A 244,528-nucleotide genomic window follows, 5' to 3' on the forward strand; every position below is an offset into this window, starting at 1 on the left:
CATGTCGATGGTCACTCACTGACCCCTGACTGTGGAGATATGTCGATGGTCACTCACTGATCCCTGACTGAGGAGTCATGTCAATGGTCACTCACTGACACCTGACTGTGGAGATATGTCGATGGTCAGTCACTGACCCCCGACTGTGGAGATATGTCGATGGTCACTCACTGACACCTGACTGTGGAGATATGTCGATGGTCAGTCACTGACCCCCGACTGTGGAGATATGTCGATGGTCACTCACTGACCGCTGACTGTGGAGACATGTCGATGGTCACTCACTGACCCCTCACTATGGAGATATGTCGATGGTCACTCACTGACCGCTGGGCACAGCCGCTCCCCCGCCGATGTCGGTTTGGCGGGGCCGCGTGGCGCGTGCGGCGTCCGCTTTGGGCGGGAAGGCGGCCCTGCCACACGCCGCCTGGCGGGAGACCCCGTGCCGCCAGTCGAGGAGGCGGCAAGATGGCGGCCGCTGGCTGAAGGAGCGGGGAGGGGGGGCAGGAGGGAGAGCGGGCCGGGTGGGCGGCCTCCAGCCAGTCAGCAGCAGCAGCAGCAATAAATAACGGAGCCCGTCCTGGGGTGGCCGGGTGGGGGGGAAGGCGGAGACAGACAGACAAACAAACCCGGGATGAAGATTTAAAACCAGCGGCGCGGCTCCGATGTGAGGAAGCGGTGTGGACGGGACGGAGCAGCTCAGGGGGAAGAGATTCTTCCGGGCCCCTGTTTACGGGGGCCTGAGGCCTGGGCCTAGGAAGGATGTGCGCTGTGTGAGCCGGGCCTTGCGGTTTATTTTAGTTTTAATTTCTTTGATTTTTATTGTTGTGTTTTGGAAGGGGGAGGGGACGAGTTCGGTACCGGGTCCCCTCCGCAGCCTCCCCTCCCTTTGCTTCCTCCTCCTCCTCCCTTCCGTCTGGGCCTGAGCCGTGGCCATGGCGGATACCCGGAGGCGGGTGAAGGTTTACACACTCAACGAGGACAGGCAGTGGGACGATCGTGGCACCGGGCACGTCTCGTCCAGCTACGTGGAGCGGCTGAAGGGGATGTCCCTCCTCGTCCGGGCCGAGTCTGATGGTAAGAGATCTGGGGCTCCCTGACGGGGGGAGGGGGTTGGGGGTTGATGGCAAATTACAGGCCTCAACAATCCAGCAATAGGTCTGTACCCTCTGTTATGTATTGACAACCGAAATTCGAGTCTACTTAATAGATCAGAGTGAATTGGGGGTATTATTTTTATATGGAAGTACATAGTTTTGGTGCTGAACTACCCTGAGCCCTTCCTTATTGCCTGGTCTAACTCGAAAGAAGTTTTAGTCTTGCTGCAAATCTCTCCCTCATTCATTAACCCTCGAGTGGTTTCCCAGCCTCTCATTTGTATTGGTCAGCTGTCTCATACAGGCAGCTCTGTTGTTAAAAGGAAAAACGCTCTGGCTCCACTTGGTTGATTTTTTTTTCCTGTGTTTTCTGATGTTGATGATCGGATTGAGTTGCCTCTGAATGCTGCAAAGAATGTAGTGGATGCCTTTTGATTACCAGTTTTCTTTCATGCACCGCTGGGAGATTTGTTGTTGATTTATGTCAACATACATGGAAGGTTGGCGAAAGAGGCCGGTGTGCTGGCCTTTGCGTCCCTAGTAGCCCGGCGAAGGATTTTGCTACAGTGGAAGGACGCGAGGCCCCCAAGCGTGGAGACCTGGATCAATGACATGGCGGGCTTTATTAAGCTTGAGAAGGTTAAATTCGCCCTGAGAGGATCGGTGCAAGGGTTCTTTAAAAGGTGGCAACCTTTCCTCGACTTTCTGGCTCAACGATAGGGTACTGGGACAGTAGCAGCAGCAACCCGGGGGGGGGGGGGGGGGGGGGCGTTGATTATGTTAGCTTATTTTATTTAAATTTGATTTATCTAATTTTAATTTATGGTTAAGTTCTCTTGTTTGGGGGGGGGGGGGTGGGGGAATGTGATACATGTGATGTTACGGTATGGGGGGAATTGTGGGTGTTATGGGGCTGTTAGTTGCATATTACTGCTTTTTGCTATACTTTTTGTTATATTTTCTGCAAAAAATTCCAATAAAAAAATTTAAAAAAAAAAAAAAAAAAAAAAACATACATGGAAGGTTGTTTTATTCAAAGGTCAATCAGTATTTGACAGGAGTGATAACTTGGGATCATAAAGTTCTACAGTCCAGACTTTTTGCCGTGGTAGTTTGCAATGGCCGTGGCTCCATTTCCGTCCTTACTGACATTTCTTTTGGGCACCACAGTAGCACAAGTGGCTAGCACTGTGGCATCACAGCGCCAGGGACCCGGGTTCGATTCCCCGCTGGGTCACGTCTGTGCGGAGTCTGCACGTTTTCCCCGTGTCTGTGGGATTCCTCCGAGTGCTCCGGTTTCCTCCCACAGTCCAAAGACGTGCAGGTTAGCTAGATTGGCCATGATAAATTGCCCTTTGTGCCCAAAAAGGTTATGAGGGGTTACTGAGTTACGGGGATAGGGTGGAAGTGAGTGCTTAAGTGGGTCGGTGCAGAATCGATGGGCTGAATGGCCTCCTTCTGCACTGTACATTCTATGTCGTATGGTATTTTTACAATATTAAATTTTGCTACAAAAGCTGTTACTTTGGGACATATGTTCTCACAACCTGCTCTGTTTCAACAATACCATTCTCCAACTCTCTTTGCTTATTTGGTAGTGTGGACTTGTATACTTTGGGACGGGCCACTGTGTCCACACGATTGAAAATTGCCTCCCCCACCAGGCCCGGTGTTCTCAACTCTCAAATGGTCAATGTTGAGGGGACGACAAAGAAAACAAGTTCAAAGACACTCTGAAGGTCTCCTTGCAAGTGCAACAGCATTGGCCTTAATGACTGAGGAGCTTATTATCAATTCCTGGGAATGGCAACAACATATCTGTCAGTCTGCATCATACTTCACGTCGCAGCATCTTAATGATGAGACGGAGTGGTGGTGAAGGAAGAAAAGTCCTGCATTTCAGATTGTGTTACCTTATGAGATGTGCTGCCCTTGTTTCTAAAGATCTGCAATTCAAAAAACAGCCCGCTCAGTCACATACAGACCCATGGCAAAACACATCACCCTGTGTAGACATCATCGCTGAATCAACAGTCATTGACCATGAATAGCTTGCTTGACGTTTTGAGCTAAGTGGAGAAATCCACATCTGCTAAATTAGTCAGGTGAGTTGTAGATTCGGACACTGAAATGAACAAAAGGATACCCTTTACCCATAGCTCTGAAGCATCTTAATCTCCCTTCAGTGTTCTCACTCCCAGTGATAGGGTTGAATCCCAAAACCTGCAGCCGACGTTTTCCCTGATCACTTAGAAAAATAAATACTGAGCCAGTGGGATCCTCGGGCCTGAGATGTTCGGTCTGACAAATAGCCATTGACCTGGATTGTGAACTTTTTTTTTTCCTCTCCACACGTGCATTCAGTATTTCTGGCATTTTTTGTTTCTAAGACTCACCCAAGACGAGGTATAAACCCTTCTGCTTTGTGAACTGTTTTGAGCAAAGTCATTACCACTGTTGCTTCACAGCTTCAGGGACCAGGTTCGATTCCCAGGTCAGGTCACTGTCGGTGCGGAGTCTGCACGTTCTCCCAGTGTCTGCGTGGGTTTCGTCCGGATGCTCTGGTTTCCTCCCACAAGTTCTGAAGTGCTGTTAAGTGAATTGGACATTCTGAATTCTCCCTCCGTGTACCCGAATAGGTGCTGGAGTGTGACGACTCGGGGATTTTCACAGTAACTTCATTGCAGTGTGAATGTAAGCCTACTTGTGACATTTATAAAGATTATAATTATTAATCATCCCTAGTGCCTTTGGATGGAGGGGGGGAGCATATTTGATTGTGCTTATAATCATTTCCCAATCCCCCACCTCATAATCAAGTGAGTGAGATTGGTTTGTATCATGCTGTTCATGAAATGTAATAACATCATGTCGGCCCCCCCCCCCCATTTACCTAAAATTTATTGATTTAGATTTGAAGATAATATATTTCATTTCCTACTTAGAATCATAGACTTTACAGTGCAGAAGAAGCCCATTCGGCCCATCGAGTCTGAACTGGCCCTTAGAAAGAGAACCCTAGCCAAGCTCATACCTCTACCCTATCACCGTAACCCAGTAACCCCACCCAATCATTTTGGACAGGAAGGGCAATTTATCATGGCCGATCCATCTAACCTGCACATCTTTGGACTGTGGGAGGAAACCAGAGGACCCTGAGGAAACCCATGCAGACATGGGGAGAACGTGCAGACACCGCACAGACAGTGACCTAAACCGGGAATTGAATCTGGGACCCTGAGCTGTGAAGCAACAGTGCTAACCACTCTGCTACCGTGCCTAACTATTGCCCTGAACTTTAAGTTGGTTGCTTCACCCTGACTGATTCATCTTCTGGTAATAAAAGTGTTCAGTTTACTTAACAATATCATGGAATATCAGACATGCTCATTTTGGTTTAACATTGGTTAACATTTTGGGCAGCATGGTGGCGCAGTGGGTAGCAATGCTGCCTTGCGGCGCCGAGGACCTGGGTTCGTTCCTGGCCTCAGGTCACTGTTCGTGTGGAGTTTGCACATTCTTCCTGTGTCTGCATGGGTCTCACCCCTACAACCCAAAAAGATGTGCAGGGTAGGTGAATTGGCCATGCTAAATTGCCCTTGAATTGGAAAAAAATAATCGGTTAACATTTTGGTTAACATTGTCAGCGTATGGGCCAGCACGGTGGCGCAGTGGGTTAGCACTTGTGGCCTCATGGCGCCGAGGTCCCAAGTTCGATCCTGTCTCTGGGTCGCTGTCCATGTGGAGTTTGCACATTCTCCCTGTGTTTGCATGGGTTTCGGCCCCACAACCCAAAAATGTGCAGGCTAGGCGGATTGGCCACGTTAAATTGCCCCTTAATTGGAAAAAATGAATTGGGTACTCTAAATTTAAAAAAGAAAATTGTCAGCGTATGTCAAATTTAGAAAGAAACATGATCGTAATGTCCTTGAGGGTGCAACTAATTAGTTTTGCATGTGCCGTTTTGGGTATGCATAGATATGAAAGTGGTGGTACAGCTTTGAAGTCAGAGAATTGATTCCTAAACATGCATCAACTTCACGTCAGCAGCAGTATACCTTTAGGCAGGTGCAAACTTGTATTTTGGAAATGCATACACTGTCCATAGGCCACCTGAGTACTTTCTAATCTCTATTTTCTAACAACATTACCAAAACAGATAATTTTGTCATTTTATTTTCATTTTGGTAGGACATTGTGTGCAATTTGGCTGCTGTGTTTTGCTTCCATAACACTGGCTACATTTGATTTATTAACAGTGAAAGACTTTGTAATTTCCTGGGGATGCAAAAGATATTAAATCCCTACGTTTTTTTCAATCAATCGTTTTGTTTGGGGGAAAAATGAACCCAAGCGGGTCAGAGCGATAGGTGGGCATGTTTTCCCACACACAGACCAAATTTCCAAATCATGACCAAATTTTCACAGACAACTGGCAGTGGCTGGGATCTGCTAACTGAACATCACAATTTACGGGTAAAGTTTGAGGCCAATATCTGACACAACTGTTAACATGCAGTTCTGAGGGACTGCATTAGCAAATCAACCTGCCATTCCAATTTGGAAGAGATTTTTCTGGATGATTTTTGTGGGATGGAATTAAGCTTATGAAGCAGCTGTAAATGGACATAGAATTGTGGCAATGAAAGTTAGGTAGATGAGCAGATTTTTTTTTTTTGCCCTTCATGGCTGATAAACGCAAGTATAAAAGGTGTTAGCGGCACTGTTTTGACAGTGACTAGCACAGTTTCTTCACAGCTCCAAGGTCTCTTGTTCAATTCCCGGCTTGGGTCACTCGTTGCGGAGTCTGCACGTTCTCCCTGTGTTTGCGTGGGTTTCCTCTGGGTGCTCCGGTTTCCTCCTACAGTCCAAAGATGTGCAGGTTAGGTGGATTGGCCATGCTAAATTGCCCTTGGTGTCCAAAACGGTTAGGTATGGTTACTGGGTTACAGGAATAGGGTGAAGGTGTGGGCTCAGGTAGGGTGTTCTTTCCAAGGGCCAGTGCAGATTCAATGGGCCAAATAGCTGCCTCCTGCACTGTAAATTCAAAGATTTTAGTGTTTATAAATGATGTCAGTTTCTGTATTTTTATCAGTTTGTCTTGTCTTTCTTTACCCATTTCTTTATAATGTAGGTTTATAGCTCCATCTGAATCTTGCTTTTTCCCTTTCATCGTACCTGCAGTCAATGGATTTCCTCATTTCATGTTAGGCTTTGATAAATCATAGTACAAGATATGATACATTTTCGTGCATTCCCGTAATAGCCTCCCCGAACAGGTGCCGGAATGTGGCGACTAGGGGATTTTCACAGTAACTTCATTTGAAGCCTACTTGTGACAATAAACGATTTTCATTCTTTCATTTCATTTCCATTTGAACAGTATGAAACACCCATTATTGCACCTGTGCAGTCTTGTTTTTCCAGTCTTGTGTGGAGAGAATCTTTTGAGTGTATAATTCTATGATGAAATATTGGTTGGAGGCTTTCCAATGGTGCAAGCTATTTGAAGTGATTAATTAGGAGTAACAAGAAGCCCATTGCATGGCATTAGTGTGCATTGGCTTTCTCTCTTAGTTCCCATTTCTCACCGTCTCCAGACCTTGCTTCCAGTAATTTATTTAGAGCCTCATAAGTGACAGCATGGTACTCCAATTGAAGGAGTAATAAAAATACGCAGTGCATTAAGAACATATACCTACAAGCTCCAAACTTTCTAGTTGAAGTGTTATTTGAATTAAAGGTTGAGATTATTGCAGCGTTGAGATTATTTTTAACAACTTCACCTGTTGGATCACCTGTAGCTCAGTCATTGGGTTCCATTCTTGTTTATTGAGGAAAATGCAGGAATTAAGTTTAATCTTGCATCTGTTTAAAATATCTCCAGTGGTACATGGAAATAGTGCATTGAATAATGCTTCTGTAGTTTATAACTTAATCTGAAAGCTTCAGTGGTTCATCATCTCAACTTCAAGATCTTCTACCACAAAACAATGATAAATATTATTGTGCTTGGGTGTGATTAGTTGAATACATTGTCCAGCTGGGATTTAGTTTGTTGACATGAGGATATCTTTAGGTTTTTAGAAATCTCAAACTCTACTGACTGATGCTGTTCTAATTATTGCCCTGAGCCACACACTTGCCTGTATGAGGGCAGCTCCAACAACACTCGAGAAGCACAAGACCATCAGGGATAAAGCAGCCCGCTTGTCCTTCCACAAATACTCACTCCCTCGTACTACCGATGAACAGTGGCAGCCGTGTACCATCGACAAGATGCACCATGGTAACTCGTTAAGGTTCTTTAGACGATACCTTCCAAACCCACTACCATCTAGAAGGACAAGAGCAACAGATACTTGGGAACCCCACCACCTGGAGGTCCCTTCTCTCTCCTCTTCTCTCCCCCCCCCCCCCCCCCCAACCACCACCACAAAAGTCACTCACCACCCTGACTTGGAAATATATAGCCATCCCTTCACTGTTGCCTGGGCAAAATCCTGGAACTCCCTCCCTAACAGCATAGTGAGTATACCTGCACCTGAAAGACTGTTGCGGTTCAAGATGGCAACTCATCACTACCTTCTGAAGGGCAACTAGGGATGGGCAATAAATGCTGGCCTAACCAACGAGCCCACATCCTGCAAAATGAATTTTTTTTTAAAAATCGCAATGTTTGACATATCTGCATCGCTTTGAACCTGTCGGGAGTTCTGTATTATTTATTCACTGTTTCTTACTTTCTAAAATTCTCAATGTAGGTGATTTGGACAGCAACAGGCAATACATAAGACCGTAAGATATCGGAGCAGAATTAGGCCACTCAGCCCATCGAGTCACTTCGCCATTCGATCATGGCTGATATTTTTCTCATCCCCATTCTCCTACCTTCTCCCCATAACCCCTGATTCCCTTATTGATCAAAAACCTATCTATCTCTGTCAGTGATTTGGCCTCCACAGCCTTCTGCGGCAAAGAGTTCCACAGATTCACCACCCTCTGGCTGAAGAAATTCCTCCTCATCTCTGTTTTAAAGGATCGTCCCTTTAGCCTGAGATTGTGTCCTCTGCTTCTAGTTTTTCCTACAAGTGGGAACATCCTCTCCACGTCCACTCTATCCAGGTCACACAGTATCCTGTAAGTTTGAATAAGAGTCCCCCTCATCCTTCTCATCCAATGAGTACAGACCCAGAGTTCTCACCCATTTCTCATACAACAAGCTCTTCATTCCAGGGCTCATTCTTGTGAACCTCCTGTGGACCCTTTCCAAGGCCAACATCCTTCCTTAGATATGGGGCCCAAAACTGCTCACAATACTCAAAATGGGGTCTGACCAGAGCCTTGTATAGCCTCAGAAGTATATCCCTGGTCTTGTATTCTAATCCTCTCGACATGAATGCTAACATTACATTTGCCTTCCTAACTGCCGACTGAACCTGCACATTAACCTAGAGAGAATCATGAACAAGGACTCCCAAGTCCCTTTGCGCGTCTGATTTCCTAAGCATCTTCCCATTTAGAAAATAGTCTATGCCTCCATTTCTCCTTCTAAAGTGCATAACCTCACACTTTTACACATTGTATTCCATCTGCCATTTTTTTGCCCACTCTCATAGCCTGTCCAAGTCCTGCAGCCTGCCTGCTTCCTCAATACTACCTGCCCCTCTGCAGATCTTTGTATCATCTGCAAACTGAGCAACAGTGCCTTCAGTTCCTTCCTCCAGAACATCAATGTATATTTTAAAAAGTTGTCCCAACACCGACCTCTGAGGTACACCACTAGTCACCGGCTGTCATCCTGAAAAAGACACCTTTATCCCTACTCTCTGCCTGCTGCCAGTCAGCCAATCCTCTAATCATGCCAGGATCTTACCCATAACACCATGGGCTCTTAATTTATTTAACAGTCTCTTATGCGATACCTTGTCAAAGACCTTCTGGAAATCTAAATAAATCACGTTGATTGGTTCTCCTTTGTTTAACTTCCTTGTTACTTTCTCAAAGAACACTTAACAGATTTGTCAGACTTAACTTCCACTTATCCGAAGCCATGCTGACTATTTTATCATGCGCTTGCAAGTACTCCGCGAACTCGCCTTTAATAATGGACTCTAAAATCTTACCAATGACCGAAGTCAGGCTGACCACCCTATAATTTCCCGTCTTCTGTCTCCCTCCCTTCTTAAATAATGCTGTTACATTAGTCACTTTCCACCCTCTGGGACCGTTTCCATCACCAATGCCTCCACAATCTCCTGAGCTATCTCTTTTAGAATCCTGGGGTGCAGTTCATCCGGTCCAAATGATTTATCCACCATCAGACCTTTCAGTTTCCCCAGAACCTTTTCCTTAGTAATGGTCACTGCACTCTGCCCCCTGATTCTCCTGAAGTTTTGGTAACCCACTGGTGTCTTCAACCTTGAAGGCTGATGCAAAGAGGGCAGCACGGTAGCATAGTGGTTAGCACAATTGCTTCACAGCTCCAGGGTCCCAGGTTCGATTCCCGGCTTGGGTCACTGTCTATGCGGAGTCTGCACGTTCTCCCCGTTTGTGTGTGGGTTTCCTCCGGGTGCTCCGGTTTCCTCCCACAGTCCAAAGATGTGCAGGTTAGTGTTGAGTGGGGTTATTGGGTTATGGGGATAGGGTGGAGGTATGGGCTTGGGTAGGTGCTCTTTCAAAGAGCCGGTGCAGACTCTCTGGGCCAAATGGCTTCCTTCTGCACTGTAAATTCTATGGTAATTCTATGAAAGTAACTATCCAGTTCGTCTGCCGTTTCTTTGTTTCCGATTATTACTTCTCCAGACACATTTTCCAGTGGTCCAATGTCTATTTTTGCCTCCTTTACCTTTTATATATTTGAAAAAATAGCACCTTCCCGAGGCCCAACCCCCACCCTATCCCCGTAACCACACCTGGGGCAATTTATTGGTGGCTCATGTATTGTGTAGTCTCAACATAAGGAATGGTTTGAGGGTAGCGCAGTGGTTAGCAGTGCTGCCTCACGGAGCCGAGGACCTGGGTTTGATACTGGCCACTGTACGTGAAGTTTGCATATTCTTCCCATGTCTGTGTGGGTCTCACCTTTAGCTGGATAGGCCACGCTAAATAGCCCCTTAATTGGAAATATTAAATGTAAGGAATGGTTTGAATGTAGTATCCAAACTAATTAACGATCAGTAACTCATTGCATATGCAAATTTAAAGAGAGCACCCTCCCGAGGCCCTATCCCCGTAACCCCACATGGGGCAATTTATGGGTGGCACAGTAGCGCAGTGGTTGGCACTTTGCTTCGTAGCGTTAGGGACCCGTGTTCGCTTCCCGGCTTGGGTCACTGTCTGTGCGGAGACTGCGCATTTTCCCCGTGTCAGCATGGGTTTCCTCCGGGTGCTCCGGTTTCCTCCCACAAGTCCCGAAAGACGTGCTTGAATTGGACCTTCTGAATTCTCCCCCTTCAGTGTACCTGAACAAGTGCCGGTATGTGGCGACTAGAGGATTTTCACAGTAACTTTATTGCAGTGTTCGTGCAAGCTTACTGTGACACTAATAAAGATTATTTATTATGGCCAATCAACCTAACCTGAACATCTTTGGTCTGTGGGAGGAAACTGGAGGACCTGGAGGAAACCCAAGCAGACACGGAGAGAACGTGCAAACTCCACACAGTCACCCGAGCTCAGAATCAAACCCGGGTCTCTGGCACTGCGAGGCAGCAGTGCTAACCACTGTGCCAACATGCTGTCTGAAAGGTTGTCTGTTTGAACCAAGGCAGAGTGGGGAGAGACCTCGGGAGCAGAAAGAATAAAAATCATCTTGTGTTGTTACTGCTAATTGCCAGCCAGCAACTCTTACTTTGACTGGAAAAGTCCTGTGGAAATAAATCAAGTTTGGCTGTGAAACTTTCCTGTGGTCGACGAGACTGCCTAGGCTGGTAAATAAAAAAGATGCAGTTCCCAATGATAACTAATTCCTGAAGGGCATTTAACAAAGTATTCATTACTTTAGCAGTAAGCTTCAAAAGAGTTCCACAAATTTGACCAGTGAGTATAGACAAGTTATGAAGGGGAAAAGGATGTAATAGTGAGCATTAACAGTCGTGACAGCTGCATTGCACAAACCTAAAAACTGGACCATCAAGCGCATCAGCAGTTTGAAGGAACATCAATAAAATAATAAATTCAAGCGATTTCTGACAGGGAAACATTTTTTTAAGTTGAGGGAAATAAATTTGCAGGATCATGGGTTAGAGCAGTGAATAGAACTGATTAGGTTGCTCTGCAGAGAGCCACCATAAACCCGATGGGCCAAATAGCCTCCTCCTGTGCCATTATGACTCTTACCCACAATCTGATCGATTTGGCTTATTTTTGTGAAATCATTAAGTGGGAAGAGCAATATTTTTTTCCAAAGATTGCCCAAGTGGTGTTCAAATTATGAGGAATCGACAGAGGAGACCGAGAGAAATTGTTCCCATTAACAAAAAGGTAAAGAATCAATGGAGACCAATTTAACATGAATGACAAAAGAACCATAGACGACATGAGGGAAAAATGCTTTTAACACCGCATGTGGTTAGGATCTCAAATTTACTCCCTGGGAGTGTGGTGGGGTCCAGATTCAGTAATAACTTTCAAAATGGATTTGAATAATCTGGAGTGATAAAATTTTGCAGTCTATGGGTGGAAAAAAGGCAGGGAAATAGGGCTAGCTGAGTTCTTGCAGAGAGCCAGCACGAGCACAACGGGTCGAAAGATCTCCTGTGTTGTAATTATTCTAAGGTTCCTCGAATGTTGTACCATAGTACCTGGAAGTATCTTTCTTTGAAGTAAAGGCCCTTTGTTACAATTGGATACCAAGGAACCAATGTGAATTACTATTGTAAACTGTGCACTGGTGTGCATTATTATAAGGGTTTTATTGCATGGGACAGTTGTTTAAAGTTGTTGAGAAATTCTGAAAGTTACTGATGTTTAACTTCACAAGTAGAAATTTTATTTATTCATGGATGTAGGTGTTGCTAACGAGGCAAGTGTATATTACGTATCCCTAGTTTCCCTTGGGAAGGTGGTGGTGATCTGCTTTCTTGACCTACTGCACTCCATGTGATAAGGTCCTACTGCACTCCATGTGATGGAGGTACTCCTCTCTTTAGCGTTACGTCAGGATTGACTCAAAATTGACCGTTGGAATCCCCAAGCTTGTTTGCTTGGTAGTGTGTTTTCAACCTTGTACTCTTTAAGTTTGATGGTGTTCCTTTAATTTGTTGCACATGGGATTGTCTTGAATTTTTAAAAATTCTCGTTCAATGATGATCTCAAGACTACATTTATTTGGGCAGCACGGTGGTGCAGTGGGTTAGCCCTGCTGCTTCTCGGTGCCGAGGTCCCAGGTTCGATCCCGGCACTGGGCCACTGTCCATGTGGAGTTTGCACATTCTCCCCGTGTCTATGTGGGTTTCGCCCCCACAACCCAAAGATGTGGATTGGCCAAGCTAAATTGCCCCTTAATTGGAAAAAAAATTAATTGGGTACTCTAAATTTATTTTGAAAAGACTACGTTTATTTGCCCCTAATTAATTGCCCTGGAAAGTGATGGGCCAACCAAACCCACTGGAATCCTTATGGGGGTACTGCTCTTTCATTGCATTTCGTAGGAAATTCCAGAATATTGACCCAGTGACAATACAGGAAAGCGATACAGATCTCATATTAGGATGCTGCATTTTTTCTGATGAACCAATAATGAGATGGTGTGTGACCTTGGAGGTGATGCTCTATGTTCTCACGATATTACTGTTCTGGCAGGTGTTAAGTATTGTTATCATATTGTACCCGTGATGGAGGGAATAGATGTTATGTCCAGAATTGGGTGGGGCAGGGGAGTGTGGCAGACAGGGCTAAATAATCAATCGAATTATACTAGATAATGATTTAGTCATGATCCAGGAAGTGGAAAATATTGCATCGTATTATTGTTTTGGTTCCTATAACTAAGCCTGAAATTATTCTTCAATTTTGTTACAAAAAATGAAAATGCTAGAAAATCTCAGCAGGTCTGACAGCATCTATGGCGAGAGAATGGAGCTCATGTTTCAGATCTGGGTGACTCATTATCAAATTTTATTATGTGGCCAAGGAAAGTATGAAAATACTTCTTCGCTGAATCGCATATGAGTAGTGTCAGATGTACCATGAGTGTTTTTTCAGTGAGTTTGCCTCACTGACGATTGGTTGCGTAAAACTAAAAGTTTTGCTGAATGCCTGTTGTTTCATTTGCTTCATGCACATGAAGTGGTAATTCTTCAATCACTACAGTGATTCTTTTTTATTCTGTCAAAGCATTTCCAGCACAAAGCCCTGAATTTAGCAGCTGTTCCTCAATATCTGGAAGTTGTTGTGAAAAAACGAGAAGAACTGAAGATTTGAATGCCACTGCTATAATTACACTTTTCAGTTGCATTGATGAATGAGCTTAAAAATCCTACTAGAGGGTGGTTCAGTGGTTAGCACTATTGCCTCACAGCGCCGAGGACCCTGGTTCGATCCAGGTCACTGTCCGTGTGCAGTTTGCACATTCTCCCCTTGTCTGCATGGGTCTCACCCCCACAACCCAAAGATTGACAGGGTAGGTGTTTTGGTCACACTAAATTGCCCTAAATTGGAAAAAAAAATGAATTGGGTACTCAAATCCTACCAGATTCCAAAGGTGGCCTGTGAAATTGAAGTTCTTCTGTACACTTTTTGACGAGGAGAATGTCTTGCCTTTCAAGGGATGTGCTTATGTCTCTTAACTGTAATTCAAATCTTCAGTTGTCAGTTTGTATCAAGAAACTATATATTATGGTCACAGCTTTGGTCAATCAGCACAATCCGTTTTGCATATGCCTGGTTATTGATCACCTTTAAAATTAAATGTAGTTTTTCAAACTATCTCTGTTTGGTATTGGATTAAAAGTTAGCACTAAACAGTATAAATCTGCGGTAAATTAAAGCATGCCAGAATTCCACTCTTCCTTCCTGTTGGGAAAGTTACAATTGATTGAAATTTCAGCAACCTTTCTGACCATTTGCAATGTTGAAATAGAAACAGAATCATTTGAAAGGAATTATGAAAATTTAAAGAACAACCAAAGAGAATGCCCTTTTTACTGAAATTTATAATTGATTTCAGATTAATGTTAGAATGTTCTGAGAATCCACTATTCTATCATACTTTTTTCAATTTGAAGTTTATTTCATGAAATGTATGTTTCTGCAGAATAATTTTGCATGTGCAACTATTAAATGCTGCTTAGGATGGTAATGACTAGCATAATAAAAATAAACTTTAATAACTTGAACAGATTCTGATCCAAGAGATGAAAGTCCAATCAATGTCCGATTCGCAATAGCATCCAAATTACTATCTATGTCCATATATTTTGGGAGACCAGTAAAACAGCTAAGCATAGTTGTCAATAATGTCCCTTGTACATTGCCATTTGAACTTCAGACGATAATGGTTTCGGGTAAAATGTCTCCATGGCTTGGTCTCATTCTAAAACGTACATATTAACTTGCATAATCTGCTCTCATCATATATTTAATGAAATACCAACAGTAATTCCTATTTTGAACTGTATCTGAAGTCTTCAATAAGGAAGCACCGTATAGAAAAAATTGGCATTGTAAGCCCACGCTGTCAACCAGCTCTTGGCAACTTAAATAGTAAAATTAATTAAATCTAAATGTGCACACTACTTTGTTAGCAAGCCATCAGTATTCATTACATCACTTGTCGTGCACCTTCTCTGAAATTGTGCTTTCCTGCGCTATATATCTTCTGCCTTCCATTGATGGCTCTTAGAGAAATGGGATGTCACCTGAAATAATATTCTATGCTGCTTACTCTTGCTAGCCACCAAAAGAATATGCTGTAATATAGAGGTGGGACTGATATAGTCCCCGGTACAGAAAGATTTTTACCACAAAATCTACAATTTCATTGGGCTATCCAGGAATTTAGTTAGTCGCTTTTGTGGAGAAATACTCAGTCTCTGCTCCTCATCTACCTAAAATTGTACACCATAGATATCATGGAATCCCTACAGTGCAGAAGGCTTGTGTGCTTTATGTCTCTTAACTGTAATTCAAAACTTCAGTTGTCAGTTTGCATCAAGAAACTATGTATTATGGTCACAGCTTTGGTCAATCAGCAGAATCAGTTTTACATATGCCTGGTTATTGATCACCTTTAAAAAATAAATGTAGTTTTTCGGACTATCTCTGTTTGGTATTGGATTAAAAGTTAGCACTAAACAGTATAAATCTGTAGTAAATGAAAACATGCCAGAATTCCACTCTTCCTTCCTGGATGGCTATTTGGCCATCGGGTCTGCACCGACCCTATGAAAGAACACCCTATCTCGGGTCACAACCCCACCCTATCCCAGTAACCCCACCTAAACTTTTGGGGCAACTTAGCATGCCCAATCTACCTAACTGGCACATCTTTGGACTGTGGGAGGAAACCAATGCAGACATGGGGAGAAAATGCAAACTCCACACAGTCACCCAAGGCTGGAATTGAAGCGGTCCCTGGCACTGTGAGTCAGCAGTGCTAACCATTGTGCCACCACTAAATGTACAGCGAACTGTGTGCGCAGAATCTTGACCACTTCATCATACAGTAAAATATTGGACTTTACCAAGAATAGGTCTTTCAATTGAAACTTCTGGCTGGGATTGTGGGCCCTTTTTAATGGCAAACGGTAATGTATCTTTATGGTGAAGTACTGAATATATATTGATCACATAAGGGTTGAGTCTGGTACTGGGACCTAATGTTCTAATACTCTTCAGCACCTGATTTTGAATAAAATATGCATTCATGGTATGTTCTTTCTTGCTCTTTTAGGATTGTGACGGCAAATAGATTCTGTTGATCAGAATCTGATCTGTCTTGTTGGGGCAAATATTTGCAAATGGCTGTGATTTACTTGAGAATTCAAATCTGATCCTCTCCTGACAAAAAAATGGCAATGTTATACGATGGAAAAAAAATTAACAATGTTTTTAATGTCATTTGCTCGCTGAGTAGTTGATATTCACCAACACAGTAGTGTAATCCAGACAAGTTGGGTCTTATTTTGACCACTTCCTGGTTAATTGCATAATCTTTCTCAAAAACTGCAGATGTCGTGTGAGTGCAGGACCTATTTTGAATATCTGGCCATCTCGATCAGTGGAATAATCAAAAATAGGAACAGTGGTGAAGCATTTGCATGTGTTTTTGCTGAAGAAATCCATTTCTTCTGTAGAAATTGAACATTGTGCATGCACACTGCCCAGCAATTGTTTTTAGTTTTCTGTAGACTCGTTTACATGTGTATGCTAATATATTGGTAAATCTGTAGGTTCTGGTCACAGCTTTACAAGAAGAGTGATTGCACTGGAAAGAATACAACGGAGATTCATGAGATGGTTGCCAGGAATGAAGACTTTTAGCTATGCAGAAAGATTTGGAAGGCCTGGTGGTTTCCTTCGGAGCAGAGGGGAGATTTAATTGAGGTATATAAATAATAAAGGATCTAGATAGAGTGAGTAGAATTGCTTTAATCCCTTTTAGAGAGATTAATAACCAGGAGGCAAAGATTTACAATAATTACTGAAGGATGACGGCGAAGTTGAGTGATTTTTTTTTTTCACCCAGATGGAGATTGAGGTCCGGAATACTCCGATATCGGATGTGAATAGAGATACAGACCCTGAAAGTGTAGAAGATTTTAGTTTAGGCGGGCAGCATGGTGGGCTCAGGCTTGGAGGGCCAAAGGGCCTGTTCCTATGCTGTACTTTTCTTTGTTCTTCTATGCACTCTAGGTGCTGTATAACCTGTAGGACTATGAACCTGGAGCTAAAAGGTGAGGGCCGGTTTAGCTCAGTTGGCTGGACAGCTGGTTTGTGATGCAGAACAAGGCCAGCAGCGCGGGTTCAATTCCCTTGCCAGCTGAGGTTCATGAAGGCCTTCTCAACCTTGCCCCTCAAAAGGTAAAGCAGCCGATGATCATCTGGGACTATGGTGACTTTACTTACTTACTTTAGAAGATGGGTACAGTTGGATAGCACTTCCAGTTGGGCCAAGTGGCCTCCTGTGCAGTAAATCTTCTTTATGTTCTATGTTTCTGTACTCCAAATCCCTCGCAACAGTCAAATCGACTTTGGACCGTACTTATTTCTATTGATTATGGCGGAAGCGTGTTTTGCAAATTTTCTTTGTGCTGTTTTTTGCCTCACTCCCTTCTATGGCCTAGTTACTCGCATAATTTGGAGAACCGAGATAGTTCACCGGTTGATAGAAATAAATACTGATGCCGGTTAAACCATTCTGCTTACCTTGAGGTATTTGACAAGTTTAATGCAACTGGATCCGTATTACAAGTTACTTGGTTACTAGCTTCCCACCAGGTGGTGAATGTGGAGGCAATGAATGATTTCAAAAGGAAATTGGATGGGCAGTTGAGGAAATAAATTTGCAGGGTTATGGGAGTAGAGCAATGAATGGAACCGATTTGATTGTTCTGCAGAGAGCTGGCATGGACTCGATGGGTTGAATAGCCCCTCTGTCCCGTAATGACTATGATTCAGTCAATGAATTTGACTCCCTGGTGTGCTGCCTATATGAAGGTTCAACATGATTGGCTACACTGAAGTTGGTTACACTTCAGTGTAGCTTAAATTGTTCTGCTTAGTAAATGGAAAACAGTGGAACACTGCAAGAATGATTATGTAGCAGAAATCTAATTGACAACTCACGGTAACACGAGAGCAAAATTGAGAAAGTTTTAGCAGTCACCAGAATCTGATTGGATTGCAGTTTATCCTTTGTTCCCAAGCTAGCTAACATTCTATAGCATGGCTGGACTTTACGCTTGCTGCTGAACTTGCTGAATGTTGTCCACAAAATTCTCGCAACCTCTATGGTGAAGATACCCCTTTTCCAAGCAGCAATTTAAATCTGGTGTTGATTCAAGAGGATTCCCAGACATCTAAGAACAGTGATGTCCGCAAGAAAGGTTCGAGCCAATCATGTTGAACCTTCATATAGGCAGCACACCAGGGAGTCAAATTCATTGACTGAATCATAGTCATTACAGGACAGAGGGGCTATTCAACCCATCGAGTCCATGCCAGCTCTCTGCAGAACAATCAAATCGGTTCCATTCATTGCTCTACTCCCATAACCCTGCAAATTTATTTCCTCAACTGCCCATCCAATTTCCTTTTGAAATCATTCATTGCCTCCACATTCACCACCTGGTGGGAAGCTAGTAACCAAGTAACTTGTAATACGGATCCAGTTGTTAGGTTTGTGCAATGCAGCTGTCATGACTGGTGATGTTCACTATTGCATCCTTTTGTGTTCATAACTGGTTAAAATTATAAAACGTTGATAATTTTTCTTAAGCTTACTGCTAAAGTAATCAATATCTTGACGAATGCCTTTCCGGTATTAGTCCTCATTGGGAACTTCAGCTTCTTTGAATACACGCTTAGGCAGTCAGATTGACTACAGAAACGTTTCACGGGAAGATCTGAGAATAGAATGACCGCAACTTTTTAACTTTTGTATAAAATCTGGAGGAACAGAGTCACCGGGCAGCTAATTAATTTTAACAAGAATAAACGTTCATCAAACATGAAAAATTTAGAATCTAATGCAAAGGTCATCACAGATGGCAAAGCATAGTTTAAGCTACAACGGTTCCAGTAACATACCGTCCCTATAAACACACAAGTTGGCTGTGGTCAAATGCACTCTCCACTCTGAAGCTCAAGTGAATTATCTATGGATTTCTTATCAGAATCTCTCCAGATGCATCGTAGACAGTGATCCACCTTGCCTCACTGAGCTGATCCAGCTTCCACACGAGTGATTTAAAATTCCGTTCTCAAAATTCATACTTTCAAATCTTCTTTTAAATTATGCTTTCCCTCCACTTCTTCCATTGTGAAGTTTCACTTTTAGGTTTTACCCGTCTCCCTTCAACTTTCCGTTGTTTTAAACGCAAACACAAACTCTGAGATGCAACCACCGATTTCCACAATTATTTCAAATAATGTCTCCGGAACTGTGGTAATTTCTCACAAACATTAGCACTACTGCAGATGTGTTTCTGGTCTCTCATGAGCCAGTGCCTTTTCAACTCTCTCTGACTTTACTGAACAGTAATCAGTTCTGGTTCCCTGTTTCCTCTGTTATGTCAACCCCAGACTTCTTGGCAATGTTTCTTCATTTCTCAACTAGGGGAAGCACGGTAGCGCATTGGTTAGCCCTGTTGCCTCACGGCGCTGAGGTCCCAGGTTTGATCCCAGCTCTGGGTCACTGTCCGTGTGAAGGTTGCACATTCTCCCCGTGTTTGTGCGGTTTTGGGTTTTGCCCCCACAACGCAAAGATATGCAGAGTAGGTGGATTGGCCACGCTAAATTGCCCCTTAATTGGAAAAAATTAATTGGGTACTCTAAATTTTTTTAAAAACTAGCTGAACTTTAGATTTCTGGCATCTGTTTCCTTAGCCATTCCTCCATAGTATGGCTTTGCTTCTAGCAAGACTGAGCGAGATGTTCCCTCTTTAGCCTTCTAAAGCTAACTGCTTTGAGCAGAGCTGTGAGAGCTGCCCTCTCTCACTATCTCCAACTGCAATCAAATTCAGCTAAACTAAAACTTAAAAGCTTTTTTACCTTGAAAGGCTCCAGTTGCCAAGCACCAACTGCTGGTTTATTTACTCTTCAAGCCGTAGCCTCTTCTGAGCAGAATAGAGCACAGTAAGAAGTCTTACAACACCAGGTTAAAGTCCAACAGGTTTGTTTCAAACACGAGCTTTCGGAGCAATGCTCCGAAAGCTCGTGTTTGAAACAAACCTGTTGGACTTTAACCTGGTGTTGTAGGACTTCTTACTGTGCTCACCCCAGTCCAACGCCGGCATCTCCACATCAGAGCAGAATAGAATCATTGTTGGAGTTGAAACCAACCTCCACGCATACAAAGTACCTTTGTCCAGCATAAATCTAATTCTAGATTAAACATACTTAAATCTATACCTTATTTCTAATGTTTACCAATGCAAATATAAATTCTTTATAACCACCGTTATTTTCCTAATTACAGCCAAACTTGATACTTTTACAGTAACGGTAGAGATTTCTGGCTGACATTTAGTGGTGATAGCATGAGAAGGGCGGCATGTTAGCACAGTGGTTAGTACTGTTGCTTCACAGCGCCAGGGTTCTACATTTGATTACCGGCTTGGATCACTGTCTGTGGAGTTTGCATGTTCTCTCAGTGTCTGCATGAGTTTCCTCTAGGTGCTCCGGTTTCCTCCCACAAGTCCCAAAAGACGTGCTTGTTAGGTGAATTGAGCATTCTAAATTCTCCCTCCGTTTACCCAAACAGGCGCCAGAATGTGGCGACTAGAGGATTTTCACAGTAACTTCATTGCAGTTTTAAAAGTAAGCCTACTTGTGACAATAATAAAGATGTGTTTTTCCCCCTTTCTAATATAGATGTCCTGAGACTAGTTTTAAGAGACTGATTTTAATCCAAGCACTTTGTTGGACTACAATGATGCAACTTTAAGAACAGTGAAGCATACAGAATTACCAAAAATAAATATTAATATATAAAAAATTTAGCGATTGTTCTTTTTAAAAAATGTAAATACATGGAGTTACTGATCTTGTTAATTAGTAATGTCATTCAAACCATTATTTATATTGACTACACACAATATATGTATTGCCTGTTGCTATCCAAATCACCTATATTAACATTTTTAGAAATGACAAAACAGTAAATAACTATTACAGAACTCCCAGCAGGTTCAAAGAGAAGCAGATCTGTCAAAACCTGTTTGTGGCACAGGGCAACAGTTTTAAAAAAAACAGCATCGCAGTCAATAGAGTTTAAATTATCTACCAACCCTGGAATATTCCCATGTTAGTAAATTAAATCCCAAGTTTATTAAACCAATTAGACCTACCTTCTGTGCCGAATATTACTTTTCAAGGCAGCAGCAGATCTTGAAGTTAAGACAATAAACCACTGAAACTTCTAAATTGTAGAGGTATCATTCAATGTGGTATCTGTAACATTGTTAATACATCACTTTGAATTTTCAGATCAGGGAATAAATGATCATGTTTGCTTAAAGAAAGAAGCTAAAATATAAACGTGAAATTCTTTTGAAAATATGTGGAATTGCTTATAATGTAAAGTTAACCTTTTGGAGCCAGATGAGGGCGTTTAGTAGTAATGCAGTAATTATGAACTTATGATATAGCATGGAGCTGGTTTAGCAGAGGGCTAAATCGCTGGCTTTGAAAGCAGACCAAGGCAGGCCAGCAGCACAGTTCAATTCCCGTACCAGCCTCCCCGAGCAAGTAACTTTCACAGTAATATCATTTGAAGCCTACTTGTGACAATAAGCGATTTTCATTTCATCTTCATTTTTTATTTTCATGATATTAAAACCCAGGTATACCATTCAACATGGTGTAGCTTTTCTAAGTGCTTTTAAAGTGGGATTAACTGGGTTTAAAAAAAACAAAAGGGTTTCATCTATTCACTGCGTAGGGGTTACACACTGGGGGGAGGACCACAACTATCTACCATCTGGAGGAGTGGAATCACTCAGAGTAACTTCTGGATTTCCAAGTTCTTTGAGGTTGGTGTCAATTTTGGGGAATAATGATGGTGAATGCTGACAATTTTGCCATCAAAATCCAGGCCATTGTTTCCGATGAATTGGACCTCAGAGCTGAGACAACTAATGGAAGTAGTGTTTATGAGGACATTGATTTGTTAGAATTGAAAAGGTAGCCCAGGAAATAGGACAAAGAATCTAAACAATTGGCATATCAGTGTCTGCTACAGATGGAATACCTCAATTCTAGCTACTCAAAAACTGGTGGTGTCTGAAAATTCGCCATTTTGTCCCCACATTCCAACCAATCTTGACCTCACCCAGTTGGCAAAGTTCAAGGGGTCAAGTTTTGTGCGCTTGACATTTCTCGCACTCCGACGAACCTTGGCCCACGTAGAGCACCCACCCTCATTTCAATTACAAATAATATGGGTAACCCAATGCAGGTTTTTATTTTTTAAAAATCCGTATTTTGTAGAAATGGGACAATATGGAAATTGCAATAGTTGTATATTTTGATACTTATTTAGGTAATTAGAAAAACCAAGACGTAAACAAAGAATTGTCATGCAAGACTGAAGTTTTGTGCAACATTTGTACCTGCTTGGTTTTTCTAATTAAATATATATTTTTTGCTGTGCCTCAGTTGGTATCACTGTCATCTCTTGAGTCAGAAGGTTGAGTCCTACTCCAGAGCTTGAGCACAAAAATCAAAGCTGACACTCCAGTGCAGTACTGAAGGTGTCAGGTGCAATCTTCCGGATGAGATGTTAAATCAAGATCCTGTCTGCCCTCTCAGGTGAACGTAAAAAGTCCCTACAGCACTATTCAAGGGTGAGCTGGGAGTCCCTGGCTGGTATTTATCCCTCAACATCATAAAAACAGATTATTTTTAATTGAAATGAGGGTGGGTGCTCTATGTGGGCCAAGGTTCGTCGGAGTGCGAGAAATGTCAGGCGCACAAAACTTGACCCCTTGAACTTTGTCAACTGGGTGGGGTCAAGATTGGTTATTATCACATTGCTATTTGTGGGAGGTTGTTGTGTATAAACTGGCTGCCCGGTTTCCTACATTACAGTAGTGACTACACTATAAAAGTACTTTATTGGCTATAAAGAACGAGCTGTAGCTGTGAAAGGTCCTTTCTAAATATATGCCCGTAACATGTGTCTAATAAAATAAATACTTAAGTGGCATAACTATTACATCTCCCAATTAATTAAGTTGTGTTTTTTAATGTGTGTATCATTATGAAATTTAACAAGTCAATACCATTATACATGTGAGACAAAATAAGACAGTACAATCAATTATTACTGATTTAACTCTTGCACCCATGGACATGGTGGAGAGGATTGTCTGCTCTGATGATCCCTTGAGCAATGCTGTGGGGAGATCCTTGCTCCTGGTAGGGGCACCCATGGCCACTGGGGGGGGGGGGGGGGGGGGGGTGCAAGGCAGCGCAGAAGAAGGAATTGTGGAGACATAAAGTTGCAGTAGCAAGATGGTCCTGGTCATCATGATTCGGCATGTCACTGACCCCAAGCCCATCAAGATTGTGAAGAATGAAGGCCCTCCAAGTTAAAGTCACGTGTAGTCGTCTACCAGGGTCCATTTGCCAAGGCATGTGGTGCTGGAGAATTGACAACAGGACAGGGCTCCAAGCCTGGGAATCTCTAGTTCAGAATCTGCACACAGGTGACATATCCATGAGAGTCATTGGATATCTGTTGAGGCACAAGCATCTTTGAACAGATTCGCCTGTGACTGAGTAGTCCTCTTAAGGATACCCTCTGCTTACCCAAATGGGGAGGTGGCTAGAAAAAGGTGCTCTAAAATGAGACTGTCAGACATCCTGGCTGGAGAACCACAACCTAAGAGATCACCATTTAAAAAAAATTCATCCATGGGATGTAGGCCAGCATTTATTGCCCATCCCTAGTTGCCCTTCAGAAGGGGCAGCGTAGTCGTTAGCACAGTTGCTTTACAGCTCCAGGGTCCCAGGTTTGATTCCTGGCTTGGGTCACTGTGCGTAGTCTGCACATTCTCCCTGTGTGTGCGTGGGTTTCCTCCGGGTGCTCCGGTTTCCTCCCACAGTCCAAAGATGTGGTTAGGTGGATTGGCCATGATAAATTGCCCCCATTGTCCAAAAAGGGTTACTGGGTACGGGGATAGGATGGAGGCATTGACTTAAGTAGGGGTGCTCTTTCCAAGGGCTGGTGCAGACTCGATGGGCAGAATGGCCTCCTTCAGCACTGTAAATTCTATGAGAAGGTGGTGGTGAACTGCCTTCTTGAACCACTGTAGGTACACCCACAGTGCTGTTAGAGAGGAAATTCCAGCATTCTGACCCAGCAGTAGTGAAGGAACGGCAATATATTTCCAAATCAGGATGGTGAGTGGCTTTGAGGTGAACCTCCAGATGGTAGTTTTACCAGGTATCTGCTGCTTTTGTCTTTCTAGATGGTTGTGGTCATGGATTTGGAAGATGCTACCCAAGGAACCTTGGTGAGTTCCTGCAATGCATCTTGTAGATAGTACACATGGCTGCTCCTGTTCGTCGGTCATGGAGGGATTGAATGTTTGTGGAAAGGATGACAATCAAACTGGCTTCTTTATCACAGATGGTGTCTAGCTTGTTGAGTGTGGCAGGTGGAGAGTATTCCAGGAATGTGGAAAGCATTCCTTCACACTCCTGACTTTTGCCTTGGAGATAGTGGACGTGCTTTGAGGAGTGAGTGCACAGGTCCCTAAAGGCAGCAGTTCAAGTAGACAAGGTTGTAAAGAAAGCAAGTATTGTGTGCAGTTCTGGTCGCCACGTTACAAGAAGGTCATAATTGCTCTGGAGAGAGTGCAGAAGAGGTTTACAAGAATGTTGCCAAGGCTAGAAAAGTATAGCTACAAGGAGAGATTGGATAGGTTGCCGTTATTTTCCTTGGAACAAAGAAGGCTGTGAGGTGACTTAATTGAGGTGTACAAAATTATGAGGGGAAGAGATAGAGTGGACAGGATAAGACCATAAAACAGGAGCAGAATGAGGCCACTCGGCCCATCGAGTCTGCTCCGCCATTCAATCATGGCTGATATTTTTCTCATCCCCTGATCCCCTTATTAATCAAGAATCTATCTATCCCTGTCTTAAAGACTCTCGGTGATTTGGCCTCCACAGCCTTCTGCGGCAAAGAGCTCCTCAGATTCACCACCCTCTAGGTGAAGAAATTCCTCCTCATCTCTGTTTTAAAGGATCGTCCCTTTAGTCTGAGGTGGTGTCCTCTGGTTCTAGTTTTCCCTGCAAGTGAAAACATCCTCTCCACTATGTTAAGGGCCAGGGTAGAGAACCCCAAAGTGTACATGGAGTTCACCTGACCCACAACTTTTAATACATTGTGGTATGGGGAGCACACGGCCCACTCTACAGGGGTGGTACAGCAGAAATGGAAAAATATTTTTTAAAGCAAAACAATGTTTATTCTATGAACTCAAGTTAACCTTTTTAAAACATACAGTGAACATCTTAGCAACCATTAATTCAAATGCAACTCCCAAAGAATACAATGCTAAGTAATCATTTAAGCTTTCCTTTTAACATCCATAAGACTTAAAATGCCTTTTACCAGAAGCACATCAGGTTAAAGTCACTACTGTTATTAGTTGTAAATCACCAGGATCGATTTACAGTCTTTAGGTTACAGAGAGAGACTCTAATGCACCTTCTGGCTGTGACTGCAGCGATCCAGCTCTGAAAACGAATCTAAAACTCGCCCTGCAGCAAAAAGCCTAAAACAAAAGTAAAAATCTGGCAGATAGCCCAGCTCCACCACTGATAAACGTTCATTTCTTAAAGGTATCTCACATGACAACGTCCACTCTATCCAGGCTTCGCAGTATCCTGTAAGTTTCAATAAGGTCCCACCTCATCCTTCAGAACTCCAACGAGTACAGACCCAGAGTCCTCAACCGGTCCTTATACAACAAGCTCTTCATTCCACGGATCGCTCTTGTGAACCTCCTCTGGACCCTTTCCAAGGCCAGTACATCCTTCCTTAGATATGGGCCCAAAACAGCTCACAATACTCCAAATGGGGTCTGACCAGAGCCTTATGCAGGCTCAGAAGTACTTGTTTCCTTTGGTGGAGAATTTGAGAACCAGGTGACATAAGTTCAAGATGAGTGGCAGAAAGGAGGTGCAGACCAGGGGTATTCAAACTCAAGGTTGTGACCCATATGTGGGTTTCGGGATAGTCGCAATCCGATTGGTCGCAGCGTTTCTGATCGCGGGAGGAACGCCCAACGGCTGCTACTGGCTTTTAGAAATGTCGGCCGCAACGTACTTTTGAGATTGCTGGCCATCCCAAGCATGCGTGCCGGATCAAGCAGTGCACAGGCCTGGAGCCCTGAGGAGTGGATTTCCTCCTCCTGAAGTCGGCGTGCTGTCCAGGGCAAGCTTTTTTTCAGCAAACATCAGTCGTCCCACCGGAAGCGGGGCAGAGAGCAGGTCATATGCCCCATACGATGATGTCGTGCATTTTGGCGTGAGATCGATTCTTCCATTTTGCAGCTGTCGGCAGTTCTGGTGTGATCTCCAGGGCCTCATGCCATGAAAAAGAAGCTGAAAACAGTAACAAGATTTCTTGATGTATGGGTTATTAATTATGACACTGCAAATCCGGATTCAAAGTTCATGTGTGATATATGCAGTGAAGCACTGGCAAAGGAAAGTTTAAAACCCTCCAAACTTAAAAGATATTTGAAAACTAAGCATGGTGAGTTAAACGACAAACATTTTTCAATGGATGCAAATCTTAAATCAGCTGAAGTCATTATCAGAAATGTTACATTGAATAACAAAGCAAGTGAGATTGTGAGGACCAAGCAGGCTCACCCCTCACATTAAAGGTGAGTGAAAATGGTGGGTAGTGAAGGTTGCCCGGCGTGGGCCCCAAAGGATGGCCAGTTGGTAAAAATAGATCCAGGGCAAAAAAGTTTGAAAAACAATGGTGTGGAGGGGAAATGAGGAAGATTTTTTTATGCAGAGGGTAGTGGGAGTCTGGAATTTGTTTCCCAAGTTGGTGGTGAAGCCAGAGACACTCAACTCTTTTTAAAAAGCACCTAGATCTGAACGTGCGGTTAAGTAATTTGGACATTCTGAATTCTCCCTCCGTGTACCCGAACAGGCACTGGAATGCGGCGACGAGAGGATTTTCACAGTAACTTTATTGCAGGTTAATGTAAGCGTATCTGTGATGCTAATAAAGATTTTTCTTATTATTAAAAGCCTTAAGTGCGAGGGTGGCACAATGGCTAGTACAGTGGCACAGTAGCTAGCACTGCTGCCTCACGGCACCGAGGTACTAAATTGCTCCTTAATTGGAAAAAATGAATTGGGTACTCTAAATTTTAAAAAAAGAAGAAAAAGCCCTTAAGTGCTATAAGCTACAGGACTATGGACCGCGTGCAGGAAAGCGGGATTATAAAGAGTACCTGGGTGTCCTCGGGCTGGCATGGACATGATGTGCCGAATGGCCTCTTCTGTGCTGCAACCTTTCCATGGTTCTCAGTCGTATCCGCTTTAGGAGTAGGCAGTCTGGTAATAATTGAAACATTTTCGACTTCCATGGCGGCCATGGAGTGAATGTCGCACATTTGGTGGCTCCTGCTGAAGGTTGATTTTGTTGGTCCTTCTCCATCTGCATGGGGGTCTTTTTGAGGGCGAAAGGTGTGTTGAGTGCCCAGGGAAGGTAATACGTGTCTGGTGCGTGGGCCAGAGGACGAGAAGTGTACAAGAAAGAGAGAGCAGTTGCAGCAGGATAGGGTTTGTGGTGCGCCACAGGTCAAGACAGCAGAACGCAAGGGGACAGCGCTGCCCGCCCAGTGGTCACCGGAGCAACTGGTGGAGTTTTAAAATAATTTCCAGCAGCAGAGGAAGGAGGCCTCTGAGGACCTGGCTAAGCTGGTGGAGCTGCTCAGGGAGGCAAATAAGGTGGGGCAGAGGCTGAAAGCTCAGGGCCTAGCAATACAGAAGGTGGAGGAGGCAGTGGGGGAGCATGAGGAACGCATGGCCTCGCGAGCGATGGGAGTTGGTGATGATGTTGGACAGCCAGAAGAGGCTGGGAGAGGACCTGGAGAATCACTCAAGGTGACAGGGTCAGGTAAGGATCGTCGGGTTTCCTGAAGGTATCGAGAGACCAGATGCCGTCAAGTACGTTGGAAGAATGTTGGAGCAGTTGATGGGGGAGGAACCTATGATCGACCCGTCAAGGTGGATCAGGTGCATAGGGCGCTGAGGAAGAGGCCGCAGGTGGAGTAGCTGCTGAGGATGATGGTGATGTGGTTGCACCGCTTATTGGACAAGGAGAAGATTTTTGCAGTATGTGAGGCAGACCAGGAAGTGCACCTGGGAAGGGAGTGAGCTGCAGATCTGTTAGGACCTGGGTGCAGAACTGGCAAAGAGGGGAGCGGGGTGTTGCACGTTTTACTATGGGCGTAAAACGCGTTTATTGGAGTGTATTAACACGCCTCCGAGTTCGACGTGTGCTTAACACTACTAGGCTCTGTTCTATGTAATTATTTAGCTCTGGAGTCGCCAGTTGCCGTATAGGCAACGTCACAAGTATTCCAAGGTCAAGTTCAAAGTAATAAAGACGATACACCGATTAGTAAAGTTCAAACGATCAATATTTATTATACAGTTATAATAAATACTCATGCACACACTAAGAGACTAAGCTATAACTAAACTTAAGCAAACAGAATACTTATCTAACAGGAACAGGCAAGGTCAGAGAACGAGGCCTTCGTCCTGGTCTGGCACTGCAGCCTTCAGCAAGCGTTCTGGTACTTGGGAGCCTAGTGGGCTTGGATCGCGTAGCGAGCGTTGAACTTACGGTTTCGGCGGCTGGTGCTCAACGGCTGGAGTCAGGATGCAAGATGTCAGTCAGAGCCGGAGCACGGGTTTAACAGACCGGGCTCTGTGGGGAATTTGCTTTTATACCCCTCTCTAATGTCCTTGCCCCCTTCTAGGCGGGCTCTACCTTTCGGTACCGATTGGAACGTTTCCAAACGGCTACCTTCGAAATCCTCCAATGCGGGGCTTTCCTCGATGTTGGGGGGTGGTTTCGATATTTGTTACTCTGGTGCCATCCTGTCTACTCCACCAATTAAGTGCTACATTGAGATGGAAATGTTGCCATTGTTTGTGCCTGGATCTGGGCCGCCTCATCAGGATGTTAAGCGCTTTGCCATTAACACCTTTGGCTTGGAGATCTGCACCTGGCCAGAAAACTGGTTTGCTGCTTGCAAAATGCTAATTAGTTGAGAGCAGGCTGTCTGTTCTCACTAAACAGGCTTCCCCTGCTGTCATCCATTTTAGTTTGGCTCAGTGTCCATTTTGCGTGGCCAGCATGGCTACATTCCCTCCTTGTGATCCTCACAATCATACTATTGTGAAGGATCACCTATGTACTTTGCCTTCCTTGTGTTCTGACCTCTTGCCAGTTCCTGTTCTACTCTGTTCCTAAACTATGGGAAGAAGAGAAAATTTTTTTTTAACTAACATCTCTACTTGGCCCTATGTCAAAGGGACATGCATTACTACAACTGGGAACCTCTACCTATCACTATTAACCTTAACCTTAACTTAACATTTCATCACTCTAAAATCTTAACCATTCACACCACAACATCACACTTCCCAACTCGGCAGTCGAGTATGGAACAATATAATACATGGCTGAATTTTTATTTACAGAGTGTTGTAATCAGTGAGGGGTTGAGGGGTTTGGTGGAATCCGAAGATGAGGGATTGAACTCTATAGATGGGTGAGGTGCTGGAACGAGAGGCTCTCCTCTTCCATTTCCTCAACCTGAGGGTCTGCACTAGGATGATGAGGATCGCGATCACCAACAGTGATTCGATTATATAGGACATGGAGTACCACGTCATGAATTTAGTACACCAGGTCTGAACCTCGCTGATCAGAGCTGAGCACTGGGGGTTTGCTGTAATTGAAGCATTTACGGTGGGTGTTGTGGGGGAAACGTGTCTTGTTTCCACACATATACATATGACATTAAACAGTAATAAGTGGGCTTCCATCATCTTTTGTTGTTCTTCTTCTTTCTCTTCCTTCTTCCTCCGGTATTGACAATCCTGGCTTCGACCTCTGTCTCGTCCTTTGAAACCTTTGGGATCAAGCACAGTATCTGTCAATACACAGTTTAAGACCTTTACTTGTTAGTGCATCTGTCTTTCAAAACCCAATTGACCCTTTAAAATGACTGGCTAAGTCACACCCTGTGACTCCCCTCATTTTTTTTTTTTCAAAAAGCGAATTTAAAGACCAGCATACACCTAACAATCCTTCCTTCTGCGAGCCGTCTCGCAGGCTTTGCTGATTTACCATCCGAATGTTCCCGGATGTAAATAGCATGTGGGATGGCGGCCGAAGGGCTACCTAACGTAAAATGAAAACAAACTTTGAAACAAACATCCGAATGAGTTGCGTATGGGCCGCGACGGGTACGAGTTGGATGGAATCCCCGGGTAGGGCGTGCTGTGCCATACCCGAGCTTGGCTGACCAAGGGTTGGTTCTCAGACAGGGCGGGTCCTCAGTGCCGTTTGTCCACTGCCTGAGTAACCTGGAAAGAAACGGGTACGAATGTGTTGACCATGACTTGCAGCCTCTATTTCGCCGAATAGAGGGGCACCTAAAAAACCAAGGGAGCCAAGATGCTCCAACTGAGGACATCACTGAAGTTCTCAGAGATATCTGCAGATAAACTATTTGGCGTGTGGCCTTACAACTTTGGAAAAGATCTCCAATCAAACCGAAGTTCTCAAAGGTATCTGTGGACAAGCTAACGTGTATGTGAGGTGGTCACAATCTTTTCAGCTGAAAAGAAGATGTCCATCCTCCAGCTGAACAATGTACAATCCTGAGACAAACAAACATAAAACGAAGACAAACATACGTGCAGGTTCCATCAGAAAGGACATCGTTTCCCTCAAACGATTCCTATCTTACATCATCTGGACACCTCACTTTGATTCTGCCTCTGTGAACAGGGTCACAAAGGGGTTGCCGTGTCGGGAGTCAGACACCGTGTCGTCCTGCTCTCCCGGATCCCACACCCTTGTGTGGATCAGGCATGAAACTTTGGAGTTGTGTGACCGGGGGTCACTCTCGTCATTGCGGACAAGTCTGTATGAGTTGTCCCTGTGCCATTGTGTAGTGTCGAGTGTGTTGTCGGGGTAGTCGGGGTCGGGTGGTGGTTCTGGATATTTGAGGTAAGTGACTTCCATGGGGTCACTGGAGTCGGGGTCGTAGTTGGTGCAGTGTGGGCTGTATGGCTGTGTGCTGTCGCTGTCTTCAGAGTCAGTGTCAGTCCTGCTGTCTCTGCTGTGGCAGCTTGTGGGCGTGTCGGGGCGTGGTCTGTAGTGGTCTGTGGGCGGAGTCGTGGGCGAGTCCGTGGATGAACTGGTCTGTGAGGGGGATGGTGGAAAAGTGTCTCTGGTGGGCGGGATGAAGTGTTCTGCTGCATCCAGCAGGACATGGTGAGCATGGTTGGCCTGTGTTCCATATGCCTTTAACTGGTTTATATGGAACCACGCGGTCTTCCCATTAGGATATTTGATCCTGTAAACGGAGGGGCTAATTTTGTCCGAAATTGAGTAGGGACCGGAATATTTTGGAGCCAAAAAACTGCTGGGGTTATAAACAGATAACATTACCTGTTGCCCAACCTGGAATTCTGTGGTGTGTACGGTCTTATTGAAACAGGCAGTACGTTGCTGTCGGCGTTTCCCTAGCTGGACTGCGGCTGCGAGCTGTGCAGACCTCACAGTCTCAACTAGATCTTTAACTGCCTTTTCATGTGTGAGGGCCGTCACTTCGGGGCTTGTCATGTCCAGTCCTAAAAGGAATTCTGTACCTTTCATAGGGCGTCCGGTCATGAGTGTATGTGGTGTGTATCCTGTAGATGTGGAGACAGTGTTCCTTATGAACATGAGTGCAAAGGGGAGCACTGAATCCCATGTGGAATTATTCTCTTGAACCATTTTCCTAAGGGTAGTTTTTAGGGTCCGATTCATGCGCTCCACAATCCCGCTGGACTGTGGATGATACGCAATATGGAAGTTCTGTTTGATTCCGAATATTGTCAGGACGTTCCTCATGACCCGTCCTGTAAAGTGAGATCCCTGGTCCGAATCGATACTTCGGGGTAAACCCCATCTCGTGAAGATGTGGTGGGTCAGGATCTTTGCAGCTGTCTTAGCTGTGTTTGTTCGTGAGGGAAATGCCTCTACCCATTTGGTAAAGGTGTCGATGACCACCAGAACGTATTTATAGCCATTCCTACAAGGGGGCAATGGACCTATAAAATCGATCTGGAGGTTTGTCCAAGGGCCGTTTACTGGGCGAGTATGCCGAAGTTGTGCCTTCTTAGAATACCTCTCCGGGTTATTCTGAGCACAAATCAGGCAATTCTCTATGTAATGTGTGACATCAGTCCTAAGATTAGGCCACCAACAGAGTTGCCTGAGGTGCCTCGTTGTTGCATCAATTCCCTGATGCCCGTGTCCGTCATGGAACAAGGCAATCATCTGATTCCTGTCCTGCTTCAGGACCACATAAAGTTGGTCCTTAATGATCACACCCTCATGTGTGGTCAGTGTGTGTTTAAAGTGCTCGTACGCAGGCACAAAGTTTCCCTTGAAAATCTCCCTGAGGTCTCCGTCCTGTTTCTGTGCTGCTACGAGATCTTTAACCTCTGTTTGTGAGACTTGTACTGCGCTCACAGGGGCGCTAGCTGGTGCGCTAGCTGGGGGGGTCCATAAGTGTCCTCTCCTGGAACCTGCCTTAGCCAATGCGTCGGCCTTTACATTCCCAGGGGGTGATGACCTATGGTGGCTGCGAACTTTTATAATGCCGAAGGTCCTGTCCTTCGCTTTGTCTAGGATATGCTGGAGTAAGGGGGCTGATGGAAGGGGTTTTCCGTCTGCGGAGACAAAACCTCGTGTCCTCCACAGGGGCAGAAAATCTGTTAGGCTATTGCAGACATATAAGCTGTCTGAATATATGTCTGCTGGGCTGGGGAAAGAATCGGGGTGGTCCACTATATACGCTATGGCTGCTAGCTCTGCTGCCTGCGCGCCTAAGTGACCAGGTAACTTAAGAGCTATCTCTTCGAGAGCGCGCCCCTGCGCGTCCTCTACATAGATGCCGCATCCTGTGATACGCTCACCATTTAAAACTGTGGAGGAACCGTCTACATAAATCCTCAAGGGTCCACACGTGTCTGTGGGCTGGGGGCTTTGTTTTGGGTTCCCTATCTTCCTGGGGGGTGTTTTGGCTAAAAAGGGTCCTGTGTTATGCAGGGGAGCTACAATTTCACAGTCATGGGGCTGTCCGGGGTATTGGAGGTTGTCTGCTAAATATGTGTGTGTGCGTGTCCGTTTCACTGTAATGTCCCGTCCTTGTAAAAGTAGGGTCCACCTAGCTGCCCTAATCTGGCTAACTGAACCATCCTTCAGTCGACCGTCTAGTAGTAGCTGTGTGGGTGTATGTTCGGTTAGAATGGTGATGGGGTTTAGTCCGGTGATGTATGAGAAATACTGCACTGCCCAGAAGACAGCAAGGAGGTGCCTCTCACAGGCTGAAAATCCTTGTTCTACCGGGTCTAACAGTCGGGAGGTATAAGCCACTGGTCTTAGCTGCTCGTGCCGTTCCTGAAGCAACACGGCCGAGAGGGTCAGATCGGTGCTCGCTACCTCGATTGCGTACGGTGAAAGTTGGTCGGGGACTAGCAGCGCGGGTGCTGCACTAAGGGCTCGTTTCAACTCTTCCACAGCGCCTGTATGCTGCGGAAGCCATTCCCAGGGGGCTCCTTTCTTAAGGAGGTGTGAAAGTGGGGCGGCTTTTGTCGCGAATCCGTCTATGTGGTTCCGACAATAGCCAACCAGTCCTAAAAACGACCGGAGGGCTGAAACATTCTGGGGAAGGGGCAATTTGACGATCGAATCAATTCTTTTGAATTCGATCTCGCGTTTGCCGTGCGTGATGACTGTTCCCAAATACATCACTTTACTTTCCAATATTTGGGCCTTTTTCGGGTTAACTTTACAGCCAATTTCAGTTAAGAGTTCCAGGAGTTCGGCCAGAAGCGAAATGTGCTCTGCCTTTGTGTCTGTCTGCAGTAGTAGGTCGTCTACATACTGTACCAGACATTCGGGTCGGGAAAATTTCTCTAATCCACTTGCCAGCTGTCGGTGGAAAATGGAGGGTGAATTGTGGAATCCTTGTGGGAGGCATGTCCACGTGTACTGCTGAGTTTTAAAAGTGAATGCGAATTTGTATTGGCACGCTTTTGCCAATGGTATTGACCAGAATCCATTACTGATGTCCAATACCGTGAAGTACTTGGCGTTGAGACCCTGCTTGAGCATGGTCTCGGGACTAGTAGCTACCGTTGGGGCTACTGCGGGGGTTACTTTGTTGAGTTCCCGATAATCGATGGTCAGACGCCATGATCCATCGGGCTTCCTCACTGGCCAAATAGGGGCATTGTTGGTGGAGGCTACCGTTCTCAGTACACCTTGGTCCAACAAGCTACCTATAACCTTTTCTATTTCCACCTCTGCCTCGAGGGGAAATCTATATTGCTTTTGCGGTCGGGGGTCCTGTCCGGTAACATGAACTTGTCCAGTCATTCTGCCACAGTCATGACGGTGACTTGCAAATGCTGTCCTGTGTTTGTTTAGTAGGGCCTTAATTTGTCTGTCGGTGTGGAGTGTAGTCAGGTCGAATGAGTACTCTCCCACTGCGCTAATCCGATTAGCGTAGTCTCCTACTGTGAGGGTGGCTGGGGCTCTGTCTGATCTAGCCATTCGCCAGACACACTGGTTCACTGGGTCGAACGATAAGCTATGAGCGTTCATAAAATCTATCCCCAGGATGTGCTCTGCTGTCCGGGGAAGATTTACTAGAACTACGGGGTGCCTTGTGCTAATGTTCCCTAGCTGGATCGCTACGGGTGCTGTGATATGTCCCTGCTGCGAGTGTCCGGTGAACCCGCTAAGTGTGATGGTGGAGGTGGTCGGCCACGTGTCTGCGTGTGCCGTGGTTGTGGAGTTAATGGTGGTGCGGGATCCTCCTGTGTCCCACAGTAACTCTATGGGCTTCCCTTTGACTTTTGCTGTGACTACGGGCCTCCCTGATGAGTCCCATAGTGTGTCACAGACCCAAGTGGGGGAGCCCGAACACCGTCAGTTCGTCTCGTCCACATTGGTGGGTCCTGACTGTACTGCTACATTGTGGATGGGTTTTGCCTTACTGAGGTTCAGAGTGCCTGTCTGCTGGCCTCTCTGAGATCGCTGGGATGCATTACACTCTTTTGCCCAATGCCCTAACTGTCCACAGTTATAGCATTCCTGTCCTTTCTGTTGAGGGCTGCTCTTGCCTTCATTTACCCATGCGGGCTTCTGGTGCTCTCTGACTGCTTGGATATCTGCAGCAGCCTGAGCCTCTTCTGGGGATCTAACTTTTCCTTTTCCCTGAAGCGATTGCTCCCAAGCGCGGGACAATCTTTTCAGGACCCATTTTTCGTTATGGGCCTCTTCTGAGGGGTCATAGCTATTGCAAGCGCTCTGTCCTGCTTCTGTTGCGTGTGAGATAATTGTGCGCGTCCACTTAACCATGTTTTCGCGGGTTAAATGCGCTCTATCTAACTGTCCGAAAACTGCGCTGAAATGAATCCACAGCCTTCCTGCGAATGCTGTGGGGTGTTCGGATCTTTTCTGCCTGCACTTATTCAATCCTTCTACGGGGTCACCTCTATTGTACCCGATGGCATCTAAAATGGCGGTGTGCATCTCCTCTAGGCTGCCTCCTGCCACGTTCTGTGGGTCGGGGAGGGCTGCTACTACGCTCTGGTCTAAACTCAGCACGGTGAGCTTAACCTGCTCTCTCTCATCCAGGCCGTACATGGTAGCCTGCTGTTTTACTTTAGCGAAAAACTGGTGGGGGTCTGCGGTGGGGAGGAACGGAGTGATCTTTTCACAAGCGTCCCTTAGCTGGGTTACTGTTAAAGGGGTGGTGTAAGTTATGTCTGGGGCGCCTTCTGACTCGGCTTTTCTCTGCGTGGTTACGGGATTCATGGGTGCGGTTATGGTCTGAGCTGGGGGGGGTTGGGGTGCCTGTCGTTTCTGCTGAGCTGCGGGCGCACATGTTCCCTGAACATAACGCTGCGCTGTCTCGCTTAATTCCTGCCAATCTGGGGCGTTTTCCCCATCTAACTGAGCTCCAAAGGTGCTTTGGAAGCCATTCTGCACCGAAAGCAGAGATTGCAGTTCCGCAATCTGTTTCCTGCATTTCGCGTGGTCAACTGTGCTTTGTCTTTGTTCGGTCGTTGCAGCATGGAGTGCTCTCAAAGCTGCTTTGAGATCAGAACATTGCCTCTGCAATGCCTCCACCTGCTTTTCCGATTCCTGTCTTATCAGAACGGCACGTTGCACGTCCTGATAGGCTTTCTCATACTGGGTCTGGGAACTGCTCAGATGAGCTAGACAAGACTGGTGAGCCCTCTTGGCATCATCCACCTCTCTATCCTTCTCTGCCAACTTCCCTTTGAGATCCAGATTCTCCTTCTCGATGTCCCTGACATCGACCTTACTCATCCTATTCCTCTCTTCTAAATCTGTCCGGAGCGTCCTGATGACCTCCTCTGCGCCTCGCAACTGTGCCAAGCAGGACACAATCGCCATCGGCTTGCGTGCTTTACCTAAATTCTTTTTGTGTATTTGAGAGAGGTTCTCCCACCAAGTATGACCTATACTCCCGGGACCTGTCTCCTCATTTGCACAAAACTCTTTCCAAAGGGGCCATCCCTTTCCTTGTAAATATTTGCGGAGTTCCAGCTCCCACGTGGGACACTGGCCTACTCTGCTACTGCTGCTGGTCGCTGCGACCACAAACTTTGCTGGATCCATCAGACGTTCCATTGCCTGCATGGCCATTTCCTCTGACTCTCTTTGTATAATTTGGAACAGGGGGTTGCTGGGGTGGTGTTTCGAGAAAAGGGTACGGCTTACGCTATTTTCCGATCACAAAACTACCGAAAGTTTGTCGCAACAAAAAGCTTTCAGTTTTACCTTACAGCCCTGTTAGTACGCATGCACTAAACACACTTCCGAATTACGCTTATTATTTTGAACACCTTGAATACTTGTGATCTCTTTCTTTCTCTGCAATTTGGAGTTCTAATTCAAATTTCAGGGTCCTGGACACTGTGGTGTTTCCACTTACAACAGGGTCCCGGCAGGAGGTCGCCACTAAATGTTGCACGTTTTACTATGGGCGTAAAACGCGTTTATTGGAGTGTATTAACACGCCTCCGAGTTCGACGTGTGCTTAACACTACTAGGCTCTGTTCTATGTAATTATTTAGCTCTGGAGTCGCCAGTTGCCGTATAGGCAACGTCACAAGTATTCCAAGGTCAAGTTCAAAGTAATAAAGACGATACACCGATTAGTAAAGTTCAAACGATCAATATTTATTATACAGTTATAATAAATACTCATGCACACACTAAGAGACTAAGCTATAACTAAACTTAAGCAAACAGAATACTTATCTAACAGGAACAGGCAAGGTCAGAGAACGAGGCCTTCGTCCTGGTCTGGCACTGCAGCCTTCAGCAAGCGTTCTGGTACTTGGGAGTCTAGTGGGCTTGGATCGCGTAGCGAGCGTTGAACTTACGGTTTCGGCGGCTGGTGCTCAACGGCTGGAGTCAGGATGCAAGATGTCAGTCAGAGCCGGAGCACGGGTTTAACAGACCGGGCTCTGTGGGGAATTTGCTTTTATACCCCTCTCTAATGTCCTTGCCCCCTTCTAGGCGGGCTCTACCTTTCGGTACCGATTGGAACGTTTCCAAACGGCTACCTTCGAAATCCTCCAATGCGGGGCTTTCCTCGATGTTGGGGGGTGGTTTCGATATTTGTTACTCTGGTGCCATCCTGTCTACTCCACCAATTAAGTGCTACATTGAGATGGAAATGTTGCCATTGTTTGTGCCTGGATCTGGGCCGCCTCATCAGGATGTTAAGCGCTTTGCCATTAACACCTTTGGCTTGGAGATCTGCACCTGGCCAGAAAACTGGTTTGCTGCTTGCAAAATGCTAATTAGTTGAGAGCAGGCTGTCTGTTCTCACTAAACAGGCTTCCCCTGCTGTCATCCATTTTAGTTTGGCTCAGTGTCCATTTTGCGTGGCCAGCATGGCTACAGGTTCAACCGTGAAACGGCAGCCCTCTTCAACATGGGAGTGAAGTTTGGGATTTTGTACCCTGCCTGCTTGTGGGTGACTTGTCAGAAGCAAGAGTTGACTTGTCAGAGAAGGCGATGGACTTTTGAGAGACTGTGAGGTGTGTGAGGACACTGAACTCTGGAGAGGAGCTTTGGGGTTATGGTAAAATGCCTGGGGTGGGTATTTTGGGGTGGGTTTCGGCAGAGCAGTGACCTTGGTGAGTTCCTTTTTGGTCCCGCGCCTCGTCCCACTCTCATGCGCTCTCTCTCGCACTCGTCCCTCCCCCTCTCACACTAACTTGCCTCGCTCTCGCATTCGCCCCCTCTCTCTCACACGCTTGCCCTCCCTCTCACGCGCTCGCCCCCTCTCATACACAGAACCTCCCCCTCTCAAACACGCGCTTGCACCCTCTCTCTCTCTCTCTCTCTCTCTCACACACGCCTGCTCGTCCCCCTCTCACACACATACACACACACACACAAACACACGCTCGCCACCCCCTTTCTCACAGACACTCACCCCCCTCTCTCTCACACACGCTCGTCCCCCTCCCTCTCATGCGATCGCCCCCTCTCACACGTGCTCGCCCCTTCTCACACACTCGCTCGTCACCACCAAGCGCTCGCCACCTGTCTCACAAGTGCTCACCTGCTTGCCGCCTCTCACATGCCCGCCACCTCTCACACGCACTCGTTCCATGCTCTCTCTCGCACGCACTTGTCGCCTCTCTCCCAGGCGCGCGCCCCCTCTCCGAGGCGCTCGCCCTCTCCCAGGCGCTCGCCCTCTCCCAGGCGCCCTCCCACACGTGTTATATTTTACTAATAAATCCAACCTAATATTCCACCTAACTGAGTTTGCACAATTTTGGTTTTATCAGGAGTTTGTTGGGAACTTATCAAATATTTTTGGAAATAAAAATAAGCATTCTTAATATAAATAAGCAATGGTGTCCCAAAACGTATAAGCAGTGCTCCTAATTCTCAAGATTTATGAAGTATGGCTTCCCCTTCTAAATCTCAACTGACTTCCTTTCATAACGGTGCTCCTTCAATCTTAATGCCCCTTGATTGGTTTATGTTATTTTACCAGCTATGGAGGAACTAGAGGGTTATCTATTTAAGTTCCTCCCTTGGGTTTATTGTTATAGAAACCAAATGTTTCTCTTGCATGACTGCTTTAATTCTCGGCCCTAAACCTGATGGAACTAGCAAACCTTTGCTTTTTGATCTCTTAAATTTTAGAATGGGTTAATGGATCGAAGTTTATCTATTATTAATTTATTTAACCATCTCTGTGCTTTCATTATCTTGTTGCATGTCCAGAGATTTTGTCTTGTACACCCATTAACCCTTCCTTTTTTCTTCTAATACACATGCTTAAAAACACTTAAAAATTGGGGCCTAAAGAATAGGGCCATACAGCAGAAAATTGAAAGTGGTTATTTGTTCTATTGTGATTCTATAAGAAGCTGTCCATTCCTCTACTGTCTTTATATGCTTGTGTAATTTCAGGAAGACATTTGATCCAACTCCAAGGGATCAAGGAATGTGGGGGGAAGGCAGATTCAGGGTCTTGAACTTGATGAGCAGTCATGATCACAATGAATGGCGGAGCAGGCTCAAAGGGCTGAATGGCCTTCTATTTTTGATGTTTCTATGCTCAACATTTTAATTTTTCATAAGACTATAAGACAAGGAGCAGAATTGGACCACTCGGCCCATCGAGTCTGCTCCGCCATTCAATTATGGCTGATATTTTTCTCACCCCCATTCTCCTGGCTTCTCCCCATAACCCATGACCCCCTTATTAATCAAGAACCCATCTATCTCTGTCTTCAAGACACCCTGATTTGGCCTCCACAGCCTTCTGCGACAAAGAGTTCCACAGATTCACCACCCACTGGCTGAAAAAATTGCTCTTCATCTCTGTTTTAAAGGATTGTCCCTTTAGTCTGAGATTGTGTCCTTTGGTTCTAGTTTTTATTTTATTTTTTTCATGTTTTTATTTGCTTTTGTTTTGCAAACAATTATATATTCTATTTCCATTGTTTCCTACTAAATTTCCATGTGCGAATTATCTGTATTTTTAAGAAAAAAAAGTTCTTACTGCACCCTTAATTTATTTCAATGATATTAAATTCATGACCTCTATTTTACAACTCATTGACAAGTTTTATCTTAACAAAACCCGCCAAATTTTGAGCATCTTTGTTAGATTTCTCTTAACCTTTATTCGGATGAGGAGAGCCTCAGTTTCACTAGTTTCCTCATAACCAGAACATCTTGTCTGTAAAATCAGGGAATCTCTTCTAAATTATCTCTATAGACTTGCATTCACTCTAAATCCAACTGCAGGATGTCATTGCATTATCAGCTGAATTTGCAGGATTCAAATTAAAACACTAGATTGTAGAGTATTGCAAAGTTATTCAGTGTAAACGTTCTATTTGGAACAGTTAGTATAGTGTTGTCACAGTCTGTTTTAGTATGGCACTTCAGTCATGAGGAGACTATTATATAAATAACTCGGTCTGGGATGTTTTTATTCGCTCACAGCAAAAGTAGAAAGGCACTAAAACTGGAGAGAATGTTACAAAAAAGATGTTAATAGATGCACTTGGAATATTTTCTAAAGAATAAAGAAAAATTACAGCACAGGAACAGGCTCTTTGGCTCTCCAAGCCTGCTTTTGTGTAGCTTTGGATAGATACCCCATTATAAAAAATATATAAAAACAGAAATAATACAAAAATGTCAGCTACTACCAAGGATTTAATCAGAAGTATCGAAGCTTTCTACATTTGTGGGTGTATGTGTTAATGTGAAGATTTCTGTGCCACATATTACTTAACTATAATTTAAGCTTCATATGTGGTTGCCAAGGCATGAACATATCAGGGCTTTTGGGCTGTTGGATTGTCGGCTCGTTTAACAGTTAACCCTCCCTCCTCCAACCCACACCCCCGAGAGCAACTGAGCCCGCACCCCTCGTGGGGGCAGCAAGGGGAACCCCTCCACCTGCTGCCTGGCAAACGCCCTCACCTGCATGTACCTAAACATGTTCCCCGGGGGGAGCCCAAACTTCCCCTCTAACTCCCCCAAGCTCGTGAACCTCCCCTCCACAAACAGGTCCCTCAACCTCCTAACCCCTGCCCTGTGCCAGCCCAGAAATCCGCCATCAATGCTCCCTGGGACAAACCGATGGTTCCCCCGTATCGGGGCCTCCATCGAGCCTCCCACTTCTCCCCTGTGCTGTCTCCATTGCCCCCAAATTTTGAGGGTACCCGCCACCACCGGGCTCGTGGTATACCTCGTTGGAGGGAGCGGCAGCGGCGCCGTTACCAGCGCCTCCAGGCTCGTGCCCACACATGACGCCGCCTCCATCCTCTTCCATGCTGCCCCTTCCTCGCCCATTACCCACTTACGCACCATCGCTGCGTTGGCAATGGTTGGGCAACGCCAGCCCCCCCTATCTCTGCCTCGTTCCAGGAACACACTTCTCACCCTCGGAGTCCCATGCGCCCACACAAATCCCGTGATACTCCTGTTGACCCTCCTAAAAAAGGCCTTCGGGATAAGGGTGGGGAGGCACTGGAACAGGAACAAAAACCTCGGGAGCACCGTCATCTTAACGGACTGCACCCTCCCCGCCAGTGACAGCGGTAACATATCCCACCTCTTAAACTCCTGCTCCACCAACCTTGTGAGGTTGAGCTTGTGCAGGGCCCCCCAACTCCCAGCCACCGGGACCCCTAGTTACCTGAAGCTCTTCCCTGCCTGCTTCAATGGGAGCCTACCAATCCCCTCCTCTTGATCCCCCGGATGCACCACAAACAACTCACTCTTGCCCAGGTTCAACTTATACCCCGAGAAACCCCCGAATTCACTAAGAATCCTCATCACCTCCGGCATCCCCCCCCCACCGGGTCCGCCACATACAGCAACAGGTCGTCTGCACTCGATGCTCCTCCCACCCCGCACCAGGCCCCTCCAGTTCCCTGACTCCCTCAATACCATGGCCAGGGGCTCAATCGCCAACGCGAAGAGCAAGGGGGACAGGGGGCACCCCTGTCTCGTCCCCCGGTACAGCCGAAAGTACTCCGACCTCCTCCTGTTTGTGGCTACACTCTCCATCGGGGCCTCGTAGCAGTCTCACCCACCGGATAAATCCCTCCCCAAACCCAAACCTCTCCCAACACCTCCCACAAATACTCCCACTCAACCCTATCAAAGGCCTTCTCCGCATCCAATGCCACCACTATCTCCGCCTCCCCTTCCATGGCCGGCATCATAATGACATTGAGGAGCCTTCGCACGTTCGTATTCAACTGCCTTCCCCTCACAAACCCCGTCTGGTCCTCATGAATGACCCCGGGCACGCAATCCTCTATTCCAGTGGCAAGGATCTTTGCCAGCAGCTTAGCGTCGGCGTTCAGCAGCGAAATCGGCCTATATGACCCGCACTGCAGAGGGTCCTTGTCCCGCTTCAGGATCAAGGAAATCAACGCCCGTGACATAGTTGGAGGCAAAGCCCCCCCCCCCCCCCCCCCCCCCCCTCCCCCTCCCTTTGCCTCGTTAAAGGTCCGGACCAATAGGGGGCCCAACAGGTCCAAATACCTTTTATAAAATTCCGCCGGAACCCCGTCCGGCCCCGGCACCTTCCCGACTGCATGCTCCCTATCCCTTTGACCACCTCCTCCAGCTCGATCGGCGCCCCCAGTCCCTTGTCCTGCTCCTCCTCCACCCTCGGGAACCGCAGCTTGTCCAAGAAGCGCCCCATTCCACCCCCCTCCACCGGGGGCTCCGACCGGTACAGCTCCCCATAGAAGTCTCTGAAGACCCCATTAACATCGACTCCCCTCCGCACCTTGATTCACCAAGACCAGTGTATCTTTTCACAGTTGAAGTTTCCTAACTGCAATATTCCAAATGTTATCGCCCTGTGGATAATTGTAGTAGTACTCCCTTGCTTTTCTATTCTTAACCACTTGTGATGAAGCCAAGCATCTATTAACCTTCTTGGTTACTTTTTGTATCTGTAAATAACTTTTAGCGATTTGGACCTCAAAACCACTTTGTTTTTCATGTTTATTTTCCCACCATTCGGATTATACTCCCGTTTGCGACTGTTGCGTCTGATTATACTGGACTGTAACTACCACATTTCTGCCATGTGCTTAATCATTTAGCACTTTCCATCCTGCCCTTTATCCTCGACTGTTGACTACTGTAAATCTGTTTTAAGACTGCTGCCTCATCCTTTACCATTCTTTCTTAAATGCTCCTTAATTATGAGGAATGACTTTTGAGTGATGTGTCAGATGATTGGATCTGTACTAGAACCAGCAAAGGTTGGTGGGTTGAGGCAGCAAACAGCATTGGCAGAAGAATAGTTGCAATGGTTACAAGATCAATTTGTGTCTTTAATCCTCTGCAAATATGAAATGCAGAACTGCCCAAAGCTGTCAAATATGATTAGGCAGGTGTTCATTAAAAAAGTAATTCGTGTTTTTGGAATTATTAAACGTAAATTATAAAATATGTTCTTCGGATTTCCTGGATTTTGCACTGTAAATGAAGGGAGTCAGTTATCCTGTGACTGGTGGACTTTGCTTTCCTGGCTTCTGTTTACTGTTGGAGGAACAGAAAATGCATTATGTAATAGGAGCTGATCCTCATCAATTTTTAAGTTGAAACCAGATTGGTTACACTGATGAAAGGGAAGTAGCTCGGCACAGCTCTGCTGCACAGTTCTGCCCCTTGGGTGGGGAGAACACACAACAGACTTGACTGATTATTTTAAAAGGATGAGACACAAACATTATTTGAAGAAGGAAAAGAGCAATGTTCCTATCATGTTTTTGTCATAATTAAGGTACCGGTATATGTAGGACTTACAAATTCGGAAAGTTCTATTTAACAATGTTTATTATCAGTAACCCAGTGAAGAAATTGCTCAGTCATGAATGTTTCTTTCCAACACACTGTCTTTTCTTGATGCTCAGCTTTGGAATCTAATGTATTGGGTGTAACTGTAACACATAGATCAGAAACCTCTAGTTTCAACCTCTAGGTTCTAGCTAACCCCCAGAGCAGCAGTTTGAATACTGCAGACATTATCAGTGTTATGGGCAAAGGAGGAACAATCAATTAAGCTTCTCAATCGTTTTTCCTTTTCAGTATTCCCTATTGGAAAGTGCAAATGTGGCTATCACGAAGGGCAAGAATAGACTACACTTGAAAATAGGAACAGGAGTAGGCCATTGGCCTGTTGAGCCTGCTCCACCATTCAAACAGATCATGGCTGATCATCTACATTTTTTCCTGCTGTCCCCGTATCTCTTGATGTCATCAATATCTAGAAATCTAGCAGTTTTTCTCTTGAATATACTCCGCAGCCCTCTGGGGTAGAGGATCCCAAAGATTCATCACCCTTTGAGCAAAGAAATTCCCCATTATCTCAATCTTAAATGTCCTGCCCTCTCCAAAGACTGTCACCTTGTTCTGGACGCATCAGTCAGGGAAAACATCCAAATCTACCATGTCTCACTGTTTTGTTAGTTTCAATTAGATTACTTCTTGTTATTCAAAGCTTTTATAGAATATAGGCCCACGCCCCTTTTCCTCAGTTTCTCCTCATAAGGCAACCTCCGTTGTATTCCCACTTTGGCAAATACATCCTTCCTTAAATATGGAAACCAAAACTCTGCATACTACTCCAGGTGTAGTCTCACCAAAGCTCTATGCAATTGCAGCAAGACATCCTTACTCCTGTATCCAAAGCCCATTCTAATGAATTCCAACATACCATTTGCCTACCTAATTGCTTGCTGCACCTACATGCTAATGTTTAGTGGCTCATGAACAAGGAAAATATCTAGGTCTTTGGAAATCAACATTTCCAACCCCTCCATTTAAAAACAATTCTGCCTTTCTGTCTTTTCTACCAAAGTGGATAACTTCACATTTATCACGTTATATTCCATGTTCTTGCCCATTCGCCTAGTCTGTCCGAATCCCCTTGCATCTTTCTCACAACTCACATTCCCACTTAGCTTTGTCATCAAATTTGGAAATATTACATTTGGTCCTTGCTTCCAAATACTTGATACAAAATGTGAACGGCTGTGGCCTAAGCTTTGACTCTTGCAGTAACACTTTAGTTAAAGCCTGCCATCCTGAGAATGACCCAGTTATTTGTTCTGCTTGTTGACCAATTATCTATCCATAGCAGTATATTACCTCCAATCTTGTGTGCTCTAGTTTAGTTTACTAACCTCAATTATGGGACCTTTTCGAAAGCCTTCTGAAAATTCAAATGCACCACTTTCATTAATTCTCCTTTATCTGTGCTGTAAGTAAAATCTTCAGAAAACTCAGAACAGGTTACCCTGGGCAGCTGGTGGCACAGTGGTTAGCATTGCTGCCTATGGCGCTGAGGACCCGGGTTCGAATCCCGGCCCTGGGTCACTGTCCGTGTGGAGTTTCACCCCCACAACCCAAAGATGTGCAGGTTAGGTGGATTGGCCACACTAAATTGCCCCTTAATTGGAAAAAATAATTGGGTACTCTAAAATTTAAAAAAAAAGAGCAGGTTACCCTTTCTTTAATCCTTGTTGGCGCTACCCAGCCATATCATTATTTTCAAAGTGCCCAATTATCACATCCTTTGCAATAGATTTTCCCCACTGATGACAAACTAACAGGCCTGCAATTCTCCAACTTTTCTCTCTCTCTCCCTCCCACCCTTTTTTAAATGATGGGGTTACATTTACTACTTTCCAATTTGCAGCAACCTTTCCTGAAACTCCAGAATTTTGAACAGTAACCACTAATGCCACCACAATCTCTAGCCACCTCATTTGGTACTTTGGGATGTTGGTTAAGGGGATTTATCAACCTTCAATCAAATTTTTCATGTAATCTTTGTTATTACTAATTTCTTTCAGCTCCTCATTATCACAAATCCCTCAGTTTCCTTGTATTTCTGGGAGATTGTCTGCATCGCCCGCCATGAAGACATGAAAAATAATTTAGTTTCTCCACCATTTTCCAATTCTCCATTCCAAATTCCCCTACCTCCGCCTGTAATGGACCCACATTTGCCCGAGTAAATTGTTCCCTTTTCACATACCTAAAGGAGCTTTTACACTCAATTTTATGTTACTTGCTAGCTTGCATTTATGTTTCCTTTTCTCATTATTAGTTTCTTGGTCATCCTTTGCAGGCTTCTAAATTGCTCCCAATCCTTGGGTTTACCACATTTCCGCAGCCATTTTAGCCATTTCCTTTGATCTAATGCAATCTTTAATTTAATTTGTTCGCCATGATTAATTCACCTTTCCTGTTGTATTGTAGACCATGTAGCATTTCTTTAAATGCTAGCCATGGCCTGTCTACCCTAAATGTATTTTCCCAATCCATCACAGCCAACTTTCCCCTTGTAACCTTCATAATTTCCATTGTTCACAGGCAGTGGCATAGTGGTATTGCCACTGGACCAGTAATCCAGAGACCTGGAGTCATGCTCTGGGAACCCGGGTTCGAATCCCGCCATGGCAAATGGTGAAATTTGAATTCAATTGAAAAAATAATAATCTGGAAATAAAAGTCTAAAGCTGACCACAAAGCCATTGTCGATTGCCGTAAAAACCCATCTGGTTGACTAATGCCCTTCAGGGAAAGAAATTTGCCGTCCTTACCTGGTCTGGCCTATATGTGACTCTAGATCCACAGCATTGTGGTTGACTCTTAAATTCCCTCAAGGATGGGCAATAAGTGCTGGCCCAACCAGCAACGCTCACATCACCATAAATTAATTTAAAAAAAATCACTTTCAAATTTAATGTAATATAAATCCTCCACCGTATTAGTGCTAATTAAATTTACCCAGTCTATATGTACATTAAAGTTACCCATTATGTATGCTAAATGCAGCTCTAATTTCCTGATTTATACTGTGCCCATTACCAGTACAGTTTGGTGGCCTATAAACAAGTACCACCAATGTTTGCTGCCTCTTGCTGTTTCTTACTTCCCCCAAACTGCTCCTACATCTTGTTCCTTCGATTGACGATCCCCTCTTAACTGATCTCATCCCTTATTAACAGCATTACCCTATAGTGCCAGTATTCATTGCATAGTGTTGCACGTTTTACTATGGGTGTAATACGCGTTTATTGGAGTGTATTAACACGCCTCCGTTTAAAGGCCGTGTGCTTAACAATACTAGGCTCTATGTATGTATTTTCAGCTCAGGAGTCGCCAGATGCCGTATAGACACCTCACAAATATTCCAAGGTCAGGTTCAAAGTAATAAAACGATACACCGATTAGTAAGTTCCAAACGATCAATATTTATTATACAATTATAATAAATACGCATGCACACGCTAAGGGACTAAGCTATGACTAAACTAAGCAATCAGAATACTTAACTAAACAGGAACAGGCAAGGTCAGGGAGCGAGGCCTTCATTCCGATCTTGGTCTGCAACCTTCAGAGAGCGTGCTGGTCACTGGGGGTCTAGAGGGCCTGGTTCGCGTAGCGAGCGTTGTATTGGCACTTACGGTTCGGCGGCTGGTGCTCAACGGCTGGAGTCAGGATACAGGTTGGAGTTCTTGGTCAAAGCCGGAGCACGAAACAACAGACAGGACCATGGGTGGGGGTCTATCTTTTATAGGGGTCCCCAATGTCCGTGCCTTTTCGGGGCGGGCTTTACCTTCAGGTATCGATTGGATCACTCCCAATCGATATCTTTTGAATTCCTCCAATGTGAGGGTCTTTCTTGATGGCGGGGGCGGTTTCTATAGTGGATACTTCTGGTGCCGCTCTGTCTGGACATCCACTTAAAGTATCTTATTCAAACCCAAATGTTGCCATTGTGTGTGCCTAGATCTGGACTGCCTCATTAGTATGCAAAGCGTTTTGCTATTATCACCTTTGGTTTGAGATCTTCCACCTGGCCAGAAACTAGTTTTGCTGCTTGCAAAATGCTAATGAGTCTTTGCAGACTGCTGCCTTGGCTAAACTGCTTTTTCCCTGCAGTCTTAGCGATTCTCCATCTTGTTAGCCCAGTGTCCATTTTAGGTGGCTACAATAGGCCATAGTGAAGTTATGACATTGGGAAGGGGCTAGAGGGACTAAGGAAGTATTTGCCACATTTAATCATTGCCTTTAGGAAAATAATTTTTTTGTGCCTGAAGAAGGCAGTTTTAAACTATCCTTTTTGTTCAAATAACAAAAAACATGTATGCCGTACTTATTTACCATCTAATGTTTTTTCTTTTCTCTTTTAGGTTCTCTTCTTCTTGAATCTAAAATAAATTCTAATACAGCGTATCAAAAACAACAGGTAAGGACCTTCGGTTAACTTGTATTATAGTTTAGCATTGAAACCATATTATAAGCTGACCTGTGTTAATTCCTGATCTAACAACACCTCAATTTAAACATTTCTTAGCCTTGTGTTTAAATTTCTCCATGGCTTTTTCTCTTCTATCTCCACCATCCATAAGATCTATCTGCACTGCTCCTTACGCGTCCGTGATTTCCTTTGCTGTCTTTCAGCTGCCTAATGAATTCCTAAAAAATGCTACTAACAGAACACTTTGGAATTTCTTCCCCAAAAGTAGAAGTCACAAAAATCATACCAAAAATAGTAGGGAACCAATGAGAATGTGAAAGTTTAGATAATATCAGAAATGAAAAATCAGAAATAATGGGATTCTGGCCCATCCTAGGGTTTTAAAAGAAGTCGCTGCGGAGGTAGTGGATTTGTTGTCATGTCCCAAAGCTCTGCAGTGTTCTAGAATTGTCTGTGGACTATTAGCGAATATCATTCTTAAATTGCTGGACTGTCTGATAAAGGACATGCTAACAAGGTATCCCAAAAGTCAAAATGGGATAAGACAGAATCAAGATGGTTTTGTGAAAGGCATATTATATCTGATAAATTTATTGGACATTTTTGAGGATGTAATTAGCAGGGTTAGATAAACGGGAACCAGTGGATGTAGTATATCTGAATTTTGAAAAGTCTTTCAACAAGGTGCAACATAAAAGGTTATTACGCAAGATATGTGCTCATGAGGTTGGAATCATATATTAGCAAGGACCGAGAATTGATTAACCAACAGAAATCGAGTAAGGGATAAATGGCGCATTTTCAAGTTGGCAAGTTGTAACCTGTAGGATGCAGCAAGGATCGCTGCTAAGGCCTCCGATACTTGCAATTTATATTAATGACTTGGATAAAATCTTATTTATCACAAATTTGCTGATGATACAAACTAGGTGGGGCAACAAGGACACAAAGAGGCTGCATTGAGAAACAGACGGTTCAGTGAATGGGCAATAAGGTGGCAGATTGAGTATAATCATATAATTCCTACAGTGCTGTTTGGCCATTGAGTCTACACCGACTCGCTGTAAGAGCGCCCTAGCCAGGTCCACTCCCCCGTCCTAGCCCCATAACCCCACTTAACCACTGGACACTAAGGGGCAATTTAGTATGACCAATCCACCTAAACTGCACATCTTAGGACTGTGGGAGGAAACAAGCACCCGGAGGAAACCCACACAGACACTGGGAGAATGTGCAAACTCCACACAAAGTCACCCAAGGCTGAAATTGAATCCATGGGCAGCAATGCTAACCACTGAGATGATAGGTTGAGTTAATTATGTCTATACAGATATTTATTTTAGTATGAGAGGTGATTTCATTGTAAGATACTCAACGGCGCTCTACAGGGTGAATGCTGAGTGGTTGTTTCCATGGCTGGAGAATCTGGGACTAGAGGGCTTTATAATAGATCGATTACTTAAGACTAACCTGAAAAGAAATTTCTTCGTTGGAGGGGTGTGAATCTTCACTCTAGACTAGTGAATTTTGGATGCTCAGTATGTTAAGGGCTGAGATAAATTTTTGGGGATCAGGTGGAATTGACATCAAAAATCAACCATGATCTTGTTGATTAGGGAGCAGGCTTGAGGACTAGACTGATCTACTCCTTGTTCTATTTCTTATGTCTTTTGGCCTCTCCCCTTAAAGTCACTTCATAAAACCTGCTTGTCTGACCATACCTTTGGTCAGCTGCCTTAAAAGCTCATTGTGTGACTTGATGTCACATTTTACCTGATAACACTTTTGTGGAATGCCTTGGGACATTTTACTGCCTTATAAATGGAAATTTTCATTGAACTGCAATTCACTGATTGCATGTCTTGAATGGAAAAACATGGCGCCTGTACATTCCCCATCACCTGTAAAAAGGAACATCTCTTGGCGGAGTTACTGAGGATGGGAAATTCCAGGCCATTCAACCATTCTGACATCACATCCTAACTTTTAATTGTGGGCATTGCTGTTAATTGTTACTCACCGCAGTCCATGTACATATGTGGAATCTGCATTTAAAATATGTTTAAATAGAGGCTAATTAACTCATGCTTAGTTGATGTAATCAATTAAATACATTGTTCATAATTTACCTTTTTGTATGTGATATTTAAATTGGCACTGCAATATAGTATTTATGGAGCTGAGTTAGAAACCCAAAGGGTTGTGAAACAATGCAGTAATCAAACCATTTATGTGCTGGCAAGAGGGAGCAGCGGGAGGCGAAATGCAGAAAGCATGAATATTAGTGTGGTCTAACTGGAATACTGAAGTCCTTTAGGCAAGAAAATCCCTCCCATACTATCCGCTACATTTGATTCTTAATGTTCATTGAAGTATCCTAGCAACTTCCTCAGTTGTAAAAACATTTTCTATTGAAACACCTGGTGGCAGCTAAGGCAATGCAATTGAATGTAGCTTTGTTTATATTCACTTTCCCACCTTTATCCCCACCCCTCATCACCACCAAAGAAAATTAAATGTTTTTAGTTAGTCCCTTGATTGTAATGCCAGATTTCTGGCACATGAGATCTTGGTTTGAAGATTTGATTTTAGTTTAGATGTTGGTTTTGAGTTCTTTATTAATCAGCTGTGTTAGCACCAGCAGATTTTTTTCCTCTGCTTCAGAATGCTTTGAGGGCAATCATAATGAGAGAGTTGCTATGGATACAGCAATGCACTTTAGAGAGTGAGAGCACAGCTGTTTTGATATATTTTTAAACTGCTGATGGCTAGGGGAAAACGATTTTGGCCAGATTGCCATCTCCATTACTCAGAGAGCAAATTATACATTCCTTATGAGGTAACAAGCGTGCATTGTTATATCTGAAGTTCTGGCCTGAGTGTTGTGCTAAGCATTCTATTATGGTGCACTATGTAGTGTTACCATTAGCTCCATCGTGTGAACTTTTTGCCCACCTGTGTAGAATTATTTGTATTTACTGTAAACAGATGTATTAAATTCAAACATTGTCATGGGAAACCAAATGACTTAATGGAGAAATGATTTCCCAACTTACATGCAGTTTAATGTACAGGTTATTAGTTATATATTTTTATAACTTGGTGGAAAAGGTAGCACCAGTTCAATTTAGCTGTCAGAAAACTTGTAATTTACTGTAAATTCTATATTAAATGAGTACCTTTCACACTAATGACATTCATTGCCTGCGATTTTTGCATTGGAACAATACTTTGAAAGTTAGTATTTTAGTACTTTCCCAGAAAGGCTTGATTGTGTTTTCTTCAAGGCCATGAAGTGATGTACACTGCTATTGTACGTGCTTAGTTAACTAAATCAGAACATAATATATCTATATTCTGTATTTCTGTTAAGGAAGACAATAATTTGTCATCCAGTGTTCATAATCTTGATAGTGGCCAGTGCTGCAAAGTACAATATGGACATGATGATTTTGAGTTTATCTGACCTCCACAGTTGAATAGCTTACACATGATGTACAGCCCGCTAATAATACAGCCAGCCGGCTGTACCGTGGGCAGCACGGTAGCATTGTGGATAGCACAATTTCTTCACAGCTCCAGGGTCCCAGGTTCGATTCCGGGTTGGGTCACTGTCTGTGCGGAGTCTGCATATCCTCCCCGTGTGTGCGTGGGTTTCCTCTGGGTGCTCCGGTTTCCTCCCACAGTCCAAAGATGTGCAGGTTAGGTGGATTGGTCATGATAAATTGCCCTTAGTGTCCAAAATTGCCCTTAGTGTTGGGTGGGGTTACTGGGTTGTGGGGATAGGGTGGAGGTGTTGACCTTGGGTCGGGTGCTCTTTCCAAGAGCCGGTGCAGACTCGATGGGCCGAATGGCCTCCTTCTGCACTGTAAATTCTACGATAATATGCTTCTAGAGAGCTGCTGATACATGTTGATCAGTTCCCGAAGATTCAACCCATTTTGGGGAGAGTTTGACTAGCTTTATGGCATCCATGATTTAAAAAAACAGGTTACCATCTAGTAGAAGGAAGATGTGTTTACTGAGGTATTGGAACGGAGATATTGCAGTCTCATGTATTCTGCAGGTGTTTCACAGTTTTGTTGCCTATGTTATGGGACAGGGTTTCGAGAACCCCAAAGTGTATCATGGAGTTCACCTGACCCACAACTTTTAATAGATGGTGGTTATGGGGAGCACACGGGCCGACTTTACAGGTGTAGTGCACAGAGAGTTAAAGTACTTTTAAATTAAAACAATGTTTATTTATGAAACCAGTTAACACTTTATAAACCCACAGTAAACATCTTAACAATTATCAACACCAATCATCCCCACAGATACAATATTTTATAAGTAACCCATAATCTTTCCTTGCTACATCCATAAGACAAAAGACCTTTTTAAACACAGACTTAAATCAGGTTTAAGTTCTCTACTGAAAGCAGTTATCACTTTGAAATCACCCAAATGACCTGGAGACAGTCTTTTAATTGCAGAGAGATCCTTATGCAGCTGCTTGATTTTCCTGCAGCTATCCTGCTCTCAAAACAAAACTAAACACACCATGCAGCTGTCTGCTCAAAGCAAAAGTGAAACAGACAGCACAGCACCCACACTCTGACATCACTGCAGCTATTTAATAAACACCCAGTTCTTAAAGGTTCTCTCACATGACACCTACAAGACTTATTTCATTGATATTTGTGTCTACTGTCCTAACTCTTCGTAATTTGGGAGTTGATGGGGTAGTGGTAATGTCGCTGTACCAGTAATCCAGAGGCCCAGCCTGTTGTGCTGGGGACATTGTTTCAATCCCACCATGGCAGCTAATGAAATTAGAATTCAGTTAATAATTCCAGAATATAAAGCTCATCTCAGTGATTGTGACCATGAAACTGTCATAGATTGACTTAAAAGCCCATCTTGTTCATGAATGCCGTTTAGGGAAGGAAATCTGCTGCCCTTGCCTGGTCTGGCTCACATATGACCCCAGATCCACAGCAAGGTGTTTGACTCTTAAATGCCCTCTGAAATGGTCCAGCAAGCCACCTAGTTCAAGGGCAATTGGGGATGGGCAGCAGATGCTGGCCTTGATAGCGACACCCACATCTCATGAAAGAATTTAAAAAATAACATTATTATGGTTCATAAATAGTAGAACAAATATCATGCCATTTTTGATATTCACGAAGAGGGCCAAGTGGCGTAATGTTTTTGATGTGTTAATATTTATGCACTCATTGATTTTCTAATTTTGATATTTTTAGGATACATTGATTGTGTGGTCAGAAGCGGAAAACTATGACTTGGCCCTTAGCTTTCAAGAAAAAGCAGGCTGTGATGAAATTTGGGAAAAGATATGTCAGGTGAGTATCACAAAGCAAAAATGGTACTGTAAGTCAGACCATTATTCAAAATGTACTTCACAAAGTTAGGTCTCGGTTTCTCTCTGACTCAATGTGCATTGATTCAACTTATTGTTATTGCATGTAAGAGTCTGGTTTAAAATAAAAATAGCACTGTACTTTGTATAGTAATCTGCTGAACAGGCCCATTTTTAATGACTGGTGATGGAAACTGCATTCATTAGTAAGATGAAGCTGTTGTGTCATTTTTGGTCCTTGCCTACACCATAATAGTAACTACATTTCAGAAAGGTACTTCCATTTGAGTGTAAAATGTTTTGGAAAACTCGGTTTTGTTCTTATATTGGTATTTAAATTATAGTCAACATATTAGGCTATAACTTCCTCGGAGTGGCAATGGCATTGGATGGTGGCGGGGGGAGGGCTCAAAAGGTCAGGTTGGGTGGCTGTGGGTGTTGGGGAGTCCCCTGTGGGGTTAGGTGGGTGGGGGAGGTCTCTTGTGGGCATCAATTTTGAGTGTTTTAAATAAATTAACAAATTAAATAATCCCTTTGATGGATGGTTCCCAGCACACCGCAATTGTCCAGGTGAAATTAGTGCCACATAAACCCCAACCTGGAAATTTTCAAGAGGGATTCCCCAGTGCATCTTTGGAATAGCCCCAAATCTGACGCTGGGAAGCCAGAAAGTAAAAGTAAACCCAGAACATCACTACAAATTAAATTACAAATGCAGGACAAATGGTAACATGTTCAAACCAGTAAAAGACAAATTTAGGATTCATATTGGGACAGTTTCCACAGAGAGTGATCAATAAGATGAATTGACTTCTAAATCAAGTGCTGTGGGCAACAACCCTATGAGATGGGGATATTCTTAATGTATGTTTTTCTGGGCTGAATCTAAAGGGATCTTTGGTTAGTGAAATTAAACTTTACTAGAAGGTTGAAGTTGCAATTTCATAAATTACATTCCGTATATCTGCTTAAAGTAACAACAGAACATTTGTAACATTCCAGATTATCATTTAAAACAAAGTTTCTATGCTGTCATAGAACATAGTGCACAAGGAGGCCATTCGGCCCATCGAGTCTGCACCGACCCCCTCACTTCCACCTGATCCCTGTAACCCAATAACCCTTCCTGACCTTTTTGGTCGCTAAGGGCAATTTATCATGGCCAATCCACCTAACCTGCACGTCTTGGGACTGTGGGAGGAAACCAGAGAACCCGGGGGAAACCCACGCAGACACTGGGAGAATGTGCAGACTCCGCACAGACAGTGACCCAGCGGGGAATCGAACCAGGGACCCTGACGCTGAGAAGCCACAGTGCTATCCACTTGTGCTACCGTGCTGTCCTTAATAGAACGGACCATGCCACCTCTACACAGTCAGGTCTACACATTACTCTGGTCCCACTCTTTACAGTTATCTCTTAATAGCTTCTCAGCAACTAGTGTGGACATTAACTATTGTCTTGCCAGTGTTGTATAAATCCTAAAGATTTTTTTTAATGGGCCAAATCCCCTGAATCATAGAATTTACAGTGCAGAAGGAGGCCATTCGGCCCACCGAGTCTGCACCGGCTCTTGGAAAGAGCTCCCTACCTAAGGCCACACCTCCACCCTATCCCCATAACCCAGTAACCCCACCCAACACTAAGGGCAATTTTGGACACTAAGGACAATTTAGCGTGGCCAATCCACCTAACCTGCACATCTTTGGACTGTGGGAGGAAACCAGAGCACCTGGAGGAAACCCACGCACACACGGGGAGAATGTGCAGACTCCGCACAGTGACCCAAGCCGGGAATCGAACCTGGGACCCTGGAGCTGTGAAGCAATTGTGCTAACCACATGCTACCGTGTTGCCCAAATCAACAGTCGTTATTTTGATTTCAACTTCATTAGTGCCATATAATGGTGCATGATTTCCTCCTCCTGTGGTTTTTAATACATTGGGCAAGTACCTTAGCTTTCGATACTAAATAGTGACATTTTATCACTAAAACAGATATTTAAACTTCCAAACTGACATATCGTAAGATATTCCATACTTTAAAGCTTTATTTCCTTCATTGACCTCATTGCTGTGCATATTGGTACAAATGTTAATAAGTGATACTTGACCCAGTATATTTTTGATATGCTAAAATGTGGAAATTCTACAGTTATATTTGCACATAACACATATTTACTCCATTTTAATTCATGATTGTGGATATTCATTAATCTCCAGTGACCTGGCTGTCTCTTTGCGGCAGCCTGTTTTTAGCCAATATCTATTTAACTGTATCTGGTAAATGTGACATTTCTAAAGGTCACAGGTGTCAATTGCTGCTGAAAATAAAAATCTAGTTTTGTATATTAGTACTTCCTGCTTGGTGCGTGATAACATGTTGCAGTTTCGGTGAAAAGTTTATTTTTGAGCTCCTTCCAAAGACGAAATTAACATTTATTAAACACTCTATTATGAATTTAAGCATAAATAGCTTTATTTTGAAAGTTGTCATTACACTGTAATTCTGTGGTGGCTCACTAATGGAGGTAGGCCCATTTCCCTTCCCTTTTAAAAGCTATTATAAATTCAGCTTCCACTATTGTTTCTGATGGGGCATTCCACATCCAACTAACCAACCCTTTACATTTGGCAACAACAAACACAATTTATGATTATATTGCACTTTTAATGTAATAAACCACCAAGATATTTCACAGGAGCGTTATGAAACAAAATATGACTACAGAAGGATATATTGGGCCAGGTGATCAAAAGCATTGTCTCAGAGGTGGCTTTTGAGGAAAGTCTTAAAGAGGGAAAGAAAGGTAGGGGAGGGTGAAAAGACTGTATTCCAGGGCGACTTCCGGTGCTGGCCATGAGGGAGTAGGTCGCACATTTGGTGGCTCCCGCTCGGATCGGACCTTTGGACCTTTTCCATGATTTTCTCTCTCTGATTTTACTTGGAAAATTGATAGTGGATGCGGCCGTAAGGAGGAGTCCCACACCAGTGCATGGATAGGCGGACCAGGAGTGCTCGCAAAGTGCTCGGAAGAAATAAGCGAACAGAGAAGGCCTGGGCTGAAGCTGCAGCAGGAAAAAGCATGGCGAACGAACGGAGTCCTGACTCGACAACCCAGCAGTCGACGGAGCAGTCGGTGAAGTTTGTCCAAGAGGGCTTCGCCAAGCAGAAACAGGAATGCTTGGACCCGATTGCTCAGCTGGAACAGAGATTGGATTGGATGCTCAAGGTCAGGCGATCCAGAAAGTGGAGAAGGCACTGACCGAGCATGAGGAACACCAAACAGTAATGGAGGTGGAGATGGGGATGCTGAGAGACCAGTAAATTGTCCAGGAGAAGGTGGAGGTTCTAGAGAATGGGTCCCGCCGGCAGAACTTGAGGATCGTTGGTCTCCTGGAGGGGTCCGAAGGAGCGGGTGCAGGGGCATATATAGCGGGTATGCTTGAGAAGCTAATGGGGGATGGGACGTTCACCCAACTCTTGGAGGTGGATAGGCTGCACAGAAAACTAGCGAAGAAGCTGCGTGTAGGTGACCCGCCGAGGGCGATGGTCGTGAGATTGCACAGGGACCTGGATAAGGAGCGTATTTTACAGTGGGCCTCACAGACTCGGAGCTGTAAGTGGGAGAACAGCATCATGCGCATTTACCAAGACCTGAGCACGGACGTAGCCAGGAGAACAGCGGGATTCAACCAAGTAAAGTCGACCCTTTTCAAGAAGAAGATTGGACTGCTGTATCCGGCCGTCTTTGGGTCACCTATGAGAAGCAACACTTCTATTTTGAGTCGCCCGAGGAAGAGATGGACTTCGCCAGGAGGAAGAGATGGACTTCGCCAGAAGGAAAGGGCTGGCAGGGAACGGAGTTGCTTGAACTTCGCTGCAGTGTTCACGTTAAAAATGTTTTTGTTTTTGCGCTATATTTGTAATGCCTTCTGTATTGATCCTGGAGCTGCCGCGTATTTTTTTTTGTAAGTTAAAGTTCGCATTTGTACTGGTGGGGTATGGAGGCGTAAATTTTCTATGTGGGGTTTTTCTTTTCTTTTTGTTTCTTTCGGTTAACTGGGCTGGGAATGTTTTCTCTTGAAAATATGTGTGTCCGAGCGGGGGAGGGGGGGAATAATAAGTGGGAAAATGTTTGGCGCCATGGGCAGGGGCTACCAAGCTAGCTGGGCGGGCTGGTTCATGGAAGTGCAGTGGTGGGGTGAGCAGATGTTATGCTTGTTGAAAGGGGCTGTTTTTACTGTGCTGTTATCGGGGGGGGGGGGATTGCTCTGCTGACGGGATGGAACGTTAGAGGGCTAAATGGGCCAGTTAAGAGTGCATGCGTGTTCGTGCATTTGAGGGGATTGAAGGCAGACGTGGATTGAAGGCAGACGTGGCAAAGTTACAGGAGAAGCATCTTGGGGTAATCGGGTAATCGATCAGACTAGTCTAAGGAAGGGATGGGTTGGGCAGGTATTTCATTCGTGGCTTGACTCTTAAGACCTAGAGGCGTCGTGATCCTGATTAACAAGCGAGTGTCATTCGAGGCGGGAAGAATAGTTGCGGATGTGGGAGGCCGGTACATAATAGTTAGTGGGAAACTGGAAGGGCTGCCGGTGGTACTCGTGAATGTTTACGCGCCAAACTGGGATGATGTGGAGTTTATAAGGAGGATGTTGGGGAAGATCCCGGACTCTCATAAGCTGGTCATGGGGGGTGGGGGGGTGGGCAACACAATCATTGACCCAAGGCTAGACCGGTTGAGCTCAAGGACAGGCAGGGTGCCAGCAATGGCAAAGGAGCTAAAAGGGTTTATGGAGCAGATGGGGGGAGTGGACCCATGGAGGTTTGGGCAGCCGAGAGTGGAGGAGTTCTCTTTCTACTCACACTTGCATAAAATGTACTCCCGGATCGACTTTTTCATCTTGAACAGGGCTTTACTGAAGGGGGTAGTGGACACTGAGTACTCGGTGATCACGGTCTCTGATCATGCCCCGCACCAGGTGGACTTACAGGTGAGCAAGGAGTGTGGCCAGCACCCGCATTGGAGATTGGATGTCGGACTGTTAGCGGATGAGGAGGTGTGCGGGCGGGTGAGGAAATGCATCCAGAACTATTTGGAAGTTAACGACACTGGGGAAGTCTCAGCTGCAATGGTCTGGGAGGCGCTGAAGGCAGTGGTCAGAGGGGAGCTGATTTCATTACGGGCCCACAGGGAGAAGGTAGATAGAGACGATTCAACTGAGAGGGGAAATACTTCAGGTCGACAGGAGATATGCGGAGACCCCAGAGACGGGGCTTTTAAGGGAACAACGGAGGCTACAGGCGGAGTTTAGCTTGCTAACTACAAAGGAAGGCGGTGGAGCAGCTGAGGAAGGCGAGGGGGGTGCTATTGAGTATGGAGAGAAGGCCAGAACGAGGCACCAGGGAGATTGGGAAAGTGAAGGACAGAGACGGGAACTTGGTCGGAGATTCAGCAGGGGTTAACAGGGCGTTCAAGGAGTTTTATAGCAGGCTATATGAGTCGGAAACCCCAGCTGGGCCAGAAGGGATGAGGCAATTCTTAGGGGGCTGAGGTTCCCGAAGGTGGAGGAAGGGCTGGGGGCTCCGATCGGGTTGGAAGAAATAGCAGCAGGGCTGAAGGCTATGCAGTCTAGTAAAGCCCCGGGACCGGATGGGTACCCAGTGGAGTTTTACAAAACGTTCTCTGGGATGCTGGGGTCACTGCTGATGAGGACATTCAATGAGGCAGGGGAGCGAGGGGTGCTTCCCCTGACGATGTCACAGGCCACGATCTCACTGATCTTGAAGCGGGAGAAAGACCCGGAGCTATGCAGGTCCTGCAGACCGATCTCCTATTGAGTATGGAGAGAAGGCCAGCAGAATGCTTGCGCAGCAGCTCAGAAAGAACGAGGCACCAGGGAGATTGGGAAAGTGAAGGACAGAGACGGGAAATTGGTCGGAGATTCAGCAGGGGTTAACAGGGCGTTCAAGGTTGATTAAATGTTGACACCAAACTGTTGGCCAAAATCTTGCCCTCAACGATCGAAGACAGCGTTCCGGATGTGATTGGGGAGGACCAGACGGGATTTGTTAAGGGTAGGTAGTTGGCGACCAAAGTTAGAAGACTGTTGAATGTGATCATGATACCCCAGAGGGTAGGGACATAGAGGTAGTGGTCGCAATGGACAGAGAGAAGACCTTTGATCGGGTGGAATGGACCTATCTGTAGGAGGTGCTGTGGGTGTGGTTGGTTTGAACGGGGCTTCATCGACTGGGTTAGGCTGCTGTATCAGGCACCTGTGGCGAGTGTACGGACGAACAGGTTGACATCGGGATATTTTAGGCTGCACCGTGGGACGAGGCAGGAATGCCCCCTCTCCCCGCTGCTGTTTGCGTTGGCCATAGAGCCGCTGGCAATTGTGCTGAGAGCCTCAAGGGGCTGGTTCGGAGAGTGGTAGAACAGAGTCTCGCTATACGCAGATGACCTGCTCCTATATGTTTCTGACCCACTAGAGGGGATGGGAGAAATTGAGGATTCTGGGGGAATTTGGCCGGTTTCCGGGTTATAAATTGAACATGGGGAAAAGTGAGATATTTGCGATCCAGGCGAGGGGGCAGGAGAGGCGATTGGAAGAGTTGCCGTTTAGAGTGGTCGGGGGAAGCTTTCGGCATCTAGGCATCCAGGTGGCACTAGAATGGGAACATCTACATAAGCTAAATTTGACCCGACTGGTGGACCAAATGAAGGAAGACTTCCGAAGGTGGGACATGCTCCCGCTATCACTGACTGGGAGGGTACAGTGAAAATGACGGTCCTCCCGAGATTCCTGTTTGTTTTTCAGTGTCTCCCCATCTTTATTCCACGGGCCTTTTTGAAACGGGTAAACAAGGTGATCTCTGGCTTCGTATGGGCGGACAAGACCCCAGGAGTACAAAAGGTGATGCTGGAGAGTAGCCGGGGGTCAGGTTGCCGTTGCCGAACTTTAGCAAATACTATTGGATGGCAAATATAGCCATGATTAGGACGTGGGTGGTGGTGGTTTTGAGGGGGTGGGGGCGTCAAGTAGAAGCGGCATCATGTAAGGGCACGAGTTTGGGAGCATTGGTAACGGTGCCTCTGCCGTTCCCGCCAGCACAGTTTATGGAGGGTAGAATGTGGGAGCCAGTGAGGAGTGCATTGGAATAATCAACTCGAGGAAATAAAGGCATGCATGAGAGTTTCAGCAGCATGTGGGCTGAGACAGATTACGTTATACCATGTTAGCTGGAAATGGGTGATCTTCGTATGAGGTCTGGAGCGCAATTTGGGGTCAAATGTGAAACCAAGATTGGGTTAATCTTGGCTCTTGCCAGGGAGAAGGTTGGAATGAGTAGCTAGGAAGTGGAGTTTGAAACTTTATCTCTTGAAATTTTTGCTCACTCATAACCAAACCAAGTGTAGGTAGCTTTTCTGTATTAACTTCGATGAAACCATTCATAATTTGAAATGGCTTTCTGGACCCTTCTGCACAGACTCTTGATAAGTAAAACCCACATTCTTGGTTTCCTTTATATTATCTCCTAGTATTTTATGCTTCTATTCATAAAACTTGGGATTCAATATTTTGGGGGTTTTAAAACCGGTTTTTCACTTTTTAAAGATTTATGTACCCAGCCTTTGAAAGTCTTGTCACCGATACATATTTCTCTGTATTAAGTTTCAACTGACATATTTCTCCCTTTCAACAGTCCACCAATATTCTCCAAAAATTGTGTAATCGTCTCTACGGTTCTCTACTTTGGTGTTGTCTGCAAACTTAAACATAACTAAATTCAGGTAATCGTAAGACATATGGTCCCAATAATCCTTTGATATTGTTTACAATCCTCCCTGCCACAATATGCATTAATATCTACTCTCACTTTATCTATAATACATAAAAACACTTAAAATGTATTCGCAGGATCAGGGTATTGCTGGCTAGGGCTGGAAAGCCCAGCACTTATTCCCATCCCTATGTTCCCTAAGATGGTGATGGTTGAGCTGTCATCTTGACAAAGATTACCTCCACAATGCTGTTGGGTAGTCAGTACCAACGTTTTGAGTGAAAACGTGAAGGATTCTAGCGAAGGATTTTGTGAGAATACCCAAACACCACTGCTGTAGAGTTTCAGGCCCTCGACAGGATGGGCGGGTGAACAAGCTTTTAAATGCAGCAGATTATTCAAGAATTAAATTATTTGTTGCAAAACTTTGTTCATTTCATTATTGTCAACAGTGTAGACTCCTGAAGGACAAATTATAATTCTTAGAAGTTACATATTTATCCAAGTATTTGTTTACTGTTCCTGCTATGAGCAGGAAATAAACATTTTTGGCTAAAAATTGATTCTTCTGTGTATGAACATCAGTAAAGTTGCACTGTTCAGCACAGAAGCCATTCAGTCCAACTAATCTACACCTGTGTTTATTCTCCGCATAAGCCCTTTCTCACCCTACTTCACCTAACCCGGTGGCACAATGGTTAGCACTGTTGTCTCAGTGCCAGGGACCCTGGTTCAATTCCAGCCCTGGGGGACTGAGTGGAGTTTGCACGTTCTCCGTGCCTCTGGGTGCTCTGGTTTCCTTCCACAATTCAAAGATGGGCAGGTTAGATGGATTGGCCATGCTAAATTGTCTCAGTGCCCAAAGATATGTAGGTTAGGTTTAAGGGTTATTGGGATTTTGGGGTGGTTGGGGGAGGGAGGGGGGGGGGGGGGGAAGAGAGAAAGAGATGCTCTTTCAGTGGGTCGGTGCATAATCGATGAGCCAAATGACCTCCTGCACTGAAGGAATTCTATGTTCTAACTCTGGCAGTAAAATCTACGCCTTTCACCCAAGTGTTCATCAGGATTTCCTTTAAGTAATTCTGCTATTCACCGCATCTACTCTTTGTAGTAGATATTAACATTATAACCACGTTCTGGGTTGTCTTATTAGTTACTACCTTATACTTGTGGTCCCTAATTTTGAACTCTCCAACAAGTGGAAAATAGCTCCATATCTAATGTACCAAACCTTATTTTAAAATCCTAAAGCCCTCTGTCAGCTCCACCCCCGCAATCCCCAGCCTTTTTTCCCCCAAAGAACGTCAGCTAGTTTAATCTTTACCAACTTATAACCTCTCAGTTCTGGTGATGTCTTTGTAATGTGTATGCATACGTTCCAGTGACTTTTTATTCTATCCACAACATGGAGACAGGAACTGTGCACAATACTCTCGAGCATGGTAGAACCAGCATGGTTGAACCAAGATTCTATGGAAAATTAATGTAACTTTCAATTCTGTCCCTCTAGAAATGAACCCTAGCAATTTGTTTACAACCCAAAATACTGTTTGTCTCTTTTAATGGCCTGATTAACCCGTGTCACTACTTTAATTGTCAAGTCTTAATAAATATTATTTTTTAAATGAGCAAATGTGTGATATATATTATTTTCTTTATACTTCAATGTTATTGAGCCAATAGACAATTTGGTGTTGTTTTACACCAGTTTACTCCTGTTTCCTCTGCAAACACTACCATTCTCAAATACCTTGCCATTCTTCCGGTGTGAGTGTCGATAGTCCTGCTTGCTGACACTTTGACTGTGGGGCAAACCCATAGCTCTTCTCATAAAATAGGAGTAGTTACCTGGCTGTTTTTTATGCCGTATTTTGCAACTTGCTTTATTTGCATTGTACTTATCTCCTAAAATTACTTATGATTAAACTCAAGGTTTTCTGGCAACAAATAATCTGTTCTGTTTTGGGCCTGGAAAAGCACAGACTGGGTACATCTGACGATCATATTCTAAATCCCAAATCAATATGTAGGTGGGGTAGGGAGCGTGCTGAAAACAAATTACAAGGTCTAATATTGCAGCAGGAATACATTTGATCATTTTTTTTTTCAACCTGAGATAACACACTGATGCTGTTTGTGCAGAGTGATGTAATGACTATTTTTAGGACTGTTTACTCACAGTTTTCATTACCAAGAATGCCTTAGTGCCTTCCAAAATGTCCTAATGATTGCTGAATATTATTTGCACCAGTTGCTGGTTAAATGCTGCACTGCTACAGTATGTATGGCCCTTAATAATTTAAAATAAAAGTTCCTTCTCTGCTGAATGAAATTTTATTCAGTATAGCAATAAAGGTGTAAATTTACAAAAGCAAAAAACCGTGATTCTTTTGAAAAGGGGTTTCTCTCTACTTTTGCTTTTGGCAGCACACTTTTTACAATACATGGTCCCTTTGAGATTGTCGGGCATGCACACATCTCAAAAAAGACTGTTCCTGGACTGGACTATTTATCCCTTATATGGCACATTCCTAATTTCTGAGCAAATTAGCACAACTTGGGGAAAACATCGTTGTAGATGTAGAAACCTGAAATGTAAACACAAAAGGCTGGAAAGTACTAAGCAAAACTGGCAGTGTCTATGATGAAGAACAAAGTTAATGACTGAAATATTATTGCCTCCCAGCTGGTGGGTAAGGAGTCGATGGGCCGGTAAAATGACGGAACCGCAGTGGGATGGGTCCATGATGTAGTTTCGTCATCAGGGAGATTATCAGCAATGGCAAAGCTGCTCCCCACCAATTTTGGAGGCTATTCAATGCAACGTGGTAGTCTTCCTGTGGCCTCCCAGCAAGTGTTTTGGATGGGGTGGGGTGGGGAGGCGGCATCAGAGCCAGGGGCTCCATGGCTCAAAGAGGGGGCTATCTGTGGTAAAGACAACCCCCCAATCCCGTGCCACCACTGAAAGGGTTTCCATTTTGATTGCTCCGGACTGCCTGCTTGGCCTCAGCAAAGCAAAATCAATTATTTGCCACTCCTGACTGTGCCTCAAAATGGAGATGCCCTGACCCTTTCCTTGCTGTCCCAACATCAGCTGTCACTCTCTAACTGAAAAACTCCACAATGCCGGACATTGCGCACACCCTACCCCTTCCACTTTGTGTGACGATTCTGCCCTCTGTTCATCGGAATTGGGAAAAATTAGATGAAAAGGGATGGCGGAGGAAAGAACAAAAGGAAAGGTCTGTGATGGGCTTCAGGCAATAGAAATTAAATGACAAATAAGATGATGAAACAAGACAAAAGAAATGGTAATGGGACAAGTTTAAAAAAACAAAACTTGGGCCGAGAGGATATGTAAATGAGAATCGTGTATTCATGCTATAAGTGCTGTCTGGAAAAAATGGAGTGGGTGTTGTGAACTGAAATTGTTAGACTGATTGTTGAGGCCCCAAAGATGGAAATGTAGCTTTGGATCAAAAATGATCATGACAAACTAAAAGATATGTGAAATACGGGAATCAACAGGAAGGGTCCTTACAACTAATTGTGTTTTTTTATTAATTAATACTAATAATACTAATTCACTAAATGAATTGATTATTTCGGGAACAGATGCAGATAGGATGGGCCAAATGGCCTCCTGTGCTGTAAGAATTTTGTACACTGCATCATGTCAGGTTTTTGAAACTAAGTGGCCTGATATTTACGTTAACAGTATTATTGTAGAATAAGTGCCCAGGTGCTTGCTTTGGGGGAAGTGAATTGAGGGAGAGGGAATGCAACCAAATTGTAATTCTGTGTTCACAAAAGTTTGTCAATGTCTATAGCAGAACCGAATTGTCTTTCTTCTGTGCATATCTGTAATATCAATACGTTTTAGCAATTTAGTACAGTTTTCAAGTGATGAAACTTGTCAAAATAAATGTCAAGTTGAGTATCCCTTCGTGATTTAATAGCACAGCTCCATGCCAACGTGTGGTACATGAACTGAACTTGTGACACTTCATTTTTTTGTTTTATTATCTTCTCCCATACTGATGTGTTTACTTACATCACAATGGAGTATGTATCAATACAAGCAAGCTAGCACATGAGATCAGCGCATTGAATGGTGGAGTTTGCTGTACAGTTGAAAACTGATGGTGTTACGACACACTGGGCAATATGCGGTCAGTTCGAGTCCCACTCGTCGCGGAGTCACAACACAAGTGAATTAACTAACAATCTTGTTTTAAAAATCCTAAAGTTTTTGGCCCTTAGCTACCCAAAAATTGCAGTCACCAGGTTTGTAAGTTGAAATACAATTACTGTTTATTTATAACATGAATAATGATGAAATATGTAGTAAGTACAACAGGATACTACCCCATTTAACTGTCTTACCCTCTACCCACACACGCAAGACAGACAAACGTGGGGGGGAGGGGTAGAGAAGGATGTCAAAATAATAAGGATGAAGGTCAAAAGTTAAGTCTTTGCTTCTAATTGTGGTTCCTTAGCATGCTTCCCTCACAGCACACTGGTTGATCAAAGTTCTCTGTATACAGCCTGTAATAATCTTCTCGTAGTTTACAAACTTATCACTCTCCGCTTTTCCTGGAAAGGCCCCTTTGCTTCACCTCATACTCTGTTTTCAGTTCATGGTTTATTTCCAGGCCTCTGCCTTTTCTGGAGAGAAAAAGGAGTGGGTTGGTTACATCAGCCTTTTCTGCAGAGAGAGTTGGTTAGTTCTCCCCTGCTTGCACAGCCGAGTTTTCCTGTACATAGATTCATCCAGTTTCCCTGCCAGTTCAGAAACACAGCCTTTCTGGAAAAACCAGAGAGGGAAGAGCAGTCCTTCCTCTGAGTGGCCAGCACTCAAACTGAAACCAAAACTCAACCCTTGAAGCTCTGAAACATTCCAATCGGATCTGATCTAATCACCACCTCTTAACAGGCAGATCACAGCCTTTTGGAGCAATTCATTGACCATTAGCCAAATCAATCAAACTGAGTTATCCCTGAGTCCAGCCAGTCTGCAATCACCAGCCTAAAACAGCACAGCCTTCTGGATCATTCTGTTTGAATTAAAGGTAAAGGCTGCTTTGCCTTAAGGTCACATGTCTGTTAAACATCCATGGATCAAAGATGTAACAACAAAAATAAAAGAAAGAGGAAATAAGGGAATAAACAGGGAATTAACAGGAACACACGGGAAGGAACCTTACAATGGTAATGCTCAACATAAAAATATGACCATAAGACAGGAGCAGAATTAGGCCACGCGGACCATCGGGTTACTCACCCATTCAATCATGGCTGATATTTTTCTCATCCCCATTCTCCTGCCTTCTCCCCATATCCCCTGATTAATCAAGAACCTATCTATCGCTGTCTTCAAGACACTCTCTGATTTGGCCTCCACAGCCTTCTGCGGCAAAGAGTTCCACAGATTCACCACCCTCTGGCTGAAGAAATTCCTCCTCATCTCTGTTTTGAAGGATCGTTCCTTTAGTCTGAGATTGTGTCCTCTGGTTCTAGTTTTTCCTACAAGTGTAAACATCCTCTCCATGTCTACTCTATTCAGGACTCGCAGTATCCTGTAATTTCCAATAAGATCCCCCCCCACCTCATCCTTCTAAACTCCAACGAGAACAGACCCAGAGTCCTCAACCGTTCCTCATACTGCAAGCTTTTCATTCCAGGGATCATTCTTGCGAACCTCCTCTGGACCCTTTCCAAGGCCAGCACATCCTTCCTTGGATATGGGGCCCAAAACTGTTCACAATACTCCAAATGGGGTCTGACCAGAGCCTTGTACAGCTTCAGAAGTACAACCCTGTTCTTGTATTCTAGCCCTCTCGACATGAAAGCTATAAATGTGCTGACATTGAGTTAGTTTTCAGTTTCACTGTGATCCAGAAGTATTTCCATACAATAGAAACTCATTTCATATCTAAACCCGTTGTCAATTGTTTGTGGTTCACCTCATGCACTGGTGCTGTTAATTTAAATTTTCAATGTAATTACAATGCTTAGCTTGACCTTTTTCATGTCTGTGTGATGTGTTTCACAATGTTACAGAATTATAAAGACATTGCTTCATTTTGGCACAAATATAATCCTTAACAGGAGGTTGCAAGCTTTTATCTTTTTGTATGTGGGAGGTTATTGTAAGGATCACTATTGACTGTCTTTTGTTATATGTTGGAAAGGAGGTGATGTTTGCGATGGTTTGTTCATTTATTCTAATTGACTGCAAGGCCCTACAAAAAATTTCTGTAATATTTGAAACTACAGGAGCTACTTAAAATCAATATGGCACACTCATAGCAAACACTGTTACTTGCATGGAATTACTTGATCAGAAAAGAAATTCTGATGGCACAGTTTTGCAATAGAATAATTTTGTCTATACTTTTTTTGTCAGGTTCAAGGAAAGGATCCCTCAGTGGACATCACGCAGGACCTTGTGGATGAGTCTGAGGAGGAACGTTTCGATGACATGTCATCACCAGGGTTGGAACTTCCTCCTTGTGAATTGAGCAGATTGGAAGAGCTCGCAGAACTAGTTGCGACGTCACTACCTTCACCCTTGCGCCGGGAGAAGCTTGCACTTGCACTGGAAAATGAGGGCTACATTAAGAAGCTCTTGGAACTCTTTCATGTGTGTGAGGACTTGGAAAACGTTGAAGGACTACACCACTTGTACGAAATAATCAAGGGAATTTTCCTTTTGAACAGAACTGCACTTTTTGAAGTCATGTTTTCAGAAGAATGTATAATGGACGTAATAGGATGCCTAGAATATGACCCTTCTTTATCCCTGCCAAGAAAACACCGAGAATTTCTGACAAAAACGGCTAAGTTTAAAGAGGTGATTCCCATATCTGATCCAGAACTTAAACAGAAAATCCACCAGACATACAGAGTACAGTACATTCAGGATATGGTTCTGCCTACACCATCTGTATTTGAGGAAAACATGTTATCAACACTTCACTCCTTCATCTTTTTTAATAAAGTCGAAATAGTTGGTATGCTTCAGGTAAGCAGTCAACATCTGTCATGATATAGAAGAAAAGTTGAGAAGCATGGTCGAGTTTGCTATTTTATTTTGCCACTCCTAGTTTCTGTTAAATGTGTTTGTGAAATATTTATACTGAGGTAAAACCACCCAACATTGCAAATATCGATTTTTTTTTTTTAATTTTTTTTTTTTTTTCCTTCCAGACTTTGGTTATCTGGACTATTTAAAAAAAAAAAAAAAAATTTTAAATAGCCAATTATTTTTCTTTCTCCAATTAAGGGGAAATTTAGCATGGCCAATCCACCTAACCAGCACATCTTAGGGTTTTGGGGGGTGAAACCCACGCAGACATGGGGAGAATGCACTCCACACGGACAGTGACCCCGGGCCGGGATTTGAACCCGGGTCCTCAGCACCACAGTCCCAGTGCTAACCACTGCGCCACATGCCGCCCCTGGATTAACCATTTTGAGCCATGTAACATCATGGTGAATTGCACCTCCCGGTAGTCATGACAGTTTAGAGTCAATTTTAGATGTTAAATTAAGAATAGCACATTGGAAGTGTAATTTGACTAAAGTGCAATCTTTTTCGCATACTGGTACTAATATATGCTGATTAAGCAACCTTTATCCTTATCTGCTATTGTATTGTGTATATATAGTTTCTGAATTGAGAAACACCTAAAACTTCCTCTTCAACTTCTGGATTTCTACCCATCTTAGAAGGGGATGGGGGTTGTTACTTTTGGAGCCACGGAAAGGGTTTTGTAAGTTTGTCATAAGTTTTGAAGAAAAAGCATAAATTGTTTTGGTACTTAAAATAATTTACTATAAACTTCCTTGCAGAATGGTTAGAAGGCTGACTGGAAGACAAAGCAGAGAATATGGGTTAAGGGTATATATTCTGCATGCCAGAGGATGGGAAGTGGGGTCCCACAAAGTTCAGTACAAGCGCCACTGTGTTCACAATTTATATTAACGTTCAAATTAAAATCACAATTTCTAAATTTTGAAACAATGTCAACACTGAGGAGGATTGCAAGGAATAACAGAGCAGCAGAATCAGCATATGATTGGTCAACAAATTTCCTACAAGAGGGGCAGTTCCTACATGAGAGGGGGCAGTCCAGGACTTAATTTTAGGTGACAAAGTCGGGCAAGTGGTTGAAGTATGTGTGGGAGAGCATTTTGCCAATGACAGTCCGTTAGATGTGGCACTTGGGGTGAAGGGGATCAAAGGATCTGTTGGGAAGGCAGGATCAGGCTATTGAATTGGACGATCAGCCATAATCACAATGAATGGCAGAGCGGGTTCAAAGCTCTGAATGGCTTCCTCCTATTTTCTATGTATAAGTTTATTATGGAAAAGGACATGGATGGGCCTGAAGGCTGATTTTAATAAGATCAGAAACAATCAGAGTGGACTGGGAGCAGACTCTTTTATGTAAATGTGTGACAGAACAGTGGGACACATTTGAGAAGAAGATGGGGAGAGTACAGGGCAACATGTTCCAATAAAGAAAAAGGGTGACCAACAAATCCAGTGAACCTTGGATATTGAGTGATACACAACATTGGATAAAGAGAAAAGGGGAGGCTTTTGACAGATATTGAGGGCTCAGCAAATAGCAGCAAAAGCCCTAGAGTAGCAAGAGGGAACTTAAAAAGGAAATTAGGAGAGCAAACATGGGACATGAAAGGATATTGGCAGGTAAAATAAAGGAAAATCCTGTTGATTTACAAGTACATTAAGCGTAAAAGGATAACTCGGGAAAGAGTAGGACCCATTAAAGACCATAGTGGTAGTTTGTGTGTGGAGCCGTAGGACATAGGTGCGTTTCTAAATGAATAATTTGTGTCAGTGTTCACTAGTGAAAGGGATGGTGTGGGTATAGAAATCAGGGAGAAGGACTGTGAGATAAAATGAAAACAATTAACATAAGCAGAGAACACGTTCTGAGTGGTCTGGCAGGTTGAAAGTAGATAAATCTCCAGGGCCGGATGAAATGTATCCCAGGCTGTTGAGTGGGACAAGGGAGGAAATAGGGGTGTTGGCAATAATTTTCAATTCCTCTCTGACCACAGGAGAGGTGCAGGAGGACTGCAGCACAGCCAATGCGGTACCATTATTCAAGAAGTGAGGAAGGGATAAACTAGGAAACTACAGGCCAGTCAGTCTCACCTCAGTGGTGGGGAAACTATAGGAAGCAATTCTGAGAGACAGAATTAATCTGCATTTGGAGAGGCAGGGATTAATGAAGTAGTCAGTTTTGTTAAGGGCAGTCATCTCTGACCAACTTGATTAAATCTTTTGACGACGTGACTCGGTGTGTAGATGAAGGCAATACATTTGACATGGTCTACTTGGACTTCAGCAAGGCTTTTGATAAGACTCCACATGGGAGGCTGATGGCGAAGATAAGAGCCCATGGGATCCAAGGAAATTCGGTAAATTGGATCCATAATTGGCTGCGTGGCATGAAGCAGAGGGTGATGGTCATGGGGTGTTTTCTGACTGGAAGCCTGTGTCCAGTGTGGTCCCGCAGGGCTCGGTGTTGGGGCCCTTACGGTTTGTGGTTTATATAAATGATTTGCACTTTAATGTAGGAGGGTTGAGCAGCAAGTTCGCAGATGATATGAAAATTGGTGGGGTGGTAAATAGTGAGGAGGATAGCCTTAGATTATAGAAGGGCTGGTCAGATACGCTGATCAGTGGCAAAAGCATTTAGTCCAGATAAGTGTGAAGTGATGCTCTTGGCCAGGGGAATAGATGATGAACGGCAGGATGATGGGAAGCACTGAGGACCCTGGTGTGCATATACATCAATCCCTTAAGGTAGCAGGGCAGGTGGATAAAGTGGTTAAGGAGGTATATGGTATACTTGCCTTTGTTTGCTGAGGCATACAGTTTAAGAGTTAGGATGTTTTCCTGGAACTGTATAAAACATTGGTTAAGTCACAGCTAGAGTGTTGTGTGCAGTTCTGGAATCCACATTACAGGGGGAATGTGAGCATTGGATGCAGAGTAGATTTACCAGGATGTTGCCTCGCCTGGAGAATTTTAGTCATAAAGAGAGATTGAATAGACTGGGGTTGTTTTCCTTGCAGCAGAGGAAACTTAGGGGGGACATGATTGAGATGTATAAAATGATGAGGGGCAGAGATAGAGTACACAGGAAGAAACTTTTCCTCTTGGTGGAGGGATCAATGACCAGGGGGTATAAATTTAAGGTAAGGGGCAAGAGGTTTAGGGGGATGTGAGGAAAACCTTTTCACCTAGAGGGTGGTGGAGACAGAACCTTCATAACATTTTAAGAAGTATTTAGATGCCAAGGCATACAAGGCTATGGTCTAAATGCTGGAAAATAGGATTAGAATAGTTCGGTGGTTTTTTTTTTGACCAGTGCAAACGCAATGGGCTGAAGGGCCTTTTTTGTGCTGTGTACCTCTGACCCTATGAACATAATAAAGTATAAGATATTACATTTTATTGTAAAAACTGAGGTCATGTGTTGCTTGGAAACTGAGAACCTAAATGGAGTAGAAGAGCAAAGGAATACAAATTTGTAATACAAATACTCAAATGACCAAAGGTTGTGATGAAAGTTAATACGTCCATAACAATGAAATGCTGAGAGCTCATATAGCATCTTAGTTCGGCCGCAGTTGGGAGTACTGTGTGCAGCTCTGGTTGCCATGTTAGAAAAAATGATACGAGAACTGGAGAGGATGCTAAAAAGATTTACAAGGATGATAACAGAGCTGAGGTTATAGCTATCGGGAAAGGATGGTGGGTTGCTTCTCTTGAAGAAGGTCAAGGAGTGACCCAGTTGAGGTCTTCAAACTTATGAAAGATTTTGATAGAGTCAGAGCAGAGAATGTTTCCAATTGTGGGGAAGAGCAGAACTACAGGCATCAATATGTGTATGTATACATGTGTGATATATACAGGTATGGCACCTCATCTAACTATCTGAAAACCGCTTTTATTTTAAAGTGAGCCACACAAGGGTTTTGAGTACTATTGAATGAGTGAAAAAAACCTACTGGCTTGTTGAGCAACTTCTGTGCCATATATTTATCAACTTTGTGCGCTTGTTGTTTCCTGAGCTCTTGGGTTGACTCTTAGAACATAGAACATTACAGCGCAGTACAGGCCCTTCATCCGTTGATGTTGCGCCGACCTGTGAAACCACTCTAAAGCCCATCTACACTATTCCCTTATCGTCCATATGTCTATCCAATGACCATTTGAATGCCCTTAGTGTTGGCGAGTCTACTACTGTTGACCCCACTTGACTCAGCTCGGAAAAGTCAGGGAGTTGCACTTCTCTGTATGACTTCCTTCTCAAAGGTTTCTCTAGTGGTCTGAAGTGAACACAGTTTTTAAGTTACCAAAGCACTATCTCGCTTCAGTTTGGCTGACATAGATGGACTTGATTACTGCCAATCTTTATCTGATTACATTAGAGGTGCTGTGAATGCCTCGGAACCTTTTGTCTGAAAACCGGCAAGGTCCAAACAGCGGCACGGATTCGGTCCTGTGTAGCCAGTTTTAAGATACTGTACCTGTAATATATAATAGGAAACAATAACTTCTTGCAAGGATCTCAGTATCAGTGAAACAGTCTGGCAGCGAGGTGCTTAAACTGAGCCTGCATCCAAAATGGAGATTGGCAGCAAATTGTTTTACTGATCCGGAAACACTAAAAATTATTTTCCCTTGTAACTGATTTTATTTCTGTATGTCTGCCTCAAATTGGGAAGATTGCTTTACATTAACGTAAGACCAACATTCTGCTTAACAACCTCATAACCACTATCTCAAGCATTATCTATTTTCACCTCTATGGCACATCTGGTCCACCTCTGCCTCAATCCATCGACTGCTGAATTGTTACCTCCAAAAACAACTTTTCCAATGCTCTCCTGGTCGGCATCCCATGCCACAGCTTCCATTTAGTTTAGATCATCTGCAACACATGCTCCTCTTTCTGTCACACTCTCATTTCACACCTGTCTGTCCTGACCTATATTGGCTCACAGTCTTCCACTTAACATTTCTCATATCCCTGTTAAAACCTAGTCATGAAGCCAGCCCTCCTCACCACCAGCTTTGCCAGTCCTAAACCCTAGGAGGAAACCATAGACTTTAGTTCGACACATACTTCAACCCCACTCCGTTTCTTTTCCCAACCATTGGCAGTTCTACCTTTGGGTTTTAAGCCCTTCCCACACCTAATCACTTTTAAGAGCTCCCATGAAACCTCTAGCTCAGTGTTGATTTTTGACTGCTGGATCATAGAAAGTGCCTTTGGCACTATGATGTGATAAAAGATGTAGTAAAAATGTACGTTGTTTTCACAGACATTTAGCAACTATTTTCAATGTCTTACTGTAGAATTTTACAACACAACACGTTGCAACCTGTACATTGTTACTTATTGTGTGATAGCCAGAGTCTGCATTATTTGTGAATTGTAAGGGCTTTGCTTTTACACTGTACTGAAATTATCAAGCTTGCAAGGACCCGAAGACCAACTCGTCAAGAACTTGTTTAGGGCTTAATCAGTTGAAGTGGCCTCTTGCCTGTACTTGGTGGGTTGAGAAGCAGGGGATTAGTACAGATGCAGAAAAGATCAGGTTGTTTTGTGAGTATTTCAGCACTGTGGAACAAATGGTAAAGCTGCGTTTGGGATCAGAACATAAAGTTAAACAGTTAAATTGTGGAGATGGAGCCCTGGTGGTTCGCTAGGCTTATCCAGTGAGTAGATGTAGGAAGGTTGACCTCTGGTCTGCACCGTTACCTGACCTATCCTTTTGTGGCTGAAGTTGGGCAGTACAACTGTCCAGCTAGTGTTTAAAGAAAATGTAACGGCAGCAAAATAAATCCAGATTGCCGGCCTCCTTTATCATCACAACAACCTCCGTTTTCCTTAATTTAAATATCTTCCATAAAATTTAAAGTACCATCCTCCACAATTTGAACATACAGGTTTTCTCTTGATTTTTGAGCTTTGTTTTTCCAGTGAATTGCCCAGTCTTGTGATTTCTATACTGCTGGGTCAGTGTGCCAGGTTTTACGATAACTAGATGTTGAATTCTACATTTTAGTGCGTCATTAACAGTTAGAATTAAAGAATAGGGCAGCACGGTGGCGCAGTGGGTTAGCACTGTGGCCTCACGGCATCGAGGTCCCAGGTTCGATCCCGGCTCTGGGTCACTGTCTGTGTGGAGTTTGCACATTCTCCCCATGTTTGCATGGGTTTCGCCCCCACAACCCAAAGATGTGCAAGCTAGGTGGATTGGCCACGCTAAATTGCCCCTTGATTGGAAAAAAATGAATTGGGTACTCTAAGAACTACCAGTTCTTGGACTAACAACACCCCCCTCGCCCCTCGGCACAATCTCATCTTGGCCTCAACTCCACTTTCCTGCCCATTCTCCATAGCACTTCAACCCTAATTTACTCAATGTCCCGGCATCCCCCTTTCACTTTGGGGAAGTGAGTTCCAAGGATTCATGACCCTTTGGGAAAAGTAATTTCTCCTCATCTCTTGACCTCTCATTCTAAACTGCCCCACAAGAGGAAGCATCCACTCTACATCTACTTTGTTAATACCTTTTATCATCTTAAATACCTCAAATTAGATCTCCTTTCATTCTTCTAAACTTGAGAGAGTATAGGCCTTAACTCCCCAATCTCTCTCAAGACAAGCCCCTCATTTCTGGAATCAATCCAGTGAACCTCCTCTGAACGGCCTCTAATGCAATTATATCCCTCCTCAAATAAGGGGACCAAACTATACACAGTACTCCAGGTGCGGCCTCACCAATGCCTTGTGCAGTTGCAACAACTCTTCCCAAATTTTATATGGGGATAATGGGCAATTACTCTAATTGGCAGGAGGTTACTAGTGATTTACCACTTGAGATCTGTGTTGGGGCCTCAATTATTTACATTCATTAATGACTTAGATGATGGTATAGAAAGTCATATATCCAAATTTGTGGATGATTCAAGGTTAGGTGGCATTGTAAACAGTCTAGGTGATAGCATACATTTGCATGGAGATATTGTCAGACTAGGTGAATGGGAAAAATTTTTTGCAGATGGAGTTTAATGTAAGCAAGTGTGAGGTTATCAATTTTGGACCAAAAAAGGATGGAGCAGTGTACTTTCTAAATGGAAAGAGGTTAGGTAAAGTGGATGTGCAAAGAGACTTGGGGGTTCAGGTGCAGTGGTCCTTAAAATGCCAGGAACAAGTGCAGAAAATAATCAAAAAGGCGAATGGAATGCCAGCCTTTACGTCTAGAGGATTGGATAATAAAGACACTGGTTATGCTACAGCTATACAAAACGCTGGTGAGACCCCACTTAGGGTCTATGTGAGCAGTCCTGGCACCACAAATTAGGAAGGATATTTTGTCCTTGGAGGGAGTGCAGCATAGGTTTACTAAAAGTGGCTGGTTTAGCTCACTGGGCTAAATCGCCGGCTTTTAAAGCAGACCAAGCAGGCCAGCAGCACGGTTCGATTCCCGTACCAGCCTCACCGGACAGGCGCCGGAATGTGGCGACTAGGGGCTTTTCACAGTAACTTCATTGAAGCCTACTCGTGACAATAAAGCGATTTTCATTTTTTTTTCATTTTCAAAATGATACCTGGATTGCAGGGGTTGAATTACGAGGAGAGATTACTCAAATTAGACCTTTTTTTGTTAGAATTTAGAAGGTTAAGGGGTGACCTGATCGAAGTATTCAAGATATTAACAGGTAAAGACAGGGTAGATAAAGATCAACTATTTCCACTGAGAGGGACAGCACAGTGGTGCAGTGGTTAGCACTGCAGTCTCACGCCACCGAGGTCCCAGGTTTGATCCCGGCTCTGGGTCACTGTCCGTGTGGAGTTTGCACATTCTCCCCATGTTTGCGTGATGTTTTGCCCCCACAAACCAAAGATGTGCAAGGTAGGTGGATTGAACACGCTAAATTGCCCCTTAATTGGAAAAATGAATTGGGTACTTTAAATTTGTTTCCACTGGTCGGAGATTCTGAAACTAGGGGGGCATAGACTAGAAATTAGGGCTAGACTGTTCAGGAGATATGTTGGGAAGAACTTCTTCATGCAAAGGGTGGTAGAGGTTTGGAACTCTCTCCAAAAAACAGCAGTTGAAGCTAGATCTGTTAATTCAAAATCAGAGCTAGATAGCTTTTTTGTTAGGCAAAGCTATTGAGGGATATGGGTCAAAGACGGGTATATGAAGTTAGGTCACATATCAGCCATAATTTCATTGAATGGCGGGAAAATCTTGGGATTGAACGGCCAACTCCTATGTCCCTCTACTCTGTTCCTTTAGCTATAAAGATCAAAATTCCATTTGCCATTCTTATTACCTACTGTACAGGGCATGCTAGTTTTCTGCGATTCATGTACAAAGGACCCAGACCCCTCTGCACCAAAGCATTCTGAAATTTCTCCATTTAGATAAAACGCTGCCTTTCCATTTTTCTGACCAAATGGATAACCTCATACTTATCCACGTTAAACTCCATCTGCCAACTTTTGGCCCACTTCTATTTATATCCATTTGTAAATTTCTGCAACTTGCTAACCCACCAATTTTAATGCCAGCTGCAAATTTGGCTTTGGTACCTTCTATCCCTACATCCAAGTTATTAATATAGATTGTAAATAGTTGGGGCCTGAGGCCAGAATCCTGTGGTACCCCACTAGTTACATCTTGCAGACCAGAAAAAGACGCATAAATCCCAATTCTATGCCTTCTGTCGGTTAGCCAGTCTTTCTTTCCAAGCTAATAAATTACCCTTAAGCTCATGTGATCTTACCCTGTGTGCCTTTTGTGCAACACCGTAGCAAATCAAAATCAAATCAGTACAGTGCAATTGAGTGCTGCAATGTTGGAAATGCCATCTTTTTGATCAATATTAAACTGTTCATGCATGTTCAGATGGAAGGAAAAGGTCTCTGCCAGTATTTGAAGAGCGGGGAATTCACTCTGTGTCCTTGTTGTCATTTACCTTGCAGCCCACACGACTGAAACCAATTAACTCTCATTCATCTCATTGTTTTTTGTGAGATCTTTGTGTGTAAAAATAGGCTCCTGTGTTTGCCAGTATAACAAAAGTATTGACACTTCAAAAGTATTTTATTGAACATGAGGAGCTTTGAGGACATGAGGGTTTTAAAAAATAATTGTTGCAACAAAGGTCATTTTGAATTCTTTAAATTAGACTCGCTGCTAATTAGAACAGAATGATATTGGTTCGAAATGGAAACTAGTCTGTACGGTATATGAATTCAAGATGAGACGCTTGAACAAGTTCTTCGCAAATTGTATTTTTAATAAAAATAATACTTGGTACAGGGGTTTGAATGATACACATCCTTTCAAAACAATATACTTGAGTTTTAAATCATGAAGACTTTTAATTTGCAATGAGTAGGTTGCTAATATCTTTCAGATGGTTAACTGGCATCAATTGTTGAATTGATATAAAGACACATGAAGGTTTCTCTATTCAAATGATTGCACCAAATAATATGTTAGAAGCAAAATCTTGTCTTTCATTGAATGTCTTCTCATTAGCTGAAAGTGAATTATTCTAAAAGATGTACTGGAGCATTTACCGGCTCCTAATGTATTCGGTATAATTTAGTTTATGATGTTGAAGATGAGAAAGTGCCAGTGAGTCTGCATGATGATGTCACGATGCAGCACAATTGCTGCAGTAAAATTCCTCACATAATCTCCAATTTCCTGCAGCTCATGAATGATAGTTGGTTACTGTTCAAGAATCTGCTTTATAGGTATTCTTTATGCGGACTAGAGTAATTATGTAAATGTGTTGTGGACAGAGCCCAGAACCTGTTGGTGCAATATAAGGTATGTTGTGAAAGTTGGTTAATTACCTGCATACGTTTGAAAGCTTCTGAAATAATCCGTGCTTTTATCCTGCCGTTTATATAATATTGAACAATATTGAAGTAATGGCGAGGGTCCATAATACCAGACACCTCAAAGGTTAAAAGATAAATTTGCACTTTAGTGGTTTGATGATGGGCACTGAGCTTGTGGGAAGGGAAGGTATTCCATGGGTTTTGAAGTGTTGGGGATGAAAGTCCTAATTTCAATGCAGGGGAGAAAATCGTGTAGAGAAGGCATTTCCAGAATATTTACATTTTCACTTTAAGACATTTGTACGAATAAAATAAGTTTTCTATTTGTGCTAAAACTGCAAGTCTTGACCTACTAAAAAGAGTGATGTTTAAGATTTCACTGAGTTATGATGTATGCACAACATTGCTTGTGCATTCGTGTATGATTTCAGTAGCTTTAAAATAACTTTGGCCAAGTTGAAGACGATTGTAAATCTTTTGTAATGGCAGTCCGTTAACAAAATTGGCAGGCCCTTAGCAGATTCCAGTAATGAACTACTTTTGCTAGCTCATTCCTGAACTCTGGAAAATTACTTTTCCTCAATTATTTCAGGATACATAGCTAAATTACATAGCTAATGGAACATACACAATTTTTGTATTTATATTAATAAATTTTTGATAGCATATGCAGAATTTGCAGAAATATATAGAACCCTTCACTCCTAGCATTTTGTTTTTAAAGAGACAGAACGTACAATTTTCTGTGGCTTACGAGATAGTTGTTAGTGCAACATTGGGGCCCTGGTTTTAATAAAAATCCAATTATTCCAGAATTGTCATGTCAAAAGAAGTTTTTTAAGATGAGGAACATTCACTAATTCGCTTTGGCCTTTCCTGGTTTAAAAAAAACTCCAAAAAAAGCAAAATGCTGCAAACACTGGAAATGTGAAATAAAAAACGAAAAATACTCAGCAAATCTGGCAGCATCTCTGGAGATAGAAATCAAGTTAACATTTCAGGATGATTTTTGCCTATGTAACCATCTTCATACTCAATCCAGTAAAGTGCATTTAAGATGTTCACGGTAACTTAATTTGTGTAACTTAATTATTTTAAATTAACCTTGTTGCACTTCTCTGTATCTCCAACATATCCGTATTCTAGCTATGACTTCACTGATGGTATGCACAAGGCTAGATTAACTTATTTTGACTTTGTATCAGATGCCCTCAAACTGTATTCTGATATTGTGATTTAACTTTGCTCAATCATCTGAGTTGACTGAAAATAGTTGGTGAATGATCAGCAATAACCACTCAACGCTTTTCCTTTTAGCGAAAACACTTATTTGACAAATAACACTTTCTAAAAGAAGGAGGGACATTTCCCAGAGTCCAAACTGACATTTTCTCCTCAGACAGTGGTGCCAGTAAACAGATTATCTGGTCATTCAACTTGCTGTATGAAAAATAGCTGTTACAGCCATTGCACTTCAGAATAGAGTGCTATGTGAAGAACTTTAAAATGTTTCAGATGGTGTGCTATGTGAACAAAAGTCAGTAATTATCATCTTCAATTGCCATGATTACCAATAACTTGACATACCCATAGCCACCCGTAATTTAGCCTATTCCGTACAGCTCGGATTGTGGTCTCTTGATACAGGAAATGAAAATCAACCTGAGTGCTTTTGCACGTCAAATGGACATAATTTGAGCATTTTGCAAAGTTTTTAAAATCCTAGTAATAACACTACTATTTTTTATACTTTTTTTGTATAAAAGTGGCTACTTTTTTCAAAAGTTAAAATGCTGAATACTCTTAAGTCCGGTTGTACCAAATCATTTTTAGTGATGGTGAAAAATAGGAGGTGCAACAAAAATATCACTGGCTATCCTCATTGCACGATTTAACTCTGTAAGGGCAGCACGGTAGCATTGTGGATAGCACAAATGCTTCACAGCTCCAGGGTCCCAGGTTCGATTCCGCCTTGGGTCACTGTCTGTGCGGAGTCTGCACATCCTCCCCGTGTGTGCGTGGGTTTCCTCTAGGTGCTCCGGTTTCCTCCCACAGTCCAAAAGATGTGCAGGTTAGGTGGATTGCCCTTAGTGGGGTGGAGTTACTGGAATAGGGGGATAGGGTGGAGGTGTTGACCTTGGGTAGGGTGCTCTTTCCAAGAGCCGGTGCAGACTCGATGGGCCGAATGGCCTCCTTCTGCACTGTAAATTCTATGATAAAAATAAAATATATATATATATAACCATATCCACTGTCTTCCCCGTCTCTGCCAAATGCCTCCTAGCCCTTTCTTGCAATGTGCTGTGCCAGAATTGGTATCTTGGTCTAACTTCATAGCACCAACTCTTAGAAATTATTACTGACATCGTAAGCAAATGCAAGTTTGGACAGCAATTTTATATTGCAACAATGTTTGTACAAGTAGACTATTTATTTTTATTTTAAGCCTCAATATATCTTAATTTTCAGGCTAGGCCAAACCAGACTAATTGTTATCAGTAATAATATCCATCTTAACAGATGTGTGTAATAAATTCATTCATTCATGAGATATGGGTGTTTATTAAAGCCAGTGTTTATTGCCCCTCCCGAATTGTGCTCAAGGAGCTGCTGGCAAGCCACCACCTTGAACTGCTGAAGTCCGTATAGTGAAGGAACACCCACAGTGCTGTTTTAGGTAGGGTTCCAGAATTTTGGCCGAGTGACAAATTAATGAATAGCTATAGTTTTCCAAGTCGTGTTGGTATGGCTTTGGAGGGGAACAAAGGGTTAGGTGTTCCCTTGTGCCTTCTTCTCTTTTCTTTAGAGGTGGTAGAGTCCACAGGTTGGAAGTTATTGTCAAGTGTCTTTTCTGCATACAGTGAGAATTACCAGACTCCTAAGCAACCCTCTTATGGACTGACCTGATTAATACTATAGTCCTTTATGCTTCATCCAATGCCAGTGTCTATGTATTTACATTGTTCTTCTGTTGCCCTATAATGTATTTTCTTTTTATTTTATTTTCATGTACTAATGATCTGTTTGAGCTACTCGCAGAAAAATACTTTTCACTGTACCTTGGTACACGGGACAATAAACAAATCCAAATGACAACAGGAATTTGACTTTAGTCAAAATGTCCTTGTTGCACATGCCTGGTTGCCCTCAGAAAATTGAGTCAACTGCATAATGTGGGACTGGAGTCTTATGCAGGCCAGAGCAAAGGGTGAGCAGTTCAATTTTGACAACAATTTGGCAGTCCTCATAGTTATTTCTGTTTTTATTGCTGGCTGCCTACAAATTAGCTATTTATTGACTTCAACTCAATTTGAGCTTATTTTCTCAGGGTTGCTAGACCAGTACCGTAACCACCAGACTGCTATGCCCATTGTATTCAAGTGGATTTAAGATTTTGTTAAATCAATACAACTGACTGGCAAAGCACCTGCAGGCAGTGGCTAAGCATCTGTTGTTTCTCACAGAGATTATAGCTTTGAAAGTATAAATCTATTTCTCTTCACTTCTTTGGTCATGGTCGTGAGTTATTTTTATTGTGCTAGTGTATTAACAAGTGTTTTGGTCACACACTAAAGGAGAAAAAGCCCTGTTCAGTCGGTCTCAGGTGGCCTTCTGTCTGTCTTTTGTCAGAGATCTTGCACTTTTTGTTTTAAATCTTCCAGGAAGATGAGAAGTTCCTAACAGAACTTTTTGCACAGTTAACGGATGATGCCACCGATGATGATAAGAGACAGGAACTGGTAAGTGTGGGAATGTCTGAGAGTGAATATGTGCTATTGCAGATATGCGCAAGGGTTGATCATGGCCACATTTAAATTTGGGATGACGTTTCAAATCTAAGACGTAATTGGTTGAATAATATACGGGACCAGAGCTTTTTAAAAAATGTATTTTTTTTCACTAAGGGGCAATATAGCTTGGCCAATCCACCTACCTTGAACATCTTTGAGTTGTGGGCGTGGTTTCTGGGTGTGAGACCCACACAACCACAGAGAATGTGCAGACTCCACATGGACAGTGATTTGGGGCCGGAAACAAATCCAGGTCCTCAGTGTCATGAGTCAGCAGTGTTAACCACGGTACCACCGTGCCATCCAGCTGTCAGTGTTCCTGTACACAATCTTTGGAAGTAACTATTTTCTGCTAATTGGTGTACTTTTAATATTGGGGACGCTCAATTCTATATCTGAAGCATCACAAGATCTAGCCCTACATATGTGAATACTCTGAACAAGGTTTTTAAAAAAAAATTATTCATCCATGGGATTTGGGCATTGCTGGCTGGGCCAGCGTTCATTGGTCACCCCTGAGGGTATTTAAGAGTCCACCACGGGCGGTACAGTGGCTCGGTGGATAGCACTGTTGCCTCACGGCGCGGAGGACCCGGGTTCGATCCTGGCTCCGGGTCACTGTCTGTGTAGATCTCACCCCCACAACCCAGAGATGTGTATGCTAGATGGATTGACCATTCTAAAATTTTGCCTTAATTGGAAAATATTTTTAAAAGAGTCAACCGCATTGCTGGTGGGTCTGGAATCACATGTAGGGCAGACCAGGTAAGGGTGGCCAATTTCCTTCCCTGAAGGGCATCAGTGAATCAGATGGGTTCTTATTTTGCACAGTTGTTTAAAATAGAAATTGTAAAGAATAGTAGCTTGGAGGACTTCTGACAGATGTTCTCATACACCCTTTGAGCAGATTTGATGCTCCCTTTTACCTCTGAGCCTTTCATCTAACATGCACAGCTGTTGGATATAGAAGACGTTGAACCGAACAGAAGAAGATGCTATTAGGAGGCATGGCAATACCAGCATCCATAGGATAAGCGAATGGGCCCTAATCAAAGTATACTGCAGAGTATAAAGCTCTTTCTCCTGTCCTATGGAGAAGCACTTGGGTTTCATTTGTCAGGAACTGAGAATGGCACATTTGGGCTGGAACTTTCCCGCTATTCACGACAATGGAATCTTCCAGGTCTGCCAATGGTGCGTGCACCTCCGCCGCTTTTCCAGTTTCCCGAAGCCTAGGAGTACATTCAACAGGAAACCCAGTTGTCAATGGCAGGACCAGAAAATCCCACCACTGGTCAATGGCGCGCCACATCCACTGCTGCGAAACACGAGGAGGGTTGGGCGGAAAATCTCGCCCTTGGATTCTCAAGCTACACATGGGGAACTCCAGACACTATCCCATGTCCTTCCACTTGTGAAGTGTGTAAGGAGCATTATTCATAGCAATGGAGTTGCAATTGTCGTGCTCAAAGCAAACTTAATGAGTGCCTTGGGCTGAGTGAATGCGTGGAATGAATGTTGCCTGGTGGTTTAATTGATCCCCAAAATATAATTTTGCTTTTGTTTCAGGTGAATTTTCTGAAAGAATTTTGTGCGTTTTCTCAAACTTTACAGCCTCAGAACAGGGACTCGTTCTTCAAGACATTGTCAAATATGGGTATACTGCCAGCTCTTGAGGTCATTTTGGTAAGTTGTTAATCAAAATACGCAAATTGTAGAGGGTACAATTCCAAACAAAACCTAAGCCCTCCAGTATTTCATAAATGTTTCATGTCAGCCTCACGGTGGGTATTACGAAGCCGTTTGACCATGACGACCTCTGTCCTCACCTGACATCCACATCTGAAAATGTTTTCAGGGGGAGTTAGTGGATGGCAATAGGAAGCCTGACTAATTACCTTTTTCCCCCTCCAGTCCAGGAGTACTGAAGCCAATTATATTACACCACTTTCACCCAAATCTTTATCAGACTGAAGGAGTCAATTTGAATCCTGCCTGATTGTCCCTTTCAGTGACTCCCTCATCCCCATCCCCAATGCTGCAGTTGCCCATTGAGAAAGAGTCTTTACCAGAAAATTATATGGTTTCTTTGACCACCCACTTTGACCAAATGCTTGTTTACTTTTAATTAAAAACGATCCAAGATTTAAGGGAAGTAAGGTGGCACAGTGGTTTGCACTGCTACCTCACAGCGCTGAGGATCCAGGTTCAATCCTGGCCCTGGGTCACTGTCCGTGTGGAGCTTGCACATTCTCTCTGTGGCTGCTTGGGTCTCACCCCCACAACTCAAGGATGTACAGGGTAGGTGGATTAGCCAAGCTAAATTGCCCCTTAATTGGAAAAAACATTTAAAACGGAAAAAAAACGATCCAAGATTTTTTAACATCCATTTAGACTGAGTGACAGGAGCATTTCACACAACACGCCCAATCAGAAGTTTGCTGTGTGCTAAGGAGTTAATGTTGATGGTGTATGTTACAAAGAACACTTTGCTATGCAAGCACAGTTCTCATAGGTTAGAGCAACATGGGATGGATTATATGCCTTCCATTTATGTTGCTAATTTAAAGTTCTCTTTTCATCTCTCAAATGCAGAGCACCTCATCTTAAAATAGTTGAGCTATTTTCTCAACATGAATGAAACATTACCATACCATATGTGGGGATGGTGGGAGCTCCGCACACGTAAAGGAGTATTTATAATGTGGACTGTCTTCTACTACAAGTATATTTAGCCTGTTTTATGGAAATGAGTGTTCGGAGGAACCAATCCGACTCCAGAAATAGCATGGAATGCATCTGTTGGGCACAGAGGGGAGCCGCAGACTTTGAAACTACAGCTGCAGGAGGCCTGAACAACAGTGCCAGCAATCATCGGTCTGGTTACTTATACACTTTGGTTATCTTCCCTCTGCTGCCCTGACCATTATCCTCTCAGAATCTAGTGTAGGGCAGGGTCTGTGGAAATGTAATATTTATGCAGGAGATTTTCACAGACATCCGGTTTTAATATGACAACAACTGCAAGGAATTTGAACTGAGTTTTGTTACGTTGCAGTTAGAAACAATGCCAGATTGGCTGCTTCATGCAGTGTGGTCTCGACTCAAAGCTGTGGTGAAAAGGCCAACGGCCTGATTAAGAATTGGACATTTTTAATTAAACCACAAACACGCCTGATGGGAATTTGAACAGCCAGGTTCTAATGCACTGGACAGAGACAGACAGCCCGGGCAAGTCTGCACCTGCTCAGCAAACAAGACATCGGAAGATAATCAGTCCCATTCAAATGGATCGATTGCTGTAGATTGCCCAGATGAGGCCAAACTTTCTGACACCTAGATCACCTTATATGGGATAAGGTTTTGTGTGACAATGTACCTGGAGATGAACCCCTGGGGGTGATATCCTGGTGTCCTGCAGAGTTTCAATCGGCAACTCCATTGGGTATTTCGACCCCCCACCCCAAGACCTCATTGGCTGAGGGCCAAAGAACTTTCTAAAAATGCATGAAGTGGTGCATACAGATCACCTCTCGGAACCCTCAGTAGTGAAGACTCAGCGCTGAGGTAGCAGAGAAGATTTGACGACAGATCAAAGGATGGAAGGAAGCAGAGTATGAGACCCACCTTCGCGGACGAAGAACCTGAGACAACCGAGACTCAGAGAATTGGACCGGCAGCTTGACTGAATTTATCGAGTTTATCAGCTGGGGTAGTATTAGGATTCTTGGGATTATTATTTGGTTGGGAAAATTTAAGTTGGGGGGTGACTGTTTTACTGTGTTTCATAATAAATTTGGTTGAATCATAAACTTGTATTTGTCCTTTGCTCATCTCGCAAAAAAAGGGCACCTGAGTGTAAAATGTTTGAATAATAAACTGGTTGAAGGGCCGGTTTAGCTCCATTGGCTGGTTCGTAATGCAGACTGACGCCAACCGCGTGGGTTCAATTCCCATACTGGCTGAGGTTATTCATGAAGACATCGCCTTCTCAACCGTGTCCCTGACCTGAGGTGTGGTGATCCTCGGGTTAAACCACCACCAGTCAGCTCTCCCCCTCAAAGGGGAAAACAGCCTATAATTTTTGGGGCCAGTTTAGCTCAGTTGGCTAGATAGCTGGTTCGTGAGCAGAGCCGGACCAGCAGTGCGGGCTCAATTCCTGTACTCAGAGGTTATTCGTGAAGGCCTGCTTTCTCAACCTTGCCCCTCGCCTGAGGTGTGGCAGTCCTCAGGTTAAATCGCTATCAATCAGCTCTCTCCCTCAAAGGGGAAAGAAGCCTATGGTCATCTGAGACTGTGGCGACTACATTTTTACTCTGTCTCCAGTGCTCTTCCTTTTTGAAAACAATACTGTACTTAATATGGCGTAACAGTATTGAAGGGTTTGATGGGAGAATTTTACTGAGATCTCATTCTTTCTTACCAAGTCTAGTTATTGTGTGATAATTTTGTATACCATTATATTGATTTTTCAGGGTATGGATGACATTCAGGTGCGAAGTGCAGCCACTGATATATTTTCCTATTTGGTCGAATACAATCCATCCATGGTACGAGAATTTGTGATGCAGGAAGCTCAACAAAATGATGACGTGAGTACTTGAAAGCTAGATTTCTTAAATGTTTGAACTTTGCCATGACATTGTGCGTTTTGCTTTATACAAGCTAATTGGATTAATGTGTGTGTGTTGCTGGCAAGGACAGCAAGTGTTACAGATCCATAATTTCCCAAGAGCTGGTGGTGCAGGTATGAGCCTGCACTGCTAGGGAAGCAGTTTCAGGTTCTTGACGGTGAAGAAACAGTGCAGCAATACATTTCTAAATCAGGATGGTGTGTGGCTTGGAGTTGAATTTGCACATGGAGGTTACAAGTTAGAAAGGTGCTATCAGAGGAGCCTTAGTGAGTCTCTGCAGTGCATCATGAAGATGGTACACACTAATGCTACTGTGTGCCAGTGTTAGAGGGAGTGAATGTTTAAGGTGGATGATGGGTAAAAAGTAAAAGATCCATTATCGAGGAAGAATGGGGAGTTCTGAAGTCCTGGCTAATTTTTTTTATTCTTCAGCGAACATGCAGATTGTCTGAACATTTATGTTTGTGGGACCTTGCTGCACACATATTGGTTGCTGTGAAACCCTCTTTATAATAGTGACTATATTTCAAGAGTAAATCATTGACTGCAAGGTGCTTTGGAATGTCCCGAGGCTATGAAAGATGCCCTTTCAATGCAAGTTTTTGTTTTATAAAACCTTAGTAAGAATCACATTGGAGAACATTGTTTTTCATTATGAATTTAGAGAACCCGATTTTTTTTTTCCCAATTAAGGGGCATTTTAGCATGGCCATTCCACCTACGCTGCATCTTTGGGCTGTGGGGGTGAGACCCACGCTGACACAAGGAGAATGTGCAAACTCCACAAGAGCAGTGTTTCGGGGATGGGATCGAACCCGGGTCCTCAGCGCCGTGAGGCATTAGTGTTGACCACCGTGCCGCCCCTCATTGGAGGACATTGTTGGACTTTCAACCATTTTAAAGGGTGTTGAGGCAGCAGAGGTGGGTACACTACTGATTCATTAGAGTGCTGCTAGGTATGAGGGAATATGGTATAAAAGTTGAAAAGTTAGCGTTTTGTTAAAAAACATTAAGGGTTTTTTGATACACATATTTAAGATTGTGAAAGCTTGGGACAGAGTTGATGAAATGCTTCCAGGGATTGAGGGGCTTACATATACATATACGATATTCATATAAAATTGAATGTAGAACTTAGAACAGAATAGGAGAAGTGTTTTTATAAATGTTATGAGATTGTGGAAAGTACTATCAAGAGTTACTGATTGAAGCCGAGACTTTTCACAGTAACTTCATTGAAGCCTACTCGTGACAATAAGCGATTTTCATTTCATGTAAACATTTAAGAATAGATAAAGGAAATGGAATAGAAGGATGTGGAAGTATGGGGCTGTGATTTTGATTGCTCTTCCTGAAGGACAAACATCAACATGGACCGTTCGGGTCAAACAGCCTGTCCTTTGCTGTAAATTCTATGTCCTTCTGTTTTGGAATATTATTGCTTTTAAATATGTGTAATTGGGAATACCTCGTATTCATTAAGGGGAGGGATGTTTGTGCTGTGCAATGAAATAATATCCATTCACACATTAAGCCAATCTAAGTTCTAGATTTAATAAGGATTGTGTTTTGCACACAATGCTGAGCCATTTTACAGTACTGTTCTGCATTAGCTGCTGACTTCCCAACTGAACTAAATTGGAGTTACTCATGATTGTCAAATTATTGTACAGCTAAACATCGCTCTCAGCTTCACACACAATTTTTTTTTGAAGTGCACTGACTGTTATATAGCCGCCAAAAGCAGCATCTACTCTGGTTCTGCATCACTTCACTGGCAAAGATAGAGTGTGCCACTCAAATCTGTGTTTTGGTGTTTTTCGGTCTTTTGTTGGCTTGGGCACCAGGAAAACTCTGCTCCTTTTTAAATAGTACCCATGCAACTTTTAATATCTCATCATGAGCAGTTAGGCAGAACCTTAGTTTAGCACCCCACCTGAAGGGCATTGTTTCTGACGATGTGTTGCTCACTAAATTCTGCACTCGAGTGTTTGAGCTTTGAACCAGCAACTTTCTGCTGTCCCAAAATTGCAGTAGGGGTTTGATTCCTCAAGTGTCAAAAATGTTGTTTACACATGCTGCGAATTTGCATGCTGTACGTATCTGGTTTTACCATGTCATTGGAATCCTCACTTATCCTTCAGATGTCGAATCAATCCATGAATCTCATCGCTCGAGGACTAAAATAGAAACAATTACAAGTCTTTAAAGTTACAGAGCCATTAAGTTTAGAATAAAATACTAAGTAATGGTTTCTGTGAAACTATCGTATTGTTTAAAATCCCATCAGGTTCACTAATGTCCTTTTGGTAAGGAGTTTAGTGATTGGGTACATGATAATGCTTCAGTATAGTATTAAGCATTATATATTTTAGCACAAATTCCTAAGAACCAAAATACAGCATCAATATGAATCTGCTAAAATAGTTTACCATAAGAGATCATTGCTATACTTTTAGGTATAAAAATAGGTATTTGATATTTGTATACCTGAGACAGAAGTAAGGCAAAGATGATATTTAGTTTTCCTTACAGTTTCACTTTCACCTCCACCTCCTTGTTATATAATATTTGATTGCCTGGGGAATTGGGTTTTGTGTGAATGACAGAGATGGGACGAGCTATTGGTACTTGGGTCAGTTCAGCACCCCTTTTGCAGTGCAGCAAGGTCTTGTAAGATTGATGCCAAAACCGTTTCCAATACTTACCAGCGATAGATCACTTTCTTATAGGAGAGGAAGCTATTCTGAAATGTGAGCAGGGAGGGGTGGTGGGCGGGGAGCTGTGGGAGGATAATTAAAATATACATGCACATAGTTAAAACTGAGCATGGAAATTGGACAAGGGCAACAGTTGATGTTTCAACAATTCTCGCACACAAAACGGCATCGAGCTGAAATTCATAAAACACTTTGTGGCACACTCTGGACTTCTAATTCCACAACAAAAACTAATGGAAGTCTCCATTAGCACTTTTAACTATGTCACCCATTGGTAATCTTCTCCTTGATAGAGAATTGAAAAGAGGAAATAAGTTAATTTTATATCATCCTGGGGCAGGAGAACAGAAGGTCACACCTTGAAATTATTTATTACATTTATTTTTTAACTTTTCAAAAACTTCTACTATAAGTTTCAACTTCATCCCTTACTTTTCCAAAGTAAATTAATCTAAACAGAACTTGCCCAGATGTAGCAGCATTTAAGCATTACTAAGTCTGAATCTGCTACCACATGGGATAGTTTAGACAAATAGCGTAGATATATTCATGACAAAGCTAGATAAGTATGTGAGTGAGAAAAGATTGATAGGGTGCATTGATAGACTGAGTTGTGTTAGGTGAGAGGAGGCCTGTACTGTGCGCAACTCATAAACTTATTCTGCAGAATTACCTATTATTGTGTTGTAAACTCTGACGCCTCACTGTGAAAACAAGCTGCTATCTGGTTATTTGAAGCTTTAAAAAAAAAATTGCCCTTTATTTGTTACCTAATGCCACTTTGCTGCTCATCTCCGCACTGACTATTCAGTGTTGATGCAGCTGCTTCCACTGCAGAGACGGATCTTCCTTCAGAGGGCAGCAGAGCAGAGCTACTGATCAGCTGTTCTGGGGGAATTTGCATACGTGCAGTGCGGTCAGCCTAAGTTGAAGGTGAATCTGCGAAGTAGACCCAAGGAGTTTGAGTGAAGGCAATCATCCAGCAGAGGGCAGCAGAGCAGAGCTACTGATCAGCTGTTCTGGGGGAATTTGCATACGTGCAGTGCGGTCAGCCTAAGTTGAAGGTGAATCTGCGAAGTAGACCCAAGGAGTTTGAGTGAAGGCAATCATCCAGCAGAGGGCAGCAGAGCAGAGCTACTGATCAGCTGTTCTGGGGGAATTTGCATACGTGCAGTGCGGTCAGCCTAAGTTGAAGGTGGTTTGTGGAGAGGCTGTTGGCAAGTGACAGTTAAACCCGAAACACTTCGTGAGTGTTTCCCACCCTACCTCCTCCTCTAACCAACCCCCCCACCCCACGGTGGTTGGGAAGCGGGAGCAGGGGCCTGTCGTGAAGGTGAGTGAGTGCCTTTAAATTTGCTTACCTTTCAGCGGGAGCAGGGTTTGAGGTAATATCAGGTAAGCTCTTCTTTCTTTTTCTTTTTCTTGTTTTTTTTTTAAATCTAGAGGTGATGTCAGGGAAGGCAGTACAATGCTCCTCCTGCAGAATGTTTGAGGTGAGGGACGCCGTCAGTGTCCCTGCTGATTTCATCTGTGGGAAGTGCACCCAACTCCAGCTCCTCAAAAACCGTGTTAGGGACCTGGAGCTTGAGCTGGATGAACTTCGGATCATTCGGGAGGCAGAGGGGGTCATAGATAGGAGCTTCAGGGAAGTAGTTACACCAAAGACTGGAGATAGGTGGGTAACTGTAAGAGGGACTGGGAAGAAGCAGTCAGTGCAGGGACCCCCTGCGGTCGTTCCCCTGAGTAACAAGTATACCGTTTTGGATACTTGTGGGGGGGACGACTTACCAGGGGTAAGCCATGGGGTACGGGCCTCTGGCACGGAGTCTGTCCCTGTTGCTCAGAAGGGAAGGGGGGAAAGGAGTAGAACATTAGTAATTGGGGACTCAATAGTCAGAGGCACAGATAGGAGATTTTGTGGGAGCGAGAGAGACTCACGTTTGGTATGTTGCCTCCCAGGTGCAAGGGTACGTGATGTCTCGGATCGTGTTTTCCGGGTCCTTAAGGGGGAGGGGGAGCAGCCCCAAGTCGTAGTCCACATTGGCACTAACGACATAGGTAGGAAAGGGGACAAGGATGTCAGGCAGGCCTTTAGGGAGCTAGGATGGAAGCTCAGAGCGAGAACAAACAGAGTTGTTATCTCTGGGTTGTTGCCCGTGCCACGTGATAGTGAGATGAGGAATAGGGAGAGAGAGCAATTAAACACGTGGCTACAGGGATGGTGCAGGCGGGAGGGATTCAGATTTCTGGATAACTGGGGCTCTTTCTGGGGAAGGTGGGACCTCTATAGACAGGATGGTCTACATCTGAACCTGAGGGGCACCAATATCCTGGGGGGGAGATTTGTTAGTGCTCTTTGGGGGGGTTTAAACTAATTCAGCAGGGGCATGGGAACCTGGATTGTAGTTTTGGGGTACGGGAGATTGAGAGTATAGAGGTCAGGAGCACAGATTTGACTTCGCAGGAGGGTGCCAGTGTTCAGGTAGGTGGTTTGAAGTGTGTCTACTTCAATGCCAGGAGTATACGAAATAAGGTTGGGGAACTGGCAGCATGGGTTGGTACCTGGGACTTCGATGTTGTGGCCATTTCAGAGACATGGATAGAGCAGGGACAGGAATGGTTGTTGCAGGTTCCGGGGTTTAGGTGTTTTAGTAAGCTCAGAGAAGGGGGCAAAAGAGGGGGAGGTGTGGCGCTGCTAGTCAAGGACAGTATTACGGTGGCGGAAAGGATGCTAGATGGGGACTCTTCTTCCGAGGTAGTATGGGCTGAGGTTAGAAACAGGAAAGGAGAGGTCACCCTGTTGGGAGTTTTCTATAGGCCACCTAATAGTTCTAGGGATGTAGAGGAAAGGATGGCGAAGATGATTCTGGAAAAGAGCGAAAGTAACAGGGTAGTTGTTATGGGAGACTTTAACTTTCCAAATATTGACTGGAAAAGATATAGTTCGAGTACATTAGATGGGTCATTCTTTGTACAATGTGTGCAGGAGGGTTTCCTGACACAATATGTTGACAGGCCAACAAGAGGCGAGGCCACATTGGATTTGGTTTTGGGTAATGAACCAGGCCAGGTGTTAGATCTGGAGGTAGGTGAGCACTTTGGAAACAGTGACCACAATTCGGTGACCTTTACGTTAGTGATGGAAAGGGATAAGTATACCCCGCAGGGCAAGAGTTATAGCTGGGGGAAGGGCAATTATGATGCCATTAGACATGACTTAGGATGTGTTGGTTGGAGAAGTAGGCTGCAAGGGTTGGGCACACTGGATATGTGGAGCTTGTTCAAGGAACAGCTATTGCATGTTCTTGATAAGTACGTACCAGTCAGGCAGGGAGGAAGGGGTCGAGCGAGGGAACCGTGGTTTACCAAAGAAGTGGAATCTCTTGTTAAGAGGAAGAAGGAGGCCTATGTGAAGATGAGGCATGAAGTTTCAGTTGGGGCGCTTGATAGTTACAAGGAAGCGAGGAAGGATCTAAAGAGAGAGCTGAGACGAGCAAGGAGGGGACATGAGAAGTCTTTGGCAGGTAGGATCAAGGAAAACCCAAAAGCTTTCTATAGGTATGTCAGGAATAAAAGAATGACTAGGGTAAGAGTAGGGCCAGTCAAGGACAGTGGTGGGAAGTTGTGTGTGGAGGCTGAGGAGATAAGCGAGATACTAAATGAATACTTTTCGTCAGTATTCACTCAAGAAAAAGATAATATTGTGGAGGAGAATGCTGAGACCCAGGCTATTAGAATAGATGGCATTGAGGTGCGTAGGGAAGAAGTGTTGGCAATTCTGGACAAGGTGAAAATAGATAAGTCCCCGGGGCCGGATGGGATTTATCCTAGGATTCTCTGGGAAGCCAGGGAAGAGATTGCTGAGCCTTTGGCTTTGATTTTTAGGTCATCATTGGCTACAGGAATAGTGCCAGAGGACTGGAGGATAGCAAATGTGGTCCCTTTGTTCAAGAAGGGGAGTAGAGATAACCCCGGTAACTATAGGCCGGTGAGCCTAACGTCTGTGGTGGGTAAAGTCTTGGAGAGGATTATAAAAGATACGATTTATAATCATCTAGATAGGAATAATATGATTAGGGACAGTCAGCATGGTTTTGTGAAGGGTAGGTCATGCCTCACAAACCTTATCGAGTTCTTTGAGAAGGTGACTGAACAGGTAGACGAGGGTAGAGCAGTTGATGTGGTGTATATGGATTTCAGTAAAGCGTTTGATAAGGTTCCCCACGGTCGGCTATTGCAGAAAATACGAAGGCTGGGGATTGAGGGTGATTTAGAGATGTGGATCAGAAATTGGCTAGTTGAAAGAAGACAGAGAGTGGTAGTTGATGGGAAATGTTCAGAATGGAGTTCAGTTACGAGTGGCGTACCACAAGGATCTGTTCTGGGGCCGTTGCTGTTTGTCATTTTTATAAATGACCTAGAGGAGGGCGCAGAAGGATGGGTGAGTAAATTTGCAGACGACACTAAAGTCGGTGGAGTTGTAGACAGTGCGGAAGGATGTTGCAGGTTACAGAGGGACATAGATAAGCTGCAGAGCTGGGCTGAGAGGTGGCAAATGGAGTTTAATGTGGAGAAGTGTGAGGTGATTCACTTTGGAAAGAATAACAGAAATGTGGAATATTTGGCTAATGGTAAAATTCTTGGCAGTGTGGATGAGCAGAGGGATCTCGGTGTCCATGTACATAGATCCCTGAAAGTTGCCACCCAGGTTGATAGGGTTGTGAAGAAGGCCTATGGTGTGTTGGCCTTTATTGGTAGAGGGATTGAGTTCCGGAGCCATGAGGTCATGTTGCAGTTGTACAAAACTCTAGTACGGCCGCATTTGGAGTATTGCGTACAGTTCTGGTCGCCTCATTACAGGAAGGACGTGGAAGCTTTGGAACGGGTGCAGAGGAGATTTACCAGGATGTTGCCTGGTATGGAGGGAAAATCTTATGAGGAAAGGCTGATGGACTTGAGGTTGTTTTCGTTAGAGAGAAGAAGGTTAAGAGGTGACTTAATAGAGGCATACAAAATGATCAGAGGGTTAGATAGGGTGGACAGCGAGAGCCTTCTCCCGCGGATGGAGGTGGCTAGCACGAGGGGACATAGCCTTAAATTGAGGGGTAATAGATATAGGACAGAGGTGAGAGGTGGGTTTTTTACGCAAAGAGTGGTGAGGCCGTGGAATGCCCTACCTGCAACAGTAGTGAACTCGCCAACATTGAGGGCATTTAAAAATTTATTGGATAAGCATATGGATGATAAGGGCATAGTGTAGGTTAGATGGCCTTTAGATTTTTTTTCCATGTCGGTGCAACATCGAGGGCCGAAGGGCCTGTACTGCGCTGTATCGTTCTATGTTCTATGTTCTATGTTCTGACAAAAGTGTTTATAAAACTGGGGAAATGTTACTGCACCACAAGAGTGATAACACTGACCAATATATATCTTTTATGTGAAAACAAACTTTAATCTAATCACAGAATTAACCACATTAGCAACAGAGAAATGGCTTTGCAGTTAACAGTTACAACAGTTCTTAAGTAAAAGAAAAAACCTTAACTTCCTAAACCTGCCACAATATTCCAATTAAGTAAACCAATATACATTAAATACCACTCATGAATAACGTTAACAACCAGGGTTTTACTTGCTTTTCTCAGTGCAGAATCTTTGGAGAGAGAACCTTTCAGATCCAAACTTACCTCTGTTCAGATGAGAGTCCTACTGACTCTTTTTTGCCTTATCCAGTAGAGCCATCACCTATGCCTGCACACCAAGTATCCATTTAATACTGACAATTTTACAGTGTACATCCTTCACATATACCAAAATCCAGCATTTTTCAACTTTCTATAACAACAAATGGGGAACTTGGAAACTACTCATGTAAAGTATGCAAAACATACTATATTTGTGATTTCCAATTATTCACTCACTTTTTCTTGTGTAAAGTACTTAGCTTAAAAATGTCATAGCTACAATTCCTTAGCGTAAAACATTCTATCACCCATTGAAGCTCATGCACAAATTGAAGTGTGAAACCAGAAATTACAATATTTCAAGAAATAATTAGGAGATGTAATTGGACTATAGAGTTCTCCTGTGGTCTTTGTGCAGCCCTGCTTGAAGGGTATGCAGAAAGATTGTGACGTGTTACTTTTGACAGTGAATGCAATGAGCATACATAAAAGGCTTGCATTTGTCAGCTCAGACCGTCTGCTGTTTTCACTGAAATTTATGCCCACTGTGACAACAAAATATTTCAAATTGAACCTGATAAAAACATAATTCAACTTATTTAATCACTATAATCTAATTAGCCCTGGTTTACAGGAAATTATAGAACAATTGTATATTCATAAAAGAAAATTAATTAATGGTTGTCAGAAACACAGCAACAGCTTGTATGCATATAATGCCTTCAGTGTGGTAAAATATCCAAAATCACTTTACAGGAACATTATCAAACATCATTGCAGGGCCATACAGAATTCTCCAACCCAGAGACGTGTGAATACTTCATCATTAAGTATATTCAAGATTGAGATCAATAGGTTCTTGAAATCCAAGCAGATCGAGAGATATGGAAGTCAGTCAGGGACGTGAAGTTGAGGTTCTGCCTTAATCTTAGTAATGGCAGGGCAAACTCAAGGGGCCATATTTTAATGAGTTAATAATTTTATTGTAGGCTTACCCAGACCTCCCAATTCCAATGTTACAAAGCGATATTAGGGCAAATGTGCTGGAGCTTGGTCAGAAGATGTTTTTAATGAGCACCTTGAGGAAGAAAAGGAAGGAAATTCCAGGTCTTGGGGTATGGCAGCTAAAGAAACTGCTACTAATAGGAGAGCAGTTAAAATTGGAAGTGCGGGACAGACCAGAATTAGAGGAGTGCAGATATCTTGGTTGTGGGGCTGGAGGAGTTTGTGGGGGTGGGGAGGGGGAAGGTCAGAGAGGGATTTGAAAACAAGGATGAGAGTTTTCAAATCATGGTATTGCTTAACTGGGAACCAAAGCAGGTCAGCAAACACAGGTTGATGGGTGAATGGGACTTTGTTGCCTGTGTTCTAACTCGCACAAGAGTTTTAGATCACTTCAATCTTACAGCCAGTAGAACGTGAGAGACCCGCCAGCAATGAATTAGAATAGTGAAATTAAGATGTGACAAGGGTAAGATGAGGTTTTCAGCATCAAGTAAAGGTAGGGATAGAGTGGGGCACTGTTACAGAGCTGAAAATAGGCAGTGATGGTGCTAATGTGGTTGAATCTAATTTTGGGGTCAAATGTACCAAGTTTGCAAACTGTTTGGTTTAGCCACAGACAGTTGTCAGCAGAAGGTTGGAGTCCTTAGCTAGGGAACGGACTTTGCGGAGGGGACCAAAGATGATGGCTTCAGCCTTATTGGTATTTAGTTGGAAGAAATTTGGTGCTGAGTATCAGACAACCCGTTTGTTGCCGTACAGAAAACGGAATCATGAATATGATCAACAAAATTAGCATGGCACTTTCAAGTGTCTTTGATTACACACAAACCCAAGGAGAAAACCTAAGTCAACACACATTCCTGAATTAAATGACAGAAAAACTAAGAACATATGCTTGTGCCACTTGTGTTGTGTTTAGTTGGGTGTGCTACTTATGAATCTTATAGCTATTGATGTACTTTCTTTTAGGATATCCTCCTTATCAATCTCATCATTGAACATATGATCTGTGATCCAGATCCTGAGCTGGGCGGTGCAGTCCAACTTATGGGACTACTCCGCACTTTAGTTGACCCCGAGAACATGTTAGCTACAGCCAATGTAAGTATATATTTTTTTAAGTTATATTTGATGTTCCAGTTATCCAGGTGTTCAAAGTGTCCATTTTCTACTCTGTGTCTGTATAGAAGAGTCCAGTGGTGTTGACCCTCAACATTTTTGCTCAGTCTTGAACTCTGCTTCCTTCACTGCATTTTATCCTTTACCAAGGTTGCTTTCTTTGAGCTTCAAAACATTGGCGACTGCCTCCACCTCTGCCACAAAGCAATTTCACCAATGCTCTCATTAGACCATAAGACATAGGAGCAGAATTGGGGCACTCGACCCATCGAGTCTGCTCCGCCATTCAATCATGGCTGATATTTTCTCATCCCCATTCTCCTGCCTTCTCCCCATAACCCCTTATTAATCAAGAATCTATCTATCTCTGTCGTAAAGACACTGTGATTTGGCCTCCACAGCCTTTTGCGGCAAAGAGTTCCACAGATTCACCACCCTCTGGCTGAAGAAATTCCTGTTCATCTCTGTTTTAAAGGATTGTCTCTTTAGTCTGAGATGGCGTTCTCTGGTTCTAGTTTCTCCTACAAGTGGAAACCTCCTCTCCACGTTAACTCTATCCAGGCCTCGCATTATCCTGTAAGTTTCAATAAGGTTCCCCCATCCTTCTCACTTCCTAAACATAATCTGAAACATCCGGAATGCCCTGTCCCTTCTGCTCATGCACACATCTATACAGCATGCATCTCAAATCGTCTTTCCTTGACAAGGCACACTGGTTACCATGTAAAGAAAGAAAGGGGACAGCATGGTGGCACAGAGGTTAGCACTGCTGCCTCACAACACTGAGGTCGCAAGTTCGATCCCAGCCCTGGGTCACTATCCGTGTGGAGTTTGCATATTCTCCCCATGTTTGCATAGGTTTTGCCCCTACAACCCAAAGATATGCAGGATAGGTGGATTGGCCATGCTAAATTGCCCCCGAGTTGGAAAAATGAATTGCGTATTCTTAAATTTAAAAAAAAGTGCCTTTCGCAGCCACTGCCCATCTCAATGCACTTTACTGTCAATGAAAACTCCTGATGTGCAGTCACTGTTGTAGGAAATGCTGCAGCCAATTTGCACACAGCAAGCTCCCACAAGCAGCAAAATGATAATGACCAGGTATCTACTTTTTGTGTTATCAATTGAGGAATATATGTTGGCCAGGACACTGACGAGAACACCCGTGCTGTCCTTTGAAATAGTACAGTAAGAAGTCTTACAACACCAGGTTAAAGTCCAACATGTTTGTTTCAAACACGAGCTTTCGGAGCACAGCTCCTTCCTCAGGTGAATGAAGAGGTATGTTCCAGAAACATATATATATAGACAAATTCAAAGAAGACAGACAATGCTTAGAATGCGATCTGGATCTGTAAAGATTTAATTACCTGCAATACTCGCATTCTAAGCATTGTCTGGCATCTTTGAATTTGTCTATATATATGTTTCTGGAACATACCTCTTCATTCACCTGAGGAAGGAGCAGTGCTCCGAAAGCTAGTGTTTGAAACAAACATGTTGGACTTTAACCTGGTGTTGTAAGACTTCTTACTGTGCTCACCCCAGTTCAACGCCGGCATCTCCACATCTTTGAAATAGTGGCATGGGATCTCTCAAGTCTATCTGAGGGGACAGACAGAGCCTCAAATTAATATCTAAAAATAGGTGGCACCTCTCATGGAGCAGTAGTCCCTTGTGCTATGATGGTGTGCCAGCTAGATTGTTATACTCAGCTCCTGGAGTAGGACTTGAAATCACAACTTTCTGACTCCGACGTGAGAGTGCTACACATTGAGCCTAGACTGACAAAGGAAAAGTTCCTAAAGGAAAGCTACTTATTCCTGTATTAAAATTCCTCCTTGGCATTTCCCAACCCTCTTTACATAATCTCTCTTTCAAGCTCCCCTTTATTGAACACCATTGACAGATACTGTTTCAGCACTTAACCCTGCTGCCTCCAAATTTCCTTCTTCAGTACTGACACCTTGTCACTTTCTCCATGTTTTTCTCTTCCATTAGCACTTCCCCCATCTTTACTGCTCTATGCCCATCCTGGTTTGTATCTACCTACATGCAGAACATTATAGAAATTAAGTTGTAATTGAAATCTGTACATGCAACCATGCCTGTGTAACTCCTTGAGTGGGGTATTAAAGAATGCATCAGTCAATGCCTTAAGAAGAGATAGAAGTTACATCCGAATTAACTGTGGCTGGTTTATCATACACCAGTTTGGCTAGAAGATGTCTCATCTGGGAATTTTTATTAGTTCAGCAGGTGAAGTCTTGCACAATTGTAAACATTAGTTTGAGCTCTCCAGAGCAAAGCTTTTTTCCAGGATTTGCTTTCCCATTCCACAGTTAGCAAGCGCAGTTTGTATATGGTGATAAATACTCAATATATTTTCCTAAATGATACATTTATTCCGATGTTGCAGTGTGCCTTGCATTAGATATCTCACGTCTCTGTTTTGTTGTTGAAGTCCTTTCCCATTGATTCTTATAAGCCCTAGGCCAGGAGGTTTTAAAATTTCCACTTCTTTTTATCCCTTAATTTCTTCACCAATAGAAATTGTTTCCCAAGTAACATTGCTTGGGGCTGGTTTAGCACAGTGGGCTAAACAGCTGACTTGTAATGCAGAACAAGGCAGCAGCGCGGGTTCAATTCCCATACCGGCCTCCCCGAACAGGCGACGGAAAGTAACGACTAGGGGCTTTTCACAGTAACTTCATTGAAGCCTACTTGTGATATGAGCAATTATTATTATTAGCAGATCAAAAATTGTTAATGCTTTCAGCATTAAATTTCAAATAATCATTTTTTGATAAACTCTATGTGTATGCATGCATTTTATTGTTGTGATATGAGAGCTGTAGAAAAAAAGCAAGTTATTCCCTCTTTCTGTTATCAGCCTATCGGATTGTCTGATACCCAAAGAGTTTTGAGGCTAATGAGGATAATACCCTCAGCTTTTCAAAGGGCCAGTAAAAGGAACATCTATCAATTGATGTTGTATTCAGCAAAGAAAATACACTCCCAAATCAAGGAAGTTTGCAAAATTTGTGAATCAGCATAGGATTGGGTAGGAGGTGGATGCAATGGGCACAGCAGGCAATTAAGCTGATGTTTGTGTCACCAGCTATTGAGTATGATTTCCATTTTAGCACAATTAAATCAGGAGTGCTTTGTGCAGGTCAATTTAGCTAAACCAGTGAATCAAGACAAGAAAAAGAAAGTGGCTAAGAACATAAGACACAGGAGCAGAGGTAGACCATTGATATTCCCTTTGAGCTTGCTCCTCCATTTAATATGATCATGGCTGATCTCCTGTCTCAGCTCTAATTCTTTTTTAAAAATAAATTTAGAGTGCCCAGTTCACTTTTTCCAATTAAGGCGCAATTTAGCATGGCCAATCCACCAAACCTGCACATCTTTGGGTTGTGAGGGTGAAATCCACGCAAACACGGGGAGAATGTGCAAACTCCACACGGACTGTGACCCAGAGCCGGGATCGAACCTGGGACTTCGGCGCCGTAAGACAACAGTGCCAACCACTGCGCCACCATGCTAATTCTAATTCTTTGCCTATTCGCCATATCCCTCAATTCTGAGAAGCTAATATTGATACATGCTCCAAAAACCTAGCAGTGGCGTTTTTTTAGCAGCCTGTGGGAGATGAATTAGATTATTTTGTTGCTCTCCAAACAATCCCTTTGAGGCATCGAGTCAGAGAGAGCGAGGCCTTGAAACTGATTTATTTCAGGTATATTTGCCTTGGGGTTAGTGCAGAAATACACCAGTAATAAATACTCCATAGAGTCGTCACCCACACTACTGAATATACCCATTGATGCCTTAATTTGTTCACTCATTAAGATGCAATACTTCATTTTGTGTGTTCTAACCCTGCTTAAATTGTTTTCTTCATGTTGAAAGCTGCCTGTACTTCACACAATAGATTTGGATATTCCTGTAAGGCTGTATTTAAAAAAAATAAAAAAAAAATTGCTCCAATGGCAAGCTCTTTAATGCACATCATCCAACTTAAATTCCAAACACGGTGATTTTCCCGTGAGTGAGAATATTTGTGAGAAAAATACACACTCCAGAATTTTCTGGCAGTAGGCTTTAAGTGTGGAATAAACCAAGTCTACAGCAAGATGATAGTGAACAGGTGCATATTTCACCATTCTGATGCTGCAATAGAGGAAAAGCAAAATGGGGCTCAGGAGTGGAAGTATAGAAAGCTGGCATCATTTATGAAAGTAGCTTGGAGCATTAGGCCACTACATAAGGTTTCGATTGATTCGCGAAACAGACTTGCGGGGCTAAATTACAGCCTGTTCTTATGAAACTAATTATTGACATGATCACTGATCATTCTTCTCTCCCTCTTTTTTTTGTTTCTTTCTTACGTGCTCTCTGGCATTCTGTTACCTCCCCCTCTGCTTTAAATGTATAACAAATCTCGTCGTCCTGCTGCCAGTGGGAGCGATCTTCTGACCTCGTTACACTCGTGCTCAAATGTAACGAGGCCGGTTAATAGTGTGAGTGGCCAGAAACGGGAACCGTGCCAGGCGCCAAACAGTTTGCGATGTGACCGGCCTGCTCCCGTAGGCGAATTCGGAATCCCACGGCCTGCTCCCGTAGGCGAATTCGGAATCCCACCGTAGCATGGCGAGAAACCAGTTATCACCACTTAAGCCCCATTCCCATACAAATAATGAGAGCCGCCTGTCATCCAGTGGCCTCCTGTCATTCACTGGCCTCCCCAGCAAGTGCTCACTCTGGCGTTGAATAGTACTCCTTTTTAAAATTGTGAACCTGACGGAAGAGCTTCTGTGGAGAGCCGAGGAGGTGATTAGCAATCTTTACTCACAGGCAAAGAGCCCGGGGGCCCTGGGCTTGCTGCTCCTGTGCTCGGTGGGGGATGAGGGACTCTCGGCTGGTGGAGAGGGACCCTCCGCAGGGGTGGGTTGCCATGGGAGGGTGGGGGGGGGGGGCAACCGTTCGCTGGATTGCCATGCCAATCCCTGGAACATGTAGCTGTTCTAGGGGCAACCCGGACCACCCATAGCCCCCACCAGCTTCTAAGGTCTCTGGCCGTGCAATGAAGGCTATTGCTAATTGGGAATTGGCAATCACGGTTAAGTGACCACTTCACACAACCCAAGTGTATTCTCATGGGTGGGCGGGCCATGTAGCATGTGGGAGATATTGTCTGGCATCCCAATCAGACCATGAGACCTGGACAGTATACCTGAATACTGCAGGAGGCAACACCATACACACACAGCAGCCAAAATCCAAACACCCAGGGAATGGGACACAGCTCCAGACATGTTTTTTCATAATCTTTATTGTTACAAGTAGGCTTACATTAACACTGCAATGAAGGTACTGTGAGAAGCCCCTAGTCATCACATTAGGGTGCCTGTTCGGGTACATGGAGGGAGAATTCTGAATTTCCAAATTACCTAACAGCACGTCTTTTGGGACTTGTGGGAGGAAACCGGAGCACCCGGAGGAAACCCACGCAGAAACAGGGAGAATGTGCAGGCTCCACACAGACAATGACCCAAGCCGGGAATCGAACCTGGGATCCTGGCGCTGTGAAGCAACAGTGCTACCGTGCCGCCCCATGTCCATGGCCTGAGTGTGGGCGAGTGCCATGCGGAAGAGGCCAGCACCCGGTCCGGGTGATGGTGTGAGCGGGTGTACAGGGTCTGAGGCCTGGTGAGGGGAGCCCGCTGCAGCTGGGAGTACGTGGACAGGGCGTTCCAGGTAGGGGGGTGGGGGGCATCAGTGGGGAAATGGAGGGTGCCGGGGTGGGAGCCACCACTTCTCCCAATGCCACAGATATTGAACCCAAGACAGGGATGTTGGCCACAGAAGTTGCCCTAGTGGTGCTAGTGCTATGTGATGCGGCCAGTCACCGGAGAAGGCGGCGGCAGCAGCGTCTGCAGATGCTCGAGGCAGCGACCCATTTGCCGGACCCTGCCCCCACACCCTGAGGACCCGACCGCCCATCAGGCCAGGGAGGGACCCGGAGGGGAAGTCCTGTGACGGCATAGGGTGTACAGGCACCGCTGGTCATTCAAGCAAATGACGGACAGCATATGCCGCAGGAGGCTCCGCCTCAACAAGGAGACGGTGCAACACCAGTGCCATCCTCGCGGACTTGGCACCACGTGGAGGAGGAGGATACCCGCTCCCGGTAGCCATCAAGGTCACTGCAGCCCTGAACGTTTATGCTGTGGGATCATTCCAGGGCTCAAGTGGAGACTTGTGCTGCATCTCGCAGGCCACAGCCCACAGCTGCATCCGGCAGGTCATGAATGCCTGGTATGCCCGGGCGGAAGACTACATAATTTTTGACATGGACCAGGCCCAACAGAATGCACGGGCAACAGGTTTCTCCACCATCGCTGGGATGGCCCAGGGAGTCATAGATGTCATCCACATTGCTCTGTGCTCACTGGGCCACCTCGGGGTGCCCTATGCTAACCGAAAGGGGTGCCACTCCCTCAGCATGCAGCTCATGTGCGACCACCTGCTGCAGATAATGCACGTGTGCCCGCTTCCCGGGGAGTGTACACGACAGCTACATCCTGGGGCAGTCAGTCATCCCTGCTCTCTTCAAGGATCACCCCAGGATGGGCAGCTGGCTCTTGGAGGATAAGAGATATCGGCTGAGGACCTGGCTAATGACACCAGTATGGAGGCCGGAGACTTAAACGGTGACCTGCTACAACGAAGACCATGCAGCCACCCGGACTCATTGAACGGTGATCGGACTCCTCAATCCGGTTCCGATGCCTTAACCGCTCCGGAGATGCACTCCAGTACACCGCCCGGAGGGTCGCTCACTTTGTTGTCGTCTGCAGTGTCCTCCACAATCTCTCGCAGCAGAGGGGCGACGTGCTGGAGGTTGGTGATGAGGAACATGTGGCCACCTCGGAGGTGGAGGGGGACGAGGATGAGGAGGCGCTGGATTAGCAGGGGCTGGAGGACGAGGCCAGGGAGGAACCTGAGGCCCAGCCAGAGGCTGCAGGACAGGTGGTGAGGGCCCGGCGAGCCCTCAGACCAGGGAAGCCCTCGTACTGGTCCGATTCACCTAGGATGTGGCCTGGTCCATCGTTGCATTCTTATCCACCTGCCACGCCCATTTCCCACCCTCCATTTCACATCACTCCAGAGTGCTGGGACTGTGTTGGCACTGTCCGCGGGTCACCGTGGAGGGCACGGGAGTGATGACAACCCGCAGAGAGCTGGGTGCGGGTGCTCCTCAATCTATACCATAATCTGACCCCTGCCTATCTGCTGAGTGCTCACTCGCATCGCCGAAACCTGGGGCCAGTCTCATTGGCGCCATTGTTGTCAGCTCACTTTATTAGCAGGGGGCAGGCGAATCAGCTGGCGAGCCGGCAGGCCCTGAGGCCTCGTTTAGTTGACCAATTAACGTTGAATATTGTTGCCGGCCTCGCCGGGAAACCTGTGGCAATTCCCGCTCACTATAGCACTTGGAAATGTTTCCAGAGAATCGGGCCCAGTGTTTTACAGGATCACTGCTGCAGCAAGCTTTCCTGTCCTGTCTGAATTTGCATGGAACACCATGTTTATGAAAAAGTCCATAATTAAACTGCATGTATCTATCTTAAATTCCAAGCACCGTGATTTCCCCTCGATGCCAACTTTGAATCCATGATAGCGTTATGGTCCCAGTTGATGATACAACTGGACGAGAAGTTCCCAAATGGAACCCTGGCTCAAAAGACTAACTTTTACTTTTTTTAGTAAAGTGTGAAGGAGCAGAGTCATAGGACCACTAATTAGTGTTAACAACAAGAAAAAACATTTATTAAACACAAATTGGATTATGATACAATACTCCTTTACTCTCTCTCCGCTTAACAACTACACACGGATTTTAAGATTAACAAGGATTACAAAGTACATCTTAAGCTACAACGGGATCGTTAACGCACAAAGTCCCTTTGAAGCATGCAAGTTGACTGGTCAAACACACTCTCTACTCTGAACCCCAAGTAAATGTCTGTGGATGTCTCCTCAGAGTCCCTCCAGATAATTGTCAAGTCAGATTTTCTAAACTCCATTCCTAAAAATATGCCATAAAATTTACTCTCAATAATGCTTTCCCATAGCGGTTTGCACTCCATGTTTTACTCTTTTAAATTACTCTCTTAAACAAAGCTTCCACTTCACTTTTAACAGCAAATTCAGTTCCAGGATTTTACAGCAACTCCTTTTAGGATTTCTTTGCCTTGATTGCTGTGCAAACTGTTCACAATTGCCTTAACTCTCAATTCCAAAACTCTTAATAAAGTGGCATCAGACATTCGAGTTACCTCTGAAATCTATTGTCCTGATTTAAATTGGGTTGCCGCAATTTTCTCTTTAACCCTTTATTACTCTTCCTTGAATTCTTCTGAGCAATACCTTGGTCTCTGTTTTCTAAACTTCATTTGTTTAAAAAAATAATTTCTGTCCCAATTCCCTGGTTGTCTGGTCAGTAACTGGTGATGCATCTTTGCAGCTCCCATCCTGTCCAGTCTTTCTTCTGGTCTGAGAGATGTTCACTCCCCAATGTTCTGTCTTCAGCTGCAATATATCCAACTAAAACTTTGGGCCTTCAGTTGCTAAGCATTGCCCCCTTACCTCTGTTGAACAATTTATTCTTCACACCATAGCCCTCTCTAACCGCTTTGACCTCTTTGGGGATGTTTTAAAAACATTCCTAATGTGTTTCTATTATCCTCCTGGGAGTCTCCTGACACAACCGAATTCTGAGTCGAGAAATTGCATTCGGAGTCTGGTGTCAGGCATTTGAATGGCGTGTCCTGTGTTATGGGCCAGGATTTAGAGAACCCCAAAGTGTATCATGGAGTTCACCTGACACACATGTTTTACTAGATTGTGGTATGGGGAGCACACGGCCCACTCTACAGGATTGGTACAGCAGAAATGTAAAAGTATTTTATTTAAGCAAAACAATGTTTATTCTATGAACTCTGAAAACATACAGTGAACATCTTAGCAATCATTAATTCAAATACAACCCGCAAAGAATATAACACTGGGGCAGCACGGTGGCCTAGTGGTTAGCACAACCGCCTCACGGCGCTGAGGTCCCAGGTTCGATCCCGGCTCTGGGTCACTGTCTGTGTGGAGTTTGCACATTCTCCCCGTGTCTGCGTGGGTTTCGCCCCCACAACCCAAAAATGTGCAGAGTAGGTGGATTGGCCACGCTAAATTGCCCCTTAATTGGAAAAAATAATTGGGTAATCTAAATTTTAAAAAAAAAGAATATAACACTAAGTAATTCTTAAGCTGTCCTTTAACATCCAGAAGACTTTAAAAAAAAACCTTTCAGCAGAAGCACATCAGGTTAAAGTCACTACTAAGAGCAGTTATTAGTTTTAAATCACCAAAGGATCGATTTACGTTCTTTAGATTACAGAGAGAGACTGTAATACACTTTTTGGCTGTGACTGCAGCTATCCAGCTCTGAAAACGAAACTAAAACACACCCTGCAGCAAACAGCCTAAAACAAAAGTAAAAGGCTGACACAGCCCAGCTCCACCAACTCTCTGACATCACTGCAGTATTAAACACCCATTTCTTAAAGGTGCTCTCACATGACACTTGCCCAACGGAGATGGTTTTGAGTAATTAGCACTAGGTTTATTGGCTTAGGAGAGATGCTGCTGTTGGACCAACTTCCTTGTCACTGGATTTGGAGGAATTGTGATGGTACTTCTCCAGTGCTTCATGCCGTAGGTTGCCTAATCCTCCAAAGCATACAGGAGCTGGGAATCATTGCTGCTCAATAAGCAATGACCTTTAGTCTCAGGTTTGAGATATTGGTCGTCAAATACTGAAAATTGAGCTTATGCGTTGGAAGCGATGATGAATTTCATTGTGCAGATGTTGTGCTGTGGAAGCTGGTTGGAGGAGGACGTTAGTTTTCTGGGTGTTTTGTGAAAGGCCAATTTTCTCATATGCTTCAGACAAGGAATTGACAATGACCTGAAGCTATGTTTCTGAGTGAGTGCACACAAAAGCATTATCTCCATACTGAAGCTCGGTGACTAATTGAATTTGGTTTTGGCTTGAAGTGTAGGTTGAACAATTTTCCATCTGTTCTCTAAATTATCTGCGCATTTGTGGGTAATTTGCTGGAAATAAGATGCAGTATTTCAGCAATGAAGCTGGAGAAGAGGGTTGGTGAGATGACACCATCTTGTTTGACCCCATTCTTCACTGAGAATGGGGTCTGTGGTGTTTTCATTGGTGAGGGTCACAGCTTGCATGTCATTGTGGAATCGGTTTCCATGCAACATTTTACAACTCCGATGGTCATGGCTCTCCAACTTTTACTTCCCTTGTTAGCAGACATAGAATCCCGACAGTATAGAAGATGGCCATTTGGCCCATCGAGTCTGCACTAACCCTCCAAAAGAGCACTGTACCTAGGCACACTCCCCCGCCCGACCCCGGAGCCCTGCGCATTGATCGTGGCCAATCGCCCTAACCTGCACATCTTTGGACTGCAGAAGGAAACCGGAGCAAACCCACACAGTCACAGAGAGAAAGTGCAATCTTCACACTGACAGTCACCCAAGGTTGGAATTGAACCCGGGTCCTTGGTACTGAGGCAGTGCTAACCACTGTGCCACCGTGCTGTCATATTCTAGACCAATGTTTCGGATCTTTTTTTAAAAAATAATCTTTATTCAAGTTTTTCAACAACAAATTTTCTCCCCACAGTTAAAGTAGACAAGGTGTGGTTCTACACCGAAACAAGAAAAGACCCCCCCCCCCCCCCCCCCCAAAACAGAATAATAAATAATAACAAACAACAATACAAGAAAGAAGGAAATAATAAGCCCACCGTCGCAAAAACAAACCCCCATAGCCAGCCCCGAACCCCCCCCCCCCCCCCAGGTTGCTGCTGAGACTGACCACCCTCTACCCCTTCGCCAGGAAATCAAGAAAGGGCTGGCACCGCCAAAAGAACCCCTGTACCGACCCCCTCAGGGCAAACTTAACCTTCTCCAGCTTGATAAACCCAGCCATGTCGCTGATCCAGGCCTCCAAACTCGGGGGCCGCGTGTCCCTCCACTGTAACAGAATCCTGCAGCGGGCTACTAGAGACGCAAAGGCCAGAATGCCGGCCTCTCTCGCCTCCTGCACTCCCGGCTCCGAAGGTACCCCAAAAATCGTGAGCCCCCAGCCCGGCCTGACCTACTAGACCCGACCACTTCAGACAAAGTCCCCACCATCCCCTTCCAAAACCCCTCCAAGGCCGGACATGCCCAAAACATATGGGTGTGGTTTGCTGGGCCTCCCGAACACCTCCCGCACCTGTCTTCCCCTCCAAAGAACCGGCTCATCCTGGCCCCTGTCAGGTGCGCCCTATGCAGCACCTTCAGCTGAATTAAGCTGAGCCGTGCGCAAGAAGAGGACGAGTTCACCCTCCTCCAGGGCGTCCGACCACGTTCCATCCTCAATCTCTTCCCCTAGCTCTTCCTCCCACTTCGCTTTGAGCTCCTCTACTGAGGCCTCCTCCTCTTCCTCCTCCTCCTCCTGCATCAACTGATAAATTGCCAAGATCTTCCCCTCACCGACCACGTCCCCAAGCGCACCCTATCCTGCACCCCCTTTGGCGGCAGCCACGGAAACCCCGCCACCTGCCGCTTAACAAATGCCCTGATCTGCATATACCTGAAAGCGTTCCCGGGGGGAGGTTCCACTTCTCCTCCAGAGTCGCGAATTTCCCATCAAGGAAGAGGTCCCCAATCTGTCTGATGCCTGCCCTGTGCCAACTCCCAAATCCACCATCCATTCTCCCCGGTGCAAAACGGTGATTGCCCCATATCGGGGCCCAGGCTGAGGCCTTCACTTCCCCCCTATGCCGCCTCCACTGCCCCCAGATTTTGAGGGATGCCACCACTACCGGACTCGTGTAGTACTTTGCCGGGGGGAGTGGAAGTGGGGCCGTCACTAAAGCCTCCAGACTCGTACCCACACAGGACGCCACCTCCAATCTCTTCCATGCGTCACCCTCCCCCTCCGTCACCCACCTGCGAATCATTGCCACATTCGCCGCCCAGTAATACCCACACAGGTTGGGCAACGCCAAACCTCCTACCTCCCTTCTTTGCTCCAAGAATACCCTCCTTACTCCCGGGGCCTTCCGCGCCCACACGAACCCGAGAATAGACTTATTCACCCTTTTGAAAAAAGCCTTTGGGATCAATCTGGAAAAGAAACAAGAACCTTGGGAGCACCGTAATCTTAATCGACTGGACCCTGCCCGCCAACGAGAGCGGCAGCGCGTCCCACCTCCTGAACTCTTCCTCCATCTGCTCCACCAGCCTCAAAGTTAAGCCTGTGCATGCCCCCCCACGTCCCAGCTATCTGGACCCCAAGATATCTAAAGCTCCTCTCAGCCCTCTTCAACGGGAGCTCACCTATCTCCCTCTCCTGATCCCCCAGGTGCAGGACAAACCGCTCACTTTTCCCCACATTGAGCTTGTAACACGAACACGAAAAGTCCCCAAACTCCTCAAGTATCTTCAACACCTCTGGCATCCCCTCAGCTGGATCCGTGATGTACAACAGTAGATCATCTGCGTACAACGACAGCCGGTGTTCCTTCCCCCTCCAACTCTTCGAATCCCTCAGCGCCATGGCTAGGGGCTCAATCGCTAACGCGAAGAGCAGGGGAGACAAGGGGCACCCCTGCCTCGTCCCCCTGGAAAGCCGAAAGTCCTCCGACCTCCTCCCGTTCGTCACCACACTCGCCACCGGGGAGCTGTACAGCAACTTCACCCAGCTGATGAACCCCTCACCAAACCCAAACCTCCTCAACACTTCCCACAGATAACTCCACTCCACCCTATCAAAAGCTTTCTCCGCATCCATGACGCTACTATTTCTGCCTCCCCAGCCACCGGCGCCATCATCATAACATTAAGGAGCCGCCGTACGTTGGCATTCAGTTGCCTCCCCTTTACAAATCCCGTTTGGTTCTCTTGGATAACCGTCGGGACTACATCTTCCACCCTTCTGGACAGTACCTTTGCCAACAACTTTACATCTACATTAAGGAGCGAAATCGGCCTGTAAGACCCACACTGAAGGGGGTCTTTGTACCGCTTCAGGATCAAAGAAATAATTGCACTGGACATTGTCGGGGGCAGAGACCCCCCTCCCTTGCCTCATTCAGGGTTCTCACAAGCAGCAAGCCCAGCAGATCCGAAGACTTCTTGTAAAATTCCACCGGGAACCCGTCAGGTCCCGGCGCTTTCCCTGTCTGCATACTTCCCAGCGCCTCCATCAGTTCCTCCAGCTCGATTGGGGCCCCCAGACCCTCCACCCGCTCATCCCCTACTCTTGGGAACTCCAGCCTCTCCAGAAAGTGGTTCATCCCTCCTGCCTCCCGAGGGGGCACCGCTCGGTACAGCCCCTCATAAAAGGGTCTGAACACCCCATTGCTGTCCTTGCCACCCCGCACCAAGTTCCCTCCTGCATCCGTGACTCCCCCCTATCTCTCGCTGCCTCCCGTTTCCGGAGCTGGTGGGCCAGCATCCGACTTGCCTTCTCCCCATACTCATACACCGCCCCCTCCTTCACTGCGTCCCCGCCTTCTGGGTGGTCAGTATATCAAACTCCGCTTGGAGATTGCGCCACTTCCTCAAAAGCCCCTCCTCCGGGGCATCCGCATATCTCCTATCCACCCGTACCATTTCCTCCACCAGCCTCTCCCTCTCCGCCCTCTCCCTGTGCGCCCGAATGGATATCAGCTCCCCTCTGACTACTCCCTTCAGCGCTTCCCAAACCACCCCAACTAGCACCTCCCCGTTGTCGTTGGCTTCCAGATACTCCTCTATGCCCCTATGGACCCGCCCACACACTTCCTCCTCTGCCAAAAGCCCCACATCTAACCTCCATAGCGGGCGCTGGTCCTTCCCCTCCTCCAGATCCACCAAATGTGGAGCATGGTCAGATATGGTTATTGCCGAATACTCCGCCTCCACCACTCTCAGGATGAGCGCCCTACTGGAACAAAAAAGTCAATCCGGGAGTAAGCCTTGTGAACATGGGAGAAAAAGGAGAACTCCCTACTCCCCGGCTTCAAGAACCTTCAAGGGTCCACCCCTCCCATCTAATCCATGAACCCCCTCAGCACCGAGACGCCGCCGGCCTCTTGCCCATCCTAGACTTCGAGCAATCCAGAGCCGGATCCAGCACCGTATTAAAGTCAACACCCAGGATCAAAACCCCCGTCTCCAGGTCCGGGATCAGGCCCAGCATACGCCGATGAAGCCCGCATCGTCCCAGTTGGGGGCGTACACATTGACCAGGACCACACGCTCGCCCTGAAGTCTACCACTCACCATTACATATCTACCTGCACTGTCCGCCACCACATTGGACGCAACGAACGACAAGCTCTTAACGACCAAGATTGCCACCCCTCGGTTCTTCACATCGAGCCCCGAGTGAAACACCCAGCCTTTTCTGAGCCTCACCTGATCCGTAACCTTGAGGTGCGTCTCCTGGAGCATAGCCACATCCGCTCCCAGCCCCCTCAAGTATGCCAAGACCCGGGACCACTTCACCGGACCATTCAGACCCCTCGCGTTCCATGTGACCAGCCGAATGTGGGGGGTCCTTCCCCTCCCTCCGCGCCGATCAGCCATAGCTCTCCCTCAACCCACCATGTGCCCAGGGAACCCCCCAAGCCCGTTCCTCACGGTGGCAGACCCCCCTCCCAACCCCCCCCCCTTCACCAGCTGTTTCCTTACAGCCCCTACAGCAGCAACCCGATACCCTTCCCCTTCTCTCTCTCTCCCCCCCCCCCCTCCCAAAGCTAGGGCCCCCCCTAGCTGCGTTACCCCTAACATTGTACTTCCGTAAGTCAGCCGACTCCTGCTGACCCCGGCTACTCCCGCCGACCCCCCCCCCCCAAATACAACACAACCACCAATCCCCCCTCCCAGTGCCGGCCCCGCCCCCAACTCCTCCGGCGCAGGAAGAAAGCCTGCGCTTCCATCCCGAACCCCGCCCCCCCAACCCAACACGCGGGGAAAAAGACGGGCACATGACCCAGAGGGACCTCAAACTGCTCCCCAACCCCCACCAGTGGAAACAAAAACAAAAAGCGCTACGGTAAATAAATAACAGCCCCAAAAGACGAAAACTCAGAGCAACAAAAAGGCAACATCAAACACAGCCAATATAAGCAAAAGGATACGAAGGAGGACAGAGCCTCCAAACAATGTACATCTTTCCCCAGTCTTCAGTTCGAGTCCAATTTTTCTGCCTGGACAGGGATAGGTATATACCGCAAGGCAAGAATTATAGCTGGGGGAAAGGCAATTATGATGCTATTCGGCAAGATTTAGGATGTATAGGATGGGGAAGGAAACTGCAGGGGATGGGTACAATCGAAATGTGGAGCTTTTTCAAGGAACAGCTACTGCGTGTCCTTGATAAGTATGTACCTGTCAGGCAGGGAGGAAGTTGTCGAGCAAGGGAACCGTGGTTTACTAAGGAAGTTGAAGCACTTGTCAAGAGGAAGAAGAAGGCTTATGTTAGGATGAGACATGAAGGCTCAGTTAGGGCACTTGAGAGTTACAAGTTAGCCAGGAAGGACCTAAAGGGAGAGTTAAGAAGAGCGAGGAGAGGACACGAAAAGTCGTTGGCGGATAGGATCAAGGAAAACCCTAAGGCTTTCAATAGGTATATCAGGAACAAAAGAATGACTAGAGTAAGATTAGGGCCAATCAAGGATAGTAGTGGAAAGTTGTGTGTGGAATCAGAGGAGATAGGGGAAGCGTTAAATGGATATTTTTCGTCAGTGTTTACACTGGAGAAAGACAATGTTGTCGAGGAGAACACTCAGGTTCAGTCGACCAGGCTAGATGGAATTGAGGTTCAAAAGGAGGAGGTGTTAGCAATTTTGGAAAATGTCAAAATAGATAAGTCCCCTGGGCCAGATGGGATTTATCCTAGGATTCTCTGGGAAGCCAGGGAGGAGATTGCAGAGCCTTTGTCCTTGATCTTCATGTCGTCTTTGTCGACAGGAATAGTGCCGGAAGACTGGAGGATAGCAAATGTTGTCCCCTTGTTCAAGAAGGGGAGTAGAGCCAACCCTGGTAATTATAGACCTGTGAGCCTTACTTCGGTTGTGGGTAAAATGTTGGAAAAGGTTATAAGAGATAGGGTTTATAATCATCTTGAAAAGACCAAGTTGATTAGCGATAGTCAACACGGTTTTGTGAAGGGTAGGTCATGCCTCACAAACCTTATTGAGTTTTTTGAGAAGGTGACCAAACAGGTGGATCAGGGTAAAGCTGTTGATGTGTATATGGATTTCAGTAAGGCGTTTGATAAGGTTCCCCACGGTAGGCTATTGCAGAAAATAAGGAAGTATGGAATTGAAGGTGATTTAGCGGTTTGGATCAGTAATTGGCTAGCTGAAAGAAGACAGAGGGTGGTGGTTGATGGCAAATGTTCATCCTGGAGTTCAGTTACTAGTGGTGTACCGCAAGGATCTGTTTTGGGGCCACTGCTGTTTGTCATTTTTATAAATGACCTGGAAGAGGGTGTAGAAGGATGGGTTAGTAAATTTGCAGATGACACGAAGGTCGGTGGAGTTGTGGATAGTGCTGAAGGATGTTATAGGATACAGAGGGACATAGATAAGCTGCAGAGCTGGGCTGAGAGGTGGCAGATGGAGTTTAATGTGGAAAAGTGTGAGGTGGTTCACTTTGGAAGGAGTAACAGGAATGCAGAGTACTGGGCTAATGGCAAGATTCTTGGTAGTGTAGATGAACAGAGAGATCTCGGCATCCAGGTACATAAATCCCTGAAAGTTGCCACCCAGGTTAATAGGGCTGTTAAGAAGGTATATGGTGTGCTAGCCTTTATAAGCAGGGGGATTGAGTTTCGGAACCACAAGGTCATGCTGCAGCTGTACATAACTCTGGTGCGGCCGCACCTGGAGTACTGCGTGCAGTTCTGGTCACCACATTATAGGAAGGATGTGGAAGCTTTGGAAAGGGTTCAGAGGAGATTTACTAGGATGTTGCCTGGTATGGAGGGAAGGTCTTACGAGGAAAGGCTCAGGGAATTAAGGTTGTTTTCGTTAGAGAGGAGAAGGCTGAGAGGTGACTTAATAGAGACATATAAGATAGTCAGAGGGTTAGATAGGGTGGACAGTGAGAGTCTTTTTCCTCGGATGGTGATGACCAACACGAGGGGGCATAGCTTTAAATTGAGGGGTGATAGATATAGGACAGATATCAGAGGCAGTTTCTTTACTCAGAGAGGAGTAGGGGTGTGGAACGCCCTGCCTGCAACAGTAGTGGACTCGCCAACTTTAAGGGCATTTAAGTGGTCACTGGATAGACATATGGATGAAAATGGAATAGTGTAGGTCAGATAGGCTTCAGATGGTTTCACAGGTCGGCGCAACATCGAGGGCCGAAGGGCCCTTACTGCGCTGTAGTGTTCTATGTTCTATGTTCTAAAAGCCCAGGCCTCCTCCGGAGAGTCAAAGTAGAGCTGGCGGTCCTTGTAAGTGACCCAGAGGCGATCTGGTTGTAACAGGCCAAACTTCACCCCCTTCCTATGAAGCACTCCTTTCGCTCGATTGAAGCCAGCCCTTCTCTTCGCCACGTCCCCCCGCTCCAGTCCTGATAAATCCTAATGTCTGCATTCTCCCACCTTTCCTTCTTCGCCCATCTCAGCACGCACTCACGGTCGACCAAGCGGTGAAAGCGGACCAGCACCGCCCTGGGCGGCTCGCTTGGCCTGCGCTTCCGCAGCAGCACTTGCTGGGCACCCTCCAGCTCCAGGGGTCCCCGGAACGACCCCGCACCCATCAACGAGTTCAGCATCAGGACCACGTAGGCCCCCAAATCCGAACCTTCCAGCCCCTGCTGGAGGCCCAAAATCCACAGGTTCTTCCGGCGGGAGCGGTTCTCCATCTCCTCCATCCTTGCCAACCAGTTCTTGTGAAGCGCCTCGTGCGACTCCACCTTCACTGCCAGGCCCAGGAGCTCGTCCTCGTTCTCCGAAGCCTTTTGCTGCAACTTTCGAATCTCCGCGGCCTGGGCCGTCTGAGTCGCCATGAGCTTGTCCAGCGAGGCCTTAAACGGCTCCAGGATCTCAGCTTTTAGCTCCCTGAAGGAGCGCTGAAGCAGCTCCTGCTGCTCCCGCGCCCACTGCTGCCACGCTGCCGGTTCCCTGGCCGCCGCCATCTTGTTTTTTCTGCCTCGCACCTTCTGCTGCAAAGTCGACTTTTTGACCGCTCCACTTCTAGTCCAGCCCATCCACCGGCCGCTGAGCACAGTGGCTGCGTTCCCACCCGGGGAAAAGCCGAATCAGCGCCGTTACGGGCCCTTAAAAGAGCCCGAAAGTCCAAAAATAGCGGGAGCTACCGAACGTGCGGCTTAGCTCCGCATCGCCGCAGCCGGAAGTCCCCTGTTTTGGATCTTTAATACTAACATTAACACTGCCTTTGCCTCTGTTCCATGACATCTCTGTCATTTAATCTCCCCACATCTTTAAATTTCACCTTGTTGGCAATTTAACCTGGTGTCCTTTATTCATTGTTCCATAAGTTACCCCTTCAATGTGGCGGTTTTGGTTTTGCAAAATTTTCTGACTTTATCCTTGTTAGCTGTAATAGTTGAAATTATTTGCTTTGTTAAGATGGATTTGACGTTTGATTCTATTAAGTTCTCTGTCAATGTCAGAATGAGTTGCTTGCTACTGGATTACTGCAAATGACTCTCAGCTGGCGTAAGGTCACACAAGCTACCACTTCACTCTCCAGATTGACATCCTTTCCTGCACAGTTTCCTACCCTAGATGGTTGTTTCCGAGTGGCAAGTAGCCAAGTACTGGGGTGAAATAGACTAAACATTATCATGTACTGGTCATAAACCTGTGAGCATTTGCAAAATGTTGCTTCCTCAAAAATTGAACAATTTTTTAAAAAAAAGTATTATTCCAAATTTTCAACATTATTACAATTTACAGAAAACACAAAAACCTATCCAACACATTAAACCAGCCCCTCCACATTCATCAGTCAACGGTAACCAACTCTCCAAAATGCAAAATGAACACACCCCAACTATTGTAGAACCCACCACTTCCCCCCCCCCCCCCCCGAACAAATTCCACTTTCCCCAGGGCCAAAAACTTCTGCAGGTCCTCCCCCGCCATATCGGGCCACAGGGTGGAGAAGCTGACCTCTACCCCAACAAGACCAATCTACAAGGAAAAACTAAGACATCTGCCCCCGCACCCGCCTGCAGCTCCGGCCGGTCCAACGCCCCAAATACGGCTTCTAGGGACCGGACTCCACATCCACATGCAGAACCCCAAAATGGTGCTGAAAACAATCTTCCAAAACCTTTATAGCTTCAAGCATGCCCAAAACATAAGTGCATGGTTCGCAGAGCCCCTCCCTCATCATTCACAGACTTCCTTGCCCCCCCTCGAAAAGCCGGCTCATCCTAGACTTTGTACGGTGCAATACCACCACCACCCCCAGCTGACGGCACTTCATCCAGCAACGAGGAGGCAGACGCCATCGGAAAGACCCTCAACTGCATATACCTAAAATTTTTGCCCCGCGCCAACCCAAACTTCTCCCTCAGCTCCTCTAGGCTCACAAACTGCCCTTCCAGAAACAGGACCTTAATCTCCTTAACCCTTCTCTTCCCAGTCCCGGAACCTCATGTCAATCTCCCCGGCTCAAACCTATGAACCCGTGGCATCTCCCAACCTAAAATGCTGCCAAAATTGAACAAAATTAACAAACCTTAAATCTCTTCCACAGACCTATTTCTGGAAGGTAAACATGTTTAATGTATCCTTTGCAAATCCTGTAGTGCTATGATCCAAATCCTTCAACAGTTCCTTGTTGGATATTGAGGGACATAAATAACAGATGTGAATATTTCTGATTAGCTTGAGCAGAATTTTGAATCCAAGCCAATGTTTTTGTAAACATGTCCTGCCCTTCACAAATTCTTGTTGGCCCTCAAATTAGTTGCCATGCTCATAAAATCATAGAATGCTGCAACGCAGAAGGGGACCATAAACATAAATGATAATTCTGCTATTTATAAAGGATCACTGCCATGCAGTTTTAATAATAATATTTATTAGTGTCACAAATATGCTTACATTAACACTGATTAGCACTTGTTGGTACTATTGACAGAGTAGCAGCCTGTCCAGAACCAATCTGAAGTTGATTTGGAGCAAATGCATGCGCAAATCTCTGTTCCTGTTGAGCATTTCTAGGTAGGTCACAGCACAGGGACAGTCAAACTCCCTCCCTCCTCTGTCTGTGCCCTATGCCCAAGCAAAATTGGATTGAGAGGTAGGTCTGTACTCGATTAATACTCCCAGAGTAAAACGCCAAAATGTAGCCCAATAAAAATAATTTTAGTATGGTGTATCCTCTTTCAGAAGATGTAACAGGATTATCTTCAATTTGGGAAGGTACTGTGTGGAATAGGTTGACATGTTAGTCTGGATGGGTAACCATTAATGTGTCATCCATTTTTCTTTGTTATATGTGTGTTTATTTTAATCCTCAATTTTCTTTCATCGCTGCCACCAGCAACAAAAGATCTGTAATTACTGCTATGCCTATATCGTAAATCCCATGTCCAAACACAGTCCGGATTGAAAGAACAAAATCTACCATTCTTTTGCAAGGCCTTGACGTATTTTTGAGTACGTGTAAGAGGTTCTCTGACCAGCCTTTCAACATGAGGTCCTGTTTCTTTGACTGTGATTACAAGTTTAATAAAATATGAATAAATAATCTCCAAGTTGCAGTCCCTCTAGGCTATTAGACTTTTCACTCTTCATATCAGGGAAGTCAAAATTTAATTGCTTTTTTTTGCGCAGAAAACAGAGAAGACGGAATTCCTGAGTTTCTTTTACAAACACTGCATGCATGTGCTGACTGCCCCCTTGCTGGCGAATACCACTGAGGAGAAGCCCAGCAAAGGTGAGCCATCTCCGTATAATGGTCAGTATCAATCATCATCTTACCTTCAGCGCGTGGCATGCAAATACACTTGTGTCGAAATGTTGAGTGGTAGGATGGCACAGTGGTTAGCACTGCTGCCTACAGCGCTGAGGACCTGGGTTCAATCCCGGCCCTGGGTCTCTATCCGTGTGGAGTTTGCACATTCTCCATGTGTCTGTGGGTATCACCCCCACAACCCAAAGATGTGCTTGATAGGTGGATTGACCAAGCGAAATTGCCTCTTAACTGGCAGAAAATTATTGGGTACTCAAAATTTATTTAAGGAAAAGAAATGTTGAGTGAGGAAGAAGGGACTTTTCTCAGCCACTCAAGTCCCAGTATTATCTGTCTCGGAAATCCAACAGCACTAGCTGTGATGAGCATTTCTGTCAGTTTCTGTCTGGGTGGGAATGCCTTTGCTTGAGGAAAGGAATGAGAATGTTGCAAATATGTTGCTTCTCAGTGGGTCAGAAACCTGTCTTTTTTAACTCTGATCAGCAAAATGATTTTTTCAAAGTTTCTGGGGTTGGGGAGATAGAATTCTTCAGTTTATTTTCTGTTGATGCCTTTCCCACATTCCCAACAGCGCCATTCATAATGTAAGCTGTCCCCTGAACGCCATGGACTGTGCTACATGAGCCACATTGCCAAAGTTATATCGGTTAAATCAAATGAAAGAGATTGGCTTTTAATGGAAGAAAGTCAGTGGAACTAAATGGTTGGAGGTGGACAACACACTTGAAGTAAATCCTCCAGAGTAAGGATAGGGGTTTATTTTATTGATCAACTTTTGAGTGTTTTTATTACTTATGATGCAGTTTAAATGTTAAGTGAAGCTTGGTTCAGAGAATGAGAAAGGAAAGTTAGTTTTATATGAGGTATGTTTAGGGGGCTTGAAGTTGCACAAAATGTTAGTGCATTTCAGTCACGTGTGTGCAACTTAAAAATGCGGTTGTCTATGGAATTACATTTCAGTTTTCAAATTTGTCTGCACAATTGTTTGGTTTGCTGAGGCAAACCCCTTGAGACATAGGTAAATAAATAGTTCATAAAGGGCTCTCACTAAGGTTCAGGAGATGAATAACTAATGATTATATCTGGTAATTCAAATCAAGTTTTTATTTTTATTTTGATTGTTTCTACCTGAAGTAAATTACAATTCTTTGACATTCATTTGGACAAGTTTTGTACTCAGCAAATTTTTGAGAAGACTTTTTTGCCCTGGTCAACATTAGGTGACTCGGTCACATTTGCCCTACTTAACATTAAGGGTGCCCATGTTAGATATAGATGCAGACCAAGGTTATTTTGATTAGACTAATATGCTCCATTGATGCAAATACATGGAAGTGGCAAATACTGTACTAGTGTGCTGGTTTTATGTTTGTGTGTAGGTAAAGTTATGTTTTTTGATTCCGAGTCCTGTAAGAACTCTTATTAAATACTTTTATTGGTCTAGAGTGCACAGTTTGACTTTTGTAATCTGGTTTTAAGATAATCAGCCCCCCTCCTTCCTCCTCCATGTCCTCAGTCACAATTGGACACATGGATGCTAATTATCTCATCAGATTTCACGTCTGCTAAATGTTTAAATAGTATATTGGGTGACGGGTTGTTTTGTTACAAAGGGGTCAAAGTGGAATTTGAGGAAAATGATCTGATTGTTTAATATTTGAATGTATGTTTAGAAATTACTGTAATTCTAGTTGAGTAGAGCTACTGTTGTCAGAACTTGTAGAAAACTCATTCAATGTTTTGAGAACCACAATAGGAAGCAGTGCTGCTCGCTCTTTTATTTCAGAAATTTTTGTTGCTTTTCACTTCTTTGTATGGTTTTCTTCCAACTACTCATTTTCAGCACCACCTCCCACTCTAATAAGAAACCTGTATTCATGCAGATTGTCATTTTTGACAATCACAAATATTTAAATTTTTACTTGGCTGTGCTTCCCGTCGTGGGGCAGAGGTGAACAAATTCCTCTGGAGACACCTGCACAGTCCTGTACCAAAGAAGACAGATTAACAGTCTTAAAAAACTGTAGGTATGTAAAGGTCTGCCATTGGCTGCTTTGCTCGTCAGAAACAAGAAATCTCACCGTTACTCCACATTTCCAGAACAGTTAATAGTGTCGCAATAATGAGGGCATTAAAATTCAGTGGAATCTTGTGCATTTGAACAAGTGGTAGATAATATACTAAATAGCTACTTTTTTTATAATCGTGGGGAGCACTATAGTATCCAACATCAAGCACATATATTATCAAACTTTGATAATGAAGTAGATGTCCTGGATGAGCTTCATGGGGTAAAAACCCCATTAATGCCCTAGCCAGTTATCAGATGCACTGTAAACTCTGCAGCCAGATTTTTATGTCCCAAAACACAGTTGTCCAGAATTCCTTTGAGCAGACTCTTGGCATCACTCTAGTACTGTACTTTGGGAGCAAAAACATGAACAATAACAGTTAGCACTGCTGCCTCACAGCTCCAGGGACCTGGATTCAATTCCAGCTTCGGGTGACTGACTGTGTGGAGTTTGCACTTTCTCCCCATGTCTGCGTGGGTTTCCTCCGGGTGCTCCAGTTTCCTCCCACAATCCAAAGATGTGCAGGTTAGGTGGATTGGCTGTGCTAAATTGCCCCTTATGTCTTAAAAAGGTTAGGAGGCATCACGGTGGAGGTGTGGGGCTGAAGTAGGGTGCTCTTTCCAAGGGCCGGTGCAGACTTGATGGGCCGAATGTTCTCCTTCTGTAGTGTAAATTCTATATCAAAATGATTTTTGGGCCCCCGTGGGCCGAAGCATGTTTTCTGGCGGTGGAGGCAGCTCGCTAATAGCCGGTGGCCAAGGGGCTGCATACATTGGAAATTAAAAAGAAAGCACTTAAAAGATAGAACTTAACAAGGGGGAGATTTATTGACACCTGGAATGTTAGTTGACTTCTCACTTCACATATTTAACAGTGAGAAGTAGCAACAAACATGCAAGTGCAAGAGATGCCACACCTTCCCTTTTACCTTCTTCCTTCATTGTCTTGGGTCCCAAAAGCACTTTCTAGTTGAAACAGATTTAAATGTGCTGCTTTCAATTTAATATGCTGTATTTACTGCTAATGATGCGGTCTCCTCTAGATGTGAGAAAAGCAGATGCACGTTTGGATGACTGCTTTGCAGCATACCTCTGGTGAGTCTGCAAGCTTAACCCCAAGCTTGCGGTTACCTGTCATTTTAATTCTCCATTCCACTCCCACTCAAAGTGCGACATCACAGGAAAGCCAGTAAGTGGTTGCTTAGTATTTCTTTTTCTCTCTTCTTAAACTAGGACACTTGTTTAAAGAAGGAGCCAGGGTTTTTTTTTTTTTTTTTTAAATCATTTGGGGTAAGTATAACAGAAAGTGAACTAACTGGAGGAGGCAATGGCAATTATCACTGCACTAGTAATCCACAGTCATGCTCTGGAAACCCGGGTTTGAATCTCGCCATGGCAGAAGGTGAAATTTGAATTCAATAAAAATCTGGAATTAAAAGTCTAAAAGGTGACCATGAAACCATTGTCGTAAAAACCCAGCAGGTTCACTAATGTCCTTTTCGGGAAGGACATTTGTAATTTTACATTGTCTGGACTACATGTGACTCCAGATCCACAGCAATGTGGTTGACTCTTAAGTGCCCTCAGAGATGGGCGATTAAATGCTGGCCCAGCCAGCGAAGCCTACTTCCCATGAACGAATGAAAACATGAATAAGAGCGGAGAGTATGTCTAGAGGTATGAATTAAGATTAATAGCTCAATAAATTCCTAACTTGATTCTAAAAGAGAATTTTTTAGATCACTAGCAACTGAGCCCTGTTTCAATTCCTGCATCATTTCTGTGGGGACTTCAGGGCACTTCATGTGACCACCTGTAGTGTCCCCACCTGTTTGAGCTTAAGGTTTCTGAACTTGAGGAGCAGCTGGAGTCTATATTTTTACTAACTGACTGCTCATCTTGTTGCTGTTCATGGAATCTTGTGCACAAAGTTGCTGCCTTATCGAACATTGGATATTGTACATCAAAGCAATTCATTGTATGAAATTTTTAAAAATACTTTCTAATCTGTTATTACAAGACATTGGCAAGTGCTATTTCGTGACTGGAATTAAATTAAACAGGGTGAGTCATTTTCTACAAGCTCAAAAACCTTATGAATCATAGAATTTGTACAGTGCAGAAGGTGGTCATTAGGCTGAATGAGTCTGCACCTGCCCTTCGAAAGAACATCCCACCCAGGTCCATTCCCCTGCCCCATCCCTGGAACCACATGACCCCACTTAACCTTTGGGACACGAGGGGACAATTTAGCATGACCAATCCGTCTAACCTGCACATCTTTAGGCTGTGGGAGGAAACCAGAGCAGCCGGAGGAAACCCGCGCGGACATGGGGAAAAAGTGCAAACAGTCATCCAAAGCTGAAACAGGGATTTCTGTTCAACCACTCTGAAAAATGCATTAGCATTGAAGGGTTTCTAATGACTTTAAAGCACTGTGCCAATTGCTGTATGAGGCAACCATTTTGCACAGACGATGATCCCACAGACAGTAATAAGTTGAATGACCAGTTGGTACTGTTTTTTTTTTGTTCTACTGGTCGAGGAAAGAATGTTGGTTAAGACAGTGAGAATTCCCTGCACTTCAGAAAGTGCCATGAATCTTTACCTTGAACCACTGGAGCAGGCAATCCCTACCTCAAAGCAGTACTACAGTTAGCTTCAATGTGCTTGAATCCACCACTTCTGATGAGTGAGCAAAGCAGACAGTCTGAAAAGTGGATTGTTGTTTCCTTCATTGAATTCTTGTTGAGAAACTAAACATTTTATGATCATGATGTATAATTAATTTTGGCTAATCTAAAGAATATCAAACAATACTATGGATCAGTACAGTGAGTAATCATGTGATTTTCATCAGCGTGCTAAAAACAAAGTGCATTTTATACTATACATAATTTTCTTTTTACTGCATCCATATATTTTCTGCAGCTACTCATGGACTTATTTTGTAGACTTATTCTGTTAAAATGTTCATCTATCACTTTTATATAGCATTCCCTTGGAATCTTAGACATCCCAAAATATTTTCACATTGAACAAAATTATATTATGCAATGACCGTTTTGTGGACGTGCACAGCAAAATCCCACAGGCTAGAAAGACATGTATTAATAGTTAACTTGTGTTTGGTATCCCTATTAAGGACATTGGCTTAAAGCTTCAGTTTATTTTTCAAATAATGCCCAGTATGGGAACTTGTTAAAAAAGAAAATAAATGTGTGACTTACACGTGAAGCCACTTGCTGCGTATAGTTTGAAGCTTTGAAGAACAATAATTTCTGTTTCAATGCCTTGCAGTTTATTGCATTAATTTTATCCATTTTTCTTTTTGACTTTATTACACCGCAGTTCTGTTTTCTTTAACAGCAAGGTATGATACAAAATTAGAATTCAAGTGATTTATAGTTTTTTTTCTCTTGATTACAATTTTTTTGGAGAAAATATTGCTAGTTGTTTGGTAGTACAGAACTTGAATATTGCTGAAAAAAGAGACATGTCAAAGCTTCTCATTTTGCATTCATCAGGACACTTTGCAAGAATACCAGTATATGCGGGGAACAACGTATATTGTATGAGGAAACAATTTATACTGTGAGACGAGAATGCTGATTAGTGGGCAAGTAGACATTGCCAATTCATTCCCTGAGGCAATGCCTTGACCAATCAGTGGGGTCAAGCTGCCTGGTTTAAATTTCAAATAATTCTTGGCAGTTATCTGTCAGTCATCATCAACTGGTGCATTCTCAATTATCCACCAATCAGCATTCTCCTCTCGTACAGTATAAATTGTTATTTTTCCTCTATGCTGGTATTCTTCCAAAATGTCATGATGAGTGCAAGATGAAAAGTTTTGACATGTCTTGCTTTTCAGCAATACTCAAGAAAATATTGCTTTAAAAATTGTTTAAACCACATTCTTATTTTATTCTTCAGATGACTTCCAGACTGCTCAGCTTTTGGCCTTAATTTTAGAATTACTCACCTTCTGCGTGGAGCACCACACCTATCATATCAAGAACTACATTATAAACAAAGACATTTTACGCAGAGTGCTTGTACTCATGGGCTCAAAGCATGCCTTTGTGGCATTATGTAAGTTAGAGGCTGATGATTTTTTTAAACTTGGGCTGCTGTCATTTCTAAAATCTAGCTTTATTATGTTCAGTACTTTATATTCCAAGCTGTATTCATTTGAATTTCAGGCGCACTTCGCTTCATGAGAAAGATAATCGGGTTGAAAGACGAGTTCTATAATCGCTACATAATGAAGGCCTTTCTGTTTGAAGCCGTGGTAAAGGCATTTCTGAATAACGGGTCCCGGTATAACTTGCTGAATTCGGCCATCATTGAAATGTTTGAGTTCATCAGAGTAGTAAGTATGACTACCTTACCTTACTGCCAAGTAAAATAAGGTGATGGTGTGGGAGCTGGGGTCATAGAGTGAGCAGTGCTACATGGCAGGTGGTGTATTGTTCTGTATCTAATCTCAGTTACGGCCTCAGAGTAGAAGCACCACCAAGGTTCAGTTCTCCAGTTTTCTGAGTGCCCCATCTTATTAACACTTTTTCAAAGCAACCGCATCAAGTGGCAGGTTCTGTTCTCTTTTCTGCCAAGCACTGCACCTTAAGACACCATCACAAGGACGCAGGGAAAGTAGGATGGAGAGTCCCGAGTAGCTTGGTGTCACATATCTCCTGGTAGTGGGTCCTCATGCATAAATCACAAAACGTAAGCATGCCAGTTCAGCAGATAATGAAAAAGGCAAATTGAACATTGGCCTTTATTTGAAAGGGAATGGAGTATAAAAATAGGGATGTCTTGCTAAAACTTCACCTGAGGAAGGAGCAGTGCTCCGAAAGCTAATGTTTGTAACAAACCTGTTGGACTTTAATCTGGTGTTGTAAGACTTCTTACTGTGCTCACCCCAGTCCAATGCCGGCATCTCCACATCATTGCTAAAACTATACAAGTCACTAGTTAGACCACACCTGGAATACCGTGAACAGTTTTGGTCCCCTTGTCTAAAGAAAGATATACTGGCATGGAGGCAGTTGGGAGAAGGTTCACTGAGGTTGATCCTGAGTATGGAGGAAATTTCTTATGAGGAGTGGCTGTGTAGGTTGGACCTGTACCCATTGAAGTTTAGAAGAATGAGAGGCGACATATAGGATTCCCAGGGGGCTTGACAGGGTAGATGCTGAGAGGTTGTTTCCCTTTGTGGGAAAGTCGAGGATATAATCTCAAGAGTATGGCGTGGCCCAATTTAAAGGAGAGATGAGGAAATCCAGAAGACAGTGAATCCGTGGAATTCTTTACCACAGAGGGCTATAGAGACTGGGTCATTAAGTACGTTCAAGTCTGAGATAGGTGGATATTTAATCAGTAAGAGAATTATGGTGATACAGTGGGAAAGTGGAGGAGGATTATCAGATCAGTCATGATCTAATTGAATGGAGGACCAAACTTGATGGGCTGAATGGCCTACTTCTGCTCCTACGTCTTCAAGGTCTCATCACGCGCAAGTGATAGAACAAGTCAAAGCTAAAAGCAAATTACTGCAGATGCTGGAATCTGAGACAACAGAAAATACTGGACAATATCAGCAGGTCTGACAGCTTCTGTGGAGAGAGAAGGGAGCCAGCGTTTCGAGTCTGGATGACGAGCTTTGATAAAGCTCTAGCTCTCCGCAGATGCTGTCAGACCAGCTGAGATTGTCCAGTTTTTTTCTGTTATTGTGTTAGAGAGCAGGTCACTTGGATGCCCTTTCCAGTCACACCTAAGGGGTGAATTTCAGGTTGCACATTATGAAAACAAGTGTTTGATTTACTTACTAGAGAAAAAGAAAAAGCCACAAGTACTGACAGTGTAAAACAAAATGGGAGAAAATGGACACAACTTGTCAACATCTGAAAGGGGAAGTCACCACTTCACCCACTAATTTTCCTCATCTTGGCATTTTCTGTTTGTAGTACTTTCACAGGGAATGTGCAATAAATTCCGTACAATAAATTTATATGAACCTCAAAATAGCAAAGTTCATCTCAAGTACATTTCCATGTTGAGACCGAAAATCAATGAACATAAATTCTGATGGGCAAAAATATGCTTAATTCTGTCACCTTGTAAATTAGTGTTTGTAGGTTTTTGTTCAAAGCTAAAACGTGGCATCTTATTATTTTGTACAGGAAGATATCAAATCTCTTACAGCCCATGTCATAGAAAATTACTGGAAAGCACTTGAAGACGTGGATTATGTGCAGACATTCAAAGGACTGAAACTGCGTTATGAGCAGCAACGGGAAAGGCAGGATAATCCAAAACTTGACAGGTGAGCTTTTCAATAAATATTAGGAGCAATTTATTGTGAAAATTTAACGTGAAAACAACAGAGCCCTGTTTTGGGCACAGTTAGCTATAAAACTGAACCTTTCTTTGGCTTTTGCAAATTGCCTTCATTTACTGCACTGACTAGCTGAGCTTGTCAGTGCAGGGAGAGATGAGGGCCCTGTTTTTAAGCGCTGGCCCAATCTCTGGAACTTCACCATGGCCTCTCTTCCCCCCCCCCCCCCCCCCCCCCCCCAAAAGTCCCAAATTGCCTGCAAGGGGGTCCTCGAGACGCCCCACACCCACCTCATAAGGTAGGGCACTCCTGGGCCTGATCCCTGGATATGTTAACCTGGCACCTTGGCACTGTCAGGGTGGCAGTGCCGGGTTACCACCATGCCTAGAGCCCGACCACCCAGGTGCTTCCAATGGCCTGGGAGACAATGTCCCAGGTGCCTGGTTCAGTTTGCGTGGAAGTCACATATGTGCGGGCTTTCAATCCCATGCCTTGGGAGAATCTGCGCAGACATATTCAAGTAAGCCTAACTGCTCACTTTAAATATGCAAATCTGGATCCGCCCAGTGAGTCCGAGATCCAGATTGCAACGTCTTGTGAGATCTCATTAGATCTCGCAAGGTGTCCCAAATCTCACAATGAGGCCTCTCTGCAATGAGGCCATTCAATCCTTGAGAATTCAGTGTAAAAAGCCACAGTACCTTTGATGGGACAAAATTGAGGATGAAAAGAGAGTGCCAAGTCAATAATTGAGAACATTGGAGGTATAAAGCAAAGCTGAAATAAATGTGAAAGTTTCACAGTTTTGTTGACTGAGGAAAGAAGAGTTCAAAATAAAAATGCAATGGTTTGATGCTTCCGTGGTATAGAACATAATCTGCTGAAGCAAGTGACATGTGTGAACTGATGTTGCCACCTTACAGCCAAACATTTTTTAATAGACCACAGACAATACACTTAGTTTGAAACCTGAGGATCGAGCTTATTCCTGTGTAACAACTCCCAGCATTTGTGGTATCCAGTGCTGTTGGTTGAACCACGTATTATGTCCAATGATCTGTTATTGGTAGGTAAACTTAGGATAAATGCAACCATGCTGGAGCTAACGTTCTCTCTCTGCTCCTCCTTCCCTCTCGCTCTCGCTCCCTCGCCCCATTCTCTCGCTCCCTCGCCCCATTCTCTCGCTCCCTCGCCCCTCTCTCTCGCTCCCTCGCCCCCTCGCCCCTCTCTCTCGCTCCCTCGCCCCCTCGCCCCTCTCTCTCGCTCCCTCGCCCCTCTCTCTCGCTCCCTCGCCCCTCTCTCTCGCTCCCTCGCCCCTCTCTCTCGCTCCCTCGCCCCTCTCTCTCGCTCCCTCGCCCCTCTCTCTCGCTCCCTCGCCCCTCTCTCTCGCTCCCTCGCCCCTCTCTCTCGCTCCCTCGCCCCCTCTCTCTCGCTCCCTCGCCTCGCCTCTCTCCTCGCCCCTCTCTCGCTCCCTCTCTCGCTCCCTCGCCCCTCTCTCTCGCTCCCTCTCCCCTCTCTCTCGCTCCCTCGCCCCTCTCTCTCGCTCTCTCGCTCCCTCTCCCTCTCTCCGCTCCCTCTCGCCCCTCTCTCTCGCTCCCTCGCCCCTCTCTCTCGCTCCCTCGCCCCTCTCTCGCTCCCTCGCCCCTCTCTCTCCTCTCGCTCCCTCGCCCCTCTCTCGCTCTCGCCCCCCTCGCCCCTCTCTCGCTCCCTCGCCCCTCTCTCTCTCTCGCCTCGCCCCTCTCTCTCGCTCCCTCGCCCTCTCTCTCGCTCCCTCGCCCCTCTCTCTCCCTCGCCCCTCTCTCGCTCCCCTCGCCCTCTCTCTCGCTCCCTCGCCCCTCTCTCCCTCGCGCCCCCTCTCCCTCGCGCCCCCTCTCTCCCTCGCCCCTCTCTCCCTCGCCCCCTCTCTCCCTCGCCCCCTCTCCCTCGCCCCCTCTCAGCTCCCTCGCCACCTCTCTCCCTCGCCCCTCTCTCCCTCGCCCTCTCTCCCCCGCCCTCTCTCCCCCTCGCCCCCCCTCTATCCCTCGCCCCCTCTCCCTCGCCCCCCTCTCCCTCGCCCCCTCTCCCTCGCCCCTCTCTCCTCGCCCCTCTCTCCCTCGCCCCTCTCTCCCTCGCCCCTCTCTTCCCTCGCCCCTCTCTCCCTCGCCCCTCTCTCCCTCGCCCCTCTCTCCCTCCGCCCCTCTCTCCCTCGCCCCTCTCTCTCCCTCGCCCCTCCGTTCCCTCGCCCCTCTCTCCCTCGCCCCTCTCTCCCTCGCCCCTCTCTCCTGCGCCCCTCTCTCCCTCGCCCCTCTCCGTCCCTCGCCCTCTCTCCTCGCCCCTCTCTCCCTCGCCCCTCTCTCTCCCTCGGCCCCTCTCCTCCCTCGCCCCTCTCTCCTCGCCCCTCTCTCCCTCGCCCCTCTCTCCCTCGCCCCTCTCTCCCTCGCCCCTCTCTCCCTCGCCCCCTCTCCCTCGCCCCTCTCTCCTCTCCCCTCTCTCCCTCGCCCCTCTCCCCTCGCCCCTCTCTCCCTCGCCCCTCTCTCCCTCGCCCCTCTCTCCCTCGCCCCTCTCTCCCTCGCCCCTCTCTCCCTCGCCCCTCTCCCCTCGCCCCTCTCTCCCTCGCCCCTCTCTCCCTCGCCCCTCTCTCCCTCGCCCCTCTCTCCCTCGCCCCCTCTCTCCCTCGCCCCTCTCTCCCTCGCCCCTCTCTCCCTCGCCCCTCTCTCCCTCGCCCCTCTCTCCCTCGCCCCCTCCTCCCTCGCCCCTCTCTCCCTCGCCCCTCTCTCCCTCGCCCCTCTCTCCCTCGCCCCTCTCTCCTCGCCCCTCTCTCCCTCGCCCCTCTCTCCCTCGCCCCTCTCTCCCTCGCCCTCTCCTCCCTCGCCCCTCCCTCTCTCCCTCGCCCCTCTCTCCCTCCGCCCTCTCTCCTCGCCCCTCTCTCCCTCGCCCCTCTCTCCCTCGCCCCTCTCTCCCTCGCCCCTCTCTCCCTCGCCCCTCTCTCCCTCGCCCCTCTCTCCCTCGCCCCTCTCTCCCTCGCCCCTCTCTCCCTCGCCCCTCTCTCCCTCGCCCCTCTCTCCCTCGCCCCTCTCCTCCCTCGCCCCTCTCCTCCCTCGCCCCTCTCTCCCTCGCCCCCTCTCCCCTCGCCCCTCTCTCTCCCTCGCCCCTCTCTCTCCCTCGCCCCTCTCTCTCCCTCGCCCCTCTCTCTCCCTCGCCCCTCTCTCTCCCTCGCCCCTCTCTCCCTCGCCCTCTCTCCCTCGCCCCTCTCTCTCCCTCGCCCCTCTCTCTCCCTCGCCCCTCTCTCCCTCGCCCCTCCTCCTCCTCGCCCCTCTCTCCCTCGCCCTCTCTCTCCCGCGCCCCTCTCTCCCTCGCCCCTCTCTCCCCTCGCCCCTCTCTCCCTCGCCCCTCTCTCCCTCGCCCCTCTCTCCCTCGCCCCTCTCTCCCTCGCCCCTCTCTCCCTCGCCCCTCTCTCCCTCGCCCCTCTCTCCCTCCCCCTCTCCCCTCCCCTCTCTCCCTCGCCCCTCTCTCCCTCGCCCTCTCCCTCCCTCGCCCTCTCTCCCTCGCCCTCTCTCCCTCGCCCCTCTCTCCCTCGCCCCTCTCTCCCTCGCCCCTCTCTCCCTCGCCCCTCTCCCTCCCCTCGCCCCTCTCTCCCTCGCCCCTCTCCCTCTCCCCGCCCCTCTCTCCCTCGCCCTCTCTCCCTCGCCCCTCTCCCTCGCCCCTCTCTCTCTCCTCGCCCTCTCTCCCTCGCCCCTCTCTCCCCGCCCCTCTCTCCCTCGCCCCTCTCTCCTCGCCCCTCTCTCCCTCGCCCCTCTCTCCCTCGCCCCTCCTCCCTCGCCCCTCTCTCCCTCGCCCCTCTCTCCCTCTCCCTCTCTCCCTCGCCCTCCTTCCCTCGCCCCTCTCCTCCTCGCCCCTCTCTCCCTCGCCCCTCTCTCCCTCGCCCCTCTCTCCCTCGCCCCTCTCTCCCTCGCCCCTCTCTCCCTCGCCCCTCTCTCCCTCGCCCCTCTCCCCTCGCCCCTCTCTCCCTCGCCCCTCTCTCCCTCGCCCCTCTCTCCCTCGCCCCTCGCTCCCTCGCCCCTCGCTCCCTCGCCCCTCTCTCCCTCGCCCTCGCTCCCTCGCCCCTCGCTCCCTCGCCCCTCGCTCCCTCGCCCTCGCTCCCTCGCTCCCTCGCCCCTCGCTCCCTCGCCCCTCGCTCCCTCGCCCCTCGCTCCCTCGCCCCCGCCCTCGCTCCCTCGCCCCTCGCTCCTTCGCCTCCCTCTCTCTCGCTCCTTCGCCTCCCTCTCTCTCGCTCCTTCGCCTCCCTCTCTCTCGCTCCTTCGCCTCCCTCTCTCTCGCTCCTTCGCCTCCCTCTCTCTCGCTCCTTCGCCCCCTCTCTCCCCCCTCGCCCCTCTCACCCCTCTCTCGCCCCTTCGCCCCTCTCTCGCCCCTTCGCCCCTCTCTCGCCCCTTCGCCCCTCTCTCGCCCCCTCGCCCCCCTCTCGCCCCTCTCTCGCCCCTTCGCCCCTCTCTCGCCCCCTCGCCCCTCTCTCGCCCCTTCGCCCCTCTCTCGCCCCTTCGCCCCTCTCTCGCCCCTCTCTTGCCCCTCTCTCGCCCCTCTCTCGCCCCCCTCTCGCCCCCCTCTCGCCCCCTCGCCCCCCTCTCGCCCCCTCGACCCTCTCTTCTCTCTCGCCCCCTCGACCCTCTCTCCTCTCTCGCCCCCTCGACCCTCTCTCCTCTCTCGCCCCCTCGACCCTCTCTTCTCTCTCGCCCCCTCGACCCTCTCTTCTCTCTCGCCCCCTCGACCCTCTCTTCTCTCTCGCCCTCTCGTCTCTCTCGCCCCCTCGACCCTCTCGTCTCTCTCGCCCCCTCGACCCTCTCGTCTCTCTCGACCCTCTCGTCTCTCTCGCCCCCTCGACCCTCTCGTCTCTCTCGCCCCCTCGACCCTCTCTTCTCTCTCGCCCCCTCGACCCTCTCTTCTCTCTCGCTCGTTCGCCTGTCGCCCTCTCGCTCACTCCTCCCATTTCCTTTCTCTCTCTGGTCTGGTCTATGAGCTGCATTTCAAGTTATTTTGCTACAACTAAGTGTCTTGCATACTTCAGAGGGACTATTCAGTGTCAATCATATTTGCGTGGGTCTGAAGCTAGATAGAGTAAACTGGATAAGGACTGCGGATTTCATAGAGAATATCAGCAAGCCAATTGTGTTTGTACAACAATCATATAATTTCATGTTAATTTAATAAACTAGGAAATCTATTTCCAAACTTCTTTTTCAATGTAAATTCAAATTATCGTAGCCTTGGTGAGATTGGAGTTCCCATTATCTGGATTACTACTCCAGTGATATAATCACTATCATTCCTACTATGTTAAACCTTTCTAATGTTTTATTTTATCTGTGGCATACAGCATGCGCTCCATCTTACGGAATAACAGGTACAGACGAGATGCCCGCACCCTGGAGGAAGAGGAGGAGATGTGGTTCAATACGGATGAGGATGAAATGGAAGATGGAGAGCCAGTGCTACTCCCAGCTGACAAGTCAAAAAATGATGACGAAATCATGGACCATTTTGGCAAATTTATGGAGAGGAAAAAATGTATGGAATCTGCCAATTAAGTGTAAATTCTTTTTTTTTTATTACTCGACTGCAGGAATATAAAAAGACAAGTGGCTTTCGAGTTGAGCAGATTGCTCTAGTGCAGCAAGTTTCAACGATGCCACTTCTCTAATGATGCTGGACGTCCTGTTACTTCAAGGATTGCATTTTGACAAAGTGAAAAATCTGCTAGACACACCATTTGACAAAGCAGCTTTACAGTGACCTGTTGGCAAAAGGCACCGTGTAGTGCAACTGGGTTGTTAGATTTGGTTTCTGCATCCCTGGGCTTGGGAGGTGAGGGTAGAAATCAATCCAAATTCCTACTCTGACCATGATGCAATAATTACTACTGGGGTGTGTGCCTTTTGTGGATGCCAAATGACCAAATTGGCCTTGGCAATGATGTCCCACCCAAAGGATGAGTAGCTTATTGATCCCGACCCTCACAAGAAGATTGGCCGTTGGGTGATGGGCAAAGGGGGTTTCTGGAATCAAGGGAGCCACACCTTAGCAACAGTCAGCACCCGCAGGAGAGGAAGGAAAAAAAAATGGAAAGAAGAGATCTAGTGGATACAATTCAGGATGGTAGAACAAGTAATTATTATATTGTTTTGTAAATGTTAAGTTATGCATTGCACATGCAGTTGAAACATTTATCTAACTGAACCAAGTTCAGCCCCAGCTGGTTGGTCCCTCGTTCTTGTGTTGTTGCTATTGCAAGCTCTATAGCTGACTGCTGGATAATCCTGATTGCTTGCTATCTTCAGGGCCTACCGAGAAGATCTCCATTATTGTTAACTTGCTGATCTGATTTCACTTTTGTGCGGCATATGAAATTCACGATATACAATATAATATTCACTGCCTGCATTATTTTAGCTTTTTTTTTGTGAATTTAGTTTTACAGGAGGAATTTACTGGACGTACTAATGACAGAGAAAAGGTTAAATTCACACTTTAATTTGAACATTTAATCTTCTTGCAGTTTGTTCATTCAATTCTCCTGTGAATCTAATAGTTCCGTTTATCACACCTGTTTTGAAGGGAAATCTGGGTATACATTGAAACATCATTTTTGGTGTATTAAAATTAATGTGGTGATTTTGTAATTTTAAACAATGTTTTTGAAGTAAATTATGAACTTGCCGTTTTTAGTGAAGGACGGGGATGAGAAGGAGGTCCTGACAAAAAGCACTCTGACAGGGAGGCAAAGTCCCAGCTTTAAGCTCTCCTTCTCCAGCACCAGCAGTGGAAGCAGTAAGTCCAGCCTCACCAGCCAAACAGCCTCAAGTAACTCACCTGGGTCGCCAGGTTCCCCGGGATCTCCAGGGTCACCTGGAACAACAGCCAAAAGCACACCTCATATGGCAGCTATTACCACCAAGGTATTGTGTTAAAATTAAGTGATTTATTTTTTTCAAACCCTGGGGCATTTCAAACATAATTGCTGCAGCTTGTCATCTCCATGTGATTAACCCCTGCATCAAAGGAACATTCACTGTCTGTTTGTTCATATTGTAATCAAGTCGACTTTTCATTGCTTTTGTGTAATTAAACAGAACGTTAACTCCAAAATCATCATTGATCAATCTCCGATCTTGTAATGCAGTTGTTTTCTGCAAAGGTATGGCTTGTGTAGGAATAAAGCAAGGGCTGAGCTTCCTCACTGTTCTGCCAGTTTAGTTGTGGTTTAGCTGCTGTGCAACTCTACAATTCATCATAACGGGGTTATTGCTGTCTCTATTAAATTGCGTACAAAACAAATATGCTTGTGCTGGTTCTGGAGACCAAATGCATCTGCAATAATAGGACCAAAGGACTTTCTGGATCAGATGAATGCCTTTCCTCATCTGTAGTTATCTTGTGAGCTCAACTATGATACAGTTGCTACCTTACTTTTGTTACATACAATTGCTGATTAATAGGATTTTCTACCTGTGTGATTAATGTATTCAGCCTTTGTTTTTCTTCACCCTGCCGGATCCATGAGCTCCCAGCTGAGTGGGCATCTTCTGAGACACATCTACTTGGTTGAATACTCACGGGCTGAGTAATACTGTCAAGACCACTCCCACTGTGGACTTGGCAATCAAGTTCACTGGATTATGGTCAGGAGCCAGAACGCTGGTCGATTTTCACACTTCACTCTGAAGAGCTGCTGATGCCAGTTGTAGCATTTCTGCTACCACTCAACTGAGATTGGCTAATTGAGCAGAGGCAGGATTGCAATCTGGAATCACACTGTTCAGATACTCGTTGACTCTATGGACTGGACCATTGGGAGAACTGTGTTGTCAAATTAATTTAAAACTTGTAATTATTGTTTTGGAATTATGCCATAATATCCTTTAATTATTGACTCTTACGGCATTTGCCAGCCTTCCACTTCACAGAATCACAGATGTGTTACGGCACAGAAGGAGGCCATTCGGCCCATCCTGTCTGCACCAGCTCTCCAAATGAGTATCATGACTTTGGTGCCATTCTCCTGCCTTTTCCCTATACCCACATTGTTTCTATTTAAATAACCATCTAATGTCCTCTTGAGTGCCTCGATTGAAACTGCCTCCACCACACTTCCAGCAATGCATCCCAGGCCAGAATCACTTTTATTATGTGAAAATGTTTTTTCTTGCATCAAATTTGCTTCTTTTGCAAATCACTAAATCTGCCCTATTGTTCTTGATCCTTTTACAAGTGGGAACACTTTCTCCCTATTCACTCAGTCCAGGCCCCTCATGATTTTGAACATCTCTATGAAATTCTCTCTTGGCCTTCTTCTCTCCAAGGATAACAGGCCCAACCTCATCAATCTATCCATATAACTGAAGTTTCCCATCTCTGAATCCATTCTTGTAAACCTCTTCTGCACTCTCTTCAATGCATTCACATTCCTTCCGATAGTGCGACACCTAGAACTCCACACAATACTCCAGCTGAGGTCTAACTAGTACCTTGTATAAGTTCAGCATAACCTCCTGCTCTTGTACTCTGTGCCCCCATTAATAAAACCCTGGATTCAGCATGCTTTACTAACCTTTCTCCACCTGTCCTGCCACCTTCAATGATCTGTGTCCATATGTCCCCATGTCTCTCTGCTCCTGCGCCCCCTTAAGAATTATACTCCTTATGTAATAATGCCTTTCTATGTTCTTCCGACCAAAATGCATCCTCTCACACTTCACCGCATTGAACTTCATCTGCCACCTATTTACCCAATCCATCAATTTGCAAAATAATCCTTTTGAAGTTCTACACTGTCCTCACATTTTACAATACTCCCCAAGTTTCATTTCCTCTGTAAACTTTGAAATTGTCCTCTGCAGACCAAGATCTAGATCTAAGATCTAAAGTAAGTAAAGTCGCTATGACCTGCTTATCCCTTTGAAGGGGAGAGCTGATTGGTGGTGATTTAACCTGATCACCACACCTCAGGCGAGGGGCAAGGTTGAGAATTTAAGGCCTTCATGAATAATCTCAGCCAGTATGGGATGTGAAACCGTGCTGTTGGCCTCGCCCTGCATCATGAACCAGCTGTCCAGCCAACTGAGCTAAACCAGCCCCAAGATCTAGATTATTAATATGGTGAGGAAACGCATGGGTCTCAATACTGACCCCTGGGGAGCTCCATTGCAAACCTTCCTCCAGCCCCAAAAATATCCATTGACCATTACTCTCTGTTTCATATTGCTCAGCCAGCTTTGTATCCCTTTTATTCCATGAGCTCTCACTTTTCTCAAGTCTGTTGTGGGGCACTGTATCAAATGCCTTTTTAAAGTCCATGTGCACCGCCAAATCAACACACATTTTTCCATGTGACTCCTAATTCTATCCCGAATAATTGTTTCTTGAAGCATCCCTGCCACTGAAGTTAAACTGACTGGTCTGTAATTGCTGGACTTATCCGTACAAATATTTTTGAACAAGGACATAATATTTACAATTTTCCAGTCCACTGGCATCTCTCCTGGAGAAGACCACAACATATGACCAGCGGTCCTGCAATTACCACTCTCACTTCCTTCAACTTCTTTGGATTCATCTCATCCAGTCTCGTTGCCGTGTCAACTTTTAATTAAAAACAGTCCATTCAATACAGTCCTTAACAATTTTGATCCGTTCTCGTGACAGAGTTTTTGCCTCTTTGTCACCATGGCCTGTACAGCATCTGCCCCCAGGGTAAAGACAAAGTATTCATTTAATAGCTTAGCCATGCCCTCTGCTTCCACATGTAAATTCCCATTTAGGTCCCAAATCGACCCTGCTCCTCCTTTTAACACCCTCTTACTATTTATATGCTTGTAGAAAACTTTGGGATTCCCCTCTATGTTGGCTGTCAGACTTTTCCCATAATCCTTCTTTGTTTCTCCATTGTGTGTTTTCTTCTCCCATGAACATTCTATATTCCTTTTGTTTCTCAATTGTATTTTGTAACTGACACCTGTCATAAACATACTTCTTTATCTTACTTTCTATCTCTTTTTTTCATCCAGGGAACTCTAGATTTGTTTGCCCTACCTTTCCCTTTTGAGGAAATATACCTTGACTGCCCGAACCATTTCATTTTTAAAGGTAGCCCATTCTTCAGCAAAGGTTTTCCACTAACCTTTCATTCCGACCTATCCAGCTCAGCTCCGTTCTTGGCCCGTTGAAATCGGTCTTCCCCAGTTAATTCTTTCTCTGGATTGCCTATTGTCCATTTCAACTGTCATCCTAAATCTTGCGATACAGTGATCACTCTCCTAAATATTCCCCCACTGACACTTGATCTACTTGGTCTGTCTAATTTCCAAGAACCAGGTCCAACCGTGCATCCTTTCTTGTTGGACTGGGCACATATTGCTGTAGACAATATTCCTGAGCACAATCTAGGAACGTTTGCCCCTCTCCACCCTTTACACTACCACTATCCCAGTCTACATTTAAGTAATTAAAGTTCCCCAGAATTACTCTACAACAATGTATTTCTTTAATTTCCTTGCAGATTTGTTCCTCTACATCCTTCCCACCAGTTGGCGGTTGATAGACTACACCGAACGATTTAATTGCACCTTTTCTGTCCCTGAAACCTCTGGGGCATCCACTTGAGGCATTTAACTACTTTTATCCTTAGAAGGCATTTGGGTTAGTCTGCCTCCTTTTCCTTCTTTTGTAAAGAATCACCGTCAAAATCTTTCATTCTGCCATTCCTGGATGGTGCTTTGAGGCTACAAATTTTAACTCTTTGTTGTAATAACCATTTAACATTCTGCATGCTCATGGCATGCTCCCTGCCATTTTCTCTAAAACTGTGGTCTACGGTAGAACATTAAGGATTGGATAAATTCTTTTGGCAATCGTGTCATCTGTTCATAGGTCAAAACGCCTCTCTGATATGCCCTGGCTCAGTTGGTATCGCTTTCACCCGAGTCAGAAGATTGTGGGTTTAAGTCTCGTTCCACGACTTGAGCACAACAACCTAGGCTGACAAGTGCAATACTGAGGGGATGCTGCACTGGCAGAAGTGCCAGTTTCTGCTGGATGAGACGTTAAACCTAGCCCATCCGCCCCTTCAGACGGATACACAAGAGCAGTGGATTTATCCCTGTTCTTGCCAATATTTTTCCCTCAATCAGCATCACAAAAAACTGGTTCACCTGGACATTATCACATTATTATTATATATGGGAGTTTACTGTGCACAGGTTAGCTGCTGTGTTTCCTACATTACAACAGTGACTAAACTTCAAAAGTACTTTGTTAACTTTTGTGAGGGCCACAGCAGCATGTGTTTGCAGAGTTGAACAGAAAGTAACTTTGTTTACAATAATATGTACAAAGTCCCAGCAGTTCACTACTGGTCCCCTTTCTATTCGGTACCACACTGGCCTAATGTACAGCTGCACTGCTAATGATTGCAACCCCCCCCCCCCCCCCCGCCCCACATTGGGGGAGCTCATATTCCCCAAGGATCATGGGATAACCAATTGTCCCCAGGCAATAGGACCCGGGCAGGTTATAACATTAACTAAAGCATTTTGGGACGCCCGGTGTTTGTGAAAAGCATTATAATATGTAGGTCTTTTGCCCTGTTTTGAGTGAGGCCAGATTTTCTGATTGATTGTGAAGTAACGGGGGCCGGTTGTAAATTTTGAACTCCGAGAGCTATTTGTTACATCTGATTAGTGCTACTGACCTCATGTTTGGATCATCTGATCAAATCGGGTGGAAAAGTGTACCAGATGCCTTGTATTGTGCGCAATTGTAGTTGTACTGGTTGACATCCTTTAGAATTTCTGATGGTGAGTCATGAGTAAATTCAATAAAATATCTTTTTTTTTTAAATACTGGCATGGACCAGTTGGGCAGGATGACTTGTTCCAGTGCTGTAAATTCTAATTTATATGCAAGTACAAGGCTGGAAAGTGGATACTGTAAATCTCCCCATTAACAGCACTGTGGGTGTACCTGCACCACATGGACTGCAGCAGTTCAAGAAGGCATCTCACCACCACCTCCTCGAGGGCAATTAGGCAGGGAAATGAAAGTTCTGGCTGGGCTAATAGCCCCACGCTCTGAAAGAATATAAATAATTTTTAATTCTGGCCTCCTGGGGTGTAAAACCTAATTAAGTTATTTTTAAACCTAATTCTGATTCCCAGCAACAATTAGGAATAATCTGAGAGATTTTTGTTTGTTTTACAGTCAACATTTTATAGACACCTGTTCAACAACTCTCTTTATTTCTTGTGCAGGGAGGTCTCATCGGCCTTGTAGATTACCCAGATGATGATGAGGAGGAAGAGGAAGAAGAGGAAGACAGTGATGAAAAAGAACAATCGCCGCCTTTAACAAAGAAATCCAGGCTTGGATCCTAATTGTGATCCCCTTCAGCCTTGTCCAGTGACATTTACTGACCTGCAAAAATCACCAGACTCAGAAAGGTGTCTGAACCATTCTGTCCCACACAGATAAATGTACACATGGAATTCTGCAGACAAAGTGCCAATCCAGCAAAGCAGGAAACAATAAAACAAAACAGATCAGAACAAAGGAATTGGAACTTGTTGACACTCAACTGTATCCAGGTTTTGACCTCACTCTCCCCCCTTTCTCAGGGAAGGAAGATATAAAACAACAGCCAGTGAGGGTGGAGAGTTTTCTGGTGCTACGAATTGTAGCAAGACCGGCTCATTTTGGTTTGGTCTGTAGCGGTGTGTGGGAAGGTCACGGGGAACCTGGAAGGACACTGTTGTCGAGCAGAATTTCCTCCCTGGAGTGCCAGCAGTTTTTCTCATTGTTCAAAGACCTGCCTTTCCATTGTATATTCAGGACATCGATGGTCACGATGAAAGAAAACATTTTAAAGGAACCTCTGTTGGGAGGGCTGAGAGTACACAATTTTTCTCTTTTTAACCTGTGCCCTTTAAAACTACATAATTTTTTGAGAAGGAAACTCCCATCCCCTCTGACTAAAAAGTGAATGGAATTTCTAGATGTGATCATTTTTGTTTCATATCTTGCATTTTCTTCAATTTTTTTTCTTGAGTGTACACTTAGTTGTTTAAGTATATTTGGGACCATTAAACAAATTTTGATGTAATGTATTTCCCCCTGTTGTATTGGAACCCGTCATTGCGTGTATTTGTGTGGGGGTGGGATTTTTTACTCTTGACAGAAATTGTTCAGTAGTATATAAAGGTGGATGGTTGAATTTTCTGTAAAAGACTGGTATATACTGACATTTTGTACAGTGGTATTTTGAATATCAGGCATACTCCAAATTCTTTCTTATGGATATGGAAACAAAATTAATGTGGAGATAGAAAAGTGTAGTGGTAAATGCCTGGTTGTTTACTGGGATCCACTGCTGTTTTTGACATACATTAATGTCTTGTACTTGGAAGTACAGGGCAGAGTTTTGAAAGTTACGGACCCCACGGAACTTGAAAGTGTGGTGCAAATAAGGAAGATAGTAATAGATATTGGGGCATAGACAGGCTGGTGGAATAACAGGATGCATGGCAGATATTGGCAGGAAAATTTTGGTAAGCAGGTGAAACAATGTAAGCTAAATTATACAATTTTAAAGGGTATGAATGAAGGAAGAGATCCTAGAATCCCTACAGTGTAGAAGGAGGCCATTTGACCCATCGAGTCTGCGCCGACCCTTCGAATGAGCTCTGCGCCGACCCTTCGAATGAGCACTCTACCCATATCCACTCCCCTGCCTTATCCCCTAGCCTGCACATCCCTGGGCACTTGGGTAATTTCAGCATGGCCAATCCACCTAACCCATTCACCTTTGGACCGGAGGTGTATGTGTACAAAATTCTTGATGGCAGTAGAACTGGTTAACAAAGCAGTTACTAAAGCTTATGGGAACCTGGGGCATTACTAAAGCCAAGAAATTATGCTTAATCATACTTCAGGAAGGATGTGATGGATTTGGCTTGAATTTGGGATGAGATATACTAAAATTGTCCCAAGGATAAGAGATTGCAGTTAAAGGGATAGATTTTTCTCCATTGAGCAGCGAAGGCGAATAAATTTGATACAGAGATACTGTTTTGGATGAGCCGATACCAAAGGGCACAGCTTTAACATGATTGGCAGAAGAGGCGGAGGCAGCATAAGGAAAAAGATTCTTGGGAATTGCCAGTTATGGTTATCAGACTCATTTAAGATGAACAATCTGATAGAGTGGTGGGTAAAAATTCAATAGCAGCCTTCAAAAGGTAACCGGAACAATACTTGGAGGAAATAAAATAAGAAGGATATGGGGGAAAAAGCAGGGAATGGGTCAAACTGAATTTCTGTTTAATAAAGGTACCATAGTCTCAAAGGGCTGAAACCTTTCTGACCTCTATTGTGGAGTTCACCAGCCACGTCAGTTTTAAATCAATTTCAAGTCAATTTGCATGTATCAAAACTGCATACAAACTGTGATATAAGAGTTATCCACCTTTGGGACTGCAGCTCTAAGGGCCACCCTTTCCAAGCCTGCAGCCCTAGGAAATTTGCAAAGAGGACAATCCAGTGAGTATAACATTTTTTTTTCCTTTATTCTTTCATGGGATGCAGGCATCTCTGGCAAGGCCAGAATGTGTTGCTCATCCCCAATTGCCCTTGAATTACCCTAGTTAACTTGCTCATTTGAAAGGGCAGTTAAGAGCCAACCATGTTGCTCTAGGACTGGAGTCACGTGTGGACCACGCCAGGTAAGGATGGCCGATTTCCTTTCCCAAAGGGCATTAGATTGGTTCATAAGCAGAACTGAGTTGCCTTCGCTTCTAGTGCCCGAGTACCAGGATGCTGTCATTTTGCCACCCTGGAAATGGTGCCAATGGGCAGGATTTTCAGGCCTTTCCACCCTGCAGCATCTTCTCGTCTTGCCGGAAGGTAACCCTCTACATCAGGTTACACAGTGGCATGACCAGCGAGCAACTCTGACCATTGACTTCAGAACCAGAAGATCCCACCAGCAGCTAATAGTGAGCCGCCTCCACTGCCAGAAAGCCCGCCATGGTATGGGGGAATGTTGAAAATCCCAGCCAGCCAATGTGTTTATTTTTAAAGCCATCTGAAGTAACAGAATTGTGCAGTGGAGACTTGGGCTTGAATGAATCTTTTCCATTGGTATTTAGCTGATTTTTATTATAGTTTCAACATGTGTGGAAGACCTTCAGGATTGTTAGCTTCATCCCCCTCACATTGGTGCTTTAACACAAGATCGGGAGAGTAGAATTTTTTTTTTTAAAAGCTAGGGCTGTTCTCATCGGAGCAAAGGAGATTTGAGGGGAGATGTGTTAGAGGTGTACGGCATTATTAGTTGATAAATGGACAACGAAAACTTTTCCAATTAGTTGATGGTATAACGATTGTGCGACACAGATTTAAGGCTTGGAGCAAGAGAGGAAGTGAGGAGAACATTTTTACATTGCAAGTGGTAATGACCTGGAGCTCACTGCCATTGAGGTTGGTGGAAGCAAAGGTGATGAATGATTTCAAAAGGACATTGGGAGGGTGTTTGTGGCGTGGGATAAAGGTAGGAAAGTGAACATAAACAAAGCCACATTCATTGCATTGCCACCAGGTGTTTCAATAGAAAATGTTTTTACAACTGAGGAAGTTGCTAGGATACTTCAATGAACATTGAGGATCAAATGTAGCGGATAGTATGGGAGGGGTTTACTCGCCTGAAGGACTTTAGTATTCCAGCTAGACTACAACAATATTCCTGCTTTCTGCATTTTGCCCCTACCACTCCCTCTTGCCAATTCATAAATGGTTTGATTACTTCATTGTTTCACAACTATACCCTTTGGGTTTCTAGCTCAGCTCCATAAATACTATATTACAGTGCCAATTTAAATATCACATACAAAGGTAAATTATTAACAATGTATTTAATTGATTACATCAACTAAACATGAGTTAATTGGTCTCTGTTCAAACATTTTTAAATGCAGATTCTGCATCCAATATATGTACATTGACTGCGATGAGTATCAACAGCAGTGCCCACAGTTAAGAGTTAGGATGGAACTTCTATGTGATGTCAGAATGGTTGAATGGCCTGGAATTTCCCATCCTCAGTAACTCCGCTATAGATGTTCCTTTCTGCAGAGTAGGGGAATGTATAGGAGCCATGTTTTTCCATCCAAGGCTTGCAATCAGTGAATTGCAGAACAATGACATTTACATTTATAGCATGCCTTTAAGGCACTAAAATGTCCTCCAGCATTCCTAAGGGGGTGGCACTGCTGCCTCACAGCTCCAGGGGTCCGGGTTCAAATCCGGCCTCGGGTGACTGTGTGGAGTTTGCACTTTCCTCCCCTTGCCGGCGTAGGTTTCCTTGGGTGCCCTAGTTTCCTCCCACCGCTCAAAGAAGTGCAGGTTAGGTGGATTGGCCATGCTAAATAGCCCCTTAGTGTCCAAAACATTAGGGGTTATGGGGATAGAGTGGAGGCGTGGACTTTCCACGCCTCCACTCTAGGGTGCTAGAGTAGGGTGCTCTTTCCAAAGGCCAGTGCAGACTCGATGGGCTGAATGGTCTCCTGCACTGTAAATTGTATGATTCAGGTCTAGTGATTTTATTCACCCATAAACATAATATTTATTCTCCCGTCATGTTTATCCCATCCCATATTTTAGACTCCTTAACTACAATGTCTTCACTGTCCATCTCATTTGTAAAGTTAGGCACGCAAAGTATTCATGATGACATGCTTCTGGCTTACAACTACAGCTGGCAATTATATATTGCGTTTCATACACTCAGGAGATGGCAAAGTGTTTTTCAGTCAATTAAATACTTCAGCTACTCTGGTAATACTGTAAAGGAAATGTGGCTGCCAATGTGTGCAGAGTAAGGTTCCTCGACCAGCAATGTGATAATGGTTATTGCGCCATTACGGGACAGAAGGAGGCCATTTGGCCAATTGAGTTCATGTTTGCTATCTATGTGGCAGTCCAGTCAGCCCCATTCTCCTGCTCTGTCCCTGTAGTTCTGGAAGTTTATTTACCTCAAATGCCTCTCAAACTTTTCTAATCATTGATCATCTCCACCTCCACCAGCATGTTCCAGGTCATGTTACTACTTAAGAAAGTTCTTCCTCACATCCTCCTGTATCTATTGCCCAAAACCTTAAATGTCTGTCCCCATGTCCTTGTACAATCGGCAAATAGGAACAGCTATCTTTGTCTAACTTTGTACACTTCAATCAAATCTCCCCTCAATTTCCTTTGCTCCAAGGAGAACAACCCATTTTCCAACCTAACCTTGTGGCTAAAATTTCCCCAACGCTGGAACCACTCAGGTAAATCTGTTCTGCATCCTCTCAATGACCCTTGCATCCTTATTCAAATGTGGTGTACAGAGCTGCATGAAATACTCTAGTTGTGACCCAACCAGAGTTTTTTGTACCTGTTCAGCATAACTTGCCTGCTTTTTTTTCTACAAAACTCTTTGTGAAACCCAAGATCCCATACACTTTGCTAACTACTTTCCCAATATGTCCTTTTTGTATACAGCATGGTGCCTAATTTGCCAGCAAGAGCTATGCACATGAATCCTAGCACCACCTCAACCCCTCTGAACTTGCACAAATTTTGGAACTATTTCATTCAGTCTAAATTGCTCCCCTCCATCCCACCTGCCAAAATGCATCACCTCACACCTCAGCATTGAATTCCATCTGCCAGTTATCTGCACATACTGCTGGACTATATAATGTCCTGTTATAATCAATTGATATCACCTTCCCTGCTTTCATCTCCAATTTTGGTATTGGCAAATTTTGGAAAATGTTACTATTAAAATATTAGTCATTTAAACATTTTAAAAAAGCACTGGTCCAAACAGTGACTCTTGGAAAACACCACTGTCTGCTATTGTGCAGTCTGAAAAATAACTATTTACCACAACTTATTTTTTCTTTAGCAAATGTTTTAATCCAAGCTGGCCTTGGCAAGATAATATGAAAGAGAAAGTCACTGAGCTGGAACCTGAAATTTACACACAACTTTTTGACTTTTTATTGACCTTAAGCAAATGACAACTTGCTGCAGTGGTGAAGAATCTCAGAGTAGCTGAGTTGTAACCTCATCCTCTTCCATAGATTTGCTACCACTCTGATCTCCCAGCTAGCACCATGCTCCCTTCCCCATCTTCCACCTCAATAAATTTGTGCATATCCAAAGTTCTACCGGCCAAATCCTAACTCTCACCAAGTCCCGAATCAACTACCGCCCCATTGCTTGCTGACAGAGTTGTGCCCAGTTGAGCAAAGTCTTGATTTTTAACCTGAGAACTCATGTTAAATACCTCCCTGGTCTAGCCTTTACTCTCTATGTAATCTCTCCCAGCCCGACAACTATGTGAAATCTTATAGGGCAGCATGGTGGCACAGTGGTTAGCATTGCTGCCTACGGCGCTGAGGACCCGGGTTCGAATCCCGGCTCTGGGTCACTGTCCGTGAGTTTGCATATTCTCCCCGTGTCTGCGTGGGTTTCACTCCCACAACCCAAAAAGATGTGCAGGATAGGTGGATTGGCTACGCTAAATTGCCCCTTAATTGGAAAAAATAATTGGGTACTCTTTTTTTTAAAAAAAAAATTTTAAACTGTGAAATCTTTTGTGTTGCTCCAGTCTGCTGTCTTGCCCACGCCCAATTTTAATTGCTTCACCTGTGCCTTGAACTGCCCAGACACAAAGCTCTGGAATTCACACTGATATTCTCGGCACCTCTTTCCTCTTTTAAGACGCTCCTTAAAACCTACCTCTTTGACCAAGCTTTTGGTCACCTGACCTAATATCTCCTGATGTGGTTCAGTGTCAAATTTTGTTCGATAACGCTTCTGTGAAGTGTGTTGGATATTTTAGTATGTTAAAAAAGCTGTATAAATACAAATTGTTAACTGGAAATGTACTTTTCTCTCTGCAAGTTCTTGCACGTGTGTTGTAGTGTTGTGGTTGTGTTGCTGCAAAAACTAGACTAACATTTCAGCAAGTGAGGAATTCAAGTCCCACTAGAATTTTAAGAATTTGAATTTGAAATAATCTTTAATAGTGTCATAAGTAGGCTTATATTAACACTGCAATGAAGTTACTGTGGAAAAACCCGTAGTCGCCACATGCCGGTGCCTGTTCAGGTACATTGAGGGAGAAATCAGAATGTCCAAATCATCTAACTCTAATGAGCACTCTTTTCAGGTCTTGTGGAGGAAACCGGAGCACCCGAAGGAAACCCACGCAGAGGGAGAACGTGCAGACTCCACACAGACAGTGATCCAAGCCGAGAATCGAACCTGGGACCCTGGTGCTGTGAAGCAACAATGCTAACCAATGTGTTACCGTGCCGTGTTTTAGGGGAAAGAAACCTCATCCATACTCAGTCTGTGTCTCCAGTCCCAGAGCAATATGGTTGATCTGAAATTGTTCTGTTAAGACTGGGCAATGAAATTATGCTGGAAAAAAGGCCCATGGTATTGAATCAAATAGCAGTGAATGGAAAAACGTTCAACACTAGACATCTCACTCATAAGATCATAAGAAATTGGATCAGGACCAGACCATTTGGCCCATCAAGCCTAGTCTGCTCAATAATAAGATGGCTCATTTGATTACGGCCTTCACACCACTTCCTTGTCTATCCCCGATAACCTGTAAATAAAAAATGTCTAACTTGTCCTTGAGTATATCGATGACTCAGCCCCCACTCTGTGAGAAGATTTCCAAAGAGTTAACAATCCCCTCAGAGAAGAAGTTCCTGCTTATCTCAGGCTGCCTTGCCTCAGCAGTTCCAGGGGAAATGAAGAATACTTGTCTGGGTGCTCCTATTCTCTGGGGGGAAGCCGTGATTTGAAAGGCATCACAAAGGTTGGTTTGTTTCTATTTCTACTGTAGCTAATTCTATGTTCATTAGTGACTATGCTTCAAAAGTACTTTCTTACCTCTAAAAAGGTTTGTGCTGTGAAAAATGCTACAGTAGAAATAGTCAAGCTGTCTTGGTTTTGAGTGGATAAAGAACTGATCTTTAAAGCTGTTTTTCAGCTATTCAAAATACAGTTTTCCGAACTTGCTCCTGCCTTCAAACTAAGTTAAGGCAACCAGAGCTTGTGGGGAAGTCAGCAATAACTTACATTTACAAAGCGCCTTTACTCCCAGGGCACTTCACAGAAGACAAACGGGAGTCAACAGTGTGAGAATTTAGGAAGACACAAAAACATGATCAGATAATTTTGAAGAAACAGTTGAAGTTGGGAGGACGAGAGGGCAGCAAGGGTTGAGGGAGGAGGTTTGAGAGGGCGGGTCATGTGGACTCTGCCATCAAGCAAGGGATGCAAAAGAGATCAAGAGTTAGTGCTGAAAGGTATGGGTAGGGATTTAAGATAGGGGGCGTAGTCTGTGGCGGTAAGAGTGGAGCAAAGTCGAGGACACAGACTGGTAACGTAACAATCACTGTCACAAATTGTTAAATGGACAGGCATGAGAAGAAAAGTCCCAGTATTTGGACCTGAAGTCTTTTTAAAAATCATTTGCAACTGCCAGTGTAGTCGATGACAAAACGTGAAGACCAGTATTGGGAGTTAAGGCAAGGTGTCAGTCTTCCATAAAATGATACTTTCTGTGCAGTTGTATTTAGCCCTGACCTCTCCTGGGTAAGGAGGGGATTACAATGAAAGTGGGGAATGGGAAATCTCCAGCCTTCGCTCTCATTTAGTAGAGCTGTTTATGAATTATATTGGGGCAAAAGTGAGATTAGCACTGACTTCAGATAAACAAAAAGATTTAGCGAACAAGGCAAAGGGAGAGATTAAGTATATAAACTTTAAAATGAAGATGGGGAATAATAGTAATTTCCTACAATCCAGCGCTAACAACACTTTTAGAAGTATTTTGTCGAAGGCAAAACACTGGCTCATCCTGAGCTCATGAAAGATATGCTATAGATGTAAATCTTTCTCTATTGGTGCATAACTTCTTTTGAAATTCTTGCCTTCAGCTCTCTGGGCCTCCGCTCTAGAATTCTTTCCTTAAACCTCTCTGACCCTCCACCTATTCTCTGGGGAAACTTCAAAACTACCTCTGACCAAAGATTTTGGTCATTGTTCCTAATATCCTCATATGCAACTTTGATAATGCTCCTGTCTTGGGAAGTTTGTAATGATAAAGGTGCTTTGTGAATATAGCTTGATGGAAGGGGGGGGGGGGGGGGGGGGGGAGACTAGTGCGGAGTTGACCAACTAACCTCTTGAGATAATGGAGGTAGAAATCAGCTTCCACCTCCGATTGCTGTCCCGTGCTGCAAAAATCCAGAAAACCGAAAAAGAGTGACTGGCAGCCAGAGTGATCATCCTCAGGGGCCTCTTGTCGCCTGTTCCTGTGGCTGACCACATTGGCCGGGGAAAGACCCACAATTAGGTTTCTGACCTGCCTGCACCTCTTCCCACTGCACCGAGTGACCAAAGATCAGGAGCGTGGGACTGAACTACAGCCAAGATGCTGGGGAGCAACTGTGTGATTTTGGCAGGAGGGACTGTTGCTGAACAGGATTTTCTGCCAGCTGCCTGCACTCCAGACCCTTGCCCTATAATGTAATGTGCTCGATGTAAACTATCTATTGCGTTAGCATGTAAGAGCCCAATGGACAGAGAATATCACAGGCATCCATCCAGCTCAGTATGAATGTGATGGAAGTCAAATTTAACTCTAAACAGGGGTCATTCAAACAGTACTCAAAAGGATGCAACTAATTTCCTCTTCGTACAATAGCACTCTGTCCAGGCGCCTTGTGTCAACACCAGCCCATGACATGAACATAAGAGGACGCGAATAAATTCAGTGACTCTCAGACCGACACAGAGCCTGTTGGAGCAGTCATTTCGCAAACTGACTGGAATGCAGGTTCCCACGCTGCCCGTGAGAATGTAATAACAGATCGGCTAGGAACAGGAAAAACCCCAAGCCCATCCTGTCCATCAAAGATTTATCTTTCCCGCCTGCCTTTTGACCTCAGTCCGATAATTCTTCAGAGACGCAGCGAATTGTCCTGAAATCATATCCTTACTGGGAAATTATTCGGTAGCTGAATTATTCTTCCGGTCAGCACTTCCACCCTTCAAAGGTGTCAGCTGTAGTTGGCATTCTGACTCAAAGGGTTTGAGCCCCTCTCCAGACACTTGAGCGCAAAATCTAGATTTGAATACTTGAGTGTCATGCTGAGGAAGTGCAGGACAGTCCGAGGTGCTGATTCCAGATGTGATGTTGAGCTGAGACCCTTTTGGCCCTCTCGATTGAATGTAAAAGATCCTTATGCACTATAGGGCAGCACAGTGGTTAGCACTGTTTCTTCACAGGGTCCCAGGTTCGATTCCCGGCTTGGGTCACTGTCTGTGCGGAGTCTGCACGTTCTCCCCGTGTCTCCGTGGGTTTCCTCCGGGTGCTCCGGTTTCCTGCCACAAGTCCCAATAGTTGTGCTGTTACGTAATTTGTACCTTCTGAATTCTCCCTCTGTGTACCCGAACAGGGGCTGGAGTGTGGTGACTAGGGGCTTTTCACAGCGACATCATTGCAGTGTTAATGTAAGCCAACGTGTGACAATAAAGATTATTATTATTATTTGAAGACGAGCAGCAGAGTTACCCAATATTTATCCCCCAACCAACATCACTAAAAAAGCAACTGACCTCGGGCAGAATTACCCCGTCCCCCAGGTGTGTGTAGATAATGGGGAGCCAATGGATGTGGTATATCTGGATTTCCAGACCGCTTTTGACAAGGTGCCACACAAAAGGTTGCTGCATAAGATAAAGATGCATGGCATTAAGGGTAAAGCATGGATAGCAGATTGGTTAATTAATAGAAAGCAAAGAGTGGGGATTAATGGGTGCTTCTCTGGTTGGCAATCAGTAGCTAGTGGTGTCCCTCAGTGATCAGTGTTGGGTCCACAATTGTTCACAATTTACATAGATGATTTGGAGTTGGGGACCAAGGGCAATGTGTCCAAGTTTGTAGACAACACTAAGATGAGTGGTAAAGCAAAAAGTGCTGAGGATTCCGGAAGTCTGCAGAGGGATTTGGATAGGTTAAGTGAATGGGCTAGGGTCTGGCAGATGGAATACAATGTTGACAAATGTGAGGTTATCCATTTTGGTAGGAATAACAGCAAAAGGGATTATTATTTAAATGATAAAATATTAAAACATGCTGCTGTGCAGAGAGACCTGGGTGTGCTGGTGCATGAGTCGCAAAAATTTGGTTTACAGGTGCAACAGGTGATTAAGAAGGCAAATTGAGTGTGTCTTCATTACTAGAGAGATGGAGTTTAAGACTAGGGAGGTTATGTTGCAATTGTGTAAGGCGTTATTGAGGCCACACCTGGAGTATTGTGTTCAGTTTTGGTCTCCTTACCTGAGAAAGGATGTACTGGCGCTGGAGGGTGTGCAGAGGAGATTAACTAGGTTAATCCCAGAGCTGAAGGGGCTGGATTACGAGGAGAGGTTGAGTAGACTGGGATTGTACTCGTTGGAATTTAGACGGATGTGTGTGGGGGGGGGTTTATAAAATTATGAAGGGAATAGATTGGATAGATGCGGGCAGGTTGTTTCCACTGGCGGGTGAAAGCAGAACTAGGGGACATAGCCTCAAAATAAGGGGAAGTAGATTTAGGACTGAGTTTAGGAGGAACTTCTTCACCCAAAGGGTTTTGAATCTATGGAATTCCTTTCCCAGTGAAGCTCCTTCATGAAATGTTTTAAGATAAAGATAGATAGTTTTTTGAAGAACAAAGGGATTAAAGGTTATGATGTTCGGGCTGGAAAGTGGAGCTGAGTCCACAAAAGATCAGCCATGATCTCATTGAATGGCGGAGCAGGCCTGAGGGGTCAGATGGCCTACTCCTGCTCCTAGTTCTTATGTTCTTTTACAAGAACACATAGTTAAAGCTATATTAACATTATGGTTTATTAACATTAAGTGTGGGTAAACTATATACAAGAGAAAAGAAGAAAAACAGTAAAATCACACACAAGCAACCTCTCTCTTTGACTTCCTCCAGCCAGTCTGAGGGGTCAGCTGACTTTAACATTCACTTATATACTAGTGAGATTCCTAGTGGTCAGCTGGGGAATTACAACACAACCATGATATCACTGCAGGTGTCAGTAGAGGGCAGTAAAATAACATTCATGGAGAAATTTCCAAAGTTGTTTTAACGACCAACAGACTTTGATTCAACAGCAGCTTGCTAACGTCAGTCATTGCACAGTGAATCGCTCTTTATAGTAAAAGAACCAGTCACTGGACCCACAGGAGGACATTGCAGATCTCTCACTACTTTTCGTAGATGGGCTAGAAGGCGTGGAAACAGAAGGCACCGAGAAAGACGGTGACTGTTTCATTCAAGAAGTTTGCTGGCTCTTTCCTGACAGAGTTCATGAAAAGGAGACAATGTTTTGGAAGACTAGCTCTTGGATCACGTTATGCTCCTTGACTCCACTGCCAATTCAGATGAAATCTCTGTCATTTTATTTTAATAAATTTAGAGTACCCAATTCATTTTTTCCAATTAAGGGCCAATTTAGCATGGCCAATCAACCTACCCTGCACATCTTTGGGTTGTGGGGGCGAAACCCACGCAAACACGGGGAGAATGTGCAAACTCTACACGGACAGTGACCCAGAGCCGGGTTTGAACCTGGGACCTCGGCGCCGTGAGGAAGCAATGCTAACCCACTGCACCACCGTGCTGCTCTCTGTCATTTCTTTTGAGGAGTCAGTTGAAGAAGCTGCTGATCCCACCAATGAGATGCATCATAAATAACTGGTTGACCACAGTGAACTATCCAGGGAGAAATAAATGTGTCATTCCAAGTTGGTTCAAGCTCACTGGAGAAAATGTAGAGCCTGCCCTACGTTGTGTGAAAGTAAGTTACTGCCAACACTTAAATCTCATCAGCAAGTCACACTTTTAGACTTAAATCTTCCTCTCGGTGCAGAAGCAGAGACATAAACTACAGAGCATCGGGGACGGCATGGTGGCGCAGTGGTTAGCACTGCTGACTCACGACGCTGAGAACCTGGGTTTGATCTTGGCCCCGGGTCACTGTCCGTGTGGCGTTTGCACATTCCACCCCCCCCCCCCCCGTGTCTGCATGGGTCTCATCCCCACAACCCAAAGTTGTGCAGATAGGTGGATTGGCCACGCTAAATTGCCCCTTAATTTACAAAAATCATTACAGAGCTTCTACAGCTGAAGAGTCCTGGACAGACATTTGTCTGGATGCACTTCATTCCATTATTGGAGATGCTGTGGTCTTACCTTCTTATTCTAACATTGTCATCCCATTGGCTACAGTGGAGCAGCCTCACACTGAAACAAGTGTGGTAATGTTACCGCTACCTACAGAAAGTGCATGTCGTACTTTAAGGATGGTAGGGAAGTTGTTTATTCTTCAATGTCTTCAGAATGTTTGCCATTCTTCTTCTCACCTTCCAGATTTATTCAAATCTCAGACATTAATACCTACTTCGTGCAGCAGTGAATGATACAGTGGTGAGATTCTTCACCCAAGTTGAAGATGCTTCACGCCCTCGTGCCTTTCCCCAGTGGGAAAAGAGATTCCAGAGAGAATGTTAGTTTGTCCTCTTTGTATTCAATAGAGTTCCATTGTCCATGCCCCTAGGTCTTCTCTCTTGACTCTGTCTTTCATTGGATGGGTTACACAGCCCTTGCAGTCAAGTCACTGTAGACAGTGCAGCCCATATGCCAGCATTCCTAAAAATCCCATTCCACCTGTGTGTTTCTTTTTTAGGAAAAAAACAAGCGGTTGCATATGTCCACATATGTCCTGTGTAATTTCCTACAGTTACAGTGTGTGTCACACAGGGGGTGCTCCTGTATAGTTTCCTGCAGTTCCAGAGTGTGACCTCAGGAGGCACTCCTGTATAATTCCCCACAGTTACAGTGTGTGTCCTCAGGGGGCGGTCCTGTATAATTCCCTGCAATTACTGTGTGTCCTCAGAGGACGCTATTGTACAATTTCCAGCAGCTCCTGGGTGTGTTCTCTGAGAGTGGCTCCTGTATACCCCGCAGGTACAGTGTGTGACACACGGGGACACTCCTGTATAATTTCCTGCAGTTACAGTGCATGTCCTTAGGAGGAGCATATGTATAATTCCCCGTAATTGCAGTGGGAGTCACAGAGTGGGTGCGTGCTCCTGTATAATTTCCTGATGTGGAGATGCCGGCGTTGGACTGGGGTGAGCACAGTAAGAAGTCTTACAACACCAGGTTAAAGTCCAACAGGTTTGTTTCAAACACTAGCTTTCGGAGCACTGCTCCTTCCCCAGGTGAATGGCGAGGTATGTTCCAGAAACATTTATATAGACAAAGTCAGAGATGCTGGACAATGCTTGGAATGCAGGCATTTGCAGGTAATCAAATCATTGCAGATCCAGGGAGAGGGATAATCACAGGTTAAAGAGGTGTAAATTGTCTCAAGCCCGAACAGTTGGTAGGCATCGAGGGCATCTTGAAACCCATCGTACAAGGTACACCCAGCTTCTGTCGCGACACGACGGACTTCCTACAGAAACTCAGCACCCATGGACCAGTTGAACCAGGAACATTCCTCGTCACAATGGATGTCTCGGCACTCGACACCAGCATCCCCCATGACGACGGCATTGCTGCAACAGCCTCAGTCCTCAACACCGACAACTGCCAATCTCCAGACGCAATTCTGCAACTCATCCGCTTCATTCTAGATCACAACGTCTTCACCTTTGACAACAAATTCTTCACCCAGATGCATGGAACAGCCATGGGGACCAAATTTGCACCTCAATATGCCAACATCTTCATGCACAAGTTTGAACAAGACTTCCTCACCACACAGGACCTGCAACCGATGTTATACACCAGATACATCGATGACATTTTTTTCCTTTGGACCCACAGCGAAAAATCACTGAAACGACTACACGATGAGATCAATAAATTCTATCCCACCATCAGACTCACCATGGACTACTCGCCAAATTCTGTTGCATTCTTGGACACACTCATCTCCATCAAGGACGGTCACCTTCGCACTTCGCTTTACCGCAAGCTCACAGACAACCTCACGATGCTCCACTTCTCCAGCTTCCACCCTAAACACATTAAAGAAGCCATCCCCTATGGACAAGCCCTCCGTATACACAGGATCTGCTCAGACGAGGAGGAGCGTAACAGACACCTACAGATGCTGAAAGATGCTCTCGTACGAACGGGATATGGCGCTCGACTCATCGATCGACAGTTCCAACGCGCCACAGCAAAAAACCACACCGACCTCCTCAGAAGACACACACGGGACACCACTGACAGAGTACCCTTCGTCGTCCAGTACTTTCCTGGGGCGGAGAAACTACGACATCTTCTTCGCAGCCTTCAACACATCATCAATGAAGATGAACATCTTGCCAAGGTCATCCCCACACCCCCACTACTGGCCTTCAAACAACCGCGCAACCTCAAACAAACCATTGTTTGCAGCAAATTACCCAGTCTTCAGAACAGCGACACCACACAACCCTGCCAGGGCAATCTCTGCAAGACATGCCAGATCATCGACTCGGATACCACCATTACACGTGGTAACACCACCCACCAGGTACGCGGCACATACTCGTGCGACTCAACCAATGTAGTCTACCTCTTACGCTGCAGGAAAGGATGTCCCGAAGCGTGGTACATTGGCGAGACCATGCAGACACTGCGACAACGAATGAACGGGCATCGTGCAACAATCACCAGGCAGGAATGTTCCCTTCCAGTCGGGGAACACTTCAGCAGTCAAGGGCATTCAGCCTCTGATCTCCGGGTAAGCGTTCTACAAGGCGGTCTTCAGGACACGCGACAACGCAGAATTGCCGAGCAAAAACTTATAGCTAAGTTCCGCACGCATGAGTGCGGCCTCAACAGGGATCTTGGATTCATGTCGCATTACATCCACCCCCCCACCATCAGGCCTGGACTTGCAAAACCCTACCAACTGTTCGGGCTTGAGACAATTTACACCTCTTTAACCTGTGATTATCCCTCTCCCTGGATCTGCAATGATTTGATTACCTGCAAATGCCTGCATTCCAAGCATTGTCCATTATCTCTGACTTTGTCTATATAAATGTTTCTGGAACATACCTCGCCATTCACCTGAGGAAGGAGCTGTGCTCCGAAAGCTCGTGTTTGAATCAAACCTGTTGGACTTTAACCTGGTGTTGTAAGACTTCTTACTATAATTTCCTGCATTTGCTGTGTGCGTCACACAGGGGCGCTCCTGTATAATTTCCCACAGTTACAGTGTGTGTCCTCACGGGGGCGCCCCTGTATAATTCCCCGCAGATAAAGTGTGTGTCCTTAGGGGGCAGTCCAGTATAATTTCCCGCAGTTACAGCGTGTGTCCTCCGAGGGTGCTACTGTATAATTTCCTGCAGTAACAGAATGTCTCGCAGGGGACACTCCAGTCAAATTTGCTGCAGGTACAGTATGTGACAAACAGGGGGCTCTCCTGTATAATTCCCCGCAGTTACAGTGTCTGTCCTCAGGGGGCGCTCCTGTTTAATGTCCTGCAGTTGTAGTGTCTGTCCCCAGGGGGCGCTCTTGTATAATTTCCCGCAGTTACAGTATGTATCCTCAGGGGGCGCTCCTATAGATTACCATGCAGTTACAGAGTGTCTTCAGGGGGCGCTCCTGTATAATTCCCCACAGTTACAGTGCATGTCCTCAGAGGGCACTCCTTTATAATTGCCTGCAGTTACAGTGGGTGTCTTCCGGGGACTCCCCTGTATGATTCCACGCAGTTACAGTGTGTATCCTCAGGGGGCGCTCCTGTATAATTCGCTGCAGTTACATTGTGTGTCCTCGGGGGGCGGTCCTGTATAATTACCCGCAGTTGCAGTGTGTGGCCTCAGGGAGCGCTCCTGTATAAATCCCCGCAGTTGGAGTGAGTCCTCAGGGGGCGCTCCTGTATAATTCCCCGCAGTTACAGAGTGTGCCTCCAAGGGGCGATCCGGTATAATATCCTGCAGTTACAGTGTGTATCCTCTGGGGGCGCACCTCTATCAAGTTCTGCAGTTACAGTGTGTGTCCTCAGGGGGCGCTCCCTTGTAATCCACCGTAGTAACAGTGTGTGTCCTCAGGGGGTGCTCCGATTTAATTCCCGGCAGTTACATAGACATAGAACAGTACAGCACAGAACAGGCCCTTCGGCCCTCGATGTTGTGCCGAGCCCACTCAAACCCACGTATCCACTCTATACCCAACAACCCCCCCCCCAACCTTACTTTTTTTAGGACACTACGGGCAATTTAGCATGGCCAATCCACCTAACCCACACATCTTTGGACTGTGGGAGGAAACCGGAGTACCCGGAGGAAACCCACGCACACACGGGGAGGATGTGCAGACTCCGCACAGACAGTGACCCAGCCGGGAATCGAACCTGGGAGCCTGGAGCTGTGAAGCATTTATGCTAACCACCATGCTACCCTGCTGCCCATCACAGTGTGTGTCCCTCGGGGGCGCTCCTGTATAATTCCCCACAATTAATGTGTGTGTCCTCAGGGCGCTCTCATATTTAATCCCCTGCAGTTACAGGGGGCGCTCCTGTACAATTCCCCGCAGTTACAGCGTATGTCCTCAGGGGGCGCTCCTGTACAATTCCCCGCAGTTACAGTGTATGTCCTCAGGGGGCGCTCCTGTATAATTCCCCGCAGTTATACAGTGTGTAGTGTGTGTCCTCAGGGGGCGCTCCTGTATAATTCCCCGCAATTACAGGTGTGTGCTCAGGGGGCGCTCCTGTACAATTCCCCGCAGTTACAGTGTATGTCCTCAGGGGGCGCTCCTGTACAATTCCCCGCAGTTACAGTGTATGTCCTCAGGGGGCGCTCCTGTACAATTCCCCGCAGTTATACAGTGTGTAGTGTGTGTCCTCAGGGGACGCTCCTGTACAATTGCCCGCAGTTACAGTGTATATCCTCAGGGGGCGCTCCTGCACAATTCCCCGCAGTTATACAGTGTGCAGTGTGTGTCTTCAGGGGGCGCTCCTGTATAATTCCCCGCAGTTACAGTGTATGTCCTCAGGAGGCGCTCCTGTACAATTCCCCGCAGTTACAGTGTATGTCCTCAGGGGGCGCTCCTGCACAATTCCCCGCAGTTATACAGTGTGCAGTGTGTGTCTTCAGGGGGCGCTCCTGTATAATTCCCCGCAGTTATAGTGTGCAGTGTGTGTCTTCAGGGGGCGCTCCTGTACAATTCCCCGCAGTTACAGTGTATGTCCTCAGGAGGCGCTCCTGTACAATTCCCCGCAGTTACAGTGTATGTCCTCAGGGGGCGCTCCTGCACAATTCCCCGCAGTTATACAGTGTGCAGTGTGTGTCTTCAGGGGGCGCTCCTGCACAATTCCCCGCAGTTACAGTATGTGTCCTCAGAGGCCGCTCACAGATATAATACCCTGCAGTAACAGTGTGTGTCCTCAGGGGGCGCCTTCATGGTTAATTCACGTCCCCGGGAGCCACATGTTGCAGAAGCCCCGTCTTAGTCCAGCGGTGATTGGCTGTGTGGATTAAGAACAGCCAATGCGGGTGTTTGGCTGGCTGAGCTGTGCTCGGATTTGCTCTCTCCGCTGTTAGTCAACCTCTCCGCGCTGTGACTGGTCGTTCCTCCTGTCAGTCAGTTAGTCGCTCCGCACTGTGATTGGCTTCTCCCGCTGTCAGTCAGTCAAGCACCGCGCTGTGATTGGCCGTCCCCGCTGTCAATCAGTCAGGCTGGCTAGTTGCTGCTGGTTACCGGCTTCTCGTGCCGCTGCCGGGGCAGCGTCGCTTTGTTCCCCAGTCCGACAGCATCTTCAGCGAGTGTCCCCGGCAGGGTCTGTCCCGGAGGAGTTCACCCCCCCCGCACCGGACTGAGAGCGGGAAGCTCAGCCCCGTTGCCATGGTTACCCCGGAGTCGGCTTAAACTTTTTTGCTGTTGGTCTTTGGCGGAATCCCGAGGAAGCGGCTCTGGGATGTGAGCATCTGTCCCCGGGGCACAGGGAGCCGGCCCGGGGCACAGGGAGCCGGCCCGGGGCACAGGGAGCCGGCCCGGGGCACAGCCAGCCGGCCCGGGGCACAGGGATCCGGCCCGGGGCACAGGGAGCCGGCCCGGGGCACAGGGAGCCGGCCCGGGGCACAGCCAGCCGGCCCGGGGCACAGGGAGCCAGTCCGGGGCACAGGGAGCCGGCCCGGGGCACAGCCAGCCGGCCCGGGGCACAGGGAGCCGGCCCGGGGCACAGCCAGCCGGCCCGGGGCACAGGGAGCCGGCCCGTGGCACAGCCAGCCGGCCCGGGGCACAGGGAGCCGGCCCGGGGCACAGGGATCCGGCCCGGGGCACAGCCAGCCGGCCCGGGGCACAGGGATCCGGCCCGGGGCACAGGGATCCGGCCCGGGCACAGGGAGCCGGCCCGGGGCACAGGGAGCCGGCCCGGGGCACAGGGAGCCGGCCCGGGGCACAGCCAGCCGGCCCGGGGCTCAGCCAGCCGGCCCGGGGCACAGGGAGCCGGCCCGGGGCACAGCCAGCCGGCCCGGGGCACAGGGAGCCGGCCCGGGGCACAGGGAGCCGGCCCGGGGCACAGGGAGCCGGCCCGGGGCACAGGGAGCCGGCCCGGGGCACAGCCAGCCGGCCCGGGGCACAGGGAGCCGGCCCGGGGCACAGGGAGCCGGCCCGGGGCACAGGGAGCCGGCCCGGGGCACAGGCCAGCCGGCCCGGGGCACAGTCAGCCGGCCCGGGGCACAGGGAGCCGGCCCGGGGCACAGGGAGCCGGCCCGGGGCACAGCCAGCCGGCCCGGGCACAGGGAGCCGGCCCGGGGCACAGCCAGCCGGCCTCCCCCCCCCCCCCCCCCCAACCCCTCCTTCCCCCCCCCCCCCCAACACCCTCCTTCCCCCCCCCCCCCCCCCAACACCCTCCTTCCCCCCCCCCCAACACCCTCCTTCCCCCCCCCCCCCAACACCCTCCTTCCCCCCCCCCCCAACACCCTCCATTCCCCCCCCCCCCAACACCCTCCTTCCCCCCCCCCCCCAACACCCTCCTTCCCCCCCCCCCCCAACACCCTCCTTCCCCCCCCCCAACACCCTCCTTCCCCCCCCCAACACCCTCCTTCCCCCCCCCCCAACACCCTCCTTCCCCCCCCCCAACACCCTCCTTCCCCCCCCCAACACCCTCCTTCCCCCCCCAACACCCTCCTTCCCCCCCCCAACACCCCCCTTCCCCCCCCCCCAACACCCTCCTCCCCCCCCCCCAACACCCTCCTCCCCCCCCCCCCCAACACCCTCCTCCCCCCCCCCCCCCAACACCCTCCTCCCCCCCCCAACACCCTCCTCCCCCCCCCCAACACCCTCCTCCCCCCCCCAACACCCTCCTTCCCCCCCCACACCCTCCTTCCCCCCCCACACCCTCCTTCCCCCCCCACACCCTCCTTCCCCCCCCACACCCTCCTTCCCCCCCCACACCCTCCTTCCCCCCCCACACCCTCCTTCCCCCCCCCACACCCTCCTTCCCCCCCACACCCTCCTTCCCCCCCCCCAACACCCTCCTTCCCCCCCCCCCCAACACCCTCCTCCCCCCCCCAACACCCTCCTTCCCCCCCCAACACCCTCCTTCCCCCCCCAACACCCTCCTTCCCCCCCAACACCCTCCTTCCCCCCCCAACACCCTCCTTCCCCCCCCAACACCCTCCTTCCCCCCCCAACACCCTCCTTCCCCCCCCAACACCCTCCTTCCCCCCCCCCAACACCCTCCTCCCCCCCCCCAACACCCTCCTTCCCCCCCCAACACCCTCCTTCCCCCCCCAACACCCTCCTTCCCCCCCAACACCCTCCTTCCCCCCCCAACACCCTCCTTCCCCACCCCCCAACACCCTCCTTCCCCCCCCCCAACACCCTCCTTCCCCCCCCCAACACCCTCCTTCCCCCCCCCAACACCCTCCTTCCCCCCCCCAACACCCTCCTTCCCCCCCCCAACACCCTCCTTCCCCCCCCAACACCCTCCTTCCCCCCCCTCCACACCCTCCCTTACCCCCTCCGCACCCTCCCTTACCCCCTCCGCACCCTCCCTTACCCCCTCCGCACCCTCCCTCACCCCCCTCCGCACCCTCCCTCACCCCCCTCCGCACCCTCCCTCACCCCCCTCCGCACCCTCCCTCACCCCCCTCCGCACCCTCCCTCACCCCCTCCGCACCCTCCCTCACCCCCTCCGCACCCTCCCTCACCCCCTCCGCACCCTCCCTCACCCCCTCCGCACCCTCCCTCACCCCCTCCGCACCCTCCCTCACCCCCCTCCGCACCCTCCCTCACCCCCCTCCGCACCCTCCCTCACCCCCCTCCGCACCCTCCCTCACCCCCCTCCGCACCCTCCCTCACCCCCCTCCGCACCCTCCCTCACCCCCCTCCGCACCCTCCCTCACCCCCCTCCGCACCCTCCCTCACCCCCCTCCGCACCCTCCCTCACCCCCCTCCGCACCCTCCCTCACCCCCCTCCGCACCCTCCCTCACCCCCCTCCGCACCCTCCCTCACCCCCCTCCGCACCCTCCCTCACCCCCCTCCGCACCCTCCCTCACCCCCCCGCCAATGCGGACCATGGATGTGACCATTTCTGAACTGATGGAGCAGTTTCTGGAGAGCCCGCTGGTGACCTGGGTGAGTGTGTGCCCAATTATAGTAGATTTAAATCCTGTGTGACTGAATGAGTGTGTGTGTGTATGGTGGGTGGGGGCTCTGTATGTGGGTCCGTGTGGGGGCTGTGTGTGTGTGGTTGGGGTGGGGGGGGTGCTGTATGTGGGGCTGAGTGTGAGATTGTGGGGCTGTGTGGGTTTGTTTCGAATCACTAACTTTCGGAGCACTGCTCTTTCCTCCGGTGAGCCCTCCCGCCACAAACCTGTTGGACCTGGTGTTGTAAGACTTCTTACTGTGCTCACCCCAGTCCAACGCCGGCATCTCCACATGTATGGCAGTGTGACAATTCGTGTGTGTGTGTATGGCAATGTGAGTGTGTATATGGCAGTGCGAGTGTGACAATATGTATGTATGGCGTTGAGTGTGACGATGTGTGTGTGTGTGTGGCAGAGTGTGTGACAGCGTGTGTGGCAGAGTGTGACGGCGTGTGTGGCAGAGTGTGTGACGGCGTGTGTGGCAGAGTGTGACGGCGTGTGTGGCAGAGTGTGACGGCGTGTGTGGCAGAGTGTGACGGCGTGTGTGGCAGAGTGTGACGGCGTGTGTGGCAGAGTGTGACGGCGTGTGTGGCAGAGTGTGACGGCGTGTGTGGCAGAGTGTGACGGCGTGTGTGGCAGAGTGTGACGGCGTGTGTGGCAGAGTGTGACGGCGTGTGTGGCAGAGTGTGACGGCGTGTGTGGCAGAGTGTGACGGCGTGTGTGGCAGAGTGTGACGGCGTGTGTGGCAGAGTGTGACGGCGTGTGTGGCAGAGTGTGACGGCGTGTGTGGCAGAGTGTGACGGCGTGTGTGGCAGAGTGTGACGGCGTGTGTGGCAGAGTGTGACGGCGTGTGTGGCAGAGTGTGACGGCGTGTGTGGCAGAGTGTGACGGCGTGTGTGGCAGAGTGTGACGGCGTGTGTGGCAGAGTGTGACGGCGTGTGTGGCAGAGTGTGACGGCGTGTGTGGCAGAGTGTGACGGCGTGTGTGGCAGAGTGTGACGGCGTGTGTGGCAGAGTGTGACGGCGTGTGTGGCAGAGTGTGACGGCGTGTGTGGCAGAGTGTGACGGCGTGTGTGGCAGAGTGTGACGGCGTGTGTGGCAGAGTGTGACGGCGTGTGTGGCAGAGTGTGACGGCGTGTGTGGCAGAGTGTGACGGCGTGTGTGGCAGAGTGTGACGGCGTGTGTGGCAGAGTGTGACGGCGTGTGTGGCAGAGTGTGACGGCGTGTGTGGCAGAGTGTGACGGCGTGTGTGGCAGAGTGACGGCGTGTGTGGCGGAGTGTGACGGCGTGTGTGGCGGAGTGTGACGGCGTGTGTGACGGCGTGTGTGGCAGAGTGTGACGGCGTGTGTGGCAGAGTGTGACGGCGTGTGTGGCAGAGTGTGACGGCGTGTGTGGCAGAGTGTGACGGCGTGTGTGGCAGAGTGTGACGGCGTGTGTGGCAGAGTGTGACGGCGTGTGTGGCAGAGTGTGACGGCGTGTGTGGCAGAGTGTGACGGCGTGTGTGGCAGAGTGTGACGGCGTGTGTGGCAGAGTGTGACGGCGTGTGTGGCAGAGTGTGACGGCGTGTGTGGCAGAGTGTGACGGCGTGTGTGGCAGAGTGTGACGGCGTGTGTGGCAGAGTGTGACGGCGTGTGTGGCAGAGTGTGACGGCGTGTGTGGCAGAGTGTGACGGCGTGTGTGGCAGAGTGTGACGGCGTGTGTGGCAGAGTGTGACGGCGTGTGTGGCAGAGTGTGACGGCGTGTGTGGCAGAGTGTGACGGCGTGTGTGGCAGAGTGTGACGGCGTGTGTGGCAGTGTGTGGCAGAGTGTGACGGCGTGTGTGGCAGAGTGTGACGGCGTGTGTGCAGAGTGTGACGGCGTGTGTGGCAGAGTGTGACGGCGTGTGTGGCAGAGTGTGACGGCGTGTGTGGCAGAGTGTGACGGCGTGTGTGGCAGAGTGTGACGGCGTGTGTGGCAGAGTGTGACGGCGTGTGTGGCAGAGTGTGACGGCGTGTGTGGCAGAGTGTGACGGTGTGTGGCAGAGTGTGACGGCGTGTGTGGCAGAGTGTGACGGCGTGTGTGGCAGAGTGTGACGGCGTGTGTGGCAGAGTGTGACGGCGTGTGTGGCAGAGTGTGACGGCGTGTGTGGCAGAGTGTGACGGCGTGTGTGGCAGAGTGTGACGGCGTGTGTGGCAGAGTGTGACGGCGTGTGTGGCAGAGTGTGACGGCGTGTGTGGCAGAGTGTGACGGCGTGTGTGGCAGAGTGTGACGGCGTGTGTGGCAGAGTGTGACGGCGTGTGTGGCAGAGTGTGACGGCGTGTGTGGCAGAGTGTGACGGCGTGTGTGGCAGAGTGTGACGGCGTGTGTGGCAGAGTGTGACGGCGTGTGTGGCAGAGTGTGACGGCGTGTGTGGCAGAGTGTGACGGCGTGTGTGGCAGAGTGTGACGGCGTGTGTGGCAGAGTGTGACGGCGTGTGTGGCAGAGTGTGACGGCGTGTGTGGCAGAGTGTGACGGCGTGTGTGGCAGAGTGTGACGGCGTGTGTGGCAGAGTGCGACGGCGTGTGTGGCAGAGTGCGACGGCCTGTGTGGCAGAGTGCGACGGCCTGTGTGGCAGAGTGCGACGGCCTGTGTGGCAGAGTGCGACGGCCTGTGTGGCAGAGTGCGACGGCCTGTGTGGCAGAGTGCGACGGCGTGTGTGGCAGAGTGCGTGTGTGGCAGAGTGTGACGGCGTGTGTGGCAGAGTGTGACGGCGTGTGTGGCAGAGTGTGACGGCGTGTGTGGCAGAGTGTGACGGCGTGTGTGGCAGTGTGTGGCAGAGTGTGACGGCGTGTGTGGCAGAGTGTGACGGCGTGTGTGGCAGAGTGTGACGGCGTGTGTGGCAGAGTGTGACGGCGTGTGTGGCAGAGTGTGACGGCGTGTGTGGCAGAGTGTGACGGCGTGTGTGGCAGAGTGTGACGGCGTGTGTGGCAGAGTGTGACGGCGTGTGTGGCAGAGTGTGACGGCGTGTGTGGCAGAGTGTGACGGCGTGTGTGGCAGAGTGTGACGGCGTGTGTGGCAGAGTGTGACGGCGTGTGTGGCAGAGTGTGACGGCGTGTGTGGCAGAGTGTGACGGCGTGTGTGGCAGAGTGTGACGGCGTGTGTGGCAGAGTGTGACGGCGTGTGTGGCAGAGTGTGACGGCGTGTGTGGCAGAGTGTGACGGCGTGTGTGGCAGAGTGTGACGGCGTGTGTGGCAGAGTGTGACGGCGTGTGTGGCAGAGTGTGACGGCGTGTGTGGCAGAGTGTGACGGCGTGTGTGGCAGAGTGTGACGGCGTGTGTGGCAGAGTGTGACGGCGTGTGTGGCAGAGTGCGACGGCGTGTGTGGCAGAGTGCGACGGCCTGTGTGGCAGAGTGCGACGGCCTGTGTGGCAGAGTGCGACGGCGTGTGTGGCAGAGTGCGTGTGTGGCAGAGTGTGACGGCGTGTGTGGCAGAGTGTGACGGCGTGTGTGGCAGAGTGTGACGGCGTGTGTGGCAGAGTGTGACGGGGCAGAGTGCGACACAATGTGTGTATGGCATTGTCACATTTTAACAAACAAAAGGCACATGGTACCAATATTTTCTTTTAAAAATTGTGTTTCAGGTAAAAACCTTTGGACCAGTGGGCGGAAAAAACAGTGAGAAAGTGAGCGTATTCATGGATCTCGTGGATGGAGTGTTCCTGCATAAAATCATGTTACAAATGTGAGTTTGTCTGACTTTTCTGTTGTTTTCAATATTACTGTTTTAACGGCTTCAAAGCAAGTTTGATCATTTTGAAACCACATCCTCAACAGCTCTGAAGCTGAGTAAATGATTCGGAGAGTTTGGTTGCGGGAGACCCCCCCCCCCCCCCCCCCCCCCCCCCAGTTCACTGTGTCGTTCCTGATTGTAATGTCCCCAAATCAGACAGGTTTGAAAGGCAAACAGACAATGCTGTGAGAATCCTCAGTATCTCAGGAGAGGGAGAAACTGGCTTTGCTGTGGAGTGTTTTATCAGTTGTCTCACTGCTTTGAGATGACTGCTGGGCTGTTGGACTGGGCAGGAAGTGGGATGAAGGGGAGAGATCCTCAGGAAGGGCTGGGGCACTGGTGAAGTTGGGTGGAAAGCCGCTGGTAATGTGTGATGGAAAAAGGGTTGCTGCTGTCTGTCCCACCCGCCGAAAGACATTGTTAGTGTGCCAGAGACTGATCCAGAAACATGAGAAAATGGTGATATAAACAACCCCCATCTACCTGCATTGCAAATTAATAAAGGGCGAACAGCAACTTGCAACTAGCGCCTGCAACAGATTGGAACGTTCCAAGGTGCTTCAAGGAATTCAAAGAATAGTTTTTAAAAAATATATCCAGCCGATGTGATCCCAATGGTTGTTACCAGATTCTCCCATAACCTCGACCCTTTTCTAATTGTAACCTCCTCCGGCTCTACAACCGAGGCAATTGAGATTTTTAGTGCTTTTCTCTCAATCTGCCAAGGCTATTAATAGGAGAGATTATCAGACATAGTTTGATACTGAGCCACAAGGGGAGATATTAAGACAGGTGAAAGTTGGGTTGAAGAGGCAAGTTTCGAGGAGCATCAATCCCCTGAACGAGGCTGAGGAGTTGGGGCGGAGGTGAGGGGATGGAATTCCAGGGTTTCAGACCGAGGTAGCTGAAGGCACAGCCACCAAAGGTGGAGCAAAGTAAATTGGGTAAAAGTGGTCAGAATTGGAGAGTGTGGCAATTGAGGAATTAACTAATTCAGACGGCAGTCTAACTCTGGCCTCTTGCATGTAACTGATTTCTCTCCAACATTGGAAAAGGGTTGCTGCTGTCTGTCCTGCCTGCCGAAAGACATTGTGAATGTGTCAGAGACTGATCCAGAAACATGAGGACCCTGTGCTGTGAAATTGCTTCCCTGCCCCCCCCAAACACCTCCTTAAAGTGGCAAAACTAACTACATTGCTCTTCCTCCGCACTGGGGAAGAACAGACTGTTTAGTCCACATGTGTGATTACAAACAGTGTTACATTATCGGGGGTGCCATCTTTAAGCTGGGACATTGAACAGAGTTCCCTCTCTAGTGAAAGATGCCCAACACTGAAAAAGAGGAAATCTCTTAGCTGATATTTACCCCTCAACTGTCATCGCTTAAGAGGTTGTTGTTTGTGGGAGCTTGCTGTGCAAAAATTGGGCACTGTGGTTCCTGCGTTATAACAGTGCCTAACTGGGACATTCCGACATGTGAAAGGTGGTAATAGAAACGTGAGTCTTTTCCTCTGCTTTTTGAATAAGCCTTGATTATTTCAGATTGGTTTCATATTGATATTGATCATGGATGCCATGTGTGGATGGGGACTGTCAGTAGTTTTGGATTGTTTTGTGAGGGCCACGAAGAATCCAGCACGAGTCTTCAGGATACAAAGAAATAACATTTATTTACAATAACATATATATACACAACAGCAGCAGCAACTTCCCTTGCTGCTCACTCCTCTCTCTCTGCTGGTTCCAAACTGGCCAGCTCTATTTATGCAGGGAGTCTGCTAATGATTTCTCTGCCCCCCTCCCCCTCATTGGGGAAGCTCATACTCCCATAGGATTGTGGGATTGTCATTAGTCCCCAGCCAGTGGTAAGCAGGCAGGTTATAACATCCCCCACCCCCACCCAAAAAAAAGTCCAAGGAATCCACCGAAGACCCTGGCGAAGGAGGGCGTCGGACTCGTTTTGCCGCAGGCCGGACACCATTTGTACGAGGCGCTGGATCAGGCGGCGTGTAACGAGACAGTGACCGGCGCTTTCGTGATGAACGGCGTAACGGTTGTACATCCAAGGCCCGTGGGCCCGAGGATTCCCCCTCTGGCATAGAATAGAACAGTACAGCACAGAACAGGCCCTTCGGCCCTCGATGTTGTGCCGAGCAATGATCACCCTACTTAAACCCACGTAACCCGTATACCCGTAACCCAACAATCCCCCCATTAACCTTACACTACGGGCAATTTAGCATGGCCAATCCACCTAACCCGCACATCTTTGGACTGTGGGAGGAAACCGGAGCACCCGGAGGAAACCCACGCACACACAGGGAGGACGTGCAGACTCCACACAGACAGTGACCCAGCCGGGAATCGAACCTGGGACCCTGGAGCTGTGAAGCATTGATGCTAACCACCATGCTACCGTGAGGTGTCTTATGTCTCCATCTCGGAGTCAGAGTCTGCTGCCTCCGTCACCTCGCCGTCTTTATCTCCACGCGGTTCTGTCACGACTTGCGCAGGCTTTGAGTGAGGCACCAGAGGAAGATTGTGAGGAATACTTTCCATTGTGTCTGGTCTCTGTGGCTGTAGAAATTAGCTCCTGGGGCGGGGAATCTTTGGAAGGGATAGTCTTCTGGACCGAACGTGGTCTACATGTTTGCGCTGGAGACGACCCTGGGCTTGCACTGGTAAGAGATGGGGCCCGTTTGGCGAAAGATTACGCCAGGGACCCACTGGGCGCCACCAACAAAATTCCGAACGAACACTTGGTCACCGGGCGCAAACTGCCGAATCGGCCGATGCCGAGAAAAACCATGTCCCTGCCGTTCTTGTGTGCGGTGTACTTTTGCGCTAATGTCCAGGAAAACCATGCTGAGGCGGGTGCGAAGTCTCCGGCCCGTTAGGAGTTCTGCGGGAGCTACCCCAGTCACCGCATGGGGGGTGGTCCTTTATGAAAACATAAAAACGAGCCAGTCTCGTGTCCATCGACCTGGAAGACTGCTTCTTTAGGCCTCGATTGAATGTCTGCACTGCGCGCTCCGCCAACCCATTTGAAGCCGGGTGGTAAGGGGCAGTACGGATATGGCGTAAGCCGTTCACCTTCATGAACTTCGCAAACTCCTCACTTGTGAACGGAGTGCCAGTGTCCGTGACCAGCACCTCAGGGAGACCATGCGTACTGAAAGACAAACACATCTTCTTGATTGTTGCGCAGGACGTTGTGCCTACCATCTTATGCATCTCTAGCCATTTAGACTGGCCGTCGATTTAATGGAAGGAACATAGATCCTTGAAAAGGGCCGGCGAAATCCGCATGCAAGCGCGCCCAAGGCCGCCCTGGCCATTCCCAGTGATGTAGGGGCGCGGCCGGCGGAAGCTTCTGATGCTCCTGGCAAATGGAGCAGTTTTGGGCCACCTTCTCAATGTCGGTGTTGAGGCCTGGCCACCAGACATAACTCCGGGCCAACATTTTCATTTTGGTCACACCTGCTAATCCATTGTGCTTTGCACGCGTGGGTTCGAATCCCATCCTCGTCGCCAGTTTTATGAGGGCCACGAAGAATCCAGCACGAGTCTTCAGGATACAAAGAAATAAGATTTATTTGCAATAACATATATATATATATATATATATACAACAGAGGCAGCAACTTCCCTTGCTGCTCACTCCTCTCTCTCTGCTGGTTCCAAACTGGCCAGCTCTATCTATTTATGCAGGGAGTCTGCTAATGATTTCTCCCCCCCCCCCCCCCCCCCCCCCCCCCCCCCGCATTGGGGAAGCTCATACTCCCATAGGATTGTGGGATTGTCATTAGTCCCCAGCCAGTGGTAAGCAGGCAGGTTATAACAGATTGGAAGTGAAGTCCGAGTCGATTGCTAATGTTCTGAGGGTGACTTAAAGAAGTCAACAGTGGGGATGGTTGTAAGTCTGCTTACGGATCAACTTTGGGATTCAAGGCTGCCATTGGAATCATGGAGTATTATGTCCCATTTTGAGCACCGCATTTTAGGAATAAAGTCCAGGACTTTGAGAGAGAGCGGGGGGGACAAATTGGGAATGATTCCTGTTGAGAGCCTGGGATTATTATTCTTGGAGCAGAAATGGTTCACGGGGGATTGAATGGAAGTGTTCAAAATCATGAATGGCTTTGATACCGTAAATAATGGGAAATTGTTTGCCCAAGAATTGATGACCAGAGGATGCAGATGATGAATGAGTGAGACAAATTAGGAATTATTTTAGTGAAGTGAGTTGTGATTTGCAGGAGAAATGATTCAATAATCGTTTTCAAAAGAAGACACATCGATAGGGTGAAAAATTGGCAGGGCCCCGGGGAATTGGGAGTAATTTGAGGATGCTTTCAAAGAACCAGCACAGGTTTGACGGGTCGGATGGCCTGCTTCACCCCTGCAGGGGACAGTGCTGACTATCGAGTGATGGGTTTCACTTGTTTAAATGCTCGCTGGAGTGAAATGGCACCTGTGAATAGGACAATGGCCCGGCAGCAATCTTTACAGTAATTAAATACAGTGCTTGTATAATTGAAGGGTTTAATTAATATTCAGTGGTTCAATATGTGTTTAATCGCCTGGGATCTTGTGAATTTTACCAGAAGTGATTAAGGCTGATCCTCTGGCTGGCTCTAACTGATAAAAGTATATTAGGTTCACTTGTAAACCACAAGACCACATAAAAGCAGCTGTCCTTGTTCTGCAACCTTAATTAGGAACTGAGAAGTGTACAACACTGGGTACTGATTGGAACCTTGGGAGGGTATTGACAGGGTGGATGTGAGAGGATATTTCCTCTTGTGGGAGAATCGAGAACTCGGGTCACTGTTTAAAAATAGAGGGTCGCCCATTACAGAGGGATGAAAAAAAAATTTTCTCTCGAGGGTGCATTCCCTCAAAAGGCAGTGGAAGCAGAGTCTTTCAATATTGTTAACGTAGCCAGATGTATTCTTGATAAAGAAGGCCACAATCTTATTGAATGGCACAGCAGACTGGAAGGGCCAAATGGCCTACCCCTACCCTAATCGGTATGGAAAACCAGGACACTGGGAGAACATGCTACTTCAGATTTTGGTGGGAGCTGGTGTATTTGAAGATGGGCTGTTCCCATTGCTCCGTGTCAGCTTGGGGACTCGGCGTGTTGAGCTCTGCTGTTGCATTTAACTCCAGCCGGTGCTGGTAAGATGGAAACCCCTCCATGGCCTCGATCCTTTCCTATCTCTGTAACCTCCTTCTCCAGCCTGAGGGCCGTTCAAAACCTGAGGTCACCAACACCTGGCTTCTTCTGAATCTCCCGCTTCCTTCAGCTCGTCACTGGCAGCCGTGCTTTCAACTCGTTAGAATTCCCTCCCCTAACCTTTTGCACCTCCTCGTTTAAACGCTTATCACCCGCCCCTTTGACCCAGTTTTTGGTCACCAGTCACACTGTGGCTTGGCCCCAAATGAAGTTTGATGTTTCGGGGGCAGTTTCCTATTTTAAAGATGTGATATAAATGCAAGGTGCTGTGTTGGATTGCATGTGAAATGAGCATTGACGCTCTCAGCCCAGTCCCCACAGGGTGTTGGCAAAGTTGCTGCCTAATTAATCATCTCCCTCAAAGAACATGAGGCACAATGGAGGCGATTGGCAACAGACCAGAGGCAACATGAGGGAAGATTTTCTTTACGCAGCGAGTTGTTGTGATCTGGAATGCGCAGCCTGAAAGGGCGATGAAAGCCTGTTCAATAAGAACCTTCAAAAGGGAAATGGGACAAATACTTTTCAGGGAAACAAAGGGCTAAGGGGAAGCAGCCGGGGGGAGGGGCATTGGATTAATTGGGTAGGCCTTTCAAAGTGTTGGCGCAGGCAAATGGGCCGAATGGCCTCTTGCTTTCCTGTACCAGCCCAGTCCTGTAACCAGGCGGTCACTTACGAAGCGTCAGTGAAATGTGAAACCTTCACAGCGAGACTGAAGTTAACCTGACGAGTGTAACTCTGACATTGGATTTGATGGGGAGGATACCTGAGAAGGAATGAGGAGAGAATTGTTAAACAGTATAAAACAAAAACTGAATAAAGGGTTCTCAATGGTTGCCTGCTCTCTGCTGTCTTTCAGAAAATCTCACTTCCTCATTGAATGGCAGAGACCTCGATGCATTTGAGAGTCTCGGGAGGGGGGGGGGATGTAGAACAGGGTGTGAAGAGATTAATTAGAGTGGGTGAGGGGCCAGTGTGCAGTATAAACACTGGTATAATGTTTCTGTATCTTCATGTGTGTGTCAAAACTAATCTGAATTCTTGTGTCACATTTTCTCAGGCTGTTTTGTTCTGTAACCTTGTTGCATCTGTTAAGATAGAAACCTTGGACAGGGCACTGGCGAGTGAGCTCGTCGTAGGGGTGGCACCTGGAGCTGACTGACTGCAGAAGCCAAGTGCTGGAGTTGAGCTGGTGATTGAGATTAAAATTCAAGACGGGATCCTGTGGTTAAGAAAGGCAGGAATAGTAAAAATAGGACTTTCAAAATCCATTTAGATTTATTCAACTAAAGTTCATCACTTGTTCGATAGCCAAGTGGAAGTGAAACTTTCAGCTTTTGCAGTGGTCAGTTTCACAGGAATTCTGGATGCTGTGGTTTTTGGGAGTATTGAGGCTGGTTCCTGAGATTGGGGGTGAGCGAGATGAGTGATCGGGATTGATCTTCCATTATCTTATGTCTACCTGGTTCTAGGAGAGCATGTTTGCGATACTCCGTATCTTATTTCGGGGATGGGAGCAGTTTAGAATGTGGACTTTTCAAAGTCCACTTTAATTGTCCTTCACCTCTTTAAACTTGAGTGGCGACTAACCTCTTGGATGTTATACAGCTTTAGTTGCTAGGACCGTGAACTAAATCTTTAATGTGTTGGGAGTTTTTGCAATAATCTGAACGAATACAATCTGAAGGAAATGGTTTACTGGATGTTATACAGCTTTAGTTGCTAGGACCGTGAACTAAATCTTTAATGTGTTGGGAGTTTTTGCAATAATCTGAACGAATACAATCTGAAGGAAATGGTTTACTGCACTGTCGTGGAGAGTTCTGATGTGCCTCCATCAGCAGGATTAGAGTCTTATGAATTGTGTAGTTTCTTGATTCGTTTTACCACAAAGGAGCTGTTTTTTGTGCCTTTTGAAGTGAGGACTGGAATATATTTGCACACAAGTACTGACATCAATTGGTCCGAACTTGGATTTGATTTATTGCCACGTGCACCGAGGCACACTGAAAAGTATTGTTCTGTGTACAGTCCAGACAGATCGCTCCTTACATGAAAAACACAGCTCATACGATAAACACACAATGTAAATACATAGACACAGACATCGGGTGAAGCATACGGTAGAGAAGATGTGTAGGGAGATCAGTTCAGTCCACAAGATGGTCATTTAGGAGGGTTCGATCCCGGCCCCAGGTCACTGTCCGTGTGGAGTTTGCACATTCTCCCCATGTCTGCGTGGTTCTCACCCCGCAACCCAAGGTGTGCAGGGTAGGTGAATTGGCCACACTAAATCACCCCTTAATTGGAAAAAAGAATTGGGTACTCTAAATTTATTTTTGAAAAATTCAGGGGCGCGATTCTCCGCAAAGGCGGAGAGTCGTGAAGGCTGCCACGAAAACGGCCGTGTTTCACGGCAGCCTCCGCGCCCCCTCCCGGGACCCGATTCTGCTCCCCGGTCGGGGCTAGCATCGCGGCCCCGTGAACTACGGCATCGCGGGCTTAACGAATTTCGCTAAGCCCGCGCGCCAAAGTTAGCGACAGCTGACGCATATGATGACGTCAGCCGCGCATGCGCGGATTGGACGACTCCAACCCGCGCATGCGCGGATGACGTCATCCGCGCATATGCGTCAGACCCGCGCATGCGCGGTCCGTAATGCCCCATAGCTGCCCCGCGGACTTATCCTGCTGGGCGGCAGAGGGAGAAAGAGTGCGTGGGAATCGGACCCGCTGCCCGCGATCGGTGGGCACCGATCGCGGGCCCATGCCACCCTTGGCACGGCCATGGTGCGGCCGTGCCAATCGGTGGCATGGTTGTGCATAACGGCCTTTGCCGCCGTTTTCACGAACTTGTATAGCAGGTGTATCAAAATTCGTGAAAACGGCCGTAAAGGCCTTGGAAATCGGCCCATCAGCCAGGGGAGAATCGCTGCTCCCCTTAAAAAAAACGGCGAGCAGCGATTTGTGTGGGGGGGGGGAGAATGGGGGGGGGGGGGGGGGAGAATAGCGGGAGGGCGTCGGACCAGTGTCGCCGTAAAAATTTGCACCGCCCGCTATTCTCCGCCCAGTCGTGAGTGTGGAGACTCGCGCCCCAGGTGTCTGGTAACAGCGGGGAAGAAGCTGTTTTTGTGTCTGTTCGTGCGTGCTCTCAGACTTTTCTCTCCTGCCCGATGGAAGAATGAGTAAGCCGGGTCGGAGGGGTCTTTGGTTCTGCTGCCCGCTTTCCCAAGGCAGCGAGAGGTGTAGACAGAGTCAATGGATGGGAGGGTTTGTGTGATGACTGTGTTCAGGACTCTGTAGTTTCTTACGGTCTTGGGCCGAGCAGTTGCCATACCAGGTTGTGATGCAGCCAGAAAGGATGCTTTCTATGGTGCATCTGTAAAAAATGGTGAGAGTCAATGTGGACATGCCGAATTTCAGTAGTTTCCTGAGGAAATATAGGCACTGTCAATATCCAGGCTTGGGCTGACAAGTGGCAAGTTACATTCGTGCCACACTAGTGCCAGGCAATGACCATCTCCAAGAGAAGATCTAACCATCGCCCCATGACATTCAAAGATATCGCCATCACTGAATTTCTCCCACAGTCAACATCCTGGGGTTTACTGTTGATCAGAAACTGAACTGGACTAGCCACATTAATACTGTGGCTACCAGAGCAGGACAAAGACGAGGAATCCTACAGTGAGTAACTCACCTCCAGACACCCCAAAGCCCTGTCCACCATCTACAAGGCAGAAGTCAGGTGTGTAATGGAGTACTATCCACATGCCTGGATGAGTGCAGCTCCAACAACACTCAAGAAGCTCAACACCATCCAGAACAAAGCAGCCAGCTTGATTGCTCCTCCTTCCACAAACATTCAAACTCTCCAGCACCGACGAATAGTGGCAGCCGTGTGTACCATCTACAAGATGCACTGCAGTAACTCATTAAGGTTCCTTAGACAGCACCCTCCAAATCCACGAACACTACTATCTAGAAGGACAAGAGCAGCAGATACCTGGGAACCCCACCACCTGGAGGTTCCCTCCAAGTCACTCACCACCCTGACTGGGAAATATATCGGCCGTTCCTTCACTGTCACTGGGGCAACATCCTGGACCTCCCTCCCCAACAGCACAGTGGGTGTACCTACACCTCCTGGACTCCAGTGGTTCAAGAAGGCAGCTCACACCACCTTCTGTAGGGCAATGGATGGGCAATAAATGCTGGCCTAACTACTGACGCCCACATCCCGTAAATTAAATTTTAAAAATGCAGTTATGATGTTTCGTCTGGTTGGGGAGTCTGGAACTAAGGGACACAATTTCAATGTAAGAGGGAAGTCACTTGGGACTGTGATGTGGAGAATTTGTTTTATTCAGAGGGTGGTAAATCTTTGGAATTCTCTACTCCAGAGGGCTGTGGACAGTCAGTCATTGTGTATGTTCATAGCAGAGATTGAGAGATTGGGATACGGAGAGAGTGTGGGGAATAGGACATGGATGTGGATGACCATCCATGATCACACTTAATAGCAGAGCAGGCTGAATGGTCCACTCCTGCTCCTATGGTCCATGTTCGCAACCTTGGGACGACTCTGGGTGCTTTCCAGTCAGTGAAGTACCTTCAATGTGCAGTCACTGTTGTGGTGAAAAAGCCAAGCTCCTCCAAGTGTTTTGCATATGTAGATACAAATATTTCATTTGTATAAATGCGCCGAGTATGACTCTGATCTCCGTGGAAGTGAAATATCAAGTGGGGAGACTGTGTGATAAACTGTGTTGAGTTGTATTTGTTTGTCATGTGAATGGTGGGTTTATCTATGAGAACAGCTTTGTAAATAATGCTTCTGATGATACAGAAGGCGTATTGTCCGATGCTTGGTGTTGTGGACCGATTCCTCGGATACTGGTTAGCAATTCATGAGCAGTTAAGAGAATTAATGGCAGTTGTCTTGTGAATGGAACTCAGGCCATCCATTGCTTCCTGAAAGATTAGTTTTACGCAGTCCTACACTTTGTATCCAGGAAAGACAAATTGGAGTATTTTCTAAATGGTGAGAAAGTCTGAACTGGGAGATTTGTGTGTCCCAAGTTCACAAATCATTACAAGTCAGTTGTACAGGTACAAAAACACAGTCAAAGGCTAATGGAGTATTAGCCTTTATCTCGAGGGGACTGAAATACAAAGAAGAAGTGATTCAGTTATACAGAGCCTTGTTCAGACCCCATTTGGAGACAGTTGAGGAAGACAGCGGCGTAGTTGCTGGACGAGTCATTCAGAGGCCCAGACTAATGTTTCTGAGGACGTGGGTTCAAAGCCCACCGTGACAGCTGGTGGAATTTTAAATTCAATTAATAAATCTGGAATTGAAAACTTGTCTCTAATGCTGACCCATTGATTGTGTAAAAACACATTCACTAATGTCCTATTGGGAAGGATCTGCCCTCCACACGGTGTGACCCACATAAAGCTGCCTCGTAACTGCCCTCTGACCTGCCAATTAGGGACGGGTAACAAATGCTGGCCTTGCCAGAGACGCCTGAAAGAATAAAGAAAAAGCCCCAAACTCCAACTTTGTAAAGTCAAGTGGCCTCTTGGCTAGGCTGAATGAAGTACCTTTGAACTCTAGGGGCAGAATTTAATGCCCTACCTTGAGGCAGCTTTAGGAGTGAAGGGCGGGGGGAGGCATTTAATCAAGCACAAGGGTGGGATGGAACCTTGCCACCTTTCCCATTCTTGCCCCATATTGGGTCCATTGCAGGAAGACTATGGATGATTCCCCCCCCCCCCCCCCCCCCCCCCCCAAAAAAACCCCATTGTCAATTGAGGCCCTGAAGCGGATCGTTTATGCCAACTTTGGGGATTCGTCTCAATGCTGCTGAAGGTGGGCTGGGGACTTGCCACATGGGAAGCCCAAAAATGTTTGTCGGTGCTCCCTCCCTCATTCAAAGGGACTCGATGCCTAATCGAGGGACCTGGCATTGTGAAGAGGGGGAGGAGGCTGAGAGAAATCTCCCCCCTGCCATTGTCAAGACTTGCAAAAATTGCATATTTGCAATATAAATTCACCAGAATCACCTCTGCCTTGGCTATTGTCAAGGAGCTTTTTGGAGAATCAGTTGGCCAGGAACTGTGTTTCATCGGGATTGCCAATTGGCTGATGTAACAACCTGACAATCTGATTCTCGTCTCTCCCAGCACCGACTAGTCTTCCTGCGTACAGTGCTGTTCCTCAGAGAGAACTGTCAGCTAATGACAGGCTGGGTTCCCATCAATTTACCTTCATGTGTTGCTTAACTGTGTCAACATTGTTAAGTGACGAATCTCTGTAGGGAGAAGAGCACGGAGAGCATTGCCTAGTGCATCAAAACACAAAGCTGTGAAAGGCTTCGATAAAGCTCCAAGACTACCTAATTTGTTTCAGTATAATACTGTCCTGGGTTAGCTTATGGGAACAGGTTTTGTAAATCCTTGCTTATGCTCACTCCCCTGTGTTGGGAATATTGAGGGGTAATCTGAACAATCCAAGTAGAACGTCAAAAGGAATCAATTCTTGTGGGGGGGCACCGTAGCACAGTGGTTAGCACCGTTGCTTCACAGCGCCTCATTGGCTGTGAGGAGTCTGCATGTTCTCCCTGTGTCTACATGGGTTTCCACCAGGTGCTCCGGTTTCGTCCCACAAGTCCTGAAAGATGTGCTGTTAGGTAATTTGGACATTCTGAATTCTCCCTCTGTGTACCCGAACAGGCGCCGGAATGTGGCGACTTGGGGCTTTTCACAGTAACTTCATTGCAGCATTATTGTAAGCCTACTTGTGACAATAATAAAGATTATTATTATAAATCCAGAATGAGCAGCCAGAAACCTGAAAATTAGAGGCAGGTCATTTCAGGAATGATTTCGGGAAGCACTTCATCGCACAAAGGATAGGGGAAGTTCTGTAACATTCCTCCCCCAAAAGGTTGTGGACGCTGGGGGTCATTTGGAGCTTTCAGGAGTGATTGATGCTTTTGTTAAGGGTGTTTCGGGTAATGGTGCTAAAGGTGGGTAAATGTGGCAAATAGTTCCACCCACCCTTTCCTCCACTAGCGACATTCAATGGAGGAAAAATGGTTCAGCTTTTTGAGAAAGTACACTGAACCATTAGTGGTGCCGTGTCCAGTGTTAACTCAGTGATGTTTTTAAAAAATAAATAGTTTATGGGAATTGCAGTTTTGGCTTCAGACTTCAACACACTGCTGGTCACTTACGTAACACACTGGTCAGTGATTAACATCGTCTGATTGTATGTGGCGTCCTCAAAGTCTGAGTCCGGAGTTGATTATATGCCTTTGTTTGATAGTGCACAGTCATGTGTATCATCCATTAAACATACATGGATAAACTGCCTACCTGATCCTCCGTTAACCCTCGCTTACTGGGCTAGGTTAACAACCTGGTTCAAGTTCCTCAAGAGAGCCAGAAATTCGGGGGATGAGCAGGTGGGGTGTTGGTGTGCTTCTTTTGGGTAACTTTCAAAGGAAACTTAAATCATGTGATTGAAGGAGCCAAAAAAACACTCCAGTCCCCCGGTGCCCACTGGGCATGGAAAGCCTTGAGGGGCTGGCATCACCGTGCGCTTGCTTCCCAGGGACACCCGACAGAAAATATAGTCGCCAAAGAGCATCTTCAAACCATAGTAGGGCTGTGAGGTGGAGCTCCATTCCCCAAAAGGTCATTGTGTAGAATTAATTTGTGGCATTTAATTGTGATGCACACTATCTTGGAAAGTGAGGCTTTAGGAATATGGAGAGGTTTGAGGAATGGTGGCTAACAACAATGGTGAAGTTGGCTTGCTAAAGTGAGTGGTCTTGGGGAAGCAGGTGGAAGGGAGCCAGGCCAGCAGGATTAATGCAAAAAAACTTGGCGACGTTGTGTAGAATGTCAGCTCGGAGAAGTCATTTTCCTGAAGCAGACTGCTATTCAGACAGTGTATTTAGTCTCTCAACGGACACCGGGACTGTGGGTAGGGTGGGTTTATTGTTCCCGTTGAAATGAAAACTGTTTTGTTCCCGATACTAGCTAAGCATTGAATATGGGATAAAAGTGGAAGTACTGCTTGTGTTTTTAATCAGACCTGCTTTTCAGTCAATGATTTCTCCAGCTGTGTTGCCTTTTTGCCCAAATTAAATCATTCACATTTGGTGAATTGAAGGCAGGTTGCGTGTGGCCATTGGTGCACAGGGATGGAAATGTGAGGCACGTCACTTGTTGGGCTGTTCCTGCTTCATTTATTTTCGATCCAGGCTGACTGCAGCTTCCTTTTAAATATCTGGATATATCCCAAGTTGGACATGTGATGTGAAGAGAAAGACACATTTACATAGTGGCTTTCACTACCATGGCACATCCCAGAGCACCGTACAGCTGATAAAATACTTTCCAAGTGTTGTAATGTAAGGGATATGGCACCAAATGTGTGCACTGCAAGATTCCCATAAACTGCACCATGGCGCACAGGCGGAATGACACAGACATTCAGCACAGAAGGATTCCATTCAGCCCATCGCATCCATGTTGGTGTTTTGACAGAGCAGTTGTACTTACTCCCACGTCTTGCTTTGTGTCATATTGTCCCCCCCACCCCCCACTATAGATGGAGATTTAAAATCCTTCCATCTCAATGAATTTTAAGTAAATGGAAAATGTGATCCATCAAGAATCAAGTAGCTCATTGACACCAACATCTGGTCTTAAATCTGCAGGCTAGGGGTGGCACGTGGCTCTGTGGTTAGCATTGGGACTATGGGGCTGCGGACCCGGGTTCGAATCCCGGCCCTGGGTCACTGTGCGTGTGGAGTTTGCACATTCTCCCCGTGTCTGTGTGGGTTTCACCCCCACAACCCAAAGATGTGCAGGTTAGGTGGACTGGTCACGCTAAATTACCCCTTAATTGGGAAAAAAAAATAATTGGGGACACTAAATTTAAAAAATCAATAAATAAACCTGCAGGCTGTGAGAAGGTGGGCCGGGGGGTGAGTTCTCGACTAACAGTAGCGCCCTCTGAAACTTAAATGCATTTAGTTAACAGATTGTTGGAGGGGTTTTGATGAATGATTCAGTTAAAGGAAACCTTAGCAAGTAAGTCCTTTGAAACCAGGTCAGAAATGGAGATTGGAGTCTGAATTTAGAACTGCGACATACAGCGGCCTTGAGCTGTGGCACAGACTAGTCATTGGGAGCAGGAAAGTTAATAAGTAGCACTCAACACACGGTAGCTGTGAAGTAAAACAGACCTGTGCTTTCATGGACCGTTTGGTGAACTAAGACGAGCAGATTTCTCCTCTCGGTCTCCATAGATGCTCCACAAACACTTGTACCGTGATTACCTTGCTGCTTAGGGAATCGTGCTCTCACATTTGAACTCTTCTGTGTCGTGTGAAGATCCAAGTACAGAGTGTAAACTGGAGAATCAATATTAGTGAATCAACATTGCTCAACAGAGAGACAAAATACTGTGGGTGCTGAGAGGGCAGGGGGGCTGTGGGAACTGTGTTTCACTTGCTACTTCTATCAATAATTAAATATTCAGGTCACTGAAATGATGACCATTCGAACGTTTAGCAAAAACCTGATGAGAGCGAGAAGATAACATTTCACGGCCTCTTACTTTATTTATGTAAAACAGCAGCTTCTCCGTGTATTTTGTGCTGTTCCAGTTACATCTCGATCAATTAAAAGTTCTATCCAGATGATAATTTGAGAAGCGGGAGTAAACATTCAGCCCTTTGAGCCCACTCCACCATTCAATGCGATCACAGCTGATTTTCTACTTCCATCCCCATTTTCCCAAACTATCCCCGTATCCTTTGATGTTTTTAATGTGCAGAATCACAAGTTTGTGCTTTTAAACGGATGGGATTGCGGGACTCCTGGCCTGCTCTTTTTTTAAAGGATGGGCACAAGGATGATGGGCCGAATGGCCGCCACCTGTGCTGCAGCTTTTGATATTTTTCTTTTTAAGATTGGCTCACAACTCCCAAACTTTCTTGCTCCTTGAACAAAACTTGTTTTGGAGGAAAATTTACAAATGTTTAAAAACTCTGACGTTGGATCTCATACTGACTGGATTGGTTCCCAGACACATTTCTACCAGAAATTGGTTGTGGTGGGACAATTGCAACTTGTAATAGGGTGTGAAATAACCCAGTGACAAGATCAAAATTGAGTGCTGGCTTGTGTCCGGGAGCCTCTGCTCCCAGCCTCCGATTGTGTTGGGAGATAAAATAAAGGAGATAATACCCCTCAAAGAAAACAACTCGGCAGGATGGGCAGAAATTGATTCCGTTAGCCTATTCACATTCTTTCTGCTTTTTTTTTTATTTAGAGACCCAAGACCAACAAATCAAAGAGTCAACAAACACGTCAACAGTGATGTCAACTTGCGTGTTCAGAACCTGACCATATTAGTCAGACATGTAAAGAATTACTACCAGGTACGTCCTCCATTACTGCACCCAACTTCCTGCCTCTTGTGGTTTGTCTTTTTAAGGGACTGCAGTGCCAGATGTAAGCGATATTTCTGTTCTTTCACACACTTCTACTTCTGCCCAACCCCCCCCAAGATCACCGCTTCCTGTTGTGCTGAGTGAACTGCCTCAAATTCAGACTCGAGTGTCTTTGCTCTGCTCTGACCTGATGGACCGAAGGGCTCCTTTGTGCTGTAAAACTTATTCTTTGAACAAGGTGATGGCATTCTATTAAAACCGTCCAAATTTATCATCCAAACACTTCAAGTGCATTTGATTAAATTGTGGTTGTAAACTGTGTAAGCATTTTGAAAAGGTTTTATTTATGGGACAGATCAGTCTTTCCTCCCCTACCGAGTCCTCTCGGGGCCAAAGAACCAAAAGTCACAGCTGTACCTCACCCAACGGGCCTTTCACCCAATGAAAAGCTCAACAGGAGGGTCATGATCCAGTTCGACCCATGGTGACATATTTTCAAAACATTTCCCAATACTTTTTACAATTTTTCATTGGAGGTGGTGAGGGGCAGAGTTTGCTCACTGGAATTGTGATCGGGACTAAGAATCCTGAATTTTTCCGATCACAGGAGTGCTGGTGAATTGTTACACTCATTAATAAAACCGAGGATGGCGAGGTGGTTAGCACTGCTGCTTCACAGCGCCGAGGACCCGGGTTCGATCCCGACCCTGGGCCACTGTCCGTGTGGAGTTTGCACATTCTCCCCGTGTCTGCGTGGGTCTCACCCCCACAGGTAGATGGATTGTCCATGCTGAATTGCCCCTTAATTGTAAAAATTTAATTTAAAAAAATTAGTAAAACAGCGTGGAGCAAGAATCAAGGTCGTTCTGCTCTGTACAGTACAGTTGTACATCATACTTTCCAACTAAGCTATAAAGATAACCTTTGTTTCTCTTTGAGCAAAACCTTGTTTCGGCCTCTGCTCGCCCCAACTCCCTTTCTGAACCAAACATAAGGCGATGGCATTGCATCTGTTCTTGCAATGCCCCCCCCCCCCCCCCCCCCCCTCCCCCCGTACCTCCCCTAAGTGGCTTGATTCTCCACGTTTATTGAAGAACAGACAGACTGGAGCCCAAGCTTAGAGGCCTGAATACGAGAGAACTGTTATTTTATAAATTTTGTGTCCTGGCAAATGATTATCTTTCGACCAACGTCACTAAAAACAGATTGTCTGGTCATGCTCACATTGCTGTTGGAAGGTTTGGGGGGGGGCTTGCTGTGTGTAAATTGGCTGCTGCACTGGGGACACAAAAAGAAAGAGACCCTGGGGGATATTGGGGCAGAAAGGGGAACGAACCGGTTCAGAAAGCAGAAAGGTTCCTGGGCTTCATCATAGAACATAGAACATAGAACAGTACAGCACAGAACAGGCCCTTCGGCCCTCTATGTTGTGCCGAGCAATGATCACCCTACTTAAACCCACGTAACCCGTATACCCGTAACCGAACAATCCCCCCATTAACCTTACGCTACGGGCAATTTAGCATGGCCAATCCACCTAACCCGCACATCTTTGGTGGGATTATCCTAGCTCCGGGCCGGAGCATCCCCGCATCCGCGTCACGCTGCCCCGACGCCAGCACGCGATTCTCTGCGGAGCGCAGCATTTGGCGCGGTGCCAGTCGCGGGCCGCTCTACGCAGCTAGGCCGCCGATTCTCTGGCCCAGATGGGCCGAGCGGCCGCTCTAAAAAGGCTGCCGGCGCCATCCACACCTGGTCGCAGCTGGTGGGAACTCTGCGCGCAGGGCCAGGTGGTGGCCTGTGGGTGGGGGCAGAAGCGGTGCTCCCACCGGCCCGTGAATCGCGACAGCATTTCCGACGGCGTGGACACTCTGCCGCCGAATGGGAGAATCCCGTCCACAGAGTACAAAAACCAGGAAGTTATGCTAATCCTTTGTAGAATATTGGTTCAGACCCAGCTGGAGTATTGTGCCCAATCCTGGACACACTTTGGGAAGAACATGAAGGCTTTGGAGAGGGGACACGAGATATTTAACCACCATGGTTCCAGGGAACGAAGAGTTTTCTAGTTATTCGGATCGACTGAAAAGCTGGTGATTGTTTTCCTTGGAACAGAGAAGGTAAATTGGCTGGAGTTATTTCATCCAAACCCTTCACGATTTTAAATAAAGAGAGATTGTGTCAAGCAGGTGACGGGTCAATTAAAAAAAAAAACAGGTACAGATTTAAGCTGATTGGCAAAAAGAGCCATGCAAAATGAGGAAAACCTTAGCCCAGTGAGTGACTAGGATTTGGAATGATCGGCCTGATGAGGTGGTTGCTGCAGATTCCAGCTTTCTAAAGGGAATTGGATGAAAACTTGAAGGAGGAAAGATTTGCAGGGATCTGGGAAAAGTGCTTTGGAGTGGTCTCAACTCGTTTGCTCCCGGCTCCTTCTGTGCCCTATTCTTCAGTCGCTACACTCGTTTGGGGATGTCCCGTGTTTGAAAAGTGATTTTAAAATGCACGTTCCTTCTTCTATAAAGAACGCAATGACAGTGAACATAGCTCCGAATGTGTTAAAGTGAATGGGTGATAACTTTCTCTGGAGCAATCCTGCTGCATGATATGGAGTTAGGAATGAGTAACAGCAACAAAGCCTCAGTGTTAGCCATGCCTGCATGTGACCTGAAGCTTCAATGGCTGATTTGCATTCTGGAAGTCTTTAATGGGACTGTTACTTTGATTACAAAACTGTTGTCAGAGAGGAAATTTCAGCTTCTGATTTGTTGGCCACTGTGTTTGTAGTTTGGCACAGTTCCTCGTTGGTACATCCAGCTCTACATATAAAAATGGGGGCAGTAACGGCCTTAGCCCCTGCATGCTAGTTAAGTTTGCATCAGAATACACCAGGTACAAACAGAACAAAGAGCCTCCAAACAAATTTTTAAGTGTAGCGACTGAAGAATAGAACACAGAAGAAGCCTCAAGGTGTTCTCTTACCCTTTGAGACTACTATGGAGAATAGAAGCACAATTTATTGGCAATACTTTGTTCTGGATTTACAAAAGCGCTGATAATGAAATTTTTTTCTGGTCTCTCTCACATTTTACATTGAAGATGTGGCAGTCTTTTTACTTATGAGACTGTGTTATGCTGCTGACAGAAACCATTACTCACCCTCATTTTAATCCCCTCTCCACCTTACACATGCAAAGGTTTTTCTTCCTCTCCCCCATGTGCCATTGACTCTTCTCCTGCGATGTATGATGTTTTGGATTGGGCATTGGGGTGGGGAAGTGTGGGGTGGCTGGGGGAGAATTTGTCTGCTGTTATCAATGGTTAAATATTCAGGCCAGTGCAGCTATAACCATGGCAACGTGCAACAGAGAGATGAAGAGGTCAGAAGCTGACATTCCCTCACCTGGCGCCAAGGCTTTGTACTTTATGTACATAAAAGGCAGTCCCTCAGACGTTCTTTGTGTTTTGCGCACTGTTCCAAATTAGTCATGACAGAATATAGTTAAAGATCAGAATCAAGGGCAGCACGGTGGTGCAGAGGGTTAGCCCTGCTGCCTTACGGCGCCGAGGTCTCGGGTTCGATCCCGGCTCTGGGTCACTGTCTGTGTGGAGTTTGCACATTTTCCCTGTGGCTAGGTGGATTTGCCACTCTAAATTGGAAAAAAATGAATTGGGTACTCTAAATTAAAAAAAAAAAGGATCAGAATCACGATGAGTTTGTTATTTTGAAAGATCAAGGAGATTAATGGGATAGCTCTTCTTAAAGGGCCAGCGCAAGATTGATGGGCTGAATGGCCTCCTAACTGGAGGGTTCAATGTTTTTTATGAGGGGTTGAGGTCGAGGCTGCCTGGAAGGTACAGAATTGTTCTGTCATAATCTTGGGTAACTGCTTCAGCGGAAAGAGCAGACCCGCGCGGAACTGGTAATATCTCTGGCATACTGCAGAAAAGCTGCCATCAATACATTAAAACTGAGAGGTAAATGGAGTGTATGGTCACGCATCTGCCTAACACTGTCCATGGATTACCAGTTCCATTTTCAGTTTATCGTTGGGTGCTGCTAGAGGTCATGCAAAGGAAGTTAGCTCATATAAACGGTGTCACCCACTCAAAATGGAGCACATAGTGGAGGTTTTCTTTTTCACTATTATGTAGTTTCTCTTTCGGTTTTACAGTGTTATGAATGAGATTTTGATCAGTGTAATGAGTCCCTGGGGCAAAATCAGTTGGCTAGAATTTAAGCTCGAGATTCCGTTCCTTCGCCTCTTCTTCCTCCTCCTGAAAATCTAACTCCTTAACAAAGCTTTCAGTTACGTGGCCTAATATCTCCTGATCTGGCAAGGTGCCAAATGTCAACTGAGAATGCTGCTGTGAAGCACCTTGGGATGTTTACTAGTTGCCTCTTGTTCTATATCTTTGGAATTCTGCCTGAGATGCTGGAGTTGGAAGAGACAAGGTGTGCCAAGTGCTCTTGATCAGAAGTTACTGAGTTGCCCTAGTTTAATTGTGGTTCAGCATCCTCCTCCTTCAGGTGCCGTACCCTTAGGAGGGTGTTGGTCACCATGGACGTCCATTGGATTGGTCCATGATTACACTTGGCAAAGTACTGCAGTGGTTTTCCATTGCCTTCTGCAGCGTGGTCCACCAGGAAACTCTCCTGCTCTTTGTCTCCTGCCATTAGGCATATTGGAAGGATTTGCAGACTGATTGACTGCATTATGAAAGCACCTTCTGTGGGCTTCAGATTCTGGAATGGGATTTGAACCTGGAACTTTTGGTTCAGAGGAAGGGACACTACTACTCCACTCGATCATCTTGTGATTCAGTGTACTGCTCTTATTTTTTTTAAAAGCTGATTTAAATTAATAATAACCGTTGTAGCAAACAACAGGAGAGAGAGAGAGAGTTGTGTGAAACCCAAAAAACATTTTAATTCCATGTAAATAGTAGCTTTGCCTATAAGATAGTTCAGGTACTGAAACTGCTGTTGGAAGACCGTTTACTTAAATGGATTTTGCACTTGATAATGTAGAGAGACTAAAGATTGGCTGTGTAATTGAAAATACGCACCAGATCTATCAGCATCCGATAACTACTTTCACTCGACCTCTGCAAACCTCTTCAACTCTCACCTCCCCATCACCGCCGTGCCTGTCTCCCCAGATGTCCCCTCAAACTGCAACCTCCAACAGTGCCGAAGGCTTCGGCAACCATTGGCTTCGCTCTAGGATTCTCCCTGCCCACTGCCACAGAGCCTTCTCTGCTTGCTGCCTGGCTCCTCCCCTCCAGACAGCTGCTCCAGTGCAGGCTGTTTGAGCACACACTTGGTCAGCTCCAGTCACGTGTATCAGTTGAACTTTAGAGACAGCCTAGTTTATCTAATCTCTGTCCATAACGTAACCCGATGAGTGCTCGTAACATTCTGGGGAACCTGTGCTTTATTCCTTCCCAGGCCAATATAGAACATAGAACAGTACAGCACAGAACAGGCCCTTCGGCCCTCAATGTTGTGCCGAGCAATGATCACCCTACTCAAACCCACGCATCCACCCCGCAACCCAACAACCCCCCCTTAACCTTACTTTTATTAGGACACTACGGGCAATTTAGCATGGCCAATCCACCTAACCCACACATCTTTGGACTGTGGGAGGAAACCGGAGCACCCGGAGGAAACCCACGCACACAGGGGGAGGACGTGCAGACTCCACACAGACAGTGACCCAGCCGGGAATCGAACCTGGGACCCTGGAGCTGTGAAGCATTTATGCTAACCACCATGCTACCCTGCTGCCCAAGATGAGGTAGCCAGAACCATACTCAATGCTCCAGGTGTCATTTGACCAGGGCTTTGTTTTATTGCAAAATTTCCTCCTGTTATCTGGATATAAAAGTTAACATTCCTTTAACCATTTTGATTCGGTCTTCACAGTGGAAGACACAAATAACATGCCAGTGACTGATGGAAATGAGGCTATGACCGGTGAGGACCTTGAGATGATTGTTATCACTAAGGAGGTTGTGATGGGCAAGCTAATGGGGCTAAAGGTAGACAAGTCTCCTGGCCCTGATGGAATGCATCTCAGAGTGCTAAAAGAGATGGCTAGGGAAATTGCAAATGCACTAGTCTCTGGGGTGGTCCCGGCGAATTGTAAATTAGCAAACGCGACACCACTGTTTAAAAAAGGAGGTAGGCAGAAAGAAGATTATTATAGGCCAGTTAGCTTAACTTTGGTAGTAGGGGAAGATGCTGGAATCTATCATCAAGGAAGAAATAGCGAGGCATCTGGACGGAAATTGTCCCATTGGGCAGACGCAGCCTGGGTTCATAAAGGGCAGGTCGTACCTAACTAATTTAGTGGAAATTTTGAACACATTACCAGTGCAGTAGATAACGGGGAGCCAATGGATGTGGTATATCTGGATTTCCAGAAAGCTTTTGACAAGGTGCCACACAAAAGGTTGCTGCATAAGCTAAAGATGCATGGCATTAAGTAAAGTAGTAGCATAGATAGAGGATTAGTTAATTAATAGAAAGCAAAGAGTGGGGATTAATGGGTGCTTCTCTGCTTTGCAATCAGTAGATAGTGGTGTCCCTCGGGGATCAGTGTTGGGTCCACAATTGTTCACAATTCACATAGATGATTTGGAGTTGGGGACCAAGTGCAATGTGTCCAAGTTTGCAGACGACACTAAAATGAGTGGTAAAGCAAAAGGTACAGAAGATACCGGAAGTCTGCAGAGGGATTTGGATAGGATAAGTGAATGGGCTCGGGTCTGGCAGATAGAATACAATGTTAACAAATGTGAGGTTATCCATTTTGGTAGGAATAAATGATAAAATATTAAAACATGCTACTGTGCAGAGAGACCTTGGTGTGCATGAGTCACAGAACGTTGGTTTACAGGTGCAACAAGTGATTGAGAAGACAAATTGAGTTTTGTCTTCATTGCTAGAGGGATGGAGTTTAAGACTAGGGAGGTTATGCTCCATTGTATAAGATGTTAGTGAGGCCACACCTTGAGTATTGTGTTCAGTTTTGGTCTCCTTACCCGAGAAAGGACGTATTGGCGCTAGAGGGTGTGCAGAGGAGATTCACTAGGTTAATCCCAGAGCTGAAGGGGTTGGAGTATGAGGAGAGGTTGAGTAGACTGGGACTGTACTGATTGGAATTTAGAAGGAGGCGGGGGGGATCTTATAGAAACATATAAAATTATGAAGGGAATAGATGGGATAGATGTGGGCAGGTTGTTTCCACTGGCGGGTGAAAGCAGAACTAGAGGGATAGCCTCAAAATAAGGGGAAGTAGATTTAAGACTGAGTTTAGGAGGAACTTCTTCACCCAAAGGGTTGTGAATCTATGGAATTCCTTGCCCAGTGAAGCAGTTGAGGCTCCTTCATGAAATGTTTTTAAGGTAGAGATAGATAGTTTTTTGAAGAATAAAGGGATCAAGGGTTATGGTGTTCGGGCCGGAAAGTGGAGCTGAGTGCACAAAAGATCAGCCATGATATCATTGAATGGCGGAGCAGGCTCGAGGGGCCAGAAGGCCTACTCCTGCTCCTAGTTCTTATGTTCTTATGATTATTTTGTATACCTGACCAGTACACTTCAGTGATCTCTTTTCATCGACCGCTAAATCTCTTCGGACCTTCCCTTCCGAGCTTTGCACCCAGGTCAAATGCACTTTGTTACACATAAAATTTAGCCAGCTCCTGCTAACTCTGTGCTCTCCCTTTAAAAGACCTTCTGTGCAGTAGCCTTCCAACTTCATCCTTTTGGCTGACACAAAGTAAAGCCAGCATTGATCTCCAACTTCAAAGAAATGAGAAGGAAGTGCTTCAGCCAACCCGAATAAGCTTTCTTTGTAGCAAACCTGTCAAGATGGCAGAAGGCAGATGGCAGAATATCTTTTTGCTTGCTTGGCTGGCAAGGTGGCAGATTAGAGCCACGTGTAGACTAAAGCAGAGCAGGTAAGGTCAGCAGTGTCTTTACCTGGATGGTTAGCAGTGAACCAATGGTAGTTTCATGATAACCCAGTGACGATTCATGATCATTTTCCTGGCTGACAGTATGACGGTTGCTGTGGCAAAATGCACTTTTACATTCATCCTGTAGTCTGGAGCTATGGATAGTGATGGTAGCGGAACCAAAGCTCCGACCAGGAATCACTCCCACTCTGACCGCCTTGATTGGTGTGAGTTGGAAAGGATTTGCAGGTTGATGATCAACCCGTGTGACTGTGTTCTGAATGCACCTTTCTTGGCCATCAAGTCCTGGAACCTCTGGTTCACCAGGCATGGACGCTCCCCACTGTGTCACAAGACCTTCTCATTTCCCACAAAATACCACACTTGGAGAATTCAGATTCACGAACAGCCTGTCATGGTGGCAATTGAATTCCCAGCTGCTAGTCCAGTGGCCTAACCTTGACACTACATGCGCATCTATAAGGGTAATAAACTCTCCCAAGTCCAGATTTTAGCTAGCATTCTCCTATTACCTCTTGTAGCATATTTATTATATAGCTAATTTAGAAATATAGCTGAAAATGTGCATGCTATCGAAGCTTTTTGTCTCGCACTCATCAAGGCAAAATTTGCAACAATACCAATTGCAGAGGGAACAACAATTTATACTACACGAGAAGAGATTGCTGATTGGTTGGCAAGTGCACTCTTAATTGCTTCAAAATGTTGCCATGGAAAATGGACCATAAAACTGCGAAGCTTTTGCTTAAATTCAAACCAGGCAGGTTGACTCTGCAAACCCAACTGATCTTAAATTGGTTGACAATGTAATTCTTATCACACTCACGATTGATTAATAAGTGCTGTCCAATCATGGAATCACATCTAATGTTGAACATTATGTTTTGAATTTTGCAAGCACGGGCTGGTTGGGTACGGCTAGTAATTTGCCAGTTACAAGCCGCCGAAAGGACATGCTGTTTGATACGATCAGCCAGTCTTTGGGAAGAACAGCCCACATACCTGGCATCACACCAGCACTGAAATTCATATATGACGTTTCTCATTTCTGTGATAGGCAGCACGTCTTTTTGGCTTGACGGCAGCATCCTGTTAGTAACAGATACCACTCGTGTTGCTACTGCATAGTTGTAGCGTGAAACAGATAGCTTCACCTATTTCTCAAATGTTTGAGACACCTTACACTTCCAGGGAAATCTGAAGTAGACTGTGCCCTTTCTAGAACCGAAAGTAGCAGTCTTAAACCCATTCATGAGTTTGCGATATAAACGAGCAATGATCTAATCAGGGTATCCATTACCCCCCAGTATGGCTTAAAAAAAAATTCCAATTAAGGGGCAATTCAGTGTGGCCAATCCAGTCCCCTGAACGTCTTTGGGTTGTGGGAGTGAGACCCACGCAGACACGTGCAAACTCCACACAGACAGTGACCCAGGGCCGGGATCAAACCCGGGTCTTCGGTGCCGAGAGGCAGCAGTGCTAACCACTGCATCACCATGCTGCCCATCCCCCAGTATATCTTTGATGTGCTCTGTACTCTATTTCAGCATCAAGCTTGCACAAGGAGAGGCAGCACGGTGGCACAGTGGTTAGCATTGCTGCCTACGGCGCTGAAGACCCGGGTTCGAATCCTGGCCCTGGGTCACTGTCTGTGTGGAGTTTGCACATTCTCCCCGTGTCTGCGTGGGTTTCACCCCCGCAACCCAAAGATGTGCAGGATGGGTAGATTCGCCACTCTAAATTGCCCCTTAATTGGAAAAAATAATTGGGTACTCTAAATTTATTTTAAAAAAGCAAGTTTGCACAAGGAGAAATTGACCCTATTTTATAAGTTTGCAGATGAGGCCAATCTTGTAGCCTTTGAGCATAGAATCCCTACAGTGCAGAAGGAGGCTATTTTCACATTGAGTCTGGTCTGGCCTTCCGAAAGAGCACCTGGGCCCACTCTCCCGTCTCATCTCCGTAATCCCACTTAATTTGCACAGGTCGTTTGGAGACTTGGACGGAGAAATGGCAGATGGAGTTTAATCTGGACAAATGTGAGGTAATGCATTTTGGAAGGTCTAATACAGGTAGAGAATACACAGTGAATGGTAGAACCCTCAAGAGTATTGACAGTCAGAGAGATCTTGGTGTACAGGTCCACAGGTCACTGAAAGGGGCAACACGGGTGGAGAAGGTAGTCAAGATGGCATACGGCATGCTTGCCTTCATTGGCCGGGGCATTGAGTTTAAGAATTGGCAAGTCATGTTGCAGCTGTATAGAACCTTAGTTAGGCCACACTTGGAGCATAGTGTTCAATTCTGGTCGCCACATTACCAGAAGCATGTGGAGGCTTTAGAGAGGGTGTAGAAGAGCTTTACCAGGATGTTGCCTGGTATGGAGGGCATTAGCTATGAGGAGAGGTTGAATAAACTCGGTTTGTTCTCACTGGAACGATGGAGGTTGAGGGCCGACCTGATAGAGGTCTACAAAATTCTGCGGGGCATAGACAGGGTGGATAGTCAGAGACTTTTTCCCAGGGTAGAGGGGTCAATTACTAGGAGGCATAGGTTTAAGGTGCGAGGGGCAAGGTTTAGAGGAGATGTACGAGGCAAGTCTTTTTTACACAGAGGGTAGTGAGTGCCTGGAACTCACTGCTGGAGGAAGTGGTGGAAGCAGGGACGATAATGACGTTTAAGGGGCATCTTCACAAATACATGAATAGGATGGGAATAGAGGGATACGGACCCCGGAAGTGTAGAAGATTTTAGTTTAGATGGGCAGCATGGTCAGCACAGGCTTGGAGGGCCGAAGGACCTGTTCCTGTGCTGTACTTTTTTTTGTTCTTTGTATCCCTTAACGGGCAATTTAGCATGGCCAGTCCACCTAACGTGCACAGCTTTGGACTGTGGGAGGAAACCGGAACACCCGGAGGAAACCCATGCAGACACGGGGAGACCATGCAAACTCCACACAGTCACCCAGGGTCAGAATCAATTCCAGGCTCCAGGCGCTGGGCGGCAGCATTGTGCCACCTTGCTGCCCATTCTTTATTAAAAAATAAATAAATAAATTTAGAGTACCCAATTCTATTTTTCCAATAAAGGGGCAATTTAGCATGGCCAATCCACTTACCCTGCACATCTTTGGATTGTGGGGGTGAGACCCACGCAGACACTGGGAGAATGTGCAAACAACATCGGACAGTAACCCGGAGCCAGGATCAAACCGGGGTCCTCGGTGCTGTGCGGCAGCAGTGCTAACCACTGCGCCACCATGCCGCCACTTGCTGCCCGCCCCAATTGACCAGTGAAGGTAGATAGTCGTGGAGGACCAGTTTGCCGATTTCGCCAGTAGCATGTCAAGAAAAGGGAGCATGTTTGATCACTCCATTTTAAAGGTGAATATGTTGGAGGGTGGAGCCTGATAAGGTATGTCAGGAAATCTTACATACAGCTGTGAATTCAAATATAGCAAACTGATCATCAGTGTATTGGAAATATGCAAGGGATAGAAAGTTGGATGTCACTGCAGCGAAGACGTGTTCCTTGTGGAAACCAACAAAGATTTTAGTGAGAGCTGGACGTAGAGGGGATCCTGTGGCGATGCTGTCTATTTAGGTGCACAGGGGATGTTGAATGGGGATGTTTTGAATAGACAGTAATGAATCAGGAACGAGCAGTCCACTCATGACTAAGGTTTACTCTCTTATAAATGGCGGGTCCAGATGGATTCACTCATTAACCACTCGTGAGCTCTCCCTTTCAGGGTGAGTGAGATTGTTTTGTGCAGATTTGCAGAATTGTCTTGCTACCTCTCGGATCAAATGGAATTAATTACACATAAAACATAACTGACTCACGCTATCTCGGTACTCACTCTTTAATCTCTAAAAGGCCTTAGTGTCGTTGGCTGACAGCAAAATTGGTGCCTGATCCTTTTTTGAATGGGCAGGATTAGTGTGAAGAATGAAGGTATCAAGCTGCATTGCCTCATGCATAAGGAACACAAATGGTCTGGGATGAAAGGGTATTTAATGGTCCAACGAAGCTCCACCTCACTAGATTCTTATCAAAGTAGGTCTGACGTCAGAGGTTTGGAAGCACGTAAGCTTTTAATGTAGATTTCATTTATGTTAAGTGGCTTTTACCTTTCCTCAGAGGAATTTGAAAAGCATGTTTCATGTCACAAGTGGGTCCTGAGAGAGTGGGCTGATGAGTCAGAAGGTCATGGGTTCAAACCCCACTCGAGACTGGAGTGCAAAATCTAGGCAAGTACTGAGGGAGAGCTACACTGTTGGGAGGGTCCTCATGCCTTTCCGATGTGACTTTGAGGCCCTGTTCCAATTGGATGTGAAAGGCTCCATGGCACCACTTTGAAGAGGAACTTGAGAGTTCTCGCCGGTGTCCCCTCAGCCAACACTGGTGAGACAGATCGTCTGTCCGTTATCACTTCACTGTTTGTGACGCCTTACTGTATGTTTCCTAAACTACAGCCCTGACTACACTTCAGATGTATGTGATTGGCTGTAATACCACACTTGGCTCCTCTGTCCTTGCGAGCTACACCTCGAATCCAACCTCACTTTCTGCTCAGTCCTTCATCTTGTTGTCCCATTCCAATTCTGTGCCCATCTTTCCTGCAATTCCATGTTTAAATCCCTCTGGTTGTGTTTGCCTTTGCCACAACACAGAAGCAGCCCTCATGAAAGTAATAGTAGTCATGCTAGTTACTGTGGCAAACTAACCTCCTCAACCTGTCTTCACCTTTTGACGTAGTTGGCAACATCATCCTCTTCCAATGACTCCCCTCCATTGTCCAGCTGGGTGGAACTGCCTTCTTTCCTCCAGTTGTGGCCAGAGAAACACCTTCAGTGGTTTCTCTCCCTGTTCCACATCATTACCCATGGACTTCCCAAGGATCGATCCGTGGCTCCTTCCTGTTAATGTCTAAATGCTGCCCCTCATGTTGGTCTTCAGATGTAGGCCAATGATGCCCAGCACCCCTTTCTATTTGTGAGACTGCCTATCCGGCATCCAGAACTGGGTCAGCCAGTTAAATGTTGGAAGAACAAAGCCCGTTTCAAATTCTGTTCCCTCGGCATCATCACTTCCCTGATCACTGAACCAGCCAGTTCACGCCTTTGATGTCCTGACTGGCCACATCCACTCCCAAGAATAAGACAGTGACAATAAACTTTCCCGTTTCTGCTCCTGCCTCAGTCCATCTGCTGGTGAGACCCTCATCCATGACTTTATCTCCAGATTTGACTTTTGCAGTCCTGTCCTGTCCAGCCTCCCATCTTGCAACCCCTGCAAATTTAAACTGGTACAAACCTCTGTTGCCCGAATCCTTCATTGAGCGACTACTGAACACTCCTTGTTCCCACAGCACCTTTGAAAGTAATAAATGAACTGTGAAATCCTTGGAGATGCTGTGAGGGCCTGGGAGGAGTTTTACAAAACTAAACATTTCTTTCCTCCTCCCATGTCCTACAATTGCAGAAGGGATTACTAGACCACCTGCCAGTCCCAATCCTAAAATCTCAGGATTGGAATCTGAATCCAGATTGATTTGCAACCTACCAAATGCCACTAACATCCTTGCAAACGTTTCCATGACTATGACACCATTTTTAAAAAATGTATCTCTTTTTCGCTCCCGTTCCCCTTTTCTTTCTGTCTTTCTGTCTCTCTGGCTCTCTCTCTCTGGCTCTCTCTCTGGCTCTCTCTCTGGCTCTCTCGCTTTCTCTCTCGCTCTCTTTCTCTCTCTTTCTCTCGCGCGCTCTCTCTCTTTCTTTTTCTTTTCCTTCCGTCCCAATAATTTGACGGTAAAGGCCTCTGTGTTTGTAGATTCTCGAGCAGGCTGCTAGTGACCTAAGTTGATTTCAGAATCAATTGTTGGCTGTTATTCTCGTTGAACTAGACATAGACATAGAACAGTACAGCACAGAACAGGCCCTTCGGCCCTCAATGTTGTGCCGAGCCATGATCACCCTACTCAACCCACGTATCCACCCTATACCCGTAACCCCCCACACCATTAACCTTACTTTTATTAGGACACTACGGGCAATTTAGCATGGCCAATCCACCTAACCCGCACATCTTTGGACTGTGGGAGGAAACCGGAGCACCCGGAGGAAACCCACGCACACAGGGGGAGGACGTGCAGACTCCACACAGACAGTGACCCAGCCGGGAATCGAACCTGGGACCCTGGAGCTGTGAAGCATTTATGCTAACCACCATGCTACCCTGCTGCCCCTAATGGAGCAGTTTGGTGTGTGCTCACTTTTCCTTTGAAATTGTTGGAAATGTGTGTCACCAGCTTAAGTTACAAGAAGAATCTTCATTACATAGTGAAAAATTAGACCAGATCAGAGTCTGACTCTTCAGTAGACAGCGATGTGCACTGTGATAATTAACTGACCTATTCTCCAGGGCTGTAAGGGGACAATTCTGTAATTGCAGGGAAGCAGCTGAAGCTGCTGGTTTCTACATAAACTGGATATTAAGTGAAGAGTTTGCAGGCTCTATTTGCAATTAATTTTAAATAGAAAATCTGCAGAACCCTTCTCTGTGCAGGTCACTAAATGGTTGAGTAAGTCTTGAACTGACTGTATTGACTGAGTCTTGTGGAGTAGTAACACTGCCATTGACCAGTTGGCCTGTTTCTGTGCCCCAGACTTGATATAATTCAATGTGTCGATGAAAGATTTTCCAACTCCTTCCTACTCCGAGCCTGAGCAGAGAAGGCCAAGGATAACTGTGATCTGAAATTTTCTGGATTCCTTCCCCCCCCCCCCGGTGCCCCAAAAGACTATGGATGTTACATTTACAGTACAGAAGGAAGCCATTTGGCCCATCGAGTCTGCACCGACCCTTTGAAAGAACACCCCACACCTCCACCCTATCCCCATAACCCAGTAACCCCACTAAACCTTTATGGACACTAAGGGCTATTTAGCTTTGCCAATCCACCTAACCTGCACATCTTTGGACTGTGGGAGGAAACCGGAGCACCCAGAGGAAAACCACACAGACACGGGGAGAACATGCAGACTCCGCACAGACAGTGACCCAAGCCGGGAATCGAACCTGGGGCCCTGGCGCTGTGAAGCAAGTGTGCTAACCACTGTGCTACCGTGCTGCTCCAACTGAGGGGGACATGAGGTTTAGTGGTAATGTAAGTGGGTTAGTAATCCGGAGGCCCAGGATAATGCTCTGGGATGCACAAGTTCAAATCTCACCCCCTCAGCTGGTGGAATTTAAATTAAATTAATAAATCTGGAATTAAAAAAGATAGCCTCAGTAATGATGGCCATTAAGCTGTGATCGATTGTTGCACAAATCCCATCTGGTTCACTGGTATGCTTCAGAAGGGAAATCTGCCGCCCTTGCCTGGCCTGACCTACATGTGACTCCAGATCCACAGCAATGTGGTTGACTCTGAACTGTACTCCAGAATAGCTGAGCAAGACACTGCGTTCAAGGGCAATCAGGGCAAAAAATTCTGACGTTGCCAGCGATGCCCACATGAAAGAATAAAGAACAAAAACAGTTGAGTTTTCAAGAATGAGATTGATTGGAAAGGAAATGAAGCAAAGGGTGAAGTTGAGATACAGATCAAGCGTGACATGATTGAATGGCAGAACCAGTTCATTGGGCTGAATGGCCTCCCCCGTTAAACATGCTCCTGCTTTCCTGATAACAGAGGTGCTCTACTTGTGCAAACTCCACACGGACAGTGATCCAGAGCCGGGATTGAAACTGGGACCTCGGCGCCATGAGGCAGTAGTGCTATCCACTGCGCCACCGTGCTGCCCTTGATCCCACTAGAATTTTGATACATTGGAGGGAATATTGAGAGTGATAGAAGATTAAAACTTCTACTTCTGTGCTGACCTCAATTAGAATAACACCCACACCAACTACCTTGGTTCATTCATGGCATTAAAATCGGTGTGCACCTCAAGCTTCTGATGTCACCTTGTGATGCCAAGCAATAAAGATATTGCTTACTGACAAGTAGAAAAATCTCTTAGTGACGAAGAAAGAATGTGCATTTACGTAGCACCATTTACAGCCACCGGATATCCCAAAGTGCTTTGCAGCTAAATGAAGTGCAGTCGGTGTTGTAAAGTTGGAAACCTGGTAGCCTGTTTGCCCAAAGCAAGATTCCACAAATAGCAACGTGATAATGACCGGATCATCTGTTTTGCTAATTACTTTTAACAGCAAGAAAAAAAATCATTTATTTAACATTAAAAGTTGGATTGTAATACAATCCCCATTTAGCTTAACAAATGCACACACATTTAAAGATTAACATGGATTGCAAACTACAATTTATGCTACATTGGACTTATTAACTGAAAAAGGCCCCTTTAAGCGCACAAGATGACTGTGGTCAAACACACACTCCGCTCTAAACCCAAGTTAGTGTCTGTAGTTTTCTCCTCGGAATCCCTCAGATGATTGTCACATGAGAGTTTGCAAACTCCACTCCCAAAAACATGCTTTCAATTATTCGCTAATAATGCTTTCCACTGGGTGTTTGTATTCCGAAGTCCAGTGGAGGTTCTACAAATTGGACTTTCAAACAAAGCTTTTGCTCCACTTTTAACAGTGCAGGATTTCACACCAAGTGTTGTAGGATTTCTTGATCTTGACTGTTGTGCAAACGGCTCAAATTGCTTTAGCTCTAGACTCTGTGGCTGTATTAAACTGACCACTAATGTTTCATCTACGTCTGGTGTCCGCTGTCCTACTTTAAATCTATTTGCTACAATTGTCTCTTTAACTCCGAACACTTTGTTTACTCTTCCTTGTATTCCCGTACCAGCCTCCCCGAACAGGCGCCGGAATGTGGCGACTAGGGGCTTTTCGCAGTAACTTCATTTGAAGCCTTCTTGTGACAATAAACGATTTTCATTTCTTCTGAACAATACTTTGGTCTCTGTTCACATAACTCCAAACTTATTAGACAGTCTTTCTGTCCCAACTCCCTGGTTATCTGGACGGTATCTTGTTCCTTGGGAAGCCTGCATCTTTTTACAACTCCCTTGTCCTGTTCAGCTTCTCCTGGTAGAGTTGAGAGATGTTCACACCTCAGTGACTTGGCTTCAACTGCTCTCAAATTACCTTAGCGACTTAAAGATTTTACCTTACAGGTACCTCCTGTTGCTAAGCAATGGTCACATGTTTATGCCTTTTATTTATTTTTCACATTGTAGTGCTCTCTAAGCACGATAGAAACCCATTTGGAACTTGCCCGACCCCCACATAAATAAACACCTTTGTCCAGCATGAATCTAACAATAGGTTTTACCTTTCCAGGCACAGAAACCCACTTAAAACCATACCTTATTTCTAATGTTTAGCAATCCAAATATAAATCCCTGAAAACTGCCTTTGTTTTCCTAACAGTAACAGGTTTCTGGGTTGAAGTCCCACCTGAACGCCGGGATTTTCCGGTCCTGTCCATCACCAGGACCTTCGGTCCCTCTGAAAGTCAGTGGAGTTGCGGCTGGTCCGCCTCATCCCCATGGTGAGTCCTGCCAGGGCGGGGTCAGAAATCCCTGACCTCCAGTGGGTCGGTGCAGACTCCATGGGCCGAATGGACTCCTTCTGCACTGTATGTTCTATATGGGCGTTGCTGGTTAGGCCAGCATATATTGTCCATCCCTAGTTGCCCTTCAGAAGGTGCTGGTGAGTTTCCTTCTTGAATAGCTGCAGTCCCTGAGGTGTAGGTACACCCATTGAGCTGTTAGGGAGGGTGTTCCAGAATGTTGCCCCAGCGACAGTGAAGGAACGGTGATATATTTCCAAGTCAGGGTCGTGAGTGACTTGGAGGGTAATCTCCAGGTGGTGGGGTTCCCAGGTATCTTCTGCTCTTGTCCTTCTAGATGGTACTGGTCATAGGTTTGGAAAATGCTGTGTTTCCTACATTACAACAGTGACATTTCGAACAGCATTTAATTTGCTGTAAAGTGCTTTGACACGTCCAGTGAAATACACAATATAAATGCACGTATTTATTTTTTTTCGAGTGGTGTTGCTTGAGGGATGAATTTTGGCTCGGACACTGGGAGAACGCCCTGGTGTATTGTCCAATAATGTCATGAAATCTTTTACTTCTACCTGAGCAGGCAGATGGACCTAGACTAAGGGCTCAGGTGCTGAAAAGGCTCTCTATTCATGAGAATATTGATTGGAGGGGATGAGAAGGGAGAGGATTGTAATCAGATTAATGCCCATAGTTAATAAAGACAATTGGTTAAACATTGTATAGAAAGCGCTATAGGATTGCTGGTAACTTTATTGATTAGATGGCATGGGAGAATGAGGAGATGTTTTGTCTGTGACCAGTAACATCATCAGTAAGTCGAGGACATTGACTTCAGAGACCCCAGGTGACTTCATTTTCTAAGTGTAAAATGGACAGTTTCCCTGTCGCGGTGAAAGTTTAAGCATTTCTGTAAATCACTGCCGTAACGACAGTCGAGTCTAATCCAAAGCTGTCCGCTGATAAAGAGAGTGTTGTGTTATCAAACTACATAATGGCTCCCCAGACACATCCTTGGCTTGTTGAGTGCATTTTTGAAACACTTGAGAGTTTGCAGTTTTACTAAAACAGTTTGTGTTACTTTTATTTGCACCAATACTAAAGCTGTTTTAAAATTAGGGATGGACAATAAAGGCTGGTCTTGCCGGTGACTTCCACATCCTAGGAACCCATGGAAAAAAAACAATTGTACGTCAGAGAGATGGTTTCTACTAAACTAAAACAGACAGTGCAGGAGGAGGCCATTTGGCCCATCGAGTTTGTAGTAGTTCTCTGAAAGAGCATTCTACCTAGTCCCACTCCCCTGCCTTATCCCTGGAACCTTGCACATTCTTTCTCTTCAGATAACAATTGAATTCCTTTTTAATTGCCTCAATCGAACCTGCCTCCACCACCCTCTCAGGAAGCTTGTTCCAGACTCTAACCACCCTCTGGATGAAGGAAACTTTTCTCACATCACTTCTACTCCTTATGCCAATTATTTTGAATCTATGCCCATCTACGCTCTCTTGAGAGTGGGCAGTTTCTCACTATTTATCCTGTCCATACCCCTCAGGACCTTGAATACCTCTATCTAAAGTCTCCTCTTGGCCTTCTTTTCGCCAAGGAATACTGACCCAACCTCTCCAATCCATTCTCCCAGCTATCCCTGGGATTATTTCTGTGAATCTCCTCTGGACCCTCTCAATGCCTTCGCATCCTAATAATAATAATCTTTATTATAAGACCATAAGACATAGGAGTGGAAGTAAGGCCATTCGGCCCATCGAGTCCACTCCGCCATTCAATCATGGCTGATGGGCATTTCAACTCCACCTACCAGCATTCTCCCCGTAGCCCTTAATTCCTCGCGACATCAAGAATTTATCTATCTCTGCCTTGAAGCCATTTAGCGTCCCGGCCTCCCCTGCACTCCGCGGCAATGAATTCCACAGGCCCACCACTCTCTGGCTGAAGAAATGTCTCCGCATTTCTGTTCTGAATTTACCCCCTCTAATTCTAAGGCTGTGCCCACGGGTCCTTGTCTCCTCGCCTAACGGAAACAGTTTCTTTGCGTCCACCCTTTCTAAGCCATGTATTATCGTATTATTGTAACAAGTAGGCTTACATTAACACTGCATTGAGGTTACTGTGAAAAGCCCCTCGTCGCCACATTCCGGCACCTGTTCGGGTACACGGAGGGAGAATTCAGAATGCCCAAATTACCTAACAGCACGTCTTTTGGGACATGTGGGTGGAAACCAGAGCACTCGGAGGAAACGCACGTAGACACTGGGAGAACGTGCAGACTCCGCATAGACAGTGACCTAAGCCGGGAATCGAACCTGGGACCCTGGCGCTGTGAAGCAACAGTGCTACTGTGTCTTCCAAATATGGCGCTCAGAACTGGACGCAGTGCCCCAGATGAGGCATAACTAGTGTCTTATGTAAATGTCTCCAAACATTTCTGAATAACTGGTAAATGGGACATTGCATTGGTTATTATTAATCCATTGAACACAAAGTGAATCCCAGGACTGCCTCCTTCGCTTCTTGCAAGTTTGTTTTCTGATGAACTCTTCCCCCTTGCTGTTGAAATGTCCCAGTCAGACCCCTGCGGAAATTACTGGCATAGAGACCGGCTGGTCTAAGTACGCAAGTGTTAATATTATGCCTTGGCTGGAGTTTTCTAATTAATTCCCGGTGCCCCACTATAGGAAGGGTGTCAATGATGTGGGGTGGCGATTTACCAGAATGGTACCAGCGACACAGGGAGGTTTGAGAGACTTCCGCTGTGTGGAGTGACTGAAGAAGCTGGAATTGTCCTCCTTGGAGGAGGGAAGTATAGGAGAAGATTTAACAAAACGGTTTAGAATTGAGGGACTTGTGGAGTAAATAAACAGAACCTGTTTGGAAGAAATACTGTCAAAAAAAGTTTAGGAAACTAAGAGGTGATCGTATTGAAATATAAAGTTGTGAGGCGGCTTGACGGGGTGGATAGTGAGGGGGCTTGACGGGGACGCTAGTGAGGGGGCTTGACGGGACGCTAGTGAGGGGACTTGACGGGGAGGATAGTGAGGGGACTTGACGGGGAGGATAGTGAGGGGGCTTGACGAGGACGCTAGTGAGGGGGCTTGACGGGACGCTAGTGAGGGGACTTGACGGGGAGGATAGTGAGGGGACTTGACGGGGACGGTAGTGAGGGGGGAAATCTAGAACTTGGGGACACAGTGTAAAATGAAGGGTTCTCCCATTTAAGATGGGGATGAGGGATTACTACCCTCAGTGAGTGGTTAGTCTTTGGAAAACTCTTCCCGAGAGGGCAGTGGGAGATGGGCCATTGAATATATTTCAAGTTGTGTTAGACAGATTTTTGATTTACAAGGTAGTCGAGGGTGAGGGGGTGATGTGGCAGGCAGGAAAAGCCATGGTCTTTTCAACCATGATCTTCCTGATGGCCGGAGCAGGGTCGATATGCTGTATGGATTACTCATGCTCCTATTTCTTGAGATCTGGCAGGAAGATTGATAACAAGGGGACAAAAATTTAAGATAATTGGCAAAAGTGCCGGAGGAGAGATGAGGCCAATTTTTTTTCATTAGATCATCAAATAAAAGAGTTGGATAAACACTGAAAATGAAACATTTGAATGTCTCTGGGGAAAGAGCATGGCTACGTCGGGCTAAATGAGAGCTCTTTCAAAGTCGATACAGGCACAGTGGGCCAAATGGCCTCCTTCGGTATTAACAGGTTCCACAATTGATGATGTTCAATTATTTTACTGCTCTCTTACACAGAAAAATAAAGGATAGCAATAGCGGTGAGTGTTGGGAGGGTGTGTGAGAGGATATGAGCTTCCACTGGCTACATTGGATTAGCACCAGTCCACAGGACCATCCCCGTTTGGAGTGGATATTGTGAGAAACTGATTGTGGTGGCTCTTTTAAAAATACATTTATTGCCCAGATATAAGAGTGTAAATGGGACATTGCATTTATTATGGATCCATCCAACACAAAGTGAATCCCAAGACTGTCTCCTTCACATCTCGCAAGTTTGTTTTCTGATGAACTCTTCCCTCTTGCTGTTGAAATGTCCCAATCAGACCTCTGCAGAAATGACTGACATAGATACCAGCTGGTCTAAGTACTTAAGTGTTAACGTTAAGCTGCAGGACTGTTCTATTTTCAACGAGTTGCATCAGTTTGGATGCTGGTAGCATCTTGGTTTTTGAGACACAGAAATTCGTGAAGCAGGCGGGGCAGTGAAATCCAGTTGTGCATTGAGCATGGCGTGCGCTGGGCCGGGCGTGCAATGGCGTGGGCGTGCACTGGAATGGTACGACTTTTACACACCTGCAACCCCCACCGTGCCACCATCAATCAACCATGCAATCTGGGGGCAGCACGGTGGTGCAGTGGTTAGCACTGCCGACTCACGGCGCTGAGGTCCCAGGTTCGATCACGGCTCTCCCTGTGACTGCGTGGGTTTCGCCTCCACAACCCAAAGATGTGCAGGGTATGTGTATTGGTCATGCTAAATTACCCATTAATTGGAAAAAATGAATTGGGTACTCTAAATTTATTTTTTAAAACATGCAATCTGAGTGAGGTAAAGTTATCCCAGTGAAAACTCTTTTAGGTCAATTTAGGAATACTTGAAAGATATTCCTCTGTAAAACCAAAGTTAATCTAATGAGAGTTGGAGGTGAGCACATTAAATGGGTGTCACTCTCCCCAATGTCTTTCCCCAAATGTGGCGGGGTAGTCCACTTGCTGAATAGGCATTCATCAATCCTGGGTAGTGTCACATCTGTTGAATGTTGCTGCTGTATCAATCCAGCTGAGTGATCGGTATTCCGCCACATGACTGGCTTGAGCTTTGCAGATGGCTGAAGACTTTGTGGTGTCAGGACGTGAGCGGCGTGTTACAGGTTACCCAGCCACTGACCTGCTGTGGTGCTGGCCAGGCTGGCTCAGTGTATGCAGTTATGTCAGCTGCTTATTTACAGCAGTCAGTTCTGTCTTACATTCTCTGCGGACACAGATTTTATGGCCGTCCGTTATCATCAAATATTAACTTACTGTTGGGAATAATTAATCCTCAAACTAGTCTCACTCCAAGCAATCAATCTGTCTAATTGGTACCATTTTGAATTTTTGCTGGCAAATCTGTTGAATAACTAGTTAACGTGCCATCATATCAGAAAAATAACTGGCGTTTTCTGTGCCCCTCCTGTGTCTCTTCATCTCTCTCACCCAAGAGGTTATCTCTCGGAAATGAGCACTGTTTTTGTTTCTCAGTGCCTCTGTAAATGTCATCATGCAGCTATTTCTGTGACTTATTTGTCCCACACAATGACTGGTGAGGAATTGCACTGGGATTTGTGGTTTTACTGGTGTTATCCATGGTACAGCACTGTCGCCTCTGAGTCAGAAGGTTGTGAGTTTTAAGTCTCGGTAAGACCTCATGGCGCCGCTCAAAGAGGAGCAGAGAATTTTCCCCGGGGTCTTGGCTCAATGTTTCTACCTGAACTCGAATTGTTTGCAAAACCCGTAGATTATCCAGTCATTACCTAGTTGCGGCTTGTGGCACCTTGCTGTGCGCAAGTCAGCTGTCAAGTTTCCTACACTGTTTCATTGGCTGTTAGGCTTTACCATGTCCTAGGGTGCTGCTTAAAATGCAAGTTCTTCTGTTTATTCAAGTGACAACGGTTATTGTGCTAGATATCATTGATACACAAGGATGTCCATTTTGGGGGGAAGGCAGTGGAGTAGTGGTGATGTCACTGCATTAGTACCAGGTTAGTGTTCCGGGCACATGGGTTCAAATCCCACCCAGGCAGCTGGTAGAATTTAAATTTCATTATAAGAGAAACCATCTGGAATGGAAAGCTAGTCTCGGTAATGGTGACCGTGAAACCATCGTCAATTGTTGGAAAATCCCATCGGCCCTTTAGGGAAGGAAATCTGCGGTCCTTATCTGGTCTGGCCTACATGTGACTCCAGACCCACAGCAATGTGTTTGACTCATAACTGCCCTCTGGAATGGCTGAGCAGATCACTCAGTTCAAGGGAAATTAGGGACGGGCAGCAACTGCTGGCCTTGTTAGCGACGCCCAAGAATAAATAAATAGAAACCTGGTGAATCAGATGTTCGTTGCTGCCAGACCAGAGTTGCCAAATTTTAGGTTATACATAAACCCCCTGTGCGGCTAACCCTTTCAGTCTAATGTAAAAAAAGGCAAAAAATAACTTCTGACAAAACATTGTGGAACATCCTGTTATTTGAAGGGAAAGTAAGAGGTTCTCTGCTGAGGCCCAGGTCAGGCTGTGCTGTTTATTTTTGTAGCAAGGTGGATTTTAAAGCAGAATCATTTAAATTACCGGATGGGAGCTGATCACCACCCAGAGCCGGGACTGGGGAAATCCAAGTTAAAGGTTCACACAGGACCACAAGCAGCTGTACAAGATGTGAAATACTCTAATGACTGGAGCTTTTATAACCCACTGCAGCCCCTGAACTGCCCGTTTTCTTTTACATTTTTGTTTTGCATGTAAATATAATTCTCCTGCAGGCTTCTGAGGTTTACGAATGGAACCTATATACGGACAAACCGATTAGGAGCAGAAGTAGGCCACTCGGCCCCTCGAGCCTGCTACGCCATTCAATGGCTCATCTGATTTCTCTCACATTCCGTTTCTCAAATTCACCAGTTCTGAAAACCAGCTCCTTTTTTTATTGAAAAAGGGAATTGTAGAATTGGTGCCATTTTACTTTCAGGTCGTCCGGACAGCTGAGGGCTGTTCGTTAACAGGAGTAATAGAAAGATCAAAGAACAATACAGCACAGGAGCAGGCCCCTTCGTCCCTCCAAGCCTGTACCGGTCATGACACTAAACTTGGCCAAAACCCTCAGCACTTCCTTGTGCCGTATCCCTCTATACCCATCCTATCCATGTATTTGTCGAGATGCTTTTGAATGCATCTGATTCCACAACCTCCCCTGGCAATGCATTCCAGGTACTCTGCACGCTCTATGTAAAAAACAAAAAACAAAAAACCTGCCTTGCACATCTCATCTAAACTTTGCCCCATGGACCTTAAACCTATGCCCCCTGATGACTGACCCCTCCACCCTGGGAACAAATGCCGGCCCATCCACTCTATCCATGCCCCTCATAATCTTGTAGACCTCTATCAGATCACCCCTCAACCTCCGTGGTTCTAATGAAAACTGTCCGAGTCTATTCAGCCTCTCCACATAGCCAACACCCTCCAGACCAGGCAACATCCTGGTAAACCTCCTCTGCACCCTCTCCAAAACCTCCACATCCTAGTGTGACGACCAGAATTGTGCGCAATAACCAAGGCTCTATACAACTGCAGGATGACTTGCCGGTTTTTATACTCGATACCCCGTCCAATGAAGGCAAACATTCCATATGCTTTCTTGACTACCTTGTCCACTTGTGCTACCACTTTCAAAGAACGGTGGACCTCCACACCCATATCTCTCTTGACTTTCTATATTCCTAAGAGTTTTGCCATTTACAATATATTTCCCCTCTGTGTTAGACCTACCAAAATGCATTACCTCACATTTGTCTGGATTAAACTCCATTTGCCATTTCTCTGCCCAAATCTCCAACCTATCTGTGTCCTGCTGCATCCTCTGACAATCCTGAACACTATCTGCCACTCCACCAACCTTGGTGTCATCCGCGAACTTACAAATCAGACCAGCTACATTTTCCTTCAAATCGTTTATGTATACTACAAACTGCAGCACTGCTGCCTCACGGCGCCGAGATCCCAGGTTTGATTCCAGGTCACTGTCCGTATGGAGTTTGTACATTCTCGCCGTGTTTGAGTGGGTTTCACCCCGACAACCCAAAGATGCATAGGGTAGTTGGATTGGCCACGCTAAATTGCCCCTTAATTGGAAAATATTAATTGGGTACTCTAAATTTATTTTTAAAAATGTATACAGTACTACAAACAACAGAGGTCCCAGCACCGATCCCTGTGGAACACCACTAGTCACAACCTTCCATTCAGAAAAACACTCTTTTACTTCGACCATTTACCTTAATGTCTTAACATACAAACAGGCCATCTGGCCCAAGCAGTCCATGTTGGTGCTGTGACCCACAAGGTGACATACGGATGAACAGCTGTGAAGTAGGGTTGGTCTGGACAGCTCTTTTGTGGTTGGCCCAGCCATGATGGGCAGGTTGCCCTCCGTCCTGTGCAATAAATGTCCATCTTTCATGTGAACGAATAGTATTCATCACATTTACCCACCCATTACTCACGTCCTGATCTGATCTTGAATGTTGATATTTCCTTCGATGTTTATCTTCTCCCACTCGATCACGATCCCTTGGTTGCAGAAAAATACTTTTCACGCGCACTTCGGTACATGTGACAATAAAAATCAATCAATCAAACCAGCTCCCTAACCGTTATCTGAGCACTGCTCATTAATTCTTCCTGCATCTCACTTGCCAGCACAGTGCTAGTCTCTATTACATGCAGAGTTACAGAAGTGGGCCATCCAGCGTCTGCTACACTGCTCAATTAGATGATGACTGACCCTTGCCTCTGCTCCATTTCCCTTGAAGATGCCTCCAATCAGAAACTTTCCTGTTGGGAAAGAGGGCCAGGAAGTGGTATGCAGCTGATGGGTTCATCAGAATCCATATTTGCAACAGCTGCTTCATACAACGATCGTTGTGACAATGGCCCTAGTACTTAATAGATGGCAGCACGGTAGCACAGTGATTAGCACAGATGCTTCACAGCTCCAGATTCTAAGGTTCGATTCCTGGCTTGGGTCACTGTCTGTGCAGAGTCTGCATGTTCTCCCCATGTCTATGTGGGTTTCCTCCGGGTGCTTCGGTTTCCTTCCACAGTCCAAAGATATGCACATCTTTGGTGGATTGGCCATGCTAAATTGCCCTTAGTGTCCAAAAAGGTTAGCTGGGGTTACGGGGGTACGGTGGAGGGTGCTCTTTCCAAGGGCCAGTGCAGACTAGATGGGTCGAATGGCCTCCTGCACTGCAAATTCTATAAGGCCTTAAGTGTGTGTGTGTGTGACCCAGAGCCAGGATCGAACCTGGGACCTCAGCGCTGTGAGGCAGCTGTGCTAACCACTAGGCCACCGTGCTGCCCTCCAATTTTTAATGTTGATATATACTAAATCCGTCTGCTGGCAGCATTGACGGAGCTGGAGTAATGTATAGAATTGGAAGAGGAGGCTCAGTGAGCTGACTATTTAACAGGTTGACTCTAACACTCGGTGTTATGCGGCTTTGTGTGAAAGTCACTGAGTGGAAGTCAGGGTGGTTCCTTTAGTTAATGGCTGCTTTATTGGAAGCAGCTGTGTTATTGTTCTGCTTTAATGGAGGTACCTCCTCGGGGAGTTTTGCTGTTGCACATTTGCAAGAGTTGAACGGTTTCTCTGCCGATGGAATTGGGAAGCTGCTAACAAATTCTGCTAGTTTTGATTTCCCGCATCTCCAAATGTTTTGCCCAGTGCAGGTTCAGTGCAATGTGAGTGTAGCTCCACTGATTATTATGTTTTGCTCCATTTACCTGTCACCCAAATCCACATTTGGCTTTCTTTCCGTATATGATCCTTAATGGTGAAGGTCAGCAGTAAGGATATTTGACTCAGGAGAGCATCACAGCTGAGCTCGGTGCTCGCTCACTCCCCTCGCTCACTCACCTACCTCGCTCGCTCACTCACCTACCTCGCTCACTCACCTACCTCGCTCGCACCCCTCGCTCGCACCCCGCCTCTCCCTCCAGTCGGGGACCACTAGATTCTGATCAGGAGCAAGAGTCATGGTTCACTTAGATTTCCCGCATCTCCCAATGTTTTGCCCAGTGCAGGTTCAGTGCGATGTGACAATAGCTCACCTGGTTATTATGTTTTGCTCCATTTACCTATCACCCAGGAGTCACCAACATTTGGCTTTCTTTTTGTGTTTGATCCTTAATGGTGAAGGTCAGCAGCAAGGATATTTGACTCGGGAGGGCATCACAGCTGAACTCGGTGTTTGAACACACATACCTGCTCACTCCACTCGCTCACTCCCCTCACTCGCTTATTCCCCTCCCTCACTCACTCATTCCCCTCGCTCACTCCCCTCCCTCGTTCACTCCCTTCGCTCGCTCCCCTCTGCTCGCTCGTTCACCTCACTCACCTCACTCCATAAGACAGAGGAGCAGAATTAGGCCACTTGGCCCATAAAGTCTCCTCCACCATTCAATCATGGCTGAAATTTTCTAATCCCCATTCTCCTGTCTTCTCTCCATAACCCCTGATTCCCTTATTGATCAAAAACCTATCTATCTCTGTCTTAAAGACACTCAGTGATTTGGCTTCCACAGCCTTCTGCGGCAAAGACTTCCACAGATTCACCACCCTCTTGCTGAAAAAATTCCTCCCATCTCTATTTTAAAGGATCGTCCCTTTAGTCTGAGATTGTGTCCTCGCTTCTAGTTTTTCCTACAAGTGGAAACGTCCTCTCCACGTCCACTCTATCCAGACCTTGCAGTATCCTGTACGTTTCTCTCCCCTCACTCACACCCCTCGCTCCACTCCCACTCACTCACTCGCTCGCCCGCTCCACTCGCTCCCCTCATTCCTCTCACTAGATTCTGATCAGGAGCATGTTTCGCTTGTACGTTCCTTCTCTTGAAAACATACAGCACAGAAGACGGCCATTTGGCCCATTATGGCTGTGTCAGCTGTTGGAAAGAGCTGCCAAGTTATCCCTTAGTCTTGATGAAGTCTATTGTAACATTCCCAATGGGTTCCTGATGGCTTTGAGAAAGTGCTGCAATTATGGACTCCTTTTGCTTCACTGAAATTTGGGAGGAATCATTTTACCACCCAGGCTCTGATTAAGTTGATTAATCTTTTGAAGCACCTTGGGATGTTTTACTATAATAAGGGGCTATATAAATGTGGCTTGTTGTTGCTCCGAAGTAGGTCTGTTGGAAGCTGGCTCAGAGGTTGGAGCCTGGATCTCCTGTGGGGGTAAAGGATGGGGCGGGGATGCTGGTTGTGTTCATTCCCACAGTTATCATGGCAAGAGAACTTTAGATTAATGGCCAGTCAGGACGAAATTCCTGCTTTGATTCAGTTCAGTTCTCACTTTCATGTTGGTGCAAACCCTGTGGTCATAAATTAATCCAACAGCACAACATGGTTTCCTGACAAAGGATCACCGTGAGGGTACACTTCCTCCACAGGGGGTTTCATCTGAGCTTGGCTGGAAAGAAATACTTGCATTTATACGCCGCCCACAATCTCCGGTTGCCCCTGAAACACTGCACAGCCGCTGCTCTTTTGAAGCGTGGTCATCTCGGAAACGCAACAAGCAATTTGTTCTCGATAACCAGATAATCCGTTTGCTGTGTAGAAGAGTCACATTGGACTCTAAATGTGAACTCTGTTTCTCTCTCCACAGATGCTACTGGTTTTTCCAGCATTTTCTGTTATCATTCAGATACTCTGTTGTCCTGTTGTTGGTTGTGGGATAAATATTTCCCAGGGCACAGAAGAGAGCCACTCCACGGAATCTTTCACTGCCACCTGCCAAGAGGGTTTGTGGAGCCTTCAGTGTAACCCTCTATCGGAGGGAGGCCACCTCCAGCAGGGCAACTTTGCTCTGAAGTGTCACTCTAGACTAATGTTCTTCAAACTTTTGTTCTCCGGGCCCACTTTTGCCAACCTTCGGCTCTCTCCAGCAGATTCGTTGTGAGATCCTATCCAGTAGGTACACAGCCTATTTGTATCACTGGCCGTCTCTTACTTTTAAGAAAACGATTCATTTCACGGTCCTCTTGCCTTGCTTTCCAGCAGCTAGAAATTGAATTGGAAGAAGCTCTCTTCTGTGATTTGGCGCCAGAAGCACTTACATGGAGGGCGCTTGCTCAAATGAACGTGCAGGATGCGTGACCCGCTCATTGCTGCCCCTTTTAGCTGGAAGGCTGCACACTGACTAATTTATTCTTATTGAAATGCCGGCAGCGGCTGCCAGTCTCGATAGAAATGCCGGTAGCAGCTATTGGGAGTTTCTCCCGCAATTTGGACCACCGCAGAGACGTCACGACGAAAAGCTCCATGACCTACCCGTGGGTCACGACCTGCACTTTGAAAACCCTGGTCTAGACTAGAGTTTCTAGAGTGGGACAGATGAGAGTAGCTGAGTTTCTGTTCAGCACAGAGCAAAGCAGAGGCAGCAGTATAACTTGCCACTGCCAGTTATTTAGGCCAGTATTGGTTGTCGAGACGTGTAACATTACGGGACTGTAAACATTTATTTGTGCCACCCTTGTGTAGCAATTGAAATCTTTGCACAAGCTAGAAAATGATTTGTGGTTACATCTTTAGAGTGCTTTAAATGTTTTATTTTGTGTAATCTGGCGAGTAAATCGTTGAGGTTATCAGTACGTTTTTAAAGGTTGGTGGTGTCACGTCTTTATTGAAAGAGAGGTTCAGTTACAAAATAAATTATTGGGAAATGAGTTGTATAATATGACATTTGGGAGCATGTTGTCTCAGCAAACCAATAGTCCGATGGTTCATGAGAAAGTGTAGAATTGAATGGCACTTTCCAGAAACTGATGTTCTGAAAAGTGTTGCTGTGATCTTTATTGGGCTAGTTTAGTTTGTTCTGGCTTCAAGCTCTCTTTATTGGGCTAGTTTAGTTTGTTCTGGCTTCAAGCTCTCTTTATTGGGCTAGTTTAGTTTGTTCTGGCTTCAAGCTCTCTTTATTGGGCTAGTTTAGTTTGTTCTGGCTTCAAGCTCTCTTTATTGGGCTAGTTTAGTTTGTTCTGGCTTCAAGCTCTCTTTATTGGGCTAGTTTAGTTTGTTCTGGCTTCAAGCTCTCTTTATTGGGCTAGTTTAGTTTGTTCTGGCTTCAAGCTCTCTTTATTGGGCTAGTTTAGTTTGTTCTGGCTTCAAGCTCTCTTTATTGGGCTAGTTTAGTTTGTTCTGGCTTCAAGCTCTCTTTATTGGGCTAGTTTAGTTTGTTCTGGCTTCAAGCTCTCTTTATTGGGCTAGTTTAGTTTGTTCTAGCTTCAAGCTCTCTTTATTGGGCTAGTTTAGTTTGTTCTGGCTTCAAGGTCTCCTCTTCAAGCATGGCTTATATATCATGTATGTGTGTCTATAGGTATTGATTGTGGATGTCTGGAAGGGTCTGGATTTTGCACTGAGTCTCTAGACTGGGACTTGACCCCCACAACCTTCTGCCTCCAATGGTTGTCAACTGAACCAGTGGCTGACCCAGCATACTACACAAACATAACTCACCAATTAGAAGCAGGAGGAGGCCACTCAGCCCCTCGAGCCTGTTCCTCCATTCAATAAGTCCATGGTTGACCTGATTGTAACCCCCTGCCTATCTCCAAAACCCTTTCACCCCTTTGTTTAGCGAGAATCTGTCCACCTCCGCTTTAAAAACATGTAAAGATTCTGCTTCCCACTGCCTTTTGAGGAAGGGAGTTCCAAAGACTCTCAACCCTCTGATTTCCTAATCTTTGTCTTAAATGGACGATCCCTTATTTTTAAACAGTTCCAGATTCTGCCAAAAGAGGAAACATCCTCTCCATATACACCCTGTCAATACCCCGAGGGGACCATAAAGGTTTCAATCTGGTAATCAACTGAGGTGGAAAGTGAAAATGATGGAAAACACTCAACAGCTCAGCCAGTGTAGAGACAGCAAAACATTGCAGACTTTAAAGGAAGCGGACAGGAGTGAGGTGAGGTTGGGGGAGTTGGGGAAGAGAAAAAGGGAAGGTCTTTTTTCATTATTCTTTTATGGGATGTGGACATCGCTGGCTGGGCCAGCAGTTATTACCCTTCCCTCATTGCCCTTGAGACGGTGATGGTGAGCAGCCTTCTTGCAACGCTGCAGCCCATGTGGTATAGGTGCACCCACAGTGCTGTCGGGGAGCGAGTTCCAGGATTTTGCCCTGTGATTGGTAAAAGTGGGAAGGTACTTTGAAAAGATGAGCAGAGAGGAGGCAGAAATGGCAGCAGCTGTCTGAATAAAGATGGGCGGAGTAGCTGTGACCTGAAATTGTTGAGCTATCGCCTTCAGATTTCCAGCTTCTGATGAGTTTTGCTTTTGTGGCTAGTTGATTTCCTGGGGACGCCTCGATTTGAAGCTTTTGAGGTTATTTTTGTCCCTTGCACTGAAGCATTCCAGAGTGCATTAGTTTAACGTGACAGAGAATCATATGTGTCAACTTTAAAGTTGGGCCGTTTTGCAGTGATGAACTGTAACTTCGATATTCATGAACCTATTGATTTTCCCTCACTCTGCCTCAGCTTTTCTATATAATGAAGCCTCAAATTTCTGATTGTGGTTAGTTTGCGCTTACCATTAGCAGAGTTAATACTTCCATCATTCACCAGAAGCTTTGAGAAACCTGTCACGTTGGGCCTCCCAGGCAGGTTCTGTCAGGTTGGATGGGTGTAGGGCACGTGTGGTGGATACTAGAATAATGAGTTCAGAGAGCAAGAACTCAAAGCGCACCATGGCAGCTTGAGAATTTTGAATTCAGTTCTTTAACAAAACACGTGAAAGAAAATCTGATAGGGGTCAAATTGAAGCTGTCTGAGCCATTTAGGGTCGGTAGTCTGCCGTCCTTACTCGGCCTTGTGTATATATGTGGCTCCAGACTCTTAACTGCCCTCTGAAATGGCCCAGTGAGCCACTGCGTTGTGTGGCTTAAGTAAGGTGCTCTTTACAAGGGCTGGTGCAGACTCGATGGGTGGCATAGCCTCCTTCTGCAGTGTAGATTCTATGATTCAAAGGGAGGATCACCACCAACTTCTCGAGCAATTAGCGACGGGCAATAAGTATTGGCCTTGCCACCAACACTCGCGTTGCTTGAATGAATCAAGAAAACACAATGATTCGATACAACAATGTGTATTTACGTAGCATCTTTAACATAATGCTCAGAACTTTACAATTTTCAAAAATGTATTCTTACATATATCACTGGCAAGGCCCATCCCTAGTTACCTTTGGCCTTCTGAAGGCAATTAAGAGCAAACACACATTGCTGTGGGTCTGGAGTCACACGGAGGTCATTCAACAGGTTTCCTTCGCTAGGTTGTTGTAAAGTCCTTTCAAGCGAGGGAATGAAAACCTCTTGACTGCGCTCTGAAATGGCCAGAAACAAGCCTCACATTTGTTTCTATGACAGTGAGGGACAGGCAATAAATGCTGGCCTTGCCACACATCAGGAGAGCGATTTAAGTGAAAGATCTGTGTATACATTATGGGCTGTGTGCCATCCTAATGGACCCTGGCTCTTGAATCAAGGTGGAATGAACCTTGCTCGAGGGAAGATGGGAAACAAGACTGGACTTGCAGCATCAAGATTGCACCTTGATTGGGGGAATGTGCACAAAGTAATCATATTAAAGTTAGCTTGAGGGGAAAAGGACAAAGATATATTGTTTGTTTGTTGTTGAGTGGTTTTCCTCTGGCTGGTTCCTGAAACAGCTTCAGCCGGGATTCCGAGGGCTAGTCCTGTTTTTTGTCGTCTGGGTTGGTGTGCTCTCACACAGTGGTGCACTTTTTAAAGCTTCAATGTTAATTCGAGATATGGAATGGTATTTGTTCCCAGTTTGGCAAATCCCACTTTCCGTGAGGTACCTCACTATGTTAAGGATGCTATCTAAATGGAAATTATTGTTGCAGTGAATCACTTGGGTTTCTATGGCAATTTTAAAAATTCATTCAGGGGATGTGCATGGCCAGCGTTTATTGTCTGTCAATCCGCCAAGGAGCCTGCCTTCAGGCAGAGGACATGTGAACGACCAGATAACCTGTCCTGACATTCCAGGGTAAATACCAACCAGGACACCCGAGAGAACTCCCTTTGCTCTTTTCAAAGTAGTGCTCTGTGATCTTTTACATCCATCTGAAAGGGCAGACAGGGGCCTTGTTTAAGATGGCAGCTATGACAATGCTGCATTCCCTCAGTACTGCACAGGGACTGTCATCCTACATTATGTGTTAAAGTTGGGAGATTCTATTTTGAACATTCATTGTTTCCATTTTTATATGAAAACAAAATTAGTACTGGACTGATCTATAGGGTTTATCATTTATCTTTAATGTGTGCTCTCAGAATGTGTGCTTTCTCCAGCGATTGTTGATGCAAACGAGAAGTGCAGTTACCCTGAGTACGTGGCACTTCGATGTTACTGGTGCCTTTCGGCCTTCCCTCGAGTAAAAAAGAGAGATCCTATAAAGTGGCCAAAAGCACTGGGAAATCAGAAGATTGGGAAGGCTACAAAAACAAACAGAGGTTAACAAAGAGACAAATAAGGAAGGAGAGGATCAAATATGAAGGCAGGCTAGCCAGTAATATAAGAAATGATAGTAAAAGTTTCTTTCAATACATAAGAAACAAACGACAGGCCAAAGTAGACATTGGGCCAATTCAAACTGATTCCGGAAGGCTAGTGATGGGAGACGAGGAAATGGCTGGAGAACTTAATAAGTACTTTGCGTCTGTCTTCGCAGTGGAAGACATGAGTAATATCCCAAAAATTATAGAGGGTCAGGGGGCTGAGTTGAGTATGGTTGCCATTACAAAAGAGATGGTGCTAAAAAAGCTAAAAGGTCTTAAAATTGACAAATCTCCTGGCCCCGATGGGCTACACCCTAGAGTTCTGAGAGAGGTGGCTGAAGAAATAGCGGAAGCGTTGGTTGAGATCTTTCAAAAATCACTGGAGTCAGGGAAAGTCCCGGACGATTGGAAGATCGCTGTTGTAACCCCCTTGTTCAAGAAAGGATCAAGACAAAAGATGGAAAATTATAGGCCAATTAGCCTAACCTCGGTTGTTGGTAAAATTCTAGAATCGATCGTTAAGGATGAGATTTCTAAATTCTTGGAAGAGCAGGGTCGGATTAGAACAAGTCAACATGGATTTAGTAAGGGGAGGTCGTGCCTGACGAACCTGTTAGAATTCTTTGAGGAGGTGACAAGTAGGTTAGACCAGGGAAACCCAGTGGATGTGGTCTATCTGGATTTCCAAAAGGCCTTTGATAAGGTGCCACACAGGAGGCTGCTGAATAAGGTGAGGGCCCATGGTGTTCGAGGTGAGCTACTGGCATGGGTTGAGGATTGGCTGTCTGACAGAAGGCAGAGAGTTGGGATAAAAGGTTCTTTTTCGGAATGGCAGCCGGTGACCAGCGGTGTCCCACAGGGTTCAGTGTTGGGGCCGCAGCTGTTCACCATATATATTAATGATCTGAATGAAGGGACAGGGGGCATTCTAGCAAAGTTTGCCGATGATACGAAGTTAGGTGGTCAGGCAGGTAGGTAGTGTTGAGGAAGTGGGGAGGCTGCAGAAGGATCTAGACAGTTTGGGAGTGTGGTGCAGGAAATGGCTGATGTAATTCAACGTGAGAAAATGTGAGGTCTTGCACTTTGGAAAAAAGAATCCAAGCATAGACTACTTTCTAAACGGTGAGAAAATTCATAATGCCAAAGTACAAAGGGATCTGGGAGTGCTAGTCGAGGATTCCCTAAAGGTAAACATGCAGGTTGAATCTGTGATTAAGAAAGCGAATGCAATGTTGTCATTTATCTCAAGAGGGTTGGAATATAAAAGCAGCGATGTGCTACTGAGCCTTTATAAGGCTCTGGTTAGGCCCCATTTGGAGTACTGTGTCCAGTTTTGGGCCCCACATCTCAGGAAGGACATACTGGCACTGGAGCGTGTCCAGCGGAGATTCACACGGATGATCCCTGGAATGGCGGGTCTAACAAATGATGAACGGCTGAGGATCCTGGGATTGTATTCATTGGAGTTTAGAAGGTTAAGGGGAGATCTAATAGAAACTTACAAGATAATACATGGCTTAGAAAGGGTGGATGCAAAGAAACTGTTTCCGTTAGGCGAGGAGACGAGGAACCGTGGGCACAGCCTTAGAATTAGAGGGGGTAAATTCAGAACAGAAATGCGGAGACATTTCTTCAGCCAGAGAGTGGTGGGCCTGTGGAATTCATTGCCGCGGAGTGCAGTGGAGGCTGGGACGCTAAATGGCTTCAAGGCAGAGATAGATAAATTCTTGATGTCGCGAGGAATTAAGGGCTACGGGGAGAATGCTGGTAGGTGGAGTTGAAATGCCCATCAGCCATGATTGAATGGCGGAGTGGACTCGATGGGCCGAATGGCCTTACTTCCACTCCTATGTCTTATGGTCTTATGGTCTTAAATGTAGCTGCCCTTGGGCCAAACCTACCCGTAGAAACCTCGAGTGTGATTATCCTCACCACTGGGAACGAGTGACCGAGTAGCAAGAGGAGATTTGGTGACTGTATGTGGCAGCCATACCTGCCCCAGGCCTTCATCAGATCCTGATAAAAACAACAACAGACCAGCACATTTTGTTTTTCTTTATTCTTTCATGGGATGTGGGCAATTTGTTGTCCGTCCTTAATTGCCCTGAGGGGCTTACTCGACCGTTGCAGTTTATAGCCAACCACATTGCTGTGGGTCTGGAGTCACATGTAGGCCAGACCGGGTAAGGACGGCAGATTTCCTTCCCTAAAGGAACATTAGTGAACCAGATGGGTTTTTAATAATCAATGTTAGTTTCATAGCTTTCAATTTCAGATTTTGAATTGAATTTAAATTCCACCAGCTGCTGTGGAGGGGGTTTAAGCCCATGTTCCCCAGTCCTCTGGGTTACTAGTCCAATGGCATTACTGCCTCCCATGTAGCCAGTGTGTTGTTGGTGTTTCACAAATCAGTGGCATCGCAGTATAATGTCATTGAACCTGGGTCCCTGGCACTGTATTTAATATGATCAAATATCCCGAGGAGACAGGAACAAAGTTTGGCACTGAACCCCAAGTGATATTAGAAAAGACGAGCAAACGTTTGCTCAGAGGAGTAGGTTTTAGGGAGCACCTTCAAAACCGAGGGAGAGTTGAAGAGGTTTAGGTAGAGGATTCCTGAGTTTAGGCTGCTGATGGTGGGGTGATTAAAATTGGGGAATGCACCAGAGGCCAGAATTGGAGAGGTTGCAGATAGGTGAAGGTTGAAGGACTGGAGGAGATTACTGAGAAAGGGAGGGACAGGGCTTTGCGAGGGGGTGAGGGGTAGTGGTTGGGTGGATCTGAAAACAAGGATGAGAATGTTATAATCAAGCCGCTGCTTAAGCGAGAGTTGGTTAAGTAGGTCAGTGAGGACAAGGGGGTGTTGGGTAAACAGGGCTTGTTCCAAGTTAGGGATCCTTCAATCTATTCCGAAGGATGAACTGATATTTTAATGGGAAGGATCTGGTTGATGGGGGTAATATAAAGCCATGTCACGGATCTAAATGGATGGGAGACATCATTGTAGCTACCGGGAGCTGACTACATCAGTCATTGTTCCCCGGGGGCCTCGATGGTCAGTTATTAATGGGGTGGGTTATCATTAGTACAAGTGATTTATTATCGCTCTGAATCTCGCAGTTGCTTTGCCTTTGGGGGATGGGTTACAGAGGCTGGTCTACAATTCACTCCACACTCTGAAACAAAGTGAATGATGTACTAGAAAAAATAAATTAACCTCACCCACATACTTCCCCCTCATTGTCTGGTCTGTTGATGTGATTAGGGACAACGGACCATTTTGTCTTTCACTTGTTAATTAAGTAGTGCTAATGACTTTTGACAGGATCCTGGACCCAGTCTTTTGAGGCACCCATTTGCAGTAATGGACAGGTTCCTTCGGCTGGAGCAGATTGCTCGCTCAAATCTGGTTCATTATTTTGTCTGTTGGCTCCTATATTTTACCTCTTGCGCCCAGAGCTGCAGACAGCTCCACTCTTTGACCCAGCGACCCACTAGGAAAAGAGAGAGGTGTCTTTCTTGTCAAAACACGTGGGTGGGAGGAACGTGTGGGGGCTCTGGGCCAGAGGGAGATTACGGTGGGCAGAGGGAGCCTGTGGGGATCCTGGGTGGAGGGGGCACGTGGACGCCCCATGTCTTTTCCAGTCGCCCACATACCAGGGAGCACAACCCTTCCAAATGACCCTTTCTCCGACATTGCCTCAATTGAAAATTCTCATCGGTGCTATCAAATTGCTCCATGGTCTCACTTCCTCCTCCCCACCTCCCTCCCCTACCTCCGCCCACTCTGTTAACTGCCCAATCCCAGTAGTACCTGTGATTCTGGCCACGTTAGCACCAATTTTAATTATTCCATCACTGATGCCTTCAGCTGCCTTGAAACTCAACTCTGAAATCCCCTACCCAAGTCTCTCCGCCTCCTTTGTGCCATTCCATCAGTGCTATATAAACGGAAATTATTTCTGATCGATTTTCCCCTCTCCTCCACCCCTTTCTGATTGCCACACTGGCAGGAATTAACTGCCAGGAATATCTGGGCCTCTCCTGCAACAGCAGTGGGCCAGCTTCACTGTTGAGGAGTTGCACCTTTCCTCCCCCTCCCCCAGGTGCTGCATAGCGGCTGCGGGATTGTTTGAGGTTGAAAGGGTGAAGCAGAGAGTGTTTTTGAAGTGAAAGATCTGAAGTTGCGATACTGCAGTTGGGAGACAAAGTCCTGCATTATTGATGCTGTATAAAATGGCCCGGGCTTCCTTTATGACATTCCATATCTTGATTTATGTTATAAATACCAGAGCATTAAATGAGTTTGCAGGAGGGGCCTGGAACTTAACTGCTTTTATTATAAACCAGGCAAACAGTCTCATGTCAGCCTTGCACCTGTTTTTATTGGGTTTAATCCAACACCTCCCAATTACAGGATTTTTAGAGTATGAATAAAAATGTACAAGCTGTCACCTTTACCTGGCTCAGTCTTCACGTGACTGTGTGACGACCTCTGGTTGACACTGTATGGAGTAAACTAGTCGATAATCGCAATCTAGCCAGCGTCACCCACATCCTGAGCATGAACAGTATCCAAAATTCTATCACTCACCAAAGATTTCCTGGAGCAAAGCCTCGTCCGACATTCACTACCCCTTTATTAGACCATGAGTAACAATCGGGTGTGCTAGTCGGCAAGCTTCCACACCCAGCATTGAGAAAATGATTGGTTTTGCTAATATTGGTTGAGGAATGAATATTGGCCATGATGTTAGGGATAACTCCCCCCCCCCCCCCTTCAGGATAGTGCCGTGGGGGTCTTTTACATCCACCTCAAGAGGGAAGATGAGGCCGTGGTTCGATGTCTCATCTGAAAGATAGCACCTCCAATAGTGCAGCGCTCCTTCAGTACTGCGCTCGGAGCGTCTGTCTGCATTATGTACCTTTTGCACCTTCAGAAGAAATGGTTGACAGCACTTACAGGGAATAAATGTATTAAGTAGCATTCAGTTTGTCCCTGATTCTCCCCTCCGTCAGCTTATTCTCTGAGGGGGGGGGGGGGGGGGGGGATGGGGAGGAAATGTCAGGGTTGATGTTAAACACTTGGTTTGAGTGTTGGCAGCATGTCCATTTCCTACCTGTGGAATGCAAGAAGTAGAAGCAGGAGTAGGTCATGCGGCCTGCCGAGTCCACTCTGCTATTCAATGAGATCACGAATCTTCTACTTCAGTAACATTTTCCTGCACTGTCCTCGTATCCATTGATATTTATAATATGTAGAAATCTATCGATCTCCGACTTGGACATACGAGTGACTGATCCTCCACAGCCCTCTGTGGCAGAGAATTCCAAAGATTCACCCTCTTGAGTGAAGACATTCCTCCTCATCTCAGTCCTAAATGGGCGGTTCCTTATTCTGAGACTGTATCCCCAGCTCCTCACCCAGGAGAAACACCCTTTCTGCATCAACCTTGTCGGGCCCTGTAAGAATTTTGTATGTTTGAATGAGATCTCTGCTCATTCTTCTAAACTCCAGTGAATAAAGGCCAAGTCTATTTAACCTTTCCTCATGGGTTGATCCCTCCATCCCAGGAATTAGTCTGTTGCACTCCCTCAATGGCAAGTCTATCTTTCCTTGGATAAGGAGACCAAAACCAGATGTGGTCTCACCAAGGCTCTAGATAATCTTTACTCCTAAAGATGCACGTTCAGCTAAAGGTTAGCATTGTCTTCATCTTGATGACTGGAACTAGTATCCTGGGAGTCCTGGGTTCTAGGGAATAGGAATTCTATTCTCAGTTTCATGGCAGGATCTGTTGTTTCTGTCTATACTGTACATTAGGAACAAAGGGATTAGTTATCGGCTTGTCTGTCTGGACAGCAGGCACTGAGTGTGACTGCAAAGGATGGCAGTCCAGTGTCTTGGTGGAGCCCAGCTCTGGGTTTGTTTTACATGGGTAGCTTTGCGCCACTTTGCACTTCTCTGTATGTAAAATAAATCTCCTCTCCTCCAAGTCACTGCATTGGGTGACATTGGAATTTAGATCCAGCCATGGCAGAGCGCCGGTGTGAATCTCTCCGAGTGGCAATCTTTTTGTTTGTTGCAAAAATATACTTTATTCATAAAATGTCTGAAAGAACATTACAAACATTTCAAAATGGCCAACAATATTCAGGTTCTCTACACACATCACTCTTGAGATGCTTCAGTACAGCCAAAGAAACATTGCAGACGTTTCACAAGAATCATTAGAAATGGTGCAAAGGTATTTAAGTTTTCGACATAAATCACCAATCGCTGTACTGATGGTGACACAATGGGATGGCCAATGCAGCTGAATCACTGCATGCAAAAATGTAAATGTCACCACAGTCCCAGAGGATCTGCTTTTCCGTTTGAGGGGGAGAACTGACTGGTGGTGATTTAACCTGAGGGTCACTCTGCCTCAGGTGAGGGGTAAAGTTGAGAAGGCGGAGCCTTCATGAATAACCTCAGCCGGGAAGGGAATTGAAGCCGGGATGCTGGCCTCGCTCTGCATCATAAACCAGCTGTCCACTGTGCCTCTGTGCTCTACTAACCTTTCACTACATCTGGTGACACGAGACCGGATGGGCTGTACTCGGGTGTTGGGGACTTTACATGATAGTTTTGAACGTATATCCACTTGAGCTACAGATGATGTTTACATTATGGTGAGCTTCAACCTGGGACCTGGGGACACACTTACTGGGCTCTGCCCACGGGTGTTCATCTGTTTAAGTGGCTCTGCACTCTTGAATCAGAAACCTGCAAGTTATAGATGAAGGATCGGCTGATGTGATTTTTAACAAGTGTGTGAGTAAAAATGACCAATGTCCTCTGTGTCACATGATTCCCATTAGCGCCTCACTTGTAACCCATGGAGCTCCAGGAGGAAGAGATTGGAAAACCTGAGTCCTCCTTGGGTGTGCATTTCTTCAGCTTTTAGAAACCAGTCTCTAAGAACATAAGAATTAGGAGCAGGAATAGGCCATCTGGCCCCTCGAACCTGCTCCGCCATTCAATGAGATCATGGCTGATCTTTTGTGGACTCAGCTCCACTTTCCGGCCTGAACACCATAACCCTTAATCCCTTTATTCTTCAAAAAACGATCTATCTTTTACCTTAAAAACATTTAATGAAGGAGCCTCAACTGCTTCACTGGGCAAGGAATTCCATAGATTCACAACCCTTTAGAAGTTCCCCCTAAACTCAGTCCTAAATCTACTTCCCCTTATTTTGAGGCTATGTCCCCTAGTTCTGCTTTCACCCGCCAGTGGAAACAACCTGCCCGCATCTATCCTATCTATTCCCTTCATAATTTTAAATGTTTCTATAAGATCCCCCCCTCATCCTTCTAAATTCCAACGAGTACAGTCCCAGTCTACTCAACCTCTCCTCAGAATCCAACCCCTTCAGATCTGGGATTAACCTAGTGAATCTCCTCTGCACACCCTCCAGTGCCAGTATGTCCTTTCTTAAGTAAGGAGACCAAAACTGAACACAATACTCCAGGTGTGGCCTCACTAACACTTTATACAATTACAACATAACCTCCCTAGTCTTAAACTCCATCCCTCTAGCAATGAAGGACAACATTACATTTGCCTTCTTAATCACCTGTTGCACCTGTGAACCAACTTTCTGTGACTCATGCACTAGCACACCCAGTTCTCTCTGCACAGCAACATGCTTTAATATTTTATCGTTTAAATAATAATCCCGTTTGCTGTTATTCCTACTAAAATGGATAACCTCACATTTGTCAACATTGTATTCCATCTGCCAGACCCTAGCCCATTCACTTAACCTATCCAAATCACTCTGTAGACTTCCAGTATCGTCTGCACTTTTCGCTTTACCACTCATCTTAGTGTCATCTGCAAACTTGGACACATTGCCATTGGTCCCCAACTCCAAATCATCTATGTAAATTGTGAACACTTGTGGGCCCAACACGGATCCCTGAGGGACACCACTAGCTACTGATTGCCAACCAGAGAAACACCCATTAATTCCCACTCTTTGCTTTCTATTAATTAACCAATCCTCTATCCATGCTACTACTTTACCCTTAATGCCATGCATCTTTATCTTATGCAGCAACCTTTTGTGTGGCACCTTGTCAAAGGCTTTCTGGAAATCCAGATATACCACATCCATTGGCTCCCCGTTATCTACTGCACTCTTAATGTCCTCAAAGAAATTCCACTAAATTAGTTAGGCACGACCTGCCCTTTATGAACCCATGCTGCGTCTGCCCAATGGGACAATTTCTATCCAATTTCTAACTTGGAGAAACCCCATTTGTACGCCTAAATGGAGTTTCCGTCAACCGTCTGGAGGCCAGGATCGATTGAGACACCTCCCTAAGAATATTCCCGGCATCTGCCTTTGTCATGACCTCCTGGGCTAGTGCCTGGTCAATTCCAGCCCCACTTGACCTGGAGTCACAGCACTAGTGAAATGAGATGTTATTTTTAAATACTCGAGGACCTTGGCTGAACCCACAAACTGCAGTTAATAAACTGCAAGTTAAAAACAAATGTCCTTTTTCTTATTCAACAGTAATATAATTAAACTGACATACTGCCTAATACCCTTTTTCCCCAATATATATATAATTAGTAAAATAAAAGGATAAAAGATCTTTGCAGTAGGATGGCTTCCAGTTCATGTCTCTGGAACTGTCCCTGCAGATTGGAGGGTAGCTCACGTCACTCCGATATTCAAAAAGGAAGGTAGAGAGAAAGCAGGGAATTATAGACCAGTAAGCCTAACATCGGTAGTGGGGAAAATGCTTGAATCCATTATCAAGGACTTTATAGCGGAACATTTAGAAAACAGTGGCAGGATCAGTCAGAGTCAGCATGGATTTATGAAGGGAAAATCATGCCTGACAAATCTGTTGGAATTCTTTGAAGAGGTAATCAGTACAACAAGAGGGAGCCAGTCGATGTATATTTGGACTTTCAGAAGGCGTTTGACAAAGTCCTGCATAAGAGGTTATTGTGCAAAAATTGAAGCGCATGGGATTGGGGGAAATATATTGAGGTGGATAGAAAACTGGTTGGCAGAGAGGAAACAAACAGTAGGGATTAATGGGTCCATTTCAAATTGGCAGGCAGTAACCAGTGGGGTACCACAGGGATCGGTCGGCTGGGACCCCAGCTATTCACAATATATATCAATGATTTGGATGAGGGAACAAAATGTAACATCTCAAAGTTTGCAGATGACACCAAATTAGGTGGGAGGTTGAATTGTGACGAGAATGCAGGGATCCTACAGCAAGATCTGGACAGGTTGGGCGAGTGGGCAAACCAATGGCAGATGCAGTATAATTTGGATAAGTGTGAGGTTATTAATTTTGGAAGCAAAAACAGAAAGCCGATTGCTACCTGAATGGCTGTAAATTGGGAGAGGGGGGTGTGCAGCGTACCTGGGTGTCCTTGTGCACCATTCGCTGAAGTTAAGCATGCAGGTGCAACAGGCGGTAAAGAAGGCGCATGGAATGTTGGCCTTCATTGCGAGAGGTTTTGAGTATAGAAGCAGGGATGTGTTGCTGCGATTATACAGGGCCTTGGTGAGGCTACACTTGGAGTATTGTGTGCAGTTTTGGTTTCCTTCTCTGAGGAAGGATGTTCTTGTTCTCGAGGGAGTGCAGCGAAGGTTTACCAGACTGATTCCAGGGATGGCGGGACTGTCATATGAGGAGAGGTTGACTAAGTTGGGATTGTTCTCGCTGGAGTTCAGAAGAATGAGGGGGGCTGTCATGGAGGCTTATCAAATTCTAACAGGACTAAACCGGGTAGATGCAGGGAAGATGTTCCCAATGATGGGTGTGTCCAGAACCAGGGGTCACAGTCTGAGGATTCAGGGTAAACCATTTCGGACAGAGATAAGGAGACACTTCTTCACCCAAAGAGTGGTGAGCCTGTGGAATTCATTGCCACAGGAAGTAGTTGATGCTAAAACTTTGAATATATTCAAGAGGCGGCTGGATATTGCACTTGGGGAGAATGGGATCAAAAGCTATGGGGAGAAAGCAGGATTAGGCTATTGAGTTGGATGATCAGCCATGATTGTGATGAATGGCCGAGCAGGCTCGAAGGGCCAAAAGGCCCCCTCCTGCTATCTTCTATGTATCTATGTATGTCTTTCTGGAGTTCAAGCTTTTGTTTTGGTACTACTTCCTTCCAGGCTTGAGACGGTTTACTCTGGAAAGGTTGTCTACTTTCTCTGCAGATTCAAGATCATTTCAAGTTTACAGCAAAGATGTGCCAGGCACTCACTGGTTTTAGAACAATAAAGCAGTTCTTTACTTCAGCAGCAAGAGAGAGAGAAAGATTGTCCCCTTCACTTTCAAGGTCTAAACCCTTCTGCCCAGCTCTCTCGGAGGCACCACTGTTGTCAGGCAGAATACTGTCCCTGGCCAACTCTCAGGTTCCCAGCTGGGTAATCGAACCAAATTCATCCGAAGCTGGCCCTTGGGGAGTCTGTTTTCACCTCTCCAGAAAACAAAACCTGGGACACACTGTGCAGACGAGCAGGCTGCTTCAGCTCGAGCCCACTGCTTAAAGGCACGTTCTGATTATTAGTCCACCCACCAAAGAAAAGGTAATGGGAACAAAGGAAATAACAGGAAGGACTCCAACAGCACGTTGACCATTGAGGTGTAAATTTGTCTTTACACAATTGGTTTGTAACCCCCAGCCCTCACGCACTCGCGTGCACGCACACACACACACACACACACACACACACACACACACACACAACCCTGCTCCAGGACGTGAAGGAAAGCTTTGGGCTACTACTCTGCTGCAGTGCTGAGGGAGTGCTGCGCATGAATTTTGGGAGTGAACTTTTATTTGGCCACTTTCTGACCCCAGAATACAAGACTGATCATCCAAGGTAGGCAGGCTGACATTGTGTGACATTAATGACGGTGCCATCCAGATGCTTAAGAGGACGTTAAAAGCCTTTGTGATGGGTCACCTGGAGGATGGAAATTAATGTCATTATCTTCGTGCCATGAATACTTTAAAATGTAATTATCTTTGGATTCTGGACTTTGATCTCCGTAATGGGCCATTTTAAATCTGATTAGAGAATATATTCCGAATGGTTTGTTGCACCTAGTTTTGTTTAATTAGGTTATCTCCCTTGGGTCGTCTGAAGGTTCGATTATAATGTAATAAACATCAGGTTAATCTACATTTTTAATTCTGTTAGTTGTACAAAACTGATCAACAGAGCTTTCTACTTTCCACTCCCTGTTTTCTTGAATGTACAAGTCTGTGCTATTTAAAATATTTATTCTGAGAATTTTCTTTTCAAAATGTCAGTCTGTTTCTGTGTTTAACCATTGTCTACCTCCCTGCTTGCAGTTTCTGTTTTCATTAGAAGTGGACATTAATGGGCAGCACGGTGGCACAGTGGTTAGCATTGTTGCCTACGGCGCTGAGGACCCGGGTTCGAATCCCGGCCCTGGGTCACTGTCCGTGTGGAGTTTGCACATTCTCCCCGTGTCTGCGTGGGTTTCGCCCCCACATTCCAAAAAAAGATGTGCAGGATAGGTGGATTGGTCACGCTAAATTGCCCCCTTAATTGGAAAAATAATTGGGTACTCTAAATTTATAAAAAAAAAAAAAAAGAAGTGGACATTAATGATCTGGGCATTGAAGACTCCATTTGAATACCTTTTAATCTTTGATACCCACAGATATGTAAAGCTAATGCACATCACGGGAGTTTCAAGCATTGGGTGGCTTTGTTGAAACTGATGCTGGAACCATTTTTAAAATAGCAAGTTAACAGGCCAGCAGGAAGTGGAACTGATGAGCGATATGTTGGATTTATTTTCTACTTTATATGTTGGTTTAAAAATTAGCAAAGTCCCCGTTGCACTGGGCAGAAGTGGAGTCGATAACGAACATGGTTTCTGATACAATTCACAAATATTGAGTGAAATTCTCCACCTCACAATGCCACCAAGACGAATCGGGTGTCCAACCAAAATAGAGGTCCCCTCGGGATCGGGGTGGCCTGACTCAGACCACCATTGCTGCAGTCTGTCTTTTAAACGCACTCCTTTGGTGCTTCTTACAGGCTCCTGGCTGCTCACATTGCTGAGTGCTGCCTGTCCTTCAAATGCTGAGAGGGCCTCTGGTCGTCCCACCCATGCCGCCCCTCTGGACCCTCGTACCCCAGCTGTATCATCAAGAGCCAAGCTCAGTCAGGGTCCCACCCGGTGTTGGCACTCCTCGAAAGCGCTGCCCAGTGTAGAGGAAGCAGGAGATCAGCAGAGATCAACCCAAGCAGAGGACACCCGGATTTCAGCCTCCAAAACCTCCCCTGGTTTTCTGCCCTTCTCAGGGCAGAGGGCTCACCAGTGACCCCCCACCCCTCATGATCACCAGCTGTCCCCTCCTAGTGAAACTGGCAGTGCTGGCTGCCTCTGTCATCACCTCCCAGGCAGTGTTCAGAAGGCAGGCTTGAGTCTGTAGATCACGCTGGGGAAGGTGTTCCTCCACTCCTCATTGACATGGACCTGTGGGTCCACCTCAGACTCCCAACCTTGGAGGGCAGGTCTTCTCTGAGCGCTTAAAAACAGCTCTGGCCGCCAGGCTCTTTGGTGCTAACTCTGGCCCCAGCGGTTAGATCGCACGCTGGACTGGGAATTGCTCGCATTTGACCAGCAGAGTTCTGGTCCCTCAACATGTCCTGTATTGTTCCAGAAATAGCTCCCCCAACGGGAATGCAAACTGCATCTAATTCAGTCCCGGCTTTGACACTTGGGAATAGATTCTTCTGCTCCTCCTGCCGCAAGATCGTCACGGGCGGGTCGCGGACCATGTAAAGTTCTATTGACCTTCGCGGGAATTTCATGTCACCGGGGGGTGCGGCTGGAGAAATCTGCCCTTACACTCCCAAACGGTGAATTCCACTGGGTCTACACTGGCAACAGCACGAGCAGTTTGTGTTTGAGTTCCACGGTTTGACTCTGCCTGGAGTAAGTCTCTAACTATAGCCTCACCGTCACCTCCCTAGACGGCTTCATTTAACTTCTATGCATCAGTGAAGGAGTAACATTGAGTCAAAGAGACCACCACGTGTTTGTAGTGCATTCACATCAATGCTCTACAGCAATAGTTAAATTTTATCCAACACTATGTAACGCCATGCTAACAAAGTATGGTTTTGCTGATAGTCACCAGGCAGCTTGGCCCATGACATACCAGAGCAGGAGGTGGCCATTTGGCCCTTCGCGCTTGCTCCGCCATTCATTATAATCATGGCTGATCATCCAACTCGGTTGCCTAACCCTGCCTAATCCTCCGATAAGGAGACCAAAACTGCACACAATATTCCAGGTGTGGCCCTGTATAATTGCAGCAAGACATCCCTGCTCCTGTACTCTAATGCTCTCGCAATGAAGGCCAACATATCCTTTGCCTTCTCTACCTCTTGCTGTACCTGCAGGCTTACCTTCATTGACTGGTGTACCAGGACAGCCTGGTCTCGTTGCACGTTCCCTTCTACTAATTTATGGCCATTCAGATAATAGTCTGCCGCCTTGTTTTTGCTATCAAAATGGGTAACCTCGCATTTATCCAAATTATACTTCATCTTTCATTCATTTGCCCACTCACTCAACTTGTCCAAATCACCTTGAAGGATCTCTGCATCCTCCTCACAGCTCACCCTCCCACCCAACTTGCTGTCATCTGCAAATTTGGAGATATACATTTTGTTTCCTTATCTCAATCAGTAATATATATTGTGAATAGCTGGGCTCCGAGTACCGATCCTGCAGTACTGCACTAGTCACTGCCTGCCAATTTGAAAAAGACCTCTGAATGTCATCTGGAACTTTCAAAACCATTTCTACAGGTGATGGCTGGTTCTGCCTCCCCTAGGCTGGCCAACTCGAGCGGAGAGTTTGGCAGTGTTTTTTTTTTAATATAAACTTAAGAGTACCCAATTATTGTTTTCCAATTAAGGGGCAATTTAGCTTGGCAATTCCACCTACTCTACACATCTTTGGGTTGTGGGGGCGAAACCCACGCAAACACGGGGAGAATGTGCAAACTCCACACGGACAGTGACCCAGAGCCGGATTGAACCTGGGACCTCGGCGCCTTGAGGCTGCAGGGCTAACCCACTGCGCCACGGTGCTGCCCCGAGCAATGTTCAGGTAACCAACAATTTCATAGACCCGTCAACATTTCCCTCAGCGAATCTCTCTTTAAGGACACCCGAGACTTCAAATTAAATTCAAGGAGTCTGGGTTTGCAATCGACAGTCATTGTATCTCCAGTGTTGATCACCAGAACCCAGCGGTGGTGTAGGAGGTAGCTGGTTGTCAAAACTGTTTCTAATTGGATGGGAGAATGATGAGCAAGGGGTGGCTCTGTCAAGATAGAAACTGGAGATTGTGACTCCTGGTTCTAGAGTTCCCCAGCCAGGGGAAATAATCCCCAGCATCTATTCTGTTCACACTCTTAAAAATGTTAGATCAGGGGTGGGCAAACTTTTCCGTGCAAGGGCCACATTCAGAAATTCACAATTTTAAAGGGCCGCATAGTATATTAAGTAAAATAATTACTTCACCCGGTTATGATTCTGGGCGCCTCATATAGAACATAGAACAGTACAGAACAGAACAGGCCCTTCGGCCCTCGACGTTGTGCCGAGCAATGATCACCCTATTCAAGTCAACGTATCCACCCTATACCAGTAAGTAACCCAACAGCCCCCCCCCCCCCCCCCCCATTAACCTTAAAAAAAATTTAAAAAAAAAAAATTTTTTTTAAACAAATTTTTTTTTTTTTAATGACTTGGTGGGCCGCATAAAGACCTTTGGCGGGCCGCATGCGGCCCGCGGGCCGTAGTTTGCCCACCCCTGTGTTAGATGTTTCAATGAGCTCGCCTCTGATTCTTCAGATCCCCAGAGAATATTGGCCTTGTCTATTCATAGGACCATTTGCAAATTCCAGGAATCAGTAAAATGAACCTTTGTTACACACCCTTTACATAAATATATTCTTCCTGAGATAAGGAAACTAAAACTGTCCACACTTTTCCAGGTGTGGTTTTACAAGGCCCTATACCTATACGATTGCAGTAAAACTTCTCCAGTCTTCTCCAACCCATGTGTCATAAAGGCTCGTGTACCAATTGTTTTAATTTCTTCATAAAACTGTCTGCTTTGGTGAAGTAATTTAATTTTGTGCTGGTGCTAATTTTTTTCTGAGGGGGATTTTGCTCTTGCTTAACTTTCCAAACTATTTAGCATCATAAAGCAGAAAGGGAGAATTTGCAAACTTCTGTTTCTCTTTTACAAAAAGAGTTTTGCTTTGTAGTTTTTCTGTCCTTACACACACTCGTACACACAGGTATGTGTACGCATACACGTGTGTATGAGTGTGTGTCTGTCTGTACACCTGTGTGTGTCTGTCTGTACACCTGTGTGTGTCTGTCTGTACACCTGTGTGTGTCTGTCTGTACACCTGTGTGTGTCTGTCTGTACACCTGTGTGTGTCTGTCTGTACACCTGTGTGTGTCTGTCTGTACACCTGTGTGTGTCTGTCTGTACACCTGTGTGTGTGTCTGTCTGTACACCTGTGTGTGTCTGTCTGTACACCTGTGTGTGTCTGTCTGTACACCTGTGTGTGTCTGTCTGTACACCTGTGTGTGTCTGTCTGTACACCTGTGAGTATGTGCGTGCGACAACATACGGTAGCACAGTGGTTCGCACAGTTGCTTCACAGCTCCAGAGTCCCAGGTTCAATTCCCGGCTTAGGTCACAGTCTGTGTGGAGTCTGCACGTTCTCCCTGTCTCTGCGTGGGTTTCCTCCGGTGCTCCGGTTTCCTCCCACAAGTCTTGAAAAACGTGCTGTTCGGTGAATTGGGCATTCTGAATTCTCCCTCTGTGTATCCGAACAGGTGGCGGAATGTGGCGATCAGGGGCTTTTCACAGTAACTTCATTGCATTGTTAATGTAAGCGTATTTGTGACAATAAAGATTATTATCATCATTTTTGACAATTAAAGGATGCACTTCCCCATAGCGGGAATTCATTTTTAATCTCTGCTGCCCATATCATTGCTCAACTAAGTCCCAGTTCCAAATTCTTGTCCTCGTGTTCAAATCCCTCCATCGCTTCGCCCCTCTCTATCTTTGAAACCCACTGTATTCCGAAGCTCTGAGGTGTTTTCATTCTTCCAATTCCAGCCTGTTGATCATCCCAGATTTCTTTCACCCTACTATAGTGCTTGCACTTTCACCTGACTGGGCCCTAAACTCAGAATTCCCTCGCTAAAACTCTCCTTAAAATCCACCTCATTGACCAACTCCTTGGGTTGCTTGTTCTAACATTTCCTTGTGTGACTGTGTGACCTTTTTAATCTGAAGACCCTCCTGTGAAGTGCCTTGGAACACTTTGCTGTGTTACAGGTGCTACGGAAATGCAAATTATTGTTTTCAGGATGAACTATTGACTGTTCTTTTTGCTGGGCCTTGTATGTAAATTACATTAACATAGATAAGTTCCTTATTTGCGCACAAAAATGTTTATTATTTGAGAGAAATACTTGAGGGCTGAACTTTTAAAAATGTATTCATTAATTGGATGTGGACGTCGCTGGTTAGGCCAGTGTTTATTTACCCATCCCTAAATGCCCTTGAGAGGGTGATGGTGAGCTGCCGCCTTGAACTGCTGCAGTCCCTGAGGTGTAGGTACATCCACAGTGCTGTTAGGGAGGGAGTTCCAGGATTTTGACCCAGCGACAGTGAAGGAACGGCCAATATATTTCCAAGTCAGGGTGGTGAGTGACTTAGAGGGGAACCTCCAGGTGATGTTCCCAAGAATCTGCTGCCCTTGTTCTTCTAGATTGTGGAAGTTGTGGATTGGTAAGTGTAGATGGTCCACACGGTTGCCACTCTGTCAGGATGGAGGGAGCGAATGTTTGGTGGATGGGGTGGCAATCAAGCGGGGCTGCTTTGTCCTGGATGGTGTTGAGCGTCTTTAGTGTTGTTGAAGCTGCACCCATCCAGGCAAGTGGAGAGTATTCCATTGCACTCCTGACTTGTGCTTTGTAGGTGGTGAACAGACTTTGGGGGGGTCAGGAGATGAGTTACTTGCTGTAGGATTCCTAGCCTCTGACCTGCTCTTGTAGCCACAGTATTAATACGGCTAGTCCAATTTAGTTTCTGGTCAGCGGTGACCCCTGGATGCTGATGGACTGTTGTGGACCTTCCTAGGAATCATTCATTATCTTGGCAGAGATAGGAACCTTTATGGGTAAAATGTTCACGGTGGTGACCAAAACGACTGTTTTACCCGAGTGACATATATTTCTTAACCGGTGCAAGTGAGCACTATGGTTCTGAAAGTGTTAAATTAATTGAGCTGGTAAATTAATGAGTGCAACCTTTAGCTCTCCACAGAAATGTCCTGATTCTCAGAGGTGTCCAATTTCCAATAAACTATTCACTGAGATCTTGTTTTAAAAAAAAATGTCATTCTTTAGTCCACCTTACAGGTAAATTACATTGCGTTGAAGCCTTGTATGAATCTTAACAGTCACGGATAGTATGATGTAAGGCACGATAATGTTACAGCACAAGCGTTCACCAACTAGGAGTGGACTAAAGCCTGTCCTAACTTTCCATAGTTTTAATAGCTTGGGGTTTAAATGCCTCCTTGGGTCGATGATCGCTCCATTATCTCAGAGTCTGAAGCTCCCCTCTGGGGTTTGAGCACATTTGGGATCTCCAAATGCACAAAATGGCGACCACCTTTGCGACATTACAAGAGTGACTACACCTCAAAAGCATTTCCAAACCCATGCCGCCTCCATTGCAAATACTGCCCAAGTTCCTGCACAACATCGCCCCTCTCCGCCTCTGTCACAATCCAGCTGCTGAAACTCCCCATTGGTGTATCTGCCCCTTCCAGACTCCATGATTGTTCTCTTGACCAATTCCCACCCTCTGCAATGTGCAAATATCAACTTAACCCCAACTCAGGGCAGTACGCTGGCACAGTGGGTTAGCCCTTCTGCCTCACACCGCTGAGGTCCCAGTTTCAATCCCGGCTCTGGGTCACAGTCCATGCGGAGTTTGCACATTCTCCCCATGTTTTCATGGGTTTCGCTCCCACAACCCAAAAGATGTGCAGGCTAGGTGGATTGGCCATGTTAAATTGCCCCTTAATTGAAAAAATAAATTGGGTACTCAAAATTTAAAAAAATCTTAATCCCAACTCTACTGTCCATGCTCTGTCCCGCAACTCGCCCTGCCTGCTGTCCATGCCCATTCCCCCACCTTGCCCTGCCTGCTGTCCGCGCCCTGCCTGCTGTCCGCGCCCTGCCTGCTGTCCGCGCCCTGCCTGCTGTCCGCGCCCTGCCTGCTGTCCGTGCCCTCTCTTGCACCGCGCCCGTTCCCGCACCTCGTCCCACCTGCTGCCCACGCCCATTCCCGCACCTTGCCCTGCCTACCCATCCTGTGAACCCCCAGTTGCCCAAAAAATCTCCAAATTCAAGATTTTCTGCCTCATGTTTTAAATCACATCATGATTTTGCCCCTTCCATAACTTCCCAGTTCTCTAATCCTCCCCCCCCCACCCCCGAGTATGGCTTTAGGTTATTCAAGTTCTAATCTGCATTCTCTTCTCTTGCGATCTCCCCCTCGCAATCTTCCTCCTTTATTGACCCCCCCCCTCTTAAAATCTGGGTTGTTATGGGTAGAGCAGGGAAATGGGACTAATTGACGAGCTCTGCCAAATTAGTTGGCACAGGCACACTGGGCCGTTTGGCATCCTTCTGTGCTGTTTCATACTATAATCCTCTGGTTTGGTGCTCTACAAATGCCAAGTTACAAATGATCTGGGAACAGGATATGTGCTCGCTCTCTGGCCATCAGAGGGTACTGACTGTGAAAAGACATAAGGACAAAATAAGAGAATTCCAGAGCAAGAACGTGTTCCACTGGATCTCATTCCTGAAGCAATGGTCCTCAAAGTGTGATCCATGAGGGTTCAATAATGAAAGTCACTAATGTCGTGGCTGAGAGATCAGATTGGATGACGTCTCGCACACAACCAGACAGGTTTCCACGTGTGTGATTATATGTGTTCTGTCATATGCACAAGGAACAGTCGTGTAGTTTTAAAAGCAATGTTATTGTTCATAGAATCCCTGCAGTGCAGAAGAAGGCCATTCAGCCCATTGAGTCTGCATCGACCCTCTGAAACAGCACTCCACCCACACCCACTCCTCCGCCCTATCCCCGTAACCCCACCAAATCCTTTGGACATTAAGGGGCAAGTTATCATGGCCAATCTACCTCGCCTGCAAATCTTTGGACTGTGGGAGGAAACTGGATCACCTGGAGGAACCCACGCAGACACGGGAAGAGAGTGCAAACTCCACACAGGCAGTCACCCGAGCTTGGAATTGAATCTGGCTCCCTGGTGCTGTCCTATAATTGAAACTTGATTTCTATCTCCCCTCCGTATTGCCCTGATGTGGTCACTCACACCCGTGTGGGACTTGAACCCACGATCTTCTGGCTCCGAGGCCTGCATGCTACCCACTGAGCCACAACTGATGCCCCTATTAGAGTGTTTCAAATAAACATGTTCTCTTTTAGCGCTATTCTTTACAATTTGAACATTTCTGAATTTTTGATTCTGACATGAATTAAGAGTTTCCTAAGCTCCCATTAATTCTACCGAATTCCTTTGCCGTGGCGAGCCAATGCCAGTGGGGGTAGGTTCAGTAGGTGGTCTGCTGGGCATTTTGCCCGACCCCGGAAGCGAAAATTCGAGACACACAGATCTAAAGGGAGGAGCCCTGTGGCTGGTGGACAAGTGCAATCAGATTTGTGTTTTACTGACTTAATTAGTGATGTATTAATGACTTCATGTACAATACTGCGGAACAAATTGTTGGATTTCATTAGCAACGCGTTATTCACAGAGGAAAACAGACACTCCCCACCTATTTGCATAAAGACAATTTACGTCGGAAATGTGGCCTCCGAGATTACTGAATAACTTCACCAGAATTTGTGGGCTCTTTGGGATCTGTACACACGTATCTCTGAAGTTTGCTTGATAAAGTTCCTTACACACTTCATATAACCTGCTGGATTGGAGTGGATTTGTTTATTGTCACATGTACCGAGGGACAGTGAAAAGTATTTTTCTGCGAGCAGCTCAACAGATCATTAAGTACATGGGAAGAAACGGGAAGAAAAGAAAAATACATAATAGGGCAACATAAAGTATACAATGTAACTACATAAGCACCCACATCGGGTGAAGCATACAGGGGTGTAGTGTTAATGAGGTCAGTCCATAAGAGGGTTATTTAGGAGTCTGGTAACAGCGGGGAAGTTCTGCAGTTGTGCCGCGGTCCAGCTCCGTGCCGCGGTCCAGCTCCGTGCCGCGGTCCAGCTCCGTGCCGCGGTCCAGCTCCGTGCCGCGGTCCAGCTCCGTGCCGCGGTCCCGCTCCATGCCCCGGTCCCGCTCCGTGGAAATATCCCGTCTCCATCCTTACCTGGTCTGGCCTACATGTGACTCCAGACCCACAGCAATGTGGTTGACTCAACTGCCCCCTCAAGGGCAATTAGAGATGTGCAATAAAGCCTGCGATGCCCCCGTCCCATGAACAAATTTTAAAAACCTCTCTACCTCTCTCCTCTTGTCTCCTCTTTGAAGACGTTTGTTAAACCTGCCTCTTTTTAATCACCTGTCCAATATTTCTTTACAAAAGAAAATTACTGCATATGCTAGAAATAAGAAATGTAGGGCAGCACAGTGGCCTAGTGGTTAGCACAGCTGCCTCACGGCGCTTAGGTCCCAGGTTCGATCCCGGCTCTGGGTCACTGTCAGTGTGGAGTTTGCACATTCTCCCCGTGTCTGCGTGGGTTTCGCCTCCACAACCCAAAGATGTGCAGGGTAGGTGGATTGGCCATGCTAAATTGCCCCTTAATTGGAAAAAATAATTGGGTAATCTAAATTTTTAAAAAAAGAAAGAAATAAGAAATGTGAAATATAGAAATGTAAAATGACAGTGGCAAAAATAGTTAGCAAGTCAGGCAGCCTCTGCAGAGAGTAAAACGACAGGGTTCATATGACCTTTCATTAGAACTCTGGTGGAAGGTCATCGAACTGAATTGTCAACTCATTGTTTTCTTTCTCATGTGGTTCTTTTTTAAAGTATTTTTATTCAGCAACTTTTCAACAATTTTACAATACAAAACAACCCCAAAATAAACCCCGAGGCCCCCCCCCCCCCCCCCGCCATTAACAGTCAACGGTAAACAGGTCCCAAAAGAGCATGATCAACAAACCCCAACACTTGTAGAACTCAACACTCGCCCTCAAACCTTCTCCAGGGCCAGAATCTCCAGCAGGTCCCCCTGCCACGCCAGGGCACAGGGTGGAGAAGCTGACTTCCACCCCAACATGACCTGCCTACGAGCAGTCAGTGAGGTGAAGGCTAAGACATCTGCCCCCACCCCGGACACCCCGTCCTCCTCCAAAATCCTCCTGTAAATCCTCGTGATGCCCCCCCCCCCCCCTCTCCAACCTCCCCCAACTGACAGCACTACCTCCAACAAGTTGACAGATGCAATCGGGAAGGTTGAAAAGACCTTCCTCGCAAACTCCCGCACCTGCATATACCTGAAACTTTCACCCCGGACCAGCCCAAACTTCTCACCCAACTTCAAACTCGCAAACCACCCTCCCAAGAACAGATCCTCCACTTCCTTAGTCCCCCCCCCCCCCCCTCCCGGGCCAGACCTGGCCCCCAGCCTGCTGTCCAAACTGTCTTCAAATCTTCAACAAGGCTGCCGCCACCGGGCTCACCGAATACTTCCCTGGGGCCAATGGGAGAGCACCATTGCCAGCACCCACAACCCAGACCCCCTACAAGTGCCTGCCTCCATCCTCGCTTACAGAGCACCCCCCTACCTGCTCCAACCACGTACCTCCTCTGCATTCGCTGCCCAAAAATAACGCAGCAAATTTGGGTGGCCTAAATTCCACACCAAGCTACTCAGCGCAAAAGCCAAGGGCTCCATAGCCAATGCAAACAGAAGATGGGACATGGGTCAGAATCTGAAGTAATGCGAAATGCCCTGAGTTCATACTCTTTGTGCGCATGCTCACTCTGGGCTCCTTATAAACCAACTGCATCCACACCAAACTTCGGCCCAGTCCCAAATTTCTTCAGTACCGCTATCAAATAACCCCACTCCCACTATCAAATAACTCCACTCCACCTGATCAAACGGCAGGTAGACTAGTCGAATGTGGAATTGTGTGTTCCCATTTGCCACTCCATCCCATACCCCGCTCCCTAAGCTGTCCCAGAGTGCTGACACATTGGTGCTTTCCTCTTTTTCAGTGAGAATCTTGTACCCCTTCATAGGGCATCCTGTTGGCTGGATAGGTCTGCGGATCAATGAAATGGAAGGGGGGGGGGGGGGGGGGAGAAATGTGCCAATAATACATCCGCAAACAGCCCGGTCATTAGCCCAACCCCATCATGAGCCCAGCCCCGGAGATCAGCCCCCATGTTTTTAATTGAGTGTTTATGTCCCTGACCAGTTGAAGCACAGCAGGGTGGCAGCAGATGGCACTGCGGCTGGCTGGGGGATGGGCGAGATGCAGAAGAAAAAAGGAATTTCCTGGTCGCATCTGCTGTTCTACACGGGAGATCCCCCAGGCCTCGCTGCTTTGTGTTGTGATCAGTTGAGTGTTCCATGCTCTCTGACCACCTATCGAGTGCTAACTTATGTTTGAAACATGAATTGAGTGCACCATGCCTTGGCTACCCTTTGCCTGAGGGTGCGGGCTGATTCGGCCGAGAAGTTTCAGACACAAACGCACAGCCTGTTTTGAATGCTTCACTGTTCCCTCCTCCTTCCATTCTGTGCAAGCTGGCTGATTTTAGAATACTGGATGTCGTGTAAGTTTTCACTGGAGAGTGTCGGAAGATTCCAGAAGGTTCTGTGATCTGACCACCAAATGTTCTGGCTAAATTGACCTTTTGTTTAACCACAACAAGCTGGTGCTTTTAATGCCACAGTGATGAGAGAGTCATTTATCCCAGTTTTATTTAATCAGTGCCTTGGGTTTCCCGGCTTGGTGGTTTCATTATGTGACCTCCTGGCTGCCCAGAATGTTCATCCTCCTAACAATAACCTTAATGTCACAATTGGGATAACGTGAACACTGCAATGAAGTTATTGTGAAAATCATGCTGCATCCCCATGCCAATCCAAAAACGAACTGGATTTATAAACTCTGTAATTCCTTCCCTAAAGCCTCTCTACTTCCTGTTTCGCCTTCAAGATGCTCCTTAATAACCTATCTCTTTGTGCAAACTTTACATCACCTGTCCTAATGTTTCCTTTCTTGGCCCAGTGCAAATTCTGTTTGGTGACCCTGTGAAGCATCTTGGAATTTTAACAACGTTAAAACTGCTTTGTAAATGCGAGGGGCTGCTTTTGGACGATTGACTCTCACCCAAAGAAACGTTTCCTCCATCTTCAATATTTTTTATTTAACAAATGAAAGAGCACCGAGTGAATAAAACATTTCTTTTTTTTCTCCTTGGCTTTGTCACAGCCAGAGACTTTTGGGCAGTTCTGGGGAGTTGATAACTCTCTTATTGAAATATCTAAGACTCTGAGGGGGGGTCGTGCCAGGGTGGGGGAAGCCAGAACCAGGGAGCCCAGTTGCAGATTAAGGAATCTCCCATTGAAGACCGAGACGAGGAAGAATTTCTTCTCTCAGAAGGGTCATTGGTGGAATGTTCTACCCCAATCAGAGGGTTGTCAACTCTCCAGATAAGTCCATTGAAGGTTTATCGCTGTGCGTGAAACAGAGGAGAAAGACTTTCATTCATTTAGCACCTCTAAAATGTCCCAAAGCACTTCAGAAGAGGGCCCTCGGAGACGACCAAGCCTCATAGGAAAGGTGAAAGGTAGGTTTTAAGATGTATATGTACACTTGGAAAAGAAAATAATGGCAGGGCAACGGATAAAGTACAAGGGAATGGTGCTAATTGGATAATAAGAAGTCTTACAACACCAGGTTAAAATCCAACAGGTTTGTTTCAAACACTAGCTTTCGGAGCACTGCTCCTTCCTCGGGTGATTCACCCCAGTGCTCACTGTGCTCACCCCAGTCCACCGCCGGCATCTCCACATCATGGCTAATTGGATAACTCCTTCAAAGTTTCTGTACAGGCATGATGGGCTGAATGGCCTTCTGCATTGTGTAATTTGATGACTTAATTGTGGCAGTGAATCAAGAGAGTTCCAACTAAATCCTCGAGCTCTTGGCAGGTTTTTTTATTTGTTTTCCTTCTTGGCCCAGAAGTTTAATCATAGCATTGCAGCCTTTAATCAGCGGAGACAGAGAGCAGTTAATTTAACGCAAACAGGGAATCAAACCCTGTGACCCTCACCGTCTTGAGCGAGGCACTGATCAACAGAGGAAAGATCCAGTGTTTAAAAAATTGCCGATTCAGTAATGTATGCTGCCCCTCCTTAAAACTTTACTCTTGGGAAAAATCTCAGGAAAGAACTCGGAGGCTGCCAGAGTTGGCCGTGCTGGGGCGGCAGTAAAGCTTGTGAAAAGTCCATGTTGACTCAACTCCTTGTATGTTAAATCTCGGGATCAGAAAGAAAATTGCACGGTCACGGCCTTAACACTTGTTCTGCTCAGCATTTGGCCCCTGCGTTGAGGACTCTGGTTCGAATCCTGGTCCTGGGTCACTGTCTGTGTGGAGTTTGCACATTCTCCCCGTGTCTGCGTGGGTTTCACGCCACAACTCAAAGTTGTGCAGGTTAGGTGGAGTGGCCATGCTAAATTGCCCCCTACTTGGAAAGAAAAATAATTGGGTACTCTAAATAAAAAAAAAAGGAATATGGAACCAGACTGGGGCGAGGATGAGTGGGTCTTCCAGGGGGTGACCGATGGGTGTGAGAAGGGCGGGGGCCGGCAAATCAGTCGCATGTTCTGAGGCTGCGAGAAGTTGGTAGGTGTTTCTGAGGTTATCCAGGATGGTGGGGGCTGAGGTTAGGCCGGACCCGATGGTGAGGACCTTTGGGGTTTCGGAGGAGCAGCAGTTGCTGGAGGGGAAGAGGGCGATGTCGTTGCCTTCTCCTCTCCGATCACCCGGCGAAGGGCCCTTTTGAATTGGTGGTTGGATACGCCACCAGGGAGCTGGCGGCCTGGCTGGGGGTCTTGCACGACTTTCTCCGTCGAGAGAATATTACGTTCGCTCTGTAGGGTCAGAAGAAGGTTTTGAAGTGCGGTGGAGGCCATTTATGACTTTATTTGAGGAATTGTTCGTCGGGGGGGGGTTAAAAAATTGTATAAATATTTTATTGGACTGTGTATTTTGTTGATATTGTGTATGTTTGGAATAAAATATCTTTTTAATAAAAAACAGGGCTCTATCTACCCTCTTGGGTGGGGCGTAAAAGGTCCTATCACACCATCCAGAAACAGCAATGAGCTTCTCCCGAATGTCCTGACTAATAGTCATCACTGAACCATTATCAGGAAAACCAATTATCCGATCAGCGCTGTTTGTGAGATCTTGCCGTGCGTTTCCTACACTGCAACAGTGACCAGGGGTGCGATCTACCCGAATGGGAACAATGTCCCATAGCACGTGTGATTAACTGGCCGTTTCTGGTGGGAAAGTAGTTACTCAATTCACCAAATTACTTGTAACCAGTAGTTCTGGGGCATTGATCAAGGAGTAGCAATGTTAACTCTTGCTTGGGTAAAATCTATCGATTCAACTCAGCAAACCCAATTTAAACTCAAGACTGCATATGAAAATTAGACTCTGACTGTTTGAATTTGCATCAAAATTTGACTAGTTCGTTTTGCAAATAGAAACTTTTGTGAATAACCGTTAGTTGGAACCAGATTAGCAGTGTATCCTGCAGGTGTATATTCAGAGTTGGTGTAATATAGTGGACCCTCGCTTGAGGTGTGGTGATCGCCCGGTTAAATCACCACCAATGAGCTCTCCCCCTCAAAGGGAAAAGCAGCCTATGGTCATCTGGGACTGTGGCAACTTCACTTTTATTTTAATGCAATGGTGTAATTTGGTTCCTGGGTTGCAGCAAAGGTTTTGATGCCAGTGCTTGTTTGGATTGTTCAGTCCCAGGCACAAACTTCCTTCACTAGCCCCCGACTCCATTCCCCTCCCTAGCCATTGTCTTTTTCTTCCTTTATTCTTACATAGGTGTCACTGGCAGGGCCAGCATTTTTAATTGTCCTTGAACTGAGTGGCTTGCTGGGTCATCTCTGAGGCATCCAATTTGACCCTGAGCTGGGCTTCCAGAATCATATCCATGGGAATATCCTGAATCTCCTTCATGTCCCAACTTGTCTGCTGAAACCGTCATCTGTTCCTTTGGACCCTTCAGACGCAACTGTTTCCATTCTCCATGACCGACCCCAATGGATGTTGTCCGTTAACTTGAGCACATCCCAACATCTGCTGCTCCTCACTCAATTTGCACCAAACACAGTTAGCACTCCTGTGTTTGCTGACTGACATTGGCTTGTAGTCCAGCGATACATGAACCTTCAAATCCTTATATTTAAAATAGAATCGTAGAATCTTGACAGTGAAGAGGGAGACCATTCGGCCCATCGAGCCTGCACTGACTCTCTGAAAGTGCACCCTACCTAGGTCCACTCCCCTGCCCTATCCCTGTAACCCTGCCTAACCTACACATCCCTGGACACTCGGGGGCAATTTATCATGGCCAATCCACCTAACCTGCACATCTTTGGGCTGCGGGAGGAAACTAGAACACCCGGAGGAAACCCACGCACACACGGGGAGAACGTGCAAACTCCGCACAGACAGTGACCCAAGCCAGGAATCAAATCTGGGACCCTGGAGCTGTGGAATAACAGTGCTAGCCACGGTGCCACCGTGCCGCTCATTTATATTTACTGTAACAGTGCGGGGCTGAAGGACCGCAGTAATGTGGACAAACTAGAGAATCTGGGATTGGTCTTAAAGCAGAGAAGGTTAAGGGGAGGTCAAAAGAGGTGAAAATCATGAAAGGTTCTGACGGAGTAAACAAGGAGAAACTGTTTTCACTGGCAGGTCAGTCGGTTGGCATCTCGTTGTTGCCGTCAGTGGGAGTGGTGGCTGCTGGCAGTACTGCACCCTGAGATCCAGGGTCATCGAGGGACCCAGACCGAAATGAATGAGGATGGGACGGGGAGTGTCGGAGGCAAGGGCAGGAGGCGGGTGGGTGGTCTACCTGACCTGATGCTGGACAGAAAAGGGTGGTCTTTTGAGGGTGCAGAAGGCGTGTGGCTCACATTTAATCCCGGAGCCACTATTAAATTACAGTGGATATCAGGTGGCTCATTAATGAGCTGCACTGATACCCCACTGCTGGTGGGCGGTGTCCCACGGGAGTCCCTTCCACCCTCTGACTTTATCAGGGGAGACTTTGTTGCCACGGGGCGACTTGACGAGGTGGCTTCTGACGGTTAAGCCGCTCCTGCAGCCTAAAGCCCAGCCCAATATCCCAGCTGGGGCCTAACCTGTGATTAAATAAATATTTTGCATAACTTCCTTGCTTTTGTACTGTGCGCCTCTACAAACAAACCCCACAATCCCCTGTGTTTTTGAAAGTTTTTGTCGACTTGTTCTGCTACCTTCAAAGACTAGTGTATGCAATAAAAGCATTTTTTTCATAACTGGTGCACCACACATTTTTCTAAGCAGCCTGCATTGAAATATTTAAAATGCTTTTGGTATATTTACATCCTGTGTCTCCATTTACTCCAACACTAAAGTCTTGTCTGCTTGAAAGGAGGACTGTCTCCTACGGCAGACTTAGCCATGGCAACGCCACTGATACCAGTCCTTCAGGACCTGGCAGAGTTCCCAGTTGGAATGATTCTCTGCTCACAACAAGTAAGGTCCCACAAACAGCAATGTGATGACAAGAAGATGGTTATTTTTTAATGGTGTTATGGGGGGGGGAGAGATATTGTCCAAGATACCAGGGGAAATACCACAGCTCTTTGAAGCAATGCCGTCCAATCTTGTATGAGTGAGAGGGCAGGTTTTAACATCTCACCCAACCTACAGTGCGGCACTGCCTCCATTTTGCACTGGAAGTGTCGGCCTTGATTTTGCTTTGAATTTAATTGGAGTAGGGTTTGAACGCATGACCCCTTGACTCGGGCTAGCCAATATGTGGTTGGGTTAGTTGATTTGTTTCATGGTGGAATGTGCACCTTTACTGTCTCATTACACCTGCTTGAGGAGGAGGGAGACAACCAAAAGCCCCTGCTTTGTCTCACTATCCAACGATCCTGTTGGAAAAGTACATTACACTGGCAGAAAGTAAGGCCAGATCGGGCTTGTCTGTCACACTTCCCTTGACTGAAGCCAGTTTCCAAGTTTTGGGGGCGAAGAATGGCTGTTGGGAAGGTAGTTGAAGGTTACTAATGATCGAAGCGGGTGCGTTTGGACCATTCCCCATCTGCTGTGGTGGGAATTGAACTTGTGTCTTTGGATCATTAGTCCAGCACTCTGGATTACTAGTCTGGGAAGACAACCACTTTGCTACCATTCATATTTACTGATTTAATTTAATTGCATAAGATTTGTGGAGTTGGTTAGTTTGGTTTGAGGAGCTGCCATTACAAGAGAAGTGGTTGTGCAGATGGCAGATAAACCCAACAACTTCACAGAATGGTTTCAGCGCAGGAGGCCGTTCAGCCCATTGTGTCTGTGCCAGCTTTCTGCAAGAGTAACACAGCTAGTCCCACTCTCCTCTCTTTTGCCATAGCCTTACAATATTTGTCCTTCAGGTTTCCTTTGCAATTGGGTTCCCAACTGTGATTAAATGTATTCCTGTAGAGTTTGTCACTTGACTTTCTCCCTCTCTATTTATAAGGACTGATCCGGTGTGTCTTTTCAACTACCTTCTCGACCTGCCCTGTCGCCTTCAACAATTTGAATACCCCCATCTCCATCTCTTCTAAACTCCCTTTTATATTAATAAATGCATTCCCCAATTTCTATCCTGAATGGATATTACATCTCCTCTTCCTACTAAATGTACCACTTCACCGTTCCCTGCTTTCACTTTCAATTGTGACGTTTCCGTCCATTCCACCAGCCTGTCCATGTTCTCGGATAGTCTATCACCATTCTCACGGCTCACAATCCTTCCTTGATTTGTGTCAGCTGCAAGTTTTAAAATTGTGCCCTGAACGCCGAGGTCTGGAGCCGGGATCTTCCTGTGCTGCCCGCCAGCGGGATCTTCTGGTCCCGCCGAAATCAGTGGACCTTTTGCTGGCATGCTGCATCTACCACTGCGGGAACTGCCACAGCGAAGCTGCAAAATCCCGGCCTAGGTCACTAATCAACACCAAAAGCAATGGTCCAAACACCAACCATGATGATGTCATGGGCTTTGTGTACTGACAGATAGGGTCGATTAAATCTATTTCTCTCTCTCTCTTGCTCTCGCTCTCCGGGCGGGATTCTCTGGCCGTGTCCACCTGGAAATCTCTCTGTCTGTTTGTCTCTGTTTGTCTCTGTCTGTCTGTCTGTCTGTCTGTCTGTCTGTCTGTCTGTCTGTCTGTCTGTCTCTGTCTGTCTCTGTCTGTCTCTGTCTGTCTCTGTCTGTCTCTGTCTGTCTCTGTCTGTCTCTGTCTGTCTCTGACCGTCTCTGACCGTCTCTGACCGTCTCTGACCGTCTCTGTCCGTCTCTGTCCGTCTCTGTCCGTCTCTGTCCGTCTCTGTCCGTCTCTGTCCGTCTCTGTCCGTCTCTGTCCGTCTCTGTCCGTCTCTCTCCGTCTCTCTCCGTCTCTCTCCGTCTCTCTCCGTCTCTCTCCGTCTCTCTCCGTCTCTCTCCGTCTCTCTCCGTCTCTCTCCGTCTCTCTCCGTCTCCGTCCGTCTCCGTCCGTCTCCGTCTCCGTCCGTCTCCGTCTCCGTCCGTCTCCGTCCGTCTCCGTCTCTGTCCGTCTCTGTCCGTCTCCGTCTCTGTCCGTCTCTCTCCGTCTCTGTCCGTCTCCGTCTCTCTCCGTCTCTCTCCGTCTCCGTCTCTCTCCGTCTCCGTCTCTCTCCGTCTCCGTCTCTCTCCGTCTCCGTCTCTCTCCGTCTCCGTCTCTCTCCGTCTCCGTCTCTCTCCGTCTCCGTCCCTCTCCGTCTCCGTCCCTCTCCGTCTCCGTCCCTCTCCGTCTCCGTCCCTCTCCGTCTCCGTCCGTCTCCTTCTCCGTCCGTCTCCGTCTCCGTCTCTGTCCCTCTCCGTCTCTGTCCCTCTCCGTCTCTGTC

At 46.2% G+C, this 244,528-nt stretch overlaps 2 protein-coding genes across 4 annotated transcripts in view; both read left to right on the forward strand.

Moving 5' to 3' along the window:
- The first annotated feature begins 511 nt into the window (after positions 1-511).
- On the forward strand, positions 512-140,241 carry smek1 (SMEK homolog 1, suppressor of mek1 (Dictyostelium)). Of its 2 annotated transcripts, XM_038773214.1 has the most exons (15): positions 516-1,077; positions 48,375-48,430; positions 53,692-53,790; positions 68,016-68,633; positions 82,200-82,277; positions 83,898-84,014; positions 86,804-86,920; positions 97,341-97,472; positions 118,450-118,573; positions 124,596-124,754; positions 124,865-125,034; positions 126,848-126,990; positions 132,350-132,540; positions 133,699-133,928; positions 139,278-140,241. In XM_038773214.1, exons 1-15 carry the CDS (start codon positions 936-938, stop codon positions 139,398-139,400), a joined length of 2,499 nt encoding a protein of 832 aa, XP_038629142.1. In that variant the 5' UTR covers positions 516-935; the 3' UTR covers positions 139,401-140,241. The 2 variants fall into 2 exon arrangements, with proteins under 2 accessions (XP_038629152.1, XP_038629142.1); XM_038773224.1 differs by lacking the exon at positions 139,278-140,241 and having other exon boundaries at positions 512-1,077; positions 132,350-132,562; positions 133,699-133,899.
- Positions 140,242-160,641: 20,400 nt separating this feature from the next.
- ccdc88c (coiled-coil domain containing 88C) overlaps positions 160,642-244,528 on the forward strand; it is a 223,258-nt gene continuing 139,371 nt past the window's right edge. For both annotated transcript variants that reach the window (XM_038773235.1, XM_038773242.1), the window contains exons 1-3: positions 160,642-160,746; positions 164,355-164,455; positions 180,103-180,211. In XM_038773235.1, coding sequence (XP_038629163.1) covers positions 160,678-160,746; positions 164,355-164,455; positions 180,103-180,211 — 279 coding nt within the window. In that variant the 5' untranslated portion in view covers positions 160,642-160,677. The remainder of the gene's footprint in view (positions 160,747-164,354; positions 164,456-180,102; positions 180,212-244,528) is intronic.

The sequence above is a fragment of the Scyliorhinus canicula genome, chromosome 2 (genome assembly GCF_902713615.1).
Source record: "Scyliorhinus canicula chromosome 2, sScyCan1.1, whole genome shotgun sequence".
Lineage (NCBI taxonomy): Eukaryota > Metazoa > Chordata > Chondrichthyes > Carcharhiniformes > Scyliorhinidae > Scyliorhinus > Scyliorhinus canicula.

Excerpts from the sequence above, each read along its gene's own strand:
- smek1 (XM_038773214.1), top strand. The coding sequence starts at position 936 with ATGGCGGATACCCGGAGGCGGGTGAAGGTTTACACACTCAACGAGGAC. Across the intron at positions 53,791-68,015 it reads TTTGGGAAAAGATATGTCAG|GTTCAAGGAAAGGATCCCTC; the intron begins GTGAGTATCACA and ends TTTTTTTGTCAG. Across the intron at positions 125,035-126,847 it reads TGTTTGAGTTCATCAGAGTA|GAAGATATCAAATCTCTTAC; the intron begins GTAAGTATGACT and ends TATTTTGTACAG.